Below are 288358 nucleotides of genomic sequence, written 5' to 3' on the forward strand. Positions count from 1 at the left end.
ACTGGTGAGCCCACACCTGGAGTGCTGGGTACAGTTCTGGGCTCTTCAGTACAAGAGAGATGTGGACATACTGGAAAGAGTCCAGCAAAGGGCCTCTAAGATGATGAAAGGACCAGAGCATCTCTCCTATGAGGAAAGGCTGAGAGACCTGGGGCTGTTCAGCCTGGAGACTGGAAGGCTCGGGGAAAATTTATCAACTTAAATAAATACCTGAAAGGAAGGCGTAGAGATGATGGAGCTGGGCTCTTTTCAGTAGGGCCTAGTGACAGGATGAGAGGCAATGGGCCTGAAACACAGGAGGCTCCATCTGAATATAAGGAACACTTTCTTATCATGGGGTTGATTGAGCACTGGAACAAGTTGCTCTGGGAGGTGGTAGAGGCTTTATCTTTGGAGATGTTAAAAAGCCATCTGGACGTGCTCCTGCGCAGCCTGCCTTAGGTGGCCCTGCTTGAGTGGGGGGTTGGACGAGATGACCTCCAGAAGTCCCTTCCAACCTCAACCATTTTGTGATTCTGTGAGTCTCGCACTAGCTTTAGAAACACCCTTTGTTCTCTTCTCTTGTTTTCTATGCTGAACGGCACCCCAGGACCTCACCCAGATTGAGGTGCTGGGCGCCCACTTCTGTCAGCTTCTGGTTTTCTGCCTGTAAAAGGGAGATAAGACCTCCTACCTACCTCAGATAATTAGTTAACTAATATTTCTTCTACACTTTGAAAACAAGATGGGAGAAATACTTGTCAAAATGCAAAAGACCATCAATGAACGAGGTTAGAAACAGTCCAATAGTAATATACCTTATATTTATGTGTGTGAAAAATTAGGTCATGCTTACTTGTTATAGATACATCTTGCTTGGAAGACCATTTTGTGTTCAAAATGACCACAGTTTAGTTGCTGCCAAAGTAGATGTGGAAGAAAAATCCACAATCTAAAAAAACCCTTAACTTGAATTTTTATCATTTTAAATTCCAATGTTTTGCATTTACCCAAGCTGAATGATGACCTCAAGCTTCAGAGCTGAACTTTATGATGGTGGCATGCAAACTCTGTATTGACCAGCACAGAGTTGGTGAGGTAGTTCAACATTGTCTTGCTAAACATGCCGGAAGGGCTGAAAGAGCCCAGCTCAGTTAGGATAGACAATAAGCTGCAGGAACTGATATTAAGGGACCGTTAATGTCTGATGTCTGGTCGAACTCCCCTTGCCCGGGAAGATGGGCCAGGTGCTGGATTGCTCTTTCTTTTGTTACCGGTTAGTACTGACTAAGCTTGCTGCAGGTGGCATTCTCATTGAAGACATCTCTTTTTGCATCTGGTTGGGGAGCAGTGCTGCTCTGTGTTGAGCCCATCTGGTCACAAATCAGTTCAGGCTGCGTCCTGGCTACCTCCAAAATAATAGATGGATGTGAAAGATTGTTACTGTTTTTGCTGTAGATAAAGACACAGCTTTGCTCCTGCTGGTTAATGGTGTGTGTTTCTGGAGCAACTATCTTCTAGTAACTGCCAGACTACAAATGACTGGAGTACAAACTGGCTGATTTCTTATTTCATGGCTGTGGACTATTTTATGCAGCTTTGTACTATGAAATATGGGAAACCAGGCTTAGCAAAAAAGTGAGTTGCTTAGCAGATGCTTGCTGTCATACAAATTAGCCACAGCTTTTGCATCTTGGAGAGCTGCCAGCAGAGAGCTAGCTATTGCATTAAATGTCTACTACCAGTCATGGTCTAAACCAAAAGCTAAAAGATTAATCGCTCTTCCAGCATTATCTTAGCAGTTAGCGCTTTTTGTGGCGTTAAACATGTTTTTTGTCTTTAAACCCAAATCATAAAATGCTGCTCTGATTTTCAAATCAATGAGTGTATGGGAAGAACAGGAAGAGGTTTAATTTAGTGAGAGAAAGTATCATGCATGTATAGGAACTAACTTGCTTTAAAGTGGAAATAGAGGCCAATTACTGCTGCCCATCTGGTATGTAACAATGAATACCTTCAAATCTATGGTTTAAATAAATGTATGCCTTAAGGAGTGGATACAATTGATTTAAGCTACTACTGGATAAAAAGTAACAGCATTCAATAAGCAACTTTGACTTTGCCATAGCAAGATTTTTAATACATAATTGTACTAATGTAGTTTAACTAATGAAATACAGTACTTTTTCCTTGCCTAAAAATATTTCCCTCTGAAATTTTCCCGAGTTGCAAAGTTCTTTCTTAAGAAGTAACTCACTTGAACATGAAGTAAAGAACTGGAATTTAGGAAACTCATACTTCAGTAAATTCCTGAGCATATAAGGTTGCTTTCAGTCATTGGTCTCCTTTATAAGTGAGGGACTTGACACCAGAAACGCTGTTTTGAATTCAGTTGGTAACCTTGACTGTTCATTCCAATGCTGCTGACTTCTGTTTGTTCTGTTCTCTGTAATCTTTCTTTTTAGCCAAGCTCGCTATCATCAAGGCTTTCATTTCTTGAGTTACCAAATGGCAGCTAGAAATGGTAGATTGAAGAAATGTTTATATTTCTTTTAGAGGTTTAGCCTTCCTGGTTGAGGAGGAAAATAAGAAATTTGACCTAGTCTCCCCAGAAGACAAATGAAAAAATCCAGAAAAAAAAATCTGTTTAATTCATTTCAGGATTTTGCAGGGGAGGGATACCAACATCTTGCTGGTAATTTTTAGCAGTTCTGCTATAGGTAGTACTGCCCCTGTAGTGCAGCAGCACTTTTTGGAGGAGGAATATGAGAGCCACCAGCTGATGCTATTTACTGCTTGCTTGGGTGTTGGAGTGCTTCCGAGTGCCTGCTGTGACCAGTAGATGACTGCTGACCCATTAGCTCTCTGTTTGAGAACAGCTGCCCATGCAGAGGTGCAGCCCTTGTTTCTAGATGAGGCACAGTGTTAGGTTTATGCTTAATCATTACAGGGCTGCTACAATGGTTTCATCTCACTTTTCTTGCAGTGTTTACTCTCTGATGTGTGGAGTTCAAAAAAAGCCTTTCCTTCTAAGGGCTACAGCGGTGATTTTCTGTTTCCCTTCTTCAAAGGAATCTGAAATGCAAAGGCCAAATAATAATGTGTACTTGCCTAGAAATAATGTGCTGAGTTTGTAACTACTGGAGAAAATAATTTGGCACATAGTTATTTCCGTGTACCTCCCTAGCACCAAGAACAATTACGCACCAGCTGAAGACAGTGACTGCCAAAAGCGCGTTTGGATGAGGTGGGTGTTTCTGGGTGGTACAGTCACGTTTTAACAAGTGTGACTGCATCACTGAAACAAAAGTATATTTGTATCCCCAAGGCCTTTGTATGGATATGCCATCCTCAAGAGGAAAGGACACCAATAAAGCATCTGGCAGGGAGGAAAGGCAAAGAAATGAGTACAGGATAATGAGGTGTACTTAACTGCTTGCTGTTAGCAAAAACTATCCACCTGAACTGGATATAGTGTTCACAGCTGCTTCAGGAATCATTCTCTGTGAAAGCTGAAGTGGGAGGAGGTCAGCTGCTCCAAATCCAGTTCTCTGGGTATTAGAAGAAATCTAAACTAGATGGGTGGGCAGCAACCAGCAACAGGGAGGGTAGCTGCAGCAGGGATAGGGATCCAGGAAGCTTGTGCAAACCTTAGAGGAGATGTAAACCTTTTCCCTGCAATACAACACAGAGTCTTCTGATAGAGACAGGAAACCAGACATAATTTTTTCTATGTGCTGAGTCTGAGCTCTCACAAGGCACGGAGCTACCTGCAAAAAATCTTATGCCCAGTTCATAAAATCTTGCTCCTTGAATCTAGTGCTGAGCTCCAGTGGATGGGGAGAGGAAAGCAGCATCCTACAGAAATCTTAACCTTTATGCATTTTGAAAAAGGAACTCACATTTTTTTCTTAACACATGCATGGATAAATGCTAGAGATGAAATGATACTGTGTGGGGTTGTGTGATACAGTGTTCAGCACAGTGGATTCTGTTAGAGAATGAGTGATGAGTTGCAGTCAGACACCAAGAAACGATGGTCCACAAGCCACAAGTGCTTTTAATAGGATAACTACCCACTCATTTGTTTAGATTTCTTGTAGTTGCATTTTCCACCAGTGGGGTGTTGAAGGGTGAGCAGATACAGCTCAGTAAAAAGGATACAAAAGAAACCACCCTAAATTAGATTCAGATTATAATACTGTTAACAGTGCATAAATGACAGCTATTTCCTGTTTATCTACATATCATTCCATTCTTTGAGCATTATCCATTATTATTTAAATATGAATATTTCAAGTATCTTTTCTCCTCAAAAGCAACCCCCTTTTTTTTCCTTCCAATTTGATTTCACAAGGTATTGTCAAACTTCTTACGTGTAAGATGATAAGCAATATACTCCACCCTCCAGTAGTCATAAAGGGAGAAGCAGGGGGAGAGGAAGTCCTGCCCCTAGATATCCAATGTTATGACTCAGTACTCAGGAAATGTGGGAAACAGAGGTCTTCAATCTTAAATGTTTCAGTGGGGTTTCCTTTGCTGCCTTCTGCTAATCTGCTAATCCTTTTAGAAAGCTGAATTCCATGGCTCTTTCTGGAGACAGTAGAGCACAGCTGATGTTTAAAGCAGTTTTTTTCTTTTAGCATAATGCAGCCATTGCCAAGGTCATGGGGGCTGCAGAGGCTGTGCTCTGACTGCAATGGTAGTAAAGCGTGCTAGCTTGCACTGAGCATGAGCCAAATTCCATTCTGTCGCATCCTAGTATCTTCAAAATTTAGCTGTGCTACCGCTGCGCTAGAGCTACACAGCATGACAAGTGAGCTTTCCATTAGATTCTGGCTGGGTTAAAATCAACAGCAAAGCAAATGCACCATTTCTAGTACTTCTGAGTAGCATCTCATTTGGACCTTGATGTGAAAGCAGAATACAGTAAGTTGCAAGTGACAGAAACAAATTAGTTCAATATCTCAGGTTTCAAACCTCATCATCTTGCAGGAAACACCTCTGACAGCTGTTGCGTCAGCTGGCAGCTAGTGGGCAAAATACGAAAATTATTAAACTCCGGAGTTGGTAATACAAGGGAGGGAGAGGGGGAGAGAGAAATGACAGTAATGGCTTCTTTCTGAGTTTTCTTGTCTAATGCAAATAGCTGAAAGTCTCTTGGAAGAACAACTGGAATGACCAGTGATAACTTTCCCAAACTAAGGGTGTCCGTAGTGGTCTCATGTATCAGCTTCTTTGTGATGTCCCTAAGCTGCTGGCCCATGTGCCAAAATGGAGCGCCTTTGCAGGAGACTGCTGCTGCTGACAGTGGAATTGTAGTTCCTGTAAGGAGCCTCACGTCCCTGTTCCTGCCTGACAGCACTGAATGGCTGGCAATGAAGTTGAAGCCAGGGTCTTAGTGACACAGCCTGAATCTGTTTGTCCTGAAAAGTGCAAACCCCATCCCTGTGTTCTGGTGTGGCTCTTAGTGACTCATCTGCACTCAGGGGTAGATGCCCACTGCTCTGTTAGTACTCTTAGCTGTCGGCAAACTTGCACTGCTGATTTTGAGGCAAGGGCCGTTCTTGCACTCATTTGTGCTGTGGCTTGGCATCTAGAGCATGTAAATCAAAATTGGCCAAGGTACCATCTTTGAGGCCTTAGAACTCAGCCCACAAAGCCCACAGTTCATTGTGGTTATCTTTGACTGAAACAGCTGGCCAGGGCTGGCTGGAGTGCCTACAACGTCCTTTTAGCTCTTCTGGGACTTGGGTCGTGGACTAGATGCTCTGGGGGAAGGAGGGGTTTAGAGGTGCCAGCCAGTAAGCATCTCCCAGGATCCCCTGCCCAGGTGTGCACTGCATACTGAGGTGACTCCCCTGCTCTTACTGGAGAAGCTGCTGCACAGCCTTTTCCAGAGACCAACGCTGCCAGCACCGTGGTTCGTTTCTGCTTTTTCATGTGCTTGGAGTGCACAGCCCTAGTGCTTGAGGCTGTTGAGAAAAGACCTGGGGGATATCGTGCTTCTTGGGGTGGAGGGCTGAACAAGATGAGCTGGAGCTGTCAGCCCAAGTTCTTCATTAGGTGGCCCTCAACCAAACCTCACTAAGCCACCCACCATCAGCAATGCTCTGGAGACCCTGGCACAAATTGTGTGGCTGGGTTTGGCGCTGAAAGTCACTGGGGCCGTGCCTGGCCAGGTGTGTGAGGCAGGGATGAGGACATGAAGAAAGGAGTGTCTCATGCTTCTTCCCCTTCTAACATCTCCATGAGAAGGACCAGCTGCTCTTTATGAACTTACCCTCCCTAGTCCGTACTGAAGAGGTGTCTCAGAGCACCAGGCACTATGTGTACCCAGCACACTGGAGGTGCCCCAGCTGTCTGGCTGTTTCCCTTGGTGCTATGCCCATGTCTGTTGTGGGTGTGCAATGGCAGAGGGCTCACAACATTGGCTTGCTATGAAACTGGTAACCCGTGAAAGCACCTTGCCTACTGCTGGGGTGCTGCGAGGGCATAACACAGGGAAGCCCTCCATTTACGGGAGAAGACAGGGCTGCAGCTGCACTCAGCTAATCAACGTAGGATAATGCTAGATATTTTTAAAGCTACTACCTTTCACTGGGAATGGCTTGGCTCTATGCTGCAGGCCTGTGTCAAACTAATAAAATCATGTTTTAATTCCAAGGTGTATTTTCTATCTTCTTATTTGCATTAGGGTTTAGAACCTGTGTGTTGTTTTACTTAAAATTTCATTGGTGACTGAGGGTTACTTTTTTTCAAATTTTGTTTCTTTGTCTACTTCAAGTGTATATTTCCTTCATGTTTAAGGTAATACCTTATGCTTCAAGCTAGGCAGCTCTGCAAATCCCAACTGGATCAGAGCCACAATATGCTACCTCTTTTTCCAGAGCAAAACTGATCCCAGATAATCCACCTCTTTAAAACTTGGGCAATTTATGGTTCCAGTACTACTGATACAAAAAAGTCATACTGTAAATGCGGAGTCTTGGTGCTTTTCCTTAAATAAAACAAATGTCATCTCAGTTATATAAATTTATACAGGTTAAAAACCAATGAGTATGTTCTCCTTATATGAACAAAAGCTCTTAAAGATATTGCCTACACTGCACAAGCTTCTGGAAGGCTTTCTTGAAATCTTCATTAAAGATTGTGTAGATTAGAGGGTTAATAAGGGAATTTATATATCCCAGCCATGCTAGGAAATTAGACATGTCTTCTGAGATGTGACACCTTTCACAGGTATTAACAACTACTTCTTTTACAAAAAAGGGGAGCCAGCAGATCACAAATGCCCCCAAGATCAGACCCAGCGTAGTTGCTGCCTTTCGTTCTCTTGTGCTAGAGATTCTCTGTTTTTTCCAGGACTTCTCGTGCTTAGATTCAGACCTAGGGCTTCGTAGGGTGATATTGCTTTTATCGCAGTTCACCAGGGGATCTGATGTCTTCTCTGCTGTGCTGGGCATTGAAGCTGATTTGGTGCTTCTTTCACCTGCATCCAAAAGGACTTGTCCATTTACCTCCTCCCTTACGATCCGGCTGACACTTCTTCTGTGAAATGTCTTTGCTGCCTTGTATATCTTGTAATAAAGGATCAGAATCAAGGCCAGAGGAATATAGAAGGCGCCAAATGTAGAGTAAATGGTGAAAACAATGTGGTCATGTTTGATGATGCATTCGTCATCCCTGCTGGTCGTCTGGTGCCGCCAAAATAAAGGTGGCATGGAGATAAAAATGGATATGATCCATACCACTGCAATCATGATGCCAGCATGCTTAGGTGTCCTTTTCCGTGCATATTCCACAGCATCTGTGATTGCTCTATACCGGTCCAAAGCAATGGCAGAGAGATGCAAGATGGAACACGTGCAGCACGTAATGTCCACACTCAGCCAAATGTCACACACCACTTGCCCCATGATCCAGGTCTCCTTTACAATGTAGGCAATGCTGAAGGGCATCACTAGGACTGCCACAAGGAAATCAGTCACTGCAAGAGAGCAGATTAGATAGTTGGCGGGGTGGTGGAGCTTTCTTGTCACAATTATTGCAGTCATCACGAGAGAGTTGATGGCCGTTGTCATCAGTGCAAGCACAGACAGGGTAATGGAAATGAGAATCTTGGATGTCACCCATTTGAATAGTTCTTCTGATGTACCATTTTGTTCAGTTGAGTTTATTAAATCCATGTTCCCTTTTAAAGGTGATCTTTACCAGTAGCAGTTACCTGTTGGAAAAGTAAAAACTTTCAGAATGTGCATCCTTAGTCTCCAGGAAGTCTTGATTTTTGTCATCTTAAAAGACTATGGGCCCCAAACTTACAAGAACCTCAGACTTACTATTAGAAATTATTCTGCCTCCAGACAGATTTTCCCGGCTAGCACTATGTGGGTTGCTCTGCCTTCAGAATAAGGACCTCCTCTTTCTCCTTGGTTTTGCTCTTGAGAAAGGCATGTCTGCATGGTAGGGGAGAGGAACGTGCTGTGGTGCCTGAGATGGCACTGCCCTGCGGGGTGCTGCATGGGGGGAACCAGCCTGGTCCCTTGAGCAGGGCAGCGGCATCAATGTGGCCCCTGGGGTGCAGAGCCAGCCCTCCTGCTAAGTACTTACTCTGAATGGATTGTAGTGGAGTCTTGAAACTGGTTAAAGGTGGACAATCTCATCCTAAAGTAAGTACTAATACTGCCTTTAGGCTAGCACTGTCCCCTCCACTAAGTGATGTAATGACTGTTGAAAACTTTAATCCACGGGAAGCAGGCATAATTCTTGTTTTCTCTATAAACTCCTTTTTCCCCAGCAGTATGTGAGTCCTTCCTTGTGTGTAGATAAGCATGGGCTTTCTAAACTGGGACATAATTTTCAAGAGAAAACAGAAACGTGAAACTTTGCAGTGCAAACAGGAGAAGAAACAATTGCATGTTGAAAGTTTCATTTTAGAGCTTCTTCTTATGCAGCTCTAAAATAAAACAGATGAATATATTTTAAAGCTTCAAATGGTTGACTTATCATCTAACTGAAATATTATACATAGCTTAGAGTCTTGAGAACATATTACTTTTCCTCAAGTTTTGCTATTCTGTGGTTGCTGCTGAAGAAAACTGCAGAAAACTTGGATGCTAGTTGTTCTGTTAATGACTCTATGGAAACAGTATAACTCCTCCTACAGCTCTGCAGGAAGCAAAAAAGCAGGGGAATACTGATGAAAGAAATTCTCAGTTATGTTCTGGGGACATGCACCCTACTTTCTTATCAAGAAGGGTTTCTGAGCACTCTACGGACTGCAGCTGAAGTAAGAGTTTTGAAGTTTTTAGACTACAGCTTGTAACTTATGGTAGGAGGCTCAGATTTCATCCTCTTCCAAGTTTTGACCTGCCATTTCTTGCATGTGGATCTACCTGATTAACCCCTAAGTGGGGTTTTCTCTGACAAATATTGGAGTGTAGTGAGTGGGTTGCATTTGCGTTGCATTGGATGCCACAGGTAGGGAAATATGTGAAATAAGTGAATAATTTTTCTTAGCAAAATGGGTCTCATTAACATAACTAAAGCTTTTTGATATTATGGTGGAGACGCTGAAAAAGAAAAAGAATCTCATATACTGTTTATAATCTTGGACACAGCTTACTAATTTGGTTTGAGATTCTAACCTGGGCAATGCTTTATTATGCTTGTTTTGGGTTTGTGTGGCGCAGGTTTTTTTGGTAGCGGGGGGAGGGGCTGCAGGGACGGCTCCTGCGAGAAGCTGCCAGAAGCTTCCCCGACTTCCCGCCTCTGGCCCAGGCCGAGCCCATCTGCGACGGTGGTCGCGCCTCTGGGAGAGCAGATTTAAGAAGGGGAACCGGTAGCGAGTGGGGGATTGGAATGTGAGAGGAACCCCTCTGCAGATACCGAGGTCAGTGAGGAAGGAGGGGAGGAGGGTATGCCCCTGCAGCCCGTGGTGGGACGGAACGGGACGGCAGGCTGTCCCCCCCCAGCCCATGGAGGGGAGCGGGGGAGCGGAGGCCCCACAAGATGGCCGCGACTCCATGGGAAAGCCCGCGCTGGAGCAGTGCGTGACTGAAGATCGGCCTGCGGAAAGGGCCCACACCAGGGAAGTTTGTGAGGAACTGGAGTCCACAGAAAGGACCCACGCCAGGGAAGTTTGTGAGGAACTGGAGTCCACAGAAAGGACCCACGCCAGGGAAGTTCGGGAAGAGCTGAAGCCCGTGGAAAGGACCCGCGCCAGGGAAGTTTGTGAGGAACTGCTGCCCGCGGAAAGGAGTCAGGCTGGAGAAGTTGGTGAAGGACTGTCTCCCGTGGGAGGCACCCCACGCTGGAGCAGGGGACGGGTGAGGAGTCCTCCTCCCCCGAGGAGGAAGGAGCGGCAGAGACAAGGTGTGGGGAGCTGACCCCAAACCCCATTCTCTGTCCCCCTGCGCCGCTGGGCAGGGAGGAGGTAGAGAAAATGGGGAGTGGGGTTGAACCGGGGAGGGAGGGAGGGGTGGGGGGAAGATGAGGTGTTCTAAGGTTTGATTTTACTTCCTGATATCCTTGTTTTGATTTGATTGGTAGTAAATTAAATCGATTTAGTTTCTTCCCCAAGTCGAGCCTGTCTTTTGCCTGTGACCATAAGTGGTGAGTGATCCCTCCCTGCCCTTCTCTCGACCCATGAGCCTGCCTTTATATCTTCTCATCCCACCATGGCTGGGGCTGGCGAGTGAGTGAGTGAGTGAGCAAGCGAGCGAACGGCTTCATGGTGCTTTGTTACCTGCTGGGCTGAAACCACGACAATGTTATTGACCTGCTCAAAAAGAATTTTAGCTTTGCTTGACCAACATTTCATTTTATGGAAGAATAAGGAAAGGAAATGTATTTTACATGGTGATATTTACAAATGCTGAGCAGAATCTTGTCCTGTATGTGAGCTGATTACAGCATGTGTGTGCTCTCTTTCTCTCCGTGTCCCTCTTTCTGAACTTGAAATACACTTCATAGGCATAAAAGTAGAAATTTCATCATGTCAGTGTCACCTTAAAAGCTTCTGAATCCACAGTAATTGCTAGTTTGCAGATATTTTTGTCTATAGCTAGCTGCCTTCCAGAGAAGGAATAGACACATATAGTATTATCTGGTGAATGTTCAACGTCTGCTAAATAAATCTTCATTTTCAAGTTTGTATAAATACATGGGAAAAAAAGTTTATTGGGAAAAACTAAGAATTCAGCTGATATCCAGCAGTTGATCATATTTTAGAACAGTTACTCATTATGGTTAATTACCTTATAAATTTCTAACTCTTTGGGTATTAGTACTTAATTGCAAGCAAGCGAAAAGCAATTTAGAGATAATGAAAGTTGATTAATAGCTTTTGAAAGATGATTCAGTTTGGGACTGTGGAGTAAGGAAAATGGTATGGGTGAGTTTGCAAAACTAGTGTGTAGGAATAAGTAGGTTTTGCTTAGTGTGGCATTTATTTGGAGGCTTTTTATAAGAAGCAGTGACAGAAATGTGCTTACTTGCCATGTGCCGTGATTATGCTTCTCTGTGTGGTTTTAAGATTATCAACTGGTACACAGATTTTGTTTGGGCCGCTAGCATGGAAATACAGCAGGATTGGAGATTACCACACTGAGTTTCTAGTGTACTACTGTTAGACAGATAATTGTGCTGGGATGTCCTGTTCATGGGACATAACCTGTTCTTTAATGGTACCCACCTGGACATATACCCTCCTGTTCCTATGTGGAGTGTTAAGACCCTCTGCTGTTGCCCTCACAGTCCTGGCAGCAGGTGTCCAGGGTGGTCCCCATGGGCTGCTGTGCAGACCAAAGAGTGTGGCTCCATCCAAGGGAGACAGCAGTATGGTGACAATATATGCCCTCCAAGGTAGTGGCTCCCTTTGAGGTTACAGAGCCATTCAGTGGCTGTGCTGCTGAGGACTGCCAGTCACAAAGTTTAGTGGCTTTCCTGTCCAAGTGGGATGGGAATCCTCTGCTAACTGTGGCAGAAATTCACACAAGGTTATTGGGTGATCATTCCCTAAAAAGATTGGTTTATAAATATGGGGAGTTGAAACACTGGCAGCATTTAAGGACTGCTGCTTCTCTCTCTTGTGATCACTTCCAGGATGAATTAATTCTGGATTTTCTCTTGCGGAGTTGAACTCAGTTCAATCAGTGGCCATCACTGGCTTCTGTCCTCAGCAAGCAACCAAACCACTTTAGGAGTATGAAGGATGATCCTGGAAATGGTGCACTGGATTAGGATGCAGGAGAGCTGGCTTCTGCCCCTCTGCCGTAGGCTTTCCTTGTCAATTTTTGAGCAAATCCATTAAAGTGCTTTAGTTAACTCTTTGTAAAATAGCTACAGGAGTACTTCTGTGCTACCCTACTTTGCATATTCGTATTGCCTTCTCTTAGTAGCATGAATTATCTCTTGTATGCATTTAGTGCAGGGAAGATCTAATCTCAGGTGATACCCCCAGGTGCTGTGGGCATACCGGCATACCTACACACTGTATTTTCAGCTTGGACTTTGCTGTTATCCCCATGTGAGTCTACTGAGCTCTTGCCTCACAGAGCAGACACAGTTCCTCTGCCCTGTGGTGTGGCCATCTCCTTATGGCCACATACCTGACATAAGACTTCAAAATGAAGAACGGAATACTTGGAGCTCTCTTCTCTGAGCAGAGAATTTACTCTGGTACATGAAAACAAACTTGCAGCCATGCTGAACTGAAGACAAATCTGTATTTCAACAATTATTGAATGGGTTCAGCAGTGACATGTAACTATTTTCAAAGAAATTATTACAGTCCAGATGTTTTTAAGGTTACTTTTGTGGAACTGGCAACTCAGTGGCCCTCCTGAAGGACTAAGATGAATCTGTCAGCTTATCACTGATACCTCAAATTCCATGGAAGCTGCTCTTGCTGCAGTTGGAAGTGTTGTCTTCTATTATTACCTTTTCATTATGCAACTGTCGTTGGAAAACTTTGGAAAGACTTGAAGCTTTGATTGCATTATATTGTCCTGAATTTAAGATTGGTGAAAATGATGTCTTGTACTTTGTCTTCATTATAGATCTTCACACAGTAAATTAATCTATAACTGGTATTAAAATACAAGTAGTATGGTATTTCAGTTGACCCATTAAAATATTAGCCTTTGATTGCTGAACAAGAGCCCTGTAAACAAAGGAAGCTGCTGTTCACCTAATAAAGCCTGTCTGTTATCTTGGATACATGAAAATTATTATTTTTGAGGTATTAGCCACTTATAAAACTCTTTTTTCCTTCCCTTCCGGATATGGCATGATGAGGTGACCAGAATGTAAGTACTTCCTTGTCTGTAAAAGCACATATATCATCCTACTGCTCTTGTTTAGAGGGCATGGGGGAAAATGCCTGCGCAGCCTTATCACAAGAGTAAACATTAAATTTGTCTAGTGGCCACTCAAAGAAAAGGGAATGTTGTTGGTGGTCCTCAGTTTTGCAGGAGCTTGTGTATATGTTATTAAGCCTATAACCACCCATTTACGTCTGAGATTTACAAAATAGTAACAAGATTGCTCCTGTTCAATAGCATTAGTCTGTCCTTCCAGGTTTGGAAAACAGCATTCCTTGCTTTTGAGTAAACCTGGAAATTAATATGAAACACCATTTGCTGTGGGAAACGTGGCTGGGAATGCCTTTTGGAAGGGCATCATGACCCTACTGTTTGGGGTTCTGAATTTAGGCTAAACTCTTAGAAGTTTACAGCTCTTGATTTTTGGGTCTCGTTTGTTTTATATTGCTGTAAGTACTGGCAGCAAGAAAACTTGCTGATGAGAGTTTAAGTACTGCTTTTGAACACAAGTTTTCTGGGTGTACTGGGGGATGTTTGCTTTCTTTTTTCCGTGTGGGTTCTTTAGCAAAATGTGCCTTTAATTTAAAACCAGTAACAGTACTCAGGAAGCAAAATGAGCAACTGATTGAACTAAGGGTATTTAAATTGCTGCAGACAGTAGTAACAGCCTTTGTCCATTAAGTAAACACAAAGTTGTGCCAGTGGCACAGATAGATGCTGCCTGTCTCTTACTCAAACAGGCTTTAGCTGGTTTTGAAATGAAGTGTTTCACCTGCTGGCAGGATCCCTTGCTCTATTGGCCAAACTGATCTGTAAGCCAGTTAAAGGGCCAGCTTTCTTGCTCTTGTGGAAATTGATCCTACAGATTTCCTTTCCTGATGAAAGAGAAGACTGTATTTGTTTTCAGCTACCCTGTTTTATCATCTGTTCCTGTATAGGCTAACTAGATACTTACTGGAGGTAAGACTAAAATAACCATAGAAGGATAAGGTAGTTTTAAGTGCCAGCCTTGCTTGGGAACTACAATTGCTTTGAAACCAGCATTTATGAGCTTGTAAAAATCCTTCCTGATATGGCTGTGTCTTTAGTTACCAACCATATGATGTACTAATGACAATTAGCTTAGTAATGATCTATCACATTAAACATAAGTACAGGAAAATAATACTCTTTTGGATTAAACAAATCTGTTTAAGAAGGGTGAGCTTGTACTTGGATCTGATAGGGGATATATACTTTGTTGAGCTTGAACCCTAGTGTCCCAACAGATGAGGAAGAGGAGAGGGGCACTTTCACTTGATTCTTAGTGTCCTGTCCTTAAATTCTTTCCTCACAATAACTCTTTCTAAGGCTCCTAAAGCTACAGTGCATCCCCTGAGACAAGGCAGGGGTGACTGGCAGGTTTGTAAGGGAAATCACTTGCCAGCTGAAGGCAGCTGCTGCAATCCTGCCATTCCTGGAATGCAAAGTAGATGTCTATCAGTAGTTTGAAGTGCGATGCAGAAATCACAAGGTTGCCTGCTTTCCTTACACGATCTGCATTTCTGCATGCTTAAAAATCTTTCTTTGTTTTTTCTTCACACACCGCCCGCCCCCCCCCCCCCCCCGTATCTGATACTTACCTAGGAGGTAGAATTATTTCCAGTTCTTAATCTGTCAGCAAGTATTTGTATATGCATGCTGAAGTAATGCTTTGGATTCACTGTTTTGGGTGGTACTGTCTCAATACATGGGACTGAGCATGTTCTGGACCAGAAATGTATTGGTAAACTGGAGGAATATCACAAAAGCTGTTTAGGTTTTGCTGTTTGAGTTTCTGTTAACTGGTGTTATTTATCATTTCCACTTGTAGAAGGTCACAACAGACTCATTTCTAGAAACAGACCACAAATAACTGTAAAACTGCAGATAAATCAATTGAACTAGTATCAACTAAAGATAATATAGAATTCTGCCTCCCAAGCACCTCTCAGGAGAAGCATGGGTAAATAGACAGGCTTTACAGTGTGCCCTGAATATCAGTATAACACATGAAGGAAACAAATCTGAGTCCTGGAGATAGGTGTCTCCAGCTTAGAGATGCACAAATGCATTTATTGCCTAAGCACAGGCACTCTGATTTCTTACAGAATGGCAAAGAAAAGTCTGTTTCTGTGCCTTGGTAAGAGAGATGCAAGCACCAACAACGTCAGGAACAGAATGAGGGCAGTAATCTCTGGCAAAGGGGCAGAGTGAATCACTGAAATAGCTTCTGTCCTCATCTCACTGGTGTAATTAACTCACCTTCATGTCTCCTACTGAGGCTGTATAAATTGCAGCATGCTGGCTGTGACTCCTTTGACACATCTCACTCCAGGAGGCTTTGGTCCTTGCTTCATTACTTCATGAGCATTACCAAGTGCTCCATGTTTTCCAGTCTGCAAAATACCAGACTCTTCAAGCCCAAATGTGACAACCCCTCAAAATGGGGATTCCTGTACCTCTGTCTCAGGGGGGCAGCTCTTTGCCTCCTGCATTTCAAAGGTGTCACTGCAGTTCCTGGGAAGGTACCACTTGAGCTAGCTTTAAACTCAGCCAGGTAACCATCAGCAGAGTGCTCAGCAAAACCTGCTTTGGGAAGCAGGGTTGCTACATAGGTGGGGTTAGTCTGTGATGTGCTCCTTGATGTCTTTGCCATGTTCTCTACTTGCATCTCTTGGACTGCAGTGTAGTCCTATGCTGCTTGTCAAGCCTGCCTGGACGATACCTCCCCTGCTTATTTTCATCATATGTGTCGCAACTGCTGCATTTGCTTATAAGGAAGAACTGTGTTCAGAAAGTAATTATGCATTCCTTGCTGCTTCTAATGTTAAAGTTGTGGGTTTGATTATTTTTTTTTGTCTCCTTTTGGAAAATTCATCACTCATCTGTGTTTGCTCTCTATTTCATGTCCCTCTGCCATCTGTTTTAATGTAGCTGAGGGGGATGGGGGGAAGCAAGCCAGCTTCTGAGCCAGCCCTCTGGGAGGGGGGAAGGAGGAGCAGCAAAGAACAGCATGGTCCACAGGTTGACAGACTTGCTTGGAACAGTAAGCACACCTCCCAAATGCAGCTTCAGTTGTTGGGTGACTGGAGAGTGCACCTGTTATGAATTTGATTATGTTGGCTGGAGAAAGGGAAAATTTCAGACCCATATTCATAACTCTTCAGAGGAGATGGCAGTAATTTATTTCTATAATTCATTAGATGAGGGGATTCAGTTTCTTCTCTTATTTGAGGCTGGTCTGAATCCCTAGTCCAGACCTCTTGGGAAAGTGGTCTGGATAGTTGCCTGTTATATTGTATGTGGTGTGGAAGAGCCACAGAGAACCAGCTCCTGGACAATAGTGCCTGTGGGAGCTGCTTCCTGCCATCTCTTCTGCTGCTGAAGTTCTGAGCTGTGTAAACAAGTATCTGAGAAATGAAGTAGTGTCTGGGCACCTCATCCCCCTGTGTGAGCTCTACACTGAGCAAAACAGTACCTTCGTGATGGCAAGTATTCTATACTGAGAAACAAAGTCCCATGTAACCATGTGGTCAACACCCTGTCCTTAGAGGCACATGCCCCCTTGGATGGGTGGTCAGGATCTCAACTTGGACCCGCTGTATCGTGAGTGGGCCATTCCCTATCCCCACTCTTTGGCACCCATCTTTAGTTTGCCTCTAACAGCGTAAAATGTTCTATTCAACAAAAATTTTCTGTATTAGGAAAAGATGTTTAAAAATTTTATTTCAGTTCTGTTGAAGGAAAAGCAAGGTTTTCACTTGGGTTTTTTTTGTTTCAAGTTTTTATCTGGATCAGCAGTGAATCAAAGAAGTGACTATTCACCCATCTCTATATAATTTGTACAACTAGTTTCATACTGTGCAGGAGTGGCTTGCTTTCATGATTATCAACTAAATTTGTACAGTGAGGTGAAAGTGCAGAATGGCTTTGCTTATGTTTCAAAACACTGCCTTTCAGATAAGGGCTTGAAATCTGTAGGAATCACAAAGCAGCGTTGGAGCAAGGTTGAGAGGCAGTTTTACTTCCTTTGAATGGTAACAAAACACAGCCTTGTTTCTCCCACTTCCCACTCATTCTTATGCTTTGGGGCCATGTGTTCTTTGCTAGCTCTCTGAAAACACATGTGTACACAGTTCTAAGTCACAAACCTTTTTCACTGATTAGCTCTGAAACTCTATTACAAGGAGGAGTTCAACTTACACCACCACCACCCCCCCCAACAAACCCCAAACCCCCTAATGAAATGTTTTCTAGTTAACAGACATTTTGTTGGAATAGCTCCTGTATTATCTGACTTCTAAGATAATGTGGGCACCTTATGTCTTAGTTCCTTGCAAATTTTATCAAATGTGGTTTTTATTATATAATAACTGTGAAAGCTTTTATTCAACTGGAAGAAACTACCTTGTTTACTCCTGGAAAGTAATAAAACAATGTTTTCAAATGTGTTTGAAAATTTGCTGGAAAAGATCTCTATTTCAGTCTACAGTATAAGAAAACATAACTTTCAAACTATTACCTGGGCCAACAGTAGGATGTTTCTTTTTCTGCTGTGTGTTCACCAGGATAGCTTTTGAGGGAGAACTGGTCTCAGAAGAGTTTGTTGAAAGAGGAGTGAAGTTGATGCATAAATGTGCTCCTTCTCTGCAGTAGAGGTTCTGTGTGACACAAGAACAGTACAAATCTGTGGTTAATCACTTACAATTTGGTGAGATGGCAAAATTCACATCAACTCCAGTCTCATGTCTGCCTAGTTTTTGGAGACTGAAGCTTTTTTACAAAGACTATCTTACTGCATACTTCCCAGTGTCTTTCCCTGTACTTCTTTTCACTGTGTCATTTGTCTTTATTCTAGTTCTGATCTGGTCATCTCATAGACTGAAGGTCTTTCCCTAGGTCTTGTTATCCATATGATGGAATAACCCTATCATATAGTAAACTCTGCATTGGGTTTGCACTAAACAGCAGTTCTCTAATATTTTCTTTATCAGGACTGAGACAATTCAGGCCATTTCCTCTGAATGATGTGTGTGCAGCCCTGGCCAAGAAGTACTTTAAGCAAAACAAACAAAACAGTCCTTAAAGTTCATGGATTTGGAAGTGGGAGGAAAATTAAGAGCATCAACTTTTTAGCAGAAGTAGAACTCAATGGTTTTTTCCAGTCTCCTTGCGAAAGACAGAGGAAAGGATCTATGTGCTGCCAGAAAATCAGGCAGAATTTGTTGAAAGCTTTCCCAAAGCGATGCATCCATGGGAAAAGTTTTTGTTGTGGAGAAATGTTTGGTTTTTTCCTTCAGAAAATGCTTTCTATTAGAGGGTGCCAGGCTGCCTTGCCGTGATGACTTCCACCAGTGAACAATAGCATAGGGAGAGACCCTGTAAAGGGGGTGAGGAAGGGAAGGGCAAGTATGAGAGGAAGCTCCTGCAGTTTGCCTTGGTGGCAAAGGGACCTGGGCCCTGCTGTGTGCAGAGGGCTGCCACCCCATTTCCACTGTACAGAGAACGACATGCCATGGGGGAATGGCACAACAGACCCTCTCCTGTCTGAAATGCTGGTAAACTGCAGACCCCAAGGAAGCAGCAAGTGCGGCCTGTGGAGGGTGGTCTTGTTAAGGTCTGTAATGCACAGAGTCTTTCTTGAAACTTCTATGCAAAAGCTTAGCATGGAAAAAGTGAACTTTGAGAGCACAGGTGGAGCTCTGAACAGGCAGGTAGAAGGCTGGGAAAATATTGCTAAGTGGATCTGAATTACTTGCACAGGAAGGTCCTGTATTGGAGCTGTTGGATAAAATCTCAACCTGGGAACCTGCCCAGGAGTTTTCATTTTAGAAGCAGTAACTAAACTGTCCTTAAGGCAGGCTGGTTAGATTGCAGTGGTTGGACTGACTTGCAGTGGACTTGAAACCACACCATGTGGTACTGTGTCAACCTGTAAGAGATCCAAGCTATTAGCCTCCTTCATGGGTAAACAGAGACTCCTGTTGGTAGATCCTGCATAGTGAAGAAGCAAAGAGGTATAATTATACTGTTGAGACTAGTGTTTCCTAACTGGCATGGCAATGTTTTTTAGATGTTTCTACAAAGATTGATTTATTCACCACTGTGTACACTTAGACTGGGGGCTATCTTTCCAAAATCCAGATTCTATGTCTTTTAATTTAGGTCTGTACTAAAAAGGATGTGACTTTTGCTATACTCCTCATGGGCTGTTGCAGTGCTGGTAATAAGAAAACACAGAGCCGTTCTCATATGTGCTTTCTCTTGTGTGGAAGTAGAGCATTAATGTGGGCAGGTAACTGGTCAGACTCTCCATAAGCACCACAGGAAACTTGCCTAGGGACTGTATCTTTCAAAGGGAGGTGGTACTATATACCTAGGAAGTCCTCATTTGCTGCTTTCATATGCTTTTCCAGTTGTGTAGGGTTTTTAATGACTATTTTTTTAAGGATTTAAATCCTAGCTTTGACACAACTGAATGTTTTAGCCAGAAGAGTTTAGTTCACTCAGTGAATTGGTGTAAGTGCTAATGGCAAAAAAGCTTTTGTTCCAGGCCTGTGTCTGAGATCCGGGATGCAGTTATGCTGGTGAAACTTCTCTAGTGCAGATTGGGCTTTAGCTTTCTTCCTTTTCACAGTTTCAAAATACTCTACAGCTCTTGAGCATACTTTTCTCTCCTCTTCAGTTTATTACTACATTAAGACATGATCCCCTTTAAAAGTACCAGTATTTGGAAAAATAGGTCCTAGGACAGTCTTCATAAAATCAAGTGCGTGGTGAGGAGAGCTATGGAGATGGGGGAGAGTGCATCAGATGCGAAAGTTCTGGGGAGAACTTAAGGAAGTGGAATGCCTGGGGAGGAGGAATGCTGGAGTGCCTACCCCCCACATAGTACTTCCGTGTGTCTATATCTCACGCTGCTGCTGAGTCACATTGAACATATACCAATACAGTAATTTTTTTGAAGAACCAGGATGCCAAATAGCATGTCTGTGCAGTAGAAGTCAACATTTGGGATTTCTGGGCTATCTGAGCAAGCTGGCATGTTTACTTGGCTCCGTGCGGGCTGCTGTGGTAAGGACGGGAAGGAGGCGAGCTAGAGCAGCTGCTGCTGGGCCCAGACCGGCTCCTGGTCTGGAAATGACTTGTGCGTGGTCAGGACAGGGATCTCGGCACCAAATTTTGGCAGAGAATGACTGTCTCTGTGGTCAGCTGGCATCATGGCTTGCTGATTAATTCCTGGAAGCATTTGGCCTTGGGTATAGTTTTAGGGGTACAACACTTCCAAGAAAGCTCATAGCAGCAGGACAGTGTTAAAATGTGTCCAAACAGAGAAACAAGGATTTAGAATCCCTAGGAAGCTTCCTGGATCCGTCTCCTGTTGCAGACACTGTGATTACTAAATAAGGTCTTAAGCTCTCTAACAGTTTGTGAACTCATCTTCATTTCTTATAGGAAAACAACAGACCCTCACACACAACTTTTTTTTGTTTGCATAATTCCAATGTAGTTGTGACACTTGGCATAGAGCACAGATGATTGTGAATGGCTTCTTAAAATGTAAGCAGATAATTCAGAATTAATTATGAAAAACAATCTTATTGTTGCCCCAGGAATTCAGTACAGACAGCAATTGTCTAACAAGATTATCCAGTATCAGCTGATCCCCAAAACTTCTCATTGATAATGCAGCTAAAGAATCTTAAATGATAAGCCTAAAACTATTTCCAAACAAAATTTCAAAGTTTTTTTTTTTTTACTGTTATTGTTTTTTTTTCCCCACCTTAAGAATCTGTTGACGTTGGCTTTCTAAGATCTTTTAAAACATAACTTTGTGATTATGAAAGCTTTCAACACTGTAGAGAAGTTTAGATACTACTTTATCCTAGGGATGCTTGCAGATAGTACTTCAGCTCTTTGTTTTCTGAGTAAGAAAAAAGTATGCAGTTTCAAAAGACGGTTGAGCAAAGCTATGTTTTAGATTTCGATTATAATACTAACATAAAGAAGCAAGAATTTTAGCAGCTGTTTTCTCCTTAAGTTGTTCGCTGAGAAAATGAAATTTGTCTTTTTACATAAGAACATTTCTTTGTAATCCTGGTGTATAGTTGCAATATTTAAAAATATTTCACAAGGACTGTTTAAAAAAAGGTGTTTGATTGTACTTGCACATGACAACATGTAATATTAATTTGGTGGTGAAGAAAAGCATTAAACTGACTGTACCTAATTGCCCAAATGCGCAGAAGGCACATCAGTACTCTGAACTGCTTTAGGAGAGTTCAAAAACCTCCAGTGGATTCTCTGCAATTGTAGGCTGTCTATGGCCCCTGTAGTTTGAGGGAGATAAAGATTATAAGATGTGTTTACACATAATAACATGGTAAAAAGCAGAAGTAAAGGAGAGAGGCAAATGGTTAATGTACTGATCTTCAGAGACTGGAAGAGGCCTGAAAAAATCAAAGGTGAGCCATTGCTTCTGTATGATCTGGCTTATTTGTTATGTATGGGAGCAGCATTGTGCTTAGCACTGTTGGAAATGCTGAATTCCTTTCCCTGCATTGCTTACAGCCCAACTCTCACATTGGGAAGCTGGAGGATTTAACTATGGACTATAGCATGAGAAACTTTTTTTTTTTTTCCTACCAGGAGACTGGAAAAGACCAAATTACAACTTTCAAGCTCTCTGCTAAAATGCCTTTTCAGTTTTACCCTTTGAAGCTGCTGAAATTTATGAAAAAAGGCTTTTAATACTTAACAGCAACAGACTGTTGGCAAGTAATGAGAAATATAGTACAGGGTCTCACACTGTATGCCCTCATGCAGGTACACAGGTATATATTGCATCATATTTTTGCCTGTCATTTCTATGTTTTCCATTTTAAGAAGTCATTATTGAAAACTACATTTCCTTAGTGCTCAAAATGAATCTCTGCTCTTTGAAGCTGAAGAATATTTTAATGTTAACCCTTCTGGAAAGGAGCAATGAACATACTTCAGGTGAGTCTCCACATCTGTATAGTCTTTTGTTTCTTTTTCTAATTTCAATTTTTCCCATTTTTAGCCATTAAATGATGACATTACATTCTAGGATTCTTTTTATCTCTTTGTTTCTTAATTCACAATCTTTAGGATGTAGCTAGGTCATATATATCAAACATTTCCCTTCATAGTCCCAAGATTTAGAGGCTTTCTTAAAAAGATACAGATCTAGCTACAGGCAGTTACACATACATAAAGAGGGTGCTCTATGATCAGTTGACATGAGTATCTACGGCTTCAAGCAAAATTAGCAAGCATGAGGAGAAACAGCCAAATCACGAGCTGATGACAGTAATTTTATATGGCCCATCCAGTTATATTGTAGCACCTTTGTGATATAATATGTAGTGTAGCAAACACTAAAACAGACCACTGGGCTCAATCCACTGCAGAATGTAAGGACTGTCTAAGTATGTAAGTCCTGTGGGATGTGAGCTCCCTCTCCAATGCTTGAAGATTAAAGTCCTGAAGATTGTGGTGTGGTTTCTTTGGAGCATGCATTTTAAACAAACAAAACCCCATAAAACAAAACCAACCACCAAACCCCTGAAGTAAAACAAAAACCCACTAGAAAAAAACAAACCAGGAGAGGGAATTTGTGATCAGGCAGTGATATCTCAGGTAAGGGAGCCAGTGCAGCCTCTTCCTGTCTGATGTGGATGGGAACTACTGTAACTTTATGCTCACTTATTTATACAACAGGCAGCATAAAAGCATGCTTGGTCAATCCAAAAGGGCACCCAAATAAACTTTTTTGTTTGCCTGGCACTCCAGAGCTGTGACATGATGGTTGGGAGTGGGTGGTGGCAGAGTGCGCTTTGGCTGTAGGCTGTTCACGTGTATATCCTCGCATTTAGGGAGATCTATAACCTCTGTGAGTGCCCCTGCTCCCTCCGACAAGAAAACTCTCTGCCCTGGCTGGGGTGGTGCTTGGGGGTGGCCGCACTGTGGCTGACCTCATCACTGTCCTTGGCTTGTTTTGCCTTACTGGGGGCTGTGGGGCAGGGCTGGCTGGGGAGGGAGGGCACCATGCTGCCCTGGTGGCCCTCAGCCTGGCCAGCCCACTATGCACCCAGGCACTGTGAGGGATGGGGAAGAATCTGCCCTCCAGCAGCGGCATTAGTCCCTGAACGTTGTGGGTGGTTATTTGGGGTCCAGTAAGACTTTCAGCCCCTGTGAGGCTGGGAGCCCTGTTGCATCTGCTGTTAAAGCACAGCAAGCTCCAACTCCTGCTGCTCCCACTGCTGTCTGTGCCTGGGTGCTGGTGTGCGAGGGGTGTGTGTTCCTCTCCACCGCCAAGGCACAGCCCCTGCTTAGCAGGGGACAAATGAGCCCTCAGGGTCTGGTCAGTGACTTGCTATGTTAGGAAAAGCTGTTGGAACAGATAAAATGAATGTGGTTGCCAACATCTGAAGAAATCAAATATATTGTCTTCACTTGGAAGCTCCATCTGTTTGTAGGTGTTTAACTCTGAATTTTGGTGTTGAAAAGTTCCAATACCATTAGCTACAGTTCCCAGGTTTGCTGTTGCTTGACCTCTACTGCAACATTTATTATCCTTTCTGATAATTCAAATGGATTGCTTTAGATCCAAGCAAGCAATCACAATATTGTCCTTCTGCAAATAATTTATTCCAGTTGCTTTGTTCTCTTTGTTTCTAATAATGATTTTTAATTTTTTTCATTAGGAGGCATTATGAGCTAATTTAGGCCATGCAGCTAACTTTGTCCTAAAATCTGAGAATCTGTTGTGTTGGAAATAACATTTTATTAAGATTGCACCTTTTTTTTCCCTTTTGATTACTCCAGTATGACCTGTTTTGACCACAATATTGACTGTCAATACTCTCAAATCACTAGAAAGTATGCAGCACTGCATGGAAGAAAACCTCACAGACATAACCATTTATTCATCCACTAATCGAAATCTGACTTTTAATTAAAAAAAAAAACACAAAAAAAACCCCTATAACAAACACCATAGGAGCTTTCAGAAAATGTGATTTGAGATGGTGCTGTGGGAGGGGAAAATGCTCAAATGTACTGAAGTCCTTTCTGCCCTATTATTTTCAGTTAGCAGTGGAAAAAATGCTGCAGACCTTTAAATGCCATGAAAGTTTCTCATATATCTCAGTTGGAGATGAGACACTGAAGAAAGAAACAAAAGAAAACCAACCCTGACAAAAACACCCCACCCCACCCCCACCCCCGAAACAAGGAAAAAAAAACCCCAACAAACCAACCCCCAAAATAAAATCTGACTGCTTCTGATAACCATCAAATACGGTACAGGGTCATTAGATTAACATTTTGTTATGATGAAAAACATTGCTCTAAGATGTGTTTCAGCTGTATTTAATGGGATCACTAGGTTTACCCTCCTTACCAGGCTGAAATAGATAAAGATCTTAATTTAGATAAATGGGTACCTGGCATGGTCTGTTTTTGTGGTTTTTTGTTTTTTTTTTTTGTTGTTTTTTTTTTTTTTTTAATATATCTGCTGCTTTTATGTTGGATTCTGACTGCTGTGATGATTAACAGATAATTACTTTTCCTGTAGTGAGCAGTGTTGAAGTTGGAGGGCAGGAAGGAAGCGTGTTCTTTTTGCAGTTGCTGCTTCTGCAGCAATATCCAGCAAGAGTGATGGAGCTGGTTGTTCATATGGGTAATGCATGACAAAAGCAGCTGCCTCTGTCCAATGCAGTGAACTCAGCCACCCTTTTTGCTGGTTTGCCTCTGCCCAGTTTAGACAACTGTGTGCCTCTTCAGGGTTAAGAAATAGATGAGTTAGTTTAAACACTAGACATTGTTATTCAGTTAGAAGAAGTTGGTATCTGTACCAAAACTATTTTGGGAAGGTCCCTGTTCGATGCTGAAGCAGGGCAATGTGGATCAAGCAAGTGTGCTGGCACCTTCACGCCTCCCTGAACTGATTTCTGTCTTCTACACCAGGGCATCTCCTTGCCACCCTGGCATTCACCCTACACGCCCAGGAGCCCACACAACCCGTGATGCCCAGCAGCTGGTGCCAAGTGGGGTGGTGGGGTCCCTTCTGTTCCTTTGTGACTGCAAAGGTACTAGGAGATCTTGGGTGAATCAATGACTTAAGTGTCTCTATAAGTAAAGTGGACATTACAGTACTTGTGCTTCATAAATATATTAAAAACTGTCAGCTGTGTGGATAGTCCTGGAATTGAATGACTGAAGTAAGGAATAAAACGCACTTAAGCTAGAAAGTATCTAGTTCAAATAATCCGTTAGAGCCCTTTGGTCTGACTGTGGGCTAGTTTAATCAGAGCAATTTTATTTCATCAAAGGCTGCTCAGATGCTGTGGTGTGGAGTGCCACTAATGATCCCCAAAAAGTTGTGCGGCAGAGCAACCCTGAAATAATGATGCTCAGTATTTACAGATGTTAGCACAGCCAAATGCTTGTACATCGCTCAAGGTAACCTTATAAAGACAAGTGATTATTACAAGTTTGGATCTCTGGAACAAATCTGCAGTGAATAGCTGGAGCCTCAGGGGACTGCTATTAGCAGTGCTGTATTCAGGGAAGCAGCAGATCCCTCTCTCTTCTCTCATCCCCTTCTGGTGGAATAACAAAATGCAACAAAAAGGGGTTTTGTTCATCAGACATATCAGGCATTTTGAACACAAGGCAATTATTTCTCAGTCCTTTTTCCCCAGAAATTTCCTTCCAGCTAGAAAAATAGATGCACTCCAGCTGGGGGTCCTTGCCCTGTGTCACTGACAGTATCATACGTGTTTTCCCTTGTCTAGCTGAACACTTGCCAGACCAAGGCTTAAGGTCTGTTAGCCTTAATAGGCTTTAAGAAAAGAACTGTTTGTTTCTTAATAATGCAGGGTTTTTTTTTTTTCAGCGTAACGTAATTAGAAAACTCTTGCTGCCATGATGGTTGTTACAGAATATCTGGAGGGAGGATATTGACCGGTCATCAAAGTACAAGAAGTTGGTGTCTTGGAGGCTCTTCTTTTGCTAACATGTAAGAGTAGAGAAGAGGTACTTGTGACCTTCTATTCAGCTGTTGTTGAGTGTGATTTCTTGAGTTTCTGTGTAGGTAAGAATTGTGCCTTAGAAGGAAGCTCGGCTGCGTCATTGATGGTATTGTGCTAACAAAAGTTTGCAGTATAATTGTTGGGAGGAGATCTGTTTAGGAAATCAATAGTGGGGGCTCTTAATTTGCTTGATTCCATGGCATGACAAAGTTATTTTCCAGTCTGAAACTGATGTATTCAGTTTTTGACTGCAACTATATGTGCCACTTTCATCTTATAAGAATAAAAATAAAAAATAACAACAGTTATTTCTTCAGGCTTCTTCAGCTGTATGTGTTGACTGCATTGCAAGTTGATAATAGAAATGGTGTTATAAATTGCAATGACTTATGTATGGGAAGAGGTCTTTTTAATATTCTCAGTTTACCATAGATGATGATTACCGCACTTGCACTTTAAAAGCAGTTATGTAAAACTGACAAAAGGTGTGTCACGGGAAAGGCAATTGCCTTAGAAAAGTTTTCATAAGCTATGCTATTACATGTTTATATGTGTGGTCTCAGAGCAGGCAGGCTAAAAAGTAACTGCCTTTAAGAATGTTGCAAATGTTGCTTGGGACCCCTGGGAGAAGCAATATTTGGATCATTTATCTGTCAAAAAAAAGACTGATAAGCACAGGAACTTTCTTTTGACTATAGTAAAAATGTCAGCCTGAGCAATTCTTGCTGTTTCAGGCCTTTGCTTTTCATCTAAGAGTCTACTGCCCTTTAAGACCATTTGATCAGAACTTTAAAGGCATGTTCAAATCCTGTGTCCTGTTCAATCAGGGTATTTTTATTCCTCTGTGTATGCTATGGATGCTAGAGAATTAACAATTCAGTTGGTAGGGGGTGAGGAATCCAAATGCCTCCTTCTGGACATTGTTTTGTGCAGTTAAAAATTATGTTTTACCAGCTATAAAGAAGCTTCTAGTGCTATTGCTATAGTCATATATAGGAGAGTTGTTCGAAAAGACATCGAAGACTGCCTATATTTATTAACTTAGACTGCCTATATTTATTAACTTTAGCCAAAAGGCATAAAATCTACTGCTTGCTCTTCTTAAAGCTCTGTTTATGACTAGAGAAAAGCTCATAAAGATCTCCTATTCTTCATGAAACAGGATAAAGAACCTCATGTACCAATTTTTGAGAAAACTTTTCAACATCTAGTTGACTTCCTGCATATCTTTAAAGGACATTTAATCTTGGTTAAATATTTAGAGCAGTTGAGTATCAACCCTAGGAAATGTTATACTTAAGTATCTAAAATTGTAGTGATTTAAAAGAATTAAGTATCATTTAATAGTATTTCCCTCATCTGCTATATTGCAAACACTGAGTCAGGGACTGTATTTATCTGTTCAATTGTATACTCAATACCTAGGCTTAACGGTGCCCCTGCTCCTCTAGGCACTACTGCAATTTTTCTACATATACAGATGAAGTTAATGAAATAAACCTTCTCTATAAGGGAGATGTAGCCCTTCTTTCAGTACATAGAATTATGATGGTTAATTATTATTATTAATTATTATTAATGAGCACTGATGGAATATTCACATACATACAGCTTTAATTATACAGATTTTCTGAGTTTGGACATCTGGATTGCCAACGGTACATGACATTTTAATTGGTTGGCTTTTTTTATTAACCTCTCAGATGTTTGATAATATTAGCAACAGAGTATCTACAATCAGGGAAAGAAGTTGAATATTTCCTGTCCTGCTATTTCCTTCCTCATGTACTAGAAACACAGAAACTAGTGAAGTTAAAGACATGTTTTTGGCTTTTCGTTTAGCTGCAAAGCAATGTAAAAAAAGGACAACTTAGAGCTCTAGGAGAGGTAGACTAAGTACTTTCCTTTTGCTCTAGTGGCAAAAGTGTCTTGAGGACAAGTCGAGCTCAGTCCTCTGTTTTGTACAGCTTTTAGGATATCTTTCTGTGCAATTTGACCAAATGCTCCCATTTGGCTCTTTCCCCATCCATACCAATTGGCAGCAGTGAGTTGGTTACATTTTCCCTGCCAATCTCTGTACAGTCTGCAAGTAATTTGAGCACTGACCACTGTCCATTAGTTCTGCAGCAGAGAACCCAGCAGCAAATCATTCCTGATGCATCTTCTGGGTGGGAGATTTGCTTTTCATGTCCAGTGCTTCTGATCCATAAGGTAGAAACCCATCTTAAGTGCACTGAAAGATTACAGGTGACCTTCTTAGCTCTTGCTTGAACTTCTTGAGGGCTTCTTGTGATGGCGAAAGTACAATGCGGGCCTTATGAGTGTAAGGGGGAATACTGAAAACACTGGCTGATTTATTAAGCCTGGAGAACCGGGTGGAAATATAATGGGCATCTAGGATGCTGAAAAGCCCTTTGAAGCAAGGAGCTTACCATTAAGAATGACTTACTGTTCTTAATGGTACTTTGCATTTATAATGTTTTTTTATCTTGAAGCAATTAAGATTTCACTCAGGTGTGGAACTCTAGATGAGTTTTTGAAGGTGCAAGCACTTGTTTCCCAGCCAGCTGTTCAGGGAGTTAGAAGACACCTGCTTTCATAAAGCACCAGTGCTTAGGAGCCTTGATGGATGTGCAGGGTGAATTGAAATCAAATTCTGAACCTGTTAACTGATCCATTACAATCGCCCTGCCAAAAGGTGTCTCTTACAAGGAAAGGCCATCTAAGTTTAAGTGCCTTAAACTTCTAAGAACATGGATTCAGACATACCAAATCAAAATGTTCATCATGCCTTGTATAAGGCTGCAGTAATTTTCTTAGTTGCTAGTGCAACAAGAGAACAGAGTACAAATAACTTAAACACAATTTAGCTGGTCAGCGGCTGTAAACTTCTCTCCAAGTAAAGCCAGTGGAAAAATTCTTGGACTAAGTACTCCTTGATGTGTTTAAGGCTAATAAGACAGAAGGAGGTCCCTGGGTTTTTCTGTACCCAAAGCAGAGGTACAGGTTGAAGGTCTCTTACATGAAAAGATGTAACTCAAGAATGTATCCATGAAGAATAATTTTTGTAAGATTTCTCTCCAGCTCTTATTTTCTCTAGCAAGAAAATTAGTTTTCCAGAAACAAGAGTGTGGCTGAAAATAACTGTGCTTTGAAGGGCCACATTCTCTTCCTTGCCAAGTTAGCTTGGTGCTTAACTAGAAAGTCAATCCCCTTTCCATTTCAGATGGCTGAAGCTAAACTGTGACACACATTTGTTTTCAGTGCTGTTGGCAAGATGTATTGTTGGAAAGCAGTGGGACCAGAGAAGAGCTTTTCTGCCAAGGGTGGCAGATGACCCAGCACCAGATGAGGCATCACCAGTGTTGTGCTGGGGCAGGTTATCCATGCCACATGCTTGCATAAAGGCCACAAAGGGATCTGGCATTATCCTTAGCGCACCTGGCACCTCAGCAAGCAAACTACACACATGAAGTTGAGGAAAGAAAATTGGAGCAATCTGTGTAGTTGGTAGGCTGTCTTAAAACACATTTAACACTGGCAGCTTCCTCTCTTAGGCTGATCTTTACGTCCATGTTTTACACTGAGTAAGCTTGTCTTTCTTGGCAGAAGTGGATGAAGGATTAAAAGTAACATAAAGCACTTTTTTTTCTGTCAGAGAATGTTATCCCTTGTCTTAAGGTCCTTATAGTCAAGAAATATCCATAGTTAATATTTATTCTAACATAGTGGTACCTTGCTTGAGTGTATGGACAAAATGAAACCTAGGTGGGTCTGTCTTTGCACTAATGATGCTAAATACAATGGACTTGGGGACTGGGAAAGTCAGCTGGTTCCCAAAGCGACCACTCCGTGTTACCTCTGGGAAATTCCCATTTAAAAGCTGGAGAGAAATGGCGCTAGCAGCCACCCATGTTATAAATCCCAAAGGGGCAAGCTTCAGCTGGCACCCTGTCTCCTCATCTGCATTGGTTGAAAGGATTAAATGTAATCACTCGGGAAGTGGGTGGGAATGATAGCCGCCTTGTGCACCTCTAGCATGGCTGGAGGTGGTGTACGTCCTCCCATTGCTTCTTCATCCATGAACTGTGGTGTCGTGGTTTCAGCCCAGCCGGTAACGAAGCACCACGCAGCTGCGCACTCACTCCTCCTGCCCCAGCCATGGTAGGATGAGGAGAAGATAAAAAGGCAGGCTCATGGGTCGAGACAAGGACTCACCGCTTATGGTCACAGGCAAAGAACAGGCTCAACTTGGGGAAGAAACCAAATCCCCTGCTCCAGCGTGGGGTGCCTCCCACGGGAGACAGTCCTTCACCGACTTCTCCAGCCCGAGTCCTTTCCGCGGGCAGCAGTTCCTCACAAACTTCCCTGGTGCGGGTCCTTTCCACGGGCTTCAGCTCTTCCCGAACTTCCCTGGCGCGGGTCCTTTCTGCGGGCTTCCGCTCTTCCCGAACTTCCCTGGTGTGGGTCCTTTCTGTGGACTCCAGTTCCTCACAAACTTCCTTAGCGCAGGTCCTTTCCACGGGTTTCAGCTCTTCCCGAACTTCCCTGGCACGGGCCCTTTCCATGGACCGATCTCCAGTCACGCACTGCTCCAGCGGGGGCTTTCCCATGGAGCCGCGGCCATCTTGTGGGGCCTCCGCTCCCCCGCTCCCCTCCATGGGCTGGGGGGGGACAGCCTGCCGTCCCGTCCTGTCCCACCAGGGGCTGCAGGGGCATCCCCTCCTCCCCTGCTTCCTCACTGACCTCGGTATCTGCAGAGGGCTTCCTCTCACATTCCAATCCCCCACTCGCTACCGGTTCCCCTTCTTAAATCTGCTCTCCCAGAGGCGCGACCACCGTCGCAGATGGGCTTGGCCTGGGCCAGAGGTGGGTCTAGCTTGGAGCCGGGGAAGCTTCTGGCAGCTTTTCCCGGGAGCCGTCCCTGCAGCCCCTCCCTCGCTACCAAAAAAACCTGCGCCACACAAACCCACAGTGTGGCTTGAAAGCCCCATGGGGAATTTCAGAGAAGTTTTTCTTGTAGGAGGGCTTTCTGCTGTGTTCAAAATTAAAAAGAATACCATGCTGGAGCATTAGAGAGCAAGCTGGCAGTGAATTAAGACGAAACAATTAGCTTCATGTGCTATTCAGAGAGTGTTTCAGATTGAAATAGGCACCTAAGAGCATGAAGTATTCTGTCAAATTATTGAACATAAGAGTGGCAAATGGAGAAAGTCCATTTTAGTATACATGTTCAGCCACATTAATTAGACCAAACTGATGATTTCCTTCTGTTGGGAAATGTTGAGTCTGTACTCTCAAGACAAAAGCAGCTCTTCAGAGGGTGAACTCTAGCATGCTCTTGTGTACAGGTTCCCCTTATGACTGTGCAAGATTTCGGTACCCATGTGTCATGTTCCACATTGGGAGCATGGGGGGAAAATAATGCTTTAAAACACAAATTGTGGAATTTATTTGACTAAATGCAGCCATTTAATCCTGAATTGTCACCCTACACAGAGAAGCAGGCATCTCTAGGGCAGTTATTCTCATCCTGGAGTAAATATTTCGCTTGAGTCAGATAAATTATGCTTGAAGGTGCTTATTTCTCCCCACTGATTATAAAGGGAGCCTACAAAGACTAATTCAGATATAGAATCTGCAGTGTGGACCTCTAGAGCTAGAGGAAGTGAATCCTGCCCAAGATACCAATAACAGAAAGCTGGCAGATAGATTCCAAGCAGAATATTTATCATGTCTAATAGTGGTGTTACACAGTGGTCCAAGAAGGTTGTAGAAGTGCTTGAAAGCTATGGAGATGTCAGGGCTGCAATGATTCATCAATGAAGATAACCAACAGAGCAAGGGCATGCAAGAAGTATTTTTCAGGGTGTTTGTAGTAATATTAATGTCGAGATCACTTCTCTTGGGGATTTTATCCCATAGGGCTTCACTAGCTATCCTTGTAAAAGGGAACTCAGTGGAGAGGCAATAGGGGACTGATGCTTCATCTCATTTCAGCCTGTCTGTGTAACTCCTTGCTGAAAAGGTAGGCCCTTTCCTGTAATCCTTTTGACATTAAAATGCTCCTTTTTCTTCTTTCTTCTAATTGGAAAATAGTATATAGTGCCACTTGGATTTTATCCTATTTGTAATAATCAGTTTCTCATAAATGAGAATATGGAAATCTCAGATGTGAGGTAATGGCCCAATTTATGGAACTAAAGAACTTTTAGTGAGTCTACAACAATATAATTAAATTCTTTGAGATTTTATATGTTTTTAAAACATGCCATGGACATTGGGATGTGTTGAGGGTCTGTGTCTAACAGAGCAAAGGCTGGCTATTTACCTATATTAAACTATAAAAGTATTTCTAACTTCGAGGACATGAACTTGTAAGCTGCTAAATTTTATATATATATATATTTTATTTTTTTTTTTAACTGATATGTGTCTCTATAATGACAATGAATTGTGACTGCCTTATCTTGTGCAAAGAACAATGAGTTGTAGAAGGCAGAAGCATTAAAGATTGGTAGTTTAATTAGAAAGTGCCCTAAATGAAAAATCTCAGCATTTTAATAAATGTCCTCTGGGATGAAAGAAGTTTCCCTCAAAGGAAATTGCAGCAGATGTGCGAGTATTGGGGATCACTAGGGAGACCTTGGCATTTGAAGGCAGGGAACTTTAGCTGTGCAGTATTTGCTGCTCATAATTTTGAAGTATGTGCCTATGTGCAAACGTTGTATATACGCATATAAAATTGAAGAATGTGTATATACACACAAAAAATAAAGATGATATAAATAGGTATCTTTCCTTGTAGCAGTGTGGGGGCCATAGGGTGGTAGCAGGAGAAGTTGTTGTAGGGGGCAGTGAGGAAACAGCATAGTCTGAACGGGACACCTGGAGGCAAAGATGGGACCCCTGCTGCCAGGGCTGGGCAGCCTGCACAAAAATCACCCTTTGCTGCCTCCTGGATTGCTGGAGGGACTTCTGAGAGTTTATTGCACACCATGTGCCCTCACCAAAGCAAAAACTGCAGGGATGGAGGGGAGTGGTGAATCTCTCCTCTCAGCAGCTGCTCTCCGACACCATGGCTTGGTGTTCCCAACTCATTTTCTAGCCTGCCCTGGGCCAGGTGAGGTGCAGCAAGGAGGCACTTGCTCCTTCTGCACTGCTGCCAGTACCCCCTCTGCCCACACTTTCCCCAAGACAGCATTTCAAGTCAGGAAGGTCTGACAAGGCAGGCTCAGAGCCATCCTCACCATGTGGATTTCAGTTACCTCACTCTTCACACTGATGCTATTGGGAGTTATTTCCAAAAGCTCTCACACTCTTCCTCCTACGTGATATGTGAATAACTTGGAGAAGCTCCTTTGGGCCATTATTTTAAAATGGCCGTTCTGGGTGATGCTGGTACAGGCTCCTCTATGGGAAGCTGGTACACAGTGCCTTTCACTCTCTTTACGTGCTAGCTGATCTAATATGCTGGTACTTGCAACAGGCTTCAAGAGCTTTTGCGGCTTAATCTGTATTTGAACATGTGTTTGTTCTTAGCATTTTTTAATTAAACAATTATAGAAAGTTACTTTTGGTAATGTATGCTGATAGACTGGCTTTCTGGTAGTTTCAGATCACTTAGACTTCAATCTGTGTAAAATGTATTAAATCAAGTAATGTTTTATATAATTTTATTCCTTAGTTCAGCTCGAAATATTTTATAACTTTCTCTGCAGGAAACATCCAAATGACTGGTTTAAAGTTTCTTGCCAGATTCAAGATTATATTAACCATTTTACCAGCTTAAGGGAGGATTGTTGAAGAAACATCTGCTTCAGAAAAGCTTATCAGATTTTCACCCCCTCATCATCAGATTAGTGCTGTTTGGTGCATTCAGTTGCACAATCTCAAAACACTCTCTGACACTTTACTGCAATTTTTGGCTCATTCCTTCGACCTAGAGATTGGGATTTAAAGGTTACAACTAGTGGGAAGCATTGTTTTAGTAGGAGAGACACAAATATTTCCTGCATCGTAACAGTTTTGATAATGCTGGTAAATAAAAGATTCTTCTTCATTTTCAAGTAACACAGTGAATGCTTCTATCTTATTAGAGTCCCCAAATTGCTGCTCCATACATCTTCAAGCTCCTGCAGTGCAATGACAGCATTGTATGTGGGGAAGGGGAACTTTGCAAGTTACTTTGCAGTTATTTTGTGTTTAGAAAAGATGATTGTCAGGGATTTCTAAGACCTGTGCACCCGGAAACATATTAAGTTTCATATTTTACAGTATCTATACCCACCCTGCTGTACCTGAGCACTGTTCCCTGCTTGAGCCTTCTTCAAACTTTTTAGTTCCTTTGCAAATGCTCTCAGAGTTGGCTGTCCTCAGAAGCCAACAATTAAGTGGGTGATGTCAAACCACACTGGGGTTGTCATGTTAATTTTCCTTATTTTTATATATATATATATATATAAAAATATATAAAACCTTGTCGTATTAATTTTCTATGAATTCCCTGCTGATTTTAAGAGTTACAGGATTATGAGGGTCCTCTGCGGACCTTCTTTTCCTTGGAGGACAGTCCAGGCCTCTAGAATCCAACCTGGGATACTACAGTGCAGTGTAGGTGAGCAAGGGTTTCTGCAATAATCATGTCAGTTCTGCAATAATGGCATTGTTTCATTAATAGAATATCAATTCTCCAATTATCTTATTCTCTCTATTTTGAATCCTATAAAACTAATTTGTACAAGAAAGCTGGTTAACATAATGCTGTGGCCTGAAGCAGTAACAGCACAACAATAAATATTTGGCTTATACGTTTTTGTAATAAATATATAGCTGCTTTTAAAGCAGCAATTACATGACTTATTGCATTAATTTCTGTGGTAAGTATTAAAGTTTGGACAATTTCATTGATATAATGAATATAAGCTTGCATACAGCTAATGCTAAATGATGAGGAAAGGGAGATTATTAGAAAGACTTTGTGTGTGTGCATATAAAGTAAGTGACCCTTAAGGACAAATCAGGAGAGAAATTTGCTAACCAAGCATGTTTTACTGGCTTGATAATTATTTTTTTTTTAAATTTGCTGGACTACTGGCTTAGGCAATCCATTAGGTATCTAATGAAAATATTTAAAATAACTATTTTAAAATGACATTTTCAGTAATAAGCCAAGTACAAATTTAGTATGTAAAACTGATAATAGAGTTCATGTAGTCAACAGCAAATTGACTATGGGCACATTTTCTGTTTCGAGAGTACATTTGTTGAAGATTGAGAGTTCACATCCTGACTGCACAGAGTTTTAGTAGCAGGACAAGATATACATGGGCCTGCTTGCAATATAGAAGTGCTGATTTTGTGCCTCAAAAAAATTATCAACCTGCTTAGGAAGAAATTTTACCTAAGAAGCACTATCACTTTCTCCTAAACGCAATTTTGTTCTGGATTCCTTTCGCTGATATCATCGGGTGGTTGTGTCAGGGAAGTAAGTGCAGAAAAGCAAACTCCATGCTTACATTTAGAGCAGGTCAGTGCCGTATTTCTAAGTCTGAGCACACTGACACTATTCAGAACAAAAGTGAAATAAGGCAGAACTTGCTCATTCTCTGAAAGATTTGCAAAAGTTCCTTTACAAAAGAAACTATATATTTTGTGTTTTGAACAAAGCATAAAGAAATGTGGGGGTTGTGTCTGACAAGTTTCTGTCTTAGAAACAGCAAAAGTTTTAACATTTTTCTAAAGGAGACCTTGAAAGTCAGAATGGTTGAATCAGGCTGTTTGCCTGTCTTTTCCATGATATCCAGTTTGAGGTGCAGAATGAGGAGATACAGCTGTTTATGGTCCTTTTCAAAGGGGAATGAAGTGTTTTCACGTAATGCTTTAAATATTTTTCTCTCTCTGAGGATATTAAAGTCACCGTTTTGGGAAGAAAAAGAGAGAGAGAAAGAAAAAGGGGGATGGGGGTGTGTGGGGGGAGATTTCCAGGTCTCTCTTGACTGCAGAGACTGCTTTACTTGTTAAAAATAACCATTACATTTGTTCCTCAAACTCCAAAATTTGAGCAGCTTGGCCCTGCATTCAGATCATTGCAGTCTCAGCAAGCACAAGTACAAATATGGAAGCCTGCAGCATGAAGGCCAATCTCCCTATCGATGGTACTGTTGTGTATTTCTTCCCCAAATGTAAGTTCGTCAGTCCTTCATGCTTGCCAGACTCCAGTTCTCATACAGCAATGTCTTCTACGTTGTACTAGGTGCACTGAAGAGAAGCGTTTAGAAGAGCAGAGCAAACATGAACAACGCCTTTCTGTAGCCCTTTGGGGTAAAGGTATGATTCAGAAATGGGCAAGCTGCTTATGGCATTGCAGAGCTGGCTCGGATCTCCTCTGAAGCGTGGGAAAAAGTGTGACTAATGCTGCCTCGGGGGTGAAGGGGAGGTGTAGGGGGCAGGAACTGAGCTGCACTGGAAAGTCAGAGGACTGCTGGGCTGCTGCTTTCAGGGCAGGGGCGATGGCAGCAGCTGTGCTGGGATGAGCCATGAGCTTCCTCCCTCTGTGTGGCTGGTGGTGGCAGCCAGCGCAGGGAGGTGGTGGCCGCCTTTGTTTGAAAGGGTTCTGGCAGAGATAAACCGGACATCCTTGGCAGTCTGATGTCCTAGGAAAAGGGGAGTACTTGAAGTTATAGATGGCTGTGCCTTGCTGTGGGTCAGAAGGAGAAGCAGGAATAGTAACGCAGATCTCTTAGCAGCATCAGTTCAAAGCTTTAACGGCCAAATGGCCAAGCAGCCAACAACTTCTATGGAGCTTAACTGAAAAGTGTCGTCTTCTTATCTTGGCCGTAAAGACTCGGCTGAATGGAAAGACAAGATACTACTGAGGAAATGGAAAACATAAAATGTGATGACTGCTTCTTGTTCATCCATTTTGTGAAATGTGTTGAGACAGTTGCCATAGAAATGCTATTCTCTGCTTGATACAATGTGCACCAGTTCCAGGAAGCCATTGATGGCTGTCACAAATAGCTTTCCATAAATTTAAGTACCTCAGAGTAACGTAAGGCGAAATATGTCCTTGTGTTTTCTTATAGAAGATCAAATTCTGTAAGGTCTGCTTTTACTAGAAGGGGAATATGACTGAGTTGGGCATCAGCTGTTAACTTATGGGCTTCAGAGTGAATGTGTCTGCCGTTTGTTTTAGTGGTAAACAAAGGAAAGCATCTTTTTCAGAAAAAAATTAACTTGCATCTTTTAAGACAGTTTTGATAGAACAGAACTTGCAAATAATCTTGATTTACACTACCAGACTATAAAGTTACACAAATTATTTTGGTTCAGAAGACAGTTTTGGCTGTTTGAAACAATGTACTCCGTAAGAATAAAGTGCTCAGTAAGAAACAGTTTTCAGCTGCAAACAGTCTGGGATATTCAAACCTTCATAAATACAGCTAGTAAGCCTATTATGAAAGGTCAGTTAGCAAGAAAGATACTTCTCAATTCTTTTTGTGGCTAATAGTTAGTTATTCCAGTTGTGTGCTCCGATATGGCAGGAGGTAGTAGCAGCTGGATGGAGAGCACTGAGTGTGTAGAACAGTACGAGCTTCTGGTCTGCTTTTCTGGTTAGCACCTTGCTCTGCAAAGCCCAGCTGAAAGCAAGCTCCTTTGGGCAGAAGCTATTCATTAGAGCAGTGAAAGCTAAGCTACCACAGGAAAGGCAGAATGACCTGTACTGAACAGCCTATTGAAACAACATTTAAGAAAATGAAGGCTCAAAGTATTTTGTGGATGAAAGCGTCAGTTCATGACTACATTTAGTAGCACATGCTGCCTACAAAATTTTGGCAGTCAAGCATTATGCTTTTAAGAACTTGTTTCTTTTATTCTGAGATTAAAATGATATGAAAATTAAATCTATTTTTATGGGAGCAAGTCCCTTTATAGAAGACTAGACCCAGCTGCAAATGAAGATAGGGCCATGTATTGGGTCTGGCTGAGATGGAGTTAATTCTCCCCATAGCAGCCTTTGTAGTGCTGTGCTCTGCACTGGTAGCTGGAAAGGTGTTGATAACACACCAGTGTTTTGGCTACTGCTGAGCAGCGCTGGCACAGCATCAAGGCTGGCTCTCCAACATTTTTGCCCCCCTCAACGGCAGGCTGGGGCTGGGCAAGATCTTGGGAGGGGACATAACCAGGACAGCTGACCTAAACTAACCAAACAGATATTCCATACCATATAATGTCAGCTCAGATATAAAAGCTAAGTAAAGGGAGACGGAAGGGGGGCATTTTCATCTTCCAGGGCAACTACTACATGTATTGAAGCCCTGCTTCCCAGGAAGTGGCCAGACATCGCCTGCTGATGGGAAGTAGAGAATAACATCATTTGTTTTTCTTTGCTTTCACGTGCAACCTTTGCTTTCACTTTATTAAACTGTCCTTATCTTGACCCATGAGCCTTTTGTTATACTTTCTGCCCCCTGTCCAGCTGAGGGGGGGGAGTGATAGAGTGGCTTTGGTGGGCACCTAGCGCCCAGGCAGGGTCAACCTGTCACAGTCCTTTTTGGTGCCCAACGTGGTATAGTGGTGAGCATAGCTGCCTTCCAAGCAGTTGACCTGGGTTCGTTTCTGGGCCAACGCACCGAAAAAGACTGTGGCAGGTTGACCCTGGCTGAATGCCAGGTGCCCACCAAAGCTGTTTTATCACTCCCCCCTCCTCAGCTGGACAGGGGAGAGAAAATATAACAAAGGGCTTGTGGGTCGAGATAAGGACAACAGAGATCACTGAACCATTTACCATCATGGGCAAAACAGGCTCAGCTTGGGGACAATTAACTCAATTTCTTACCAATCAACCACAGTAGGGTAATGAGAAATAAAACCAAATCTCAGAACACCTTCCCTCCACCCCTCCTGTCTTCCTGGGCACAACTTCACTCCTGGATTCTCTACCTACCCCCCTGCAGTGGTGCAAGGGGATGGGGAATGGAGCTTACGGTCAGTTCATCGCATGTTATTTCTGCCGCTTCATCCTCCTCAGGGGCAGGACTCATCACACTCTTCTCTTGCTCCAGCATGGGATCCCTCCTACAGGAGACAGTCCTCCACAAAATTCTCCAACGTGGGTCCTTCCCATGGGCTGCAGTTCTTCACGAACTGCTCCAGCATGGGTCCCTTCCGTAGCGTGCAGTCCTTCAGGAGAACACTGCTCCAGTGTGGGTCCCCTGTGGGGTCACAAGTCCTGCTGGAAAACCTGCTCTGTGGCCTCCTCTCTCCACAGATCTGCAGGTTCTGACAGAAACCTGCTCCAGCATGGGCTTCCCGTGGGGTCACAGCCTCCTTCGGGAACCCACCTGCTCCGGCGTAGGGTCCTCCACGGGTTGCAGGTGGAGATCTGCTCCACCGTGGACCTCCCTGGACTGCAGGGGGACAGCCTGCCTCACCAGGGTCTTCCCCACCACGGGCTGCAGGGGAATCTCCACTCCGGCACCTGGAGCATCTCCTCCCCCTCCTGCACTGACCTGGGGGTCTGCAGGGTTGTTTCTCTTACATGTTCTCACTCCTCTCTCCAGCTGCTGTTTCTGTCTGTCCCAGCAACTTTTTTTTTCCTTCTTAAATATGTTATCACAGAGGCGTTACCACTATCGCTGATGGGCTCAGCTTTGGCCGCCGGCGGGTCCATCTTAGAGCTGGCTGGTGTGGGCTCTGTCAGACACAGGGGAAGCTTCCAGCAGCTTCTTACAGAAGCCACCCCTGTAACCCCCCCTGCAACCAAAACCTTGCCACACAAAGCCAATACAAGGCAGTTGATTTTTTCCTAGAGCTTTCTGGACTGGAACAGCATCCTTAAACAGGCCTATATATTCTTTAAGAACTGAGATTGACTTTTTAAAAAAAAAAAAGTGAATAGACTTGCTGCTTTCCTTTTCTAGTAGTTAAATTTGGATCTGCATAAAGACATGCCAATAGTAATTAGTTATAAAATTTATCTGGCCAGGTGAATGTGCTGTGTAACATACACACAGAATGCTTACTCAAAAGCTGCAGTCAGAGGACTGTTAGTTTGCTTCTCCTGCACTGCCCTTCTGTTCTAAAAGGATCTCTCTGGCCCATCGTGCCAGGTAGGGCAGCTGCAGGCTAGTATATTAATTAATGGGAAGGCTAACTATGTGAGAGTCTAGGTTGGAGATTTAGTGTTCGCTTTTCCGTGGAGTCTGGCAGCCACTATAAATTACCAAAATATCCACTGCTGCTCTGATGGGGAAGAATGAGCTTAACAGCAAGGCAGCACCCAAACCACCCTCAGGGCACAGTGATCTGGCGCTTGACTTGCTCCAGGGCCTCTCTGGATCCAGCAGGTGAATATCACAACCTTTTTCCCAGACTCGGTGCCTCCCAGGTGTCTTACCTGGCAGGGTTTCAATTCAGTCCTGCTCTGCTCTACTTGTTACTAATTCTTACTGTGTGGCAAGGGTGCAAGGGAAGTCTGCTCAAGTCCCATGCAGGCACGGAGAGGAGCTAATGATTCCCCTGTGCTAGAATTGACTGAGCAGGAGTGAGTGTCACCCAGTGGGCAACAGATGCTGTACTGGGACATGGGGACTGGGGACATGGAGGTCCCAAACTTACTGCCATCAGCCACCATGTGGGATTCAAGGTGGAGGTCTGTGACTGAAAAGGCTGTGGTCATGCCCTCTGGAGGGATGCCATTGCTCATCAGTTTGTGTCTTGGAGAATTTGCCAACTGACATCGAGTTCATTAAAGGACAAACTTAATTTGGCACTACTGATTTCCAGAAGCCTAAAGCCACACTGAGGTTTAGTACTGTTTCTTGCAGTTAGTATAAACAAATATGTGCTGTCTGGTAAGAGCGTAATGTATTTGTTCAAGGTTAGACTTACAGACAGCTTTATTTCTAGGAGTAGTGCTTCTATTCATCATTGTATAAGAAATTGCAAACCTATTTTCTCAACATCAATAATGATCCTGTTCTTACCTTTTCAACCTCTAATTTGTCAAATATCATTAATCTTGTCAAAACTCAGTTTCTTGAAATAACCGGATTGCCTATCCTGAAATGGCCTACTGAGGCCCTCAAATTTGAGGGCTCTTAGCTCGCCAGGTTAATTAACTTGATGCTGCTAGCATTTTGAAAATACTTTTTTCAGTTTGTAAACAGTGTGCTTTGATGAATGGCAACCTATTGTCAATGTTCTTGTACTTTCTTTGTTTTTGCACTTTCTTTCTACTTCTATGCTTTCACAACCAGAGACAGGACAAATGTTACCCATACTGTGTGTGACAGATGTCTTTCTTTAAGAACATATATTCTGTTCCATTTTGTTGAAATGGATAAAACTGCTACCACTTGGTGTGTGGATCTGGCATCATTACTGTCCATCCATGGACAAGACAAATGTGTATTAATAAATGATGACCAACAGACTTCTATAGTTTTCTATTACCTTATCTTAAAGCCCTTTTCAAACTAATTCTCAGTGTCAGGTAGTTTCATATTACACCTTGTTCTTTCAAAAAAGAGGAGAAAGTATAGGAAGGCTTAGTGCCTTGTCCTAACCCCCGGAGGAAGTGGATGGGAAAGAGCACAGAGCAAACCTCTAGATCTTTGCGCCAGCCTATGCTTTGGTTGTCACCTTCCCCTCTGCTCTCAGTGGTACTCCCTAACCTGCCTATTGAGTGTGTTTTCCAGCAAAGGTGTTCACACCAGCAGGAGTGCCAAACATAAAATCCACCTTCAAAAAGAGATGGAGAGAGCAGAGGAGTGCTTTCTAGTGGGTATGCTGACATGCTTAATGGCTTGAGTTGGGGCAACAGTCTTTTCTTCTTGTCTCTTTTCCTGATTGGCCTTTCCCTTTGGTTGGCAGTAGTACCCATGCTTGCTCCTAGTTAGAAGGTAAGGCTTTCAGTGGCTTTATATGTGGGCATCTGTGGTATTGAGAAAGGAACAAGGCAACCTTCCTGGAAAGTGTGTTGTCCCAGTGTGAGGCTGCCCTATTTGTATCGCTCCCCTTAGGAACCATTACAAAGAACAAGGATTTTCTAAATAGGACAGGTGCTGCAAGCACCTTCCTTCCTTCTGCACTCCACAGCCTGTGCTGCAAGATGCAGCTCCACAGGGATCTCTCCCTTCCCATACTACCCTAAATATTGAAACTTGCACCTGCTCAGGAGGATTTCCCCCACCATGTGCTTGAACCTTTTCTCTCATAGTGATTTTTTTCCCCTCCCCTTCCTCTCTAGATTTACTGCCTTGTGGAAACATTTGCTTTTAACTTCAGAACAGGGACAGCCCAATACATTTAAGCCACCATGATTGCCTACAGGAAATGGCAAGGTAATCTATTCAGTCCTGCAAAGCACACAGCTGTCTTCTCTTAAAGAAGAGAAAATATTTTGGGTTTTGAAACCTTTGCTAATAGAGGATAAAGAGCAGTAGAAAACTGCTCAATCTCTGTGCTAAATCTGCTGGAAAGTCTGGCAGACTTTTTTTTTTCTTTTTAAAAAAAATAAATTGGTTACTTTTTAATTTCTCTGCCTCTAAGTCACTGGTATTGAAAATACCTTAAACTACTCTTACAAGGTGTTGCAAGATTTCTTATTCCCAGCCCATTAAATATTATTTTGTTCTCTGACCACCTACACCTCCAGTGGCAGGATTACCACAGACTGTGCAGAGTGCAGGGCACAGTCCCTGAAGTGGATGTGTCTAGCTCTAAATTTACAAAGACTGATACCCCACCTTGGAGTGGGTGGTGTCTTTTAAAAACCTCAGCTGAGAAGCAGATGGAGTATCACTGTGATGTCTTGGTGACAGGTTTGAAAGGCTCTGTTACCAGCCTGGTTACAGCAAGAGCATCACCATTCTGAATTAAGATGCTTGAGTCAAAACTGAAGGCATCAAACAAAGATTAGTCCAGCTCCAGAACACCTGATTAGTGATGGGGTTTGATTTTTTAAATTTTGTTTTTTTAACCTTTCAGCTGCTTTTTATTTTGCTGTAGCTCACAATCAGGTTATCCTCATTTAGAGTCAGGAGGTCGACAAAACCCAATTCTGCTCTTAGAGCTTGGCTTCAGAGCCTCATGTATTGATGATCTGTCTGATGAACAAAAACTTTTCTGAGCTGTTGAGATGGAACAATAAATACACTTCTAGAAAATAATTTGGAGTAGGAGGAAACACTGTTTCTTGATGCCTTTGGGCAATTTAAACCCTTCACCCCTCTGATGCCTCCACCCTGCTGGGACTTTTCACAGCCCAAAAGGTACTATGTTCTCTGTCCTAGAAACTGACTGTGCCTCAGTCTCGAGGTTCAGTGTCAGCTCTCCTCTCCCACTGATTGCATCTGCAGAGATTGAGGGTATTTGCTGGCCTAGGTATTGCAAACAAGGTGCATTGACTTCACCAAATTAGGCTTGGAGTGCAATACTCTGGACAGCTGGGCCATAGGGATTGTTTGGCAGGTCTATATGATGATGTTTTATTTCAACCTCCTTCTCTTCACTGCCTACTGGCTTTGAGGATTAGTGTTTCCTCTAAGAAACAAATAAATTATTCTCTTCCTTAGTAAATTACTTCCTTTTAAGAATCAAAGACCCTTTTCTCTGGATCACTTTATCTGACTATGTAGTTTTCTAGATGGTTAAAATGGCCAGCACAACCTTATGTGTCTCCTGCCCCAGGATGAACACTTAAAGCTGGGTCAATACAACGAAAGGCATTGCTGTCAGGTGCCACAGAAAGCCTTCTGCAATGAAACCCATGAAACCCTGAAGCAAATGACAGCAACCAGCATGCCTGCAGTGGGGTATTGAAGTGGCATAAATCAGCCAAAGAACAAGGTAGAGGATATGCAGTTTATGGTTTGGGAATGTTTTGTGCTTTTACCCTTGCTGAAGAGCGTGGGTTTTTGTAAGCTGGGTGGGCAAGAACCGCCGAGCCCCTGGATGTGCATGGTGTTGGGGTCAGCAACAGTAGTTTCTGTCAGGGACAGCCTGGTGAGGCATCCACAGGAGTCATTTGTTCCTTTTGCAGTTGAACAGTGGGACCTCAAAGGAGGGAAAGAAGTAGTTTACAATGAGAAGAGAGCCAGGAAAGAAATTGGCTGGGAAGAAACCCATCAGTCCCCTGGGGGTGTTAAGAAAAGACTATCCTAGGAATTTTGCCAGGTTTTTAATAATTTAGCCTGAAAGCTCCTAATGAAGAAGACGACTGAAGTTGCATAAAGCTATGAACATTGCCAACTACTGCTTTTTCCAGCAGTCTGGAGATTTTGAAAAGCTAGGGTGTCCTATGAAGGGTTTGGATGCTGTCCCACAGGGACTCAAAGGAGTAAATGATCACAGAGAGGAGCTCTAGGAGAACTTTATTGGATAAGTCTTGCATCTGAACTTGTGCCTGTAAATCCAAGGAAAACTTGTAAAGGTTGGAAATCTTTCCTGGAAGTATTGTCTTTAGAGTTGTTAGTGATAATATTTATCACTCTTTCAAGTGTTAGGATATATGTATTATTCACATGTTGTATATGTGTTTATGGTCTAGTATATTCAAGGTTGTAAAGGCAAAAGAAGGGATTTGTGTGATTTCTTTGCATATAAACTTATTTTCTTCTCTATGGGGGAAAAAACCCAAACACATGTTGTGCAGCTATGCCATACCTAATTTCATGACACAATTGTAGTTCATTCTAATTGAACACATTTTATACGTCAAACGTGGACATGTAGCACTGGCATATAGATAGGATGTGTTGGAGACAGGAGAATAAATAATTGAAGTGAGGGCCAGGATCTTCCTAACACTCAGACTCTAAAAGGTTTTGATATACTAGCCACAACTTCTTGATTTGTAGAAAATCCTTAAAATACTCCAAGAGAGTGTCTTTTCCTCTACACCGTTGTCCCTCTAACATTTTTTGGAAAAGTAGCTACTGTTAAAAAACAACTACTGTTAAGCTTACCAAGATCTCAAAGTACTCAAACACTTTCCCACCAGATCCCGCAAATGCACCCAACACCACCCCAGAAAGCCGATGCTGGCCCTGTAAGCCACCAGGCCAAGCAGGCTGCGTTCCCCACTCTGTCAATGCTGGGACTGGGGCAGGGAGCCAACCGCAGCTATTGCACTCACTTCTTACATACCGCATGCTATGATTTCCCCAAGTGCTTATTTATAGTGGTTTCTGTTAAAATGTGGTCTTAACGGATCTTCTCACTTGCACATGTTCTTCCTTCTGCAGCCCCACCCCCTTCTCCCCTTGCTCAGAGTGGCAAGGGGAGTGGATGGGAGACATGCAGGAATTTGGTCTCAAGCTTTCCTACCTTTTCATTTCAATGTCACTGCTAACAAGGGAACACAGAAATACTACCAAAGCAAAAAAGCAGCCCCAATGCACATATGAAGGGGTGGCATAGTCAAAACTGTTCCTAATTTTCCAGATGTTGTGGAATTTTTTAGTGTTGGGTTTGTCTGGGGTTTTTTTTACATGCTGCCTTTTAGCAGAGATCTCTTTTGTTTGCAAGAAAAGTTATTGCTATAGGTTGGCAGGAGGTGCAACACCATCTTTGCCTTTCAGCTTCGTTGTCAGCTGGACATGGCTGTGTATGTGGGAAGTGCCTCCCAGTGTTGTTCACCGATTCTCACTGAATTTTCTGGGGAATATAGTTATCTTTTGGTATTTCTCTCTCTCTTTCCCTCACTTGTGATTGTCTGGTTGTAAATAAGTTCAGTACCCTACGCAACAGTATTTCCAACACCATGCATGCTGTGGTGAAAAATGTCACTGGTATTACATGAAGATGAAAGTTAATTACTGTTTTCAATGCTGCTTGGAGCATTTAATTTCTTGTTCAATATGAATGAAACAAACTGCTTTTACAAAATAATTTACCAGTTTCTTCCCTTTGTGGTTCCACCGAGGAAACCTCCGTTTCTTTTCTGGATTACCTACTCACTTAAAAGAATACTTTTGCCCTGGCTAAAAGTCCCTAGGAGGACTGCCCCCACTTAAGGGATTACTGAGTGGGAGACTCTAAGTGGAGTGAACTAGAGATTCTTTATTTCTAAATATCAGAAGGTAACAGAACAGGAGATTGCTTGAAACGAATCTGTTTGTTAATCTGTTAATCCTTAGGTAAGATGTTTTCTGTGATATTTGTGAAATTCATGATAATGAGTGATTACTTGTACTTTGTGATTAAAGGCACAGGGTAACAACTTGCTACATGGATTTACTATCTGCTTTGCAAGGACAAGCCCCAAAGGTACTACATTTCAATGCATTTGAAAATAAGGGAAAGAACAGGTAGGTGTGCAACCCTTCTGTACCTTTTTGTTCTCAGGTACAGCTCCCCAGATAATTAGCCATGCAGCCACTGCAGCTGTTGTGATGACTCTTAGCCCTTGAGTTAACCATCTCCTTATGCTGAGTCAGTAGTGATTGCAGGTATCTAAAGAGGAAGTATAGGGTGCAGTGTTTAGCTCCGGAGTATTGCTTCAGCCTTGAAATATTCTTTTAAAACAGGAACTTTTGACTTTGTATGGCAATTTTTGCAAAATTGTAGGGAGTAACAGAAAGTTGTAACAAAACCCAAAAGGTAACAAAATTGAAGTGATAAACAGGCATATAACTTATAAAATTGTCTCCCTTCTCCTTTGGTGTCACAAGAAGTCTGTCTTCTAGTTCTGGTAGAAAAGAGATCATGAAAGACTGGCAGATAGGAGGCTTTCAGCTTGCAAAATGTTTCTAACACTAGGTACCGTTTCATCTATCTGTTGCAAGACCTGGAGGCCAGATTATCTATGGCTAATCCTCATTTCACAGCTATAGAAGGCACAAGAAGGAAAAGAGAGAGCTCACCTGAGTTTTGTCATGAGTAGCATGAGGTGAAGGCTGAATTCTACTTTAGGTTATGACAAGAAAGAAACGGAACTTTTGGCAATTTTAAGATTGTTAGTTTGGGTTCGTGAGAGACAACTGGCCTGACAGCTCAGTGGTTTATCTATCCTGCATTGGCCTCATGCTGTGTGTGCTTTCTAACCTATCGCTATGCTTCTGCTCTTGTACAAAGGCCCAGATTTCTGCAAAACTGTCGTCACACAACATTTATCTGCTGCTTGGGGATATTGTGTGATCAGTAAATCAGTAGCTAGATTATAGAAGTTCTATTAAGACTTAGGTCTTTGCAATGCCCTTGGTAGTTCATCACTGAAGAGCAGAAAGATAGCCATGTAATTTCATAAAGGTCAGTTAAGCCTTTCAGAAATAATGTCAGTAGTTGTGCTTATAGATTAAGAGCAGGATCTAGGCCTCATTTCTGGTTATAATGCATCATTGTTCTTCATAGGGTGCAAAAAATTATAGCTGAAGGCATCCTGTTGTAGGAAACTTTCCCTCTGTGTTGAAGTGGGTTGATCATAGCTAGAATTTTATTATCTGTATCAGCACATAGACAGACGAGTTATTTGTGTATAATACAATAATGCCTACCACCTCACATTTTATAGGGAAGACTTTCAAAGGGAAGAAAAAGGAATTATCCTAATTTTCACCACTGGCTGATCATGGTGACATCTTTAGCAACAGGCTTGTCTTGTTAATCAATTTAATTATTTAAGGTATTGACTGACTTACTGATGGCAAAATTAGTATTTTTGTCTCTGACAGCCTTAGGACTTGGAAGAATAGTCAAGGTCTTTTTACTGATCCTGCAGTGCATTAACTAAAAATGTACTTCCTGTGTACTGGGTAAAAACAGATGGAGAAATCCGATTTCTTTCTTTTCTTTTTGAAGTGCTTACTTCAAGTTCTCTAGAAATTTTTCTTAACAGCTTTTTTGTTCTTTTTTCCTGTAGTACTCTCTCCCTAAATCTTAACGAAGGTCAGGATTTTACTACAGCTGTAGATGAGCTACACAAAATTATTTAGGAAGGTAAACATTGTTTTCTATGTTAACATATGTATATATTTGTGGGCATTCATTCACTATTTATAATGCTTGTCTGCATTTATAGTGTGAGAAACGCTGACGTTGGCTCAGCCCTAACCCTTTTGGGTTTGTATGCTGCTGCTTCCCATGCAGTGCAATGCCTCTGGCTGTACAGCCGCCTTGCTCCCCTCCCCCATCCTGCCCCAGTAAAAATGTAGGAGTTGTCATCCCACCTCAGAGCCCTTTCCTCTCCAAAGTGAGTACAACCACGTACTTCTTGATAGTGTGTTGCAGACGCACTTTGTCACTTGCAATTTGTACTTTCTTCCACAAGAAACAGTGCTGCTAAGTCCTTTTACTGGGCATTAATCTTTCTATCTCTTACCCTTTGAGTTGCTGCCAATCAACTATTATTTATAAACCAAGTTCTTGGGTGATGATGGCAATATCGTAAGTTGCTGCTTAGTTTCTGCCCTAACTTACTAAGTCTACTGGCATAAATTCAAGCAGGTATGGCTACCCATTTCTAATTTGGTCGAGTACAGATTAATTTTATCCACACCTTACCGCCCATGCTGAAACATCAAGCAAGCAGCTAATGTCACTTCTCATTTGCCCCCTACAATTGTACAGATGAGAAATACAGGGCAGGAGTTACTCTGTTCTGGTCTCCTGAGAGGTTATTCAGTAATGCTATCTACCCTGCAGCGCTTAAGAACAGGAACACTACTACTGAAATCCCCTCCAGGAGAATGCGCCCTTGGGAGAGAGAGATGGGGTCTGAATTTCAGAAATGAAGGTTGATCCTTCTGAAGATGCTAAATCCGAGCTTTAGCACTGTTTGTATGGAATGGCCTTTATAACTCGTTCCTTTCTTTGCCTCTGAAGCTATTGCGGTCGTTCTGATAAAAATCTTTATAGTACAGTGCTCCCAAGAGAGATGTGGAAGCAAGGAAGGGGTATCTATTATTTCATCTGTGACATGCTTCTGCTACTCTTTAGATATGACATGGATGGTTAGTGTTGTGTTAATCACAAAGAAATTCTGTTTGGATAAGCCTTGGCAATTTTGAATGTTTACCCAATGAATAGCATGTAAGTCTCTTGAACTTGCAAAACTTTCTGAAATAACAAGCTGTCTGTGGGATGTCAAGTATTGTAATTCCTGCTTCAGGCTTAGTCAAATACCTTGAAAAACCTTTTCTTGCTATTTTGCAACATTCCTACTCCTGATGTTTTTCAAGAAATACAGAAATGCAAAAACCACAAATGTGGGAGAGGACTGTGCTAAATAACCCTCTGAATGTGTGTTAAAAGAAATCTCTAACAAAAAACATTTTTTTTTTTTTAATTCTGGGCATGTATTCAGATTGCTTTACTACTAAGTATGCAGTTTTCCCCTCCTGTAGCAGACATGCAGTGCCTGTCAAAATCCTCTCATTTAAATAAGGTACTCCACTACTGAAAACAAGTTAAAAAATACTGCCAGAGACTTGTCTGAGACCTACAGTTACCAATCATGTGATGTCTGGATCTATTTTGTTAACTGTGCCCCATGCTTAATTTGCTCCCCAGCCTGCAATAACCAACTTGAAACTTACTCCTTTGTTTTACTTTCACCATTAACTTTTTTATTGTTGAGAGATTGTTGATGTAGCTGATGAATATCTGTGTTCCTTGCCACATTATTTTCAAAGTTGTTTTTTTTTTCTGTTGCAAGGTGTGAGGCTGATCCTACAGATGCTTACATTGGAGCACTGTTTGTAATATTAATAGGTTAGGTGAAATAGGAAAGAGTGCAGTGAACTTTTATTTCTAATTTATGCAACCTATAGGAACGGCCAAAGAGTTTTGAAGCTTTGTAAGCCTGCAGGCTTAGAAAGAGAGGTTCACTCACATGGCTTTATTCTGTGTGAGGATGCTTGTCTCCCGAAACCCATTAATAATGAGGCTTCTGTGGGGAGTCACAGAATCACAGAGGTCTTGGTTGGATGGGACAGCTGGAAGTCACCTTTTCCAGCCTCTTTGTAGCTGAATGCTTGCTAACATTAGAGACTAGGTCAGCCATGGCTTTGCCTAGAGGAGTTTTGAAAATCCCCAATAAATGAGACACTACAAGCTCTCTGGGCAACAGTACTGCACTACTCTCCCAGCGAGAAAGTTTTTTCTAGTCTCCAGCCTGAACCTCTCAGGACACTCTTTGTGAATGTCATCCTTTGTTATATTGCCTGCCAGTCTCAAAATCAGTTTGGCTCCATTGTCTTTAACTTCCCTTCAGGTAGTTGTAGTGCATCATCCCTTCTTTGAAGACTAAATGAGCCCTGCTCCTCAACTTCTCCTCACAAGCCATGTGCCCTGGGCCCTGACCATCTCAGCAACTGGACTGTCTCCAGGTTCTTCACATCAATCTTGAACTCATCCCTCATCCCAAAAGTGGATGAAGCACTGCAAGTGCGACCATAGCAGTGCTGACTGGGGGAGGGAATAATAACCTCTCAATGTGCTGGACATGCTTCTCTTAATGCAGTCATGTGCCTTATTTGTGACAAGAGTGCAGTGTTGGTTTATATTAATCTGGCATCCACTGTAACCTCAGAACCTTTCTGGCAGGGCTGCTAATCAGCCCATTTGTTTTCCAACCTTTGCAGATGCCTGAGGTTATTCTTCCCATAGTGCATATCTTTGCACTTTGCTGTGTTGAACTTCATGATGTTTGTTTGCCCAGGCCTCAAACTTATGGCCAAGTCCCTTTGGATTGAAGCTCTGCCTTTTGTCATGTCAGACAGCTCTCCTAATCTAGTATCCTAGAGGGTAATCCAGAAAATTTACAGGCAAGTTTCTGCTCTGATTTATTCTCTTGAGGGACATTTCTCTATCTATTAACTGTAGAGGGAACCATGGAAGATTTATTCCCTAAGCTACGGTTGGCTTTTGGGGGTCTTTTCTGCAAAGAGACAGTGTATATTGGCTTTAGCTTTCAGAATTTAGGACAGTGGGAGATAAAGAGAGACTACAATTGTCTTTTCTTTTTTACCCTGCTGTGCAGTGCCCAGGTCTGAATGGAACAAGAACTTTTTGTCTGCTATGATGTTCTTCTGCTTTGTGTCTATTTCTGCCTTCCAAATGTTGTGTTTCATCTTTAATGGTTATGGCACCTATTAAGCAGAGAACAGTCTTATGACTGAACCAGCTCCACAGATAGTTAGCCTCATTATGCAACCTTAACTTAATGTTCAGACTGTTGGTACATTACTAATTGTTCAGCATGAAATGTTGGCTTGTCTTCATGCCTTTTTTCCTCTGTTAAGATTCCATTATTTGTAAATAGAGTAACTTCTGGCCAGTTAACCTATGTTGTGTTTTTCTTGTTAACCTTGTTAACATCATATTAACTACAGATAGTCCCAATTTTTCTCAGATTTTCATGAGACCTTCCACTTTAATATTTTAGACAATAACATTCCAATGGATATATTTCTGTGCACATTATTTCCTTTATTTTCATGGCCTCTCTCAAGGGGTATGTGTCTTCTGCTGTTGACCATGCAGATATCACAGCTTCTGCAGTGTTTTTCAACATTCCCCTCTGCCACTCAATTTGTAGACTACTAAGAATCTTCCAGTAGAAATGCGGGTCCCAGTGTGATAACTCTGATGTCCCACACGAGTAATGCGATGGTTTTGTTTTTTTGCCTCCCTAATTGTTTTTGGTGGATGCTTGGAAGTAGTTCATGTAAAGGTTTACAGACCCCAAGATGAAACAGTTGGGTTTTTTTACATGATGGGGAAATGAAAGAGAAATATTCTTAGGCTGTTGCTTACAGTAGAGAAAGCGGTATGTGCTATGTGGTGATAAGTATATGCGATATATGCTGGCTAGTGTTGCCTACAGGATTTGCAGCGAAACACATATTTGACTCACTTTGTTCATTGAGCGATAAAGGTCTATTAAGCAAAACCTGTTTTTGAAAAACCACAGAAATCCTTCGCTTTGATATAGCTCTTCAACCAAAACTTACAACATGAAATCAACATGCCTCATTCTATCCTTTCTCCTACAAAGCAAATACATGCCATCTCAACCCAGATGAGGACTAGGTTAAAGGGAACATATTTTAACAGGGGAAAAGATGTACTACTACTGGAAGGATAGCAGCAAAAAGGCACTAGGCTGATGATTGACTGGTGTGCTCGCTCTCAGCAGTAGCAATTTCTCTTTTCAGCCACTCACCATCCTGGATGCAGCCGTATGAAAAGCCCACTGCTGAGGGGGTGTGAGTGTGACATTCTCTTCAGTGGGATTCAGAGCTAAATTTGTTCAGTCCTCCTCCCCCATTTCTTCCTTCATGGATTGCTGTGCTGTGGCTGTATTAATGAGGCACTGGCCTCGTACAGCATGTCTTTCTAGCGCCAAAGTTCAACTGAAGTTTGGTAAGGCTGTCTGCAGACATTTAGTTTTCTGCAGTTAGAGGTTACAATTTTTAAAAAAGATTGCTTCAGTCATTCTACAGTGCATTGTCCTTGTTTCTTTCCTTTCTTTGTGGTAAGCATTAAAAAATGACTCATTGTATATAAAGAGATGCCTAGGCTTGCAATTTCATCATCTTCCACCCTGTTCCAGCCATGGGTGAGTTTACCCAAGTCAGAGGACATCTCTGGTGGTGTTAGTGGTAACTAGCTGTCATGGATATAGTGGTTTGCTGTATTCGCAGGAAGCGAACTTACAGATAATAACGCTGAAAGTTTCTTGCATTGTTTTCCCCTGTGAAATGTGGGTTGTGTATGAAAGATGATCCAGAACAGTGATTTACAAAGTGGTCTCTGGATTGGTGGTGGTTGGAGGGCTGGACAGCACTCTGCTCTAGCTAAAATAAGTACCTGCTTCACACTGCTTTGTAAAGGAAACCACCTTTAAGTTTATCAGTGTTTTTTCTTTCAACTCCAAGATCCTGATTTTGTTTGGCACTAGGGCTAGAGAGTAAGGAGGAGAGTACAAGAAATGCATGCATAGACAGTTATGAAAAAGCAGAAAGTGCTTGTTTCTAACTGCCATAAGCTGCAGGTTGGCTGATGGTTGAAGAATGAATAACTGCATTCCTTTTTAAATGACACACTTTAGAAATGGTGCGGATAGTCCCTTTTTTAGTCAGTCACATGTCCTGATCCAGCAATGTGGTTTAGTTCTTTTTAAGCTTGGATGAGATTTTGAAATAAATAAAATTAGCATATGCTTCAACACTGTTCTCAAGCATAAGTTCTTTGCAATGTCCAGGCCCTAACTTCTAAAAAATCAATTATTTCTAGAATCACTTCATACATTCAGTATTCCTGTGTGCATTCAGCTGACGTGTCTCATGGTAGAATGCCTAAAATTTGGAGCATGGGTCATGCAGAAAATGGTAGCTGAACTCTCAGATTTGTCGCATCTGATCCCCAGCCCAGTGCCTTAGCCATGATCCCATGTCCCTCCACTGAAACTGGAGCATGCATAGGGTAGGAAGTAGAAATCTGTGCTGGTTAACCATGCTGATGATTTAAGTGATGAAGCTGATAGAAGAGCAGAAACAGAAAAGTGCACTGAGGGGAGCAAATTTTAAGTACTTAATTATAGAGTGCCTGAAGAAGGCTGGGTGCTTTCTGAGTACAGATCAAGTGTTTTCTGCTCTGATGGGATTAGGCCATTTTGGCTACTTGTGTCAAGTCCCTTCCAGACATGCTAGCACTTTGATTCCTCCCATTCCCCAAAGGACTGTAATTAAGAAGTTACTGCCTCCCAAGTGTGCAATTATGTTCTCTGAAACCCAGTAACAAGCCCTTAGTCTGAAATGTCCCCCGCTTCCTGCATTAGCATTCTTCTGATAGGTAGGAACCTTACCACAATTTGGTAAACTGCAGAGGATGTTTTGTCCTCCAGACAATTTACTGAATTTGAAGAGTCTTAGAGAGGGCATCAAAAAGAAGACATGAAGTAGATAAAATCAAAACAAGTGTGTAAGTATGCTTGATAAGGGTTTTTTAAACAAAAGCTTGTATAGAAATCTGAGTATTTGTTGAGTTTGCCAGAAATGAGCAATGATAGACTTCTGAGGACCACAAGTTTGGGTTTGCTGTTAATTTTTATTTTTTTTAACATCTCTTAAAAAATGGTGAATCTAAATAAAACACGTTGGAAGAAAACTATCCAAAAAGTCAGAGTCTCTGTGCTGGTGACAAAAATAAAATTCAAAGAGTTACTACCCCTTAAAGCCCCTTGTTTACACTAGCCAAGCACTCAGTTATGTTAGTCACAATTTCAAGTTTCTGTGAAGGCAAAAGTTGTTTTGTGAAAATTGTGTGTGCAAGGCAGTAATATAATCTGCTTGAAAACCAGATTTGAGCAGTAATCTTGACTATCCCACCATGCCAATGTTACTGTCACATCTGACAAATAATTATATTTCTTTCGTTTAAGGCTCTCCAGCAATAGAAATAAAACAATTCTTAGGCACGGTCTTCCAAGGCAGTCACAAAAATTTGAGCTAAACCTTCCTTGTTGCCATGCATGCCTTCGTGCTGTGCTCTGGGTGGGCATGGAGACTGTTTTATTCCTTCCCTTACTGCATCAGCCTTTAGGCTTTCAAACGTGCTTTTTCCCGGCTTCCCTTGTTTAGACTAAAGAACTTAATTTCTTTGATATTTCTTCTTAGGCCACATTTTCTAGCTCTTTGAATTTTTTCCTTCTTCTTTTCTGGGTGCTTTTCAATATGTCCCTGCCTCTTTCAAAGTGCAGTGCTAAAAAATGGATAGAGTGGTCTGCGTGATGCCTTGTTAGTGGTGAGCAAAAGGATTTTATTCTTTTTGATGCTTTTTTATATCTTTGTTTTATGTATTACAGTATAATATTTTCTTTCTTTTTTTTTTTCCTTTTCTTTTTTTTTTTCTCCAGTAGCATGGCATTGCTGACTCATGTCCAGCTTGTGATCCCTTAGGTCCCTCTCAGCAGAGTTTGTCATAGCTTTATGCAGGTGATTATTCCTACCTAAATGTAGTGCTTTGAGATTCACTGAGGACAACGGCTATCTCTTTTTAAATGGGCTCTTTCTCCAGTTTGCCACAAATACTCTTTGTTTAGGGCCTAGTTGTCAGATTTGGGCCACAACCCAGAATACATTTACTAGAGAAAAGCAATGGTCTGTGCTTGGACCATCATTCCAGAACAAGACTTGAAGTTCAGTAGATATTAACGTTGTAGACCTTCAGGGAAGGTTTAAAAAACCAGAAAAGTAGGAATATTCTAAGGAAAACAAGGAGTATATATATATTTAAAAGTAATGTTCATTGCCTAATGTATTTAAGTAGTAACTATTCTCAGTTCTACAAGTCATGGCAAGTTTCAAATAAGTTGAGTGCAAACAATTAGGCTGGTTCCACACCAAGGATTAATAGCAATAACTTTTAACTTGAGGAAGAAAACAAAAAGTAAACTATAGAAAAAATTAAGGAAAGACACTAACAAAACTTTGTTTAGTAAATTATTCTAATAAATTGTGACTTAGCTAATGAACATAAGGTGTCAAATGCAATGTTAGAAACTATACAATACAACCTTTGCTACTTTATGTTCCAGAATGACTTTTGTAATCACTGCTGCTCTCTGCAGGCATCTTAATACAGGCTGGTGACATGTCTAAACTATGATATCGCTTATAAGAACTAACCTGGAAACATGTAGAAGTACTGCAGTTATGCCAGCTGGTTTTGGCAGGGAAAAGTGATACATGTGTGATATTCTAGATCACTGTTTCTTCAAAATATATTCATATCCTCAGCATTGTTCATTAAAAGTGCTGGGAGCACAACGTGAAAACAACAGCATTATCTTGAATGTAGACAACTGCCTTCCAAACCTAAGATTAACTTTAACATTAAACTATACACTTTTTTTGGGTATCCCTTCAGTTATGTTACCTGTAGCACTAGTTAATAGTTGAGTTTCAGAGGAATGGATGACCTGTCATTGCAAACAGAGTAAGTATTTTAGTTCTGAGTGTGCACATTTCTGAATAGAACAGGGAGCTCTACAATATTTATACCAGTAGTCTGGCTATTCCTTAGTTAATTAAAAACCTCTGGTCAGACTGGCTTATTTTTACTATTACTATACACACAAGAGAATACAGTATTTGTTCTGCATCCTGTTGTTTTTCATAGGGCTTTTCATTTCCTATAAAATATTTCTGTTAGTGTTGATAATAGCTCCATTTAACTTGAATGTCCCTGTATGGATGAAAAGAATCTGGATTTGTGTAACAGAAGGTAAAAAAATCTAATTTAGGCAAATATTTTAAAGTGTTGTTGAATATATCGAAGAACCATCCCACACCTAAAATGACAAATGCTTGTGTAGGACATATCAGCACTCTGCTGTCATAATGCAATATGTTGTATGACATTATTGAATCTCCAGGTTTGCTAGGGAAGAGTGAAAAGAGAAATAGAATTGTTACTTCATACCTTAGAGATGAATGTAATCATAATGAAATTCATTCAGGGGATGGTTCCTAAAACTACCCACATGTTTTCCACTGTAAGATGTGATTTTTGACTTCTTGTAGCTTTGTGGGGAAAAAAAAAAGAAAAAAGAATTGTCATGCTGATTTTGTGCCTCAGGATGAATTGTAGCAGGATGAACTAAAATGGCTGGGTTGTTTCAGAGAAGGAGGTTAAGGAAAAATGTATAATTTTGTCACTATTAAAATCCTTACAGCAGTTTGAGTAATTTTGTCACTATTAAAGTCCTTACAGCAGTTCCTTCAGAACTTTGAGAGAAGGGAGATGGGAAGTGACAGTGAGGGGGAAGACTTATGGTCATCCCACTATAAAGGACCTATCCTCCTGGGAAAGTGCTCTGAGCAGACTAGTGTGAAGCGAGAAAATGGTGGAGAAGAGACAGATTGGAAGTGGCTGGTTATTAGTGCTTACTCTCCAAAGCTGGGAAAAAAAATCCCCGTGCCCACCATCTCTATGTTTGTCTCCTATCAGCCAGCAGCTGCAACACCCACTGGCAAAATGCGTGCCCATCTTCTGCTAGTGGTCAGCCTAGAGACACTAGCAACTTAAAGCACTTTCTTCTGCTCTGTTAGCTCGGTGAAAGAAGCTGGTGGTAACGACCCAAGGGTATTAAGCCTGTGATAAGGGTAAGGATACGTGATGGATGTTCCCAGGGCTCTCCTTTGTGTTGTTTTTAAAAGGAAGAAGATTCTACAAAATAACTGTGTTGAGAGAAAACAGCAGGTGTAGCTTGTGCAACCTCAAGATGGTGCAACCTAAGAGGGTGTAAGTTAGAATTTTATAGAAAAGGGAGTAGTGTGTCAGATTTCTGCCTGCTTTGTTAGAGAATCAAAGCGTATGTAATGAAAGAGGAAAGAAAATAAAGACTTCGGGATTAGACATTTGTCTCTGGATCTTAAAATGCGTTTTAGCCCTCTTTCTGTCCTAATATCACCTACAAACTCTCTGAAGTCGGTTAAGTAAAGCTCTAGTCCCTCTGTGTAGTCTTCAGTGCTTGACTTGAGAGCCCATCTCTGATATGCAGAAGTGATAAGCTGCTTTGAAAAGCTGATATCCAGGAGGCATATCCTCTAAGTAAAAATAAAAGTTCTGTGCAGTTCAAAAACCTCTAGCAACTAAGCCTATGTTCTTCTTAATCTGGGATCCTGCAATTAGTAGATAATGGTGAGTGTCTTCTTTCTGTTTCCAAAATGAGAACAATGCTGCAAGCCCACGGGGGTTTGGGGCAGAGGCCTTCACTGGGCTTTAGAAGAAGTCTACAGTGATGAACGCCACTGAAAAAGACCACGAGGGAGTGAACAATTCTAATGCACAGTGAGGGAAAAAGTATGAACTGGAAAAGGTAATAGGATTTGTCTGTTCAGTGGGCACGGTCTCTTTGACCAATAAGTGTAGCAGGGTCCATGGGAACTATAACGAAGTGTGGTCCAATGAAAGACTGTATGAAAAAGCCAGCATGCAAAGGAGCTGAATGCAAGTTGTATGACAGTTTTAAGCTTGTTGTTTTCTAATTTTTGATTGTTTGTAAGTGAAAAATATATTGATTTGTTGATAGTGTTTATAGGGCGGTTTTGGGCTTGCAGGGTTTATTCTGCATGCTCTTCATGTACACGTATGCATACAAACCAAGTGACTACTTATCTTCCCAAATAAGCCTAAAAATGTCGCTTGTTTAACCAGTCCGTTTTTACAATGTGATCATTTTTTCAGGTACAGCAGCAAAACCCAATTATGCAAAAAGCATAATATGCAAAAAGTATGTCCTAAGATTAGGAAGATTCACAACAAATGCTTTTAGTTTCAGTGTATTTCCTTTGGAATCTGCACTTTGGGTGTTTACAGGTTGTTTATTTTACATTTCTAGGCAACAGAAACCTACTTTATTCAATGTCAGACAATAAATTAAATCATCCTTCAGTGTGTCACTTTTAATCTGGAGATTGTTCTGAAGATATTTTTAATGACTTTGCATCTAGAAATATCAATCTGATAATTTGTCTAAGTTCCTTGAATACTATTTCTTACAGTTACACTTATTTAAGGAAATCTATGGTTTAAATTGCAAGTGTGTAATATGTGTTTCTTAAAATTCTCCTTTTCTTATCATTTACATGTATAAATATTAATATCTCTTTTTATGACATTACTGTTAGGATCTTATTTAGGATCCTGGAAAAAACTAATTTGTTCCAGAAAGAACATCTATTATTTTTATTTAACTAGCAGGCTACTATTTTTAAATTATATTGAAATATATCTGAGATATACAATTGTCCTATTTAATTCTGTCTTACCCACAGAACTGATGGACTGCTGTTTGACTTTGTCACCATTATCTGCCAGATGCAGGGGAGAGGACTTCCCCTAAACTTTGTGTTTCATCTCTAGTGCCTTTCCCAAATTCTGATCCCAATGAGCAATGTATAAAAACAGCCTCCATCGCTCCCCTGTTTGTAGGGGACCTAGAAAAAGCTTTGGGAGACGGTGAACTGTTACACCCCATGAAGCCTCTCCTGTTATGGTTTCAGTCAATCTCTTTTCTCCCTTTCCCTTTTTGTCCTGAGGATATGCTGCCCTTGCACTGTAGCTTCATTGTCTTTTCCCTCCTGTTTTACTCCAGGGATCTGATCTTATTATCAATACTGTGCATGCAATAAACTTGACTCCCTTATATCTGCAAACTTATTGCACTCAATCTTCTCGTCCAGATCATTGATGGAAATACTAAACAGAACCGCCCCCAATACTGAGCCCTGGGGAACAGGACCTGTGACCAGCTGCCAACTGGATTTAACTCCATTCACCGCAACTCTGTGGGCTCGGCCATCCAGCCCGTTTTTTACCCAGCAAAGAGTACAGAGGCAGCACCATGTCTGTGCCTCTCCAAGAGCAGCCTTTGTGTCTTCAAATTCTGACACCCTCATGCCATATCACAGTCATGAAATACAAGTGTCATGGTATAAAAATGTTACTCTGGTAGGCTAGGATATGGCTCTTCGTGTTCTTAGCTTTTAGCTGAAAAAACACATGATAAGAATAATATATGATAACTATGTCCTGTGCCACAAGGGCTACGAGCCTGGGAAGACCATCAGAGAGGGCATTATAGGCTCAAATCAAAGATTGCTTTGGCCCTGGTCACGGCTCCAGCATTGCCCAGTATAAAAAACTGGCAAAGAAACTGCCCCTGCAGGTGTTAAGTCTGGCGCTGTTCACAGTGATGCCTGGGGTCAAGTATGCAAGAGCCCCTTGGGAAGGACACAAGAGATCCGCCTCTGGCTCAAACTTGGAGAGCTTGTTGACTTCAGCTCTTGTGCTGACCATGAAACTATGAGTAAAATGAGTTGCTATGACGAATTGTGCCTTTCTAGAGCATCATCCCATGCCAGCTACTGTCCTGTAAGCAGCTGGCAGTACAGCTACCTTTACGTCTGTTCTCAGCTCTGCCAGATAAAGGGATGGTAAGAACTAAGGGGCAACCACAGGGCAAGCAAGGTCCAAACTGTCACTACTCCAAACGAAAAACAAAATTTCAAATCAAGGAGGAGATTAACTTTGCGACACCGTCCTTTGACAAGCAACATTAACTGTTTTTCAGTAACAAAAATCACCTCTGTAACAATAAGAATTAAGAAAATTACTACAAAGATATTAATAAGAGCACTTCTGAAATGTGCATGCATTTGGACTGAGATGTTTAAAGTGTTTCAAATTTATCTTAATTATGTCTCTAAACTTGTAAGATGATGAAAAATAGTATTTCTCTTTAGTAGGAGTGGGTGGTGTTACCTATTAACATAAGTTTGAAGTCACACAGTAACATTTAAAGTCTATTTATAAGTGAAAGACTAACAAGCAGATGAGTGAATATAAGTCAGAGAGGGGAATTAAAGAGAATGGGAATAACAACACCTTTGGCTTCATGGGCTGGTAAGACACCACTGCTACTGGGGGAAAAGGATCAGAAAAGTAACCTGGTGTCTTAGTAAACTGTGGATTCTTGCAGCAGAACAAAATACCAAACATTATGACTGCTTTACAGCACTGCAGGCTTCCTGAGAAGCTTTGTGTCTCATCCTAGAGGCAGGCATAGGGTACTTATTATTCAAATAGCTACCACTTACCCTTGATAATGCTTTCAAGGCATACCTGACTGAACTCTAAAAACCCCATCTGGTCAAGTGCTGTTTTAATATGCACAGACACTGGCTCGGAAACCACCATAGATTGTTTCCATAAACTACAATTTAACTGTCAAGATTTAATTAAGAAATACATCAGAGCCTTTGGAATAAAAAGGATAGTCAGGGATGTTAGAAAAGCAGGCTGTGTGACATGGCAGGGGCTTAAAAATTTGTGCACTGACAGAGTTTTCTTCCCAACAGTGATTGCTTAAGAAAGCCACCAAACCCCAGATCAGCCACCTTATGTGTTATACACATGATAGTTTTACGTCATTCTCATCACTGTCAGCCACATTACATAGTTGGTTTTTGATTGTATCAACCTGCATATCACAGTCTTGAAAATCCTGGGAAAAGGACACATTTTATGGCACTATAAAATCATCACCTTCCCATACAGTTTTCTGCTATTATATAAAGGTTATTGCATTCTCTGAAAATACATAACATGCTTAATCTGAAATAGGATGTGTTTTTTCCTTGTATAAGCAAGCTGTCTGGCAGGCAGCAGGAGATAAAGAAAATGTTTATTTTTATATCAAAATGATTTAAAGTAACATTTGTATAAATGTGCATATACATATAAGTATTATTAAAAAAAACCCAAAAAACTACTAAAGCTGACATAAACATCAGTTTTAAATAAAATTTGGAAATAGTGAAGCCTAAATGACAGCTAGACATCATTCATGGACACAAACTAATACAAATTAACAAATGTTTCTGCTGTAAACCTCATGTGTAAAAAATAATCAGTATTTACTGTATTATATCTGACTATCATAAGGGTGGTGCATTATCTGTTTCAGTAATGCAAAGCTAATTTTAGCTGTCAAAAGGTTGAAGTCAAAGACCTATAAAAGAATATCTTCCCTGAGTGAAATCTAAAGGGACATTTTAATTTGTTTCTGTTCCATTACTTCTGAATAAGTTGTTTTGAAGCAAATAATGAATTCATATAAGTGCTAGTCTTCTGTTCGGGTCCTAAAATTTCTAACAGTTTTCTTAAGAAAGCTCTTTTTTGTTAAAGTATAACCAAATACGTTTGTGGTGGTTTTTTTGGTTGGTTGGTTGGTTGGGTTTTTTTCCCCCAGCATTAAAATGCCTATGTGAAGGTAGTCCAAGCAAGAGTTTTTGAAATTCAGGTTACCTTAAGCAAAATTGGTACAGTTGTGACAGACTTGTTTAAATTTTTAAATATGTTTTTTTATGTATCATTTTCAGGGCTTTAACTGTATTGGCTGGTCCCAGGTGCTTATCACAGGGTGGAGAATCCTAAACTTGGACAAAGTTTACAAATTTTAATTTCCACTACTAAAGTGATTACGTGAAGGTAAGTCAATTAATTTAGAACTGTTTAGAGATGAAATGTGAAAGCAAAATCCTCTCCTGTAGTTTTTGCACTCAATATAATGCATATTCAGTTTATGAGGCCTAAAGTAACAAATTTGTCCTTTAGCTATGCAAGATAAGTTACAGAGAAATTCCACTGGAAGCAGTGGAAGTACCTGCAAGCATATTTTTAATAACAAAGGACATGCCCTATTACAGAGTTCATGAGACACTGGCTATGAAGTTATTACAACTGCAGCATTCATTGCCACAGGATGCTGAAACAGTCAATGATAAAAATAGATTGAAAATGGGTGGTAGCAAATTCACGGATAAAGATCCAACGCTGTTATTGAACATGATGACTCTACATGTAACCTCCATCTCAGGAACTTCTAAGCCATTTTGAGTAGGACTGTCCTGATGTGACGGTGTTTAGAGCCTGTCGCAAGGGTCTGACCCAGTACCAGCACATTTTTTGTGCCTTACTGAAAAAAAACCCTGTGTAGTGACACGGAAGATCTTATCTCTGTTGGTTCATAGCAGTGAAATATGTTCTGTTTAGTGTCCTGGGATTCTTGTATTCAAGCTGGAAAGCTTTTGCCAGATGGTTAATTGACTGAAAGAATGCTTCTAGCCTTGGAGAACACAGGCTGAAAAGTTTTCTTTTTCTCATTGAGTTGTTCTGCAACAAACGAATGGTGTGACTTGGGATGGTGAAAGACAGAATCCAGCAAAAGTGTAGTTGCAGTTGAGAACTCAAAAGTATCACCTGCAAGTTGTAATCGCACAGTGGTGACAAAAGTAGCAGCTTCCATTTAGTGATGGTTTCTGTGCTGTGGTTAGCCAGAGGCCTCAGTCATTTCCATCCATCAGCATCATCATTTGTTTCACTTGCTTCGGATTTAAACTTTGCCTTTCTTCAGTTGAGCAAAAGTGAGTGCTCTGCTGTACCAGAGCTCATACCACACTGAGGTATAAAAGCTGTCACTTACCATGAATCATTTTGTGTATGTATCTCATGAGTGAATAACTGGATGAGAGATACAAGTGTCAGAAAGTTAGCCCAGCACGTCAAAGTACAAAAAGCCTCTAGTTAGCTTGACTTTTTAGGTTTTCCTCTATATGCCTTGGGTTTTGATAGTTAGATCCTAAGATAAGCTCAGGAACATGGATACATCCCTATTCTCCACAAAATTACGACTTTCACTTCTGTAGGATAAGCTGCTAAACTTTGCCACTAGCTATTTCTACCACTGAAATATCTAAGATACCAAGAAATGTTCTTCCAATATTTTGCAGATCAGAAGGCTAATTTGTTTGAAACAGGCATGGCTATACTCTGTGCTTCTGTTAGGCTGTGCACCTTTGTGTTTACAACACAAGTGACTGTAATCCCACCACCCACAATTGGCAACAGCGGCAAGGCACCAAACCCCCAAACACAAACTCTCACTTGGCCTTGCTCTTCTCTTCCAGAGGCTACAAGCAAAATGCAGAGAGCACAGGATTCCTTCAAATCCATGGAAAGTTGTTCGGGTTTTTTTCTCTCTCTGCTTTCCAATAGGGACAGAAGCTGGTGAAGGTGCAAAGCTGCCATTCTTGATGGAAGAATGTTATTTATATCTCCTGATGATTGTCTTTCAAATTCTAGGCAGGATAGATCATATGTGAGGACTACTATTTAATTTTCTCCATGGACAATTTGCTAACAACTGGAAAAATAACTTCCCCTTTCCTATGCACCCCCCATATCTCTGGTCAGTTTGTTGTCGCAATTGGAAAAATCCTTTGGAACTACTAGTGTGGATGGACAAGGGAAAGCTGGAAAGGTTGGAGAACAGGTATCACTCTGGGAACTGAAGTCCAACAATGGTGGTCAGGGGTTTGAAGTGAGGCAAGAAAGAGAAACCACTCAAACAGGGACAGAGATTTTGCATGTGCAGTTTTAATCATTCTTATTATACCAGCAACCACTGACATATTCTGGTACTGCAGTTTAATAAAAATGCAGGATGAAACCATAGCTTGCTGTCAGCAAAGATGGCAGCGCTGGCCCATCTGCTTTTCAGACTGAGGTGAGGTTGTTCATAGTCATGCTGTTTTTCAGAGGGTTTGAAGCCACACTACTTAACTTGCTTCAAGTCATGATGTATGACCCAAGGACAGCTGGGTGCAGGAACATATGCATGTTATGTATAGAATAAAACAGTTGCTTGTGGAAATATTTTTAGGGATGCAAGTTTACAAATGAAGGTGCATTTGATGGAAGGCAGATGTAAACTATTATACTCCTAGATATGTGGACTTCAATTGCCTGGCATAACTTTAGCTTCTGAAGGTCTTTAGTTGAACTGTTACAATTTGTCTAGCTAAGCAGGACCACAATTATTTTCAAAACCAGTTTTTCCTAAGCCTTCATTTTGCCAATTTATACTGAAAGCTCTTTAGCAAATGGACTGTTTACTACTGTTTGTTCAGTACGAGAGGAGCTTCTAGGCACTACTGCAATAACACAATTATGAACAAATAACCACTCCAGGATAATTCTGTGCAGGCCTTCCTATTCATGCTTTCATACCTCAGATACAGTCACAGCTTATGCAGTGCAGCAATTAAGCTATTGGCTACAGTCACTGAGTTACAGGGGCAGGCTGAGGGTCTGATCCTATGTGTGACATATGTCTGTAGCCTCCAAGTCATGCAGCTGTTCTATCCTTTTAAAACCGAAATTGCAAGCGTCGAAGGTTGGGGCTTATGTTTGTGTGTCTTAAAAGCAGCAAGGGAGAAAGAAAAGAAAAAAGTCCAGAAACAGCAACATCTCTGCACTTGTGAGCAAGAGCAGCGAAACTGTCAAGTCTTGCCCTTTCTTCTTATGAGTCAGTTCAAAATCCATCTTCTTGAGCAGCATCTCAGCATCTGGCCATCAGCGTTGTTGCCAAATGGTCAGTTTCTGTTATTTTAAATACCTGCCTGAATCCACACCAGGTTTCTCATCTGCTTCTTTATTTTATGTAATGGAGCAGTGCAATAGCTGCTAATTACTAAACTCTAGAAATTACGTTATGGAGACAATGACCAAGATAACTGAAGATGCATAGTTCAAATATGGGTTTAATGCCTCCTCCTGGTCAAACACAGCATTTTTGTATTTTAGGGTTGCCTTTTGTAAGTTGCAATAACAAAATGTAAACTGCTTAATCATGCAATTTGTCTTAATTTTAATTATATTTAAACAGGCAATTTCTAATTTTGTTTGGGTTTTTTTTCCTATCCTGCTGCTAGTGTTTTAGATAGTTAAAGGTACAATGTGCATGTTTGTCCAGCTTAGCAGTATATGTATTTGTAATTTTAAAACAAATCCTGTTCCAAAGTGAAGGAAAAACTATACTCATAACTGACCTCATATAACTGGATATTTGTTTGTCTGGCCAAGTAAATAGCAAGTCCCTTTGTGATCTTACTGAATACAGAATTAAATCTACATTTCCAGCTTGGTGCAGGGATAGGCAGAGATCTGATTAAGACTGTCTGAAAATTTCCATTCCAAAGCCCTCTTTTCAGGGCTGTTTTCTCTACTATTCTCTACTCTCTAAGCTAACCTTAACCAGCTGCTTGACATTTGCAGTCTGTCTTGGGTTATTTTTTTTAAGAGTAGGAAGAAAAGGAAGAAACATTTCCAGGAAATATATGTTAGAAAATTTTCCAGCAGCCTTTTTTCCAGAGACAGACATAGAAAAGTTAAGTCATTTTGCCAATGTAAAACACCTGTGAATATTTTCCTTGACTGAGAAATACTAGCAGACTTTTATGACCTTGACATTTGACATGGGATAACCTTGCTGGTGAAACACATGGCCTTGACATCTTTGTGAAAGCTCAATGAAACCTGTGTTACTGAAAAAAAAAAAAAAAAAAAGAAAAAAATCACAATGTGTACAGGCTTAGTACAGACTTTATAGATTTTTGACAACTAAATTCCGCAAAGAATACCAGTGCTAAGTTTCTGTTTACTCCATAGGAAAAATACAAGGCCGTGTATTTTTAGCCCATTTCCAGAACATTGACAGTCTCTTAGGTGCTCCATCATCTCTAGCATGTCAGCAGTACGACTTTCAAGCATTGTGCTTTGTCAAACAACTCTTTATTAGCAGGTTAATCTTTGTGAGCTGCTGTGGGTTACAGCCATATCAAGAAATCCTGTATTTAGAATAAGTAGTATTTTCAATTGGCTGCCTCCCATTTTTCCTCTATAGAGATACTGATCTTTCTTTCCAAGGACGTGAAAGATCCCAGGGGCGAAATTTCCAATGATAGGCTCTATTAAAACCCAACACACTCTTTCAGGACAACACATACATGCAAGCTTTGATTTTTATGGGTTATAGCCCCTAGCTGTCATGAGAGACAGAGCTTACAACAGCAGAGACCTTTTTAAAAACTCTGCAGCAAGGACTCCTAAGGCATGCAACAACTATGGCCCAGAAGAACCCATGGAGATTGCTATTTACCAAAGTAAAGTTTACCAGTTTTTCTTGAACAGATCATGCTACCTATTCCCCTGCACTAGGGAGATTGCAAAAGGTATTTGCATATGTTGATTTACTCTATGAATTTAAACTACTTATTTATTTATTTCTTCACTATGTTTCTGGTAAACTACCATTCTTCCTGGAGTTATCCACTCCTTTTAGGTGAGAAATTTTCATGCACCTGTTTATATAAAGGGAAATGAAACTCTCCAGTTTTCTAAATTTTCCAGGTACTGTCGGTGGGATTCATCTCACCTGCTCTTGGGTGTCTGTGTAAGGTAAAACCAACGCGATGCTTTTATCTGTGCTAGACAGGTACCCTTTGACACTCTATATGGGCAAAGGAGTGAAGTAAATACTTAGGTGAGATTGTGCTGACCTATTTAGACCATATGACTCGCACCTTATGAGTGGCTCTTTCTCTCCAATGCTGCAAAAGGAAGCCTGGAGTGATTGGTTCAGGTACAGATGTCTATCTTTGGTCAGATTAATCCTACCCTGAATTTGCAGATACTAAGTGTTTAAACTTGGACTGAGAACAATAAGGGCTGTATGACAATTTTCTGCTGGGAAATTTGTAAATTTTACTGAGATAGTCAGCAGGAATAGATTCTAATACAGCATCATCCTGATGTTTAGTTTCCTAAGGATCCCACATTTTGGAAAGGAAAAGAGATGTCTCTCCTCTGAAGTAGGCTGCAGTGCAACAGAAAAACACCCTTATTACTATATCTTAGGTCCTGAATAAAATCCCAAATTTGAGTGTTTATCTGCTGAGCCTTTCAAAAGGGAACCTGCTGAGCTTTGCTGTACCATCCCTATCTGCAATAACAGAGCTTAGTTCAATTCAACTAAACATGCTTAGGTGATGACAATACTGTATTCAAAACAGGACACAACCTTATCAAACATGTTGTAGTTACCATCATTTTTAGAAACACATTTTAAAAGTCTGAATGATTTTTCCCCCCAATTATTATACATGTATTATGTATGTATTTTACTGAAATAGCAGTAACTTGCCTTCCCTTAGCTCAAGTGTAAACGACCCTATTCATTTGTAGCTAAAATTGTCCTCCCCCGAGTACGCTGACTTCAGTAGAATTACAACTTGCATGATTTCAGCTGATAGAGTCTACTGCAGCTATAACCTAAAGAAGTAACATATTTCTTGCAATACATGATAAAAGAAGCACTTGGCAAAGGTCAGCTTTTCAGATGTCTTACAGAAATGCCATTAAGTACAATCTTTTGATAGGTCCTCTTCTTCTGCCTTAGTGTCTGTACCAATTCTCTGGAATTTCTGATTGAAGTGCAGCATCTACGTGACCTTGTTAACTTGAAGTTAGAAGGTTCCAGTATAATTAAAATAACCTCAGAGTCAAATTTAGCAGGTAAGAATTTTAATAAAACTCTTGGAATGAACTTTATTGTATGAAAGTAAAACAATTTTAAAATTATCAGTCCTTCTGTATGTAGCTAAGGCTGCTAAGATTTGAGTGAATGTCAGGGGAAGTCCTAAATACTTGAACAAAAAGCCCTGCTAAAGCTATTATTTTATATTAATGGGGGCAAATGCTATGCCAAAGAGAAACCCTTCTGCAAGCAAGGCCTATCTGCATTTCAGTTTTCCATTTAAATCCTAACTTTTGTCTACCATGATCACTCCCGGTTAAGCTGTCAAAAGACTAGGTCAGTGCACATCTTAAAAGAGTGCAGGTACAGAGATCAGAGGAGAAACCAGACAGCCAAAAATTTGGAATGAACTCTAGTTCAGTGCTGAGGAAAAAAACCATATACCTACCAGCATTGTTGCTGTCTACAAACTCCAGAAACTGTTTTAGTTGAGCCATCTACAAATAGGGAAATGCTAATATTTACATGATGACTTTGTGTATGAACATCTATGTAGCTAGCTTTCAGCTGACAGACTGCTATAAAACAGAAGGATGGACAGCAGGCAAGTAACAGTGGTCAAATACAAAAATCAGTAAAAAAACCCCAAACAAAACTGCATATTAGATATGAATTGGTTACACAGTGACATGACAAACTTATGTCTCTGTCTTTCTGGAGGTGCTTGTACAGGGAAGCTAAATACTGCATGACCTTGAGGTTTTGGAGCATACTTGCTCTCTTTACATGGGCAGCAATATGTGAGCTTGATAGGCTGGCACTTAAAAGTCTGCATTATATTCCCCTTTGGGAAGTACTAGACAGTACCAGACAGTCGTCTTGCATATTTTAGAAGATTCTGTGAGCCCAAATGATTTTCTGACTTCATATATATTCAGGATGTGTTACCCTGGATCACAGCCTTACAGAAATCACTGCAACCTCTGCGGCATTGCAAAGGTCTCTGGACTGAGGTGGCTGCAGGAGACTCAGCAGTAAAGAACACACCACCTCTGAAGAGCTAAGGGTTGAGTTACATGGAGCACTGCAGGGGCTAAACTCCACACCATATTCTCAGCTGAGGTACAGATGAACTTGTATCATGTGAATTTGTTGGTCAGCATAAGCCTACAGGACGCTCTAACCACTATTTGGTAAACCTCAGGATTTTCAGTAAACTACAGTTAGTTGCGTTGTATTGAGCTGAGAAAAAAACCTTGCCAGACCCAAACCTAAAAGTAAAACCAAATATAATTTGGACAGCTTAGTGTCTGATGTGTGTCCCAGTGAAGGCATTATTTAGCATACATTCTTATGGACCACCATTATCCTAAGGGATATTGAGTACCCCATAAGATCAGAAAGAAGAAAAATATTTGGTGCACATTCAAAGACAAATAGATGGTAAATATTTACGTGGATTACAAAAGTGAAAGTGGCATAATATAAACCTATCAGATGTTGAAAGACACTAGCACTAGGACAAGAATAGCTTGTCCTTTTGGAATACTGCTGTGGAAATGTATTCCAAGGACAGAGACTTCATCACAAGCTAACTGCTGTCCATTGAACTAACTTCAGTCTCGAAATTATTGAGGTATAAGAAATACATGAATAGTCTACAAATATGCTGGTAATTTAAATGATAAATGCTGATAAGTACTTTTCTCCTTCCCTCCTAAGCTTTACTCAAAGTCTTCCATTAAAATATATAATTTAGTATCTAGACAGTTGCATTTTGATTTGCATCTATTGCCAAAACAATACACCTTTCAGATAAGATTTTCATGCATTACTTTTAATAATAATATTTTAAATTAAAAGACTGCTTCCATCAGAATAATGAAGCAAGATAGCTAAGAAAATAGCTATGTGCCTGAGCACAGAAATTCATTAAAGAAAAATCCATGAAACAGTGATGATAACGAGAAAAGTATTGAGCCTCAAAGTCGACAATACTGAAAGCAGAGACTGCATTTAGGGCTTACTGCATGAGAGGGGCTGTTTTTTCAGAGATCTTTCTCTTTTTTAAAATTCTGAGAAATCAAAGAAAATTATGGCAACTCAGTTACTTTTACATTGCCATAGGCATATGGGATTTTACTAGCACAAAAACTGGGCCTGATAGTGCTATAAGGAATAATCCTTTATTTTACTTATGTAAGTATTAGTATTAATGTTTTCTCTTCTTCCAATACTAGGAAACATACAATTATATAATAATGACAAACAGCACCGCTTGAAGAAGGCAATGTAATCGGGATACTCTGCTTTCTAATTTCCCTTGTGGTCTCTATTTAAGTTGCAGATAGTATATGTGTTACCTATATTTATCTTAGAAATAAGTTGTCTTTATAAAGCCTTTTTTTAAAAGAAATATTTGAAAAGGCGCTGTTTTCATCATTGAAGTATTTTTACCTTCCCCAGAATATAAGGAACTCGCATAGCGCTAATGAGACACATGCTTGCCTTTCAATTGCATTCCCTTTTCCTCCTTTGCGTATGTTATTTCTTTTCTTCAGCAAGTCAAGCTAGTAGTAAACAGAAAGTGGCACTAACATAACAGTAGTACCCGTCTGATAGTTCTCTGCATGCCGGCATGTTTGCTGAGCTGTGCTGCTGCTCTTGACAGGCTGTGGGAAGTCAGGAATAGAGAGGGCTTACGGGAACAGCAGACACTGCATACATCCAGCCAGAGACAAGTTTTATAATTCTGATATCTGGCTCTATTGATGCCTGTGACTATGCAAAGACAAAATATTCTGCCTGGGACAGAGCAACCCGTTGCTGCTGGAGCACAGATGGTATGAAAGTGCTTCATATAACACAAAAGGTTACAAAATGTTTGGTGCACTAAAGTGTGCTGTCAAGACCTGTTTTCTTTAAGCTGCCAGTCTGTCATTGTCTTTTGGAAACTGGCATGCAGCCAGCAAATCCGTTTCCATCACAAAAAGAAAAAAAGCCCTGTTTATATTTCCCTTCTGTTTTTTCCTACCAGGTAATTTCTCTCTATAATGTCACCACAGGTATTATAGTAGAATAAATGAACAGCCAAAATTTCTCTTGTACTGTATACAAAACAATAAATAGTAAGAAAGAAAGTACGTTTTAAAAATGGTAAGAAAAAGCAAAGAGAACTTTTCAAGCCAAATATTCCCCACACCTGAATCAGCTGAACTTCCCAAATACAGTATAAAACTCACCTTTTTCTGTATTATGGGCACAGCTGTGCTGAGAAGCATTAAGTCCCTACCTGCAGTTGGTTCAGATGCTGCTAACTTTCATAGCTGAACCCAGTGTAGACCAGATGTATGCATTTCATGCAGTCTAGCACACAACTCACAGGCTAAAACTCCATTAGAGACAAAGACCATCACCTACCTTGCTGTTTTCCTGAAGCCTTGACAGTTATTCTGTCTTGTACATCAGTCTCATTACAGATATGCAAGGAATTTCTCCTGATTTATGACGTGGTCTTTAATCCCCTTTTCAAAAGCTAAATTAGGCAGCAATAGGGTGAGGTCACAGATCAGAAGAGCTCCCATTCGGCATATACCTCCAGGACCTGGCTTATTCATCCTCTAATTTGGAAGTTGGAGGAATTCCTGGCCAAGGCAAAATGCAACTTAGAAGTATAAAATCATACAAGTTTGGCAACTTTGGCTGTCTTTCTGTACGTGTCATTCATGGCAGCAGGAAAGGCTTGTAAAGGCAGAAACTGGCCTGTATTCTGACCTATTTTTCACTAAAATCTGTATGTTCATTAAAGTTACCATGAAACAATTAGGTGACTTTATTTTCATCAGTTTTGCAGTTACCCAGTCACACTTTTTAATTGTTCTGTTACTGCAAGCACAGCAACCTTGTCCTTGCCCCTCTCAGTGTGAATAAGAATTTTAAAGTGCACCTTGCTGGATCTTTCAGACACTGAGATTGTGCGCACAATCCTGAGATGCTAGGACTCTGAATTTATACTCGCTTATATGGAGGGTAAGGAGCGCTGAACATGTGAAAACATCAGCCTTGAGGGTCTGTTTCTTTCTCTAGCAAAAAAGTAATGAGATTAAATACCCCAGAAAGAATGTCTTCAGATGCTGAGTGGTGGCACATTACTCCCACGTGCAATTTTCAGGTCTGCTTATGAGCAATCATACATCATCTGCATTTGCTCAGGCAATTGACTGCTGAAGATTTTAATTTGCTTTTTGTTACTTTATTATCCAGATGTCTCAATATTAAATGACAATTTTGTCTCCTGACACTGTTGCAGGAAGTTTTACATTTCTGTTTTAAAATATTTTTATATTCAAGCCAGTTTTAAGTGCCTTATGAAATGTTATCTTTAAACTGTTGTATTTGAATCACTATGGAAAACAAGGATTTTGGGATTTGATCTTTGTTGTTGTTAAAAATCTACAATTACGTGCTATGGGAAAAGTCATTTCTTTGCAAAACTGCACAAGGCAAAACCAGAAATAAAGACAGGCATGCAGTGGCATGAAATGACCACAGGCCAACACAAAAGTGAGAAAAATCTTCTCACAAAATATCTTTGTGATGAGCTAATATAAAAAGATTTTAGGTTCAGGTAGGCACAGAGAAATTTGCTTAAGTAAAGTAATGAGTGCTGCTGTGCTTTTCATCTTCAAAATGTCTTACAAAGGTTAAGTCTTTAAAATATACCTGTGAAATGAAGCGTTATATTGCCACCGTTGTTTTTTTCCCCTCAGTTGAAGTGGATGTTGAGTTTTTAAACATCCAAGGCTGTGGAGAAGGTCAGTCAGAACTAGGACTGAAGACTAAGCTCCTCCTGCAGTGCCTGAGCTTCTCACACTGTGCTGGACATTCTTCATTTATTCAGTTATCCCTCCATTGGCCACTGCCCTTCTTTTCTCAAACTGATTGTCCTCTTTGACATCTTTTCCCTGGCTGGTCTGCAGCTTTCCATTGCACTGCGTGTACTCACATTGCCTGGTTAAGCCTGCAATAACCCTGTAGGTAAACCCTCACCTGGCTACGTCTGCCTGCTCTATTTAGGCTTTTCACAATGCAGACTTTTCTCTCCTCCTGCGCTACTTTAAGGAAAGGTCAATCTCGCAGAGCTCAGCAAAACTCTATTCAAAGTGCTTTGCAGAACCCCTGTGGAAGACCCAACTAAATGAATGTGATCATCTTTAAAATAGGTATATCCCTCACAAATCCACATGTAGAGTCTCTATGTGTGAGGGTAGAAAGCAACTCACCATCTCTCGTGTTCGGAATAGCCTTGGAAAAGCTGCCTCTGTGCCAGGAAGCCTGGGGATTGGACTGGAAGTAGGAATTAAATCATCCTTAGCAGCACTGGATACTGCCAAAAACCTGCAAGAAAGCAAAAAACCTCATCAAAATAGACTCTGTAAGTGACAATGAAGGATCTCTACTTCAGGGGAAGAAAAAAAATTTCCAGAAGGCCTAAACTGTAATTTTCAGGACCTCTTCAACTAACTGGGAATGATTCTTTAAAAGCTGAGAAGCCAGTGTTAGGAAAACCCCACAGAGTTCATGTAAGAGCACAGCTGGCAATGTCTGAAATTCTTTGTAATGATAATGACCAGCAAAAACCTGCAGGATTTGACACTTCAGAAATTGGCTCCACTTGAGGAACTCAAGGAATTGAACAAACTGACCTGGACTTTTCTGAAGATAAATGGTCAGTAAAAGGAAAAGGAGGAGGAAGCCTCTGCCGTTTAGTGAAGCCAGTAGTTTTAATGTATCTCATGCTATTAGTACCTGAGTGCATCTGTAAGGTGCTAATAGTCAGCTCCTACTGACTGCAGTGGTAGCTGAGGGCACTTGGCATTTTGCAGCATTAGGCCTCATGTTATTAAACTAACGACATAAACATGCCAGACTATGTGCTGTTTGAACTGCAAGGCATTGTTTCTTGCATTATCAAATTATTAAGGTTTTTTCCCCCCAGTTATCACTGTCTCACAGTAAGCAACTCCCTAAAGAAGAAATATACTGCAAAAGAGTATGCATTGTGAAATGTCTGCACTGTGAGAAGCAGAAATAGAGGGTTCTACCAAGAATAGACTAATTTAATTTTAAATATAAAAACTTTAAATGGCTAATATGCTTAAAATGTAGAAAATCAGATATCAAAAGCAGTTCTTGTTTCAAAGCAGAAGAGCGATCAGTAAGAAAAATGAACAAAAAGAAGACAGAGTGACAAAAGAAATAAGGAACGATCATTGATTTCCTGGAAAAAAGGATAAAAACTAATAATTTTTCACACATTATCAAATAACATGGTAATTTATCTAGAATAAAATTCTACTAATGTTTGACTGTGACTTGGTGCCAGATGAGTTCTTACAGCTCAAAGTACTCTGGGGCAGGTTTTGAGGGTGGTTACAGACCTATTTGTTGTACTATCTACTTGATATTATGGCCTATGGCCTATGCCCTAGGCTGGGATAGTCACTGATGTGGTTTCTTGAGGTTGTCAGTGCAACTTTGGGAAGTCCAGGTTTCATTATTGCTAAAGGAAGGGCAATAGCCTCCCTGCCAGGGAGGCACCCAGCAAATCATGAATTATAAGATCGGTCCTGTATGTGTTCAAAAAACATGGAGAAGTAAAAGCTCTTAGTACTTTTGTCCCCATGCCGCTGGTACACGTAAGACTTGCATTTTTCAAAAATTAGTCTCCTGCTCAGTACAGAGCACTAAGCTTCAGAATGTAACTTATTGGCAGTAATAATAGAGTTTAAATAGTAAAATGAGTGCCCATGGTCTCTCTTGCCCTGCCCTCCTCCGCAATGCAGATTTCTCTATCTCTAGGGAAGGCCAGGAAGGACAAAAGGTAGAATGGCCAGCATGACCTTCTATGGGAACATGCAGCACTCAGGACATAATGATGTACTTAGCTGTATCTCGTTAAGCATTCAATGGATGATCAGCAACAACTGATCAAGGCAGAGTAGCCCTCTTGTCTGGTTTTGCTTGGAAGTTGTTAGTGTAACCATTGTCTGCATCCTTTTTTCTCAACACACTCCATCAAACATAGCAAAACTGTTCTGTATGAAAATACAAGAGTGCACGAGAGTCAGGCTAATTTTAGGGTGATCTTAAAATACTCAGAAGGATTTCCATCTGAAGGGGTGGAGGGAGGAGAAGCTGGCTTTTGTTCCTTTTTGAGATCTTGTATGGAATGTTTCATCCAAAGGTAAGAAATACGTACCAGAATGTCTAGGTAGCACCTACACACCTCAGAGATTTTGTTTAGCTTTTCTAGACAAATAAGAAGGCTCCGTTTCTTGACAGACTCGAGGTCATTTTTGTACATGCCTTCCCCCTATGGTCTATCCTTTTCCCATCCTCCTTTCCTTCCAGCTTCTGCATCTTCACCTTTTCATCCTCATGTCAACTGCGTTTGCAAGAACCTGGCTCTGCATTCAGGCCTTTCCTAATTGCACTCCCTTTTTCTCTCCTGGTCCTCTAATGCAAAAAAGAATATTTTTGAAAGGTGTGTGCTTACATAGTCAAGAATTTCACTGTTGGCATGCCATCCAATGACTTCATTCTTGTCCAAATGGGGAGAGAGTATCCTCTGAAGAGGATCTGGAGGCCACCTGGGTGCTTAGATCACTATTTGCACCTTGTTATCTAGCTTGGAGTGCTGCCAGGCGTTCCTGTGCAGGCATATTTGCAAGCTGCCTACAAGCTCCTGTGAAGACCTTGTCTGGATGGGAAGGGAGGATGGATGTGGGAGTCCTTGTTGATGATACAGCAGTATGGATGTAGCTGTTTTACCTGCCATCATTTTCAGCTTAATTAAAATGTAAGTACCCTGGACCTAGAGGTTCAGCACAGGAACAGAACAGACATCTCCAAGGAGAATCTTACATACCCAGCAGGTAAAGTTCATAGGGAATTATACTTTCTTTTAGCTTTCTAAGAACATCTGAAAAAAATAGGTAATGTTCAATCAGTAACTGAGGCTGTTTATAGAATAGTGATTCCTATGAACAGAGAACGGAGAAGATGACATTACAGAACTGCAGAAATAAGGACTTTTGGGAACCATTGATATGCAATTTACAACCAGGGTAATTTTTGTTATGGCAGAACATCCTCAGGTAAAGGGAAAAATTAGGAAATTGCCTGAAATCCTATGACCGTTTCGTTTAATAAACAGAAGCCAGATAAACACGGTTGTCTTGTGGATATGAGGACTTAATATTTCTAAACATAAACGAACCTGGTTTTACCCAATATAAAATCATTTCACATCTGCTCAAAATCCCAGTAATCTCAGTTCATGTGTGGCAGTAACTACCTTTAGGAAGGTAGTCCAGCAGAAGTAATTCTGGACCTGCCTCCACCTCTGAAGCACATTTATTGCTTCCATTGCTTTGCAAGCCTCATGGTTCTCTTGCTTCAAGTCTGAATATTTATTATGTCAGGTTGAAGTCTGCCGGTAACCAAAAAGCAGAACTATAAATTCCAGCCCTCCTTTCCTAGCAAAGACATTGATATTATGAGGGCTTTGGTCTTGTGAAAAGCAATGGAAAGAGTCTTGTGAAATGTGTGGAATACGGAGGCAAGCTTTTTTGTGATTAAAAATAGCATCTGCAATAATTCCATGACAAGACTAAAAGTGACTTTCTTACTGTGTGGAGGATGCTAAATAAGACTTTTAAAATGGTATCTTGTGCTAAGATAATTATGGGAAAAAAACCAGCTTTACATGAATCTGACAGCTGTTTTAAAAGCTCAACTAGCAGCACCATTTGCTATCGTGCAGAAGACCTAGGTTCAGAATCACAGAAATTTTTGTCTTCTCAAAAGCCAGCAGTAACTGGAGGTGGCATAAAGAAAATGACAGCCTTACTGCAAAGGCAAACAGAAACCTATCTGTGATCTTGAGCGGAGTTTGTGTTTCCTGCATAAAAGGGGCAAGGAGTTAGAAGTAGATAATACTTCCCAGAATGGCTTGATGTCCATAGTTGGATGAGAATCCTCTTTTTCTTTGAATTTACAGTGGCTGCATCGGATGTGCAAGAAGGTGATGGATCACTACAGTCCTATAAATCCCAAACACATATGTAGTATAGCTTTTCAAAAACAGCTTACAAAACAGCCTTCCAGAAGAAGAAAAATTCCACAATAATGACAGCATACTGACAGTGCAATAAAGAGGAATTCATTATTCTGACTGCAGGGGTTGAAAATGACCAGAGGGCAAATGCATAAAATAATAGGAAGGAAAAGCCTATGTTAAAACGTCAAAAACTCCCTGCTGCAAATGAAAGAAAAAGAATTATGCTCAAAATCTATTTACACTGGATAGGCATAATAATAATAATAATGATAATAAAAGGTAATTTATCTGAGCACAATAAATATATCTGACCTTGAAGCTGAGGATGCAGCATTACATGATATCATCTGTGTATAAATAAATTATTCCTTTCAAATGTTCATTGCCATGAAATGAGAAGAAATCTTTGCCATCTGATGGTGAAGAAGGTGGCAGCAAAAATGAAAATTAACAGTACGTGAAGAGTTAAATATGTAGGATGACCTTCTTTGTGACTAACTTTTGTTGACAATTTTTAAGCTGCCATTCAATTGTAGAAACAAATCTGATTATTATCATTATTTCTTTTATTACCTAAAGAGGATAACATTTACTCACAAGTACGACTATTTCTGTATGAAATTAATTTTGCAGGCATAAATTGCACCCTCAAACAAGAGCTCAATCCCACAAAGGAACAGCAATAAATTGAAAGCCAAGCTGTTTTTCTGAAGTTACTTAGTTCTAAACAAACCTTCCTATGCAGTCTGTCTGCTCTTTATTTTTAGTTTTTCCTTCTTTGTTATTGAATGCTTTTGTAAAAAAGCATTTTTGTTCTGAGCTTTTCTTCCCCTGATATTTCCCATATGAAGTTACAATCCTCTGATAGCTTGTATGAAGAGGATTAGAACATGTAATCACTAATTGCAGATGCGGATTTAAAGCAGGGACGGGCAGGAGCAGCAGAAAGATGAGGCTGCCCAACCTGTCTTGATTCAGACTGCGTGGATGCTTTGCTTCTTCCTCTGCTGCTTCAGGAAGTTACCCTGGCTTTCACATCTGTCCTCATCTTACTGCAAGGGAAAATTGCTTTTTGTCGAGCATGATGAAAGACTAACTTTTCTGCTAAAAGACTGATTTCTGTATTGTACATTGCTCCTAAAGAGCTATTTCATCCATGAGGACTACACAAAATTAGTTGGTTCATAAAAGCACAAGAGAAGGGGCAGTTGCAAACAGGAATCACTTCTAAACTCAAAAAAAAATGCCAGATTTCAGTTGCGGGATTGTATTTTCCTCCTCTGCAATTTTTTTGTTGTGTCTGTTAGACTGTAAACTTCTGAGTACTGTCGTATCATCACATATAGCATACAAGGGCTTCCTGTGAGTGTGGAAATTGTAATGGTAACATACACAAGCCCTAACCATCTGCAAATATTACCATTACTTCATGTCAACAATGGGTAGCAATTTGACTAATAAGCTTAAGGAATTACATAACTTAAGTAGCAACTGAACAAAATTATGTCAGCATGTATTTCCCTCTCTTTTGGTTCAGGACAAGTCAATTATGAAACACAAATCAAAATAATGGATATATGTTTATAACAATTTAAGGTTCCAGGCATTGATTAACCATGACTGAGAGAACTTTCTCCCATGAAGATAAATGTTACATCATAAAGAACCTAAAAACTCCCATGTGAGGTCGTGGACTACTGGGAAGGACACTTCATGTTAGCCCTAACATTCTTTGATGGGTTGAAGTCTAGGCAGATAAGACAAAATAAGCAAGGCTAAGTAGTCAGAGTTGCTCTGCACTTCGCTGTATGAATTGTTCCTCAGAAATTGCTTAAGTAAAGGAAAAAATTTAACATAAATGCCCCTTCATCTGCTTTTAAAAAAGATTCTTTTCTTTCACAACCTACTTTCTTCAGGCCTTGCAACAAGACAAAAAAGTAGCTCAGCAGTTTCAAAAAATGGCAAAACTGAGCCAGAGGGAATTTATCTTCAGATAGCTAGTGAAAATCACAGTTTTGTTGCAATTTTCAGAACTTATCTGTCAAACCTTGACAGATCAGGAAACTGAAAAGGACAATTTCTTGATTAAGACTGAAAAAGAGCTTGAACTTCATTTTCAAGGAGAAAGGATGTTTTTCAATTAATAAAGATAAGAAAATATGCAGTAAAATTACCTCCTTGTCTAACCAATCAACAAAGTTGTAACCAGAGTTCCACATCTCTGTCCCTCCCATGCCAACTTTTGGGCTTTCATTTTGGGGTATGAGAACATTTTTTTGTAAGAAGTCAGTCATTTGGAAGACAACCTGTGATTTAGCTAAGGAAAGAATTAAATGTCTTAGTCTCCTCAAAATTAAAGGAAAATAACAGTTTCAGTTGTGTTAAATAGACTTGTTGATGTAACGTGCTGTTTCTTGGTCATCTGAATTCATAATGTACACCAGTATCTCTTTGTGAAAGCTATTACTAAAATGGGATCTTTGTCATTTAATCACTCAATCAGAGCACTTCTAGTGAGGAAACTCAGGGATTAACAGACAGAGGACACGGCCTAGGATTTTAAAATTTATATGCTGTTTCTTGACTGGTAGAACAGGTGACTAAGTATGTTGAATCTCTCACAGAGCAATATCTTACATATCAAAAGGGCATATCTTTAAAGCAGGCAGCATTTTAGTCCTTTATAATACTTTTTTACCAAAATGATCACATAGCTCAAACTTTCCTGAAACGATGACTGTTTTTATGTATAGCTGTTGGTGAGGCAGGGCTTAATATAAACAAAGTTATTGGAAAAAGAAAGGAAATCTTGCTGTAAATTTTATCAGTGATTTGGCAACTGATGGGGAGACAGACAACTTTTCTGTTGGTTCATCTTTACTATCAGAGTTTGCAGTACTGGATACTACAGCGGCTTACAGAAACCTGCTCAGATTATTTAACTCCTTTCTTCCTGATGCAGGTGCTGCTGTCCAAATAGCTTTTGGGGAAAAATTCCTGTGAGGGGCATAGAAATGGTGATGGATATAGCCAGGGTACTGATTATATTTTTCTTCCAGAGAAGGCAAACAAACAGCCTGTAGATCTAGCATAAATAGTCTTGGGAAGCATTTCTATTATCTTTCACTAGTTTGGATTGCTTTCTTTGTTAAGTATTTTTTGAAGACAAATGGCTTCAGCCAGCCCGGGTGTGGACTATTTCCGTCGTCGTTTGATTTGTTTTTCAGCAATGCTGGGTTGCACTGGAGCAAATGTTGAGAGCTTCTGCCAGAGAGGTGCAGGGAGGAGTACGTGAGCAGGATGTGTCCGGAGCGAAAGCTCCTACTCAGCTAAAGCAATTTCTTACCAGAGTTTCCTCAAAGTTGTAAGAATGTACCAGAAAGAATCACCTCCACAACTCGTACAGCTTAACAGAAAATGGATATTTGTAAGGGTAAGTCCCATTGTAAAAGGAAGATATGATTTGGGCAATCTAAGAATCTCAACTTCTACTCAATATTTTCAAAATTGACTGGTGTTTGCGGGGCCCCGATGAATAGAGCTGCTAAGGATGCCACTTTCAGAGCTACCTTTTGAAACAGATTTATTTAATGGTGATATACAGTGAAATAATTGCTCTCCATTCTGATAAATTACATTTTGTTTCAGGACTCCAGTCTGAAGCCATACCCAAAAGCTGCATCAGTTTAGAAAAATTAGCCAGCAGCCTGGCTGAGTTTATATCTCAAGCACATTGTTTTTATATGCAGTGATAAATCACTTTTTAGCTTTCCGCACAAAGGGCGTTTTCTTGTGGAATGTATTTGAGAACATTGTAGAGAGCTTTGTAATTAGTTAAGGAAAAAGTAGGACATCTTTTACGAAGAAATTAATTTTTAATGCTACTGAAATCAGGGAATTTTGAAAATACTGTGCGTTGGTTATTTTTGCTTTGTACCTGAAAGCTGCACAAAAGTAATTGCATTTCTCTCTAAAAGACAGTGAAGTGAGAAATAGCCAGGTTTCTTTTACATTGAGGATAGAAATTTTGTCAAATAGAGAAACTACAGATTTAGGTAAAGATGTCTGGATTTTGCCTGAATTAAAAAATGTTCATGGACAACCCTTCCAAGGTCTTTCACCTAATTGTGTACTAAGCCACATCTTTCTATCCATTAAAAGTGCCTATGCTTCGCAATATGGTTTAGTTTAAAAAATGACATGTTAGAGCTCAAAAAACATGCAATTCAGTGTCTACTGCCAAATATATAAAATGCCCTCCTCTTCCTTATCCTTCTCCAACCCGGGCTGGCCACCTTAGTGTTCTGCCTGTTTTTGACTAAAGATGAGGTACAAATCTAATCCGGCATGCTAATTACTATATTCCAGTGTAAGTCACAGACTCTTGCCGGTCTTATTTATTCCCAGACAAAAACGTTCAACCCCAACCCCCCCAGCCTCCAGCTACAGGCTGCAAATTCTTAATGGTTAGCCTTTTGCTGTAAGTAAAAACTATGCTATTTCTCATTTGCTCCAGTTGCTGTGGGCCACCTCACCTGTGACAGCTGAGATAGCTGCACTATCTGTTGTCTAATCTCAGTGGAAAGATTTGAAATTTTACAATGCTCTCTTTCACTATGGATCAGAAACCAGATAACTTCTTGATGTGAAGGATGGTCACTTGCACCTCGTCCAGTTTCTCCCTGCTTAAACAAAAGTGCACACACACACACTCATCAGGTTAGGCTCTCTAGAGAATTTTCTTTTTTCCTTCTTAGAGTAGGTGGGGCCATCTGTGCACACTTGAGCCTATCATCTTAGCAAATTCCAAGAAAAAATGGATGGTAGAACAATGAGTTTATTAAATGTCTTTTCTGAAGATTTTCCCCACCGTGAGGAAAGCTAAGTGTACTTCGTTTTATACAAAACCAGAGGCTAATATGGAATGGAAGTCTACACATAAGCAAAAAAAAACCCAGCCCAGCTCCCAGCCCAGCCCCCAACTTTTTCTCCCAGAGCTGTTTCATGTAGGAAAAAGTTGACTGCACAAAGTTACTCCATCATGAACTAGTGAGTCACTGCCTCCAATCTGTACTTCTTAGGTTCAGGCTGACGCATTTGCAGCTGAACTTCTTAGGCTTGCCAGTTCTCTGGAGCAGATGTATATTACAGAAAAGTTGGGAATTTCAAGACATATCTCATCAATTTACCATGTATAACACATCTGAGAAACTGAGTATCTAACAATAAGGAAATGGAGGCGAGGAAGGGAGATACTGATCAGACTACAAGACCTGCAGAGGTACTTTCACCTTGTTAGAAATTTTTAGGACCTAAAACTTATTAATATTTAAATATCTGCCTTGAAAAAGCTACATGCTAAAAGTAGTAACAATAGGTTTAAATATTTTTTTAAAGAAATGAGTAAATCTGTTGATTTGTTAATGGAAGAATCCACACAATCTGTCACAAAGTGGTAGATGGTCTTCAAAGTAGATGAATACAACACTAATTACATGACATTTCCTGCCACATCTTACTAATGAATGAAACATTAGGTAAGCAAGGAGAGGTCAAAGAAGGACAAGGGGCTTGAATGAGGCACGCATTTTCAGTGGAGGGGATAGAGGTAGCAAAGCTACCATAATTAACCGTAATTGAAACAGGATTTTTCACTCCTTTCCAGCCCATGGAAAATAAATTTTTCATTGTCACCAGCATCCCTTCACATTACAGATAGCAGGAATGTACAGGTAGCAGGAAAATCATGCTTCAAAATCGGAACATTTTAAAATGGAAAAAATGCAATTGATTTTAAGTACAGTGCTAGTGTAGAAGATTAGCTAAATCAATTTTATACTGAAAATATGTAAGTGCCCATAGAACATTTTTTGGGGGAGTAAAAGAATATTTTCTTTTATATTTTTTGTGAGAATTCTGTTGCACTCACTCCACCATAGATTTTCCACTATTGTTTATAGACTGTTCAAGAATTTGAAGCCAAAACTTGACGCTGCAAGATTTCAGATAAAAGCTGTAAAAGGGCAATATGCAGAACATCTCACAGTTTCATATTCAGATTCCTACAGAGAAAAAACACCGTTAAGAAAACTGGATGTGTAATGAAAAGGCAAAGAAGTATTTAATCTCATTATTTTCCTCTCTTAGATCTCAGGCTCATACCTTCCCGCTTGGCTTCTGAAGACACAACTGCTTATTTGTCAATCACGAGTAATGCTTCCCTCTCTTGAACACCTTCCCTCCACCTCTTAAAATAGTTTCCAATATTGGAGCCTGGTACTACTTAAGCCAGACTAACCAAATGCCACATTATCCTGACTGGAGAGTTAAGGAAGGACTGCAAGCCCAGCTAGTCAGGAGGAAAATAAGAGTCTTGCAATAGCAAATCCCCTAAGTGAGGAAATTTAAACAGGAATGATCCTAGGGTTTTAAGACAGGTCCTTGTTTGAAGCCTCTTTTAGCCAACGTGGCACCTGTCAAGGCTTGGACACCTGGCTGTGTGTTTTCAGAAATGTGCGACCTGATAGTTGCTGTCCCTGTATCTCGCCTCATACGATGCAAAGGAGGTCTGACACTGGCCCCAGGGTGGTTCCTGTGAAGACTGGGACTGCTCTGGGACTGCTCCTAGCAAGTGCTGTCATCTCCATCTCTGACAGCATCTGATCTGCCTGTGGGGATTGTAACACAAAGCAGACCAGCCAAAATGTGCCCGTGGCAGGCCTTATTTGCCTATGGAAGAGTGAGGTGAGCCAGGATCCTCCCCTACCTTCCTGGGCTTGTTGTTCTCAAGCTACTTCACCACAGCAAGAGGCACAGGAAAGAGAGCAGAGCGGTGCAGCGGTGAAAGAGTGCTGGCCAGAGGGATCCTGCTCACCCTCAGCTTAACCATAACCTTCAGGTTACAGAGGATTCTGCAGGACAAGAAGAGTTTGGATAAGGAAGGGTGAAGATGAGACAAATGGCTTATAACTAGCCATGGACTGCCACGTGTATTGCTGAGGATGTGCTTAATGCTAGTATTGGGTTTATGATTTGTGCCTAAAGAGTTTGAGGAAGTAGGTTCATTCCTAAATACCACAGGACCCGCATGGATAGATGAAGGCTAGTGCCCGGGAGGCTTTATGCGGTGGGAAAGGTCTCTGCATTGGTTACTGCCTTGGTTAGTACTGTAGACAGTAACACCTGAGAGACAATATGCTCAAGGTTTGTCAGTGGCGGAGACAAAGCCGAAATCCTTGACCTGAGGCTGAGGGTCAGGTCTGGCTGAGACATGGGAGAGGGAGGCAGAGGGAAGTATAGTGGTGGGGCAGGGAGAAGTGTGGGATGGGGAGAGTCACATTTACTGCTCTAGCTGTTGCATGGGAAATAGGAGGGAGGACAGTGACTCCCTGCAAATTGTGACTCTGCACTGCTGTGCCAGCCAAGTGGGATTTACGGGGCTCCGGCACTGGTAGACTTGGAATCTGAGCATATAGCTTGTAATGCCAACTTAGTGAATGCCTATAGCTGATGCTGATCTGAAGATTTAGATTTACTGCTGGCTGCTGCAGGACCTTTAGGACTTCTGCTGACAAAGCCTACTGGCGTATGGGTGCTTTTGCAGGAGGAAGATGTCACTGCACTCTGATTTAGGCCACACTTCAGGCAAGGATTGCAGCTAAGGAGCTTGGCAACAGGATTTCAATAATTGTGTTTATTTTTGCCTCCTAACAGGCTTGCGTGGCAGGTTAAGGAAAGGCTTGATGATAAAATAGAGCAGCTGGCTCCAGCAATGCAGGAAGGATTGGGAGGAGGGTAGCTGCAAGCAGGGTTGAATGCTGGATGCTGCCAGTAAGAGCGGAGTTTTCAAGGGAGGCTGCTAGGAGTGGGGAGAGAAAAAATGAGTGGAAGAAAGAACAGTGAGGGAGAAAAGTGTGAGGGAAGAGACAAAAGCCAGATGCAGTTTCTTAGGGCTTCCCTTTTCATTTCTGTCCTCCTTCCTGTCTGCAGGGTACACCCTGACTTAAAGCATGCCCTCTCAAAAACTGAGCACACTACAGGCTTTCCATTATGCTTACAGTAAGTGATCTGATACCTGCTTAAGTGACCTGGCCACCTTTAACATCTTGAGATCTGCAGTCTCATCTTCTCCCAGTCTCCATCTTCTCTTGTCTTCTTTTTAGCAGAAGACAAGACACAGCTGACTTTTTTTTTTTTTTTTTTTTTTTTTTTAAAGGGGCTTTTGTTCTGAGCATTTTAAGTAAATTTTTTCATATTGTGTGTTCTCAAATCTCTGGATATTCGTCCTCATTTACAAGAACAGGAATAATCTGTTAAAGAAGTGTCTAGCTACTACGATCATGACAAAAATGTGTAAAGGGCTATTATATGTATATATCTATATCTATGCATATATTTGTATGTAAGTGAAGGATTGAAGCACCAAGAGTAGCCAGCTCTCAATAAAAGCAGAGTTGCTTCAGGCTTGAACAAAAGGAGAAGCAAGACACTGACTGTGCAGCTGACATGATGTTGCAACTTGAAAACTAATTAAGGAAAGAACAGAATTTAAATAACATTTGGATGCAACAGCAGGAAACACAAAGAACAGGTGTTTAACAAGATTTCTTTTGACTATGTAACTTCTTCATTAATGCCAAAACCCAAACTCTGCCAGACTTTAGCTTTACCTAGTTTCTGTAGTTGTACTTTTGGCTGTTTCATGCCTCAGAACATTTCTTCTGCTGTTCATTTGTCTCTAGGGATCTGGGCCTTTGCCTCTAAGTACTTTTTGATCTCCGTTGTATGTGTCACTTTCTCTTCAGGAGTCAACAGGATTACATGGCTGTGAGTAAAGGCCCAGAATTTGTTACTCTGCTCTGCCGGCTCACTAGAGCATCTGCAGGAGAGATCTCCTTACAAAACTGGATGAATTTTGTTGCCTAAGACCTAGAAACCAGGGAAGGCCTTTCTTTGTGATCATTGTAAAATATAAAAGCATAAATAGGTGTTTTTCAATGTTTCAGGTATTGGCATAGTCTGGAGGGCTATCTGTTAACAGAATAGGTCCCTCACTGCTGATACCCTGCTGAGTGACTGGGACTAAATAATACTGAAGTGGCTTTACATCTTCAAAGAAGTTTCTGGTTTAAATGACCTTTTAGCAAAGAACTCTTTCTCTAGCATTTTATATTCTGTTTCACACTGTTTCATGAATTTGGCAAGTGAAAAGAAGCTAAAGTGACATCTGTTTTAACAATCACCTTTTAATGATATGAGTGTTTACTTCTATCGTGATTTTAAAAACTTTCTTTGTGAATTTCTTTGTAGGGTTCAGGGTTTGAAGAGAAGAAATTACTATAAGACTGTCTCTGTAAAAGCATGCTTTTTTTAGGATGGGGTTTCAACAAGTTTGGACAATAGATGGAATCAATATTTGATGTCAGGTTTTGCCTGCGTGACCCCCCCTCCCTCCTCCTACACACATTTAGACCTCTACATGGCAGGGACTTTTGCATATACATCTCAGAATCTTTAGGCTCGTTTTCACAGAAACTTATCCCATTAGCTGCTGCTGCTTTTTGTTCTTATTATTCTTCCCTCTGTTCTTCCTCATCGCTTTCCACTCAGTATGCAGTCCAACCTGCTGGCTGATGTTCTTCTTCCAACAAATTAGTGTTTTTGACACTGGAATCTTTTTAATTCCTCCTCTTTTTCTTTTTTTTTTCCATTTTGCATAATCAGATTTTTTCCTGCACATGCTGTTCAAACCTCCTTAATAATCTCACTCTTCAAATAAACTGATTCATCTTCTCACCCCATTCCAAAATATGTATATATAAGAACTGACTATCTCCTGTACCTTGCTCTCCCCTCCCTGATTTGCCTTTCTATCCAGAGAAGGGTTAGACTCACTGTCAGGACACTGAGTGCATCAGCACGCTCTGCAATGTCTCGCTTCGAGGGGTTTGGCTGGCTGGGCTCAGGGCTATGACATTTGTTGTCACTTCTTTTTTACTTGCTGGATGTTAGCTGCAGGGCTGCTGGTGGCTTGAATTCCCCTAACAAAGATCCCGCTTAATCTCCTTCCCTACTGTTACCATCAATTATCATCTGTATATATTTCATTCTCATTTTTCAAATTCCTCTTTTTTTTTCTTTTTTCTGATGACAGTGCACCAAGAACACGCTTGCAGTGTGCAGGGACAATGCTGATCTCCAGGATGTGGCTGTTAAAAGGGGAAAGAAAAATTCAGAGCTGAAGGGCCCATGACTAGGTATACCTAGCTCACAACTTCTCTCAGATTCCTTAGCTTGAAAACATTTTGTGATCTTGAAGTCAAAAGTGAACAACAACATGTGGAAAGAGGAGATCCATTGGGTGACATGATCCAAATCCTTACAGTGGCTAGTTTAAAACCAGTGTTTTGGGCTTCATTGCCACACTCTTAGGAAGTATGAAAGAACCCCAGGTTGAGTGTATCTGCAAGATACAAGAGACTACATGTGTGGATCCTGCTAGCTTCCTACCTAGCAGGGTGGTTTTGAGGTGCTTAGATGTGATTCAACCCATTAAGCAGACAGATGCTTTATAGACCTGATGTTACACCATTTCTCACCCTAGACAATTGCTTCCTATGTGATACTTCATCTTTTACGATCTTAATTAATACTAATTGGTCTATGATTGCCTCTAAAAATACTATTCTATGAGGAAAACTGGTGTTACAGGGATTGGTATTTGCAAGAAATCATAATGTACTACAGCCCTATGTAAATGATTAAACAGATCATCTTCTGTTTTGATTTGTATGTATCTATCTATATATTGTTTTCCTTGATAGCTTCTATTGTAACTCCTATACCTGGAACTTCCACCACATGTTTTAAACCATTTCAGAAGTAATACATGGTTAGAGGAGACCACACTTTTGCAAACTGTAACGAAAAACTATTATTAAATAAGGGATATAGCCCCCCCCCCCCAGTTTTCTTTCAATCAGCATACTAATTCTGCTTTTATGTAGAATTCACTCCTGCATTTATATGGCAAGGTGGTTTCATTTTTGGTCCGCTCCTGTTTTGAGAAGGAATCCTCCTGCATACATCCCCAAGATTCCTCTTCTCTTTCAGCAAGTATTGTGATTACATAAAAATAAAAGCAGAGATCATAGATCTTAGTAAACAAAACCGGAGGAATGAATTAATCATTAAAGCTGGCTATGACACTGAACTCACAATTCCCATGTTATTTTTGTCAGCAGCATGTCGAAACCACCAAGACCACTCTTGAAAATGACAGCTGTGTTATCTACAATAACTGAACTACAGGAAAGCTGCAGTTAGGTCATACTGCCTTGTCACTGCAGATGAAACAAATGATAATAGTCAGGATTACTGCCTACTGATTTTGCAGCATGTTTTGTTCAGTAAAAACAATTCTAATGATTAATAGCACCATAAAACAGTATGCTGAATGCCTTCCCTCCTGCCCTGTGTGGTTGGCTCAGGTAAGGAGCACGATGGGTAGATCAGCCCAGCTGAATCAATGTGGTCCCTGTTTATGGTGGGCAAGGGCAGAGAAAGGTGATGGAATGGGCTGGGAGGGGAGGTCAGGGAACTGGGTGGGGCCAGGTGGTTTTTGGAGGCCACCTGGGGAAGGGGAAGTTTCTAAATTGAAGCAGGGGAGAGGCCGAGGCCAGCAAGCAGCCTTCTAGTGGAGAGGAAGAAACACTCTGGCCTTTCTGTACAGTCAGTATTTGAATACATTGTCATATGTAGATAGATGCTAATCTCTGAGTTAACTATTGTCAGCCAGAGCTGCTGGTCAACGGGGAGGTGTTAAAATTAGAGTCTGGGCTAAAAGAGTATTAGGAAATTGATTTGGGTGTTTTACTGTGTTTTAGCAATCCAATTCTCAGAGTACGTTTTACAGGGCTTGCTGCCAATTATTTCCAACAGAGCTTGAAAAATGCTTCCACCTAAGGTAAATACTAACAACTTCAGAAGAACTCAACTGCTGTTTCAGAGCACTTACATAAACATATGTTCCACACCTACAATTATTTGTTTAACAGAATTAAATTTCTTTTAAGTGCTATTAATGGTTTCGAAGGCTTACACCAGCCTCCTGCATGCACAGGCAGTTTGACCACAGGTGTCTGATTTGGAAGGTCTGCAAAATGTCTGTCTACTTTGCATGTTTGCAAGCAGTCCAGAAACAAATTGCTTGATAATGCTATTACAAACGCAGGCTATATGTGGTAAAATGACAGAAGCCATGGACAAATAAGAGTATTGTAAATGCCTTAAGTATTGCAGTAGTAGGTAATATGATGTGAGAAATGTCCAGAGGTCCAAAAAACTGTATCTCATGTTAAAAGTAAGGGACTGCTTTTTGATTTTTGGCTCATCTTTTTGCTTTTCTTAGCTGGGGCTGAGTTGGTTTGGCTTAGCCTGAGGGAAGTGGAGAGGAGCTGCTGCCCTAGTCCTGGGGACTGAATGTTGGCAGGGAAGCTGGCACACGTTACTAGCAGCCTGTCTCTAGCTGCAGCCAATCGATGGGGCCAACTTTGGGGCAATAAAGCTGAATGCTGAAAAACACTCTAGACTTAATCTGACAGGATTCAGAGGAAGGAGAAGAAAACCTCTGAAAACAAATGGTGTGTCATAGGCAAAAAGAACTTTCTTGCTATTGGCAGGTAACCAAAAGAAATTCTGATGCAGAGGTTTAATACAGTACAGGTGTCATACAAGTAAAGTTTTTGGCTGTACCACTGCACCAGCAATTCAAGGACCTGTAGCATAGAGTTGTTTTTTTCTCTGCAGCAATTCTTAGGTATCCCTGCATAAAGTGATTGAACTCTTGTTTTAAAGCAGTGCGAGTTCCTTGTTCCAGCTGCTTTGTCTGGAAGGTTGATCCAGAGTTTTATGCTGATAAGCATGAAAGCATTTTTTTTCCCCCCTTCCCAACTTCCACTTTCAGTTGATTCAATACCAGTTTGTATTGGACTTTTACTGATGTTATCTTTGAAACTGATCTTCTCTTGTCTTCCTATTTGCCCCCTCTCAACTTTGTTTGGCAAGGCAAAATTGTCCAAGCTCTTGTAACTTCTTTGCTGAATATGCTGAATAATCCATTCCTTTAATCATTGTTCTGTTCTTCCTCTGTACCCTTTCTAGCTTACATGAATTTTTTTCAGAATTTAAATGACCAGAAAAGTAGTCCAAATAGTGTCTCAGTGAAGCCTATCAAAAGGACAATCTTCTCTTTCTCTTCCAAAACTATCTTGCCTAAAGCACCTTGAAATGTCATTAGCTTTTTCCATGCCTGCATCACACTAACAGTTCACAGCCATACACTGATTGACCAGTGCATCCTGATTTTCCTCCTTTTAGCCATTTCCAGCACATAATCTCCATGGAAATAGTAAGAATTCTCGTTATGGATCCCTAATCATACAACTCCATCTCCTATACTGTAAAGTGCCTTCTTGTTTTCATCATGGGAACATGTTATTGCCTATCAGCATAGATACCCAAAAGCTCCAGTCATATTGGGTAGCATTCTGCTAGATCATATCTGAGGGGAAGAAAAGCATAAATCTCTTTTGTTGATTAAATAAAACCTCCAAACTTTCCTGAGCCACATTTAAAGCCTAAAAAAGTGACCCAGAATGTGAAATGCTAACAACGTGATTCATGCACGTTGGTGAGCTGGGCTACAATAGCTTGGCAAGTCCTGACATGGTTTTGGTTGACGTATCCACTATTTTGGATTAAAGTTATAAATAAAACAAAATAAGCAGAACTAAGGTAATTGAAGTTGGACACAAGTACTCAGACTTACAAGACTTTTATATATTTAATATCTGTAAAATTGAACAGAAATATGATTTTGAATATGGTAGAAATACTATAAAATAAGGTGAATGGATTCTTATTGAATAGACATAATTTGATTCCTGATATTTGTTTTGAGAAGATACTTTCAAAAACAAGACACTTCTTACAAGAGCTACTTTAAGTTGCCATACTAGTGGATGATCTCAAAGTTTTACAATAGCTTTGTAGTAAAATATTCCAGACCTTACTCTGATATCCTGTCTATAACTAGGATATTTATTCATCAGATAATCTTTTAGTTATGAGAAAGAAGGAGCTAAATGTACAAATGGCACAATCAAACAAAATACATTTAATTGCAAAAACTTGAAATTATTTGCAATGTTTAGACTATTTCTAACAAAACAAAAGCCACTATTCTGTTCCACAATAGTGACAAATTACAAAAAATTACAATCCACACCTCCCACAAGTCTACATCTGATAAGCTTGCAGAGACCATACACAAATTTCTACTTTCTCAAGGAGTATCAAACTGTGAGGGATGCTGAAAAGGTTGTGGTATAGGGGATGCAGGGGAGGATGGAGGGAAGGGCAGATGATGTTCTCCCCTTGACGAGACACACAAAAATGAAACAGCTCAATTCTACACCAAAAGCTACATAATGTAAAAATAATTCAGAAAACGTTTGTTATTGCATCTGGCTTACATCACCAAAGCAGAGCTTGGCAAGGAAAGAAGAGTTTCAAACAGAGTCTGAATATAGAGAGATGCGAGTTCTAATCAAAACCTTTTGCTCATGCAGAAGCTTTATGCCGTCTACTTTCCTCCGTATTTCTCTAGTGAAAGGCACTAGTGGTACTCCAAAATCTTACCCATGCAGATCTAAAGACGATGTTTGCAAAGTGTTTTGATGATTAAAAATAGCACCAGCTAAGCAACATCATTGTTGCCACTGGGACAAGTACACGTAGATAAATTGATAATAGGAGGAGGTGGGCAGCAAAGCGGACCAGGCAAACAGAGTCTTGTGAAGAAAAGTTTAGCTGAAAATTTAAGAATTTTACCAAAGCATTATGAATTCAAATTCACAGAAAGCTAGAGAATAAATTGCTGCATACAAAATTTATATCTGAAATGCTGAAATATAATACTTATACTGAAAAGAAATGCTGTGCAAGAATTGTTTGGTGTGTCAAGAATTTCTTGCAGGATATTTTGAAGGGGTAATGTGAGTAAAGACTATTTGCTCAACAACAAGGAAGCTAAGTGATCAAGAGATGGGATCCAACAAATATCAAATGTCAGGAACCTGTTATTTAAAAGCCATCATAACAGCAATACCATCTTTCTTGCAGTGTGTCATATATGCATATTGGTTGATGAACAGCTAAAGAATCTTGTAAGGCTAGAAGCTAGAAAATCACAGACAGCAGCAAGGGTGACCAATCTTTACATCTGGAAAAGAATACATGGTAAAATTAAATTAAAAGTTTTTCAGATCGACAGACAGCCAGACATCCTTTATGCTTAGTGTAGTGTTTATCTCATATTATGCTTCCCTGAAATGAGCTTTTTGGTTTAAGTCCTTTTTTTTTTTTTTTTTTCCCTAAAGCATTTAGGATGAATAAATCTGTAAATCAGCTATCAAGATCGCTATCCTGCTTTCAGTGTACCAGGCCAGCTCAATCTGTGACTGAGAATATTTTTACTGTAAGAGAGTCTCTTTTTACTTGGGGAACTTTGCACAGCATTTCAAGTGACACAAAACTGAGAAGAGCATGGCTTTTAATCCACCCATTTAAAAGAAGAGATGCAGTTTCTACTTCTAATGATACTAAATTCAGCAGTGTAGTCTGAAAAATTCCAGGGAAGAGATTAATTTGGTTATGTAGACACACAGAATCATTTAGGTTGGAAAAGACCCTTAAGATCATCAAGTCTAGCCATTAACCTAGCACTATCAAGTCCACCAATAAACCATGTCCCCAGGCACCATGTCTATGTGCTTTTTAAATATCTCCAGGGATGGTGACTCAACCACTTCCCTGGGTAGCCAGGTCCAATGCTTGACAACCCTTTCGGTGAAGAAATTTTTCCTAATATCCAACCTAAACCTCCCCTGGCACAACTTGAGGCCATTTTGTCTCATCCTATTGCTTGTTACTTGGGAGAAGAGACCGACACCCTCCTCGCTACAACCTCTTTTCAGGTAGTTGTAGAGAGCGATAAGGTCTCCCCTCAGCCTCCTTTTCTCCAGACTAAACAGCCCCAGCTCCCTCAGCTGCTCCTGATAAGACTCATTCTCTAGACCCTTCAGCAGCTTTGTTGCTCTGTGGATGCAGCTAATGCAAACATCTATTAACTATTGGGTTGTTGATTTTTTTTTTTGCACTCCATTTATATTCAGTAGCCCTTCTAGGGTGCATGCTTTACATCTGAAAACAAAATGTTTAAAACAGATGAGAGGACTTGCATTCTGTCTTTTTCTCTTCATTGACTACAAAGAGAGTATAGAATGACCTGCTCAGACATAAGTTTCTAAGTCACATATAAAAATCTTGTCTCAAGCAATGGCACCAACTGATATAACTTCATAAAAGAAATAGATTTATAAAAAAAGATATGATTGGTGAATTACTGTCTTTTGTCTAAATATCTGGCTGGGGTGAAAATAGGCTACAATAAATCCAGCGTGCTTTAAAGTGGATCAGCAATACTGCTTGGCAAATCTCACCTACTAAACTAGGGGTATTTCCCACTGAGAATGTGAGGGTAGGGCAATTCCTTTATAATGCACTTAAGCGTATAATCCAGAACCTACCTGGCAGTGGAGGTGCTAGGTAGCTTATATTATTTGCACATCCTTAGCCTGAAATCTCCTGCAGGAGTTGAATAGCTGAGTTTCTACCTTGGGGTCAGTTAGACCTTTGCAGCTCTGACCAGAGAGTACAGACCTGTGCTCAGCAGCAGCTCTTCATGACAATCAAGAGCCACTAGAAATGAAATCTTTTAGGGGGCCTTCATCTGTTATACTTGGTGTAAGTTGCTGTAGTTTCCACAGTCCTGGAAAGCATGTGTTCCCTAATTACACAACTTTTTTGAAGGTGTATGTTAAAGTAGAATACAGAACCTACATCGTTTAGTTAGTCTATGTTTCAAGTGAGTGCTTTAAAAACAGGATATAGACATTTCCTGAGCTGTGCACAGTACTCAGAGGACTGTGCCAAATCTGAAACTATGATGAGTTAACAACTATGGGTTTATTATCTTGCAAATTTAATTTTTAAATGAGAACAAGAGAACTTAAACTCAGCTTTCAGCTTTTCAGGTCTCTGAGGGCTTTTTTCTTTCTGTTCCTGATTCTTCCTTTTCCCTGCTCATCTGTTGAAGGGTGAAAAAAGACCAGAAGAGTATAAGTGATGTGGATATCGATCCAATGCGTTAACCATTGTGTTAACTTCTACCATTGCCTTTAGAGCAACTGTAGTTGGAAAATAAAGCAAAAGAAATATTAAATTCCTCTAGCTGGAGGTATTCCATTCATTGGAATATTGCATTTTTGACTCAACGTTCTTCTTGAGTGGTAGAGACTACTGTTATTAGTTGTCCTGGGTTCAGCTGGGATAGAGTTAATTTTCACAGGAACCTGGGAGGGGCACAGCCAGGACAGCTGACCTGAACTAGCCAAGGAACTATTCCATGCCATGTAATATCACGTTCAGAATATAAATGGGGAGCGGGCTGGGGAGGAGTTTTCGGCTTTCGGTGGAGCGCCGGGTTCCGGGTGGTGAGCAGTTGCACTGTGCATCACTCATTTTGTATATTCTTTTATTTTTTGTATGTGCTTTTATTAGTACCGTTGTTGTTGTTGTAACTTGTCCTTTTGTGTTGTCCCAGTAAACTGTCCTTATCTCAACCCACGAGGTTCCGGCTCTTTTTTTTTCTTTTCTCCTTTCTGATTCTCCTCCCCATCCCACCAGAGGGGTCGGAGGAGTGAGCGAGCGGCTGCGCGGTCCTTGGTTGCCGGCTGGGCCGAACCCACGACAGTCTTTTTTGGCTCCCAACGTGGGGCACGAGGGTTGAGATAACGACAGATCTGGCCAGAGCGTGTTAAAACAAATTTGTTATACGCATTTCTTATGGCTAAATAGTTGCTAGTCACAATGTTGGTTCATTTGGTCACATGGTGGCGTTGTGTAAATTCTTATATGCTCTATGTATTCCCTGCGGTTACGGTTATCACCTCTGGGAGAGGGATCGGGATTATCATTTTGCTACACTGGCGACTGATGTCGATTTATGAAATGATTACATCACTGGTCATGAGGTTAAGCTGGTATCCGTATGCAGCACTGATATAATTTCCATACTTCGGGCGCCTTCTATCGGAATTTATTGGTAATTGCACCCAATCCATGGGGAAGTCGGGGGGGGGGGGTACTTCCGCCCCCCGTCCGTTCACCTCCCTTCTCTCCTTCCGGCCAATTACAACAGCTTTTGAGAATTTTGAATATCCTTGGGATGCGCAAGCCAGCATGCTGTTAGTGCTATGTCTCCTGAATATGATTCAGGTCTTGTTTAGGACTACAAAAAAGTTTTTTAAGAATACCACCCAGAGATCTCCCCCAAAGCTGGATACTCATGGGTGGCATGGCATGTGGGAGGATATGGGCAGGAATCTAGAGAACTTCTCACCTCCAGTGGCTTGGAACTGCACTCCCGAAAAACTACAGAACCCTCATGAAGTGGTAGAATATTTGAAAGGAAAATGCTGTGGCTATTCCAGAGATGCACAACTTACCTCACTGTGCTGGGCCCTGGCCGGTATCTACCAAACACCGCTTGATATTAGGCAGCACCCACAGGGGGAAGAGAGGGAAAACAGAGTGACAGGTACTGTGGCTACCCCAATCCTGGTGACAGGCACTGCAGCTGAACCAGAGAACCAACCTGTGCCAGTATCAGTTGCCCCCTATACAGAAGATGAAATGCACAAAGAAATCAGTTTGCTTGGTGAAGGATGAAAGTGAACCAGGGTCATCACGAGAACAGGAGGAAGAGGCAGAACCTGAAATAATCACCCAATCTCTATCCCTGAGTGAGTTGTACGGCATGTGAAAAGATTTTGACTGCCACCCAGGTGAGCACATTGTTACCTGGCTGCTCTGATGCTGGGATAATGGGGCCAGTAGTTTGGAATTAGAGGCTAAGGAAGCCAAGCAGCTGGGATCCCTGTCTAGGGAAGGGGGCATTGACAAGGTGATTGGGAAAAAAACACAAGTCCTCAGCCTCTGGAGGCGACTTCTGTCAGGTGTGAAGGAAAGATACCCGTTCAAGGATGATGTTACATGTCACCAAGGCAAGTGGACCACCATGGAGAGAGGTGTCCAGTACCTGAGGGAATTAGCCGTGCTGGAGGTGATTTATAATGATCCAGAAAATGAGCAGTCAACCCCAGATCCAGATGAAGTCCAATGCACACAACCCATGTGGCAGAAGCTTCTACAAAGTGTGCCACCAACCTATGCCAACTCATTGGCAGTAATGTCCTGGAAAGAAGGCTATGGACAAACGGTGGACCAACTGGCTGTCCAACTCCAGCAATACAAAGGAAGTCTCTCTTCTTCCCTATGGGCCTGTGTCTCAGCTGTAGAGGTATTGTCCCGGGAATTCCAGCAATTCAAAGTGGATGTGTCCGTCTCCCCACCTGTACAGGCCCGCATTGCAGCTATTAGGAGTAAGCGTTCCTCTGCCCAAGAGAGAGGAGATAGAAAGTACACACGATGGGCATACCTGTGGTTTTACCTGTGTGACCATGAAGAGGACATGAGAAAGTGGGATGGAGAACCTACCTCAATCCTAGATGCACAAATGTGCGAGTTGCGAGAAAAAGCAATCAGAAAAGAGGATTCTTCTTGGAAAAATGCCACTCCAGTTTCCCGCGAGCAGTACCCCAGACAGAGTAGAAGGACTGATCTCATTTCTGATCCTCTTGAAGGGACTTCTGATTCACATTTGAGAAAGGTGAGTAACAGATACTCTGACCAGGACTAGAGGGGCCCTGCCTCCAGCCAGGTGGAGGAAAGGGACAACTGGGTCAACTTGATGGTGTGGATTCGATGGCCTGGCACATCAGACCCACAGGAATATAAGGCTCTAGAGGACACTGGTGCACAATGTACTCTAATGCCATCAAGTTATAAAGGGGCAGAACCCATCTGTATCTCTGGTGTGACAGGGGGATCCCAAGAGCTAACCGTATTGGAAGCTGAAATGAGTCTAACCGGGAATGAGTGGCAGAAACACTTCATTGCGACTGGCCCAGAGGCCCCGTGCATCCTTGGCATAGACTATCTCAGGAGGGGGCATTTCAAGGACCCAAAGGGGTACTGTTGGGCCTTTGGTATAGCTGCATTGGTGGCGGAAGAAATTGAACAGCTGTCCACCTTGCCCAGCCTCTCAGAGGATCCTTCAGTTGTGGGGTTGCTGGAGGTTGAAGAACAGGTGCCAATTGCTACAACAACAGTGAACCGGTGGCAATATCGCACCGAGACTCCCTGATCCTCATCCATAAGCTGATTTGCCAATTGGAGAGCCAAAGTGATCAGCAAGACTCGCTCACCCTTTAATAGTCCCATATGGCCCGTGTGGAAATCTAATGGGGAATGGAGACTAACAGTAGGCTATTGTGGGCTGAATGAAGTCACACCATTGCTGAGTGCTGCTGTGCCGGATATGTTAGAACTTCAATACAAACTGGAATTAAAGGCAGACAAGTGGTGTGCCACAGTCGACATTGCTAATGTGCTTTTCTCAATCCCTTCGGCAGCGGAGTGCAGGCCACAGTTTGCTTTCACTTGGAGGAGCGTCCAGTACACCTGGAATCGACTGCCCCAGGGGTGGAAACACAGCCCCACCATTTGCCCTGGACTGATCCAGGCTGCACTAGAATAACATGAAGCTCCAGAACACCTGCAATACATTGATGACATCATCATATGGGGCAACACGGCAGAAGAAGTTTTTGAGAAAGGGAAGAAAATAATCCAAATCCTTCTGAAGGCTGGTTTTGCCATAAAACAAAGTAAGGTCAAGGGACCTGCACTGGAGAACCAGTTTTTATGAATAAAATGGCAAGACGGGTGTCGTCAGATCCCCATGGATGCGATCAAGAAAATAGCAGCTATGTCTCCACCAACTAATAAAAAGGAAACACAGGCTTTCTTAGGTGTTGTGGGCTTTTGGAGAACGCATATTACAAATTACAGTCTAATTGTAAGCCCTCTCTATCAAGTTACCCAGAAGAAGAACGATTTTAAATGGGGGCCTGAACAACAACAAGCCTTTGAACAAATTAAGCGGGAGATTGTTCATGCAGTAGCCCTTGGGCCAGTCTGGGCAGGACAAGATGTTAAAAATGTGCTCTACACTGCAGCCGGGGAGAATGGCCCTACCTGGAGCCTTTGGCACAAAGCATCTGGGGAGACCCGAGGCCGACCCCTGGGGTTTTGGAGTCGAGGATATCGAGGATCCGAGTCTTGCTATACTCTAACTGAAAAAGAAATATTGGCAGCATATGAAGGAGTTCGAGCCGCCTCAGAAGTGGTTGGTACTGAGACACAGCTCCTCTTAGCACCCCGACTGCCAGTGCTGGGCTGGATGTTCAAAGGGAGGGTCTCCTCTACACATCACACGACTGACGCCACGTGGAGTAAGTGGATCGCACTGATCACACAATGGGCTCGCATAGGAAACTGCAATCGTCCAGGAATTGTGGAAGTGATGATGGACTGGCCAGAAGGCAAAGCTTTTGGAATGTCGCCAGAGGAGGAGGTGGCACGTGCTGAAGAGGCCCCGCTGTATAATAAACTGCCAGAAAATGAGAGGCAATATGCCCTGTTCACTGATGGATCCTGTCACATTGTGGGAAAGCATCGAAGGTGGAAGGCTGCTGTATGGAGTCCTATACGACAAGTCGCAGAAACTGCCATAGGAGAAGGTGAATCAAGTAAATTTGCAGAAGTGAAAGCCATCCAGCTAGCTTTAGACATTGCTGAAAGAGAAGTGGCCAGTGTTCTATCTCTGTACTGAGCCATGGATGGTGGCAAATGCCCTATGGGGGTGGCTACAGCAATGGAAGAAAAGCAACTAGCAGTGCAGAGGTAAACCCACCTGGGCTGCCGCACTGTGGCAAGATATCGCTGTTCAGCTAGAGAAACTAGTGGTAAAAGTACGTCACATAGATGCTCATGTACCCAAGAGTTGGGCCACTGAAGAACATCAAAACAACCAGCAGGTAGATCAGGCTGCCAAGATTCAAGTGTCTCAGGTGGATCTGGACTGGCAACATAGGGGTGAGCTATTTATAGCTCAGTGGACCTATGATACCTCAGGTCACCAGGGAAGAGATGCAACATATAGATGGGCTCGTGATTGAGGGGTGGGCTTGACCATGGACATTGTCACACAGGTTATCCATGAATATGAAACTTGTGCTGCAATTAAGCAAGCCAAGTGGCTAAAACCCCTGTGGTATGGAGGGTGATGGCTGAAATATAAATATGGGGAGGCCTGGCAGATTGACTATATCATGCTCCCACAAACCTGCCAAGGCAAGCGCCATGTCCTTACAATGGTGGAAATAACTACTGGATGGCTGGAAACATATCCTGTGTCCCATGCCACTGCCCGGAACACTATCCTGGGCCTTGAAGAGCAAGTTTTATGATGACACGGCAGCACAGAAAGAATTGAGTTGGACCATGGGATTCACTTCCAAAACAACCTCATAGACACCTGGGCCAAAGAGCATTGCATTGAGTGGGTATATCACATCCCCTATTACGCACTGGCCTTTGGAAAAATGGAACGATACAATGGATTGCTGAAAACTACACTGAGAGCAATGGGGGGTGGAACTTTCAAACATTGGGATACACATTTAGCAAAAGCCACCTGGTTGGTTAATACTAGAGGATCTGCCAATTGGGCTGACCCTGCCCAGCCAAGACTTCCACATACTGTAGAAGGAGATAAAGTTCCTGTAGTGCACACAAAGAGTATGTTAGGGAAGACAGTCTGGGTTACTCCTGCCTCAGGCAGAGACAAACCCATCCGTGGGATTGCTTTTGTTCAAGGACCTGGGTGCACTTGGTGGGTGATGCAGAAGGATGGGGAAGTTCGATGTGTAGCTCAAGAAGATTTGATTTTGGGAGAGAATAGCCAGTGAATTAGGCTGTGTGATGTTAACTGCTAAATAACCTGCCAACGTATGTCATTATATCTATGGTAGCTATATGCCATATCAAGGGTACTACAGTAAGAATTACCCAAATGACTGAAGGATGGACTTTGAAACTGAGCCAAGTGCAACAGTGATGGAACTTGAACTGGCGCCCAGCGATTTCCTCAAGATCAACATCTTCAACCTGCAAACCAGGGGCATGGGTTGCACCAAATATACCAGCCACAAGCTCCAGAGGCAGCATACAACAATCCAACACCTCACACCATCTCTCCTATCCTGAAGGACTGTTACAACAGATGGAGCCCCAAAGTCATGGACTAAATAAAATTGATGGACACATTAGAAGGATGGCCCATAGACTAAGGGAATGCTATTTGTGTGTGGGCGTATACATCTCTCTCTCTCTCTCTCTCTCTCTCAGACAAGGAAAGTGGTGGTGATTAATTGGAAAATGTAGGATCTGGGCATGATGTAGATGGTATAGAATAAGGGGTGGATAATGTCCTGGGGATAGAGTTAATTTTCACAGGAACCTAGGAGGGGGCAGAGCCAGGACAGCTGACCTGAACTAGCCAAGGAACTATTCCATGCCATGTGACATCATGCTCAGTATATTAATGGGGAATGGGCTGGGGGGGGAGTTTTTGGCTTTCGGTGGTGGACGTGGCAGAGTGTCAGGTTCTGGGTGGTGAGCAGTTGCACTGCGCATCACTCATTTTATATATTCTTTTATCAGTACCGTTGTTGTTGTTGTAACTTGCCCTTTTGTGTTGTCCCAGTAAACTGTCCTTATCTCAACCCACAAGGTTCCGGTACTTTTTTTTTCTTTTCTCCTTTCTGATTCTCTTCCCCATGCCACCAGAGGAGGGGTGGGGAGGAGTGAGTGAGCGGCTGCATGGTCCTTTGTTACCGGCTGGGCTGAAACCACGACATTAGTACAATATTAATACAAAACAAAAAAACCCAGAACCACTTTTTAGTTGCAAGTTTGGAATGTAGCCCCACTTATATTTCTCTTTTTCTGCATTGAAGATTAGGACAAGTATAAGCCCAATTACAATCACAGGAGCCATATGTGTATACAAGAAGTGTCTGAACAGTACCACACCCTACCCATGACAAACCAAAAGTGAAAAAGTATAAAGAATATTGCTTTCCCCTCTACAAGAATCTTGCAATTTGTGTTTCCAGCTTATAACAGTAGAAATAGTGCATAGGCTAGATGATTTAACAGCTAATAAAATAGTGTGTCCCAACTACTTGGTACAAATAAAAGGTTAGACTAAGTTCTTGCTTGGTTTTCTTAGACATACATCCAAAATGCCTACACTTGCAATAAGAATTTGTGTAAGGAAGTAATAATATTTAAAATTCCAGTGCAAATTCAAAGATTCTATTCTGCAGCTGTGCTAAAATTCATGCTTTGGGCAATGCCATGAGACAAACATAAGCTACTGGTGTGCATCAAAATGAAACCTTCAGGATTTGTATTTATGCATGTTGGTGCACCATATTAATGTGTTATGTGCATCTAAAACCAAAAAATGCTTTATCTTCCCCTTTGAACAGGTGAGGCCAAGAGGATCAGAGAAAGCCCAGCCACAGGTGGCAGGAGAGTTCCCTCAGGGCTTTGTGAGTTTCGACATAAAGGATGGAGCTTGCTCTGGGTATGGGCCCTGTGCTTGGGGCACTCCTAGCACCATCCCAGCATCCTGCGTGCCACCCCTCAGCATGGCACCCTAAACCAAATGCTGGCATGATTTTGCATTCTGAACTGCAGAACTGCGCAGAAAGTGTGCCATAGGGAAGGGAGTCATCCCAAAGCTCTGTGCTTCATGGCCAGAAGCTGTCCCTGGCCCTCCTTATATTTTGTTGTACAGCCAAAACAACCTTGGCTGAGCCTGCTCTGGAGGCTTAGTCCCTGAGGAGTTTGAACATGAATTGGCTTGCACCCATTGGCTTGCATGGTCCACAAAGAGACCCATCGGCTCGGGTCCTGCTGTAGGCATTCTCTTTCTTCTTCCCAAAATAAGAGGTGCTATTTTTACTGTCGTCTTCCTCCCTCTGCCTCTAAGTGGAGAGTAAGTGTGCGGAAGGGGTGATGTGGTAAAGAGGGGAGAATATTTATGTATTCACCCCCTGCAGTACCTCCTCTTTTTGCTGCTTGGAAGTAGAAGACAAACTAATTCCCTGTATCTCCTCCTTTCTCCATGTTTTGTTTTTTTTTTTTCTTGTCCCTAGGCTGTAGCGAACTGGAAATCAGGGGACTAAAGCTTCCTCTTTAGGCTGCCACTTTAAATCCAGCCCAGGCTAACAATGGCTGTTTCAGTGTATGTAAAATTAATTTTCCCCCAATTTCAGTGGATCAGGGGCTGTACTTTAAAAAAAAAATTGATAGCACTGCTAGAAACCTTAGCAGATAACCCAAAGACTGAAGTTTTGGCATCCCCAGAGATGTCCCTGAAGATTTAAGTTGAATCATATCCAAGGGGCAACGAAAGATAATTGTGCAATTCAGATGCTTTAGTTTACATACCTGTTTTGGAGGACCACTCCCCCCCACCCCCCCCCCAAGACATTCCCAGGCATATTCGTCAGGTACATGACCTGTAAACACACACACACTGTTAACAAAATTGTTAAAGGCTTGTAAAACAGTATAGCTTGCTGCTCAAGTATGAACTAGCTATCTAGTGGTTTGCTGAAGGTCTGATGAGAAAGAACATTGCAATCATATTTTACTGATTGCTTCTGTCTTTCTAGAAAAACTAATACTTCCTTTAGTTTTAGGCCATAAAGCTGTGTCCAGCTCTGCATGCCATGGTGTTTCTGCCCCATCAGTTTAGCCATTCTGCTAAAATCTGTTGTTAAAATGATTTTATATTTCTTAGACAATATTGCAAGAGGGTGGAAGAAAACAGCAGAGACCTGCAGTGGATTTGGAGGGTCTAAATAAATATGGAGATAACACTGAATCAAAACACTGCCACCTCAATGCCCCTTCCTTAAAGGTTTTGTTATTGACTGTTTATCTGAGAGCTAGACACACAGATGGCACTAATCCCCCCCAATGTATAGTGCAGTATAAATGTCATGTTCAAATAAAGTATTACAATAAATAACACACAAGTTTCCCACAAAGTTCAGTCACTTACCACTAAAATTGATGTATTCATTTATTAATATTTAATGTTTCTGCTGTGTAAGCTCCACCAATAGTTTTCTGTAGGCAATTTGTCTTGTATTTACAGGCATGTATAATTGTATTTGACAGCAGGAACATAAAAATATTTGCAGTTAAATTGTACTTAAAAAAATAAAAATCTCTGCAATTTAAAAATATTCAAGGATGTTGAAGAATATATTTTAAATGCTAACTAAAGAGTAGTTAAACATTTTTCAAACTGCTCCATCTGGCACAGCTGTAAATAACTATCTGTCTGTTTTAAACTGTCCTTGGTTGACTGTTAACAAATGTTAGGATTATTTGCTATTAACTGACAATTTCATCTTTGAGGGTATTTATAAAGGTCTGCAGTGTTGACACTAGTATGTATATAATTTCTTGCTGATCGGTATAATGCTGAAAGAATCTTTGTGCAAACATATTTAAAGCTCTTCATTTTTATGTCTGAAGATGTTGGTATCGATGGAGTTAGAGATATTTATCACCATTTCTACTTTGATCTCCTTTTCTGCAAAAAGGCAATAAACTGAAAAATTCTTGCATCTGGAGAAGTAGGGAAGACAGTTTCATCTATCACTGAAAGTAATCACTTAGGCATAAAGAATAGGCTGACTTCTGGATGTGAGTGGGTACAACATGGATGTCTCACAGATATTACGTGTTGCATAGTGGTCTTTCATCAAAGCAGAATTTATGGGTGTTTCCTCAGTACTAGACCAGCAGTTTGTAATATGATTCCATTAATTCTTATGAAAAGCAGATAGCAGTACAATAAAAGTAACTATTGATTGCAGGTACCAGTGTATGTTACCCTGTATGAACAAAGAAAGGGGGGGGAGATCAGTTCACCCCTGTTGATGAGTACTTGAATATTGACATGGGATGAGCAGGGATCCCCAACCTGTGTTCCAAATGAAAATCAACTTTTTCTTGGCCTACTGGTTTGGATATAAGGCAAATATCATATGGTAAAGTGTGTTTTATAAACTACATTTTTCATTCTTTCAGTACCAGTTATCAGTTTCTTGCTTTTAATTTAAAGTAACTGCTTATTGTATCAGATAGAGAACACCCTACCTGTGTTCAGGCCATGCTATTACCTATGCACAACACATATAAAACTTTCCAGCTTTCTAAGGCCAAAAGCAGATGAAAGCAAAAGTGAGATGTTTAGGCACTAAAAATATGCACTGTTTCTTAAGGAACAAAACTGAACTAATTGTCTAATTATCTCTTCCCAAGCCCTGAAAACTTATTTGTCCCGGAAATCTTTTTCATGGGGTTGGGTAAAGTGAAGGTGCTACATGTGTACAGCAAAGGGCAGAGTGGAATAAACATGAAAGATAGCAGCACTCAGTCCCAGGTACTTCAAAAGCTGCACTGACAAGAGACTTTATCTAACATCTCCCACTCCAATGTAAAATTACCACCTACTCGGTATGTTATTTATGTGTATTCAAAGTCATAGCTACTAGCTTGCTTTCAAAGCTGATGTTTTAACTATTTTCTGTGATGTGCAAGCCCAGCAGAGGAGATGTGCTGACAATAAACCAGGTTCAACATTTTCTTGCGTATAAGCAATGTTTGTTAAGTTCTGGTCTGCACCAGCTGTGCAAAAAGTGCTGAGAGGAAACAAAATGCTCAAGTGTCAGTGAATCAATTTGGCCAGAGGATTCTTTGTTAAAGGTAATTATGCATGAGAAGAACTTTGCTTGATTGTCAGCTTGAGTTTGTAGAACTGGCAGATTGGGGAAAACAAAACAAATTTAACTTGCAAATAATGTATATTTACATGGAAATAACTGACAGACAACAACTTAAAAAGTTCCTGCTGGCTGCTCTTATGGCCACTTTGATGGCAGAACTATCATTCATATGGAAGTAGAAAGCACTACCACCCTTTCCTGAATGTTTCGTTGTGATAAAGCTAAATCTGTTCAGAATGGCACAGTTGGCTCCAGAATCCCTTCAAAGGCAACACAAAAAACTTGTTGATAAACAGCTTGTCCCTTCTGTGAAACAGAAGAGCAGAAAAACAAATTTAATAAAAGTGTCTGTGAAGTAGCCAGATTTAAGATAGACTGGGCTTTTTTGTTGTTGTTTTGTTTTAAGGCAGATAAATATAAGAATTTTCTTCTTAAAGTTGAATCTTTTTTTCTTTTGAAAAAACTGGTCTCGCATAGGCAGGAAGAACTTCATACAGAGGCTGCAAAGCCAACCAACTGTATTGGTTTTGTGTGGCAAGGTTTTGGTAGCGGTGGGGGGGGGCTTCTGTAAGAAGCTGCTGGAAGCTTCCCCTGTGTTCGAGAGAGAGCGAGCCCACACCAGCCGGCTCTAAGACCGACCCACCGCCGGCCAAGGCCGAGCCCATCAGAGATAGTGGTAACGCCTCTGTGATAACATTTTTAAGAAGGAAAGAAAGTTGGGACGGGGAGAAACAGCCGCCGGAGCGAGGAGTGAGAACATGTGAGAGAAACAAGCCTGCGGACACCAAGGTCAGTGCAGAAGGAGGGGGAGGAGATGCTCCAGGTGCCGGAGTGAAGATTCCCCTGCAGCCCGTGGGGAAGACCCTGGTGAGGCAGGCTGTCCCCCTGCAGTCCAGGGAGGTCCACGGTGGAGCAGATCTCCACCTGCAGCCTGGGGAGGACCCCACGCCGGAGCAGGTGGGTTCCCGAAGGAGGCTGTGACCCCGTGGGAACCCTGCGCTGGAGCAGGCTCCTGGCAGGACCTGCGGATCTGTGGAGAGAGGAGCCCACAGAGCAGGTTTTCTGGCAGGACTTGTGACCCCGTGGGGGACCCGCGCTGGAGCAGTGTGCTCCTGAAGGACCGCACGTTATGGAAGGGACCCATGCTGGAGCAGTTCGTGAAGAACTGCAACCCGTGGGAATGGTCCACGTTGGAGAAGTTCATGGAGGACTGTCTTCCGTGGGTGGGACCCCACGCTGGAGCAGGGGAAAAGTGTGATGAGCCATCGCCATGAGGAGGTGAAGCGGCAGAAAATAACGTGTGATGACTGTAAACCCCATCCCTGTCCCCCTGTGCCGCTGGGGGGGCTTGGTGGTGAAATCCGGGAGTGAAGTTGTGCCTGGGAAGAAGGGAGGGGTGGAGGGAAGGTGTTCTGAGATTTCGTTTTATTTCTCATTACCTTGCTCTGGTTGATTTGTAATAAATTAATTTTCCCAAATTGAGTCTGTTTTGCCCATGACGGTAATTAGTGAATGATCTCTCCTGTCCTTATCTCGACCCGCAAGCTTTTTGTTATATTTTTGTCTCCCCTGTCCATCTGAGGATGGGGGAGTGATAGAACGGCTTTGGTGGGGAGCTGGAATTCAGCCAGGGTCAACCCATCACACCAACCAACCAAAACTTGCCCAAACCCCAGTCCTCAAACGTGGGATCTAAGGGTAACAATGTCCTGGCATCCCTACAGATCCCTTCCACGCTTCAGCTAGGGAAGAAGGGGAGTGGATTCTCTGGGGCTTTACACAATCCCCAGTTCTCTTGTTTTTCTCTTTAACTCTGGTTTGTAGAGGTGTTTCAAATACCTCAAACTGATGTTTTGAGGATGAGAAGAAAGATGCTAGCAAATTTCATTTCCAGCTTTGAAAAAAAGTCTGTCATCAAATTGAATTGCGTAACTATATATCAAATTGTTATAAAGGCAAAATACATTAAGAAGATTCAATTAAAAAAAGGACTTGGTTTTAGGAATAAATAAATACAGGTTAGCTATGAAATGTCTTTGTTCAGTGACTGGGATATGGAGTACGACTGAAACGCCTATTTGTTCTACAGGGATTTTTTGTGCTTTCAAGAATGACCAAAGTTAGAGTTGACTAAAAGGAGAAATTACATTTATGTATGACATTTATGATATAAATATTTGCAATTGCTACTTAATAAGATACATTCAGAAGTAGTGAAGATGTAATAGGCACTGAAAATAGTAGACATGGAAGAAAATTGCATCACAAAAATGAATTAAATTGGATTTCAAGCCATCCATCACACAGTGCAAATGAACTTAGAGGAAGAAGATACAGCTTAGCATGCAAAATAATTATTTTAAGTGGGTATATGCATTAAAAGGTTGTGTCAACATGCACACATAACTCCAGTGACCTTGTCTGGTAGGGGATGGGGAATTTTGCCTTCAGACTGCTGCAGGCTAATTGGCACTGCACTCCTGTTTTCCAAAAATAGAATAGTTAACGTTTTTCTTTATTTGCAGAAGCCTTTTTCTCTTAGACTATTGCAAGGCTTTTTAATAAGAAACCTTAGAGTTTATTTGTGAAATGAGTCAGATATTGTGAATGGGTACGTTGAAGCAAATGTGAAAGGGATTTACCAAGGTGATGTGTCAGCGGCAAAAAGCTGGCTAAAGGGTTCACAAACAAAACATATACTTAAGTCTGGTTAAACCCGTGGAGGGAATATCCCATGTACTCCCAACTTGAAAAGCATAAAGGTAATATCTGAAAAGACTTGTGCCTTCCTTTCTATTCCCATATTTCAATGCTCGCAATACTTTGTTTTAGCTTTGACAAACTTTGCTTAAACTCTGTTAAAGTTTCAAAGTAATGGATTGAGGGGAAACACTTGGTTGCTTTTCCTTAAAAGTGTCTCTCATCTGGGCAGCATGGGTGCAGTCGATTACACGAGCGGTGGGTGAGCCATCTAGGGGTTTCAACCACTGTTACAGCAGCCAGGACTCGACTTCTCCATTGCCTCCTTCAGCTCAAGGAACATCTGACAGAACTAGAAAAATCTGTGCCATGTCAGCACATCCAACAGAAAACTTTTCCTTGTGAGGGAATACATGTACCCTGTTTGTTGCTGGAGCGAGAGGTATGCAAGATGGATGGTAGTTAAACTGCCTGCAAGTAGTAACAAGGCAAAGGATTATTAATGAGTGCTAGAATATTATCTAGTCAAATGTCTAGGAAACCATAGAGGAATCACAGAGACTTAATTACAAACTTACACAAAAAAAGGACTAGGAATGGCCTCTCTTCTACCTGCCTCGGGCAAATTTATCACTAAATCTGTTTTCCAAACTGATCAAACTCAATTTCTAATTAGTTCTTTGCCAGTTACACTTGTTGGAAGATTGTTTCCAAACCCCATTGCACTGAAGGTTAGAAACATTTTTTCAATTTCATGATGTGTCTGTTCTCATGTTGACATCACCCTTTAGCTAAAACATAATTTTCCCCTTTCTGTTTTTTTACTTCAGTGATATGTTTGTAGACAGAACCCCTACTCTCATCTTGGCTGGTGTTTTGGCAAGCTCAAACAGTCTTTCAGCAACCTCTTTGCAATTGTATAGTCATTTAAGAATGGATTGACCCAGCAGAATTATTGAAAATACTAGTTACTGTACCTGCTATTTTGCATCCTGTTCTTTCAGAATTCTGCTGTAACAATTATTTGGTCTCAAAAGACCAAATAAGCTCCTTAGCAATTTGCCTAACCTGATTCCCTTTAGCCATTCTGCCTTCTGTTCCATGCTCCACATCATCCTCCCTGATTGAAATGAGGCAGAGTATTTACTTAGTTTTTGTGCTGTACCTAGTTTACCTTTAATCTCTCTCTCATTCTTCCTGCATAGCAACCCCATTCCCCCCAACCCCATTCGTTTTACTATCCTTTTCAAAGTCTAATTTTCACTGTATGTTGGCATTTCTTCATCTCTAACACTCAGCTTGCTTTGCTGCTCAGTACATTCTTGATGGTTCTGCATACCCAGCATCTGTTTTTGTTGCTACTGTTCATCCTACTGGGCAAGCCCATTTACACATTTAAAATAGCAATTAAGGACTTAAACAAGGAAAACGCATTTCCTAAATGTGGTACTGCACTATGCTTCGCAACTTACAGGTCAGGTTACTTTAGCAGCTTGTTTTTATTATCCTGAAGGAAACTCTCATTAGACAGATGCAACTATCCCTTTGCTTACTTAGCATTGCTTAGTATGTACCATTTGGCATTTATATGTTGGCTTCCAAGTTATATTCTGGGTGAAATACCAATTTGTGTTCTATAAAGATTTATGTAGCTTTATGTAGCTTCTGCATTCTCTCCTAAGTGGTGATCAAATGAAACTTTTCTATTTACTCCATGGATGACATTTATGGACTGAGTAGAAATGATGTAAAGTACTCTCTTCGGTAATTCAGAAATAAAACACAACAGCAATATCGGTTTCCTCATGGTAGACATAATTTTTGATACGGTGGTGTAAAATGAACAGTAAACAGAACTTTAGCAATGAATAAACTTTTATGAGAATGACAGTAAATTAAGCTTATATATATTTTTATGCTATTGCACGTTTTCAAATCTGCCTTGTACCTGTGTTTTGCTTATTTCTTTCCTCATACTCTCTACCTGCTCCCACACATTTAATAACAACTCCTTATTTGATGTTGCCTTTCGTTGCCTCCCATCATGTTTCTCTTTCATTTGCTTGGATTGCCTCTTTTTCCTATTGCTGTTTATTTCTAACTCCTACTTTCAAAGTAATTTCTTGCTTCACCTGACTGCCTTCGTAACACTAAGCTGTTTTTGCCTTGAATATTTTGTAACAGGCAACTTTGAGCACTGTAAGGTCTCTTGCCACCTCGGTGCTAGGGGAGGGGAAGCTGTCCTTTGCAGCATCTGTTGCCTAGCAATCTGTTTCTCAGGTGCCTTTAGCTGCACAGCATTGTGATCAACGCTTAAAAGGCAAGTGCAAGGGAAAGTGAAAACGGGCTTGAAAAACACTGCAATCAAAGCACAGCACTTGCTGCAACATTTGTGATTTTTACATGACAGTGAAGAGACCCCAGCAATACTTTATGCCCTACATGCTCTTTTGTACAAAAGGCTTAACCTCTGTTGTTAAGCGGGCTGCACTCCATGGAAGAGAGAAAGCAGTTGTCACCATCTAGTAGCTCTCCACTGGACGGTGTGGCATGACTCTGACTGTTCAAGATTCAAACTTACATCGCTCAGCCTCGATTTCTGGGTTTTACATAACCTTAGACATTTTCACTAACCATCAGGTGGCATTTGTACAAGAGGCCCAGGAAGCAGTGCGTTTCCTATAGGATAAAGTTGGTACAGGTGGGATGGAGTACACTGAGAAGCTCTACTGTTTGTCTTTCAGGTATCGTTTGGAGACAAAGACCCAGGCATGGCTTTGCATGTAACAGACCATCACTGTGATCAATATGAGCTGTTTCATGACATACTGACTAGTCCACACTGGCCCCTGCTAAAGATGCAAAAGTTCCCCATATCTTGATGCCAACCATATTGTGTTCAGGCTTAAAAAAGGCATAAAAGAAATCTCGTGTAGTAAGGCTTTGTTAATATGGATGATGCCCAGGTTCTTGAGACGTCGGGCTAAATTTTATTTGCACCATGAAACTAACTAGCTAATACCATCATTGAACAAAATTAGACAGAGTGATTAGTACCATTCATGACGTTACGAGAGAAAATGAAATCAATCATCCTTGCAAAACCAAACACGTCTCAGTGACATCATCTGGATGCAAATACCTAGATTAAGACAGTATGACCCCAGCCTAACATAGCATTTTCCAAACCCGTCTTTGTAGTTTGTGTATTTGGGTTGTATTGACTTTCCATGGGATTGAGAATTGAAATAATTTAGGCATTCATCCAAGTGTTTTATCTACAAAGTGACCCCTGAATAGAAACATGAGTACGTACTCTGTTATTAAAAAATTATAAAAATCCAGGCATAAAGATAAGGAAATCATCCTAAAGACAAAACTTCTCAGAAATCCAGAAAGGTTAGGGTACAAGAGCTAAAAAAGATCTCTTGCTACTCTCTTGTCTTTCTTTAAGGTTCACAAAATAAAGGATTTCATTGGCCCGTCTTTCAAAAGCATAACAGGGAAATGTGGCAGAGACACAGATGATTTCGAATCACACTCAAAGTTTCTGCAGCACTAAAGTGTTAAGCAGGTAAGTCTCTTTCCCAGCTAAGCTAAGTGAGTCTCTTGACTGTGGTGTTGGAACTTCACAATGACATTTGCACATACTGTGCTTTCGGCATGTAAGCAAAACCCATACCCTGCTGCTTCTTCTGTTCCTGATACTTTCTCAATTAGAAGATCATAGTTATTTGTTATAATTTTATTTATTGTATTTCATAAAAAGAAACAAGATTTTCAGGGAATGGGGTAATTAGTAGCATACTCACCCAACCCCGCGATTCCCATATTTTCAGACTTTAGAGATTCTATAGTGCATCTGAGTTTCAAGTTTAAGCTGATTATTGGCTACTTGAGGTAACCTTTTAATGATAAGCATATAAGAAGATAGTCAGATGCTTTGTTGACTGGAGAAATATTAAATCAAAGGGTTGATTTGGAAAGACCTTTTACTTAACTGTCTGAGCTTGAAAGAGCAGTTTTTCTGTCTGTTTCATGTCTGGTTTTAAGGTTTCTCAGAAATATGTTTCCTTAGCTAGGCTATAAAAAAAGTGCAGGTCTTCACCAGAAAGACCAGGGAATCTCCAGAAGTAACAGATATAGGACTTTTAGTCTGAATGTGTTTTCATTTGCAAAGCTGGAGTAGGGAAAGGTGATGGAAATGAGATAGTGAGGGTGGAAGTATAGTTGGACTGAGAGCTCCACTGAACCTTATTCCGCTTTTGGACTTTCCCGAACTCCCACAAAATACCCTTTGTAGTTCAGTAAACGAGTGAAGACTCTCCCTCCTCCTTAAACTCTTGAAGGGAACACATTCATTTTCCTGCTTTTGAAGGCTTGCGTACAAGGGCAAGTTATGAGAAATTATGGTTTTATTTGAAAATTTTTGCACAGCAACTAATAGCTAAAATTGACCGTTTCTCACTACCCTTCTAAATCCGTGCAGCAGTACATCTTTGACACCACAACACTGCACCAAAAGTTAGTCTCATGGTGCTCTCTCCCATCATGGGGCTGGTGGCAATTTGATGTGTTTTATTTTTTACCCTCACAGGTCAGTTAGAAACGGTATAAGAAGCTTTGGGAATGCTGGAACTGGAAAGCAGCAAAGACTCAAGAGTCAGCTGTATCATTCGTGTGTCTTTTGCAAACTATGCCCATTTTCAAGTTGTTGTCAGCCAGCAGGGAAGGAAGGTGGTGCAGCGAGATGCCCCGAGTCATCACTGTGGGGATGCTGCTCTCTGTGTGTGCCATTCCACAGCCAGGTGGCATGAACAGCCAATTGCTATGTCACTTTGGACACAGGAGGATAAGATCTAAGGGGTAGTTTTGGTGAGCTCTGCCTGCACCAAATGAACTTCCAATAGCTCAATTTCTGGGCTCAGAAAATCAATATTCATTTTTAGGAAAGGATGTGATGCAGGATGAGGATATGTAACAATGGCTTAAGTGTGAATGTCCCCCAGCTGCATTTAGGCTTTTTTTGCAGCCCACTTTCCCTGCGGCTGGAGCCCCACTCCCTGGCAGGGGGTGGCCAGGCCGGGCCAGGCATCCTGCTGCTCTCCTGGGAGGCACATTTTATCCTCTGCTTATCGACTGGTTTATGGTGTCTTTCACTAGCTAGGCAAAATGAAAGTTCAGCTGTGCTTTTGGTGGCTGCAGAGGAATATGATTTTGGAAGACTGAAAGAAAAAAGGGAGTGCTTGCTGCAGAGCCAGAGGTAGCAGAGCGAGACGCGTTCGCTGGGTTTTGCACAATGGCTGCGGCGGCAAGAGGCAAAGTTATTGGCAGGTGAAAGATACGTTCAGAGACACTTTACACAGCTGGTGATGCTGCCTCTTGCATATGCAGTTAAATTTGAAGCCTAGTGGATCAGAAACACCTTGTCCTCCTAGTTTTCACCTACAAGATCAACTGAATCTTTATTACCCTTTTTTAATGCTTTTCCAGTGTGTCTGTAGAGGGGTAGGGCATTATGTTTACAGCATGGGTGATTTTATGGAAGGGTATCAAACTCATGTCAACAACTTGTACGTAAGCAGTGCAAGCTTCAGGGCACTGGAACATAAACCCCATCAGAAATGGCACAACCATCTAATTGAATGTAACAACGTGGATGTGGAAAACTATGTTTAAAGTTACCGAGTTCATTCTGACTTTTGCTCTTCCTCTTGGAAGAAAGCGTGATGTTGTATTTGCTTCCTAGAAGCTTTGCTTTTCCTCTCAGCGATGAAGAAAAGGGATAGGCTGTTGCATACGGGAGGGAAGATGACGGTCTCTGTATTCACTGTTGAGTGGTGTACAGCCTGTGCATTGCTCTCCATGAGGGACAGAGCTTCATTAAGGAACAGTAGAGGGTAACCATATGGTACCTAAATATTTTGCATTTCTGGCTGTTTCTGCACCGTCTCCAAAATATGTTTTTCCATCTCCCTGCCTCTTAGAACCATCTTTTGGTTGTTTGGGGTTTTTTTTCTTTTTATCCTCTCCTCTTTCTAAAAGACCTTCCCTCACTTTTTTTCTCCCCCTTTTCTGGTCCCTGGCCAGACTTCAGGTTCTTATATGTTCTGCTGTTCCTAGTTCCTAGTTCCTGACCCAGAAACCTGTCAGGTGTGCTGGAATGTTGCTGGGACAGAACTGAAGCAGTGGTGGAGCGGAGGAAGGAGTTAAAACCGGAGACTGGGAAGCTTTGAAACAGAACACAATAGTTACTGTGCTAATTCTCATCTCCACAGCAACACTAATGCAATGTTTTTCCCTCACTCTTGGAATTCCCCTCCTATGGTCTCCTCCTGGGCTAAGCTGAGCCCTGGGCTCAGCCTGGAGACAAGCATTGGCACAGGGACTTGGAGGGTGCCTGTGTGGTTTTGAATAGGTGGAAGGGCTGTTGGGAAATTGGTGAGAGGTAGAGAAAAAAGCAGTAACCTCCTTGAGCAATTCTGCTGGCTATCCTTAGAGTGGGGGGCAGATGTAATCAGGAGGTTTGCCACCAAGGACCAAAAAGGGTCTTGTTGAAATGGCAATGGCAGCTGGTGCAATGGGCAGCAATGTTTCTGTTGGAAGGATTCTCACAGAGGTTCTGTGAGGATGAGAGGTCAATATTACTTTTATAGGTGATCCCTCAGAGAGACACTCTGGCCTTTGAATGTATTATCTTTAGTTTAAATTTGGGTTTAGATCATCTGAAGGTCTGCACGAATTGTGTAGCAAAAATGTACTTTTGCAATAACTTTTCTGAAATCAAATCATTAATAGTGCTGAGACTGTGATTAATGCAAACTGAATATCTTAAAATCTGTATGCATCTTTAAATATCTTACTTTGGGTAATATATCTTACAAAAGGTAAAGGTAGCTGAAAGCTCGGCGCATCATTCAAACTGTAAAGCAAACTACTGTCTCAATTGCATTTTCTCCTATGTCTGCTATCTTGGTAACCATGCTTGCATTATAATAAGCTTGGTTTTTTAACCCTTGTGGTACCATCATACTGAGTTAGAAAAGGTGGTTAGCTGGGAGGAAGGACACTTTTTGATATTCCATAAATGCAGGTGTCCCGAGGTGTATTTGCCACTGCTTAACACTGCTGTGCCATTTGGAGAATGCCAGAGGGCAAACTTTGAAAAGGCATAAGAAGCACCAAGAGGGAGAAGAAAATGTTAGAAAATGCTGTTGTGACAGATGGTAAGATGGTAGGCTGTTCTCAGATGGGGACGTGTTGAAGAGCTTTACTTCTACAATCTAGACAGCTTCATGAGAACAGACTGGGCTTAAAACGTCCAGAAAGCCTCAGAAGGGCTTTCATCTGTGAACTTCAACTACTGGCAGAAAAAAGTTAGCTAGCAGCTCTCTAGGTAGCTGTATTAGAGTTGGGCGTGTTCTGCTAGCGGTGTTGGCTGTCCACAAAGATCTATTAGGACTCCTGGCTGGAATTCATGGTGCCTTGGCTGAGAAACATTAGTGTGGGCCACAAAACATGGGAGTGTGATGGTGGTCTTCCTAGCAAACCATCAGTGCTGTCTGGACCCAACTCAGCACCTGCTGGGAGCTTTTTTTGTCAACGGACCTTGAATTAGCTTGCAGTAGTGGAGTATCCAGATGCTCCCTTCTTAGCTAGTGGCCCTGCTGCATGTATACCATCAGCTGCATGTATACCATCAGGTCTGGCACTATTCTGGCAACTAGAACTGAGCACAGAGGTGTTTCTTTTGAGTAGATCTCTGCTAGGATTTGCTCAGGTTTTGACTAAGATTACTGTTGCAATCTTTAGAAAAGTAGGTAGTTCTGCATCTGGAATGCACCCAGCTATGCAGCAGCATTTAAAGTGGAAATGACACCTAGGCACCTCATGGAAACAGTGAGCTTCTAGGTAAACTGAGGGTGCAGTGAAGGAAAGCTGCAGGAAAGTTAACTCAACATATAGAACTGCTTGCCTTATCAGCTGACTCTGAAGATAAATTGATAAAGTCATTTTCAAGCAAGTGTTCCATTTCACCAAAAGTATATACTAATTATATAGATGTTATCCTACAGACATGAGGCGTTTCAATAAAAAAAAAAAAAAAAAATTAAAAAAAAGGAATAAACCTAAGCATCTTTTACTTCTTCCACTCCCTTCTGTCCATCTCTTCTCCCATCTTTCAATCACATAGCCTTAATACCCAAATTAGAGACCTTCCTTTCCCCACACATTCAGAGCCTATTGCATACATGTAGTTTCCAGAGCACTGAGTGGGCTTGATGTACCATCAGGCTGGAACGTGTTAGGAGCTAATTCTGGGATGTGCAAGTAAAGGAATTGTCATGGGAACACAGCTGATAATCAAGAAGGATAAAAATTCCAGTCGGAAAACAGGCTATAGGAGTCTTCTGTCATGTTGCTCAAAACAACCTTAAAGAGATAATGATTTTGCAATTACTTCAGAGGAGATACCATGCAGTGGAAATCCCTGACAAAGCAAATCACCAGTAATTAATAAAAAAGGGCACTTTAAAAATGTAATTTTTTCTAGTTATATAAGGAGATAAAACTGTCCTTCTTCTAGACCCTATTCATGAAAAAAGAATAATTTGGGGAGTTGGTTTCCCTCTGACTGAAACTCTGCTAATTAACATTGTTAAAAAAATATTTTCTCACATTTTTTTTTTTTTTTTTAATGGAAGGTTTGAATTAGCCTACCACATAGCCAGCTGCTAGTCTTTAAATCCAGCTTCCTTGGGAAATGACGCTTACAAGATCATGCTGTCCGTTAGTCCCCACGAGTTCCTTTTGAACTCATTGCCCAATTTTAACTAAACTTGCAGAGAGATGAAAAGTCCCTATACATTTGATGAAAACATGCTGCCAAATAGACACAAGGCAAGCCCCTGTCAATGGAAAGGCCGCAGCATGTGTTCAACTTATTATTAGACATTAGAGAATCTGTGTGAGGGAACAGAAGGGTGAAAACTTTTATAGGAACAAGAAATACAGGAAAGCAAGGTTCAAAAGTTTGGCTGCTCAAATAACTTGTTGGGAGTCACTATACTAGCCTCCATGATATAAGTACTCTTAATTTTTTAATTCCAACCTGTGCAGGGCCTCCTGATAATTAAAGTGTCAACATTTCAGTGATGAAAAGCTATACTGAAAATCAATGATCAGTTGACATTGCTGCGTGCAGGGAAGATGGGAACATCTTGTGAAGGTCTGCAGAACCAGCTGTGAAAGCCTTCTGTCACCTTGCTGGGAGGGAAGAGCTGTAAGACTAAACCACCATTTGCTGATTCTTGTCCTTTAAACTTATGGCAGGCTACAGGTAAAATCAGAGGTACATCTCTTATGTGGAGGCCTCCAGAACTGCATTCGCTTCTTAAAACTTATTTGCAGCTATTTCACACGTTCCCATGCCAAGACAACAGACTGAGTAACCCTGAACTCGAAGCTGCAGGGAAGCTCATCGCAGGAAGGTCTGTCGCTCTGAGCAATACATGCATGGCCCTTCCTTGCCGAGTTCAAGTACTTCTTACTCTTCAACGTATTTTTCTTCCTAGTTCTTTGTTAAACAGAGGAATGCTCCTCCCCTTGCCTTACGAGTCAGGAAAGTGAGACACAGGGAGTCTAAATGGTGAGACCGAGGTCACACAATTTGGCAGAGGATGAAATTAAACACAAACCAGCTAAGCCATGGGCCAGCAGCGACTCCAAGAGCTGTGTTGTGGCAGCCTCGGGCTCCCCGCAGGGTGGAAAGCTCTTTCACATGGTCTCTGCCCTTCTTCCCTCCTCAAACCAGCTCTGTGATTCCTGCTTGCACTGCTTCTGATTGTACTTCGGTGTGTCAGATGTTGCTGAACTGGCCATTACACCATCACTGTTGAAGTGACTTTTATGTATATCCCAGTGCGAGACTCAGTGTTACAAACTTACTTACAAAAATGGCTTGCTACCCTCCCTTTCAGCATTCATAAACTATGCCCAGAAATACTTCAAAGTAGTTGCTAACAGCCTAGATTGTGATTCTGATTGCATAAAAGATAAGTAATTTCAAATTATGACAATTAACTACCTACATAATTTGATTTATTCTGTTACAGTCTCTGTGAGTTTTTAATCACAGTACCTTAGCCCCAAATAATGCTCTGTTAAGGCTGAGCTGACAGTATATTGTGTGGTTCAGAAAGGTCTAGTGAGAGCGCTAGGGTGGTATGATGGAAAATTAGGTAGATGATATAACAGAAGTTCTATGTCAGTCTCTCGCCTGTAATTACTCCATCTCTTTCTTATTGTCTGTGTTTATCCTCTTGCATTTTGATTCAGCAGCCTCTTTAAGATTATCTTTAATATGTTTATTTATATTTTGAATACTGCTCTTACTGGAATGCCTAGTTCAGACTTGCTGAACTTTTTCAATCCATTAATGTTTCCCCCAGCTCAGAAATGACTTTTCTGTTTCCATGCTCCAAACAAGCAGGCATTATCCCAGAGGCCAGCCCAGCTCCTGCCTTTTTGCTAAGGAAGAGCCACCCTGCAGCCCATTCACAAATGCTGGCATGGAGCATGTTGTCCAGGGTGAGAAGACTGCCCGTCATTTAGAGGAATCAGGCAGCGGAGGAAACTCCAGAACCAGCAGATCCCTCACAGCCCACATGAGGCTGAAGGTAGCAGCAGCTTTCGTACCTCCATTAGCTTGGTTTCCTCAGCATGGTGCAAGGAGGAGAGGCAGTTTCTCAGACAGCGTGGTCCAAACCCTGTTCCCCGAGACAAGCCTCCTGCCTTCAGAACTCCCTCACGAGCGGTGCTGTAGTCAGTGCCAAGCATAAAGGGGTGGTGCTGGCTTGTGCGTGTGCCTGAGAGGTGGCGAGTTTCAGGACATGGTTTAGTGGGCATGGTGGTGGTGGGTTGATGGTTGGACTCGATGATCTTAAAGGTCTTTTCCAACCTAAACGATTCTATGATTCTAAGTTAATAGTAGGACAGCCTGTTCAAATAAGGTTTTGCTTTCATAGTCCCACACATAACCCAGCGCCACAGGCTGTGGCACAGCCCCCTTCTTATCACAGCGGAGAATCCGAAAAGCACGGACTGCACTAGGAATATTTTTAAGTTTTCAATTTATTTGTTTATATATTTCCTTAGTTCCGATAAGGACCCTTCTTCTACCTCCCATTTGCTACTCCAATCACAGATATATAAAACAGGGTAAAATAACAGACAACCACTGGCATGGAAAAAAAATTGGGTCTGGGCACCTAGTACTTAGAAGTAATTTGGAATCTAAATTGCAAACAAACAAAAAGCCTAAGAGTAGCTAGCTGGATAACCTTTCAGAAGGCAGAAACATATTCTGAATTACCTCTTTAGTTCCTTCTTTTAGCACATTATCATCACTTTGATCTAAATTGAATTGACTCTAAGCCAGTTTATTGTAACGTGTGAGCTGCTCCCCTGTAGATGCTGGAGTTAAGGCTCTTGCCTGAAAGCTAGGTGTGACACTGCTCACTCTCAGAGGCACTGAATGAGAGAGGCGAGAACAGATTCTTGTATCTCCCTCCACTGCAGAGACAGAAGAAAAACTGGTTCTCACTTTTAGGATAGGTTTTAGAAAGAGGTGAAGATGCAAAGACAGGAAGAAAGGTATTTTTCTCCCCTTGTTTGCCCCTCTCCACCCTCAATCAAAACTACCTCCTCTTCCCCGTCTGGGAGGTAGCGGTGGTCTGAGAATGAGAACAGTTCTGCCCATAGGGGCTCTCCACTCCTCCAGGATATTTCTTTGTTGCAGCTCATCTGTTTCAGAGCTGGCAGCTGTTGTAGGCAGGAAGAGGAGAGCGAAGAAAGGAGACAGGGTGCCAACGTCTTTCTTACTGAAAGCAAGAGCAATACTTCTTGATCCTTACTCTCATTGATTCCTACAGCTCTTTAAAGGGCAGTACATCCAGCGATAGCACTTACTTGACAGGTGTTGGTCCAGAAGATTTGTAACAGGGAACATGAGGGGTATGATCTGTTCTCATTACCCAGAAATAAGCCTTCTGTTTCAGTCAGGACAAACAAGTCTTTTATTTCCTGCCGTCTTTGATTACTTCACTGATTTGTTAAAATCTTTATTTTTGTATTCTTAATATCCCTGCAATACTTTGAGTTCTTAGGTCAGTGACTCATACCTACAGCTGTACAAGAGCAAAGCTCCTTTATAGAAATGGCTTAATTTTCAGGCTGACCATGTAATGTTATCATTCTTCAAATGACCTGTGCTTCTCTAGATTAAATGAATGCATTTCCAGAAGGTAAATGTGTTCAGGCTCAACAGACAAAGCTTTATGTCAGGTTACTGCCAAAGAAGTCTACACAATATTGTCTTAATAAAAAATGAGAAAGTAAAAATCATTTAGTCACAAGTGTACTACACGTTAGATATGCAGAAAAGGCATCACAAATTTATGACATTGCAAAAGTAGTTCTCTCCATAACAGTTAAGGGAACAAACAAGCTGGTCACACCTAGAATAAGTATTGCTTTTATGAAAAGAATTGGCAGTAAAAAAGGTCAGAATCACATTTCTAAAAGAAGTAAGTTCTGATGAATTAAAGCAGCTCCTGATGTTGACAGTGCTCCTTCCTGTGTAAATGGTGCTTATTTTCAACACATCTCTCAGTCTGCCTTTAACTTAAGCTCTATGCTGTTGCATTGTATTTCAGTATAGATTCCCATGCTATTTCCACCAAGGTGCCTCACAGGTTTATGAAAGAAGTAAAGACGTATGTATTGTCCCCTCTTTTTGGTTACATACCTCTTCGATACATGCTGAAAGTCAGATTTCAGCAGACAGATACATCCAGGCCAGAAAAATATTATTTGCTTTCTCATCTTTCCTCATTTTAAGTCCATTTTAATCCCTTTTTTTTTTTGCCAGATAAATTCTGGCCAAATCTGTTTTTCCAATATTTTGCACAAAGCTTTTTCTTGTGAATTTTCTGATGGAGACAGAGAAGAACAATTTCTAAACCACTAGAGGAAGTTCCTCTTGGCTGTTACAAGCCGATATGCATGTTGCAATGGTCCTGGTAACGGTGCAGACGGTCACCAGTTTATCCTCACCACACACCTGAAGTCAGTCAGCATCATCGCTGTATTACTTGGGATGATGAGAGGCAAAATCCCTGACCTAATATATCATCCCTGGCTTTGTCCATAGGCAGGGGTCTGCCTGTCTCTGAATCAATAAAATGAATGGAACAGCCATGTTTCCACCTTACAGACTGTGGTGGGACATTCAGTAAAAACCAGGTGATACTGCAGTAGTGGAGACCACAGGAGTCCCTCAAGGAAGAGAAGCGTCTCTGTGGATCTGCAATGGAAAGCATCTGCCAAAGAGAATCAGGACTCATCTTCCTCCTTCTCCGTCCTTGCCTCAGGATATGTCCAAATACAGCAGATACAGTTCATTCTTGCAAGAGATTTACATGGATGCAACAAAGACACCATGCTTCTAGTGTATTGTTTTTCCCTGGTTTTCATGTGTTGCATCTCCTAGCCTTCACAAACAGGTCTTGAGAAAGAATAATTGAATGTTTTTTTCTGCAAACAGGTATGCCAAAATATGTTAATCTCTTCATTTGGATGTAAATCAAACCCCTTGATTTTCTTTTTATACACTTTTATTCCAGCAGAGGTCAGCTCTGCCTGTGCTGGGGAAAGGGTGAAGCAGTTCAAAGTGTGGGCACCTGCACATCTAGCAACACAAAGTTTCTTCCTACTCTCCCCTCACAGCTACTAACCAAAGCCCATTTCAGGCCCTCCTCTTAAATGGAGAAAAAAGGTGCTTCGAACCAGGTCATTTATACCTTCAAGACTGCCATAACAAGCTACTTAGAGAGCTATTCTTGCTGCTGTTGCGTGGCTCCAAGCCTGTTTTCAGAACAGCCTGTAACGTGCAGGAGGAGCAGGAGGGCCAGAGAGCATGGTCCTTCATGAGGTTAAAACTGCTGCAAGAAGAGAAACCCCTGAAGAACAAGAAGTTGTTCTAGAATGTGCTTTCTAATTACCGAATTATTAGGGAAACAAAAATACTGCCATCCTGTTGCAATGATCTTCCTTGACTGTTAAAAATATGAAGGTCTCTGCGCTCAATAATGTTTTGTCATTTTGTCAGTTTGTTCTGGCAAAACTATTCGGGTGTATTCACAAAGAATTTAGCACTTTAAGTGGCATTGTTTCAGTGGATATATGGTTCACCACAAATATTATTTCCCCACCTCCATCATTTACAGTTGTTCTTCAACGTTAGCTCCTCAGAGCACAAGATGAGAAACATTTTGATGCTGAAGGCAGCATGTACATGTTTCAAAACTATGTAGATGTTTCAAAACTGAGGGTTAGCATCCCTCAGTTTTATTTTGCAGTTTTTAAGTGTCAACATGCATTTCACATTTTGCACCTAAACAAAATTCTCTTACCTAGTCACTGTAGTTTGAGGGCTGCTCTTGCGAGTGACAGCTCCTCCCACTCTTCTTGCCTCCCCTCTTCTTTGGTTTCACAACCTAGCCTTTTCCTTATGCCTTCTCCTCCTTTTCCCACCAGTGCTAAGTAGGAAACTGTGTTTAAATATTCAGAAGTACTGTTCATGGCAGAATGCTGTATTACATAGCCCTGAAAGCGTGCAAGATGCATTTATACTCTTTTTAAAGATTAAGGTATTGCTGCATTCAGAATTTTCATTAGTTGTCAGTAACAATTGACATGCCTTACAGACTTTTGAAGTTAGAAATTAATGACTGCTTTTCTGAAATTAAATGTCATGCTTTAGACAGAAATCTTTCATGTAACCAGTGATGTGCACCATTGAGAGAGCAGCTGCTTATGAAGGATAATGTTGGAAAAAACCCAAAGAATCTCACTGTAAATCTAATGTCTGGTTTTCCTAATTAATATTTTTCACCCTTTTCTGGTACCTTTTTTGAATTTAGCTTCTTAACACTAAAAAATAGGTGAAGTTTCAATCTATCTATCACCCCTTTTCTTTGTTCTATTAGAGAGATTTAGTAGTTTGAAATGACTGAAATGGCTAAATGTGGTCTGCTTATTTCTTATGTGTAGCTATATATAACAAGAAATGAATGCCTTTAGCCTAACAAACTACCAGGAAAGCCAATAAATAGTTTCAGTATAAGATCAAGCATGGGGCTAATGAGCAGCAGACTTGACTTGTTACCTGAGAATTGAGAGAAGAAACATAAATGCACTAGAAAGAGGTAATTAAGGCATACCATCATGGTGAACTTGCACTCCATATGTGATTGTGTTGGCCCAGCTGTAGCCTTTTGGAGTGTCAGATGAGTGTTAACAAAAGCAAGTAAAGCTATTTTCCATGTTAGCTCTTGTTTGTCCTCATGGTATTATCTGCTATAGGTCAAGCAGCTACAGATGACAGCTTAATAGGTCAACTTAAAACCAAGATATACATCCAGAGCTGTTGCTGCTGATTAAAGATCACATATTTAAGTGCAGATGACACACTTGGCTTTTAGGTGGCTACAGTGGATTGAGAATTCCACTGCGAATATCAATTCCTGTAACGATAGCGTAGATACACAGCTCAGACTGTTGTTCACCAGAGACCGTGCAAATGCTTCACCAAAGAACAAGTCATTTTCCAGAAAACTGTCAGTGTTTGGAAAGCTCCTATTCTTTGCTGTTACTTGGGGATCTGGATAGCCCACAACTTACAGGTACTTGTTGCCAGTACAGACAGTCATGAGCAGGCTCCACACTTAAGCCCTCTTTACTTGTCTTCCTTTAGTGGCTGTACCCAAAGATCGGTCTTTTCTAGGTGAAATTTGTCTTTACAGATAGCTCAAAGCACCACTGACTTTTGTGCCAAAAACTAATGCAGGCGTCCTAGGCTGCTCATCTTGCTGCTTTCATTTGTCGTCTGTCTGGCAGTAACTGGCTTGCCCTGGACTGAAGAGTGCCTAGTCTGCTTTCCCCAAGGAGAAAACTTATTCGTGTCACTAGGCCATTGTCAAAATCTGAAATGCAAACAAAAAACTTAAGCCTGAACCAAGTATATCTTAAGCAAACAGAAGAGATGCCTGTATTGCTGTGAGATCCCTGCTCCCTAGCCTAAGCGTGGCTGGTGCCCACAATATTCATGTGAACTCCATTTAGAGCGGTGCAAACAGCTGTGCCCCCACTGCATGGCACCTAGCACAGGTCCCTGTGGCTGAGACATTATTACTATTTTTCAGAGGTTTTATGGTTCAAAATACCTGAATTGATGTGACAGCTGACCCAGTGGAATGGTAGTTTGATAGCATACTACCAAGGGGGAGGTAGGCTGCATGTCCTTGGACATGGCCTGAGGGCATCTGAGCCCTTAAGCACAGAAGGTCTGCTGGAAAATACTATGTAGGACAGAAAGATCACAATCTGGGTATGGTCTCAGCTATTGTGCTTATCTGAAATGGTCTCCTCAGCAAATCCTCTCCAAATCCACACCTGGCTTTTGTCTTGGAGGAAACAGATTGGTTTGCTCTGTAAGAGGGTCCAAACAAACTAACATTCATACAGTTTGGATGATCAGGAGATAGGGACTTAACGGCAGAAGTGACAGTGTACACACACCCACAGATCCTCATTATTAATAGAAAATAGTTGTTTATTCTAGATATAAACATCCTAAAATATTAATTAAGCACCAAACCCCAAACAAACAAAAAAAACCAAATCCCACAACCACCCAAGGCTTTTGGCCTAGATGAAAAGAAACACACATTTCATCTTTTCCAAAACAGCAGGGACCTTTTTTGCCACTGGCAACTGTCAGTCTTCAGGTAATTTCATAATAAGACCTGCAGTACAGTCCTTGAGAAGAGTGAGGTTTGGCTGGAAGAAAAAAAATTAAAAGCCTTCAGTAAAAGGCAGAGTGAGAATGAGCTTAATTTATAACCCTAATGTAAAAATCCTTTGTGCAGAAGAGATGGTAATGATGCCATTATGTTGGGCAAACCCAATATAGAAGATTGTTTATGTAGATACAAGTGTTAGAGAGGACAGAATGGAAGTTATTTCCTTAGGAAAGAAATCAACAACCTTAAATGCATCTTTTACAGAGACCAAAAGCTATTAGACTTCTGAAGTTTGACTTCCCTGTTTTCTTGAGCAGATAATTATATTATTTGCTTGTTTTGTCCAGTACATTTGGATTTTTTCTGCGTTATTAAATAATGTCGATGTCATTTTTTGCTCCCAGCTGCTCCCTCGGGTAGCCCCTGGCCCTGGCTCAACCCCTCGCTGTGCCGGGTCTGTCCATGGGTCCCGTTACCACCACTTGGCTCTCCTGGCCTGCGCTTGGCTGCGTCCTCTCAGTGAGGCAGTGCCCGCGCTGGGGTCACCTCGGCTCCAGAGCACGCCCCCCCCTTGCAGACCTCTCTCTGTTCCCCATGCGCCCAGATTCAGGATGTGTGTGGCCGCGGAGCAGTTTCTCAAAAAGCATCCGCCGGTTACATCGTCTGAACGTGAATCAGCTCTGTGAGGTTGCTGACACATGTTGGGATGTACGTTTCTGCCCAGTCAGTCATTTCTGCTGTTACATTTGCACTCTTGGTTGGTCCTGCCCAAGAGTATCCTTGATACTTGTTCTATTCAGCTACATTTCTTGAAACAACTTTAAATTCTAACTCAATTGTTCAACCCATTTGCATTCTTCCTGAACCTTTTATCACCTGCACACTTACCAAGTGTACAAGTTACTCCCTCAGCTAAACTGTTAATGAATAAGTAAACACTAATTATTGCTAAACTATTAATTAAAACATTATGTGATACCCAGGAGAGTGTCCTGGACAATCACAAGTGGTGCAAGCCTTACAACTTGAAAGTAGTTGTTATAATGAGTTATTAAGACCTATTTTCTGAGTAAAGTTTTCCGGACAGTGGTACGCACTCCTCCTACTGTTTTCACCCAAGCCACATTTATTGCTTTGTGTCTGTGGCAATGTTAGAAGCTTGCCCTGTAGTTGCTAGGATTTATTATTGTTTCCTCCAGCTGGAGGAAAATACTGTGATAACTCATCCATAAACAATACAGATGTGGTCCAAATTTGCCTACATCCTCTAGTGGTTGAGATACCAATAAACTGTGGCCTCAAATCTCTCCCAAAGATCATCTTTTCATAATAGACCTGTCTGTTTCACTTGTCTCTTGGTTTCAGAGCACCCCCTTCTCACCAGTGACTCAGTGAACCACAGTCATCACAATGAGTTAGGAAACTTGTACTCCGTGGGCTCCATCACCACCTACTACAGTGGTTTGTCCAAGCCATGCTGATCTTTTATAATCTAGCACAAAGCTAAGGCTAAGAGAATGAGTACTGATAGCTACTTTTTTTCCATGTTGAACTTCGCAGATTATCTTACACTTAGTACAAATAAACTGAATAGATTTAATGCTATCAATCAACAGTGTTTATGCTAGGTAAAAAGACAGGAATGTGTTCCTTTTCTCCCAGAGGAAGGATCACTCTTCTTCAGCAAAAGCTCCAATCACGGCCCAAATCTATGCATCTAGAGACTACCAAATGCGATTATGATACACAGAAATCATCTGCACTTACAACTGGAGAATGCTTGGTTTTCTTATGCTGCAGCAGCCCTACAAAAAGTCTTATGCACACTGGCTTCTGGACTCAGGGAAAAACAACGGCCACAATGATTATCGCTTCCCACAGAGAAAGTTTTTCAGTCAGGGCAGTGTCAGTGCTTTCACGTGAGTGCAATCAGTAGCGATGCAGGAGGTCAAAAGACCAGGAAACTCAAACGGCTGAGGATGAGGAGAGCGTGGTCTGCCTGAAACCTAGCTGCTGGGAGGTAAGAAAGATGGTGAGACTGGGAGAAAGAGGGAGGAGAGAAGATGCAATGTGATGCTGAAGTCACACTACGCTGCTGACCTTAAGAGTGATTCACCGAGCACCGTGTCCCCTGTCAGAGGTAGGAAGCAACAAGCAGGGAACATTCGGCATCTCTGTCCATGAAAAGACCTAAGCCAACTGTTCTGCTCTCCTCCTTCAGCTGCTGTAGGAACCAGCTGCAGACAGCTCTAGGAAGGAAGTGTTGCTATGGGCAAAAGGAATGAAACTTGATTAAAATAAACTTTTATTACCACTATTATGAAAAAGGGGGAAGAGGAATCTGACTGTTGACTGTTTCTGTCCCATAATTGCAATTGCAGACAGGACTAGACAGTTACAGGTATAGTACTTAAACGCTCATAAATTCTACTTTGAAGGTCAAAAGTTTCTAAAATTGTCGTGTTTTTGATTGTGACTTATAGCAGCAGAGTTCAGAAGTTCTCCTTAAGTCCGGAGAAGCTGCCAAATACCACACTTCAATAGGTACAAAGTACCCTTTGGAGGAATTCCTGGCTTTGTGTTATCATAAAATATCCATCAAATTCTAACCACCTCTCATTACTGCACAAGCAGTAGCTTTTCTGGGTTAGGTAAGCCAGTTCCAGTCCTTCTCACCTACTCTGTCCAAAATATACATAGTGGATCAGACCTTTCTGTGACTCTCAGTTTTTGCTTCTGCTCTCCTTTCCTCTTTCTCCAGCAAGTCACATTCCTAATGTTCCTTCATAATTCATTGCAGCTTTTTATTCATTCATATGGGTTTTGTATTTGCCCTCTGTGGAATTGATGTGTCTGTTTGTGTACATATGCATGTAAGCGCACACACATATTTATATACACAAGTAGGTAGCTAGATCACCTTAGCCTCTCTTTGCACCTCATAGTAACAGTCCTGCTAATAAGCCATCTCTGCAATCCAATATTCCCTGTCGCAGAGAATGACTTTTTAACCGTTCATCACCTAAGGCATAACTGCTGTATTTGCACGTGGGCCAGCTGACTTGCTGATTCATTTTTGGATGTTTTTGCCATCAAACCTTTCTATTTTCCACTGTCATCAAAAACCCTGTTCAGTCAAAGCCTGAAAAAGTAACGCTGTCATTTAACATAGTGGAGTAATGGTTTCTTTTAAAATGCAATGAATTAGGCCCCATATTTTGCTAGGGAAAAGTAATTTCAAAAAATGAATTTAGGTGGCCATTTTTTTCACTTTGATAAGCCCTGTCTTTAATTTGGGGCTGCTTGCCGCTCAACCCCAAACTTTCAAAATTCAGCTTGCATTTTGACAAGAAGAAACAATGCTTAAACATATCCAACAAGGCTACTTGCTTATATGCTGATGTAGTTTTTCGAAAGACATTATCACAACTAGTGCTTTATAGAAATCCTCTCATTTTTCAATGAAGCCAGTGATGAGGGAGCACGTCTTTTTGGGGTGCTGAGCTGCAGATGCTTCATGGTAGAGCAAGCCATGTTTGCTATTTAAAACTAGCTAACCAGCCTTTAGTCTCAGGTGCTCTGCCTCTCTCCTGCAGAAGACCTGCAGATGCATACACAGAGAAGCACAGCTGTAAGAGTCAAACCCAGCTTCATAACTCTTCCATTTCCAAGTAAGCCTCCCAAATTACAATGTGATACACTCCTACTGTAGGCAAGGTAAACTCAAAAGTGTTTAGTCAATTCTTAGGATGTCTAGGTCTGCATAGATTACTGTACTCCCATGCGCTTTTCTTCCTCCAGGAACCGCAGGAGAACTGAGGATATGAAGACAGTGTGAAGGAAACGACCATCAATTCCCTTCTCTTACTCCATCACTAATTTGTAAGATGAACTACCATGAAAGTAACACTTGACATTCAATATATATAATACACATTCCCAACATTTTCTGAAATGTGCCCTGGTTTTAATTAAAATCTGAAGTGTATACACTGAAGGACTTGCTTCTCTGCCAGGAGCCACTGCCTTGTGCAACTTTCCCACCATGGGCATCAAACGCCAACTGAAAAAATACTCTGTTTTGTTCTTGCATTGAAACTTTTCCAACTTTATTACATTTGGAAACATAATGTAGTAGTAGAGGGCAACATTATGTTGATATATATAATTAGTTTGCAAAAAAATATAATCAGGAGACACATTTTTCACAGAATCATATCTTCACACAATAGTTGCAGAATAATGGATCACTTTGTCATAGCATTTAGCAAGAAGGATCAGTCAAAGTAAATGAGCATTTGTATAAAAATGCTGTAACAGTTGAAGCTTGAATTAGAGAGTCTGTAACCTTTGTTTGTGATCATAAATTACAGAGAAACCCTGCAGGCAAGAATGTAACATTAAAAAAAAAAAAAAAAAAAAAAAAAAAAAAAGATCCAAAGCCAAGAGATACAACCCGTCAAATACTGAAAATGCATTATATTGTGTACCTAATGTTAATCACTTAAGATCCTATAGTACAAATTGCCTCCAGCAGTTTCTAAAGTTATCTCACAGGTTAAATGGACACCCACAGGTAGAGATTAGTCATTTAAAAGACAAAGATATAAAAACTGTTTTCAAGTACTAAAGCTGTCTTAAAGTCAATTTCTCATTCATTTTGAAGCTATGCATTTTTTTCCCTCCCTGTCGCTGGGTGAAGCGCTAATACTAGGGGCAAGCCACTGAATCTGGCAGTGTATAAGGCTTTTTCCAATTAAGAACTTAAAGGAAATTGGGACAAAATGTATTACTTTTTCAGATCCAATAACTCCAGTTGTAACTTCTAACAGCTGTGCATTAGTAAGTTATTAAAAATATCTGAATTTTAATCACTTATGCCCTCTTAAACACTAAAATAGTGGAATTGGCACAAAATGCCGTGAGCATCTGAGAGATGTCATGTGCAGCGTGAGCCCTTTTTGTCTGTAACCCCTCAAGAGGAATCTTGGTATTGAAAAGTCAGATTCTACAAGCAGTGAGTGCCTCCTGCCTGAGCGTATTCTGTTAGTCCTTTCATTTGCTGCCTGGATGAAAAAGCAGGTAATTTGGAGCTTGCGGCGGGGGGGAGGAAGAAAGGAAGGAGGAGGGACTCTGCGAGAACTATACAAGAAAACTTATTTGCAGGTTTCACTGAAGGCAGTGAGAGCTGTAGAGTCCAAAACTTCTGGGAAAAATAAAAAAAACCCCGGACGCTTGATTAATCTCGTCTTAAGAAAGCAGAGTTTCTGGCTTACCTAAAAGTCTATTTAAGTTATTGTATTAACATTTCGCAATGGCTTGGAGTTGATTACCTTTTTTTCCTCCTTTGACACTCGAAGTGCTTCAGTCTCCACAATCAAAATGAAAAAACTTTCAGATATTTATGACAGGCTTGGCAGAAATCTAGACTTGGCAGAAATCACACCAAAGAAAGAAGGCACTATCACACCTGTGAATGGTAATTGTGAAGAGGCAGAGGTACCAAGAGTAGTGTGCTTACAGTACCTTAAAACAGCCTGATGCACAGGTCACTGCTGTACGTTTTGTAGCGTTCAGACAGTAATATTCCCTGGAGTGAGCAATGCTTTGAGCAGCGCTGCTGACCATGTCCTAGGTGCGGGAGAAACAATGCCCCCTACTTCCATATTCCAGTTCAGTGCAATACTGCAGAAAGTTAGCGTGCAGTGTCAGCACACAGCCATTTGTACGTTCGTGAACAAAGTTTATTTTTAGCCCCCAAGCCAAATATTTGTCTCTTGGGTCAACGGATCTTAATAATTAGCAGACTAGAAATAATCAATGAATGCACATTCTATCCCATTTTCAGCACTAAGAAGATAAATGGTGGATGAACATAAGTTTTTGGAAGACGATTTCAAAGGAAGATCTAATCGCAACACGCAGCAGTTCAGAACAGAAGCGTATGCTAGGTGCTCTGAAGGGCACGTGGGGTCCTGTCTCTCTTCTTTGACTACTGAGACCAGACTCCAAGCTAGGGTCACTAAAATATATGCCGAAAAGTAAACGTTGTACATCTCCTATCCTTTTTTCCTTTTCCCACCATTGTTTGTAGTCCTCCGTGGCTCAAAAACTAGAATCACACGTCCTGTGCTTGGACACTCTCAGGTTGGTACGTGTGCCCGTGCAGGTGTATATGCACATGCATGTACAGGTAGGTAGATCAATCCATGACTGACTTCTCAGAAAGGAAAGAAACAGTCTCAATGAAAAGGAACAGAGTCTACACTAAGCTAAGTTTTTCCTGAGTTAAACTTGGACGTTTAGCTCTTATTTTACAGCAAAGTTCAGGTCTGTCATTTTTACCAACTACGCATCTGATACTCTGATTTTCTCTTATTTTAAGAGAATAAGGCAAACTTTTTCCACATATACACCGATTTTTTTTTTTTTTTAAACTGATCTCTCATTTTTATTTTCCTCAGGTAAATATCTGCTTGGGTTAATACTCCAAGAAGAATAGCTAATAGTAAAGAGCATAAACGTCTATGAAATTATAACATCTAACAAAGCAAAGACATATAATCTCCTAAAGTTGGTTTTCCTAACGTGCACAAAGCCTGGGGTTGCCCAGTCTCATAAAGCACCCAGCTAATACAGTGACTGTATAAAATGGATAACCTCTCAAACCAAAGCCTATCGGATTAAGAAGCTACACAAATTGTACACACTGTGCAAACCATAGCATGTTTCTATCACTTAAACGGAAACTAAATAATTACAGGGCTGAGAAATACCACTTGGTTTGGTTTGGGTGACCTTGTCTTGGCAGGATCCACAAGCTGAATTAGGATAAAACTGGAAGACAGTTCACTTGTTAACATCATAAACTAAAGAGATTCAAAGCCTGCTTGGATTTTCAGACGTGAATGCCAGCATACAAAATCAATCAGCATACAGGATTGCCTGTGTGTAGCACACACACATCTATGCTGTATTAGATTGCATCAGCAGAAATTAAAGTAAGGAAAAGCAAACTCAAAGAGATGCTGCCACATGAAATCCCATCTACGTTCAGGTTAATAAAACAAGTAAACATATTTGCGAGGCCGGCATGAACTAGAAAGGGTTTCATTCCTCGGTCCAACTTTAGGACCAGGCAGAAACAGAGTCCTGCTCTGTTCAAAACCCCAATAATATTTCAAGCTGTCCGGCAGCACAAGAGAAGCTAATTAACGAAACCCGAAGGATGACAAAATGAAGCCCGCTAAGCCATTAATATCTACATATATAAGCACACAGCAAGCAAGATAATGAAAAGTTAGCTCGATTTACCGTTTTAATTATCCAAGTGGGTGGTTTGTTTGGGTTTGGGTTTTTTTTGGAAACGTCGGGAGCTGTTTTCGCGAGGACTCGTCCACACGCATCCGCACCGCGGCAGGCGCCGGAGCGCGGAGAGCAAAGCGCTTCCCTCCGCAGCCACGGCTGCCCCCGCCAAAAGCGAAAAAGAAGAAAACACGGCTAAGGGAGGGGGAAAAAGGGAGGGGAAGGGAGGAGGGGGCCGGAGGGCAGGGAAGGCACCAGCCGGCCGGGCAAACTCCAGCGCCGCCCCGGCAGCTCCTCCGGCCGCCGGGCTGCGGGCGAGGCGGCTCCGCGCCCTTCCGCCGCCTCGCAACTTGCGCGCGTCGCGGGAGCCGGCGGGGCGGGGCGGGGCGGGGCGGGGCGGGGCGAGGCGGGGCGGGGCGGGGCGAGGCGGGGCGGGGCGGGGCGAGGCGGGGCGGGGCGGGGCAGCCGCCGCCGGGGGAGGGCGCCGGGATGCGGCTCGGCTCGGCTCGGCGATGCTCGGCTCGGCTCCGCCGGCGCTGCCCGCGGCTCCCGGGCCGCCGCGGGGATGAGACTACCCGCCGGGTGGTTCCCCCGCCCCGCTCGGGTGCAGCGGACGGCGCCCCCGCCTGACTGCGCGGGGAGCAGGAGGGGACCCTGCCCGGGGCTGCCCGGCGCTTGCGCCGCCTTCCCGGCTCCCCGAGCCGGACGCCGGCTGGGAGGAGCCGCGCGAATCCTCGGGGCTTGGGGAGGGGGGGGGCCCTGGTGCGTCCCAAATTGGGTGGAAAGGCTGCTGCCCAGCCGTCGCCTTCTCAGTCTCTGCCTCCTGCGGGGGGAAGAAGGGGAATGGTCTGTTTCCAGAGCACCCGATTCCCGTGGGATTTGGGGTCCTCGGAAGCGCGTGCTCATGGAGGAGAGCGTCAGCCTCCTCCGAAACGTTATGACCGGGCTGTGAGAGGAAAAGCCGCCGAGCTGCGCGTAACGTGGTGCAGCGGAGACGAGCGTGTGCTCAGTTCTTCTGCGAAGGCGAAAGAGCAGCTGGCAGGGTCACCCGTTCGGACCAGGAGCGTTTGAAGCGGGATACCTCCGCGGTGTGCTTAGGCACGCGTGGGAGGTCACCGCCCTGCTGCCCCCGGGCCGGGCCCCAGGCTCCTCAGCACCCACCAGGAGCTGCACACCCGCCCCGTGCTTGCTCTCTCCCTCTTCTCTGCACTCGGCATCGGGCTTCAAGACGTCTCGGGGGTTGCTTCTAGGCCATCGAGGACGCTGAGCACCACACGGACAAGCCGTTGGCAAGCAGTGCTTCCAGCTCCTCTGTACGCGCTGCATGCAATTCACTTCCCTGATGCGTATTTTGCCTTGGTACCAAGTAATCCTGGGTGCTAGTTAGTAAACAACGTATACCCTTTCCTTCAGCTCACGATCTGTGTTGTTCACCTGGACCTCTGTTTATACAAGTCCCTGTTTTGGAAGCAAACCAAAGCGCGTTTCAGTGAAACCAGCCCCTGCGTTCCGTTGCAAACTTTTATTCCACCAAAACATTAAAAACCTGAGAGTGTTAGAAGTTCATTTATACATTTGGCTATTCAAAAAGGCAAAGGAAAACCTTTATAGATAGCAGCTCTAACAACTATCTGCATCACACAGCCACGTTGCAGTTTCATCGCTCAATTAGAGGCAGTCTCCCTGGATCATTCGGTGTCTGCCAGATTCTGAGGTGGCTGCTTAGGACTTGTCTTCTGCAGGCTTTTTAAGTTCCAGTTTTATGTCAGCTGAACACAGGTTTTTCTTTTGCAGGTTTTGGCACTAGTGAATACAGTCTTCTCCTCCCTCAGCTACCAGTCACGTGTGTCTCCTGCTATTGTTTGAATTAATGACTGAAGTTTTAATTATACAAGTGACCTTAGAAATAGCAGAGGTTAAGCAAAACAGTCCTACTCTGTCCACTGCTCCTGATGAGTATGAGTTGACTGTTTATGATTAACCTCTGTTTGCTCTGTGGTTTGCATCTGGCTTCAGGCTGGTGCCATTACACTCAGTATAACAGGAATGTGAAAGTGACTTTCCAGAACTGACAATTTAGTATATGATTTTTCTGCAGTGCTGTCCTGGTTTCAGCTGGGATAGAGTTAACTGTCTGCCTAGTAGCTGGTACAGTGATATGTTTTGAGTTCAGTATGCGAAGAATGTTGATAACACACTGATGTTTGCAGTTGTTGCTCAGTAGTGGTTAGACTAATGTCAAGGATTTTTCAGCTTCTCATGCCCAGCCAGCGAGAAAGCTGGAGGGGCACAAGAAGTTGGCACAGGACACAGCCTGGGACACAACCTGACCCAAACTGGCCAACGGGGTATTCCATACCATGGGACGGGACGTCCCATCTAGTATAGGAACTGGGAAGTGGGGGCAGGGAATTGCCGCTCAGGGACTAGCTGAGTGTCGGTCGGCAGGTGGTGAGCAATTGCCCTGCGCATCATTTGTACATTCCAATCCTTTTATTACTACTGTTGTCATTTTATTAGTGTTATCATTATCATTATTAGTTTCTTCTTTTCTGTTCTATTAAACTGTCCTTATCTCAACCCATGAGTTTTACTTCTTTTTTCCCCGATTTTCTCCCCCATCCCACTGGATGGGGGGGGAGTGAGTGAGCGGCTGCATGGTACTTAGTTGCTGGCTGGGGTTAAACCACAACAAGTGCCTATAAACCTTTTAAAAAGATTTTTCTGCTAGGGAAAACCGCTCGAGCGACATTGATGGTGGCAGAAATTCTCTAGTAATTCCCAAAACAGTGTGCATGGGCATTGCATGTCACAGTGTGAGTAAGTAGTCTCTCCAGCTCCTTCTTCAAATATCTTCTTAGGACCTCTTGCTTCCTGTGGTGTTTGCTTTGGGTTTGCTCACTGCTACTTTGTTCTTTGTGTGTTCTTTTGGTTTCAAACTGTGGCTCATCTTCAGATTGTACTTCATGAGCAAAGCTGCCCCTACCCAATGTAGTGGCATCTTGATCAGCTGGTGTACCTCATAGCAATAGCTTTGGTGGTAGCAAGAAGGAGTTTTTCTGTTTTGATTATAACAGCTAGTAATTTAAAACTTATTTTTCAGAGAAAATTTTTTTGTTGTGTTCCTTTACGTAGGAACAGTCATGCTGGGTCACACAGAAAGTCCTTCTAAGTCCATTATCTTCTCTCTGAGGAGAGCTGGCAGTGGGTACTTAGGAAAAGAGTATAAGACCTGGTCAAATACAGAGGAATCCTTGTCCTGGTACACCCTCTCATCTTGCTGAAGCTTAGCCAACACAAGTTTGAAATGCTAGCTATGCCTTTGTATGTAATCACCTCAAGGGATCTTTTTTATAAGAATGCCTACAGAAACTTTTTGAACACATTTATACTTTTGGTATCCGCTCTATCCCTCCAGCAAGCTGTTCTACAACACACCTAGCCATTGGGCTTATGAAAAAGTATTTCCTGATTGTTTTAAACTTCAGTTTAGAAAAAGTGTGCATCAAACTGAAAGTTGAGCAATGGTGAGAAAGTTTTACTTAGCTTAAGCAGTAGTTGCATTAGTTTAGATAAAGCTAGTTAATCCCCTGCATTTGAAAAAAAAAAAAATAAAAAATAGGTCAATGAACAGGTAATAGCTGCTTTCAGGGCCACTACATATACTGGTGGAAGCAGGCCCACGCTTCTTACATGTTTAGATCTCAAGTTTTTTGAGACAGTCTTTTTTGCCCTGAGTTTCTAGATCACCGACCACATCAAAGTCTTGATCCTGGACTCGGGCTCCAAGACACTATGACAACACAAATAATTATAATGGATTATGTGAATGACAAATAAAAAAGCAAATAAAAAATTGGCATGGTGGCTGTCTGTGGATGCAGAACACTGTTGAGTTTTGTGACATGCATTTCAGGCCCTTTCTGAGAGACTTGATGCAGAGAGAAACATTTTCTTAGATGAACAATAAAATAATTGAGTTCCTTGAATTCAAGATTACATTCCCTATCTTTTGTTTCCAAACAATGTTCATCACCAGTGATGATGCTAGTCCCAGCTTCTTCCTTGAGCTGACAGAGTTGGTCACCAGCATCTCAGAAATTTGTTCAGAGACAATTCTCCATGTATATCTATGGCCAGGAGAACCCCAAGAGGGATTTCTGTCCATTTTGCTATAAACTTTCTGCAAACTAAATCAGAAAATCTGGATCTGAAGACATCAGCAACGCTATGGAAGATTGGCATGAGTCACAGTCACCCTCCACTTCAAAAGACAGCCTTTCTCCGCTCTTTGCATTTATCACCTTGGGGGTGGACAAAAAAGCAGCAGTACCCTGCAGTGCATTCAGAGCCTCGGGAAGAGATGAGACTTGTGGAGCTACTTATTCCCTGAGCATGTCGGCTAATGGCCTGTCTGGCGTCTCAGCTCTCCCTCCCCAGGGCTGGTGTGCTAAATGATAATGAGCTGGCATGTAAAGCTAGTGTGGAAGGAGAGTGGGGCAGGGAATCCTCAGTTTACCATGGTGTTTGAAACTCCAGTATCTTGGCCATGAAGTCCAGGTTGCTGTCCTCTTTCTCTGTCTGCAAACTCTGCCTCGCATTAATACAGAGCAAAAGAAGATTGGAGCTGGTTTGTGAGCTACCAGCCTTTGTAAGCTCTCTGCCCTTCTCAGCACTACAGACTCCATACATCTGAAAGCCTGAGAGCTTTTTCATCACATTTAAATTCCCCTTCTGCAATAAATCAGGTGGATTATTTGTATTTCCTGTGTGGCATTCCTTTGTTTGCAGGCTCTGTTTCTTTCTGGGACGTTTCTTTCCAGGGATGTTAAGAAGCTTTAATTGTTCCCTGCTGCTCCATCCTTTCCCATTCACTAATGTAAATTTGCTGGCTGGGGTTTGCTGACAGCCACCTTTCCTCTCTGCCTGGATTGTATCCACGGGCCTGGATGTTAATCAGGTCGGCATGCTGGGTTTTTTTCCTCATATACTTCCTCCTTTCCAGGCATGGGTTTGAGAAAAGAAAGGCTTTTGCTCTGGAAGAGCAAAGACCATGCTGGTGAAGACTGTGGTAAAGCTCCCGCTTTTGTGCTGCAGATGGACTAGGAGGTTAATGGGTAGCTACTATTCCCTCCTCATTCCTCAGCTCAGGGTATGCCTGTGCAGACTTACAGAGCCACATCTTTCCAGCAAACAAAGTAGGACCAGAGCAATGACTTGAGCATGAAGATATCATTGCCTACGCTGTTTAATTTGTATCATGGTCATGGGTGTGACTGATGGTAGTCTGTGCTAACCAGCGCTGTGAGATCATGCCCCGGCATAGTCAGAGGAGAGCACCGGCCAAAGGCTGTTGGTCTTTGGCACTGTAGGTGTGGCAAACTGGGGCGGAGTGGATTTAAAGTTAGCTGTATATAGACACACTCAGTGGCTTCTTTAATGTATTTTAGCTGTGAAGATCTCAGCAGAATATTCTGTAGCGGGGAGTAGTGTGTGTGCCTGCATGTAACAAATTGGGGTCATGAGAAGAGTATTGTACCAGGTAAGAACAATATGGGTTTTTCATTACCAAGATAACGCTAAGAAGACAAGAGTGTTTAGTTACATAGCAGAAAACAACACCACAAAAAAACAGCCATTCGTTTGTGAAGGACTTCTGTAACTTTCTCCTACGTGCACCTTGTCCTGCTCAGCCTGAGTGGGCACATTCCCATCCTCTGTGCCCTTGGGGATAGCCAGTAAAATCCCCAGTGAGGGCTAAGGTGCTGGTGCCTGAAAGTATGGGAGCTCTGTAAACTGTTTCGCACCGCTGACCACCCCCCTCAATCCCCCAAGAAAACCCCACTGTGGAAACTAGTTACATGTGGTAGCAAGCTGCTACATGTTGTAACTTGGTATTTGCTGCTTCTGTTGTTGCCTGGTTCCTCCTGTTACTTTACCTCCATTGTGTTTTCCTGCCGCTGTGTGTCAGGCATAAGACAGAGGGACAGAGAAAGGTTTTAGTGAGGCTTTTACAGTTGTGATGGGGATGGGCCCCACCATGCCCTCGGTCAGAGCCACCCCCTGGACACAACGCATTTGCTTTCCGGGGAGGGTGGAGAAGTGGCCCTGACTGTGTTTGTACAGGCATAAAGACACCAAGCACAAGACAAAACAGCTTAAACTGATGTAAGAAATTAACGTGGCAAATAGTGCTGCCAGAATAGATTTCCACCCACTGGTTTTATGAAAGGTAAGTATAAAAATTGCAGTTTAGTCTCTAGAGCCACACTGTCTTGGAGAAGCAGCTCCTCCTTGGCAGAGACATTTATCAGGGCAGCAACTCAACATCACAGGAGATATGCGTGCCTTTTTGATTTTTATTGCTTTGCTCTTAGAAGAGCTCTAGTTGACTATCTTCTCCCCTTTTCAAATCTCTCTATTCTTTCACCCTCCTTTCTGAGCATATCTGTCTATTGCACATATCTTGACTAGCTTGTATGGTGTGAAGGGAGACTGAATCAGCGTGACACAGAGATTTGGAGCAGGCTCAGCTCAAAGACACCCCCCCCCTCAGAGCAGCGTGAGGGGGCTCAACGGGTGGCTTTGTGGACAGGGGAGGTGAGAAGGAGCTTGCTGAACCTGCAGCGCAGCTGCCAGTGTTTGGCATCAGAGGCATCTTTAGGAGCTGTTGCTGAGTCCCAGGATGACCTAGGGACTGATGCCTCACAGCTCTTGCCTTTTCTACTTCACTATAAATACCAACACATTTGGGATAAAATATGATATGCAGATGCCAGGCTAACTTCAGTTAGATGACAGAGGTTATGATGTTATTATTTACATTACGGTGCCTAGAGAGTAGGGAGTGCAGCCTTGTTGACTCTGCCTTGCATAGCTGTCAGAGTAATGTGCTGTGGTGTGCCCTTAATGAGGGTCAGTGGAGCAGTTCAGCAGGGGCAGTGACAGACCATCTGCAGTTTGCAATACCAGGTGCTCAGCAGCTCTCAAAATCTGACTATTTGTTTGCATCTTTTAATTAAAATACTCTCAGTTCTCTTACAGTGTGACTATTAAGTGAGAATAAAGATTGCTGCTTAGGATAACAGCCGATCATTTTTGCTTAATGAAATGTGTATATCTCATTGCTGTGCATCTAGACAGGGAAAAATGTGAAAATGTTTATCCTCCGTAAAGAATACTTACATCCCATGTATTCAAACCTGCTCTCATCACAGAGGCCATTGGATTAAGCTCAAGCGTGCCCCACAGCAGATTTAGCATCCTATATGGGGCAGGACATGGTGTACTACTCTTCTCCAAAGAAAAACAGAGAGGCCAAGACTCCCTCTTGGAAAAAGGAAATGCCAAAACTTCTGTGGACAGAGGGTGAGAAAGGAGATGTACAGCAGTGGGTAATGAAGAACAAGAAAGAGACTGGGACCTCAAAAAGCATGAATGTTGCCTCATGATGGATAGAAAAAGAAGAATGCAATGGGAAGTCACTCAGAACAAAACCATCAAACTTATTGTCACCAGAAAAAAATCATTACAGAGTGTCTAGAATGTGAAAACTAAATATGACACGCAGCCGAGAGAGAGGACAAGGATGATTATATCCTGATTTACAACTAGATCATGTCAGCAAGAAGTTTAATATCTCTTTCTTAGATTTAGTAACTTCCATTTCAGTTGTCCACTGTGGTTTTAGTGGCTTTCTTCAAGCAAACATGGATCAATGTGTATATTCATGTAGTGAAAAGAACTACAGAAGCTGACAAAATCCCTATGCTTTCCTCCTTCCTTCAAAAGTGAGGATGTCCTCCATATTTTGTATTTTTCTAAAGTTTAGACACTATGCAATACAATTATTCATCCAAAGTGATAAGTGCCTAAGAGATTAGGCGGATATGTCAGCCCTTAGTAAGTATCAAATCTATTCTTAATTATAACAAAGAACATAGAGGTTGGAGGGAACCCTTAGATGAGAGCCACTAGAGAAATCTTGATCATATTCACTGCTAAATTACTGGGTAACTACATTTAACAGATTACTCCTTTAGGCAGATTATTGTCTCTGAGAATGCATGTTTTTATTTTCTGGAAATTGTATTTTCCACTTGGCTGGCTGCTGCTCTTTTGTCAGCTGCTGTGATCACACTTGCACACATACACACAAACACACAGAGGCTGGTATCAGAGCAGTATGCAACTGGAAAAGGATGAATTCGATTAGCAAAAGGAAGAAATGCTAATTACAGGGCAAAATGGTGTACAGAATGCTGATAGCTACAGGTAATAGTGCCCTTACTCAGCACATCATTAAAATAGATCTGATACCTCAAGCTAAAAGGCTTGCTGTACCAAGTAAACCAGTAATATGAACAACTTCAGACCTCAGCTCAGTAATGAAAAAAAATGCGTATACCTTTCACCTCAAAGAGAAACGCTTTGCATAAATACTGATCACAAGAACTATTGATGTCAGCAGTGCTTGTGGAGATGTGTCAATGCTGATAAAAAACTCAGTGGCGTGGGGATGACTTCTGAAAATGGCCCAAACAAGCATAGTGTCTATTTAAATACATGCCAAAGTGCCAGTAACAGAATTCAGCTCTGAAGAGGGAAAGCCAGCATTCAGTTGAGAGAAAATATATTTCGTTCCACTTCAACACAATTGGAAGCAATTTTAGTTGAAGAAAAGGGTATGGGCTAGTCTCTGCTGTGTTCCACTTTATTGTGCTCTCTCCTAATTTCTGCAAGCACTGCCTTTTCTCTGATTTGTTCTTCTGTTTGTTTACTGGGTGGGGGTTTTCCCTGCCACGTTGTGTCATTTCTGTATTTCTTTGTCTCTGTTGTTAGAATGATTTCTATTAAAGTTGCATTTGGAAGCCGTGACCAAAGATGGAGCATCCACTGTGTAAGGACTGCAGATACTATTGGTAGGCAACAGTCTCTTCTTCCCATCTAATTCGATAAAAAGGCCATGAAAGAGAACAAAAATACTGGCAGGCGAGGTAACTTCTTGGCTTTCTTACCTCTTGAAGCTCACTCATATTTACGTAAACAATTTTGCTACTTTTTTATAGAGGGAAGGTTCCAAGCAACGAAATAACAATAGTTAAAGAATATATGAGGTACCGTATGAGCTAAGGACAAGAAAGCTGTTGAGAATCGAGGAAAGGAAATTCCCACTTACTTAAAATGAAGAACGTCCATATTTTCAGTACTAAGAAGCTGTGCCTTCGCTCTCTCACATTCACAGGCAGGCATTTCAAAATCCTTGGGAATGAGCACATGTAAGCAATGTTAACTACAAGAAGTAAATTATGTCCCATAAAGCATACCACTGTCTTTCCCTTTGGATAGTTTAAGAGCATTTTGTTCAGTCAGACTCCTGCCTAGAAAACTCAGAGCTTCATTCCCTGCTAATAGGCTACCAGAATTATTTTGATAACAAGCAACTTTGGTCTCTGCCCTAGGGTGTTCTCAGTAAGCGGGCTGATTTTGTTCTGATTCAGATTTGTTGAAGATTTACTGATGTCTGTGGGGCTCAGTCATTTCCACTGAGAAGGAGAGTCTTTGTAATTTTTGAGATATTTTCAAAACTAATAAGAACTTGCTGAAGTGAATAACTGCCTCCTTCCTGATGTAAAAAAAGCAGGTCTAACAATCTAAATCTTATAAATAGTTAGATCTGTTTTCTGCAGGAAATAAAAAATTGTGACACCAGTCACCAGGAAAGATAGAGGAGTTATCTACATAATCTTATTCAAAATGAACTTAGGATTTGTGCTGGAGAAGGAGCAGAAAAGGAGAGCCAAACAGTAGAGAAGCAATAGGTAAAGGAAAGCATGTCTTCCATGGTGGCCGAATGGTGTGTATGTATTTGTCTCAGTGCTGGCAAGTCCAGCATCTCTTGCTCTAAGTTTTTTTTACACTTTTCATGGACATTTGTGCTGATTTTGACTGAATGAGACCAACATCACTTTTTTCCATAGTTAGATCAGTATTTGCCACTGCTTGCTTCCACCAAGTGCTGACTTTCACTAAGACTGCAGGACTTCTCCTTAAAAAAAGTTTTCTTCCCCTTCCCTTATCCTTCTTAATCCAGAAAGATACTGATAAATTTCCAACCCAGCCTGGCACTAAATAACTGCTACTGGTTCTCTTAAAGAAATCTTTATGTGTGGTTCTGATTGACTAAAAAGTAAATAGACCACCAAGATAGATAATGTTTAAGTTAAAATTATACATCTCTGACTTTTTTTGTGTTCTGCTGCTTTGATGCATATTTAGAAAATTCCGTTGGAAAATGAAAAGCCCAGGGACGTATTTATTGCAAAGGTTTTGAATCTTCCATTATTAAACAACTTGACTGATTGCATTGTTCTTAAACAGACTCAGCTCAGGTGAGGATATGGAAGAATAGATGAGACAAATATCCTAATGGCTTATAAATAAATGCATCTTTCCATGACAGCATTTGCTTTTAAAGATCCCACTCTCTGAAATAACTTCTTGCATCATTAATGGGTGGTGTATAGCTGGCTGATTGTTCACCTCCTTTTGTGCAGGAGCTTGGTGGATTTGCTTTGAATACAGACTATGGAATGAATGAGTTTGAAATGTCCCTGTTTTATAAAAAAGCAGCTTCGCCACCAAGATACATCTCTGGAAATATGTAACATTATCTCCCCCCCTTCCCAAGTTTCTTGGCTTGTAAAAATGTAAATCATATTTTAGGACCCCCACCAATCTATCTGTATGTTTTCCTCTGTTCCTGAATAAGCATACTCTTTCAAAGCTCAACGCTCAGATGAACTTGAAACTGTAAAAAGTTCTGCTGAAAGAATATAGGAAAAGTTTCTTTTGTGTTATTTTCTCAATAAATCACTAGATTCTGCCTTTATTTTTCGTTAGATATTTAAATGTAACTTTTTAAGTGATGGTGAGATTGTCATGGGGAAGTACTGGTGGTTAGCATGCTTTCTAAAAAAAATAATCAAACATAGATTTATATTGACCAGCTGCATATTGCATGAGATCCCCAAGATCTCAGGCTGGTAAAGTTAATGGTTGTTCACTACAGTCATCCTTCCAGTTAGCTACAATGCAGGGAAACCTTCTAGTGACAGTTGCCTTTCTCCAAAGCTAAGATTGGGGAAGTTACTGGCAGTTCTGCTTTTACCCCGAAAAACTTTAGCTGAGCACCCAAGAGTTTCCCAATAGATAACCACCTCTTTTAAGTTTTCTGCCTTGCATTACTAACCCCTGTGCCTTCCCTCTTTTTTGAGAGATGCTGGGGTCTCTCTGTCACCATGGAGGTTTGAATGTTTTTCTTTTGTACATTTCCTAGAAACATTCACTTTTCTACATATTTTTTCTCTCCCTTCATTTGTGTTTTTCTCTTCTATCTTGCAAATGCTTGCATGCATCCAAAGACATTAGACCTTCAGCTGCTCCCTCATAGAGAAAGACACCTTCTGAGGTGTGTTCTTCTCTGTAATTCCTGTGCTGTGCATGTGTTTTGCTTTCTCAGGCTCCATTCCACTCCCACACCTCTAATAAAACCTTTGGTCTTAACATTTGGTAGGGACAATCTTTCAAAATCGTTTCCACACACCTAAGGGCACATCTTGCTACCTCCTCTGTTTTGTCTTAGACTAACCTAGAATATCTAGGAGGAATAGTAAAATATGATTAGGACATCTGTCACATCCATAATCTTCAGTTTTATTTGGTATAGGGGCAACCGGTGGTTCATTATTTTGTTCCTGGCATTGTCTGTGTGAAGGTCAGCTACTGCTTTCTTTGATCTTTAACCACTGTCTGCTTGCTGTTACATTTATGAAACTGTCTTTGCAAAGAACGAAGAAAGTCTTACGTGAAAACCAAGATTCTTCTTGAGCGAATTTTGCTGTCCGCCAAAGGACTTGCAAGTTGGTTTCCTGAACTTTTATAAGCATATAAGAACATGGGAACTTCATTCACCAATCTGTTGGAAGGTTTTTATGTGGGAAAGCATTTGCAGTAAATAATAAAGCACATTCAAACCTATCAACACATTATTTCAAGTTTATAAATGTAACAATTGATCTGCTTTGTGGACTAGGCGGAGCTTGAGGCGAGGGAGCCAGCTGGCTTTGTTTGCTATCGGATCCAGCTGGGGAATAGCCAGGTGATTCTATAAAGGGATCAAGAAACAAGGCAGGGGGGGTTAGGTTGTTTGAAGGGGGTGGGGGTTGAGGTGCCCACAGCCTGCTTCAGTCAGTCAGTCAGTCAGGCGGGTGGCTGGCTGGCTGGGCTCTTTGCTTCAGCAGCGCAGTGTGTCCTGATAAACAAAACCTTAGTGGCAACTCTGGTCCTTCTGGGCAAGCTGTTAGCTTGCTTTGGTGCTCTGTGGCTGAAGATTTAGCTATGGAAAGAGGAGAAGATGGGCGTTTTGGAGTGGGTGCCCAAAGTGGTAGTGTTCAGGCTGTAGGCAGAAGCTTTGGCCTGTCAGATGCCAGCGAAAAGGCAAGTGCAGCTGAGTTCACAGCGTATCCTCTCCTCTCGTCTGCCACAGCCAAGGCAAGGTAAGGTGGTTTACGGCTGATACCTTTCCGTTGTGCTCGTGTTACGCGTGGATGAAGGCAGCGCCGGGGTCCCACCTCTGCAGGGGTTGTCTTGCGGGGTATGGGCTCTGGCCCTGCCCAGGGCCAGGCGGGGGCCTTTCATGGGAACTGCAGGCCCTCAGGGCCCTGGGCTTTGTTAGTCACCTCCACTCGATGTTGCGCGACTCTCCAGGCTGTTTTAAGAAGCAAAGTAAAGATGGTTTTGGTGCACGTTGTGAACGTTGTACCTAATGGTGAGGCTAAGTGTCTGATGTGGAGTAGCGAGCTTCGGTGCTAAGATCCTGTTGTTACTGGGCGGCATGGCCTTTGGTGGAAATGTTTGTGACTATAACGTAGAGGGGGTGAGTCCTACTGTTCTGCAAAGTTTAAGCTTCATCTGAGCATGCTTTTGAGAATGTAAAATTATATTTTGCCATTAAGCTCAAGATAAATGTTTAGAATTAAGGCAGTCAAATTCTGTGATGCTCGGAAAAGACTTACCCCTATTTTAACTCTTAGCATATGCATTTTTCTTCCCCTTTGTTAAAAAGTACACATATTAGCCTAAATCAAATCCTATGGTGGGTCAGAAATATGAAAAGGTTGGTCTTTATCAAGACTTTTTAAAAAATTAAATAGCAAAATACTCTATCAAGGACTTTGGTGAGGCAAGAGAGAGTTTAAGCAAGAGTACTTGGTTCCTTTTCTGTGTAATCACTTGCATTTAATGAAAGTTTACTGAAAGATTTGGAATACTACTGAAAATGTAAAACTCGCAGCACTAGCGTATTTTCACACTTATTTTCCTAAGCAAAGCTGTCCTTTTATGATAACTCTTTCCAATATAAGGTTGGAAAAAACCAAAAGGTTCATCAGAATGTCACCCGAGATATTACTGAGAGATTGTGCCTGAGATGCTCCTGTACCCTAAAAATGTCTTTTTAGTACACATCAGACCCTTCTTGCTCTTCCGCAATTTCAAGCTGACTTTTCTTTACGCTTTCTTGGAGAACTTGAATACACCGACGTCTAGGATGTGCTGTTTGTAATATATTGATGGTGATCCAACATATATTCAAGGAAAGAACAACATTTATTTTTGCTGAATATTAAGCTGAAATGCTGCAAATTCTGCATAAAAGACCACAAGAAATTTTGGGCATTAATTATCCGATGTAAAAATCATCCAGCAGAAAACTGTTGGACTACTTTCTATCCGAAGATGTATACCTGTGGCCTCTGGACAATGAAAGTTGTTATTTACTGAGGGTATATGTAGGGATATACAAAATATCTTCAGGATTTGTTCCTTTGACTTTGCAAGTTTATATACCTTTATTATTGAGTATCTATTTTATAATTACGGTTTCTCAGACCCTAATAATTTTATCCAAAAATCCTTGCAGTGTGGTTGAAAATCTTACCCAAAGTACAAATAGAAATAAAAATTAGTTGGGATAAAAGCCTGTGATTGCTTTAAGTAAAGGTCATAAGAGAATGTCCAGAGAAGGTCATAAATATGCTGGTAAACAAGTTTATTACCATCATGTTATTGTTTACCAAACTTCTTTTCTTGAAAGGTGGGAAGTGAAGAATGGTCATGAGAACACGGAGTGCTCTGTTTTCACTAGATTTCAGTGAGTCATCTGGTTAATGCCTTTACAACAATAATATAACTGCCTGATAATTGTTGGGGTTTTTTTTCTTGACTCATTCATGACAAAACCTGTGCTTTGCAGGAACAAAACATGCTGGAAGGGTGGCTGAAATTCTAATATTCAAGAGTAGTTTAATTTCAAAATAGCTACAAGTAAATGGAATGCTGCATACAATTAATGTACTTATAATTTAATATTTCTGATGCACTAGAGAATGTTTGTTTTTCCCCCAAAGCTTTCTCTGAAGTCTAGAAATAGAAAAGTGACTTTTTGAGTACAATGTAAGGCTGAACATATTCACTGTACCTCTATAAAACTTTGGCAATGACTTGTTTTTATAACCCAATAAAACAGAATGCATTTTTTCCCAATTTGTTCTGCTTGCATTGTTGCAAATGACTCCTACTTCCCCCCCCCTCAAAAGAGTGAAAAACAATTCCTTGTAAATGCTTTTCACTGAACAAATGTTTAGATATAAGTTACAATGATTGCTTTAAGCACTTGTCCAAGAATATGCACTGCTAATAGCCTTTTTCTAAAAAAAGCTTAATCAATAAACATTAACTGGGGAATTGGAGAATGCAAGTTATTTGTTTTATGGTGTATCACTAAATAACATTTTCAAGTCTGATGAACAGCCTACCTTCTAAATTTCAAATTCTGTGTAGTCCAATTTACTTTTTTTTTTTCTTCCTCAAGATAGCTCATGTCAACATCAGGGTGTATCTTTTTTTTGCTACTATACTGATATAACAGATAATAAGTTTTATCCAGACTTACAGGACATAGTCAATATATACAAATGCCTTATTTATATGTAGCAGAATTTGCATGCTTACTTTTCTTTTGTGACTGTAAACACCAAAGGGTGCTGTTAGACTTTTGCTCAAGGCTGCAACAATAAAAAAGAATATTTGGAGATTAAGAAATTTGCCAAGATTTTTGAAGTACTTACAAATGGCCTTACGCTTTTTGCTAATATCTGTAAATCTTGATCTAGCATGTCTACATCATCTCCCCGTGTACAATATTCAGTGTACTGTTACAATATGCCTTCATACCAGCATCTCGCTGTACATAAAATGGTCAGTGTTTCTTTTTGTGTCACAAGAGTCAGCTTGCTTTTGCTCTAAATCCAGCACCATCGTTCCTCCAAGTTCAGGCCAAGGTGGGAGTTAGGAGTGGCACAGGGAGCGTTTTGGGGTTGATGTTGTCGGAAACTGAAGTGAAAAGTGTTGGGACTGTTTCGGAGCTGCACAGGGCTTCTCTGGGGGACCGTTCTGGGAGGCTGCAGTGCCTGACCCTGCACAGGTCCTCTCTCCACAACATCATTACCTGTGTTCGAGACCTCGGCATGACCTAGCAACTTCTTGAAGTGTTTCTCACACTGGTCTCTGAAATGTTTACCGCTCCTGCCAGCAGCCAACTTGTGTTTTGCAGAGAGGAAAAAAAGCGCTGCAGTCGGGACCCCCGATCCCGCACAGTTAGCGGGGATCCTATTGGGCTTGGTGCCTAGTGAGGCAAGTGACTGCCTACCCTGTAGAAAAGCAGCCCAGCTCTGCAGAGCAGCTGCTGTCATCTTCTAGGAGGATCGCTGTGATAGCCAGAGGCTGCTTACTGAATGTTAATGCTTACATGAAGATTAACTACCCTGATTTCTCTTGTGCTATGGAAAAGTTGGAAATCATTTCTTTCTGGGGGGGGTGCCCCACAACCCCCAAGTAGCTGTTCAGGTGGAGGAATTTATTGTGTGATGTGTCCTAGAGTAAATGTGAAATGATCAGCTGAACTTGCCTGATTTGGAAAGGAAAGGATTTTTGCTTCAGAAAGCATTATAGATCTGGAGATGCTGACAGTTTGGGTAGGGTGGCAGTTACGTTTTATACAGTTGAACTTTGCCCTAATATTCTCCTGGTGTTCTTGTCCAGAGTAATAGCCAGTAATTAAATACAGCTTGTCTTTTTTCCTTTTTTTTTTCCATCTGGGGTATGTAACATTTTACTTCCAGTTCAGTAACCTTGTTACAGCTGAAGTTGCTTACAGACAGCTTTAAGGAAAGGTAAATAAAGCACTAGGCGTAGTGCAACTTTTGGACAACAGTTATGATAATTTTGAAATACTATGGAAGTCTTTTGATGCTGCAAATTCTTTTTCACTTACAGCAGAAACACGGTTTTTATGCATGATTGCTACCTTATTAACTATTTTAATTGCATAGTAGTTAGTGCTGTGTAAACCAAAGCTAATATCTGGCTTGAACAAATATATTCTTAGGGAAGTGTAACAAAAATGAAGCAACTTACACAAAACATGGGATTTATGCCCACAGACGGAAGACATCTCTTCCTTTTATACAACTCTCATCCCTTGTGTTGCTTACTATCATTAGCTTCCATCTCACTGACCTGTATGATACTGCACATGCCTTAAAATGGTCCAAGTTGTCTTTAAGAAATGTGTAGCTATGGCTTGGCCATAAGTTGATAGTAAATAGCAATAGCTGCAAGACACAGATTTTGCTTCCTTTTTAATATCTGAGATAATATTTTGGGAATTAATTATCACCTTCTGATTTTTGGACTTGAAAGTTTTCAAGAAACATTCCCCCCGCCTTAAACCATCTCAACAGCTGCTACATGTAATTTTTCCATTTTTCTAATACAGTAGTCTAAATGAAAATTATTGGTTATTTTTCATCATTCAGTAAGAATAAGACATTAATAAACAAGGAATGTTCTCGTGGTTTTGCAGATAACATGTAACATAGCCATAAATTAGAGAAACAGGGGGAACTATCATGCCAGATCACAAGTATCCTTTCCACAAGAGTATAAATGAGGCAAACAAATCATCTTTAGAAGATGACTGGTTAAAGAGAGATTTTCTTCAGAAAAAAATATACTGGGTAGAATTCCTGGTTAATTCCTGAGTAAACAGCAGTTTGAGATATCTGATAATAATTGTAGCCTCTAAGTACTGTGCTCGGTGAAGGGGCAAGCTGTACCAAGAAAGAAAAAACAACAACAACAAAAACCCCCAAAACAAAACAAAAAACTGCAGCACCAAGACCTGTCTAGGAGTCTGAATAGGAACAGGGAAAACAGATTATCGATGTGACGCTGCATGTTTCTGCTTAGTTAAGTAAATACTCAGACCATGAGGAATTCAGCCGGTTTTTTCCTTCTCTTTTTTTTCCCATTAGATTGGGAAGTTTGGCTTAGATAGCAATATTCCTTGTATGGTGTGTGTGTTGTATGAAGGAGACGAGGGAAGCGAAGGGCATGATGCAGTTGTATGGCACTAGGTACAAAGCCAGGATTTGGTGCTGTGATGCAGGAGCAGTTAAAACAGTCATTCGTAAGAGGTAGGATTACTTTTATTTTAGTGGTTGTGTGGTTTAAGAGCTTGCAGATAAAGCAAAAGGCAGTTAGCAGGTAGTGTACCATTTTCCTTTGGATGGTAATTGTGCTGTGTTTCACCAAGGCTCTTGTCCTAGGAGGCTCAAGCTGTGGTGTAGCATGTTGTCTGCTGCTGTAGCTCAGCCCTGAGGAGGGGGATTAAAGGGGGGTTCAGATGGGGCAGGGAAAGGGTGATGCCTTGGAAGAGTGTTGGCAGGAAAGATTGCTTTAGTTGTTCTCCTGGCAAAAAAAAAAAAAAAAAAGTGGTATTCTTGGCTGTCTTGTAACTTTCAGAGGTATTTTATTCTTTTTCTGTGTGCTTGCATGTAAGATCTCATAGTATTTGAGCAACAAAATGCTGGTTTAATCTTTGCTCCCTCACTATGTGTGTGGTTCTTCTAGAACTGTGCAGAGTCCCGTAATATCAAGGGTGGTAGAGGTAGAAATAGTACATTGCTAAAATGCAGTCAACCTCTACTGTGATCAAAATCCTCACTTATAAATGCACGCCATCCCTCTAACTTATGAACTATCCTGCTTGCTGAATAAGCACTTCTGCTTTGTCCCCAGTCTGTGAATTAGTTGGCTGCAATTTGATAGTCACCTGGAGAAAGGGAATACATATTGGGATGTTTTTTCTTCTTTCATGTAATAATCACAGAATATGGCTTGCAGTACACTACATATCTGACTGCTTTGGAAGGAGGGAAAACTTCTTTCTTCAGGGAGACAGATGCCATTTAGTATATAGATGTTTGTGGTAAAGCAAAGAAATACTGCTCTCCAGGGGAATTTGGCCTTTTTTTTTTTCCTATTTTAGAACATGGATATTTCTAGCAAAACCAACTCTGCCTACTATATGGGAAAGGAAATGATGGCAAGAATTTAACTGCTTCCTTCTGTTGACTTTAAGAAGTGTCTTGAGTAAAAAAAGACAAAACAACAGGGGGAAAAGGTAAAATAGATGCTTGCAGAATGGAGAATTTTAGCCTTAAAGGGAAAGAATTTGGACTATAAACTTTGGTAACAGCAGTATTGCTGTGCAAGTACCACAAAGGTTGGTGTCAAGAAAGCAGATTTTATGTCATGGATGAGAACAGTTTGTAGATTTTGCTACTTGTATATCCAAATTTAATTAGCTATGATGAAATGCATCTTAGCTTCTAGTTGATATCTGTGCATCCATTTGCAACAAATAGTTGTCCTGTTCTTCATCCAGCATCATTTATATTTCAGTGAAATAGAGTCTGTACTCAGTTTCACAGCACCATAGGTGAGGATACCACAGAGGTATCTCAGTATCATGCACTTTCAATCTGTCTGTTTTATTATTAAAAAGATAATCTTATTTGGGTTAGCAGTGGAAGGAAAACAATTGAAAATGTATGAAAGAGCATGAGGCGGTGGAGAAGCTCATAGTAGTTGAAGACAGATTTATCATTTTAATGATATTTTATGGTGTGCTCCTGAATGTGCATCAACAGGTTGTAAATAATCCAAAGGGAGGATTTGCAGAAGCTCTGAAATGCTTTCAGTGTCCCAGCCGAATTTCAAGCTGTGACAAATAAACAAAAATACTGCAGGCAGCATTTTGCTCATCTCTAGCATTCAATCACCTGTAAAACAGACTTTAAAGTAACAATGCTGTGAAACCTGGCTTAACTGACCACTGAGGAGGGTGACAAAAAGGGGGAAATATTGTTTTAATAGATGTTTTAAAATTATCTGGATCAAATAACATGGGGTTTGACCCTGGTTTCTTTGTAACATGTAGAAAAGCTCTGACTTGGTGACTCTGGACAAGTATGTGTTTCAATGGACTTTTCTAGAGGGATTTGTCTTAGTATGGGATTTCCTGAAATGACACTCCTCCATCCCTTTGAAAGACCCAAATTCAGCTGAGGTCTTTACTGGTGGAAGAGGGGGAAGGTTCTCTGGTGATCAGTGCTGTGAATTAGGAAGTCTTGGAAGCTGAAATCTTGCAAATACTATTTCCAGATATGTGATCCAAATGAAAAGTGTTTATTAAATAAGTTAACTGATACTTTTAGATGTATATCCACTAGTATATTTGGATTATATAATGCCTGAATACTTTACATTAGGGTGTTGAAAGCTGCAACTCCGGAATGACGCAGGGGATTGACGGTGAGCATCCTTCTTGCTGATGACTGTATTGAGCAGTTTGATCACCTTTGTGCTGTTAAGAAGCTTCAAACCTTCAGTTACTATTTTGGGATCATTAATTACTAGTCAGTCACTGAAAACTTGAAGCATGCTGTTTCTGGAGATGCTAGGTTTTTCCTATGCTCTGTAGCGGAGGGAGCACTGCTCACTATGTTGGGCTGTGTAAGTGCTTATGCTTGTTTGCAAGGGAGTGAGGTGGGGAAGGAATGACAGCCGCCTTCCCTGGTGCTCTGTAAGGAAACTAGGAATGGGGAGAGGGCGATCAGTGCAGTGGTCAAGGTAATCAATTCATAAGGAGAGCAAGCACATAGATGAGCCCATAAACAAGCCCATAACGTATGCCAGCAGACAGAACGCTTTTTTGTAAGTTTTGAATGACCTTGACAACAATGGAAAACATAATCTCCCAAACTCTTTTTTAATCATCAAATGGCTGAACTTACCATGTCAGTTTTGTTGCTGAACCTCATCACTAGACATTGTAGTAGCCAGCTAATTCTTCTGTGTGCTCTTCATTTGCATGTTCTTGACTACATCTAGTACTACCCTTATTCTGAAGTGTCTGTGGTACCTCGAAGGGAGCAGAGGAGGCTTTCACTTTCTATTTCTCATGGAGTAGGCTCTGCAGATGGGAACCTGCTTTCTGTGAACTACCTAAATTCCTTGCAATGCATGCGCATGCACACACTTGCATGAACACACACTCAGCTATAGATTTAGTAAGAAGGTGTTGGTTTAGCTATGGAAAAACCTGATCTGTCCAATGCCTTTGATGCCTACATGTGAAATATATCATGCAGGGACATATCTGCTTCTAAACCAGGAAATAAATCACACTGCCTTCATAAAATCACAGTACAGAGAAGTTTGAGGAAGTTCAATCCATTTTACAAATCAAGGCATGGTCACTAGCCTACCAGTCACAGTGCTGAAAGAGCAGATGCTGCTGCTTCTTCGTGTATCAGCTGTGAAATGGGCTGGCATCATTAATTCTATAACTGAATAAATGCCCATGTCTGCAAAAGCTTTTGGGTTTTCCTCCTTAGAATATCCAAAGGTCACACGACTTCTTGAGGTTTGACTGCTAGCAATGTTTCTCAATTAGTTGAAGAAAGATTTTCATTGTTTGCAGGGAGTACCTATGCTGGAGATGCGAAAAATCCTGGCATGAAATTGTTCATTCTTCTTGTGTTATGAAACACTGGTGTTTGTGTTGGGTGATTCCAGAAGCACTGGCATGTCTTGCCATTGTGGGTTGCCTTTCCTTTGGGCACAAGCAGGTTTTTAGGAGGACAATTATAAGTCTTCCTGAACTCCATATTTTCAGTGAAATATGAATTTGTAAACTCATGGAAATATAGGTAGGAGGATAAGCAGCTGTGTAAAATGGTGGGACTTAACTGTGCTTGAAGGTGTTGATTAAAAATTAAAACCCGCTTCTGGAAGCCAAAACAGTTCAAGGTCAACAAACAACTCTTTGCTTGTTCTTTTTCTTTCTTTTTTCTTTTTTTTTTTTTTACACTGAAGGATTGTTTCTTCCTGACCTGAAAATCAAGAGCTCTCATCTTCCTCAAAGTTCAGATTGTGACTTAAGCTGTTGAACAGTATAGTTCATTTTAATATTTATTTTTTGTGCTGATATAAAACCAGACTGTTTGTCACTTTTTGTGAGATTGAACAGCAATTTTACAATCTTTAGTTAATGCTAGCTTAGATCAGTATTTTGAGAATGTCATTTATAGCAGGAAGCTGTTGTGAAATCACAGGGTAGCCCCAGATTTGTTATGTTTGTTGTAATTCCAATTAAGTTAAAGGATTTATAGTTAGCTGAGACAGTATGTTGCTTTGTACCACTCTTTTATACCCCACCAAGCTTTCCTGTAAAAATCAAACAGATGTTTTCATATGTATGGGTGGTTAGGTTCAATCAAAATTTTGCTGTTCATCAATTTCTATGCATGATATAGTAGCTTTAATGGATTTTAGGCTGAATTATGATGGCTGAGGTATTTTTGGTAGAAGTTAAAAAAGATGCCTATAGAACACTAATGCTGTTGCATGGATATAGCACATGCTGAAATATCACTTATATGAATAAATGAAGCCAGACTCTTAAAACTATATGGTTCTTTTCTTGATACTAAAACATGGGAAATCTAATGCCTCAACTGTTTTGGAGATTATTTACTGAAACTGTTTAGACTTTCAATTGTAAAATAAATATAGTAAATTTTAGTTGTTTTCTGCCTTTCTATTTGATAGGACCTTTTTTGTATGTTTCTTAAAACATTTATCTCTCCTTTGACCCTGTGTGTGTGTGAAATGACCTCACTGACAAATCCTCACTGGTGAGAACCTAGAAATTACTATTTGATGTTGGTAGAGCTGGTTTTCTGATGCTTGGTGACTGCAGCCTAATTTGCATGAATAAAAATGTTGTTTTCAGCTATGTGTTACAAGTGCAGTGAGCTGTAGTCTTGGCCCTGAGCAAAAACCATCACTTAGTCACTCCAGAGACCTGGATACCTATTTTGTCTTTACTGTAATGGAATTTAGATATTTAAACCTCTTGAGTGGTTCTGAGGGTCTTGCCTTGCATTGACGTGCACATGAACACACAAATTTGTTTACATTGTATTTTTCCTTCTTGTTTAGATGAGTTAGTCATCTACTTCTGGTACTCATTGATGTAGCTTCACTGTTCGGGTTAATTTTATGTAACTGAAATATTTTGGTCCTCTTCCACTAATGATAATGTAATCTACTGCTGTGGAAATTGAAATAAACTATTCTCCCTTTTATTATTTTAATCTATTTGTATTATTAATATAATTGTTATATAAATTATAAATATATTTATATTATGGGGAAGGTCTTGTTACCACTTGTGTTCTTTCACTGCAAGTGATGCTTCCATTCAGATCTTATCAAGGGCATTACAAAGTCATGTCTAATACTGTTACTGGCTGTGTTAAGGACCTTTTCCCATGATTCTTGATGCAATGAATTTATTGTCAGCAAACTTATTGTTGCATTCTCCATCCATGTACCTAGAAGGGCAAAGTAATGGGAGAGCTTTGGAGGGCTTCCAGCATTATGTTGATGGCCTTATCACAAAAACAAGGCTAGTAAAGGTAGAATTCAAGTCTGGTGCATACCTTGAACTGGTTGTACTAGCTCAGATTTAAAGCATGCCTCTACTTACAAAAAGTTTCTCCAGGAGAAGAAATGAGCCAGGCACAATAACTAAAGAAGGTTTTGATTTAGCTCTACAGTGAGCAGCAACTTGTATGGGTATGTATTGTTTTGTGTTGAACTACTATCAATGACCAATGATTAATTAAAGTTCTTTTTAAACTATCACATGTATTTATAGCTCTTGAGCAGTGCATAGTCAGAGCCCACTGATTGATCAGAGAAGCAGCAAGCAGGGTGGAAAGGAAAAAGTCTTAACTTCTAAAATCCAATTTGACACCCTAGATTAAGCATTTTAGTAAGTGTTGCTCCTGACCAAAGTTTGGATGAATGGTTTCTGTGTTTGCATATGTAGAGTTGGTTTTGTATGTTAATTTTTATCATGAGTTTCCTGAGGTACTGGCATTTGCTGAAAGACATAACTGTCTTGTCTCTAACTCTTGCTTGAGTTTCTTTCTTTGCTTTCTAAAAAGCAAATTTTCCTGCTTTTTAAAATCTTTCAGGAATAACAAACAAAAACATGTAACGTTGAGCACAAGGTAACTCTCATCCAAAGATATGAAATGTTGAATATTCTTGTTTAGCTTGCGTCCTTATACCAGCTCCTTTCTCCTCCTTGTCCCCCACATTCCCTTACTCATTTAGGTTTCCCTTTTGACTATTTCTTCTCATTTACCCTCTTGTGCTCAGACAAGAACCCACAGCCCTTTATTAAAAAACTGGAGAGAGAGAGAAAGAATTGCAGTTACAATAATGAAAAGACCACACATTCTATTATGAATGATCATATAATTACCAAGAAATGTGATTTATTACAGAGAAATGGCTAGTTACCAAGGCTATTGGCATAAGGCACCTCTTCTTCATGAGAAGAACCAAAAGGTAAAATTGTGGCAAGGTAGCAGTGATTATCCATTTCGACTTGGTATTTGCAACAAAATGGTTTGGTTTCTATCTAAGTCGGCTCTGGACTAACATGAACAAAGTTCTTTAAGTGATGATGAAGGAGTGTTAGCAGTGCTATAAACCAAGAGAAAGTTATGCTGGAGTTTTCATTTTGATAAATTTAAACCTTCATAAAAGGTTTTAAAAGCACCACCTTCACACCTCTTCAATTTTTCATGTTTGGCACAGAATGCACTGAGCAATGTTGCGATAGTACTGGTACAAGATATTTCTGCCTCACTAAGAAACATACAACATTCTACTCTAGTCTGTTACTACAACACTGCAGTATAAATGATCTGAATTCTGTACTGTGGGGGGATTTGACCTCTTTTGTATGGAAAGGAAGAAATCTTCTTTTGATGAGATATCTTGCCAAGAACCTATGCTCTTTCACTAATCTCCAAATGTTTTAGGTCTCACCTTGGTATATCGACTACAGCTCTGAGATGGTCAAAAGTCTTTAAAGCTCAGCCTGTAAGTAATTGGCAAGGCCATTACTACCTTGTTGTTTCCCATCTGTTGATAGAGCTCCAAGAGTCCCTTTCTCCTTTGTGAGCTTTCACAACATTCACTGACTCTGACATGTTTAATTTGCTTTGTGAATTATGTATGACAAGAAACATCTTGCTCGCTGCACAGGGAACAGCCTGTGCTGTGAACTGTGGTGCTTGTCTGCTGCACACAGTGTTAATCTCGGCCACAGATACCCCTAGAAATCTGTGTAGGCTTAAAAAAAAAAAAAAAAAAGAAAAATATTAACTGGGGGAAAACATACCTGAATAATGAAATGGGATTGAAAAAGTTTTCACAAGACAAAGATGAGATGTTATTTTGTTTTGGCATATTTAGTGTTATGTTTAACACCTGATCTGAAAGCCCCTGGCCATACCTCTGCTGTCTGCAAGGCACCAATAAATTATGAGCAGAGCTCCCCACTGATTCTGGATGCAGTGAAGAAACTCATGGAGTGTTGTCATGAGATGAATGTATGGCTCAAACATCACACATCATTAATGTGGTTTCAAGTCTCTTTTGTGGGCTTTTTCAAAACAGTGCAAGGTATGCTTTTTTCTGTCTCTATAAAAGGTGAAAGCCATAGTGTTCCTGCCCCCACCTGTTTTAGGGCTTTTGAAGTGTGTGTGGAAAATCCTGTTTTTTGTGATGCTAATGGGAATGGATAGATAATAAAATGGTGTTATGACAAATTAAAATCAGGTTGATGTTTGAACCAAATGGTTCTTCCCCTATCTGGTATGGTGACACTGCTTCTATGGATCTGAACCTAAGGGTGTTTGGATGGAAGCCATTTATCTCTTCAAATTGTGTTTATTGTTTGCTAGTTCACTTCAGCATCACTGTCTGGTTATGCATGTTTACCCTCGCCTCACTGGAAATAATGGTAAACAAAACTTTGTCATACTTGAGTGTGGGTGTAAAGGATCTAAAGCCTCACTAATATGAATCCACTTATCTTTTCCACATAACTACATATCCTTTTTCTTGTAAAAAGATGTACAGATGTCTCTTCAACATTTTCAGTGTAATAAGATAAATGTTGATTAAAAAAAGCCTGAGGGGATTAAAAAGTCTTAGGGTTGTTTTAGTATTTCACATTTTTTATGAACAGTAGTAAGGAGTAATAATATTCCAAGGATAGGAAGAAAAGCTCTTTTTACTTCTTGAAATGTTGTTTATGAAGGTTGAATAAGAACATGAATTGTAAGACTGAAGATTAATTTATACCTCTATGTTATACTCTGATTTATAATTAGGTTACTAGAAGATCTGAAAGAATTATGGGATAACATGGAGGGAGGAGGGAGTTGATGAGTGAGGTAAACCTATATGAAATGTTCCAAGATGGAGAACCAGAACCTTCTCTCCATTTGAAGTAGAAGGTTTAAAGTCTTTTCTCTTAAATAAGGTCAGCTGTATCGTTGAAGTAGGTGAGTTTGCAATGTTTGGATACTAGTTGCAAAAATAATTTGGACTTGGTCTTCCTTTTTTTATTTTCCCTCTCAAATGTTTTTAGGGATACATTTTCCTTTTTTGAGAAGGATTGATGTTTTAAAATCTGTTTAGGGAGACAACTCAGCTGGCATTTCCACATCTCAAGCTTTTAAGAAAATTGATACTGCTGTATGACAAGTATTATATATGCTAGTCTGTGCATTGTCAAAAGGCTTGCTAAAATGATATGCAAGCTTTTGACTTGGTGGTTGCCAAAATCTGAGCTAATTAGTAATAAAAGAATAAGCAAAATGGTTGCTTCAGTGAATTTTACTTTAAGCCAACAGGGTAGCCTGGTTTGGAGGACCTTGGAGAGGTTTGGTGATTTTTCTAAGATAAGTTACTACATGTCTGGAACAAGAAATGCTTTGCTTACTTGCCAGTTTATTGTGCCACTTTTGAACTTTAACTGTTTTCTAGCTTGTGAAAGTCTCCTAGTATGGTATTCACTGGCTTGCGCATATGCACATGAATTTAGCTACATCTGAAGAAAGTGAAAAAACTTTCTTTCCTTCCAATCAACCATTTAGAGATTTTTTTCTAGTTATTGGTTTTCAAAATAATAAAAAATATCATGTATCTAATTAAAATGCCTTTTTTAACATTGCATTCTGTATGCAATATTTTGCTTGAAACTGTCATGTTTTTCTACGTTTGTCAACAGCACATGCCTCAATCTGTACTTTTCAGTCTCAAGTTGTCAAATTCATTAGTTTGATTACACTGTATGTCATCAGACTAATAATGTGCATCCTTGTCTATATCCAGATTCCACTGAAGTGAGTGGGTGTTCAGCTATCAATTTCAGTGGAAGTAGTTTCGTATTTTACAGCAGCAAAAATATTTTACTTGTAGAACTTACATTAATGATTGAAAAAATCTGAAGGTTTAAATGATGGGTAAAGAATCCAAAAGTTGAGGTGTTCATCCCAACACCTGCAATCTGGGAAACTGTCTGAAAATCTAATTTGTAGAATTTGTAGAAGTACTGATTTGGGAGCAATAAAAAAGCCTCTCTGCTTACACATTTTTGGCATTGTTTTCTAGATTCACTTGTAAAAAAAAAAAAAAGAGCAGCATAGTTGTGAAGTTGTAAAGAAGAAAAAAATAAAAATAAAAGCAACTGAGGCTTGAACTGCCAAAATCAAAATTCAGTTTCTGTTCATTGACCCTACTTTTATATTAAATCTTGCCTGGACGATGATTTTTACTCAAGAGATGTTAGTACTTCAGTCTGTGTACCTGAGTTAATCAATGCAGATTATGATCAATACTCAATAATAAATACTGGAATGCATAAATAATGGTAAATGTTTTATTATGCAAAGTTCAGCTGTCTGTTGGAAATATAAACCATGCTTGCCTTGCAAGGTACTTTGATATTTTTCATATTTATTTAAAATTTAAAGGGTGCAGCTACAGTGTAGAGTGGCATTGCTCTTGCAGTATGACACTGTCCTGTGCTGAGCCTATTACCTTGTCTGTCATACAGCATGCGTCCATTACTGCAGGGATTATACGTGGGGGGGTGGGAAAAGATGACTGTTAACAACACAAGGAAAAAGGCAATTGGAGTCTGGTGAAGTCTGTGTAGTACCGGTCTCCTCCGCTGAAGAAAGCGTGAGGCTGTGGGGTTTCTGAGTGTATGTTGGTTTCCCAGTGCTCCTGACAAGGGTGAGGACTACTGTCTCCAGACACTGGGTGTGAATGGATGCCCTCCTCAGTGACATGGGACAGCAATCCTGGGTAGAGTACATGTTGTCCAGTGTCATACTGAAACCTGTATTTCTGCAGAGAAAATGGTGTTAAAAAAGAGCAGATTCTGCTTTACTCCTTGTCATTAGTGCCTTACTGGAAAGACTTCTTGATGGGGAAGAGGTTTGTTATCCTAACCCTATCTCTTCCCCTGAGTATGTGGGAGAGTTCTGCAAAGCGCTCATTTTTTCTGTGTGGATCTTCTGAGACATTCTGGCAAGCCTTGCAGTTAGACTGGAATGAGAAAAAGAAAAGCTCTTAAGCAAATGAAAATTGCAAGACTATGTAGTGAAAGGAAAAATACTGAAAAAAGTGTTAGAAGACAGATCTGAAAAGGCCATATTTGTGTCACAGCAACTTTCTAAGCCTGACTAACTGGTGATGCACTTGACTCTGGGCTCCAGGTCTGTGCAGGTGCCCTTTTTATTAAAGTCTGTACAACTACTTCCAAAAGGCCAGTCACCATGGGGATTCTCCATGAAGATCTTGCTCAGTGACTGCAGTAAACATGGAAGAGTGTTGTTTTGCCTTGTCCCACTGCTGGTGTCACAGGCTGGGAGAGCGCAACTGTGTCCCAAAGCTTCCAACGGAGCTGTTTGCTTAGTACTTTCATTGTGTTGATGGTGGTGCTTGCTAGTACAAGTAGCTATTACTTGTGCAGTTTCATTTGGACAGCTCAAACAAAGGGAATATGGATTTTCTTATTACAAAAGGAGCTGTTATTGAACATGGAAAACTTCCCCTGTATTTCAAATATTTGAAGTTGCTGTGACACTTGAAGGATGAGAAAAGACAGATGTGGCTTATCCACAGCAATAATACAAAGCAAGTGTCTATTCAAATTCAAGTGAACAAGTCTCCACATATGAACAGCTGTTACATACTTGCCAACTATTGATTTATTAGAAGAGATATGGAAATGAACAGACTCTTACATGCCCCTTGCTCCTGTTCCTAATGAGGTGCTCTCTGCATGGACTTGTCATGCTTTCAGCAAAGGAGAAAAACAAAACCCAAAAATGGTACTTGCCAGAAAGTCTGTGTGACCACAGAAATGTGGTGTTAGCTGTTGCAAGCTGTTGCTCTGACACAAATGTTGTTAGAGGAGATGGTATCATCTTCCCTTTTGCTTAAGCAACCACAGGAACTGTTTTGCAGAAGAGAAGGTTGAATTTTTTAATTTTTAATCACTTTCAAATCATCCACGAAGGCTCTTCAAAGCATGGACAATTAGAATGGATTTTCATGATAATAATCTTGCCTTTCACTTGCTATCTAAGAAACTGTTTCATCATTTAGAGACTTATGTTTGTTGATTAAAGTGGTGATACAACAGGCCTCTGATAGTAACTCAGCTTTAATTGGAGAGGTATGTTGGTCCTGCTAGTTTGCTATGCCAAATGCAGTTGACTCTTCTGGAGGAAAAAAGCAAAGGAGCTTGTGTGTGGGTATCCTCCCCACAGCCATCCAACACACACCCCCACCCCCCCCCCGCCCTTAGTATTTCTGGTTACAGGTCTGGGATACCTTTGTGTTAAAAGACGAGGAAAGTGAGCTGCAATATGTGTGAAAGTTCTCATAGAGCAATGTGGGAATGCCACCAGATTTTTGGGTGCCTTTCTCAGTGCCAGTCTGACACTGAATGGAGGAAAAGTGTGGTGGCTCATTCACCTTAACAGTTGAAGCTGTGAAAGCTTTTGTGGTGGAGGGGTGAACTACTGCAATTTTGCAGCATTGTCCTGGCCTGGTTAATATCAGTCCCTAAAGATGCATTATGGGACAATGGGTGATCTCTTTTTAATGGAGCACCATAGGCATTACATCTGTGAGGCATGTCTATATGCAGTGTAAATGGGCACATTTTCTGTAAACTGGTTCTGGTAGCTGAAGCCATGTCTTTGGTGGCTGACTTAGCCATGCCTGTGGAGATCAACGTGGTTTCCTGGGGCAGGCTCCATGCCATGTGCTATCCTTTGACATGTGATAGCATATTTCTGGGTGTAATATATGTTATGTTGTGACCTGCTGCTCCTCCTAGGTATGCCTACCAGCATGGACAGTATAGTCTAATGGTAGTAATTCTGCCAGTATGGACACCATGGTCTGATAGTGCTTTATGCTCTGTTTACCACCAGCTGCCGGAAGGGTTGGAGACGTCTATGTGAAACATCATGGAGAGGGGTGCTGAGTCAGCAGCTGTTTCTCTTTCCTGCTCTCTTGTCTCCACCAGTGCAGCCAAAAGCAAGGTGAGGATCTGTCTCCAGCAGTTTCCTCCTGTGAGTGCCGAGCAGGCTCTTGCTGAAGACAAATGGCTCTTGCTCTCTAGTGCAGCCAGTCTGGCATACGGAGAAAAAGACTGTGTGTGAGTCCTTTTTCTCTCCCCTCAGAGAGGGAAGAAGTGGTTCCTGAGATCTGTGTGCTCTGTCAGCAAGCCTGTCCTCTGACACAGCACCCAGAGCTGGCTGTTTGTTCTGGGATTTACTACTGCTACAGTTTACCCAACTTCCTAAAAACCTTGGTTTGCCTCTGCATTAGTATAAACTTTCCTTGGTGCACCTTAATGAGCATATGACTGGTCAACTTCTAAATGAACATTTGCGCTGTCCTGAGAGAAGCAGGATGGGAAATGCCTGAGAGAGAAAGACCTGTCTTCCCCCAGTGAAATATGGGGCACCTTCTGGCCAGGTCCCATCCTAAAGAACTGGCTTAGGGATCGTCTTGGGACTCTGCCCAGCTCCTGCTTTGCCTTGCCTGGTGGTTGGTTTACATGTGACTTCTGTGTTGATTTAATGGTACTTAATTTGTGTTCACATTTCAAGCTGGAGGCTCATGCAACAGAGCTCAGGCTGCTCTTCTCTTTGGCACAGGGCATACTGGCTATTGTGTGTAAAATACCCAGTATATGGGGTGGGCTTTATCATCAAATTAGCAGGCTTTAAAACATTGCAAAGTACATCTTGCTTCCTAGTAGTAGTTAAAAGATCTATAGGAGAAAAGTGAATTAACAGTATCTTAGTTGAGCAAGGAGAAGATGCTAGCTTTCATATTTTAACACCACTCTCCCCTCCCAAACTACAACTCTGGGATTTACTAATCCTGTAAATAAATCCGATTAACATATTTAAGCTGTAAAGCAAGCTTTCCATCTTGCCCAAAAGTCAAAACCAGCCATTTGCTGCAGGAACTACTTTGCAGCAAGCTGATGGGCAGAAACAGAATTTATTGATCCAGATCATAATGACAGAGCACAGGCTGATAACTACATTGCCGTAGGAAGAAATGCCTAAAATTGCCAACAGGAGTCCATGCTGTGTACCATAGAAAAGTAGTATATGCAGTAGCAGCAGTTTAGCTGATTATCTATGTGGCTGTTGGAGGTATCATTTTTTTCTCCCCACATGCAGTGAGTCTACCTCCCTAGACTGTCAGTATAAAATATAGCCTGCAACCAAAAGTGAGCTCATATGTCACTCTCCGAAGAGCTGGGGGGTATTTTTTTGATGGAATGTTTTGATATAATCAGCTTTTAACTGGAAAACCAAGTTCCAAACAATTCCGCTTAAAACCAACATGCAGTAGTTTGACCAAAACCCAACACCATGATACTTGAGGGGAGCTGTATGCTCATTCTTTAGAGACTGGATTGTGATGTAATTGCACCTTCTGTAAAGCACAACGTGGGAGCTACTGTGGGGCTCTGGTAACCTCAAACCTCCAAGGTGACAGAGAAGATGTGTTGTCCGAGGAGCCTGTGCAAGGAGAATGAAAGAACCTGACCTCAACTATAGTTCTGAGCACACCGTGGTCAGTCATCTATAAGGAAGCAAATGCTTTTGACTTGTTCTTTTCTGATTTATGTTGCCTGTTAGTGGCCTATGCTTTTTTCCAGACATTTTTTAATTTTTATTTGAGTGTGCTCCACCCCACCCCACCCCCCCCCGCCAAATCCCAAGATTCTTGATATTGCAGAGTTCTTGAGGAAATAGTGCAGTCAGAAAGCTTTGATAATGTAGGGTAACTGCTGAAACACTGCAATCTTGGTTTATGATAGCTTTATGAACCCCAACTATTGCACTTTTTAAGAAAATACAAAGCTTTGCTCTTTGAAGATGAAACTACTTCCACGTTTTACTCTATTTGCATAAGGAAAAATCTTATCTGTGAGTTCATTTTCTGTTTTTAGCATTCATCAGTTCTGGTAACTGTTGTCCCTGTATATGTTGCCATGGACAGGTACTGTACTGTCACTTATGTGATCCTTTTTGAGTTGCTTGGTGTAGCAATGTATTGCTAGGTCTATGTATAAACTTATGCTATAACTGTCATTACAGAGACAAAACTAACTACAAATAAGGCTTTCAGACTCTTTTCCCCTACCTGTGTAACCGGTGACAAGGCCATTATATAAAGATTTCTCCTGAAATGAACCTCTGTAGTCATCAGGTACTGCAAACTGCTTGGAATAAATGCTTTTAAACTGTGAATTTGAAAAGATTGTAAGGATTAATATAGCTGAACTTGAAAATAATGACATATCAATGATGTTGGGATAAGATATTTTAAAAGTCTGAATTCATCATTGTAAGGTCTACAGGTTTGTTTAACTTTTCATTAGCATAACAGACTAATATCAATCTTTCCATTATCTCTCTGTTTTGTAGTGCTTTGTCAGACAGTTAATTTAAAGCTAGTCGTCTTTCAATCCCTATTTGATGGATGCATAAGGGACTGGAGAATTGCAAGTGGCTTGATTTGTGCTTTTGCAGCGCTTCCAGTAGCTTGATGTTACTATTTCTTGACTTTCCTAAAGATGTATGATTGTGAAATTTAGATAAATTTTGGCTCATTATATAGAGCAGGGCTATTATAAAAGTACTTTATCCTAGCAACACTCTCTGCATCTTAATTTTTCTGTGTGATATCATTGAGTCAAGTTCATTTTTAGCATCTCTGTATCTACAAATTACTCTGCTCAGAAGGTTTGTCAGATTGGCCTGATGAAGAGGAAAGATAGCTTCCTCTGTCCTCTCCTCTCCCTTCTCCCCCACCTCATACACTGTATTAAGAAGAAAGAAAATATACAAAAAGCCTGAATTCCTGACTACCACCTTGTTGGGAGGAAAATAGGCTAGCTAAAAGAGAGACCTTTTTTGACATAATTTTAGCATAAATAGAGTAAATGTGGGTGAGGAAATGAAAGAAAACTGCCTCTTATAAACTTGTGACTGTCTTTATAAAATTATAAATAAATGCTTGTTTTGGGGGGATTTTGGGGGGGTTTTGTTTGTTTTGTTTTGGGTTTTTTTTACATTTAAGATGATTTGAGTAGAGCATGAGTTAAGTTAGCTGGAAAATAACAAGGCATTCCTTAGACAAAATCATGGCATTTTTCTAACCTGTGAGCCTAAGACACAGTAAGTGCCTGAGCTCATCAGCACTCTGCACTCTGAGGGTGATAGCATGGGCCTCCATCCCATCTGTATGTTGCAGGTAGTGGAAAGCTTGTAGAGAAGATCAAGAAAATGCCTTCCAGCAACTGCAGGCTATGCTGGAAATCTTGGGCATGAAGAAATTCAGTATATACTTCAGCATCAGGTGTCATGGGAGCAACATATCACACCTGCTTCATTGCTGTTCCTAGCATAGGTCCCTTACTGTCTATTGGCCTGAATTTCTGGACCAGGCTCTGGAGAGACCTTAAGTAAACTTCTTGTTGATTTTGGAAAATACTGCTATGTCGTTACTGTATTCATCTTTGTTACACTGAAACTGGTGGTGTGTAATATCTTGCCCCCAAATTTTAAAAGCAGTTTTCTTTATTTAAAGAAAAAAAGGGGGGGGGGAGGGGCACGGAATATATAACAACATCTGATAAACAGGTATGACCGGTCACATTCCTGTGTGATGTTTGTAGTTTCATTATATGAAGCTAAGCAAGAAGGGAAAGAGCTGAATTGTCCCATGTGAGGGGGACTCTGGAAGAAGAAGGATTTTTCCTTCTCTTTTTCCTGCACCATAAAAAAGGCAGAGCTCTGTGATACTGGTCAGAGAAATGATCTTTCAAGACAAAAATTAATAAATTAAATCCTGCTTAAAGTATTAGGACTGAGTCACTCAATAAGTAAACATTTTCAGTGATTGAAGCTTTTAGATGTAGATAAGCATTTAAGCTTGCTCTGCTTTTGAACTGAAAATAACAAAATAGTAACATGGCAGTGTAATGATAGGACTGGTGTAACATAAAAGAAGATGGGCATGAAAGGGAGGGTGAGCATGAAGCAATGAAAGTTCTAGTTGTTCCTGAAGGTGAAAAGCTGTTACCACTGAAATGCTAATTCTTCAGCTACCATAGCACACATGCTGTAATTTTTGCTCTGCTACAGTGGATATTGTCATCATGCAGCAAAATATCTGAGTCGTCATGCCATTGGGGAGGCTAATGATTTGGGCTATAATAGCACTTGTTTCCAGAAACAAGATCTGGAACCCTTCAGTGGTGTTTGCAGTATTTCCAACTTGGTGAATAAATAAATCCAGAACACGCTGTAGTTGATACACTACTTAAGAGTTAAAGCTGCTTCTTCTTGAAAAACTCTTGCAACAAAACAAGACTTTACTTTTATCAAAGGGAGCCGAGGGGAACAAGTAAAACACTCCAAGGTGAAGTGGATAATCATTTTGCTGGCTGAAACACCAAGATTAATAGTTCAATGCTTCTAGTATATCTTACTGTACCTTCCTGACATCTAAGATGTGGATTCCTGAAAGCCATACAGATGGATGTGGAGTCACTATGCTTGCAACCCAGCAGCGTGTCTGTCCCTGAAAGATCTTTCCAAAAGTGAGTGACTGCAGAATGAACCCAACAGCTGTCACTTCCTACACAACTCTCCACTGAAATATTTTTTTAATGTGTTAAAGCTGACATTGCAAATTCCGCCTTAACTTAATCCAGTCTTCAGAAGAAAACTCAAGATGTATGTAGTTTGCAGTCAGTCTAGTGGCCATGCAGCAGATCTGCTAATTGCTGCTGCACCTTGGAGTGGCCCTGCTTGCAGTAATTAGTACAGCATTATCTTTGAAAGGGAAGTGAAGAAAACTGCCTGCTTTGTTTAGTGTCCAGGTTGTGTCAAAATTGAGAGGTGTCTCACTGATGCTCCAGTATAATTTTTGTCCTTCCTATTCCTAGTGAAAGAGATTTGAACTTGGACATGATTGTTTTTACCATTATGTCACAGCAGAGTTTCTATGATGGGATCAAGTAGCATGATAAGGCTGGGGAAGATGAGTTAGCAGTAGGTTCAAATATGTATGCCATCATGGAGGAGATTACAGTGGGGAGATCCCATGGAACATCCTGTGCTGTAGCTGGGGTGGATGGTGCCTCTGCAGTGTCTAGGGTGTGATCAGTCTCCCCTAACGAGGTCATCTGGCAGTTAGATGTCCAGTCTGTCAGATGTCAAGGCATCTTTTAGAGTCACCAGAGACAGACTGACACCTTTTGGAGACTTGAATATTCATCTTAGAGGATGAATTACCCCCTACAGAGATGTGTACTTTTCTCCTTCGGCTAACTAGAGAGAGTCTAACCTGGCTGTCTAGGAGTTGTGCATCCAGCATGAAGTTTAGATAATGATCTTGCAGCTTATCATTAATGGGACCATTAAAAACATTGGTACAAAACAGGGCTAAGGTTTCCAGTGTATGAACACACCAGATTCCCGTGCTGTAAATAACTTATTTTCAGGTAAATATTAGATAACCTCTAAAATGGCTATGACTGGCATTTTTGCTAGCTCAGAGGCATCCTTGTTGTGTCTTTCAGAGACAAGTTTTCTGCTGGTAACCTGAAATGATGGAATAAGTTCAAGCTCTCAGCTCTGATACTCAAATGCAGACAAGGCAACCACTACCTATTATTGCTTTACCTTTTGCATTTGACTGTAAAAACACAAACCTTCTTTCAGGATCTTGACTTTCAGCTATTGTACATAAATGTTACCTGTGAGAATGGTCATTAGGTACAAAATCCAGCTCTTTGTAGGAATGCAAAGTGCCATAAGGGAGAGTGGTGGAGTGTTGTGGGGTTTTTCTGTTTCTTTTTGTTTTTGGGTTTTTTTGTGGTGATTTTTTTGGGGGGGTGGCAAAAGTTTAGAGCAGGTTGACAAACAATGCAGCTGAAAGCTGATATTACATTCTCATAATGGTTATTAATAACTTGTACTGGTTCAAATGAATTTATCTTCCAAACAGGTGTGCTATAAATTCTGTTCTCAATTTGCTTTTTGGATTTTTACCCATTTTAACTGTAGTATTTTTCTGGCTTGACTGGGAAAGAAAGGTATGCTGTTGTAGGGAGAAGGGGGGAAAAAAGCCTAATAAGATGTGATATGCTAGATATTAATTTTGAATCCCAGGAACTTATGAAGGGCATCGAGCTGCATTTTTTTGGAGGGGAAATAAGTAGATTTAGCACTGCATAGTTCTTACCTGTTTTCTCTTCGGAGACTTGTACAGCCGATTAGGTCTAAGGAAACTTTCAACCCCCTGAGTGGGGGCCATATTAAAGGGGCTGTTTGAAGAACAGCTATCCTGTTCTACAGGTCCTCCCCTGTCCATCTAGCCCACCTGTAGCAAGTCTGTGTTCAGTTTTTTGAAAGAAAAAAACCACCCCAAAACCAACAACAACAAAAACCCTGAAATGCTGTTGAGTTAGGGTGCTTATGTTTGAATGATGCAGTCTTTGTTCTAGTCTTGGAAGATGTTAGTCTTCTGAGTTGTTAGCAATTCTTGAGCAATACAAGCCAGAGTCAAACATTACAATGTGGTTCATTTTATTGTTTTCCTTACTTTTAGTTTGACAGCATTTCTAGAATGATTGAGACAGGAAGTGAAATAACAAATGGTTTCCAAGGTGTTTTTTACTGATCAAGCATGAAAAAGATACATGCTGGTGTTAATCCACTGCACTGTTCATTATCTTGTGTGGTTGAATTGTGGTTTAGTTTCTGCACATTACAGCAAGAAGATATTCGACTGAAATCTCTGCTTATGGTTCAATAAATCAGGTCTTCTTAAGGTAGACAATTCACTCAATTTATTTCAACATATGTGTCCATTCTGCTATGTTTTTCATACTTTCCTAACACTGTTGAGGGATCTCATTCTGAAATGTATTCTTGGTGCATTTCAGCTGAAATTTAGGCGGTGAGGTCTATTATTTTGACATTGCAAAAGCTTAGCTGATTATTGCTGCAGGCTTTGGAAAACTGAACACTTTTATTCTAATGTGTCTATTAAATTCTGGACTAATTGTTGGATAATTGTGTCTGTTACCCTGATATATTTCTGTAGCTTAGAAGTCAGTACTGAAACCCACTTGTGTTTTGGGGTGTGTGGGAGTTTGGGCTTTCTTATTCCTGTTAAATTCCTAGATAAACATCACTTACACTTAAGTTTTCTGCTCTTTATTCCATTTGTTATCAACCTGAATGGATATAGCTGTGATAGGAATGCAAGCTGGTTTCAGGATATCTCTTCCTCTGGATGTAAGGAAGGTCTAGTGATATCTTTTGTTTTAATGTGGGATCCCACCATGGGGAAAAACCAAGACTCTATGAACTATTTTAAGTTTGATGCTTTTATATATTAGCTATCACAGGTGGAGTGATTAGTCACATCCTACTTGCTCTCTTACGCATCTAAGTATGAGGACAGCTCTCACTCTTTTCATATGTACTTCAATGTCTGCCAGTCAGTTTTACTTGACACAGAACAGCTCAACTTTACTGCTTTATGATTGGTCTCTGACAATGTGCCTTTTTTCTTTCTTTACTATGAAGTTATCTTCTAGCCATTCTTTTTGCAGAAACAGCATGAAAGTCACTACCTAGATTCTCTGTGTAATATTATGTTCCTTCACAGCTTCTAACCCCTGATATTTGGGGAGAACCACTGATTCTTCTTGGCATAGTGAAGAGATTTGCCCTGTTCTTCATGTTCTACCCAAGTTCCTGTAATGTCTACCCTGGTAAGGGTCCTTCCTGCTAATAAGGTTCACTTAAGCTGGGTTTCTGTTGGATAGGTGAACTACTGAAGTAACCTAATTAGCATGTTTGTTCTTGCTCTCTGCCAGATTAATGCGTATGCTGGCAGAGCCCAGCAGTAACAGCCCTGGGTTCATTTGGTTTTAGTATTTTCACAATTTGGCTTTGGCCTTTCTTTCCAATGGAAACCTACCTCCGATAAGAAGATAAGCAATTACTTCTGCTGGTTTTGATCAAATCTGAGTAGGTGACATAACTGTACCTGCCTTCTAAATGCCCTTTTAGCATCATATGGGATAATCTGCTCTAAACCTTGTTGTTTTCTTTATCCTAGTCTTAGATGCTAGACATGCTTTTCCTTAGGAGCTGATAGAAGAGTCTCAGCCAGACCACACAAGGTATATTTGGAATAGCTTGCCATCAAGGAGAGTAAAGAGACCAATTGATTTGGTCATTAGTATTGTAGATTGCAAGCATTTAAGTCAGACTGGGTGCTTTGTGCACAGAGTGGTAACCGCTTCATTTATGGTATCTGGAATATGACGTAGGCTCAGTTGCTGAAGAAGCTGGAAAGGCAGGGAACAGAAGACCTCAGTGTGCTTATGCACCGGAGAGTGTAAATTCAAAAGACTGTTTTGTGACGATGGCTCAAGAATGGAAGTCACCCAACTATTTTTGTATAATCAGGTGAGATGATACCTTGTGTGTTCTGGCTGTGATTTTTCTACCAACTCTGATATTTAGATGCCAGCACTGTTTTTTCTTCAAAGTTGCTTACCCAGGTATTTCCTAAGCTGTTCTGGCAAACCCCCAAGTAGACATAAGGAACTAGCTACAAGGTTGGGATTTCTCAAGATCCTGCAGAGTCATCATTGTAGATGTAAGCAAGTAGTAATGACTTGAGCTTTAAAACATCGGTACATTTTCTGTATTAGTATTTCAGAAAGTCTTACTCATTGTAGCTGTAGAGCCTAATACAGTGTTAGCTAAAACAGCAGAGGAGACCTGTGCCTCTGTAGGCAGATACTAGCAGCTCTGATGTAGAAATCCATTTGAGAAACAAGTTCCCAGTATTTTACCAGCTGGGTGCTCCCAAGATGAGGAAATCTTTTCTGATATCTCCAAGCAGGTTTAATTTTGTTTGTTTGCTTCCCAGAAGCTTGGTTTGCTGTCCTTCCCTCACTTTCTGTTGGAGTTTGTATTTTTAATGTGTGACTAGGGTGCTCAGATTGAAGCTTGCTCAAGAACCTGGACCTATGTGTGCTGGTGAGGATGTTTCTTTCACTCCAGCAATTTTGAGTGTTGCTTATCTCCCTGTATATGGTGTTTGTCATGGCATCATTTCTGATGTTTTCTTGCAGCTGTGTAATATTTCAGCTAATTATGTGGCTTTTTAGTTTGTTTTTCTTTGTACTCTATGAATTGCCTTCCGAACTGAAGCTTTTTGGAGAGAGTGGCTAGTGTTTTAGATGTCCCTGGTGCATTTCCAGTGCTGCGCTTGGAAGGCTTTTGTCATGCGGAAAGAAGAACGAATGGTTTTGCAGTGAAACAGCTTTCTTGTAAAAGTGCAGACCTCAGATTTCCCTCCTTAGAGGCAAGTTACTGAGCTACTTGTCATTGCCTTTGAAAAAAGGAAATAATAGCACAGGCAAACACTGAAAATTAATAGCCGGTATGTCTTGGTGCACCATGTTACTAGGTGTTGTGCAGCAGGCGTCTATGTTCTTTCTGTGTTACTTCATATAAATAAATATTCCCTGGGCCAATTCTCTTACAGACTTGTCTGGAGTGCTCATGGATCTCATGCTTGTTTGAACCCTAATTCTTTAAGAGCAAGCGTATATGCTGGCTAAAGTGTCCAAGGCTACTGTTTTATCATCTGGGATTTACACACACACACACTCTTTCTCTCTGTTTTTCAGCTGCTTCTCTGGAATAAGAGTAGCTGTAGGAAAAACAACTGAATCTTTCCTGTCTCCTTGCTTTTACCAAGCAGCTGAATTTCAGCAAAGCCCCGGGGAGAGATTCCACAGCTGTAGAATAGATGCTCTGTGGGTTCATAATCTGGGATTTTATTTCTTCCTTAGACATTTGATCTGGCTGCTTATCTTGAGGTGTCTGCTCATTGCTTCTGTTTTAAGGGAAAAGAGGACTTGTTCCTTCCTTGAACTGAGAGGAAATGTCCTTCAGCACTGGTCACGAACAGTAATTTGAGATATTGTGGATGCAGAAAGCTAGGAGGAATTGTCAGTACGGATGCTAAACTGGATTAAGTAATGGTTGAAAATATATGAAATACTGCTCTTCATCTGAGTGATAGTTGTTGCCATGGGGAAACATTACTTAACAAAAACACTTCTCTTCATGTAGTCCAAAGAAATGAAGTAACCACAAACTGTGTTTGTAGAATTTATTTATATTCTTCCTGTATCTTCACCATATAGAGGGGGGCAGGTTGGAGAGAAACCTCTTTTCTAACAGAAGCTAGCTATCTACAACACAGATGAACCCTGGATTGTATTCTCTCTCTGAAATACAAACACCAGTGATTCTTTTATAAGAAAGCTAGAAAACTATTGGAAAAGAGAATCAATGATATATTTGACTGCACTTACCAGAAGTCTTCATGCTAGTAGTAGCCTGATGTTGTTTGCAATGGTGTGGGGTGAAATATTGAACATGGTGCTGTTTATATATAGTCTTTCTCACAGAGCTGTCCAAGGATTTGTTGAAGGTAGTTACAAAAGGCAGATTGATGGCAGTCGTCTGCGAGGTAACTCTAGCCTTGATTCCCCAGTGCTTTTAATGGCCCAACTGCAGAAGCCAACTATCTCTGCTATACATGTGGTGTTCAAGTAAGCTTTTGCTTTGGTAGTGTCTTAGAATTACAACAATGCTTTCCTGTTCTTCCTGTAACTTCTAATTATAAATTACTCATACATCTCTGAATCCTAGACTTCCGCACCTCATGATAGTCATGTTCAAAGGGTATCTTGTCATCTTTTTTGATGTTAAGGTGTTGAAAAATCTTTTCAAATGTTTTATGAACCTTTCTGTTTCTGAGGCATTTTAAACCTCAACTGTTTTAAGCAATTGCCCTGCATTTTTTTCATTGTCTTTAGAGGCTTTTTTCCTTTCAGAAGCGGCTTCTTCCCTGCCCCCCATGTTTTCAAATGACCTTCAGTAGAGCTGGAAATGTATTTGTCTTCTGCAATCTGCTAGTTGTGCAACTGAGGCATACGCAAAATTCCTCTAAAATAAAGCTAATTTCTTTCTCTGCCTTTTTCCTACTGGCTGTTACTTCTGGTTGTTTCTTTATTGGTAACTACAATATTTTACAGCTCCCCCACCTTTGCCTTTTTGTGTTCCTTTTCAAGTATTTTCATACAAATGTTTCAATTCCCGTGTCATCTTATGGAAGTGTTTTCTTGCCTTAGTTCCCATTTTCCTTCTTGCAACACCCTTACTGTGCTGCTCTTTTATGTGAATACATGCAGTATGTGCTCTCACACTGTTATTGCTACACAGGTGGAACATGCTACTCATGAGTGTTGTGGTTTAACCCCAGCCAGCAACTAGGCACCATGCAGCTGCTCACTCACTCCCCCCCCCGCCCCCATCCAGTGGGGTGGAGGAGAAAATCGGGAAAAGAAGCAAAACCTATGGGTTGAGATAAGAACAGTTTAATAGAACAGAAAAGAAAAAACTAATAATGATAATGATAACACTAATAAAATGACAACAGTAATAATAAAAGGATTGGAATGTACAAATAATGTGCAGGGCAATAGCTCACCGCCTGCTGACCGACACCCAGCTTGTCCCTGAGAGGCGATTCCCAGCCCCCACTTCCCAGTTCCTATACTAGATGGGACGTCCCATGGCATGGAATACACCGTTGGCCAGTTTGGGTCAAGTGCCCTGGTTGTGTCCTGTGCCAACTTCTTGTGCCCTGGCTGGGGATGAGAAGCTGAAAAATCCTTGACTTTAGACTAAACACTACTGAGCAACAACTGAAAACAGTGTGTTATCAACATTCTTCGCATACTGAACTCAAAACACAGCACTGTACCAGCTACTAGGAAGACAGTTAACTCTATCCCAGCTGGAACCAGGACAATGAGATAGAAATTTTCTTGGAGAGATTTGTTGGATTTGACCACGCAGACTTCTTACTGCTGTTTCTGATCACATTGCCAAGTGGATTACTATGAAGAGCAGTGTCCAGTTGTGGGCCACCTTGATTCATGTCGAATAGTAACCTATTTTAGAGAGCCTCTTTGGTTTCAGTGGTATAGTCATCTACTGGCTACCTATTTCTGCAGTTGAATGCCATTTGGAGGTGAGCTAACGGATGCATGGAAGGTTATTGATCAAAGACTGCTGCTCAGAGGGAACTATATCCAGAGACTGAGTTTGCAGTAGTATCAGGAGAGGGACTTTGAAGTTTTTGAAAGAGGTATAGACATCCTTGGATCTGTATATGTGATACCTTCTGCCTTCAAACCAAGCTGAGAAACTTCAAAATGCTTTAGGCTAAAGGGTACCTCCACGTGTTCCTGGAGGGGCTGCATGCACGAATGTGGTGTTATTGACAGACTGGAGTCCTGCTGTTCAATTTTACTTCATGTCTGCCTTCTGGTCACCATCTTCGGCAAAGTGCCAAAGAAATATGTCAGTGAAACTGATAGAGGATGGGTCCTGAAGGAGTGTAGTAAGCTATGAGAGCAAGATGACTGTTTCAGGCACATCAAAGAAAATACTGGGTCCAATTTTAGATAGTGTGTGTTTAAGTTAGATTTCTTGAACCCTGGGGCATCCTGTTTGCTTTTTAATACAGACATGTGCCATACTAAGGAGCTTTGCAGGGACCTGGCAAAATAAGGCAACCATGTAATACATGGGTAGGTCAAATTGATGTATGCAAGTTAACGTACAACAGAAGGAACAATATGTGCTCTTTACGTTCTGCTTTGCTAGCTTCAGAATTAACTGCGGTCCACAAATAAAAAAATGGTTTGGTGTCATTAAGAAACAAAATTACAAGCAGGTTGTGGAAAGAACAGGGGAAATAATACTTAATGTCAGTCACCCCCACCGTGGTGAGCAGCCACCTGGAAAGTGGTGTGTGCTCTTAGCCTGCTTCTGACAAGAGAGTAAAGATGGAGGTGGAAAAACCAAAAATAATTAGTGGTAAAAATCCTGCTAAGAGGAGGCATGCAAAGATGGAGCATTCTCCTAGAGACAAAATGGACAGGAGGAGCCACTGAAGAAAGCTTCAAAATGGCTTAAGTTGTGTACGGGTTGAATTACTGGGCAGGAGAAGTGTTAATGTTCTTCTCTCTCATGACTGCAGAATAACCCTTTCAGTTACAGGGACAGTCATCATATATTTATTGAAGAAGTGCTACAGGCAGACGTGAGAATCATGGGCAACAGATGAGGACAGCTGGAGGGGGAGCATACTCATGGAGTGCAATGTGGAACTTGAACCAGCAGTGTAAGAACATACCTCGTTATGTTAATGCAGGCAAGAGCGGCAGTGGGGAAGCAGTAGCATTGTGTGGTGGGGGACTGTGGTTTGGCACAATTCTAGTGACTCTGAAACATCTGAGAGGTGTACCTGGTGTCTGTAGTCTTGTTGTTTAAACCCTACAACAGCTATGCTCTGTAACTTCTCTGCCAGCACCTCCAGGTGCCAACTGGCCGAATGCCACCTCCTGCTACTTGGGTCTCTGACCTGGTGGTGACTCAGGGAGCTGCTTAAACCAGGTTGGAAGCTTGCAGGCATTCTGTAACTTTCTTTTCCCCTGTTTAACATGTAAATCAAACAAAAGTTCCTTATTTGGCTATTAAAGCTATATACAGCTGAGACTTTTTTCACATAAAAATATGAAGTTCTAAATTCCTTTTTAATAAAGCAATTTTCAATTTAGAGACGTGAGGGTAAGTGGCATAAAAAATGGTATCTGTGGGAGCTGCTGTTCAGCATGGTCAATGTCATTACAAGATGAAGGATATTCTTACGGATGTGTGAGGAGTTATAGGAAAGGTTAGCCCCAACATACTTAAAGAATTGCTGACTTCTAGCTTAGCTTAAAGCCAGAGAAGACTTATGTACCTTATTTTTGAATGACTTTTTGGTGGGTTTTTTTGTGTGTGTGTGGGGGGGGGGGGGGGGGGGAGCGGTTTGAATGATACGTGTGATTTTAGGTAGGTGTAATTTTATTAGTTTTAAATAAAAAGCCGGATAAAAGTCGGATGTTATCTTATACCAGATAACATAACGCCTCTTGAAAACCTCCAAATATTGCAACCGCAAATACAGGATTTTTTTTTGTTGTTTTGTTTTCTATGTATGTAAGAATGATGTTAGTTTATGCAATTCTGTTGCACAACAAAAACAGTTTTCCTTGTTAATCAGTATCTGAAACAAGTTCCTAGCAGCATTTGTCTTTTGGTTTCTATCAGCCTTGTTCCCAGTGTACCAAAGAGTTAATCACCCAAATTACTTAATAGCATATAAACATTTCTGTGGCATAACAGCAGCCAGATGAAATATCTAATTATATTAAAGCTTCTCTTCATGTCCACACAAAAGAAATCACTTTTAATTTTTTTATTTCATGATTCATAACTGCTTAGGAATTGGTATTCTTGGCAATGTAGTGTCTTTAATCACACAGCTGTCTGCTGTTCTGATGTGTATGTAATATGTGCATGATATTGCAGAGGTTGCTCCAGAGTACTGAGAAAACGATAAGGGTACATCGTTTGGTGATAAAGTTAACTACCTCTACATTAATAACAGTAATATTTTCAGGGCTGCTGTATTAATCCATTTGACCTACTTCTACCTATAAAACCACAATAACAATCTGTAACACTACTACATAAACACACTTGCTTCTCATGATGAACTGTTGCTAACGACATTCACTGAAGACATTTTTTTGGCATAAACTGTCTTTATATAGTGTGGCTGAAAGCTGCTTAAGACCAAACATCCACTTACAATCACTTATGCTTTATTATTGCTTAGTGGAGAGCATTGTGCAAGACATCTCAGTGCATGTCTGGCTTGGACCATGAGGTTTGTTTCTGGAGGCTGAGTATAGCTTAACCCTCTGACAGCAAGGGTTGGCCAAGAGGGACTGGCTTTTGCTGCAGGGCTAAATTTGCTTACCAGTTCTCTTGCTTGCTCCAAGAGAGGCTGGGTGACCATTAAATGATAGTTTTTGAGTGGCAGCGGTGCCCTCATTATGCACCCTGGTGCTGGCTCCGGTGCAGCATGTGCGCTGGGAGCTGGGGTGGCCACTGGCCCTGTCACATGTCGAGATGGGCAGGGACTCTGGGCTGCCGTACCCCTTGGGAAAGGGGCAGGGGGTGTTGAGAGCCATCCCTTGTGCCAGGAGGTCTCCAGCTACAGTTAGACAGCAACAGTGGGCAGGCAAGGATGGGGCGAGTGCCCTGGGGCACTGATATTTGCCCTTCTCAGGCAGGGCGGTTGCCCCAGCATGGCAGAAGTCAGTGCTGGGGACTAAGCCAGCTGGTCTGGGGCAAGCACTCTTTCCCAGTTGTTTGTGGAGCTCCTGCTAGTGAGAGTGGTGTTTCTAACTTGTACCGTCCTGCAGTGGAAGCAGCATCACTATAAAACGTGGGGGAGTATGTGGTTTTACATCTTAAAATTTAAACTATGAAGCAATTAGCTATAGAAAGCTTTCTAACTTGTTAGAAAGCAGGCTTTCACTAGGGTACTATTGCTAGATTTTCTAAGCCATAGTAAGCTGTCTCAGAGGAGCACAGAAGACATTTAGTTCTACAATTTATTCCATAAAATGAGTAAGGTGTAATATAAGTCTCAGAGCTGATGAGCACAATATGCCTGTTGTGGCTCTACTGAGATGAAATAGTTCACTTATATTGCCTGTAGTAGATGGTTCACAGACTTTTTTTTAATACATGAACATGTTATGCTTTGCCTGTAAAGTGCCCACATGCTTTACCAAGATGCCAAGACTCTTCACAAGAACACAAACACCACCAAGCATTTGTTTGCTTATTTTGGCATTCCCCACCTCTCCCTCAACCACAGAAAAGAACTATTCATTTTTAAGCCTAAAGCAGAAGAGTTGTTGTTAACAAATACTTAATGTCTCAGGAAGGAAGAAAAGAGCAACACCACAAAACCAAGGAAATTAAATCATATCTGATGTGGTTTTTCCTCTGGATCTAGAGGAGAAGAGTGCTAGAGAGATCTCTTACCCTGGCATTGTTCAGTGGTGAGCGTTGCTGTTGCGTATGATGTGACTCTTGCACATATAATGGCGTTGCTTGCTGTGCTGCATAGATCTTTACTTGCCTGAGGTGATGAGATTTGGGATGAAGTTGTCAGGGAGGTTAAGTCCAGAAGATCAAGGCTGGAAGTCAGAAGGGAGATACATGGAAGTTTGTGCTTTGAACATTTTTGCAAGGCCCAGAGTTGCTGTAGCAGCAGAGTGCATGTGCCTTTAAGAACTGTGAAATAAATATATTGTCAATGCATAAATTCAGAGTAGCAATATCTGCAAAACAGAACTTTAGAAAGAACCTTTCATCTGAAGGGGGATTATCTGACTTTTGAGAAGCATTGAAAACTCACAGATTACAAATACCGTGTAAGGTGTCAATGCATATGATCAGGGTTGTCTCCAGTAACTGTGCTGCATATTGAAATGATTTGCCACTAGGTGTATGAGAGTTTGGGCGATGTCTTAGTACGATAGGAACAATGTGGGGTGTTATTTTTCTTTTTCTTCTTTTCTCATCTCTCACTTTCCAGGATGGACTATGCTATACCGCTGTATTTCCACATCACTGAATTTGAATCTCTCCTCTTCAAACACTAGGAATGTTTTTCATCTTTATTGTGACAACCAAAACTGAGCAAGGCTCAATTAGGGGAGGCCAGACTGGACAGGTATAACTGATGGATTTAGCAAGCTCAGGGAAAAAAGAGAGCAGCAGTAGGAAAAGAAAGGAAGGGACAAAGTATGAAAAATGGGAGAAAGCAGGGAAGAAGCAAAGGATGCATGTTGATGTATTCAGCCTGAGCGGTAGAAGATTCCATGTGCTTGTAAATGATCATTTGAACAAAATTTTCCTGTCCTGTGGGCAAGCAGATGACTTGAGGCCTGCATTGTCCCTGGGTGCAGTGGCCAGTGTCTGCAGTGCAGCAGACACTTCTATCTTTTAGAAGATACTCTTTCACCTTGGAATGTAAAAAGGCACCAGAGGAGGAAACTTGCCTCCTGAGAACTGTGGTCACCATCTCGCTTCTGCTGACTTCACAGGTTTTTCCCCCAAGTGGAGGCAATAGGAAATGGATTAATATTTTTGAGAGGAAGACAGGCTCACGGAAACTAGCAGCCAAGTTTTGGAGCTCTGCTCCTGCTGGCTTTCTGCAGGATGCTGCACTGCCTTGTTTGCCTCTTGCTGGCAGCCTGCCATACCACATGGGGAATTCTCCCCATTTTCAAAACAGAAAATCATTATGTTTGCTACTGTGCAGATAAATATAGCACATGAGATTAGCTTACCCGCATAGTCCCTCAGCTGAAGGCTCAGAAAACAATTGTGTTTATGGCCTTTCTCTTTTTAGAAGACCTTTACAGATCATCAGTTTTATAAAAGGATCTTAGGAGCGGAGGTAGAGGAACCCTCAAGCCTTCAAGTTTTTGTTCTTTTTTTTTTAAGTTCCAGGGAAACTTAATTCACTTTTGCACAAAATGTCTTATATCAGGGTTCCACGCTGTTGGATTTTTTTTTTCCCCTTACAAAATCTACAACCTTATTTCATGGAGGACTGATTTTTGCACTATTCCAGATCCTTTAAGTGAAGTTAAAACTGTCATACATTAGTGTAAACAGCTGTACCTTCAAGGTACTGAATATTTTGCAAAACCATGTTTTAATGTTATTCTATGTCATAGAGGGCATCTATAATAAGACTTCATACAGTGTACAAAATATACAAGTAGGAGGGTTTCTGTATAGTGGAAGTGCATTGTTCTGGTGAAGGGTTTTGCTAGCCTTATTGTAATATCCTTATGACAGGAGAAGGCAGGGGGAACTGAAAATAAGTGCTTTGTAAAATTAACTTTCCAGATGCTTTGAAGTGTGCCTGACGTGGTCGCAAAGAATTCTAGTTATAGATATGACTTCCACTAGCAGAAAAAAAGGCTGCCTTGAGGGAACTGGACCTAACTGCAAAAGGTCCTGGAACACAAGAAAATGGAAAATCTCCATGTGCCTAACTCCCCTGTAACTTCTGGGGCATTGACAGAAGCTGCATCAGTCTCTGCAGCACCAGGGTCAGCAAGTTCTCAGCCCAGATTGTTTCTGCAGGTCACCATGACCACACACAAGTAGCTGATGTATCTTCAACCCCTCTTCCTAGCCTTCTGGAATGTGTTCGCTACCTACAAGGGACTGTAGCCCTTGCAGTGATATCTGACGGTGTGACTACTCATAGTATTGGTGAGCAAATACTGACCCTATGGGGGCTTCTGTATTTGTCCTTCAGTTCAAGCAATGAAGAGGTTTGGAAATTCAATGGTTGAAGTCTGAATATGACCAGGATAGGGTAACTTTTAGTTTTTAACATATCATGATCAAGGGATTTGTAATCATTGTTTATTCTTGATAGGAAAAAAAAGTGAGGGAGAAAAAGACTATTTCTTTTTAGCTGAAAGCAATGCTCCATGATATTTGAATGTAAACTTGAAATTTAAGGCAAGAAGGAAATATCTCCCATAGGTAACTCCACAGATACATGGACCTAACTTTTTGTAAGAATATGCAGTACTTCTAGTTGCGATTGCAAAGCTGAGGGAAGTGTATGGAAACTGAAGAAATACAGATTATATTTAATGATAACATGAATTTCAATGTCACTTTAATAGTCCTAATAACCTTCAAAGACTGGTTAGAGCTGATGTGAAGATTAAGGTGCTATTATGAATAGTCTTACTGCAATTCTAATGCAAGTGCCCTGGATCATTTAACTCGGTACATGATCAACCCCTCATCTTACTCATCTAAATAATTTCAGAACAGCTGAAATGTTACTCAAAACACCCTTCTAAATTAACTACAATATTTCTCTAGTTCTTAAAATGAGCTTTCAATTTTAGTAGTAATTCAGAACTCGAACTCCCTTTCACACTTGATCCTTAGTACAGTACCCAAACCTTGTTCATAAACATTAATCTGTCTTAATGTATCCTTCACATTAAGTATGTCCTTCCCAGAAGGTGTATTTATCATTCTTTTGTGTAAATTATGAATATGAAGTTAAATCTGGTAATAAAGGAACTTTTAATTTTTCTCATTAGTGAATCCTCCTTGCCATGGTCACCAAGTAAATTTATTAATGTAGAATCATTAACATTTTTGAGGTGTCAAAAAACAATGAAAATCTAAAGAATCTTTTTTTCAGCAACATGAAAATCAAGGTTTAATGTGTTGATGCATTCAACTGTACAAGACTAATCTTTCAGCTTTGTTTTGTCATCCCCTCTTTCTGATTCAAAGAACTTCCTAGACTGGTCCCATGTGTTAAAGGTTTTATTTAAAACAACTCAACAAACAACAACACAAAACCCCAAAACCTAAAAAAAACTTCATTACCTAAAATTCTTGTAGGCATGTTAAGGATTATTCTGGTTATATGCAAATCACATTTTTTTCTTTGAAGAATGAGTGTATTCTACGTATTTTTATATATTATGAAGTATCCCATGCATCCACGTAGAACTAATACTGTGTCATATGAAATAGGAAAATCTTCTGAATTTGATGAAGAATGATTTCTTCTATAAACCAGCCTGTAGGGCTTGCATTTATTCTTGATGATTTCCTAAAAAAAGTTCTATTGTTTTTCATTTCAGGATGGAATATCATAATCAGGGTAAGATCTTCTATGGATTTTTTTATTTCCATAACTAAAGTTTTGGTTTTACCTGACATTCTGAACTTCGTACTACTAAAATGGCACCTGGAGTGCTGGTGTGGAAGGAATGATGTGATTGCTTGATTTGCATTCTGTGGCATCAAAAGTTAGCTGAACTCTTTCATATTCCATATTGAGAGAGTTTGTAGGCATGAAATGTTTTGTCGTTGAGCATAAAATTATCTTTTACTCTTGTAAAGTTCCCTTTTACATTATATCACATCTCCCTGTTTCTGTATTGAGCCTTTATCCAACAGGTACATTTTTATCAGCTAATGTGATAAAAATGTGTATTTGCTTGGTTCAGCCAATGATTGGGATTTGACTCTGGAAAAAATACCCTTAATGTAACATTGCTCAGAAAATGTATCTGTGTAGGCTGCTGTATTAGCTATGGTGTCAGAGGCTCAGGGGAGGGCCTCCAGAGCATAATGATGAGAGCAGATACATATTCTGACCTTTAATTGCCCTGGCTGTCGTATTTTCTAGGAATATAGGGTATTGGTTCACTAAAGGAAGATAGGAAGGTCTGCATTTTTTTAAAAAAAGTATAGTTTTACACAGATTAATTTCCTATGCAAATATTGCATGCTGAGTCTACCTTACTGTCCTTACTTGAGTAAATTTTATTTCACTAGCTCAAGTTAAAACCCAAGACATTTAGCTATTATGAAAGCAGCTAGTTGATAATTCAGAAAACATTAGTTCAGGTTACTTGATGCATTGGGCAGAGAGGGAAATGCCACTGATTTAGTAAAAGCACTATTTTTCTCTTCAGATGCCATTTCACACTTCTAATGCCAGGGAAATGCTCTTTTGATTCACAGAAAATAGAAATATCAGAAGTCAGGTTTCATGGTCTGTCAGTGAATAGTACAAAGCAATGTTTTTCAGCACCATTTCTGCTCCTTTAGAGGGAGGTCTGTGGATTTTATTTTTTCTAAATCAGATTAAAGATGTTGTGTCCTATCAAGACTCTTCTAGCTCTATCTGAAAGATATGTTCAGGGCAGTCAGTGGCTTTCTGAGCTTCAGTGACAATCTGCTGACTGATATAGGAGGACTGGAGGGAAATGCTTTAGTTCTGTGAAGACACTGATTCCCTTCTCATGGAGACTTGTGCACTGCACCTCCAATTTTGCAAGAGTTTTCATATGGCAATCTCTTCATCTTCCATTCTTTCTGTGCTATGTTGTCTGCTGTGTGCATGGTATTACTGCATCACACAGAAGAGGCATATACCTGCTGGAAATATCATTCCTCAGATTCTTTTGTGACTTTATTTGGGACAGAGAATATTTGGTAGAGCAGTTATTTTTTTTCTTCTCTAGATTCAAATTGCCAATTGACTACTGCTGTGAAGGTTGCTCTGAAATATTTTTAGCTTAAGATTCATATAGGACTGCTGTATGGATGAGGTTGTCCCAGTTGATGTCCATATGAGAGTCTCAATGCGAATAAAATTTTCTGTAAGAGATATATGGAACATCTTTGAACAAGCCACTTCAAGAATTTTTCTCTTAAAAAACTTTTCCTAAGTATTGTGAGAGGGGGAAAAGCAAGGGAAAACTATTACAGAGGGACGTTCCTCTTTTATCCTCACCATAAAGTGTTTAAAGATGGTACTCTTTGTTCGGAGAACAAACTGATGGAGAATTTTCTTCACCAAAAAAAAAATTGTCAAAGATGGAGTGTCTGTGTTTAAATGGTTCACATTGTGTTCATGTTTCTTCACTCAGTATTATTGAAAGGATACAGTGGTTGCCTCTGACTTGAAATTTCCTTAAGTCAATATGTCACTGAAAAGGTGAATGCTAAAGCAAGAAATCTGAACTGAACTTGGTGGGAGGCTTTAACCATAGCTATGGTTAAACTAAACACATTCTGAAAACTCTTCTTCCCACTTCCTCTGCTCTTCATTGTAATTCTCATTTATTTAAGTTATCTCAAAGTGCAACATCATGTGTGTTTCAGTGCCAGGGTATCCTGGGACTGTGAACCAGGAACAGAGGAAGATTTTACACAACAGGCTGGCTATAAAATAGAGATGTCAGAATGCCTTACTGTGTGACCTAACAGCCTGAATAAACTCACTTCTGTTCTGAACCATCCTCAGTAGTAGAGGAAGTTGGCCTTGATATAGTGCTTGGTTGTGTCCCTTTAGTGTGTGTGTGTGTGTAGTGGTTGGCTTGGAAACCCCTGGACTTGCAAGCTTTGCTGCTGGGTTCCTCAGCAGGGTTGGGGAGGGGGCATTGCCCATCTTCCTTCCCTGGACCCAAAGATTTCACTTGTTCTGATTTTATTTCTCTTGTAGTACAGTGTGGTGGAGGATCTTCCCCACAATAACAAAACTGTTATCATGTCTGAGATAATTTAACTCAAAGATATTTGCAGTCCACAAATTTTATTGCTCATTCTTAGACCGAGGCACATGCACAAATTTAGTTAAAATCTATCTCAATTTTGCTGTCTTTGTTCCTGTGAGACTGAATCAGGAGGTTAATAAATGTCTATGTCCATGTGGTATGGCTTTTTCCTTCCCACCATGTTCAGCCATTGCTGTGAGTGGATGTGACTACATCTTCAGGATACGTGCTGAAAAAATACTAAATTTGCAGCTAGCCAGTGTTACTGGACTAGGAGAAAATTCATATGGTTCCTGACATCTGGAGAGAATGCGAGTTTTCTCAGGAGAACTAACCTTGTAGCTCTGTACTCTTCTGCAGTATCTCCAACGGGGGTTTTGTCACCCACTGGAGATAAAAGTGCATGCTCAGGCCTGTAGCTGACCCTGGAGGAGCTGGGGAAGGAGGTGTGGGGATGGATGACAGCTTATTTGTGCTCTAACACTGCTTCCTTTATACGAATGACTTGTTACTGAGTTTTTAGCATAACACGAAGAAAACAGCACTTCCCCCACCCCCAAACCATTTGTAACACTAGTTTCAGCAATGACATTATATTTGCATTTTGTGTGAATGTTGATGGCACTTCATAACGTTTCAGGACCTGCTACTTTCTTGGTCTTCCCAGGCTGTGTATTGGTTAGAGCTTTTTCCAGCAAGTATCTGTCTTGGCAGTGGAAATTTGGGAAGAATGGGTAGCTTCTTGTAACTGCTTAATGGTTTCCAGTTAAGATCCTGACTGCCTGGTGCCAGAACAGGACCCAGGGCAAGTGAGCGCAGGCTGGTGGGGTCAACTGGATTAGGCAAAGAGTTGGTGGGGAGCAGTGAGCTGACAAAACCTCTGAGTGACTAAGACCTCCTTAGGGAGAGGAGATTAGGCAGGGCTCAAATTGTCTAAGAGGACAAAAACTGAGGCTGGAAACATGGGTCAGCTTGCTGAGGGCACAGTGGCCAGGGAAGAGCTGTGTAGAATCCCTCTCTCTTCTACCTGATGTGGTCACTGTGCTCTCTATGCTAAAAAGAAATCAGGTTTTTGGTTTTTTCCTCAATTAAAAAAATCTAACTTTTTTGGTGTTTGCTATTTAGAGATCTCCCTGTAAGGAGGAGGTGGAGAGACACCCATCTCAAGGCTCTGAGGTCATCATAAACACCCTGGTGTGTGTCCTGGTATTTTACATAAGAGTAGAAGGTTAAAGGCCTGGAGAATGAAGAGCAAAATCAGTGTGAAAATATAATGAAGGGATGAGGGGAGCAATTAAAAAAAAATTAAATGAGGAGGAGATTCTATGGATGAAATTAAGTTGGGACACTGCTTCCAGAAAGGTAAGTGACTTAAATATAAATAGTGCAATTACCCATGGAGACATTGATTACTTTCACAGAAAGTTAAACTTAACAGTTTAATAAACAAATACAATCTAGTAAGACTATGTTGTCCTAAGTACAGGTTAACTATCAGCACTCAAACAGCTGTCAGTAATAAACTGTTTCTCATTACTTCCTTCTTTCAAGGAGAGAAAAAAAGAAAGTGATCTCCTTCAGTCTGTGATGTCTCACCACAGGTGCTGAAAGCAGCAAACATTTTTTCTATTTTGGAGTACCTAATCTGAGAACCTGGATCTTCAGTGACCTGAATCCTGGGGACAGGGCTCCATGGGGAAGGGTAGTAGAAAAATCACTTTACCGAATCAACAGTTCAGAAATAACAAAGTAGTACATGGTAGAATTGAACACAGAATGATTTTGGTAATGTATTTGTTAACGGTTGGAACCTGATTTTACTGTTGAGGGGCTTTGTGCTGAGGATAATAAGATTCTGAATCTTTTTGTTTAGCTGGATATGGTAAGGCACTGCTTTTGTCTCAGTGTTATCATCCCTGGAAGAGGAAGGAGCTTGGAGCTTTTTGGAGGGGAGAATTAGGTCCTTGTTCAATTAATGTTTTGGATTCAGCCTTTTCTTTCAGCCAAGAGTTTACTTTGTGCTTCTTCCTACTGACCTCCTTGAAGATTCATCTTTATGTGGAAGAAGTATCAAGTCTTTGAAAGTCAGCTCATTCTTAAAATACATTTTCTTCAAGGGAAAATGTAATTACTTCTTTTTAAAGAAGCCCTTTTTTTCATCTGTAATCATTTGAGTAACTAGATATTTTCATTTGCTTAAACCATAATCTCCTTCTCTGGGTCCCTTAAATCTACCTATCATGCTAAGAATTGCATCTCAAACCTAGCAAGTTTAAGATCCTTATCTTATTGCAGCATAAAGCCTGCTATACCTTTGACATTTGTCATCAGCTTTAAAAATTCAGGTTTTATACAACAATAGGTTTATGAAGTGTATAAAGGCAGTTTTATAATCTATTAGAATATAATTTTCCTCTTTTAGCTTAGTAAAGCAAAGATCACTCATCCTATACAAACAGCACAACATGAATAAAGGTTGGGTTACTGCAGATTTTTTGCAAGCTTCCTCCCAGTTAATTGAAATGTAGACTTGATAAGGAAACGGTGGTGAGAGAAGAGGCACTTTCACCACAGATAGGAGGAAGGAGGTAGACCTCTGTATTTCTCTGGTAAAGTTGCTTCAAATTACGATGTGCAGACTCTTACACGTACTTCTGAAGCATCTTCTGGACTTGGGAATTAAGAAAAAATGGAAGCTTTTATGATTATAGTGTTATATGCTTAATTCAGTACAGCTACATCATTTAACAAAACCCAATTAATTAACCTCAGTTAATCCTACTGATACAGCTCTGCAACTTGTGCTTGCTTTAGCTTGGATAGTGCTACAGTCAAGTGTATAATCTGTGGAATGATAGTTGAAGAAAATGTGTGCTTTATTCTTTTTGAGGGTTCTGAAGTTATTGATTGTGCGTGGCTTTGCCTTGTCTTTGCTTTGCAGCTTAGAGAGTTGCTGATCTTGTATACTCCTAAAATTACTCCTGGCTTTGAAATCTGAGGGTTGTTTACAATCCCTAGTACTCCAATGCCTGATTCCCTGCTTGTTCAGCCAAGAAGAGGAGGGTGGGTTTTTGGGGGGGGCTGTTGGTTTTTTTGCTTGATTGGTTTTTTTCCCCTTGATGTGTTAATGCAAATTGTTGAACTGACTTCCTGTATCTTTTGGGGAAAATGCAGTGGGTTTGCTTCATGTATTCAGTACAATTTAAATAGAACTTGTGCAGGATGGAGATTATTCTACAGTGCTGGGCAGCTGTGTCTTGCCTCTTGAGTCTTGGGGGATGCTCATGCTTGAGGCAGATGCTAAATCAAGCCACTTTTGCTCAATGTCATGTACTTGTGGACTTTAAATCTGCCAGGTGCCTGTCCTCCAGAAACAGCACACTTTTGTGGACTGGGCAGGGAGCCAACAGCTCTGAAGCTGTATTCCCACCTCTATGTGGTTTATTAATGCTTTGTCCTTAGGTAACACTTTATTTTGCTGTTGTTTTTCACTTTTTTCTCTCCTTTCCTCCCCCGCAACTAGGCTATTACTGAATCTTGCCAGCAGTACGTAATAGGAGCATATTAGTGCTCTGTTGACATCTTACAGTTGGTTCAGATCCACAGCTTTGTCAGTGCTATCACGCTGCTAAAAACAGCCACCTTCTAATTCTTCACTTTTTTTCTTTTTTCTCAGGATTGGACATTATATGCCTTGTGGTCCGTTGCTAATGCTAGTACTTTATATAGCAATTGATGGGTAAAGTGAGGTGGTTTCTTCTTGGTTCTTTTTTTATATAAAATAAAAGTTGGATTTTACTGGAGAGTTTGTAGTGAAGTAGCAAAAAGGCAGATGTTAAGGGACATCTATTATTTTTGCAAAGAGCTCACTAGGGGAGAAAGAAGAAGTTAACTGAGAAAATACACTTTGCAGCTTGTGGAATGAACAATGCCAGCTGCTTTCGACAGTTTGATTATGGAAGTCCAGTAGACATGGACACAGATGCTCTGATTGGCATTGATTGATTAGACAGTGATTTTCACTGGAACTGAAAAATACTTGATGCCGAGTCATCTGAGGTTAGAGATAGTTACAGAATGTTCCTGTGGGGTAAAGTGTGCATGTTCCTTTAGGAGGATATGAGGTAATTCGGGATAGCCTTGTCCTTGGTTAAAGAGGGTTGTGCTTGCAGTGGGACCTTAGAGGTGAGGATCCAGGCATTACCTGAGATGTTACTGTGTTCTGAACTAAAATCCTAGCTTGCTTCCATGATAATCTGATGGTGATGGTGTCTTTAATAATATTAATTAAAAAAAAAAAAGTAGCTGTAACTTTTGACAGAAATGTTTTGGGGGAAGCTTCAGCAGTGTCCTCTTTAGCTGCAATACCTTGAGAGAGTAGTCTTTGGGATAAGAGTGTTTGAAAAAGACTGACGTGAATCTCGTCTTTGGAGAACAGAAATAATATTGCTGCATATAGATGCTTTGGTGAGCAGTCCCAAGAACAGGTGATAACATAATATGGAGGAGAAGGCGATTTTTCTTTTTTAATTAAAGGTGAATATTGAGGATAAAAACGCCTGGATTTTTGTTTCATGCTAAAGTCTTCATAGCTTGCTTTTTTTTTAAGTGTAGGTATTTAAAGCAAATAACATGATTGCCTTCCTGCCTTGAATAAGCTGTAGAGACTTGTCAGGTGATTCCTGCAATAGGCTCACCTTCTACAGGATGTCTCATGTTGGCTTAAAATTGTTAGAGTGAAATCTATGTCCCTAAACCAGATGTCTTGCTAATTAATCATCTTCATTTTTTAAGGTAAGCACCTTCATTGTAATGTGAACTTGTTGCCTTTGGTTTCTAGCATTTGGAAAGTAGATTAAATTAAAAAGCCCTTTACTGCCAGAATTCTTTCCCTCAGGTAGACAGGCCATGCAATCAAATATACTGTCTTCATCCATCTTTTGGTTAAACTACATATATTGAGATTTACTTTGTACCTTTTGTCATCTTGTTAATTCAGTGTATGGTGGAATGACACATTTCCTTTCTATTTTGAATCCGAAGACATAGGTGTAAGAGTTTGCTTTTCCGTTTAATTATAGGGGATTTCTGTTTGCTTGCTTTTACATTTTCTGGTGCACGTTTCAATGAGGGTAAAACACCAGGATGAAATGCTACAACTGCTGTGAGAATTCAAACAAGTATAATATGATCAAAATTCTTTTATTCATTTTTTTCTCTATTCTATGATATCAAGATGTACTTTGGTGCCTGGAAGCAGTAAATGTTAGTGTCATGGAAGTTGATTGGTGAGGTATAACCAAAGCCTCAGGTAGAAGCTGCTGTTCCCATTAGTTATGTCAACAAAGTCAGGTAAGCCTGGCATTCAGGGAGTACAGCTTGTGCAGAAACTTTCCCAGGTATAAAGGTGTAACTCAGAATAGTCTTAGACCTTCAACAGTCCTCCTTCTACAAGCTTGGAAAAAGTGAAGGAGATGTACTGCTCGATAATGGGAAGAGATGTGTGGCAAAAGCGTTTAACTAGAACGCAGGAGATAAGGATTTTCTGAGCTTAATGGCATGATGTCCTCAGGCTTGTGGAATGGAAGGCAGCCTTGTGGCAAGCAAATGAATGTCTTGGTGACCTCAATTAACACTTGTTCTGTTTGTGCCAGGCCTGAATTTTGTTCAAGCCTGCCAGGTGCACACTAGGTGAATAGCAGACAAATGTAAATGACCTCATTTTATCACTTGGATGGCATGAATACCTCTTTAGTCCACCTTTAACTAAATTAGAAGCCTGGAATGAAGAGCTATAGCTCTGTGTGGTCCACGGAGAGAGCTATACTCCTGGGGTGTCCTGAATCACCCTCTGTGTGCTTCACTGATCACATAGGAACATAGAGTCGTAGTTCAGCCCAATGTTAATGTGAAATTGCTCTTTACATTTGCATGCACCTGATCTTAGTATGCCCAACCATGCATTTCCTCTTTCTTTTTTTTTTCTTTTTGTAAAGTTTTTTGAAAATTTTTATTTCTGCTGTTCTCTAACAGGAGAGAGATTTCTCTTGCTGTGAGACAGCGCAAGAAATTGCAGAAATCACAAACTGGGTGTCACTTTGTCGCTGTAATTCATGAGGAGATGCTGTACCTATAAATCACAAAAATCTAACAGCTGCAACTGGAGCCAGATAAAACACTGATGCAAGGGCAGCTGAGAAGCAGTGAAAGACAGATGGGACCATGACTTTTTGTCAACTGGTTTCATATTCCTGGAGAATATCTGGTGTCAAGCTGTCAGTCTACTTGACTTCAGAATGAACAGAGTGAGCTCATAAAACAGCATGAGTCCTATCACCTTTCCTTTCTTGGGAAATTTAGAGACTGACATAATTCATGAGATGTTCTGCCTTTTTGCTCCTCTCCTACTTTTCTTTTTTCCTTCTTTTTCCCTCCCGCGTATTGTGTCAGCTTGTAACCTAAAACTATAATCTGTGGTGGTCTGAAATTCCGATTAAATACTATGCCTACACACCATTATATGAATAATGGCTCTGACGATAAAAAGTAATGCAAATGTAGAGAATGTCTTGAATCAGCTCTCAATCTGCTTCTGTCTTGGTAATGCCTCTAACTGAAATATCAAGTGTGTCAAAATATTGCTGAAAAGTAAGCCATCTCTGAAATTTATCAGGTTGCAACTTAGCTTTCTGTGATCTAGCTTCCATATATGAGAAGTGATACATTTTTCTTTACATATAAACAATTAGTTCTAGTTGAAAAAATATTTAAATATGACAAGGAAATAATACACAGATAGATCTACTGTTCCACTATGGAAATCCTGTGGCTGCACAAATAACTTATAATTTGCTATCACACTTAATCTCTGAATTATTTTCAGTCCTTAGCCATAGTTACATATGCTTTATTCTATTGTTTATTTAAGGTGCCATTGAATAGGTGAAGTCATTACAACAAGGTTTTCTTCAACATCAACAAGTATCAGAAGCCTTAGCTCAAGGGACCTATGCTGGTATATGGAATCACTGATAGTCATGGATTTAGAAGTCCATGAACTTCCATTATTTTATTACTATACAGATAATGAAGAGGCAGACAGGAGTCAGTAATAAGGATGTTGTTCAGACCTTGCTTTATCTTCCACAACACTTGCTTCCTGTGCCCCTTAAGTTCATGGTGTTAAAAGTGCTTTGGTCCTCAGCTTCTTTTAAACTACCCTCAGATACCCTTTTCTTTTACCCAAGGGTTACACTTGTTACTATTTGCATTATGACAAACTTAATTTCACATAAAGTTAATTAGGTCCATCCAGATAGATTTAGTTTCATTACGGACCATGGAAAAGGACAAGAGATGCTTTCTGGGTCCCTAATTGCAGAGGTCCCAATTTTGTATCTGCATTTTTATGGGACATGCAGAACACGTATGCATATGTAGAAGCTTTGTGGGAGGGCTGAGGAAAGTGGACAGAGAAAGAAGGGATCTTTACATCAATTTCTGAAGTAGCTACACCAGGCTAGTACTGGTGTTACCTGCTTCCAGATTGCTTCATAGTAAGAGGCTCACTGTAGAGGAAGTCCTGGTTCCTTTTTTAGTTTAGGGTTTTTCTGTCGGACGAACTGAAGTTCAGTAAAAGTGTGATAGTTCTTTGAGCATGTTTCAGTAGCTTTATTAAGAAACTTCAACATCAAGCCTTGAAGAGAGATTTTTGCTATGAACTATGATATTCAAAATCTAAGGTTGAGCACCTTACGTTGTGTTTTAGCAGGCTCAGGGGAGGAATTGGTAAACTTCTTTTAAAGATGTTAGAGGGATTTTTGTGGCTTTGTTTTGTTTTGTTTGGGTTGTTGGGTTTGTTTTCTTTATTTGTGGTGTTTTACTAAAAATTTAGACTGAATTCATACCTGGGGGAAATCTGATTATTGGGTTTTGTTTAGTTTGGGGTTTTTTTTAATTAAATATAAAAAACCCCCTGTTTTCCTGATGTAGTGAAATGTTCTTACTTTACTGGGCTTTCAAAGGAACTCTATGCAAAGTAAAAGCAAGGCCCAGACCCCTTAGCCCAAGGTCTGGAGTAGATGCTTCAGATGTGGAGGACCTCAGCTCCAGGCTAGCTCTGTGTCCTGGTTACCCACATCCTAGAGGGATGCTTTGGGTACCAGGTGTGTTGTGTTGTCAGTGCCTTGATTTTTGCACAGCACTGGTATCTGTTGTTTCTGCAGTGCTTTGCAGAGATTGAATTGATTAACATTGAAACTGTTTGGAAAAGCTGGAAAAAATGTGACCATAAGCCAAATCTCAGTAATATTTACAATATTGATAGTAGTACAATGTGAAGAGTTCTAAAAGATAATGCAAGAGAACAATCCATTTTGAAGAATATTGTCGGATATGCAAGCTAATAGAGAATTCCAGTTGTTTTTGTTGTTTGGGTTTTTTTAAGTATGTATACAAAATGGATAAACATTAAACAAAGATACAAAGATTGTTTCTCTCCCTCTATGGAAGGCTGCATTCAGAATACCTATAATGACCTTGGAATTCTGCTTAATGAATAGATTATTCAGCCATATCTGATAATGAAAATGAGGCATGCTTAACTGACTTAGCACCCAACTAATCAGCAGTTAATGCAGTCCTGAAAATTAAGTTATTTCATCTTGGAGGGTCAGAGCGCATGTGTAGTAAAGCCTAGATTGTCCCTTCTCACCTCAAGCATGAAGCAAGTATAAATGCCAAACAGTAATTGATGTGGCCCAGAGGTTTCAGTCAGTAGCATGGCCTTGATCCATGTTCTCCTCAGCCATCTGCAAAATGTTTATAATTCTAGAATGAAACTTTGTTCATTGACATCCTGCAGGCAATTGCACTGAAGGATCATTAGATTGTGAGCAAAACAGCTCTGTCATTGGCGGACCAGTAAGTCAGATTGGGTTCATTTTTTTTTAAAAAAAAGAACTATTTTTTAGTTGCCACTGTGTGAATGTCCCAGAATAGCTTGTTGGGATTTTATTCCAAGTACATATTGAGTTATAGTGCCTGACTTGACACCTGCAAATATCTCTGCCCTGATTTTACTTGGCTATAGACTGTGATTCAGAACTAAATGAGATAATTTGTTCCAAAATCTTTCCCTCTAGGCAGGGATTTTTCTATTGCTCACAGGAATGACTTAGTATTCAGAGCCAAAACAGTGATGTTTGAGGAAGAGGGCATCAATTCAGTTCCCTGCATAAGGGATAATCAATGGAAACCTTGCTTTCACTGTTCATGTTCAGAAATCCCAGGTTAACAGAGGACTTGGTACAGCAGGAATCCTCTTGTTCTATATTTTCCATTTTCTGTGAACTGCGTTTTTAGCAATTTTTTTTCTTAGTTTTAAAGTATTAAATGGTTTTCACACATCTTGATAAGCAAGTAGCAACTCTGAGGATTTTTTGTTAGTTTTTTTGCATTTATTTAGAACAGCAGAGGGTTAAATGTGCTAGATGAAAAAGTAGTTACGTGCCCTGAATCAACAGGCATGACAGCAATGTCTGGATGTTGGCTCCATGGCCTTTGAGTCACTGTCTTGTCCCTGACTGTAGCAGCAGGCGTCTTTAGAGGGCACAGGATTTACCATACTTTTCCGTACAGGAAAGCAGCTCTGGGGCATTGCAGGTCTCCTGGTGGGAGCAAGGAAGATGAGGCTTCAGCCTCCATGTTGGGCCGATGATGCTTTGAAGATGTTATCTGTCACATAAATCCTTGCAGAGGCACTTGCTCCTACCCTGTTGTTAAAAATCAGGACATCCTACACAAGATCTTGATAAATGAGGGAGCAAGCGTTAAAATGTGGAGGGAGTGTATATCTTTGTCTCTGCTCACCTGCTTGCTGTTGCTGTCTTTGAAAATCATCATAGACATAAAACAATGGAAAAGTGATTTTATTTTTTATTATGTATGTGCTAAAATACTCCTTTCAGCTTTTGACTTATTTCAGTGTCAGGTTTCAGACACTTAATGTTTTGTGAGTTGAGGCTTTGCAGACCTACCCTGAATATATTGCTCAAAATCCAAATCCCTGATCTGGCATTAGCAAACTTCACTTAAATTGGTTTTAAACCTGATCTTTGTACCTCATCTGATGCATCAGCTGTGAGGGGTCGGTGTATCAATTGAGAATCTTCACAAAGTTCAGGAACTTTGGAATTTGCTTGTGGAACAAAAGGGGAGCCTTGCCAAGACCCTGCTGCAAAGCATCATGTAGCCTTTCAAATGACAGGTTTTAACTGACAGTGTTGGATTTCTGTGCAGTAAAGAATGTACCACGAAGGTATTGACAAAACATCCTGTCCTCTAAGATGAATGTTTATTATAGTGATGCCTGAGGAGATTACTGCTCTTTTTGGTCAGACCAATACTACAAAGTGTACATAGACACTAACTGAACTGTTAGAGTTCTCTGTTAGAGAGCAGAGTATGTAGAGAATACTAATAGGGTGGTTATAGCAGTGGTGATCTAAGAACAAAAGCAGCATAAAGGTCACATGCAGAAGCAGTATTCTTAGACTTACTGACAACTAGCTATGTCCTGTAAAGTTACTAGAGTAAGGCATTTCTGTTAATTACATTTGGACCCCAGACTAGATATTTTCTATAAACATCTGTAAATGTGAAAGTAGCTTCTGGACACCCTTTGGGAGGAATCCAGATGTGGCCTTTGTGTTTCAGTCCCTATTCTGCACCCACTCCACTTTGCCAACCATAGTTTTAGCTGAGTCCATTTACCTGTAGGAAGTGTTTGGCACTTTGTTCTCTACGTGATGTTGCACTTAGAGAATCTGTTTTATGGACAGAGGAAAACACTGAAAGGCATATTTTTCTTAGCTATTTTGAACTGTTCTGTTTCTCTTAGCATTCTGTAGTGAACACTGAGTATTTGTACAGCCTGCTTGAGATGATGATGACCTCATCCAGCTGTGATTCTGGTGCTTGCTGTCCACATTGCTGATATTGTGTTTCACCAGTGTCCCTCTTAAAATCCTCAGGGGTCGGTATTGGGACTGGCACTGTTTAACATCTTTGGCGACATGGTGTCCCAATCCAATATCAGGGAAGGTTTTGATATGATCCCAAGAGTGACATTAAGACACAAATGAGGTCAAACGAGTTCTTATCATCAAAAGTAGAAAATAGTAGCAATAGGATAGAATGGAAGAAAAGGCAGAAATCAAGCAAGCAGTCGGGATAGAGTTGCAAGAATAGTCACCACCATGGATTCAGTGGCATCCCATTGGTCCTCAGTCTTCAATTCTTTGGCGATGGGTGCACACCATGGCTTGTCTCCATGGTTTTTTATAGGGCATAGTTCAATGATGCATGCACATACATAATGTTCATGCACTGTTCATGTGCTGCAGGTTTTGTCTATCACAAGACCTTTGTGTGATCAACACTAGAAAACAGTATCTTATCTCACAGACTACAGTTTCCATGAGAATGGTAGCCTCCACGTTCCTCCATGCTTCGTTGGCTGCAGCCCGTTTCCTCCCCTGGATGCCTCAGTGGCCTGGTAATCCTTCTTATGGACAAAGGACTGTCCAGCTTAGGCCATCCCAGAGACAAATGGCTTGAGATAAATGGTTCACAGTTCAGTCTCTCACACCTAACAATCTTTGAGACAAATGGCTTGAGACAACAATTCAGTCTCTCACACGTGGACAGTGGGACTGAGTGCACCCTCAGCAAGTTTGCTGGTGGCACCAAGCTGTGTGGTGGGGTTGCCATGCTGGAGGGAAGGGATGCTATCCAGAGGGACCTTGACAGGCTTCAGAGGCGGGCCTGTGCAAACCTCATGAAGTTTTTCGGGGTATTAGTGGATCAAAACCTGAATATGACCTAGCAATGTGCACTCGCAGCCCAGAAAGCCAATCGCATCCTGGGCTGCATCAAAAGAAGTGTGGGTAGCTGGTCAAGAGAGGTGATTCTGCCCCTCTACTCACCTCTCATGAGACACAACCTAGAGTACTGTGTTCAGCGCTGGGGCCCCCAGTGTAAGAAAGACATGGACCTGTTGGAGCAAGTCCAGGGGAGGGCCACGAAAATGATCATGGGGCTGGAGCACCTCCCTTGTGAAGACAGGCTGAGAGAGATGAGGTTGTTTAGCCTGGAGAAGAGAAGGCTCCAGGGAGACCTTATAGCGGCCTTCCAGTACCTAAAGGAGGCCTACAGGAAAGATGGGGAGGGACTCTTTATCAGAGAGTATAGTGATAGGGTGAGGGGTAATGGTTTTAAACTGAAAGACCGTAGTTTTAGGTTAGATATTAGGAAGAAATTCTTTACTGTGAGGATGGTGAGACACTGGAAGAGGCTGCCCAGAGAAGTTGTGGATGCCCCCTCCCTGGAAGTGTTCAAGGCCAGGTGGATGGGGCTTTGAGCAACCTGGTCTAGTGGAAGGTGTCCCTGCCCATGGCAGGGGGGTTGGAACTACGTGATCTTTAAGGTCCCTTTCAACCCAAACCATTCTATGATCCACCCTCAGTGGGTATTAATGTTGATTGTTACGATTGAAATAGATTATAAAGGAAGCATACTTCACCTCTCTGTTGCCTTTTGGTTATTTATCACTGTGCAGAGTCTGGAACTAATGTTAACTTGGTATGATATTTGATGGTCAGAATGTAGGGTTGATGAAAAAAGAAGTGCTACTAAGACTGTTACTGGAAAGAAGCATAAAGGAGGGCAGTGTCTCCCTCTCCACTGCCCCTAACATCCAGCTTTGACACAACTCAGCTGCATCCTTCTGGAACTGTCATGGAGCAAAAGTGTACTGGGCTGGTCTGGGCTTGGGTGACAAGCTGCCCTTGGACACCCTTAGGAAGGTACCAAGTGTTAGCCTATATTGCACTTCAGTTTCCTTGCCTCCCTGTGTGGCTTTAATTGAAACTCCATGCTGGAGGAGAGCAAAGGAGCAGGTCGGGGAGATGTGCCTCCTACAAGGAACAAATATACAGAAATCAAAATCATTTGGATGCCTTCAGCATGCTGTGTTCTTCTGCAGCAGTGGTTGATTTGAGATCAGAAGTCAGCTCTTCTACAGGTGGACTGATAGTGATGCGAGAATGGTTTTTTTTGTCTCTAGGACAACTTCCTTTCCCTGTAGGTGGGGGAAAATGCCAAATATGCAGCAATCACAAAATAGGAAGGGGGCAGTTGGTTCTCTTTGCATTAACGTGCCAACAAACCTCGGGTGAGCACCTACTCCTGAAGTGAGTTAACTCAATAGTTATACAGGTCTGAGAAGGATTGAGTTATAATGTAACACTGGGTGTCCTATGTTGGATTTGAGAGCACATATTCTGTCTCAGTGTCCCATATGCTTTGCTCCTGGTATATGGTCTGTTGCCATGTTTACTTTGTATAGCTAAACGAGCAAAAATCTTAGTCTTCCAATGCAAAATGAACCACCTGAAGCCTTTAGAGGCAGCACAATTACAGAGAAAGAACAGCTGGTCTCTGTAGATTGGAGATGAAATGTCATTTAGAAAACTCTCCTACACCCAGTATCATTGATTTAGAAACATATGTACATACATAGGTATAAACATATGTACCTACATATATGTCTGTGTGTATATATATGGTAGCTATTTGCATAACATGGCTCCTGAACTTTTATGTTCTCATAACACCATTTCATTAATAAAGGGGTGTTTCCTGTGTGTCTGCACCTTTCTGGATTAATTCAAACTGAGCATCAGTGACTAAAGGGTGTAATGTTAAAGATGAGATCTTATGAGTGCTTTATAACATAGTAAGCAGTCCTTCTAATTGCCTGATATATTTGAGACATGCCTTTCCTAGGTCTGGCCACAGCCATCACATGATTGTACCCCTATTTTGACCTTATTCAGTCACTTTAAGCTGATGAGCTGCCAAAGTGCAACCTGAAGACTTGCTATTAGTTTGTAAATGTTGCAGTTATGATTTTGTGTGGGCTGTAAGTGGTATTTAGTTGATTGCAAGGGTGAGGTGGGGAGGAGGGTCTTTTCTGTTTAATATTTCTCATTAGCTTGTTGCCTCAAAGAGAAGTTTTTAACGTAACATGCAGGAATTTGCCTACACAGTATGTCCTATTAATAGAAAGGAACTATATATGGAAAAGACTCCCACTTCCATTGTCTCTTTTATTCTGTTCCTTGAATGCCCCAGTTGGACTTCTAATGAAGTATTTCCTCCAGCTGTCAAGAAAGTTTACACTATGTTCCTAACTTTCTGTTTCCTAGCAACGCTGCATCCTTCTGCTCATAAAGGAGGGTGGCTTATACTTTCAATGAACATAATTATAAGCCATGGCCAATGAAAAGCAAATACTGTGGGAGAATAAATGTCATCTGTACTTTAAACAGAAAGTAAAAAGTTCTCATCACAATTGCTTATCTGTTTTAGCATTGCATATAATTGTGATGAGTATCACTTTGTATGTCCTTGCATTTAAAATGTAAGTTTTGGTTGGCAATGTGGATACGACCACCCTCAACCATTTGGCCTTGGGACTAGGGATCACTGCTTGTGTGAGTTCTGTTTGACAGCTGCTTGTGTTTGAACATCACCAACATGTTACTTGGAATGTATTGGGTTTCCTATTTATTTCATTTTTTATTATTTTATTTAGCTGCCCTGCTTTTTGAACCTCAGTCTTCTTACCTAGATCAGCAGTCTGCTGAACTGGATTATGGTGAGATTGATCACAAGTCCTACATTAAAAGATTTCAAAGGGACTGCATACCTGCTCTGTAATACTTGTGTAAAGCAAGTCACTGAAATACCTTCAGCAGTGCCTTTATTGTGATGTTTTCTTAACACTACTTATGTATAAAATACTGTAAGTTGAAGTATCTTTTCCCATTCTTTCTCACTTCGTTTTGTCATTAGTGTGTTGTGAAAGTAGAAGTTGATGGGGAAACCTTTGAAATCAAAGTTTCTTTTAGCCATATTACAGGCAGAACATGGATGGCAGCTCTGTGGGAATTCTGCTTCCTCTAGAAATTTAGGAAGAGTTAAATATCTGATTGGTATTTGAGTTTTCCTAAGTGACTAAGGAGGTTGCATAGAAACAAAGCAAAAGCTAACTAGGGATTTACTATTCGGTGATAGCTTTTCCACCTTTAGAAATATCAGTGTTTCTTTGCATAGGGATCTTTCTGGTGTTTCAACAAACTATCTTTTCTGTTAAAAAGGCCAATGTCTTCACATGTTTGCTTTCTCACCTCTGAAGTGGCCAGATGGCTTCCATTGCTTGTTGGAAAGCAGATACTCTGAAAGAACAAACTTCAATGAAAACACACAGCTGAAAAAGGTGATTAACTGTAGAACACAGGAGCTGCTATGCTGGTTTACAACAGTAATATATTTAGCCTGGGATCTTGTCTTCAATAGAGACTTAAAGTTGCTAAGAAAGGGGAAAGGCTTTTTTCCCTGGATTTCAACACTATACAAAAAAACCCTACTTCTAGAGAATATTTCTTTCTTTCTCCATCCTCTGCTACTGTAGTAATGTCTTCATTCTTATTTATTTTGGACAAGTCTTCCCAGACTTATTCTCAGTTTCTTAATGCAATCAATTTGTGTTTCATCTTGCTCTTTAAACACCACTCTACATTAGCTCGCTCATGTGTGTACATTACAATTGCTCTTAATTGAGGTCACATATTGTTTCTCCTGTGGATGCTTGCCTCATGCAGAGTTGCAAGGTGGATGGCGTTAAAAGCAAGTTGATAGTAGTTTAAGATTTTATGCTTTAAAGTGGTCCTGTGTGTTATCCACATAGTGTCATCCAAATCCTGGTCTGACTACAAAGCATTTGTTGTAACAACATTCTTCTGTAGTGCTTTTGGCTACTGTATCCTACAATCTTTGTCATCATTAATGCATCTATTTTTCAAGGTGCTCTGTGAGGAAAAGTAATGTCTTCCCATTTTATTTAAGGGGAATGGAAAGGTAGAAATGTCATGGTCAAAAAAATACTCATTTGAAATGCTCAAATGAAGACACTAAAGACTTCATCTTTTTGTGTCTACAACACAGCACTACCTAAATTTAAAGCACACATCAAGTTCAAAGCTTGGTTCCCTTTAGCTGCAGCTGCTGCAGAGCTCCTACGCAAGACACTTCTTTTGTTATATGACTCTGCTTTACCCCTGAGCAGACCCATCCTGTGCATTGGGCCATCTATCAAAAAAAAAATGCAAAGGATTAACCAGCTTTGCTGATCCCAGTGTGAAGTCATCTTCAGTGTGAATGAATAAAGCTAACTTAGCAAACAGAGGCTTTCACTGAGTGAGCAGATCCTCCATTAATTAGGGAGGACATGCACCTTTACCGTTGAGGTTCACCAGTACCTGATGGTAAGAGAGGAATGGCACAATGTAGAAACTGTGGGCTGCAGTTAACGCTGTGGGGAGAAGCACAGGCTTGCCACAGCACAGCTGCCACCTTTGTGGTAGAATCTGAACCACTCATGATTAATGCATTTATCCACACAAAGAAATGCTTTTATTTCAGCTGTACAGGTAGAGATGCGAGACAGGGAGATGAAGTAGCTGTTTACAGCTGTGTAAGAAATCTGTGATGTGACAGACAAGTGGTATGAGCTCCGGAATAATAACTGTATCGTAATTACTTCAGTGTCCCTTCGTTTCTGGTAGCTATGGCTTTTCCTTTCCTTTCCTTGAAGCCTTGTCATTGTTCTTGCTCCTGCCCTGCTGCCTCCGTCTCTCCACCCTGTGTGCTGGCTCCCGGTGCACTCTGCCCTTCTGCCTTCCTGCTCCAAACTGCACTGCACTCGGCCTCATCCAGGTGCTGCAATTCCCTGCCTTTAGCTCTTTATTGTAGTGTACACCATAGTTCCAGTCTTGTTTTCTTTAGGATGTTTCTGATGTACACTAGCACTCCCACTTACCCTTAAAATGGTTTTACCTTAATACTTTGTTTCCTGAAGAACCAGCACTCTATTGCAAGGGGAACTTGGTCTTGTGCCTACTATTATTCTGCCCTTTGTATTATTGCAGTTATGGGCAGGATAGGGCCATAGAGGGAAGCTCTTTCTCTGCAGTAACTCATGTGCAGCACTCGCTCACCAGCACAGCAAAGACATGTACTTGTTGAAACTGTGGTACACTATAATTTTTGAAATCAAGAGGATTAAAATTTGTCTCCTAGGTATGAAAGTCTTAATGCCTCTGACTATTTTGCTTCAATATCTCCCTCCCTGCCCCGCTTTAGCTGAGTGAAGTTTTAAAACATGACTGCTCTTTGGAATGTGTAAGAAGGTAATATTGTAGGGAAATGAAGACAGATAATACCTCTGCAACTGTTGTGCTTAACGTGATGAAAGACAAGCTTTTAAAAACTCTTGAAGTAGGTATTCTGTAGGCATTTCTCCTGTCACTTTCTGCTCTGTGGAAAGTGTTAGATAAAAATGTCCCCCCTGCCGCTCCTCCCCCTGCTTTTTTTTTAAAAAAAAAAAACCCACTTCACATAGCTGCTGTAATACTGGGTAAAGACACTGAAACATCCCACAGTTTCTGTAGCTTTTTACAGTGGGAAGTTTATGGGATAATATCAACTTTACCAATATGTCAGTGTTTGAGACTTCCCATTCACATAGTCTTTCACAGACATGAGAAGAAAATAATCTATCCCAGAAAATTTTTTGCATGTTTGTAGTCGCTTTCTGTCTTGAATGACTTGCAAAACTTCTGCCCTAACCAGAAGTAAGGTGGCATGTTCCAAAAAGGGCTTTGAAAGCTCCTTCAAAAGTTTTCTCAGAAGCTGGAAGGCAGATAGCATTGAATCAAAGGCAAAATGTTCTGCCCAAATGCTCCATCCCTATCATCATCTCATCTCAATTTGAGCTGCTGACCTAGAAGTAGGCTGACAGATGGATACATGCCCCTCTTCTTTTTGCAGTGACAGAACATGCCAAATACTTTTGTTACATCTGTGCTGTATTTGCGCAGCTTTGTGGCCAAAGCTTTCAAATTAGTACCCATTTTCTGGTGCTTGTGTTTTCTTGACTACTAAATCAAACATACATTTTTTGGGGCAGCTGTTTTTTTGCCAAAACCATGAATCCCCTATCCTTTCCCACCCCCAAAATCAAGCTGCAGATTTGGATGCTTAGAAGCTGTGCAACTGCATGGATGATTTCTTGTGTAAGAACAAACCGTGCCCAATTACAGGAATACCAGCAACTTGCTGCATGATGCAGCGTTGCATCCTCCGACAGAGGCTTGTACTCCTGCCTGTGAGCTACTAACAAAGTAATTGCTGTTATCATCCCAAGCAGTCCACTCTAAAATATTTTAAAACCAGGTATTTGATTACTTAAGCTGGCACAACATTCCACCACTGCAAAAGCTTACAGTTAACACCAAACAGGATTAATTAGCTCTTAACTGCCTAATGCAAGAAAATACAGTTTTTGTAATTTCTTGATTTAAGCTAGAGCTGAGGAAACACTCTTTGTTGAATCTAGTCAGGAGAAGTTGATGGAGGGGAGAGGAAACTTTCATAGCTTTGATTTCAGCATGACTTACTATGCAGAGCAGGATCTATCCCATTATACTTGCAATGAGGTATATATATGATTAGCAGGCAAAAGACATTTTCCTTCGGAGTTTTAAAAAAACTAGGGCCTTGTATAAATAGGTGCCATTGACTCTCTAGATGTCAGGGACTTGGAAAATAAGACTACACCACCCAGTACTGACGTTCGTGCTTCAGAAACATCTTTGCAAGAGCTTTGTGGTTTTCCTGTCCTTGGGGTTTTTTAAAGATGTGTTTGGCTATTGTGGAAGAGTAAGTAGGTTATCTTTAAACAAGAAAGCTGTCATACTGAGCACTCAGATGAAGTCCTGGCTGCTATGGATGATTTTTGAGTCAGTCTGTCAGTGAAGTCCAATGCTTGAAGAGAAATAGGTGCCTTCCTGCAGCCCCAGGTGGAGGTGGTACAACTGTGATGTGTGCTCATATATATGACATGCAGGGAAGAAAGCACAGGGTTAAAATGCTTATTTTCAACCGGCAATATTCTTTAGAGTGTCTGTAGGTACTACTGAATTGCACAATTATGAGTGGAGAGTTCATTTCTTTACAGACTGTCATTAATATAAAAAAAAGGAAATCTCTAAGCCTTCTTCCCCCTCCCCTAAAAGGGTTATAAAATGCATAAACCATTTCAGTAATCAGATGAAGTAATGCACCCAGAATATTTCTTCTCCTCCCCCAGCCCCTGCAGGTTTGGAGTATGCTCTTTCTTCCTCTCCTCCCTTTCTTTTATTCTACCCATTTACACACTCATGCTTCTGAAGAGTAGTTTCCCAGTAGGTGTCTAACATTTCTTGTAACAATCTAAATATAATTTTTCTTTTTCAGCTTCAGTCTGGCTGGCAAACATATCCATTATTCACCTGGTGTTTTAGTAATCTGGACTGAGATATCTGGACCAAAAGATGAACAGTACAGGAAGAGCTTTGTGTGAAGAACACTTGGGTAATAGTCATACCTTGTACTGTGTTCCAGTCACAAAGGGCAGGATTCATATCATTGAGCATTACATTTCCACAGCATTGATGTCTTTATTTGAGCTCTAGCCAGTTGAGACACTTGATAGGGAAGAGGCATAGGTGCTTTTAGGTCATGATTTGTCTGACCTGTTTTAGATATGGTAGATGCTAGGATGAGATGACTCATGCTCTGTGAATGTCTATTCTTCTTCCCTGATTGGAAAGGGAACCTAAGGTGACTGTCCCAGATGGAGACACCAGTATTTGTTCTGATCCTTCCCAATCCATTTAGGGTAGTCGTTGTGAATTTAGCAAGCATTTTTCTTAAAAAACAAAAAACAAAAAAACAACCCCCTCCCCCCAAAAAACCCAAACCAAACCCCAAACTACAACCACCACAACAAAAAAAAACAAACAAAAAACCACAACCAAAACCAACCTCCCCCACGCCCCCCCCAAAATAACCCCACAACCCACCTCCCCCCCAAAAAACCCTCAAACAGAAACTTCATATATCAAGGAATGTCATGAGATTTATTTTTGCATCTTCATAAAAGCATGGCCAGAAAGTTCATTGATATTAGTGGCGTTCATAGTAAAAATGTGAAAAGGGGGATTAAAACATTGTAATGAAGTGAACGAACATGGAACAATATTCATCTCTTCATTTCCTGCCTCACTGAGACATCCTTGCAGTGTGTCATGCCTGCTCGTACCAGAAACGGGACTGCTCTGGTTTTTTTTACTGGATGTGATGGAATGTGTTTTCTTTAGCCAAAAAGTAATTTGAAAAATTCAGTAAGTTCTTTCACACCTCTCTGTTTTAGCAATTTAATTCAGTGGATCAAGTAAAACGGGTAGTCATTGGAGGGAAGGAAGGATATTAGAGGTTATTGCAGAAATGTATCTTTTATCCTGTTTTATTTTCTTGTCTTTTTACTGGGTACCAAGGCAAATACATTCAACCTAGTGAGAAATCTGTTTCTGTAGGTGGTATGTGATGAATGTATGGCTGAAGAGGGGATTTTGTCCTCCTAGGAATGGTAGGATATCAGAGGAGGGAATCTTTAACAATTCCCAAGTAAAATGGGTATGTGAGGATTAATGAAGGTAAAGGGGTTTATTCTCAGTGGATTTCAGCCAAGAGAGAGTGCTTTGAAGTAACAAAAATTGTTGATGAACCTGAAAGGGAAAAACGGAGTAGAAGGGAATAATTTGTTGTGAAAATATTTGATGCCAAAGTAGCAAATGTTTCATACAAAAAATCCTGACCTGCTGCTTAGCCACTCTAGTAATGTTAGTTATTATCACTCATCAGTAAGGCAGCTGTTTCCCTTTCTTTCACTTTAAGCATCAAGTTTTAATTAGGCACAGGTTTTAATTGCTTAATGTAGCTTCAGCTGTGGTTTCCAGGTGTTCCATTGAGGTTTCTCTCTGAAGAGCTAATAAATAGGAGATTTCTGTTCCTCAAATTCTTTGTGCTGAAAACCATGATTCCTCTTTATATCTGAAACTCAAGGTCCCTTGCCAGGGTTGCTGATCAGTTCTGCCAGAAGTTCTCTAATGTGGGGTAGAAATCCAGAGGGTGATGTTGGGTTGAGTCCCACTGTCAGTAGGGAGAGGGTACTTAAAATGGTTGTTCAAGTTTATCATACCACTCTGAAAAAATCTGAGTAGCATTTTCTCTTGACAAGTTTTTGTCTGTGTGTAAATATATGTACTATATTATATATAGAAATGCAAGTATTGCTAACAGCACCAGTATATTGTGGTGTGATGCAGAAAGAAAAGAGTGCCAGAACCATACTAATGAAACCTTAGGAACAGCAAAAGAGGAAAAATAAAAAAGTGCTGATTTCCTCGGTACTAAGCTCTTTTCTCACTTATGTTTTACAATTGATTCTTGTTTGTTAGTTCAGTGCAGGCATTAGAAAATGTGGCATACTAGGTTTGTGGAAACGGATATGTACTTAATGTATCATAACACAAAGAGAAAATTTCAGAGTCTGAACATACATATACTGAAAGACTCATTGATTACAGATCACGAATAACATGTTAACGTCAACAATGGTTGCCTTGATTAATTTCCTGCAAGATGTTATGGGCATCCGATCAAAATGGTGCTGTCATTTTTGGTAGGGTCGCAAATTCTCTTGCCTGTTTGATGGCCATGTATTGTGGATTAAGTCAGAGTAGGTGAACATCCTATCTATTTTTTGTTAAAATATCTGCTAATTATATTAATCAGGGTTTTTCACAATGACTGTGATAATGTGAAGTGGTAGAGAGTACTGCTGTTTTATGCCCCTGTTTCAGAACAGCCAACTTTGTGTGGCTTGTGATTCATGTGCCCTTAGTTTTAGCAGTGCTGAGGAAACCTTTCTTATTCAAAACCTTTCTTATTCAGTCATCTTAAGTTCACAAAATGTTGCCTGCACTAGACACTCATAAGACTTTTTTTTTCCAGATTCTAAACTGATTGTTCAGTTGCATTAATTTTGCATTTATAGATATCATTATTTCCAAGGCATCTGAAACTGAAGGGATTAATACAAAGAAGTGCTCTGTGAAGAGTTTGAATGTTATTAAGAAATGGTTTTGTATATGTACAGTCCCTTCCAACTCCATCTAATACTATTGATGCACAACTATTGAGTTTTCAAATGTTCTGACTAGTCTGCATCAGTCCATGGTATACTAGTAATGGGGTAACAAGATGATAAAAAAAAGGTAATTTTAGTTGCTGTTTACCACTGGAACATGGCTTTCCCTCTAGCTAAGAAAACCCGAGGACTGAATGTTGTCCAACCACATGGTTTTTCTCTTATATGAAGTGGATGGCTGCTGCAGGCTAGGTGAGGCAGAAGGGTGTGAAAATGAATCCCATGCCACCCTTGGAGTCTGGAGCTTTGCCCTTTACTACCTTCACCTTTTGTCCCAGCAGTGACAGGAGCAGCAAGTGCTCCTGATCGCTAATCTTTTGTGTTCCCCTTCCCTGAGCTGTACTGGCTGGGTCTGGTCTCCCCTCTGCTCTTCCCACTTGTGCTGCTGCCCATGTAGGACACGGGGTGACTGTGCACCAGATGTGGGAGTTTGGGGTCCACCAGCTGTTTCGACAAATAGCAGCATGTAGGTATTTTTGTGGTACAGTTTTGGAAGTGTGGAAATATGGAAAAGATCTGGGGAAATGTAACAAAACTTGCAGGGGTGAGGGGGGGAGGGTTTTTTCTTTTGGTCATATGGGTTAGGAGAGGAGCGAGCAACACAACAGTACCTAGGAGCTTTGGTGAAAACATGCTCCTTTCTGTTTACAGTCTAAGGACTATTCTGGATGGCTAAACTGTACTCTTATTTACTCTTGCCAACAATTTTGGCAGACAGATCTGACTGCGTGCTGGGTTGTGCAACCTCTCCAGACGTTGAAGCCACCTGCTGAAGGGTCAACAGGATGGATGCCCCTGCCACTGGGGAACGCCCTGGCCACCACTGGTGCTGGTCTGTGCTCCCCAAGAGGCAGGAGGCCTTCTGCAGGCAATTGCTCTCTGCTTTTATTTTGGCCAGACAACTGGCCATGGATGGTGGGCTTGATCTTGTTCTCAGTTCTAGTCTTTGTTCTTTTAGGTGGACTGACTCGGGGGTCAGGCAGACGGCTGTGGGTGGGAGCACACTTTCTGTGGTGAGATAAGTGGGGACAATCCTCCTCAGGTGGTGGGGCGGGCAGGATTGCAGCCAAGGAGGGAAATGGGGTGGCCCCTGCAGATCCTGTATGGCTGCAGCAAGGATGTGTGCTGGGCCCAGTGGGGTGGCTGGAAGCCTGTAAGGGCAAGGGACTGGACCCGTGTCGGGACTGCTCGTATAGGTGACAGTGTGCGTGGGAATGGGGACTTGCATGCACAAACTGGGAAAAGAGGAGGCTTTTTCTCAGTTCTGTGTGACCCCCATCATACTGCTGTTTTTGTTAAGAAAATGTAATGGTTTTAGTTTGGGGTTTTCACTAGCTTGATTAATTGGAGTGGTGTTTGCAACTGACTCTTATTCACATTCAGACTTTCTGTAGTCCTTTATCCTATTACAAATATATGTTTGATTAGCTTCTTTCTTCATGAGACTGCTTATTAAACTATCTCATAGGCTGAATTTTGAGGAAAAAAATCTGGCAAATCACGTGATGGCCGTTGCATGGAACTACCTAGAAGATCCTGCTAGACTGAACCCATTTCTTTCCACTAGGTAGAAGATTAATTTTGTGATCAGTCTCTTTTCTGATAAGCCATGCAGACAGTTAAGCCTTGTCATGTACCTCTGTGCATGGACATGTCATGATGGGAAAAGCTGGCATGTGGGCCACAGCTATAAGGGGGCACCCAGGCAGGGGTTTGGCAGGAGTGCTTCTGTGCCTCTCTTAAAAGGCTATGTGTCCTGCTTTGCACAAAAGGCTGGATACCACCAGTCCAGTCTATTCTAACCTCATCTTTAAAGATTGTAGCTCATGTTTAAGACTAAGTGTTATATCTAGGTTAGAAATGTTTCAGGTTTGAGGGTCATCTCAGTTTTGATCTTGAAAAACTGCAACTAAAGCCTTCTGTTGGTTCCTGTTCAAAGATTTTTCAAGTGGAAAAGCAAACTCTTTCCTAATACACACCTTACAAATGTTGTGACAATGTGAATCTACATACTTCTGAATCCAAATGCTTTTAAATCAATACTTTGTATTGTTTGTGAAGACCATGGATTCTCTTATAGTCTTAATAATTACAGCCTATACATATTTGCATTGGCTTTGCTGCTGTTGTGCTTTCTGCTTATTTAAATCAGAATTTAGCAGGAAAAAAAGTAGGAGTTTAGTGGGCATCACAGCCAGAAGATGCCCATCTACTGATCGTGGAACTCAAAAGAAGCTGTTTCTATTTTTGCACTAAATTAGTGTGGTGGCTTGACCCCAGCTAGCAGCCAAGCCTCCACCCAGTGGCTCGCTCATTCCCCACAGCAGAATAGGGAAGAGAATTAGAACAGCAAAAGCAAGGAGAACTTGTGGGTTAAGAATAAAGACAGTTTAAGTGAAGCAAAGCTACACATGTGAGCAAATCAAAGCAAAGAATTTGTTCACTGCTTCCCACAGGCAGGCAGATGTCCATGCACTTGCTGGCAACCACAGCCTCAGCACGTATAGTGGCTGCTTGGGAAGACAAATGATATAACCGTTAATGTCCCTCTCCCCTTCCATCTTCTCCTGAGCTTTTATTGCCAAACACAATGTCATATGGTATGGGATATCGCTTTGGTCAATTCAGGTCAGCTCTCCTGGTTGTGTTCCCTTCCAACTTCTTGCATACCCCCAGCCTAATCATTGGGTGACAGAGCAGAAGAAAAAAAAACCCAACAAACCAAAAAATTGCCATCCAAAGCCCCTTCATGCTGTGCAAGCACTGCTCAGCAATAGCCAAAACACTGGTGTGTTATCAGCACTGTTTTAGTCATAAATCCAAAGCACAGCATCATACAGGCTGCTATGAAGAAACTTAGCTCCATCTCAGACAGACCCAGAACAAGTGGTCTATTTGTATATTTGTTTTACTGTTTGTTCGTTATGGCTGTATCTAGTAGTTTGGCTTTTCTCCACTTCCGTGGCATTTGAAGCTCTACAATGTTTTTTTGTTTGTCTCCTTGAAAATTACTTGTTTGTTTGCTTGGGATCTGTCACTTAACCTGCAGTTCTCCATGCCAGTTGCTGGTTGTCTGATCAAGCTGCATGCGCTAAGAAAAGAGAAGATGTGTCTGATAATTCCAGACAGATGGAGTGGTCTTGCCACAGAGGCTATGGAGAGCAGCAACTAAACAGATTAAACTTGATGAAGACATTGACAGACTTGCACAATTAACATACTGATGCATATCTTTCTTGCTTCCATCTGTCAGCATGGATAATTCACTTCATTACTGTGAAATTCACTTGACTTGACATTCCAGGCTGACTTTGTACTATAATTCACCTGCCCTGCTACTCATGCTCTTCTTGAAACAAACCCTTTGAATCAAAGCTATTTGAGTAGTATGCTATGATCCTTTCATCCCTAGAAGAGGTTTTACAGGTCTTCATATTGCAGCAGCAATGAGCTCAGAATTATAGTAGCCAGTGACTTGAATACTTGACAGAACTCAAACACTTTTATCTTCATAAATGTGAATAATATCCTTCTTAATGGTTTTAAGATCTTTTATCTGTTAGTTTTGAAACCATGCAAGTAATAGCACTGTGAGGGCTGATCCTGCCTGCAGAGCATTGGCTGGATGGTTAGCGGCTGCAAGGCTCCTCTGACCAGAGTACTGTGAACACTGAATAGCGAGCTAATCCTGTAGCAACTTCATTTTCATATACAAGGTAAGTTAGGGTCACTGTTGCTTAGAAGACTTCTGTCATACACATTCTGAAGTTATTCCTGTTGTTTGAGTGCAGTGAAATCTGAAATTGCAGTGATACAAAGTAAGTTGCTTCGTACAGCAGTTGTTTTATCATGCAGAAAAATATTTCCAGTTTCTAGCTGTGATGGTTTGGGGAATGGAAATGTTTAGGGTTTAACAGTCCTCATTCCTATTCTGACACTGTTGACTAATAAAACATGAACACGGGTGGAATCAGCTGTGGCCTTGTCAGCACTGTGATTTGTTTTGCTTGGATCACATGCAAAAATGGTTGGCTGAAGCTGTTCTGTTGACAGTGTCTTTATGAGGTCCACTGCAAAAGAAACACAATTTTTTTGCAAGAGGCAATCTGATGTTCTCTAAAGGCGAGTCAGAGAATCCAAGGTGTTGATGTCAGCCTTCAAATATCACAGAGGCTGTATATGCTGTGAGACTTACAGAACCATATACGCAGTACGTGGCTGGCTCTTGGATCCACGAGACTTTGGAAAGGCAGACCTGATGCTGCTGTCAACCTTTATATCAGTGTTCAAGTTAAGTTCACTTATCCATATTTACACAAAGATCCTTAACTGCTATAGTCACTTTAACTGATATGTTGTTGATTAATAAAAGACTGATTAATAAAATGTGTTGAGCAAGAAATGCTGGCTTGTTTGGGAAACACTTTGTCATCTCACTGCTTGGTAACTCCTCAGGGAGCAGTGCAACCAGAGATGAAGTCTCAGCAGGAGTTCACTTTTACCTGAATTAACTGAAGACCTGTAGAAAAAAAGGCCAAGCCTTTGGGGAAATTATTGTTTCATCTTTGCTGTGTCTTTATCTCTCTTTTGAGCCGAGCTCTTTAAATTTACCCCTAGTAATACTAGTGTCGTCTTTGCACCAGTTGACAGGCACAAATGGTTAAGAGTGTCTTCGGGAGTGGGGCAGCTTATTGCTGTGCTGCTCGAGGTCCTTGTTAGGCTCAGGACATCATAAAACTGGGCAGGAGCCTTTCCTAACTTTTTGTTTCTATGTAGAAACTGCTTCTGTGATTATGATTAGAACACAAAAGTAACCTTGTTTTACATCCAAGGAATACTTCTGTGATTCCACCCCCCCCCTTTTTTTTTATATATTTAAGCTTTTCATTTATTTGAACAGATGAACTTTCTGCAGACTACTTTCATGGTCTTGGTGCTGTGTTTAAACAGGGCAAAGAAAGAAATCAGCTATGGAGTCTTCTACAGCCAGGGGGAGAACTCCATGGTACCATGCCAATGTCTATCCTGAAGTTAGGTCTGACTTTTTTTTTTAATGTTAGAGGTGCCTGAAAATTTTACTAAAATGTTTATGAAAATTTATAGCTTTGCATGCTGGTAGTTTTGAATGAAAAACTTCTAACTTGAACATATCAGAGCAGATTTGCTTAAAGTGTCACCACGAAACAGCAGCATGTGAATAAAAGCTTGTTAAAGTATGCACATGAGAAGGCTAGGGATATGGCACTGCAGAGTCTTTCTAGAGCACTTTGAACTGTCTAGTCTTGCTACAACAAAAGTATTACTCTTTGCCTTCAAACAGTTCTGCCCTCCTTTTGCCCCTCAGTGCTGCCCTTACTCTTACATTGACTCAAACATTTTGAAGCAAGGAAGAATGAATATAATTATGCATATATATAATTTTATAAAACTTGGACTGACGAGAAAAAAGTCTTGAGGAGAAAAATAATGCCAGCATAAATAATTTTTAGATGTTTTCACTTTTTGTGGTCCAGACAGAACATCTAAATAGCTGGCTATGTTGTTACTCAACATGCCAAGCCCTACAGAAGCTCCATAAAGCTTTATATAGGAAAGGAAAAAATACAGAAGACTTAGCACAGATGGTGGATAAATTTGAGTAGTTATCCCAAGACAACAGTATTATGGGATCCATAATCTTAGTATCTGTTACATTATGTCTTTTGATTCATAATCAGGGAACACTAAGGCCAGCCCATGTGTTAGATGCATCTCTAATGAGAAGGAAGAGAAGCATTTGGAGGCTATTGAAGCAATTAGCATTTCACTTGTTCTCAATTGTGTCAGATGATGCTATCTTATTCCCACAGAAACTTTGGCTTCTTGCTTTCAACTATGCAAGAGAGTTCTTTGCTGGATGGCCGGACTCCAAAGTTACGTTTATAAATGCATTATGAATACCCAGATAATTTCAGGCTAGGCAAGTCCTTTCAAATCTGCATCACAACTAGCAAGCTGCTTTTTACTTTGGCTCGCAGGCCCATAAACCTTCTCACAGATATGCTGAGTGAGGTGCGAGGTTGAACTCTTCTCAGAGCCTCATGCAGAAAGCCAAGTTCTCGCCTTCCCCTGCCTAAATGTGGAGACGGAGGGTGAGTGCTTGTGAGTGGTTACTAACTAGACTTGATGAAAAAAATTGTATGAGAAGATTAGTGGTTAGAACTGCTTCAGTACTTTTTTTCAGTTCTGCTTCTTAAATTTGAGGAAATAACAAATCATCATAGACGGATCAATGTGAATATTTAGTTGCCACGCTTTTAGGAGTCCTAATGTTGCTCCAATTCATGACATGAAAAGACTCCATCTATTAGCAATTCTTGCCTTTGGAAGTGGTTTCTTAGTATTAATATAGTTTGGATCAGCTTTCAGACTTTGCTGATATTCTGCCAGGAGAACTGGCTTAGATAACCTCAAATCTTTAAGGGTGGACTGCATAAGGAGAAGTAAACAAGGAGAAAGATGGAATTAAAAGTAAAATCAAGACACAGCCTTCCTCTCTCTACCTAATCCAAAGGATCTGTTTCAACTTTGGATTGCTTTACCTATCTTGAGTCCAGCTGAGACACTAATGTGCCATATTTTAGAGGTGACATGCCTCTGAAGAGGAGAGGCACAGATCACAGGAGGGATTCAGGCTAACTGAATATATTCTATAGCTTTGGAGAAGACTGAATTGGTAGCTATATTGCAAGTTGCGTTGCTTTTTGTAACTTTTCAGTGGCTGGTATCTGTCCACTATGAGAAACAAAACTTTGTGCCCAAACCCCACACTTTCTGCTGCTTAATCACAAACACCAGGGGAGGGAGGAAAGGGGAATATGAATGGACTAAGAAAATTAGTGACCTAACAGTTTTATTTTTTTAATAGTGTAACAAACGTGTGTTGCTGTGTTTCATGTGTCTTCAGCTGGGTTTAGAGTACAGATAACACCAATACTGCTTGAAATCCTATTAAGCAGGGGAATCTCCCCTTTCGTGTCTAGTGGCAAAAGACAGAAAGAGCAGGGAATGATAGGTTGGGTGTGTACAGTCCACACTGTCTCATCTCTTTCTTAATCCAATTGTAGCTTCCTTCTAATAAAGAAAACAGGATATTAAAATGTAAAAGTGCAAGGGGTGTTCTTGCCTGAGAGCTGATTGGGAAATTGTTCCTGTATCTGTCTCTAACTGTGGTTGTGGATGCAGATTTCATTTCAGGAGTCCTCACTATGTATTCCACTTGGACTTCAGATATCTTTTGGGTTGTACTGTTTGCATTACATGCTGGCTGTTTGTGTTGTCAAATAAGCAAATTCTTTTCTGCTATTTTGAGATTAAATACTTGCAGCTGGTAAGTATGCATGTTCTTTTACTGAAATGATTCTCTAATATATTGGAGGCTATGTTTGGCTGGAAAATAGAGTTCTGAAAATTATTTTTGTGTCAAATTTACTCCAGCCTGAGTCTGTGTTCATAGGCACTTAGTATAAACCTGGCTCTAAATGTTCAAAACATGGCTAAAAAAAAAAGTCAACACACTTTGAGCAATCCCTGACAAAAATTAAGTGCATTAATAATGTCTGAAGACCATATTCTGCCCCTTGACTTACATGGATATCAGTGGAAATAATTTTAGGTATATATTGCTCAGTGTGATCAACGATGGTAGAATCTGGGTATAAATCAGAATTTATTAAAGAGTGTCTGATTTAGCTTTGCATGTGAATGATCTTTGAATTGGTTTATCAAATGAAAATAAATGGCAGTATTCAAGAAGGTGAAAGCATGTAGGAATTTACTGTAGTGGAAAAACCTGGAAACAAGAGTGGGCAGGATTATTTTATGGTTTTGGTTTTTTCTCTTCATTCATCAACATCAATGTTACTATCCCCACAGTAGTAGAAAAAAGATGGGTTTGGTGTAAGATGTAGCAGAACAAAGAATAAGCTATGGCTTAAGGCAAAAAATAAAAAAGGTGTGCTGTTACATAAAGGATTACCAAGGGTTCTGTTTCTACTTATGACATCTGGTCTGTGAACCTTGAAGTGGTACAGCAGTTAGCTCTGATATATTTAAATTATTCTAGTTTACTTACCATGAACATTTTCATAGTGACATTTCAGACAGTTCTGCAAGTGATGTCTCGGGCATTTTTTGTAAAGATATTATTGTAAAGATACTAGGATATACATGAAAATTTCAGAATTCTAACATTTTTTTGTCATCATTTTATACTATTTCAGTGTCATATGAATTGCTTTGCAACCCTTTTTAAAACATTTTTAAGAAAGAATTGCTATAACCCTCTTTATTCCCCCCCATGCACTATTATATTGTCAGAGCATGCTCTAAGACTGAATCCTTGTTTTGATTAATATCTCACAATTCACATTTTCATTTGGTTTGGAATATTTTTAAATTAAAAAAAAAATTATCCTATGAAAAACAGTCAACTGATTATCTAATGTTTCTGAATCATAGCTATCTTCATTTACCACATTAAAAACTGAATGTCATTCAAAATCATATTATATTTTTGTAAAATAAAGGTATTGTATAGCTAATGTAGAAGGTAAAATCTAGAAATTAGCTTGGCCAATATTACAAAGTAAAACACTTAGAAAATATTTCTAAACACACAAACCCATATTTTATCTATTAACGCTTACTCAAAATGAAGAGAATTTGCATAAGCTTTACAGTCTTCAAAGTGAAGGATAAACAGATATGTATTATGTTTTATTAGATTAGTCACTGAGAAAGTCATCTTAATAAAACAAAGGCAAAACACAGCTGCTAACAGTATTACAAATTTCATTCATCAAAAGCTTTTTTTGTGTCTTAATGCTTCTTATGAGGTGAATTACTTCTGTTGTATCATCTGTCTCCATTCTGAACTAAAAGTTAAAAAACATTCTAATTTAGCAGTATTATAGCTGTTATCCAAAACTAAAAAAGCAAGCTCTTGGTAATATTTACAAGAACGTAGGTGAATGAGGCATTCATATTTTGAGAGGCTTAGGCTAGGATTCCAACATGCAGTCTTTTTGTGGCTTTCTAATAGTCATTTCACTTGCAACATTTACCAGTTGTTTAAACAGGACTAGGCATAATAGTTCTATAAATATCATGGATCATGTCTTGAATCCTACAGAGCAGATGTTCATGGCTGTATGAATAATTTACTGATTAATTACACGCAGTCCCTTAAACTACTAATTTATATCAGTTTGTTGTAAAGCCTAGAGTCTAATACCACATGACAGTGAATCAAAGATCACAGGATTTTCTAAAACATTGGGATTGTTTTTCTACCTAGTGTCTTTATTTAGGAAAAAACAATCCAGGGTTAATTTTTAATCTTTCAAGAAACCAAAACACCTGATGATATGACTTGTTCCTACCTTTCGTCTCCAGCTGTGACCTACTAAAAATACTTTAAGCCAAGAAAAATAAGTTGAGAGCTAACTTCTGGCAGCTATAGTGGAACTGTATTTTTTTATTTTTTTTTTATTTATCCAAGTGGAATTATTCTATCAATATAGACTTAAGAAATAGAACTGTCTGAATAACAATAATAGAAAAAAATTATTTTAATTTCTCTCAGTCTAACTTTAAAGTAATTGAACAGTGTATAACTTTTTTCTCGTCCCCCTAACACATGCATGTAGATTTTAATCCACTGATGGCAGTATTCTAAGTCTTTTCTATAGCTAGGTTTTCTCAGATCCCTCTGCTCCTCCCCAGCCCCTCAAGTTAATATCTCAACAAGGGAAAATTCTCTTCTTTGGGAAGATTGAGTCAAAACCAAGAGACAGGTTATATGTTACTTAGGAGTAGGTAGTTGTCGTATTACTCTGGCAGTTAATATTAAAATCTGGAGGATTTTCCTGAGATGGGGAAAAATTGGTTTGTATGGAGACTATGTTGAACTGAAAAGAGATTTGCTCATGTCTATTATTACATCACTATTGCTGCCAAGAAAATAATTGTGAAGGAGTGTTACCCATGAAGAATACAAAAGCCTGAGAAATCATCTGTGTGTGTAACTATCTTTCCAATTTCTACTTGCAATCTCAGTGACATCAACTTGTGGGAAATGGTGTTAGTCTGTACTCTTATAGAAAATTTCCCAAAAGAAAAGCAAAATTAGAAAAAATGTCTGTAGTATTTTCAGTACCACAGAATGGTACTGTCCTCTTATTACCGTGATGTTCACATCTGAAACTTGAGGGAATATATTATATTAGAAAGTGTACTATGTTCACATTTGTTGTTGACAACATGGCTTGTAATAGACCTAGTTCACAAAATTGGTTGTTGCTTTCTGAGTTTTGGCTTTGAAAGCATGATTTTGAAATGAGGTATCAAACAGCTTCATTTGCTGTTTGAAGTAGAAATAACAAGGTGGTTTTGTTGCTGAAACTTTCCCAGGTGCTCAAATTTTCAGTCCAAAGCCCATGGGGTTTTCTTTACTGTGCCAAATGGTAATACCTCCACTTAATGTATAACATAATAGCCGAAACCAGGACAAGGTGCATGAGGAAATGAATGGATTTGTTAAATTAGCAAATAACAAAATAATATTATGGGTCAATGCAGTCTTGGACTATCTTTGAATCTGTATGTGTTCTTTCCTCCCAGTTTGCTTCCATTTACTCCTGGCCAACAGTTGTGACAGATCTTCCCTGAAGGCCACAGCAACAATCTCTAGAGAACTGCTTGATGTGCATGTTTCCTATAATCAAAGTAACAAGTCCGCGTTATGTTCAGATTCTTCTCCTGTCTTCTGACCCTGTTATGTGCTTTTTTTGTTTCCACAGGGCAGATAGTTTGGAGCTGTTATGTATCTCAATCCAGGAAAAAAAAAAGCAACATTTGCAATGTTTTATAAGCACTGAATCTGTTCTGCAGCAGCTTATTTATTCAAGTCTTATGTGCAGTATGTCTAGTTATTTAAAGCATAGTGAATTAAAAGCCCTGGTTTTTGGTTTGGCTGGAAGTTTCAGTATTTCAAATCCTTTCATTCTCAAACTTGAAATTAAAATTTTGACCTTTACCAGGTGGAAGTATCAATTGTTTCTTCTTACAGAAAAGCCAGCAAACTCTGGTTTGCTGAATTTGAATCAAAATGCTTTAGGTGTGGTTTCAGTTGACCTTACTTTGCATACAACTTCCCAGTACCTTATGTGCACTGCAGACACTGCATACCAATTCTCTATTGTTTTATTCTCTCATTTTCTCTGATACATTTTCTGTATCATTAGTTAGACTGAATTTCCACTGGTGTGCTTTGGTTATATATTTATCCACACGCACTGATACTCACTTTAAAGGGAATTACCATTTTGTGGAAAATTGCAGTTTCTATGGTGTTCCTGACTACCTGTGTTGTCTGCCGGTAAGTACCACTGGTTTTAGATGACTTAACCAAATAGCAAAGGCTTTGTCCTGGATTTGTATCCAAGACATGTCATTCATATATCAGAGTAGATAGCTGTAGAATAGCTCACCATTATTCAAAGACGAACATACCATTTTTGACTCATTAGGAATTTAGACCAAATTGTGGTCAGAGGGACTTCTAAGCCCCAAAATTGCCTCCTGTGAAGACACAGCAGAAATGGGAGAAAGTCTCAAAACATCATTTTTTTCTTATAGGCCAAGTCCCTTGAAGTTACTGATTCAGCATAATTTATACCAAATCATGGAATGCTCGTGTTGCCAAATGTCTAATTCATCACTGAAAAAGTTCTTTCGTGTGACTTCAGGTAGATTTTAATCCACATCTTTCTCACTGGCTCTTTCAGGTAAACCCAAAACAAGAGCTGCTTGCTAATCTGAAACTTAACTGAACTTTCTATCTGCCATAGGAGATGGCAATGTTTATATTGATTATACATTGAGCAATATAAACACAGTAACTCTTGCAAAGCTGTCTCTTAAATAAGTAGCATTTTCAAAAGTGAACAGAACTAGATTACAGTATGATGTGGCAATATATTCAGTAAAATAGAAAAAAGAATGTGGCATCCTTTAGGCTGAAGGAATGAACTTTGAATTTGAAATATGATGTACTTGAAAAAGTGTTATTGTGTTAAGACCATTTCAAATCTTTATTTCAGATTTTTGTCCTTCAAATTTGCTGGCTACTTCTAACAATCTGTAATACTCACTGATTTTTGTTCTTTTTTTTGATTTGGTGTGTTTAGGAAGTTTTCTGATTAGTTGTTGTTGTTGCATGTTTTGCAAACAGACTTTTAAAGTTGTTGTGATGGTCCTAATGACTTCTATAACATTAGTGGAATTTCTTAAAGCATTCTGATTATTTGGGCTCAAAAAAGAAATTGCTTTTGTAAATAAATTATTGTGGAGAAGTTTTTTTTAAGGATACTTATGTGACATTCATGAAATCCGGCTGAAAGGCATTTGGTAACTGAGCATTTCAGTTCAAGCTCAAGGAACTTAGGTTTACAAGATATCTAGCTATTTTTAGCCGCACTGAAATGGGCTGGAGGTTCTGCAGTTTTAATGTCCTCAGATGGCGTCCAGGTAACTCTTTAATGAGGAGCTAATAAAGAGCTGGGGAAACAGCTGTGTGACAGTAAGGAGAAAAATACATTAACTTCAAGCATAAAAGTACAGAAGTACAGAAAGGCTGTACGTGAAGTGAGACAATTTAAAGCTTGTGCAACTCTTAAGACCAGAGGAGCTGTAAGGAGCTGCATGGGATAAATGTAGCGCAGAGGTGAAAGAGTTTATAGAAGTTGCTAACTGTGCTGGCAAATGTTTTCTGAAGGGGATAATGAAGGTTAGTTTTGTGGGATATGATTCTTACTTTCTAAATGACACGTAAGGTAAGTAGCCCTTAGAAGGGATAAGTGCTGAGCACTCAGTGGCTACCACTGTGCAGCTTTGTTGCTTTGATCACTGGGAGCAGGAGCCAGCACTTGAAGTAACCCATGACATTTTCAGGGGGCCACATTTTCCAGTGTGAAGTTCAAGTATCAATATTGGCAATGTTTTCATTCTTCTCCTAATGGATAGGCAGTAACACATTCAACAACTTCTCTGCAAGGAAGCTACCATTTTCTTTGCCCAAGAATGATTCTATGGCTTTATATTTTAAAGGACTTTGTTATGAATTTAACCTGGTATTTAATTCTTAAAATAAGGGATTAAATATTTCCTAATCTCTCACAGCTAAATTGAGACAGAGATTGTCCACGATGTGTCTACTGAGTGGAAATACCAGACAAATGTTTATGCATGGTAAAAATTGATGTACTTGGCCTGAATCTGGAGAAACTTGTCCTGAAGAAGAAAGTTTACTATGTGGCATGCTAGGTATGGATTCTCTGAAGTATGATTCTTGAGCTGCCTTAGAGTCCTCTGACTCCTTGTTTTCATTTTAAAATGACAGAGGATTGTGCCTGGGAAACTTAAGTAGGTACCACATTATTATTAGGAGTTTTTTATTAGTGAATGTTTACACCTTATCTATAACAAATACAATTGCAAACAGCAAGCTATACTGTGATGCAAATAGTATTATTGTAAACCACTAAAATCATGTGCTAATGAGTTAGTTTGTCAGATACATACACAATATATAGTTTAGTAATGTGCAAATAAGATTATTTGGAGTTGAGAGGTGTTAAGAAAGGTTTTTTAGAAGCTCTTTAAAATTTCTTGGCATTTGGTAGTATATTGTTTCAGCCATGGTACATTGCAATGAGGGGAAAGGTTTGTGGTTTAGAACTGGCTTTTTATATTATGAAGAAAAAATTAGCTTGAATGTTGTTTAATTTTTGATGTGAAAACACAGCTCATTGTAATAATATACGTGTGACTGATCAGAGGCATGGTGTTATTGCAATTAATTAGTAAAAGTTTTAATTTGTGTCATATGTTGCTATACGACTATGTTGCAGATATCCTAAAATCAGGATATGGGCAGAAAGGCAATGGGTAGCCTGTCTTCTGGCATCATTTTTAAAGAAGTCTTACAGTGCCTGGAGGCAAAGACTGAACCAGCCCAACCCTAAGTGTGTGATGACATGCTGGCAGACAAACTTGCAGTATAATGCTTGCCTCTTCCTCACTTCAGTCAGATCCCAAAAGGTCCTGTTTAAATGACTTGGGAAATGCATCTTGATGTGTGAAAGGCTGGTTGTGATGCAGGTTGAATGTGTCTATGCTAGAGATTGAAGGGTGATGCTGCACACCTAGCGCTGTGTACTTCTCACCCAGTGCCTGTCCTCTGTCTATCTTGGGCCAGCTGCTTGTAAGATATGGTTGTATTTTCCTGGGATATTTGAGAGGGTTTCAAAGTGCTTCTGATGTATCTGCCAACAGCTAAATAGCACCTGGCTGAGGTCTGTACAGGCCATGTGGAGCTGTGCTCTCTTCCTCTCTGCAGGATGTTGAGATCGCAATTCTAGGTGGAAAGGTGGCTGAAAAAGGAGGAGGTGAATGAAGGGAAGGGAGAGAGGAGGCAGCGGAAGGCAAGGCTGAGAGTTAGCAAGGTTAAGGGAACCAGGCAGCGCGGTAACCAGTCAATAAACCCCTGCAATGGAAGAAGGCTCAGGGGAGATGGGCAAGGGTGATGTGCTCAGGGAGGAAAGTACAGAGTGGCTGACTGCAGCTGTTGGGGGGGAGGACGACCAACAAAACCAAACAAGCCCCAAACCCCCTCAAAAACCCCACAACCCACCCAAAACAAAAAACCAAAAATAACAAACAAAACCCCCACCCTGAACTTATCTCAAAATAAAGGGGACCAAGGGTAGCCCTTGGTTTAGATTAACCGTCTGTATCATTTGAGTGGATCAACTGGTTGTGCAAATGTTTTTGCCTAAGTTAATCAAAAGAGCGTGAAAGTCCTGAGCTGTCCGAACCAGCATGGGGACAGTCTATACTTGGCTCAGCTCAATAATAGTATATAAAAACTGAGTAACTAGCAAAGAAAGGAAGTCCAGTGTCATGATGGTGAGTACACAGAGGCTGGTAATAAGAATCACATTTGTATTGTGATTTCAATATGTTGTTGTATCACTCTGCTAAATCAAAACCCCATGTAACATCAAATATCTGCAAATAAGTACACTTGGTGTTAAACATTAAACTCTCCTCGTGCAGAATATTTAACAGAGCTTAGAGAGTATTGGGCTTGGATATGCATGGAGGCTGTTTTATACTTCAAGGAAGGTAACTGCTGTTCAAATTTCTATAAACACATATTCCTACAAATCACTTTTGTCTTTGAGGATTGTCAGCTCATTGATCAGATTCGCTCCGTTTGTTCTTGTATTACCTTAAATTATATTGATTTTTATTTCTAATCTAGATCAAAACATTTTATGTTTGGAGAGTTTCTGAAATCTGAAGCTGAGCTGTGTTAGGATACAGGTTAATATTCTCTGAAACACACTCATTACTAGTGAAACATAAATGGAAAAAGTTTTAAACTTGCAGAGTCTGGCCAATCTTTAGGAATTCCTGAAATCTTTTACAAGTGAAGGAACTTGTGTTTCTTTTAAAATCCATTAAATAGAGCAAATAAGTGCTCATTTTATATTGGACTCTTCTTGGTTTTATTTAGCATCCTGCTTTCCCTAGAAGCTTCCTGTATTCTTGGTTTTCATTTTGAATACAAAACATACCGTAAACAAGGATTTTTTTCCCAACTGCTGTGCAAGGTATAGAGTAGTCATAAAAGTTTATTCATTACTGCAGTGATATAGGTCAGTGACATATATTAGCCAACTGAAACTCTCTGTTCTGGCTTCTTGCTATGGAAGGGGCTAGTTCTACAGAGAAGCCAGCTAGCTACCAACCCTTTTAATTCCTCTTTTCACTGAGAAAGGAACAGTGGGATGAAGAGGAAGAATTAGAAATGTATTTTCTGCTTGTTTCCATCTTCTAGATAGGAATTCTTTCCAGTACAAGTGGAGAAGCACTAGGGGGAGAGAAAAGAAGAGGTGAAAAACTTTCATGGATGGTCATCAGAAATTGTGAGCTCAGATGTTAATATGGCTGACATAATTTGATGGTGTAGTTTAGCTCTGAGTATGAATGATGCAGTTTGAGGTAATGCTGGAATATTTGTTTCTGAAATATAACGTGAAAATTCATACTTAATTAACTGCTCTGGATTTACATGAGATTTAAGTATAAATTAAATCATCTCTGGCTGGAGTGAAACAAGGGTTTACACTTCTATGAAATTAGGATGCTATTGTCTACTTCTGTTTAGAAGAGGGTGTTTAAAGAATACAGGCTCAAGGCAGGGGAGGAATCCAACCTATTTTCCTTTTTTTTGCTTTTAGATTTTTAACTATATAATTATAAAAGTTATTTTAAGACTATTTATTGTTTTTTATCAATTTGTATGTAAGCTTAAAAATAATACAGAATATATGAAATGTTGGCTCTTTTTAAGGCTGTGTCACACTTCAAATGTACAGTAAATTTCATCAAAGTAGTTTGATCTAGCTGTAATGCCATGATCTCATCTTTACCTCCATACGAATGCCAATGCCCGCTTTACTTTTGGAATGAAGGCTTTAGGCTCTTGCACAGTTAGATGCCATTGAAAGCTCTGAGAATAAATCTTTGTCTTGCCAACAGACTGTGTCACTGTGTGGGATGGCTTATACACTTGGCTTTATAATGGCCATGGAAAGGCTGAGGAATGAACTCCCTTCTTTCCCAGATTTTACTGGTGAGGGCCCTGTATAAGTCAGGGGCTTCCCTGTCACGCTTGCCTTTTCTTGCTAGCTGGCATTTATGATCCAGGCTTTAATTCTAAGATGCAAGTGCTTCAGGCCAGGCTTATGATACTGTAAAGTTTTTATTTGGATGATGTGGGATGAGAGAAGGGATCTTTTCTTTCTTTGTGGTCCAGGAAGCACTAAACCAATTTTGCCTGATGATAAAATCATGAAACTAATGTTTATATAATTTAATCTGTTTTCAGAGAGATGGAGGCTAAAGTCCTGGTTTTGGCTGGAATAAAGTTAATTTTCTCCCTAGTAGCTGGTATAGTGTTATGTTTTAGATTTGGTATAAGAATGTTGATAACACACCAATGTTTTAGTTGTTGCTAAGCAGTGCTTATACTAAGTCAAGGACTTGACAGCTTTTCATGCTGCCCTACCAGTGGAGGCTGGGGGTGCACAGGAAGCTGGGAGGGGGACACAGCCAGGACACCTGACCCAAATGAGCCAAAGGGGTATTCCGTACCATATTATGTCACGCCCAGTATATGAACTGGGGAAGTTGGCTGGGGGGCACTGCAGCTCAGGGATTGGCTGGGCACCCATCAGTGGGTGGTGAGCAATTGTATTGTGCATCACTTGTTTTGTATGTTCTATTATTATTATTGTTACTACTATTATGTTCCCTTCCTTTTCTGTCCTACTAAACTGTCTTTATCTCAACCCATGAGTTTTACTTTTTATTTTATTCTGTCCCTCATCCCACTGCAGGAGGGGGAGTGAACTTAGTTGCCAGCTGGGGTTAAACCATGACAATTCAATAGCTTCAGAGGGTGGGCCTACTCCACTGGAAAAAATTGTTGTTTCACTGTAAGATGAAAGAGCAACTGCATTGAAATGCTGGGTAGTTGTTTGAAAAACAGCATATGCTCTGTTATTTATATCTTATTTAAGCAACCGGTTATGCAAGATGGCTTGCTGTTTGGCTTGTCTCATTTTAATGACAGCAAAGAGTAGTGTATGCTGAGATTTTGATTAGCTGTGCTCTAAATGTGTTCTCAGAGTAAAGCTTTTTGTGCTGTATACATTTACATGAGCTCAGGAGTAGTTACTTTCTAAAGTTATTTTCACTGCAGCTCATACAGAAGAGCGATGTGAGTAAATTGGTAAGTGTTGGCCACCTCTATTGCTACTGGGCATGAGTTTGACAACTGTTTAGTCACTGTCTCATGTTCTCATGACAAGTTTTGCCCTGTTGATTCCATGCGAGATTTTGTTGGAGTCTTGACAAAAACTTTCTGGAAAACATTAAGACATTTTTAGCATGTAAATACTCATTAACAGTGGCATTAGTGGTATTGGTTTGCCTTAGATAGCCTTGCCCTGTGAACCAGAGCCCCTAGATTACACACAATTTTTTTTTTCAGTTGGAATGAGTCATTTTTCCTCTGCCATCTTGAGCCATATCAGGGGAAATCTTGACAATATGCATGTTGTCATATCTATTCTTGCAGAAAGATCAATGGTGGCATAGGTTAAACTTTAGTAGATTAAGTTTCTCATTTGTCAGGCACGTGAGCTACAGTTATTTTGCACCAGATGTTCTTTTTCTTTTCTCTTTAAGGGACTTAATTTCCTTTTGTGGCATTCCTTGTAGTAGCTAATATGTCAATGATTTGTCCTTTTTATGTGATTCCTTCACAAGATGAATGGTGGTTATTGCTTGTGAACAATTTTGAACAGGGTAGTGCTGAACTGTAAAATCTTCTGTTCACCCCTGGTAACTTTATTATGACAATTGAATTTTCTAATAGAGTACTGTAGTACTAAATGTGTGTCATTAAAGGCCTAAGGGGCTGCTTCTAAATGTGAAGGGGTAATTGAAGCTCAGCAAGGTCTCTCCAGTCCCAGAGAACTACTGTGTCTCCGCCAGTGGCAGTGTTAATTAATGACACTCTTATTAGTTCACATGTGTGATGTGTGGATATCACTCTTGTGGGATCAGCAGAATTCAGGACTTCTTGTTTGCTGAAAAGAGGAAATAACATGGAATTCAATTGCTTCTTGGTCAGTTTCAAGTGGCAAAAGTGATAAACATTAGGTCTTACCATATATTGTTTTTAACCTCGAGTGATTAATGTTGTTATTGTGAGATTTTTACTGAACTCCATTTTACCATGTTCTTGGGACTCTGGTTTTACTGATTAACTGGTAAGGAACAAGCTCAAAGTGAGAAATTCTTCAAAATGTGGTTGAAATAATAATGATGTGCCTGAGAGGGTTTGTTCAAGTGAATGCAAGAATACGACACCATGGCAGCTTTTCTTTACATGATGGTGATTTTATAAAAAGAAAAAAAAAAAATCTGAAGTATTTCTGAATAGTTAGGAGTGGGGACATAAACTTACTCCATGAAGGATGTCATTTGACTTGTATTGTCTAATGTCTTCCTACTGTGGAACAAGTAATTAAAATAAACTTTCATGGGATATTTGATATTCTTTGGATGGTGTAGGACTCCAACTGCATTACTTTCAAGACCTTCATGGGATGATCAGTCAACTGCTTTCAAATTACAGTAGTAAATTATTGACATATTTTTCCAATATAGTCTAAAAGGTTGTATTATGAAAAAGGATGGAATAAAGAACTGATAGTCTTAAGGAAGTGACCTCATGTTTGATAAAATTGCTGAAACCATTACTCCAGCCATTGGGAACTGGCATTAAAATATTTGAAATGTGAGTTGAAATACAGCAAAAGGTTTTTTTCAGAATCAAGTTGAGCTGTCTTATTGAGGTTTTGGAAGGATTTAATAACTTGAGCTGGGAATTCGGTTAAAGCCAATTCGTGCAGGGGTACAAGCAACCTGAAAATGGCTGCTCATCCATGACTAATACTGACTTTAGCCTCTCTTTGAAAGTCTCCAAAAGTGCTGTGGCAAATGCCTGTTGGGACTCTGTTTTCTACTGTTTCATGATAAACAGTAAATGCTCAATTACTTGAGTTCCTTTTGTTTGCTTTCAGATTTTTGAAGTCACCCTTCACTGATTCTTGGGGTTCAGTATAAAAAATTTAGTGTAGATGAGTGCCACAATAGAGCTACACCTTCCCAAATTGTACTTAACTCACAGCAGATCCAAGAGTCTTATTCTGAGAGAGTGGAAGACTGGTATGAACAATTAGAAGTCCCTGTATTGTAAAACTAATGGAGTACATGTTGTGCAGGTGGTTGCTTCTCATTGTTAGATGCCCATTTTGATTAGCCTACAGTTATTTCCTATTTTTAAACTAGGATAGCATTCTCCAGATGTTGCTGCATACGAATAAGAGGGAAAGAAAGATTATGCCTGAATATCAAATGCCACTAAGGTTCACTTACCAGCCTGTGGCTCATTTAAAAAGAGCTAGGCTGAAAGTAAAAATGCTGATTCTTAACTTTCTCATGGTGCTACCTCTTCTTTTCCTGTTTTGACCTGCCTTGTCCATTTTGTGTCTGACAGAACAGTCTGTATCATAATGGAACAACAGAGGAGTTTTGTGATGAGCCGAGCTGCATGCATCGTAAGCCTGTATCTAGTCTCTAGTTATTGGGACGAGAAGTTAACACATCTAAATCTCTTTTTCTAAAAGGCTTAACATAAAGAAGATGTAGCAGGCTTCGTTTCATTGAGAGCCTATTTTCACTGACAGAACAGAAAGACTTTTTTCACAGAGTTTTTGGAGCAAAGTTATTTTGGGTCTGATCTTCAAAATCTGAAGCGCAGAGTACTGTCTCGGAATTCAGTGACATTTTACTGCATAAAGATGTGTTGGAGGAAGTGTGCTGCTAGATTTCATGAGAAGTTGTAGTTTTGCTGCTTAAGCACGATTGGATCTGAAGATTAGAGAGCATTGGTCTTTTTTTTTGTGAGTTGGATGCTGTTGTGTGTGTGTTTAATGTGCTCTGTGAATAAGCATAAGATAAAGGCCTTCCGTCCTCTGTGACTATTTAAATCTGAAGATAACATGAGTTATGGAATAAATGAACAGTCAGAGAAAGACTGACTACACAAAAGGAAAGAGAAGACCCTGGAAACTTTCTGTGGCACTACATACCCACTGTCAACCTGATGTGATATTGCAAGGCTGTTGCACAGCAAACAAGTTTAGATAAGGAAGCAAGAAGAGTCAAGTAGCTCAAGTGCTGGAATATGGAACTAAGTAGACCTGTGCGCCATGGCCAGTTTCATCACCAGTCTTCAGGAGCCTTGATGACAGCTTGATATCTTTCCAACCTTGATGATTAATAATTGTGAAGAAATTGTATGGGCCAGTATGTAGATCATAGATCTACTTAAATCACTGAATGCAATTTAGGTTGTACTAGATTGTTCTGGAATTGTATATGTCAGAAATAGCAGCTCTTTCTGATTTTGTATACTAAAGTCATCTTATATGGGTCTGAGTATGTGGATAGATACAAGGCAAGAGCCTTGAACCAGTGGATGTTATGTTTCTGAACTGTCACCAAGATGTGAATAAAGGAGCTGTCCTAAAGACACTAATTGGTTTTTGAGACAAGATCAGGACCAGTAAGCAGCCAGGAGGGGTTTGAAGAGCTTCCATGTGTGGAGGACAAATTCTGGATCTAATCTAGGGGAAGTGCTGGAACCTTCTGCCAATCCTAAACACATGTGGACCTTGGGAAAAGGGAATAGGACTTCTTGGAGACTGCTGTTTCTTCTGTGACACAGGCTATCTCTACCACAGCCTTTCACTGCAGCCATTTCTGCCCTATTCCATAGTGTCTGAAGCCCTAGAATATAAAAGTTCTGCTATTCCCCTTTCCTCAGCGTATAAAGAAGATATTTAATACCACGATTGATCATGTCAGCCGACAGCAGCACACAAGAACTGCCTGTTCTAAATATGTGGTCTGTTTGCACTGAGAACAAAGCACTGGTATGTTTAACTGGAGAATAATGATGTCATGTTCTAAAGCAAACCAAAATTACAGTGCATTCTCAAACTTTTTTGGGATATCAGAAGGTGGGACTTTATACCCAATATTACTCCTTAGTTTAGTTTCACATATTGTGTGAAATATTCTACGCTAGAGGTCCAAATGCAGCGGTAGGATTAATGGATAGGATTGTCCTTGCAGCTAGCAAGTGCTTACTCCACCCTCTGATGGCAAAATTGTCACCCACGTTGCTTTGGCTTGCCCAATCTTTGAAAATGTATTAGTATAAAATTTGTCTTTGTGTATGGATTTCAACTTAGAGCACAAACATGTGGGCAGGTTCCGTCCATGTTGGCAGACTAGAATTGTTTTTAGCTAAGAGCAGTTTGGCCCGGCATGAGCAAGGAGCATGTTGCTGAAGTCCTGGGGAAGCTTCACAGAAAGCTGTTGGCAATTCAACAGACATCTAATTTGTTCTGGGTCATTTTAGGATGAATGAAGCATGTCGTTTGTCTGTCTTATACTTATAGGGAAGCCATTTTTCAGCAGGGCTATAAAACTGAGGTCTTTAGTACCTGTGATTTATCATAGTTATCTCAACACTGTCAACAGAAGCAGGATTTGACTTTGATATAATTTCTTGTGGTTTGAACAGCTGCTTTCTGCCTACCTGCATTTCCTGTTTGAAGACATTTTACACATTTTTGTTTCTTGGGCTAAAAGTTGGTTGTAATAAAGTTGATGTGTTACGTGACTTGCAATAAGCTCATTATGACATTAATTATTAGTACTTCATTGCAATCAAAGTGTTTCTCAGAATAGAAGTTAATTTTTCTCTCTTTTTCTTCCCCTACCCTAAATAACAAATAGCCCATAAAATAAGCATGAGGAACAAAAACTGCAGTGAAAGTAAATAATTTGGAAATAACTGAAGTTAGGCGCTCCAGGATTAATTTAATTTATAGTGTATTTTTGTTTCTAATAGTTGCCCTGTCTTTTAAATTGAGGTTTGTTTCTCTTGCTTTGTCTGGGTTTTATCTACATTCCACTAGTGGATATTTTTCCTTGACAGAAAAGCTTGCTCCTTTAAAAAAATTCAGAAACTAAAATTCTATGAGGTTTTAGGGCATACTGAAACAGAATAGCAGCATGATTATTCTGAAGTCAATAGAAATAAACAGGGTTTTGTATTAACTCTGGAGTTTCTTGGGTCATGCAAGTGTAAAAAGAGTTATGTACTTACTGCAATATCTTGCTTGGTCCCACAGCGAAAATGTGCAGTAGAACTTTTGTCTCTTAAAACTGGTTTTGATACTTTGTTTTCCAGTGTAGTTTGATACCATCTTTGGAAACAACTTCTGATAAAGGCTCAATAGCTTTCTTTCTATGTAACCCAACTGATACAAGAGCTCTACAGTGATGAACTTTCTAAGGCCAGCAAGAAAGAAATAAGAGGGCACCGAGAAGATATCATTGTGAAAAGCACAACAAAACGAAGTATTAGTGAGAAAACCTCAGAAGTATGAATAGTTGCTGTAGGACTAAGGTTCATTCAGATTTTCCTCTTCTAAAACTTTTTTTAATAAACATTATTTCCTAGAGCCTCATTTTCATTTGATATGTGAAGAAGACTCCCTTCGCATTTAGCTTTTGATTATTCGATTGCCGTTTGAACCAATGCTCTGTGGGAATAGTCCCAACAAGGTAATATAATTGTGCTCAGATTTGGGGCTATTGCTGCAGAGTGGCAGTCTGATTTTGTAAGTGATTTTATGAAGTTGTCATTTCTCTAGGGAACTCTTAATCTGAAAACAAAATATTGCTTGTGTTCCATTCTCATTAACTTCAAAGCTACCACCTGCTTTCTATTGAATTAGTAATGTAATTGCAGATAATGTCTTTATAGGAGGGGATGGAGGATGGCTTACAGTGTTACTATACTGTTGCAATAATGAGGGGAATAGGGTGTGCATTGGGAAATGCCAATTGTCAGTGTTCAGACTGTGTCAGTATGCTGTGTTGGAACTCCCGGTCTCTGTTACCCAAGTACAAGTCTTGAGCACCAGAAATGAGGAAATAGGTAATTGCAGGCTCCAGATGATAGGCTTTGGGGAGGTATTTCTTTCACTGGGATTCTCTGGTGATTTTTAACATACTAGGTCATATGAGAGCTTTTTCTCTCGGTGGGGGGGATGGACCTGTATAGGGTCTGCAGGCACTATTTGACTAATTGCTTTCATGAAACTTGAATTATGCTTGCCACCTCTGCATTTCTTTTGGGACTAGCGGAGATAAACCTAGCAAGAATAAAAACTGCAGATAAAGGTGAAAAGACATAAATGTTTAAAGGCAGTATTGATCATACATAGTCCTTATACTTAGGAAAACTGCCTGCAAACAGAGCGTTTAGTGAGAGACTTTCTTGACACTCATTCCTTTGCATTGTTTGTATTTATTTCTTCTCCCTGCCGCTTTATTTTCTTCTATGAGCAGGCAGGGGCTGTGCTTGGGAAGTTTAGGTAAATATCCATTGGACTGAGCCACCTCTGCTTTCTCATCTGTGCTCCAGCTGTTGCCAGGTAAGCAGCAAGCCAACACAGCAGAACATGAGCAGGACATGTTCACATATTTCAGCAGAGTATGTATGTTCCTTTGTGCTCTTGCTTCTGGACAGACTGCACCTAGGTAGCAGCGTCTCAGAGGAAAGCAGAAATGTAGGGCTCATCTTGGCTTCTCCCTGAAGCAACAAGCCAATAAAATCCTTCACCGACTAGTAGGCTGGATTTTCATTGAGTCCGTTATCTGTACTAGTCCTAGAAGAAATCTGGGCTGCTTGGCAGGAAGTGTTTGAGAAATGCTGAAAAGTTTCCACAAGCCACTCAGTGCAAGACAAACAGCACCCCAGGATATGTTACACGCTGATCAATATGAATTAGTCTCCGAATTTTTCTTTTTATCAGGGTCATACTGTTAATCCTACTGTGAATGTTATTGAAGTGCCTTGATGACAATGACACTTTAAAATTAGTATTTAATGACTGTAAATTATGGTGGAAGAAGTTGTCTTTTTTGAAAGTTTTGCTATTTCTTTTCCCCATGTTGTGTATGTTTTAGTTTATAATAAAATCTGTAGACAGCTGTGTTACTCTGCTAATGTGAAAAATATGAAAGCTGAAACAAGCTTTTTGAATGGAAAATGAACTTGGAATGTTCTTATTACAAATACTATTGAATTATAAAAATGGAAAAATGATACTTCCAAAAATACCTTTGCACACTTGCTATTCTCTGCACTTTTCTGCTGTTCTCTGTAATTTTTTTTCTACTTTGCCACTGTTACCCTGTAGGTAATGATATTGAGGCTTGACTTTTCTCGTGGCTGAAACAGCTTGATTCTCCTCATACCAAAAGGAAGTAATTTTGTTACACAGCACTTGTTTTTGAAGATGTTAAAAACTGTATGTTTTTTGGAAGGGCTTGCTGGGCAAGGTGATTATCTCCTGCCTCCTATTTAAATCAAAATCAACCATTCAGGACATTGTCCTGACCCACAATATAGTCTGCCCAAAGGGAAAAGCAGTTCTAGGGGCCAGGGTGGTAAAGCTGCAATCTCTTATGTATGTTTTTTTGTTCTGCAAGAAACGCTAATATAACTATTCCATGCCAATACTAGCTGTGTGAAATTATATGGTGTAACAAGGTCTTTTGTTATGCAATCTGTCTGATTGCATGGGCTCCCTTTGCTGTGCCACCTGAATACCTTTCTGGGACCTGGAAGTTTTAAGTGGATTTATGTTTCAGCTACTTCCTTCAAGTCTGTCTGTTCCTACAGCATATCCTTTATGCCTTTTATCCCTTGTGTTCTAATATGGTCAAGATCTTGACCTGACTGTTGTGGAGCTTAATGGTTTGAATAAATTTTTTTAAGTCTTCAAATATTCATGTCAACTTGTGGGAGGAAAATGAACTAAACCCCACCTTCTTTCTAAGCAAGTATAAATGTCAAATTTATCTCTGAGTTGCAGATTTGCCACCTGCTGTTTTAAGGCTCTATTATCTGTTTCTTGTAAAATACCATTATTAGTTTTAACTATGCAGGCTTTGTTTATTAAAAACTGATAAAAGGTTGCTAGCGAACAACAGCCCAGCTGAGAATACAATATGATCCAAAATTTACAGTAATTAGCAGTAGCTCCAAAAATATCCATGGCTAATCATATCAGCCACCTGAAAGAAAGTAGCATTTCCACTCATATCTAGTTAACTTTGGATGGCTTTAAAAAAAAACCCAGCCCCCCCCCCCCTTTTTTATCTAGGCATTTGTTCTATAGGCTGCACAAAGCCACTATATAGCGCCATAGAAATTACGCAACAGTTAAACCAGAACTGATGTTGGAAGCCAAGACTTGCTTTGTGGATGGCTTTGGAAACTTTATATCAGCCTCCAAAAAGGAAGAGTTTAACAACATTTCCTTACACTTTCTTTATTTCCTGATTGGTCACTAAAGAAAATAACAATTTGGGGAGTTCAATACCAGAATAAGTAGTAGATATGCATAGAAATGAAACATTGTCTGCTGTCTTGGTGTAAGAATTACTATGCAAACACTTCATAAGCATTATTTAAATCCAGAAATAAAATAATCCTTTTTGTGAAGAGTATTGGCATTTGTAAATGTATGCAGAAGCACTTAATATTCTGGAGTTACTTACTCTGTCTCTCTTGGTAAGAGTTAATTTGCAGTATCTTTGTGATGTCTTAAAATACCACTATGCACATTCATCTCTGCCACTTTACCCAGTGAAAACTTGGAGATTCGAGAGCAATGTCATTCTACTGTAATGTCATCAGCCTGAATGTATCAGATTAAGTTCATAAGCAGGAAAAATTTGAGGCCTTTATCCTAATCCCCACAGTATACACATGCACATACATCTTACTCTCTCAAAAGAGATCCCAGACAATTGCTAGTAAATTCCTTAAAGGCATTTGGAGCAATGGGTTTTATATCAGGAGAGCTACTGCATTTCAGATGCTGAGGGTGGGAAATACTTTTTTTAATGGTAAATGACTCTCTTCAATAACATAGTCCCTGAAAATACGAAATAAAGTTTACTGTCTTCAATTTGCAGCCTGCCTTTTCAGTTAGGAAAAAAATGGTGCTTATGACTGGAGTTATAGGAGCTGGTCTTTATAAGAGGACAAAACAGAAGTGTCTCATGAGGGATCTGATTTTAGGTACAAAGGACCTTGTGCATTGCTTTGAATGGAGGGACAGACCTTATATATAGAATAGTGAAGTTGTTGCCTGGAATCATTACATAGTTGAATTTATTTCAGTTCTTGAGTGACTATACTGATAAAAGCAAAAGTATAATCTTGATACTTCTACATGATTTTACAGATATTTCAAACTAACTATTAAAACCAGAGGTTCTCCAAGATAGTTGCTTTGAAAACTTTGACAACTTAAACATAAGATGTCTTTCTAAGGATATTTTTTGTCTTTCTACTAGTTCTTCTTTATATGTATGTGGTGGGTGGTATGTTTGATTTGTGACTTGTTGCTAAAATGACTTTATATTAGGTTACGACACTAAGTGAACTGGTAGCCTTCAGTGATGACCAGTGACAAATGCTTACCACAGAAATGTAAATTTACTAAAAGCAAACGGGTTCCATACAGGAATTTTTAGCCAAGTTAATAGTACCTGCCTAAGTTGTCCTGATGTCTTTGTACTACTTTTCCTCAGCAGAAGTACAGAGACATGTTTGAAAGCTAATTTGTCTTTGATATCTACCTTAATAACTTAATGATGATTTCCATAAATTAACATCCCCCCTGCCCCGATCTATAGGAAAAATATTTTTCTTTATTGGAGATTAAAGCCACTGTTATCTAATGTTATAGTCTTTTTCTGGTATTGTACTGTGAAATATGGCAGAACTCAAGTGATTGCCTTAAATATAATCTTAATGTCTTCAGTCAATTATATTGGAGGTGACTTTTTTATGAGGAAGAGGGAGCAAGCTTGCTTGCTAGTAGAAAGAATGTCAGGTTTGTTCAGTTTTGAGCATTTCAATCTCGAATGTAATCTCCATTTGTGGAAAGTGACATGACATGAAAAAATTAAAATGCGTTAACTGCGTATACAACAAGACTTCAACCAAATTTTTTAATGAATGAATGCATGTAACTTACTGGAGAGTAAGCCTAATCATTTTAGTGCCTTCAAAAAATCCCCCACTGCATTTCTTCAAGCTTTCTTAAAAAACATTTTAAGTAGCATCACTAGTTGTTGCTAAATAGCATAGTATTTCAGGAAACTCTGGAAAATTATTCCTTCTCCCTCCTCTTCCAGAAGAGAATTATATTTCTTCCAATTAGTCATGGAATTTTTCATTAATAAGAAGAAATAGCCTTCTTGGATTTTGTAGCTTCTGTTGGCATCTTACTAATGTGTGACCTCTGTGATCCTATGGCTTTCTCTTGTTTGTTAGTCTCTGCTCTGCCTTAAAGTTCTGTCCTAATTGGTTGTTTTCCTTCTACTGACATTTCCCTCTGTAAAATTACCTACAGGTTTGTCGTGAGGGGAATATAAATATAGTGACAGACTGCCTGTTATTTGACAAACGGATGCTTTGGAACATATGTCTCCAGTAGCACATTATTGTACTCAGATCACTGAGATGAAAGGCTTAGGCATGAGGTTATCCAAATATCCTAATGCTACAGGACATATATTATGTTCCTGTAAAAGACAAATGAAGTAGTTAAAAATTCAGTACTCATCCACCAGTAGCTTGCAATGCATTTTTATATTTGTGTGTAAAATGTCCATATTCAGGTACTTGCATAAAGATTCATTTGTATTTGTGCTTGTATTTTGTTAGGAACTGTCTGAAACATATATATGTTTTTCAAATACAGTATTGCCTGACCTAACAATTCTGTGTTTTTCTTTAATATTTCAAAATATTTCTTATAGGGAAAAAAAATCCTACGATAAGGTGAAATGGGGACTACAGATTATATTAGTATCTGTAGATGCTTTTTTTTGTTCCAACTTTATGTTGGAACATTTCTTTATGTCCCTTAATATCAAAAAAGGCAGTCATTTTATTTTCTTAAATAATAGCATCAGAAGGGCTTAAAGATGTAAGAGGAAAAAAAGATAAGTCAAAATACAGACATATTTCAAACTAACACTGTGCCTGCCTATGTCCTGTTCCTCAGAGATGTATTTGAATTCAGTGAAGTTAAAACAGGGCCAAGCTTAGCTTTCTCAGTCTTCTCCAATTTAAACTTGCCATCCTGGCATTTAAAGTTCATTATCTCATGAATTATGTTTGTATTATGTTGCCTGGGTCCCATTCTTAGTCACTTATGCAATGTCTGACTACCTTGTTGAATGTTAGGACTTTGATTTGGTAGAAATAGTGAATACGGGTTATTCTTTTGGAGTCACAGGCTTTTTCTATTAAGGCAACTTAGTTTTGTTTTGGTAAGATACTAACTGAGCTGGCTTTCACTTAAAACAGTGTTACTGCATAAAGGATACTGTACAAAAATAGAAAACTATGAAGGGAAGGAGGAAAGATTCTTGTCATTTCTATGTATGCCTTTTCTGTTAAATTTACTTGGGTATTAAAATAATTTTATTTCAAATATATAGTTTTACTAATTACACAACCATGTTTTACAGTAAAACTTGAGCTGTTTTATGCTGCTGGTGACCATGGAACTTCTTTTCTGTTTGGAAGTGACAGATGATTAACAGAACACAGGTTTTATTTGAGTCCATGCAAGTTACATGAACAAAAGTGTGAGTATGTGAGCATGCAGATATAGTACAGTATGACTAGGGCCAGAAGCTGTTTGAGTCCTCTATTATTGGCTGTTTATACCTTTATTACAAACTATTCTATTACTAGATAGCTCAGACTATGACTGAGAAGCATCTCTTCAGTTATGATTAGTTAATATGGCAAAGTAGGATTAATTATGTATTTAATAGCAAAGATTCCTATTTGTTCTTGAAAGCAATCAGTGTTTTATATGTACCTGTAAACAGATTTACTCTGTTTTTTCAGTTTTCCCTCTGCCTCTTCTCCTTAACTGTTTTGCAGCTTCTGGTACTTGAAGTGCCAAGGAAAACACACTTGGTTCCCAGTGGTACAAGTTGCTTACGCTAAATGCATGTAAAACTGGAATTTAATAGTTTCCAGTTTTTAACAAAAAAGAGGTTTTCCTGCATTATTTACATTTCAATTCCTGGTAACCATGCAAGAATTGCTCCAAAAAGCCCTTGAGCTTTCATTATAAAAACTCTATGTATTCTATAAAGATATACACACACACAAAATATTTGTAAGCTTCCCTAGAAAATAGCGCCTTGAACAGTTCTCTGGGTTTGATTGTTAAAGCTCCTCTTCTCTTTACCCATAGCTCCTACAAGAAGGATTTACCATTTTGGAATGAAGGGGTCTCTAAGCTAGTCTAAGCTGAACCAAAATAGAAAGATGCAACATAAACAGAAAAAATGTGCAGTATGTTCAGAGGGGGAGAACTTCCAACAAGTTGCATTTTTTTATACTTCTATGCAGCAGAAAAACATAAATGAAGCTTCAGAGTTAGGTTGTTGCCTGTGGTACAAATGCTGGTTATTTCAGGATGTAATCTGTGATTACAGACCAGGGTCTATGCCAAAACAGGCCATGCAATAGAAAATACAGGGAAGGATTGCAGATGGGAGAGTGAGATACTTTGAAGCATGGATTGAGTCAGCTCTTGGCTTACTTCTCTACTTCAAACTTTCTCTGCAGTGCAGAACGAATCTGTTGGTGTTTGACATTACAACTAGAACTGCTTCCCTGGAAAATTATGGGGACAGCTGATGAGTACCGCATTTCTTTTATTTCCTTCTGTTACTAAAAAAGCAACAAACTAACTCTTCCAACCCACCTTTCATAGTGGAAGATGCTTTGTGTGAATTTCTCAAGGAAAGGTCCTTTCAAGTAGTATGTGTGTGTGATCATTATGAGTTTACTCCAAAAATAGCAATGAACCTCTTCTATTTGCTTTCCTAGGCCAGTGGTACTTGGTGAAGGACTGACTGCCTGAGGCAGGTAGGGTCACAGTTGCCAAGCAGATGTATCTGCAGCTGACTGTGGCTTTTTTTCTGTAAGGGTAGCTGCCGGCCCAGTTAATTCACCCTGCAGAATTTGAAGTAGGGTCCTTAGCATCATTTTAATGGAGGTCTTTGTCAGCCTAATAGGGTTTGTAATGTTATTTTACTCATTAAATCCATGCAGACCAGGAGGAACAAACAAACAAACAAAAAACTAATTCCTTTTTCAAGTGTAGTAATAGCAAGTGAACAGGAATTCTGGATTATAATTAAATTACTACACCACCACCACCACCCCCCTTTTTCCTTGAATACAATGTCATAGGTTTAATGAATTGAGACCTTACACTTAAAATCCATTTCAGAACATCAGTTCCGGTGAGGACAAAAAGCCTCTGTGCATTATTACAATGTGGAACAGATGACCTCCTCCTAATTTTCGTTGGGGTAGGATTGATCTGCATATCTGCCACTAAAAGAAATAAATGATACTGCTACCATTTACATTGTATTCAGTTACCTCTTGGGAGAAGGAGAGAGGAGGGGGAAAGAAAGAACATTCACAAGCACATACAATCAAATCTGAGTGTGGTTTAAACACTTGACAGTGGAGTAAAATTTTTAAATTAAAACCACAGGTAAAGTGTACTGTACTGACTTAGTGGAAGAGCGTATTTTAAATTTCCTCTCATTTATGTCTTCCCTTCCTTCTGTGATATGGTTATGCAGAGAAAGGCCCAATGTAAATACAGCAGGAGGCTGGCATCATGGCAGGTAAATAGCAGCTGCCTTTGTTTCTGAAGCATGTCGTGGCATTCAGCAACGTTTCTACAATGTTTAATCTGGAGGCCTAATGTATGTGTCTAGACGTAAACAGGATGGAAGAGGGAAGGAAATAGTTTACGGGACATCTGCTAATCCATGACACGTTCTGTTTGGAGGTCAAAATAATTTACAGCGCAGTAGGATTATAAACACAGCAGCTTTTATGAGCAGGGGGTTCTGTTCTGTGCCAGGTGCTCACACAGACTCTTCTGTGGCAGCAGCATGAGAAAAAGCAGCTTGAGTGATCCAAAGTGTTAAAGCAGCAGCGCACAGCACCAGCAGGTATGCTGCTGCTGGCCAGACTTCCACACTGTCTGAAAGATCACTCACCAAATATTTCCTTGAGGGTCATGCCTTGTTGCATTCCCTTCTTTTTCCCAGAGTAGGATCCCCAGCTCTGCTGCCTAATTCCTGCCAGGCTTCTGACTCCCTAAATCCATATGCCTTTTCCTAAACCTGACCTGGTCCCACATGCTCCAGCAGAAAGCTAAGTCCTTGATGTGGCTGAATTCCTGAGCCAGCTTCTCTTGTGCATACAGCAGGGAAGGTGCAGGAGAAAGTTACTCCAGAGAAGGTCACAGCGTTGCCTCTACTTAACACAATGTCTGTTGCTCCCATACCAGGTTTCTTAATATAGATTACTGCCACAGAGAAATTTCTTCCCTGTTTTAAAGAGCAATACTACAATACATGAAGCCCAGAAAACATCCAGCTGTTTAAGTGTGCTGTGCTTGAACTGCCTCACAGCTGCACATTTATGATAGCAAGGGTCTCACCTGCCACAGCTCAGTGTTTGGCATCAGCCTGAAAAGGTTTGCCTGAGTTATTGCCACCATTATGTATTTTTTTTTCTGGCACAGAACAAGAGATGGTGACTCTTCAGCCTAGTCCTATGTTCCAGCCTGGGACTCGGGGTTTTCGTGTCCTTTGTCCTTGGTCTAAAGCAAGCTGCTGGGGGACTTGAGGCTGGGTCCCTCCTGCCCCATGGATGAACACCTAGGCTGTTGGGTCACCGGATGTTCTTCAGTTACTCTCATAGGTGCTCATTATCAAAATACATCAATTCTATGAAATAGTAAAGAAAGAACACCCTCCCGCTTCCCCCCCAAACAAACCCTTTGACTAGTTTTCAGAAAAGTGTCTGAGAAGTTCCCATCCACTTGTGTTATTCGGTTTCCTAATTCAAAACTGACTGTGTTTGCTCCAGTCAGTTACTAATCTAATTTGCAGTACTGAGAGCTAATGTTTTAAATAATTTGACTGAACTGAGGTGATTTTGGCCCGTAAGTATTTCCTCACAGGAGCTTGATGCAAGATGAAAGTGACAGAATTTAATTTTGTTGAGCGTATAAATTTAAAACCAAACCAAAACCGCACTGAGACTGTTGCGTGCCTGTGAGCACTGGGGCTGCTGCTGTTGTGGTGCAAGGGAGGGCCAGGGGCCGGGAGCCACAGGGCCCTCCCCATAGCAGGGGCATCAGGGCAGGGCCGGGCCTGCCAGCCAGGGCCTGTCCCCCTGCCCCAGCCAGGGAGCGGGGTGGGCTGGGGGGCACCTCCCTGAGGCCAGACTGGGATGTGGGCCTGTGGGCGGACTGGGCCCAGCTCAGCAGGGCCCATGGCAGGGCAGGACTGTGACATGGCAAGGCTGTAGCTCAGGCAGAGCCCAAGCACAGGACCCTCAGCCAAAAGCAGCTCCCACAGGCAGGGGTTGGCTGTGGCTGTAGGCTCCTTGTCACACAGCACTGCCAGGGTGCCTGTCCCCATGGCTTCGGTGGCGTGGGGCTGCCCTGGGCTGTGGTGGCTCTAAGCAGGCTCTGAGCCTCCATGGGCAAATGCACCGTGAGGTGGGACACACATTTAAGGCCCTTATACCTGGGAAGGAAATGCTGGCGTTGATTTAACTGGATGGCTGAGAGTGAACACTTCCATAAATGTAGTTTCTGTGACTTTACACCCTGTCACACTGTGGCATGGTGTTATGCAGCATTATTGTCTTGGGATTTGTCTGAACTACTGGAACTTGTTTTAAAGATCTGTGAGATGACTGTATAAATAACCTGTGCTGTTAGACTCTGCTTATGTCAGCCTGTTGCTGTAAGCAAGGAAAAAAAAAAAAGGTGTATAACCATAATCTGGTATTTGAAGCCAAGATTTAAAAATATCACACTATCAGCTGTGTGCTGCTACATTACTTGCACAGCTGAGACAGACACCGTGGTTCTTGTAAACAGAAATAGTCTCAAACTGACATTGCATTTTTTTCCTGGAGGGTACTTGTCTTGGTAGTTATTACTTAAACAGCAGAATTTCATGCTGTCTGTGAAGAATGAGGCAGAGCACCTTGGAAGGTGCAATAACAACAATACTGTGTTTGTTCCTTTTTAAATGCAGTTTAGATTGTAAACCCCACATCGAACAACATACACCTACAGCTCTGGAAGTAAGTGGTCTTGCTGCTTCAGAGTCATTAACCAGCAGACCCAGGGACTCTCCTTCAGTGTTGGAGATAACTTCAAAGTATTCCACTTGATTTTTTTTGTTATTGTTTGACTTATTGCATTTATAGAGGCACACAATTTATAAAACTTACACAATTTGAACAAGTTTCTCCTTATGATAAAATATAGTCCAGTGCTTTGCACCTGTGAGTTGGCAACCTGGCGCGGGGAAGCTCCTGAGCTTCAAAGATGATAGGGGCAGAAATACAGAAACTTTGTGGTGGTGGGGAAAGGGGCAGAGGGAACTAGCAGATAATGTGGTTTATAGTGAAAACAAAAGAGTAGGAAATGATTTAGCATCATAGAATTGTTTAGGTTAGAAAAGACCTGTAAGATTGAGTCCAACCATCAATGCACTACCACCATGCCCATTAAACCATGTCCTGAAGTGCCTTGTCTATGCTTTTTTTTTTTTTTAAATACCTCCGGGGATGGTGACTTAACCACCTCCCTGGGCAGCCTGTTCCAATGCCTGACAACCCTTTCAGTGAAGAAATTTTTCCTAATATCCAATCTAAACCTTCCCTGGTGCAACTTGAGGCCATTTCTTCTTCTCCTATCACTAGTTACTTGATAGAAGAGACCAGCACCCACCTCACTACAACCTCCTGTCAGATAGCTCTAGAGAGCAACACCGTCTCCCCTCAGCCTCCTTTTCTCCAGACTAAACAGTCCCAGTTACCTCAGCCACTCCTCATAAGACTTGTGCTCCAGGCCCCTCACCAGCTTTGTTGCCCTTCTCTGGACATGCTCCAGCAACTCAATGTCTTTCTTGTAGTGAGGGACCCAAAACTGAACACAGTACTTGAGGTGCAGCCTCACCAGTGCTGAGTACAGGGGAACAATCACCTCCCTGCTCCTGCTGGCCACACTATTTCTGATACAGGCCAGGATGCTGTTGGCCTTCTTGGCCACCTGGGCACACTGCTGGCTCATGTTCAGCCGGCTGTTGACCAGCACCCCCAGGTCTTTTTCTGCCAGGCAGCTTTCCAGCCACTCTGCCCCAAGCCTGTAGTGCTGCATGGGTTTGTTGTGACCCAAGTGCCAGACCTGGAACTTGGCTTTGTTGGACCTCATACAGTTGGCCTCAGCCTGTCCAGATCTCTCTGTAGAGCCTTCCCATCCTTGAGCAGATCACCCCTGCCTCCCAGCTTGGTGTCATCTGCAAACTTGCTGAGAGTGCACTCGATCCCCTCATCCAGATCATTGATAAAGATATGAAAGAGAGCTGGCCCCTGGGGAACACCACTTATGACAGGACACCAACTAGATTTAACTCCATTCACCACAACCCTCTGGGCTTGTCCATCCAGCCAGTTTTTTACCCAGTAAAAAGTACACCTGTCTAAGCCATGAGCTGCCAGCTTCTCAAGGAGTATGCCATGAGAGACAGTGTCGAAGGCCTTACTGAAGTCCAGGTACACAACATCCACAGCCTTTCCCCCATCTACTAGGCGGCTCACCTGGTCATAGAAGGAGATCAGGTTGGTCAAGAAGGACCTGCCTTTCATGAACCTATGCTGGCTCCCCTGTGAGCGCACTCAACATGAACTTCTCCATCACCTTCCCTGCTACTGAGGTCAGGCTGACAGGCCTGTAGTTCCCCAGATCCTCCCTCTGACCCTTCTTGTAAATGGGTGTCACATTGGCAAGTCTCCAGTTGTCTGGGACTTCCCCCGTTGACCAGGATTGCTGATAAATGATGGAGAGTGGCTTGGTGAGCACCTCTGCCAGTTCTCTCAGTACTCTCGGATGAATCCCATCTGGTCCCATTGACTTGTGAGTGTCCAGGTGGTGTAGCAGGTCATTAACTATTTCCCCCTGGATTAATGGGGGGTATATTTTGCTGTCTGTCCCTGCCTTCCAGCTCAGGGGGCAGAGTACCCTGAGGATAACTGGTCTCACTATTAGAGACTGAGGCAAAGAAGGCATTAAGTATCTCAGCCTTTTGCTCATTTTGGTGGCAATGTTCCCTTCTGCATCCAATAAAGGATATATATTCTTCTTGGCTTTCTTTTTATTGTTAACATATTTGTAAAAACACTTTTTGTTGTCTCTTATGACAGTGGCCAGACTGAATTCTAGCTGAGCTTTTGCCTTTCTGATTTCCTCTCTGCATGACCTAACAAGATCCCTGTATTCTTCCTGAGTTGCCCACACTTTCTTCCAAAGATGGTAAACTCTCCTTTTTTCCCCAAGTCCCAGCAAAAGCTCCCTGTTCAGACAGGCCAGTTGTCTTCCCTGATGGTTTGTCTTGATGTATTTGAACTTAGATCAACATGTGAAGTAGAAATTTAGGAGCTAGGAAAAAAAATAGGGGCTAATAAATCTGAGTGAAAAGTTTGTTTTTTCTCTGGACAAAGTTGGAAACATTTAATGTTCCGTAACTTTGAAGAAGGGGTAGCCCCACTTTACATACTGTGGCACGAATGAAAAGCAGAACAAGTTACAGCTTGAAGTGTCTTAGCATTGCTGGTTTGATGGTCTCAATGTAATTTTTAAAGCAGTTTTTGTGTAGTCCTCTTAAAGGTGAATTGCAGTAATCCTGCTCCTTAATTGGTTCAGTTAAAAAATGACAAATATTTCTTAACTGTGTAACCATCTAGGTCATTTGATTAGCCTGGTGTTTCAATTAGGTCTGTTCTGAAAACAGTATCAGTTACAGTAGGGTCAACACTGACAAGTGATTTTTTTATTTTTTTATTTTTTTATTTTTTTTTTTTTTTTTTTTTTGTCCTGCAATTTGTCAGCATTTATTCAGCTCATTCTTTATATATCCCATGACAATACCAACTTTGAATTTTAATTTAGGGTCACTTCTAGACTTTATTGGAGGCAAGTCATTGAACATAACACATTTAGTGGCCTCAGACAAACTAAGTGAAAAACTCTGTTTCATCAAGCAAGCTTTTTAAGATTACTGTAGGGAAAAAGATGTGTTAGTATGTGGAAAGTTGATGTATCTTCCACAACTCCAACTTCCAACTCTAATTTCTATGGTTTTGTGACTTTTTCACATTTTCAAAAAAAGAAAAGAAAAAAAAAGAGCTGTGTGTGAAACCTGTGAGAAGTTTTGTCAGGGGCTTTCTGCCTTTAGCTTGAGGGCCCTGCTGGGATCTGGGGGTGGCTGGGCTGTGGCTGATCCCAGTCACTGTCCCTGACCCCAGCTGCTGTCCCTGGCCTGTCTCTCCTTGCTGGGGTCTGTGAGATGATGGGCCTGGTTGAAAAGGGAGGGCACCACATCACCCTGGTGGCCCCACAGCTTGGCCCTGAGGTTTGAGGGGTTGCTGCAGGGGAAAGGCTAGAAGAAAATATATCCTGGCAAGATGTATTTAACTGATGTAGGAAGATGAGAAGAGCTGAGGAAGTAATTGGCTGAGGTGGGAATGTTGGGAGTTAGACACCTGGAAAGTAATGGGAAGGTGGGAGAGAAGGTAATGAAAACAGGGAAGCAGAAGTTGCCTTTGTGAAATGGAAAATGCACTGGTTGGAAAAATATAGGAATTCCTCTATAGGAAAAATATTAAAATAAAGGAAGGAAGGAAGAACAATAGAAGGTGAGTTTAGATCCTAACAGTAAAATATAGAAAGCTCTTACTATACACTTCATGTGGGAAAAGGGAGAAAAGAGATTAATAACAGTGAAGGTAACACTGAGCGGAGAAAACTCTAATCTCTCTCCATACATTGCTAAGCTAATGTTTATTGTAATTATATCTTTAATTTGAAGATTTCACCTTTTAGAATGTTGGAAATTTTGCTAAAATTTGCTGATAAATTCTTTCTAAGAAAAGAAAAAAAAAAACCTTTAAATATCAGGGGTCCCCCTCAAGAGATTTAATCAATCTCTTAAGCACCATTTGATTTTTAAAAAACCCAAAACCCCACATGCTGCTCAAAGGGTTTAAACAGGTGTGAGGCTCCATGCAGACACCTTGCAATGCCCCTGACTGAGGTATTTGAAGCCATGCAGGCACCTAGACCTATGATACAGAAGCTGAAAACTTGTGGCATTGCATTGTTTTTATTTGGTATCTCTATCTCTGGAGAGTATCTCATGCTTAAATATGTAAGCTTGGCCATGGCAGGGACTTGACTTAATAAAAACTTAACTTTTGTTTGTAGGTCAGGTTTAGCATTTGTTTCAAATCACTCATGAATGAATCTAGTAGAGATAAGAATCAGGCTAATGGGTAGTGGAGAAAATGGCTAACAGTACCTCATACTCTCTCATCCAGAGAGGTAAACTATTCTAGGACAATAAACAATAAAGGTACTGATCAAATGGGATCTGAATGTGGTAGTCAATTATGAGCAATTAATAACAATAAGGAGGAAAATAGTAAAAAAAATCAACAAAACGAGAGAATTATTTGATCTCTCTCTGGAAAGCTACAATGCTGGATAAACTCCAAAAGTCTGGGTGGCTAATTATGTTGTGAGTAATAACTTGGATACTAGATCAAATCTTAGGATTGTAGCTTTTTCCATTAGGAAGATGCCCCATTACTTCAGCATTTACACTGATTTAGTGAGTTGTAGAGGCTATTGTACTCCAAAGTATTCCTCAGACAGAGAACAGCTGGATGAATTACATTACTGAGAATGCAATCCACCACTGCATTTTCCCTGAAAAATTCTCAGTACTGAAGCTATGTACTTCTTGGTATCAGACAGATTGGGTATATCAGAGCAAATTTCCTTGCTAGGGCTGATTGTAGGAATAAATCTTAATGTCTTTGTTACTTTGTTTGGCTTTTATTTTATTTCTATATTTTTTTTCTCCCAAGGTTGGTTCTGCTCTGTCACACTAAAATTGTTGAAGAAAGTTGCAGGTAGAAACCAAGATGTACAGGTAATATTCTTTCTCATTAAAAGTTAAGTTTATGCTTAGAAATATGAAGGAGATAATAAAAAAAGATTGTTAATGTGTATTACTTTGCTTGGTAGAATAACATGACCTTACTACAGTAAATCCAAATTTTCTGTATATATGTTATGATTTATTTGGGATATCTTTCCATTATTAAACTAAATAGTTCACCTATCATATTGGCAATGTTGGTAGGATCACAAGTCCCTCATAAATCTTCTATCAAAAACCCTAACAGTTGTAGTGACTTTATTCATGTTTCTCAAAAATCTGTGACGTCAAAACAGCCCAACATTATGATCCACGTTCCAGTTACAAGGCTTTGTGTCCTTGCCTTAATTAGTGAAAACTCATATTTGTTTGCATCAGAAAGAAATTATCATGCCAGACCATGTAGTTTTAACCAGATAGGCTTTGCAAGAACCCAGTTCCTTCCTGCTTAAATCATTGTTGGAATTGCTTTATAGATAAAGCTAACACTTTAAAAAGATACTTAACAATAGATGCCTTCAAATTTTTTATCTTAAATCTAAAAAAAACTTCTAAAATTCTTAAATTTTCTTTAACCTCTGCCTAGCAAGCAATTACTGAAATATTTACCAAATTTTTGGCATCACTTTAACTCTTTAGATCTCTCCTACCACTTTAACAGTTTGATTAAACTATTCATATAGATAATTGCCTTATGGATATGTTGTTTAGTGTTCAAATGTATTTTTGTCCCCTTATGGTTTTCATTATCTGTTAAATATCTTTGAAGAAGAAATGCTATCATCTTAGAAATTATGCTTGTAAGACTTTTCAGAAAATGCTCCCTTGATAAAATAGTTTTATTGCTGATCTCTTTTTATTTTTGATGCTTCTTCCTATTTTTAATGTCCCTGATGCATGCAAGCATTTAAATGGAACTTTATTTTAAATAGGGTATCAACAGGACATTAGTAGCTCTTTTGTACTGGAACTTCAGAAAGAAAAATCTATCAAAACACTTTGTAGACTATTTTTTGTACCTTTAGTGTTATGTGGTGATTCCTCCTGTGGGTCTAGTTCAAGGCAGAACTATATGTATCCATGTACAGTAAAAAAGTGAGTATAACATTCAGGTTCATCTTAAGTTTTATGCCATCTTGATCTGAAGTAAACAGAGATACGATGTGAAAATAACACACTGCAGGAATTACAGATTTCTCAAAGCTTGGGCTCTTAGGGTGATTACATGCTGGAATTTGGGGGGAAAAGAAAGTAATTCTTCCTATGGTAACTGTGGTGATTGTATTTCACAGATGTGACAGCTAAAAAAAAAAAAAGCCCTGTATGTAAGGGTGTTGCTATTTGTAAGACTTATGTGGCTTCTAAATCAAGTTAGTGGTTATTCAGACTTATTTGCTTAAAAATTAGAGATCATAAAATAAAATAAGCCTTTATTTTTTTAAAAAGAAATGATGGTACTTAGAGCTCAAAATGCCCTATTAACAAGTTCAAATGCTCAAGTGGGGGGAAAAAAATTATAAAAATGCATAGGAAATGTGTTGGTATTTCATCTGTCCATACCCCTACCTCCCTGCTTCTCTCCCCTGCTTCCCTGAGCAGAAATAAGAGTATCTATTTCTGTCAAACTTCAGACTGTTCCTTCTCATAGGAAAAGTCCTATTGATTTCAGGAGGAAGAATCAGAAGTCAGTAGCAGTTGCCTAGCACACATGTTATAGTAAGATTTACACATAAACACATTTTCTTAAGTTATTTAACTTTTTGCCTTCTGGAGTAAGTGCACATCTCTTCTAATACTAGTAGGAATACAGCAGGATGTCTGGGACAGGAGAGATATTCTCTAATTTGTTCAGTTTTGCATCTCCATGGAGGTTATTTATACCCTGAACCTCTCCCAAACGCTGTATGGATTTTTAGTCATTCAGAGGCTAAGGAAGCAGATGTGGCTGATTCTTCTTCAAGTCCTTGATCTGCAGTTTCCAGAAACATGTTTGCAGAGACATGAGCAAGGTCTAAAATGACTGTTAATGCTTTTCTTCTTGATTTTTTTTTTCCAGTAGTATATTTGCTAGTAGGAAAGCACGGAGCAAAAGGTCAAAGTGCCTTCGATGTGTGAAAAACATTCTCCTGCACTTGACTTCTGGATAGAGGACTGTTTCGATCTCTCTAGCCAGATATACACAGAAAACTCCCATTGAATTATCTGTTTTTTTCATTACAGCTAGTGTAAAAGATGACTTGTTTCTCAGTAACTTAATGCTAAAGTTTCGTTTAATATTAAATGTCGAAGTTGTGAGTTCATATGATGATAGGATAATTCAGGTTGGAAGGGATCTGTGAACATCTCTAGTTCAACCTCCTGCTCAAACCATGGTCAGTCATGAGGTCAGATCAGGTTGCTCTGGGCTTTATCCAGACAGGTCTTGAAAATCTCCATAATCTTTCTGGGCAAACTGCTCCACTGTCTGACATCCTTACCCTGAAAAAGTTTCTCCTTATATGTAGTCTGAACTTCCCTTGTTTCAGCTTTCTCCTGTCATCTCTTGCCTTCCTGCCATGCACTGCTGTGAAGAGTTTGGCTCAACCTCCTTGATACCTGTGGCCACTGGTAAACTGCTGTTAGATTCCGCTAAAACCAGCTCTTCTCTAGGCTGAACAAGCCCCGGTCCCTCAGCTTCTCCTCACAGGACTAGTGCGCCTGTCCCTGACCAACCACCACTAAACACTGATGAACTTTGTCAATGTTTGTACCAGCTGTCTATGTCCATCTTTTACTACAGGGCCCCAAACTAAACAGAATGTCCAGTTGTGGTCTATCAAGTGCTGAATAGAGAAGGGATCATCCTTTTACTCAGTCTGCCCACTGTACTCCTGTTAATACCCCTAAGAATGCTGTTGAACATCTTTGCTGCTAGAGCATGCTGCTGGCTCATGACCAGGTCCTTTTCCTAGACCTGCTTCCAGCCTGGCCGTGCCCAGGAAGCGGTCCTTCTTTCTAGGGCTTTGTATTTGCTCTTGCCGAATTTCATAACGTTCATGGTGGCCCATTCTTCCAGCATGTCTAGGAGTCTCTGCATAGTAACCTTGCCCTCACGTGTATTGGCTGGTTCCCCAAGCTGGTGTAATCTGCAAATTTGATGAGAGTGTACTCTGTTGCATCTTCCAGGTAACTGATAAAGATACTAAACAGGACAGGGCACAGTAAAGACTCCTGCAATACTTCACATGTTACAGGCATCCAGGTAAAGTACAATCCACTAACCACTACCTTTTGGACCTGGTCATTCAGCTAGGTTTTTTAATCCTTCTAGGTGAACACCCATTCAGACCATAACGTTCAAACTTGCATATGAAAATATTGTGGGAAATAGTGTTGAAAGTGTCCCATAAAACATAATCTAGAAAACATGAGTTTCATGTAAAAAGTTGTCCATTTTAATCCAGTTCAATGTGACTTAAGATATAAATTCAGGTTTTGATGTTTCTTAGTTAATACTTTGTTTGGTTTTGTGAGTTTAAACGTGATGTGTTTAAAGAAAGAGTAAGAAAGATGACCTGGCTCAGGAAACCTTAATAAAGCTAAGTCATGTGAGGTTGTGATACAGGAACAAAAAGCGTTCAGATGTTGTCAATGCCTGCTGTAGAATAGCTAGCATCTGGTTCCTGCATTAAGTGTGTGCTTCTAACTATACGGTCCTCTTTATCACATGTTTTGTGGCATAGAAGTCATTCTGTAGTCAGTGTATTAACACTTCTTGATTTACTTCAGCTTTTGCCAGGATGTATTACTTAACTTGTACATAATTTCTCGGTAATGTCAAGGTCTGGGGCACTTCCTGTTTTTACGCATATTTTCCATTTGGTTATACTTGGTATAATGATATAGCCAAATGTCAAGTGTAATTATTTGGGATAGCATTCCTCTGACCATATGTGGACCTTCACAGTGTAGACTATTGCTGGAGGAGGGAGATGAGTACCTCTGGCAAGCATCTCATTTCTTCCTAAAATAAACAGTAAAAACAGGCAAGGTGAAACATGTCTTGAAAGCACCTCTATCTCTCTATTGGCTGTAAGAGAATCTAAAGTTGCCTACTCATACCCAATCTTTATACTTTAGGTACATAAAGATAGGGGAGGTAAATCCCTCTTTTTCTCTCTCCTGAGAATTCTTGAATAATGAAAATTTTCACACTGAATGTAGACACACTGTGAAGATACTGTTATGGCTCTACTAGCTCAAGATGGCAAAGACAATTTTTTAAGAACATTCAGATTTGATGACGCTAGCTAGCAGGCTTCTTCCATGAAGGGATTCCTGGAGTATGTGCAACACAACCTATGAATATGTGAGAAGTACTTACATAAATAATTCCTGTTTGATGATAGTGAAGCATAGTTTCATGCCATGGCTCAGCTGGCAGTCTGTTTCACTGGACATTGCCCAGACATTTCTACCATTTCCCAGCTATTTAAAGAAAATGGAATGAAGATGTATGGAAGAAAAGAAATAAGTTTTTTGTTTTCATAAAGTCTTATCCAATTTTGTATGAAAAAATTAGCGTGGGTTTTCCAGATGGTTCAGTGAGAAGTACCGTCAAGGACAACTCATGAGATCCTTCTTATGTGAAGCTAGATATCCTTCAATGGTAGCCTTGGCTATAGTGGAAGAATGCAAGTTGGCTGTTATGTTCTCATGAAAGAAAAAAAAAAAAACAAGTAGGCCAAATTATAACCTAGTGTATAGTAGGTACATGTCTGTTGGCTTTCCTTGCTTTCTACCATTCTTCAGTTTGACCTTTGGAGCTCTGGTTTATCCAAAAAGGAGACAATCCAAGACCTGGAGTTCTATTTATCTGCAATTCAAATTATCTTGTTATCTACTCTTAAAAAATATTGCTTTGGTGGTGAAATAAAACACCAAAATTGTGTTATGCATTGCAATTTTCCCCTGCTTTCAGTGGCTGTTTTATTCTAATGGGTTATCTAGACAAGATGAATAGCTCTCCTTTCTCTCTATTTACTTAATAATCTCCCATTTTTCCGAAGTAATTGCAGTAACACGTGCAAAATCATCCAAGATACTTGCAACCAAAGAGAAGTTTGCAGTTTGAGTAGCTGCTTTCCTCCTGCCTGCTTGACTATGGTTAGGAATTGCTTTTGAGCAATACAGGAGCATCCAAGAGAATGATTTTTGCCAGCACAGTGGTTTGTTTTTCAATGGGGCAAGCATTTGTACATAGGCCTCTCCTACATGTCAGACCCCAATGCAGGCAACGTCTGTGCATGATGCAGTAAATGTTTGCACATGGGTCTAACTAGCTGCCAGTAAGAGACCAGACTGAACAGAAAAGTGTTTGTTTTGTTACTTAATTTCACAGTAGTAATTTGAAGCTTTCATCTCTTGAGTGTGGCTGGGCTAGGTTCTGACTGTTTTCCACCCATGTGATTTGAAGCTTTTCCTGTCTGGACCTCAAAGTATTCAATTATTTGAACATAGACAGCAAGGGAGGCTGTCTTGCTGACTTTGTAGGAAGGACATTCTGCAATATGGTTGTGGCTGGTTGACCCTGGCTGGACACCAGGTGCCCACCAAAGCCACTCTATCAACCCCCATCCTCAACCAGACAGGGGAGAGAAAATACAACAAAAGGCTCATGGGTTGAAATAAGGACAGGGAGAGATCACTTGCCAATTACTGTCACAGGCAAAACAGACTTGACTTAGTGAAAATTAATTTATTGCCAATCAAACCAGAGAAGGGAAATGATAAATAAAACCAAATCTTAAAACACCTTGCCCCCACTCCTCCCTTCTTCCCAGGCACAGCTTCGCTCCTGAAACCTCTACCTTCCCCCTTTCAGTGGCGCAGGGGAATGGGGAATGGGGGTTATGATCAGTTCATCATATGTTGTCTCTGCCGCTCCATCCTCTTCAGGGGCAGGACTCCTCACACTTTTCCCCTGCTCCAGCGTGGGGTCCCTCCCTCGGGAGACAGTCCTCCAGGAACTTCTCCAATGTGAATCCTTCCCATGGGCTGCAGCTCTTCATAAACTGCTCCAGCATGGGTCCCTTCCACGGTGTGCAGTCCTTCAGGAGCACACTGCTCCAGCGTGGGTCCCCCACAGGGTCACAAGTCCTGTTGGAAAACCTGCTCCAACATGGGATCCTCTCTCCACAGATCCACAGGTCCTGCCAGGAGCCTGCTCCAGCACGGGCTTCCCATGGGGTTACAGCCTTCTTCAGGAACCCACCTGCTCTGGCGTAGAGTCCTCTCTCCCCAGGCTGCAGGTGGATATCTGCTCCACCGCGGACCTCCATGGACTGCAAGGGGACAGCCTGCTTCACCATGGTCTTCATCACGGGCTGCAGGGGAATCTCTGCTCCAGTGCCTGGAGCATCTCCTCCCCCTCCTTTTGCACTGACCTTGGTGTCTGCAGGGTTGTTTCTCTCACATGTTCTCACTTCTCCAGCTGCAGTATCTGTGCTGAAGCAACTTTTTTTTTCCTACTTAAATATATTATCACATAGGTGCTACCACTGTTGCTGATTGGCTTGGCCTTGGCCAGCAGCAGGTCCATCTTAGAGCCAATGTCAGCCGGCTCCATTGGACATGGGGGCAGCTTCTAGCAGCTTCTCACAGAAGCGACCCCTGTAACCCCCCTGCTAACAAATACTTGCCACACAAACCCAATACAATGGGTAAGACGTTCAGCTTCCCATCTCTTCTCTGTCAGGCATAGATCTAAGCCCTGGGCAGCTAGGGTTTTGAGAGGAGCTCTCTAAAATAGCTTAACCAGGTTCTTTACCTTTCTCTCTTTCTCTCTCAATTTACGTACAAATATCTTCATTTAAACTGCTTCCCTGCAGAACCAGAAACATGGTTTTATCTTCTTTTGTTCCCTGTTCCTCAGCTCCCCTGGGGGAAAAAAAAAAAAAAGAATATTACAAACAACTGTGGCAGTTACGTCCTTTGTTCTACTTCATAAAACAGGTGCAAGAACAAGGGAAGTGGTAACATCAGAAATATGCTGTGATTAAATAGCTGGGAGTGGAAACTGAGCTTTAATTTTTCATCCTTGTGCTCAGAATATTTCTATGTTCATTTTCATTCTCTGCAATTCTTGAAGCATATGAGTTTTGTGCTGAAATACATTTTTCTTCCTCTTCTTTCTGTCATGCTTGCTCATAAATTCTTCAGTGGACAGAATTTGGATGCGTAGAGGAATATTCTGTCTTCGTTAAATTCAGTACATAATTGGTATGACCTCTTCTGAATGGTTTTCATTGTAACTTAAACATCACGATTTATGAGCAAATCATAAACTGTGAACTTACTAGGAGTATAAAAACTGCATTCTTCCCTAGATCACCTCTTACCTCCAATATCATAGAAACAGAGGAAAGTACTATTATATCAGCTTTGGTGGTACTAATGCAACATGCATCTGCCCTGTTAAACTTCCACTGTAGAAAATTGATCTCTGATAGGTTGAGTTGCTTTGGAATAGTTTACAGGTCCAAGGAACAAGCAACAGCAAATGCATCTGGGGTGCTGTGACATGCGTTTCTGTGCTTAGCATAAAACTGAGCACAGTTAAAAATAAATAAAATTGTTTATCTGAAAGGAAACAAGTCAAATTCAGTTCTGGTTTACTACATGGTTGCACCAGTGTAAGTGAGAAAAGAATTTATTTGAATATCAGCGAGGGTTTATGCTGTCTTTTGAAAGGTCTGCAGAGTGAACATTACCACCTAGTGGTTGACAATAGTGAATTGGAGAAAAGAATTGCACGCTACTCCATGTAGGCCAGGTATTTGCTTTTAAAAGTCTGCCCCACTATGTGCAGAGGCTTAAATATCTGAAAATAGAGACCTGTTGGGTTTGTTTGGTTTAGTCCCTGAGTATTGCATTGTACTCAATAAATATATTTAACAAGAAAACACAGAACAACGAAAAAGTAAACTTACAGTTACGATCAGAAATCCATTTGTCTCAGATTAACTACAATAGCATAATTACTACTGTACGGCAGATGTGTAGTGCTGCTAAGTAGGTTCTGCACTAAAGGTGAAACAGCTTCAACCAGTGTTCTGCTTGGTGAGAAGAGACAATACCTCTGCTGAGGGGCTGGCTGAGCTTAACTTGACTAATAGAAGCACAGGAACTGGATTTGTTTCATTTGTCCCTTGCCAAAATGCTAGTTAAATCCAGAAATTAGTTTTTAAACTTACTAAATAAAGTAGAACCATTTACTCAAATTTTTAAGCAGGTTTTTTATTCCCTGAACAAAGAAATCTTTAAGAAGCTTAATTGTTCTTATGCCAACAATCCAGTTCTATTACTTGATACTATACTGTATGATGTATCAGCTCATTCAAAAGGCAAGAAATTGGGTGATCTTTGAGTCTCTGAAATAGCTCATTTATTTGTAGTTAAATTTATGTTCTCCATGTAATCCTAACATCCTGGGGAAAAAAAAAAAAAAAGTTGTTTCCATTTAATTTGAAAAATCAAATCAGTTATGCAAAGGGATTGGTATTCCTCTTGGTATTCCTGGTATTCATTATCATCCCTCCAACTTCCAATAAGAGGGAAAAAAACCAGTGTATGAAGGAAAGAGTTTTAAAGAGGAATTTTTTTATCTGGGTGTGGTGGGGGTTTTTGTGTACGAGGAAACTTTTCTTTTGCTATTAAATTCTTTGAAAAATGAGTCAAGAAAGTCAGATGAAAACTTTCAATTCTGGGACAGGATTTTCTCTAAGTTTAAACTACGATATTCACTCCAGATATTATCATTAATATGATAATTTTTGCAGGTAATTGATTTCTGGGGATTGCTAGAAAAAGAATTTGACTAAGGCTGGCTTGAGTAGGCAGCAACCTGAAGAGTAGATTGTGTGCTTTTTTATGTCTTTGAAGACAAGGGTCACTTACTGTAACTTTTTTCCCTGCTACTGCCACCAGGTTTTGCCCACATACCCAGAAAGTCTGGACTCACTGGGACCTCAGTAAGTAAGCTAGTAAGGACAGCTAGTAAGTACAGGTATTTTTGGCAAGAGGACCAAGCTAGAAGTTGAAGTAGAAAAGCTTTCTTTTATCATTAAGTGTGAACAGTGGGATAAAAATATCTGTATCCACTCATGTCTGTATGTGTATGCTTAAACCAGGAAGAGTAAGGCTTGAGATTGCAATTGATTCAGGACAGGAAAATGAGATAAAATCTTCATTATGAATATCAAAAACAATTCTACTTAAGAATTTATGTATTTCCATGCTTATTAGTGTAGTCTTCAGAATATCTTATTCTCAGCTTGTGGGTTTTATTTTCTGATGGATTAATTTTAAATCTTTTTGCATACCACAAATGCTCTAAACTGTAAATGAGACTCTCCTGTTCTAACATACAAATATAAATATTTCCTCTTGAGAAGATTTTTGGATCCGCGCAAATATCTTAAAATATATACAGTAGGATAATGGGAAGGAAAAATACCTGGAGTTTTGACAATGAGATCTGAAGAGTATTTCTATGGTAAAATGAAACTTAAAGTGACTACAAATACCCAAGGGAGTTGCTAAGTGCATATAAAAAGGGAGGAGGGAATAGCATTTAAGTAATTACAAAGTTGCTTTATCAGAAGAGCGGATACCACATCTTGTCTTGTGAGAAAGGTAAATCTCTCAGAACTAAGCTCGAAACGTGCTTTGTAGTGAAAAGTACTGTACAAATGAAATCCAACAGCTTGCAAATGAGGCTCTGTAGCAACTGATGCCAAGTTTGTCTTTTTAGGTGTTTATAGTTGTTCAAGGTTCCGCTTGTAAAGAAAGCATTGACCTAAAATCTCCAGCGATTACTGTCTGTTCTGTATGAAACAGGGGAGACGAAGTTGTTGCTTCTTGAACACAACATCTTATTGGTGGTACATGGCTGGGGAAAAAAATGGGACAAAGTCAATAATTAACCTTTTTAGCCAAACTATATAGTGTTCAAATACTAATTTTCTTAATCCGCCCCCACCCCCAAAGGGAGGAGACCTGCAAGAGCAGTTTGGAAACTCTAGGTATTTTTTTCCTTCTGCATTCAGCTGAGCCTCTGTTTAAAGTCAGAAGGCTAGCAACGTGTTGCTGCAAGCCAAGAGTCTTTAGAAAACTTTGGTATTTTTTGAAAACAATCATTTGTAGAGATAAATACCACAAACATAAGTATATGGCAGTATATTGATTACTGCACAAAATGTGTTCACAGAGTCCAGAAGCTAATTTTCTATTTATAGAAGAAAGAAGGCTGAAAACAACTTTTTGTCCTGGTTTTGGCCGGGGTAAAGTTAATCTTCTTTCTAGTAGCTGGCATAGTGTTATGTTTTGGATTTAGTATGAGAAGAATGTTGATAACACACTGATGTTTTCAACTGTTGCTAAGTAGCACTCATACCAAGTCAAGGATTTTTCAGCTTCTCATGCCCAGCCAGCAAGAAGGCTGGAGGGGCACAAGAAGCTGGGAGGGGACACAGCCAGGACAGCTGACCCAGACTGGCCAAAGGGGTATTTCATACCATGTGATGTCAGACCCAGTGTATAAACTTGGGAGAGTTGGCTATGGAGGGGTGGATCACTGCTCGGGAACTAACTGGGCATCGGTCAACAAGTGGTGAGCAATTGCATTGTGCATCACTTGGTTTTCATATTCCAATCCTTTTATTATTATCATCATTATTATTTTCTTCCTTTCTGTCCTATTAAACTGTCTTCATCTCAGCCCATGAGTTTTTGGGGGATTTGTTGTTGTTTTTTTTTATTCTCTCTCCCATCCCACTGGGTGTGGAGGTGTGGGGAGTGAGTGAGCAGCTGCATGGTGCTTAATTGCTGGTTGGGGTTAAACCACAACACTGTTTAAAGAGCAGCTAATTTTAGTCTAAGATTAAATGAAACTCTGAAGAACCCACCTTTCACTCAAGCATTAACAATATACTTCTGGCTAGCCCTTTAATATAAACCTCTCTTCAAGAAATAATTGCCAAAGCTTTATTATTTTGACATTTCTTAGTGGCCAAGGAAAGTAGCTGCTGTAACTGCTGAAGAGACAGCGAGAAGCCTATGAATAACCTTCATTACTGAAGGAAAGACTACTTGAATGTATGAGCCAATAAACAAAGAGGTCACTTGTTCTTCCTGGTGGCAGTTTCTTTATATAAATGGCTACAGCAAGGCCAAACAGGTAGCAGTGGCTGCAGAAAAAAACAATGTTTAAAGAGTTTAAGGTGATGGATGGTCCACTAGTACAAGGCTTCTTGTATTGCAATTGGCAATGTGTATTAAGTATTTTCTTGTCACTAGCTGAATAATTAAGTACCTGTGATGGAAAATCAGCTTTCTTCAGCAAATGAAAGAGTGACTAGGAAGGTGACTTTTTATGCATTAGAAAACAATGAAACTGTTTCTGATATAGCTGCACCCTGTCTTCAGATGTAGATGTATCCTAACGTCACTAGAATGTACTCAGTTTATGCTTTGTTGACTCCTACAGGACTTGAGCACATCCTAAGTCTTAAGCAGCTACCAGTTGCTGTACTGGATTTTGACTGGTGACAGGCTGTTCATAAAATCACCTTTGTGGTTTCTCTATATTAATGCTAATGGTCCACCCCTTTTCCCTGTGAGGTCTCAGTGGGGTGTACTGACAAGGGGTTCCCAGTCATCTAGTGTATGTATGTATGTATAAAAATTCCTGCTGTCTTTGGATTTTAAGTGGAGTAGTATCTGTTTTTAACCAAATTTCAAATACTTGTTTTGGGAGTTACCTGGTGACTGTATTTTTTGGTAGGGTTCCCCCACACCAGGTTCTTCAAGTAAATCCCTCTTAATCTTCCTCTTACTTTTTTTATGCTGCTCTTTTGTGCTGTGGGTTACACATCAAGGCTGACATTTCCTAAAATACTTCAGGACCTGTGCATCCTTCACATTGATTTCCCTTGTTTATGATCCGTGTGTTCCTTCCCTATGCTCCATTTACATTTCTTGGCCCAGGCAATTACAGGTCCTTTCAGCTTAAGAAATACTATCTCAATCTTAACCTCAACAGTTTGAAATGAAACAATATTTTTACTAAGTTTGTTTTAAAAAGATACAGGGACAGGAGGGAATGGAGTGATAGAAGAAGATATAGGAAAAAAAAAAACCCAGTGTCAATTCTTTTTCCCTAGGTGCAGGGAAATTTGTAGGTGTCAACTTCAATTTTTGAGTGGGAGTTAATCACAGGCCAGTTTTTAAGGAAAATCTCTATGGTGTCCATTCTCTCAAAATTTAGGAATTACTAATAACCTTATTAATTAGAATGGAAAGGGCATATTGGCAGGGAGTGTTTATTAGGATATTGCCTTCCTTCTGTATTACCTTTATTGTCTTATACTTCAAAGGGACTATTTGAGTGAATAATTAAAGATTTTCCTTGATTTGTTTTCAAAATTCTTATGGACTATGTGCTAGTAAGTGCAACACAAGGTTTCTCCATTAACAAACAATCCCTATATTGTAACAATTGATTATTATGATTATTCTTGACTAATATGATGACTGTTCATCAGAAGACTGGAGGTGCTAGTAACCTAGAAGTTAGGTGTTACCAAGTGCTGCAAAGGGAAAAGATTTGATTTATTTTTATCTGTTCAACATGTAAGATCCTAAGCTTGGTACCTCAGAGTATTTTCTTGAAGTCAAATCAGATTTCATCTATGCAAACACACACATGCTTGCACGCATGCACACATACTCTGTACTGAAAGGAAGTACGATATAGGCGCAGAAACAGGAAGTATATTAATTTACTGATAGAGTTAAAATTCAGTAAGATAAACCTTGTCTTAATTACTTTAAAGTCCTTTTCTGAACTGAAATTTGTAATGCAAGACTGCTTCTTTTGCAAAATTGAAATCAGTTTAGCGAAAGAAGAATGAAGCATGACAGATTATTAATTTAGGATGCAAAATCATGCTTATGGTACCATTTAGTTGAAACTCCTCGCAAGATTTTTTTAGGCTTTTTTTTGGGCTTTTACAATTTGTGGCTGAGGGCTGCTGTATTTTATAATGGGACTCTGATGAAATGCTTTAAACAAACAATTATGATGGCTGCTACAGCATCCATTGATGCAATAAAGTACTGTTGTCAGCAACGTGACTAAAACTGAGGCAGTGGCACGTCTTGTCTATATGCCCTATAGCTGATTAACATCCACTGTTCTTGGTTAAGTAACCCCATGAATTCCATCAGGTAGTACCTGCTAGAGAGTGATGCAAGCAGGGTCTAGCTCTTAGAGATCCGTGGATCTGTACCTTGGGCTTTTGCCAATATTATTTAATTGAAAGGAATACTGAGATAAAATTATAGCCTTTTGAATGCTAATGTGTACTTGCAGCCTCATTAACCCATTTTTTTGAATCTCAATGAAGTATTCTTGCATAAATAAAGAACACTATTATAAAATAAATGATGCACAAGATGTATTTTATGAAACTAAATAAGGGATAACAAAGTGGACTGGATTACTGACCATATATGGCTTTGCTAGCTGAAGTACCAAAAAAAGTACCAAACAGAAAAACTTATCTGCATAGTCAATATTCTTGAATAGACTAAAATGATAATTTAATATTAAGCCAAATCCCGTTCATCTTTTGTTTGGAAGAATTTGTCTTGAACAAGTGACAGCTTTGGTAGCAATAAGCAGCCTGTCATGGGACAGATCCTTTATGGTATATTTCTTGCTCTGATATCAGCTCTTTACTAGTCACCTGAAGGACATCCTAAGCTATTCCATTCCTTTACTTGATATTTAGAAGACCACCAGATGACCCTAACTGAAATGACTGGTATAGCATAAAGAAATAAAAAGGGGGAAAAAAAGGAGAGAGAGGAGGGGGATGTAGGGAAATATGGATCATAGATTTCATTCTTCCTCCCATTAGTTTTTAGGCCTACTTCAGTTTCTGAGGATGGGGAGAGGCAGATCCATTTGATCTTAATGGGACAGATAAATGCTTTCTTGCAGATTTAATGTAGCTGTTGAAGAAACCCACCACCTGGTATGAACCCCACCCTCTGCTAAGCCATGCTAGGGTACTGTATGGGCATGCGAGTCCACGACAGCTCAAGGTCAGTGGGGTAGTTCAGGTCACAGTGATCTGGGTGAACCCATCTGGTTCTGAATGAAGTGATGTGGAGGTTTTTTTGTAATCACCTGGCATAGAGTAGCAGTGGAGTGTTTAAAAAGAGCTGTGAGCAGTAATTTTTTAAATTGCTGCAATTGCCTCCAAAATGGTCCTCTCTGGAGCTTTAAACAGTCCCTTAGAGCATAATTTTAACTGGGTCACTTCAAGTTTCTCCTCTCGTTATTTTTTATTATTATTTTTAATTTTTTATTTTTTTTATTTATTTTTTTTTTTACCCTTTGGCATTATAGAAGCCAGTCCAGGTTTGTAAAAATGGTATTTCCTTGTATAACACATAGCCTGGTACAGCACCTGCCTAGTGCCAACCTACCATATTGGCACCAATACACAGCATGCAGCCATGCTTATGAAGATGGGCTTTCTAGCCTGAATTTCTTACTTAATTAAATCAAAGGTAAATTGAACGTGCACCATATCTTTTGCTGTTTGTATCTACAACAAGAAGAGAACAGTGGAGGCCTTTGTAGAGTCTTTTCATATGGTAAAATAAACTGTATAAATACGTATTTCAATGTTGGCAAAACTGAAATTACTGTATGTATTGCATTTTCAATTCATCATCATGTTTTATATCAATACATAACCAAAAAAGCCTCCATCCCTTGAAACTCTCAACTACTTGTCAAATTTTGAGTAGTAAATGAAAGAAAAAAAAGAGTAGATGTGGCAGATAAAATTAATGAAGATATCTTTATAGCAGCGCAGATTAAAGACTGTAGGCCAGAGGTTTTACAAACACCAACACCGGTGAAGGCTTTTGTTATACACATGGGAACTATTGAAATTATGTTGCATGGAAGCAGACAGGATTTGGCCAATGCTCAAGAAAACAAATACCTAGGCCTGTGACAGAAGGAAAATCTACCTTTAAGTACATGCAATAGATTTTGTTCTTAATGATCTTTATAATGAGATTCTTCCATGATCCTTAAGAGTACTGGCAATTAGTCAAGTTACATAGAAATGTGCAGTTGGTTCATGTCCTAATTGCAGCCTATAAATTAAAGAAATAGTGCAGGGTGAGTTGCTTAGTTATGCTATTCAACAATTTCAGCACACTGGATAATCTGGCTGAACTTCAGGTCTGACAACAATGTATATACCTATATAAAGCCGGTTTGACTCTAAGTATATGAAGGTGAGAGAACCCTTGAAGAAGTGGATCTACAATGTGTAGAATAATTGCTTAATTGAGAATGTAATGTACTTGATAGAGACTTGTATTAATTAGCGAGAGGGAAAAATGGTATTTTTAGGACAGTCATTGGTATATTCTTGTACAGTACAATTTAGGCACCGCATGGTGTGTGACTTATTTGAAACTTCAGGAGAAGATCAGGGGGATCACAGCTGGGAAACTTCATATGGGAAACAGTTTTAGGTAGCCCTGTTTTTTGCATTTTTGGAGAATCTAAATATGTTGTCCCTTTCTCACTTAAAACTGTGTTTTAGTTCCTGAACTTGATCACATGGAACCAAGGAAGTCTTCCTCTGAATCATTCTTGGGATTGATGTTTGTGTTTGATACCAAAATCTCAAAAGAGATACTGTTCCTTCTGAACAAAACCAATCAAATGTAACTATTAGAATTCATAAACACTTAATTACTTATTCTTCTTTTGCCTAGGTTTAAGCCCACAGATGTGAAAGTAAATTACTGAATTATTCTCACCTACATGATTTTGTAACCCTCGAGGCATTTAAGAAACTATTAGGTTAGTCCTTTCCACATAAGCGGTGACTAGGAGCTAAGAGTTCAAAATACCTTCACTTCTTACAGAGTGTGTAGATGGAGTTAAACACTGAGCAGGAATGTGGTAGGTACTTATTTTATAGTAATTTCTTTTGCAGAGTTCACAGAAAGCAAATACAGATACACTGATGCTGAAATCAGCATAGTTTTAGGTGAAGGGTAGATGACTACATCTTGACCCAGTTATCTGAAGTGTACTGCCAATGATACCAACCGGGGTCTTTTTGCTTCTGAAAGAGTTGTTTCTGTATAACTGTGATCCAAAGATCAGAAATTTTTTTCTCTCTCTTTACATCTGCCCCTCTTCAATGCTGCTTGACAACTCAAGTGCTAAGAGGCGGCTGGGAGAACTTAAGGTATTAGGAGTAATCTCCTTTAAGTATTTGGAGGAAAAGGCCTCTGAAGTTTTGATCATTAACTTGTTTTTGTTTGTAACTTAAATAGGACTCAGGTAACTCATTCTCTGAACAAGAATACTTCAAGCACAATGAAATCTCTCTTTTTTCTTGTACACTGTAACAGATGCCTCTTCCACGCACACCTGCCCCTGCCCTCCAAAGTTTGTAAAACAGTCTAACCCCCTGTCTGATAGGGGTATGCCACATTGCAGGTGTGATTTAAAGGAGAACCAGATGAATTTATTGAATATGGACTTCTATTTTTAAAGGAATTTCTGACAAGAATGCATATCTAGGAACAAAATACCTAACACCAAGGAAATCAGGAAAGTATAGGAATCCTTCTACTTAATCCAACTGGCTATCAATAAAGTCCTCTTATCTGTATTCCTGTTTAGGGGGCTTGGTGGCAGACTCTATAACTTGAATTGTTAGACATGTATGAAGCTTTTTCTATTAGATAGTGAATTTATTGGAGAAGAATTCTGTAGAAACTGATCTTGTTCAGATTTTCAATGAATAGTTTAGGCCCCAAAAAAAGGAGAGGTGCTGAAAATTTCTTAAGAAGAAAATAAAGTATTTTCCCATACATGTTATGATAAGTTTCATTAATATGATTTTTACTCCCCCCCCCCCCCCCCCCCCCCCCCCGGAATTTTTCTTATTCAATGTTCACTCTGGAGAGCATTTATTTAAAGATGACTACTGCTATCTGAACAATAGCTCAGTGACTTACTTATCACAGCCTGTTCAAACGCTGTTTTGGAAACTTCCCCTGAAATTTACTGGCCACAAACGTGAATAAGTGTCTCCACCTCCCTGCAGGGTGAGATGAAGTACTGTTCTCTCATCTTACAGGTCAGGGCCTGAAACAGAGGAAGATTACATCAAAAATACTTCTAAATTTGAGTGTCTGCTTGAGGATGCCTTTTTGAGTGATATTACCACTAAATAACATGTTTCATGTTCAGAATGTAGGTGTTATTGACCTTCCGTACCCTGAAACAAGAAATTGATTTCAGGCTGAGCAATAAAAAAAAAAAAAAGAGAGACTCCTTCAAACAGGCCTGTTCTTATTGCCCTAAGCTCCCAGTCCTGCTCTTCTGCTGCTGAGTTAGAATCCTAATATTAACTTTTAGCTCTCTGCCCAGCCTCCACAAAAGGCTTAAGAAGGACTATATAACTAAATGTATACATCTGCAGTGTGGACATTTACATCTGAACTAGTAGCGCTGAGCTCCTTTGCATAGTCAAAAGAAATGACTGACTGATATGCAATTGATCACCCACAGATGGCATCTAAAATATAGCAATAGAATTACATTCTAGCACCTGCCTCTGAAAGAGGGGTGAGTAATCCACAGATGGACATCTAAAGCTAGGTGAAATTAATCCCACCTTCTATGTCTCACCCAGCTGGCTCCTTATGCAGCCACCTGTGCCATGCTTTGTCTCCTTGGCTAGCCAGAGCTGCCTTTGACACCAACATTTCTTCAGTTCTTTTTCTCCATCTGTCTGCTTTACTATCCCTCACTCTCTTTCTTAAAGTAAGGCATCCTCTTTTTCCATGCCTTGTGGGGGGTTCAGAAGTAGCAGGCAAGTCAAGAACATAAGACTGTATTTGCGTTCCTGCACCTCTTTCCAAATCTGTGAAGGTTATAGGGAAAATCCTGCTCATCCCTTGCAATTCTGCTCACTGCACTGCAGGATAGCGATGGGTATAAAAAGGACAGCCTACACCTTCCTCAGAGAGCTGGAGCTTGTCTAATGCTGTTGATAGCTTCTGAAAATGAGTTGCTTTTTTCATGTTGTCTACTGACTATATATGACCTCAGAGTTTTGAAAGCCATTTAACATGCCAAATTTGAACAGATAAAATTATGCGTTTCCAACATTCCTTTCTTCTGCTCATCCTTCAGTTGGCTTTAAAGGAAACATGAGTTTTTAAATTAGAGAAGATTTTATCCTTCCTAAAAGAATTGGAACTGTTTTCTTCTGATATTCTTCCTAAAATGGCTGACTCCTTTAAAAAGACAATGCCCACCCCATTCAAGGAAAGAAAAAAAAAATCCCACCCAAAAAAACCCTTAGCCCAAAAATTCAGATTCAAGCAGCAGTATGATACAGATAGCACCAGCTATGAGCTGATGGTTTGAGCTGTTAGTTGTAAAAGAAAGAGAAGCAAGAGCCTTACAAAATCTTATGTTAAAAATAAGTAAGATCTCTCTGCAGATTTGATTTTTTTATAATTTTTTTTTTGTGTATGCTTATATATTAATGTTGTAGTTCAAGGCTGGAACTGCTTTCAGCTAACAGTCTTATCAGTACAAAAGCATATGCTTTAGATGTCACGAAACTATGTATTAATTTAGATTATGCTTACCAAATAGTTTTAATTAGGAAAGAAGGCTTCACCAGAAGGTCAAATTTTATGATATAATATGGGATAGTGAGGAATACTAAAGTTCAGTGCCCTCTTCTATAAGAAGATTTGAACTACTGTTTTCCACCTCTGAAGACAATTCCCTAATCCCTTTTATATGAGATACTATGGTATTGGTTGTTCTGACATTTCTGGTTCAAATCACTTCACTTTCTCCTAATATACTGTTCTTTCCATTCAGCATGGGTACTGAGGGTGAAGAGGAAGCTGCTACTGCCTACCACTCTATTTTTTGCTTCATTTTGCTGAAAAAGAAATACTTTGATTCAAGTCAGGCAAAAATATATTTGTCATTTGAAGTCATCTGTAGTATTAAGTAATATGAAGGCGGTGGAAATGCATCTTCCATTAATTCTTTAGAAGGTTTGAATGATAAATGTTCTCTGGCAAACTTGCATGATGGGAAGCCTCCTTTTATCTAAAGAATATGATATTTTTTTTATAATCCTGAATACAGAAAAATTTCTCTAAGTAAATTGAACTGTGATAAATGCCTATTCATGACTTTTTGATGATAACAATTAACCTTTGTGAAGCCTTCTGTTAATACAATGCATTTGCAAAACAATTATCTATATTAAAAAATTTTGTTAAATCTTTTAATTCGAACTGTCCCCTACAAATTCCAATTTGCATTGAAATTGCAGAACATAATTTGTTGAAAGTTAATAAATTCTGCTGTTTAATAAGACATTAAAATATAGCCTAGAAGAATCTTTTGTATTTCTTGTGCCAACATTTTAAAGTTTCATTTCTGTGGTTTATTTGCCAGGATTAGAATAATGTTTGCTTTTTTCATGCATATATTTGTTCACTATTCCAAAGCACTAATACAAGAATATCCTTTTCCAAACAACAGAATGCTTTTAATTGCTTCAGTGGCACTTCTGTACAAATGTATCTGTTTGGGAAACACATTTTTTCACATTCATTCCCTCTTTAAAGGGTAGGTGTTCCAAGGCTCTACATAATTGCTTGCAAAGTGAAAATTATCCCTTGCCAGTGCATCATTAGCCTTATATACAGATACATTGATATGAATGAAATTATTTACTCAATGACATGTGCCAGCTCTGCATAATTCCGTAGTAATTCTGGCATATTACACTTCAGAAGCTTCTTACACTTAATGAGCAACTGTAAAGTATCTGATACCTACCTTGTACATCAGTCATCCACAGGGCAAGAATAAAGAATTAATTTGTAATTATTCCTCTTTTGGGATAGCTTTTTGAATTAGGTACTGCATATATTTGTATTATTCAGCTGTCATACCTCTGGGACACAAGACAATTTCACTCTATTTGTAGATAAGCAAAGAAAAAAAACAATGAAATAAAACAATGAAAGATGTTTCATTCAACCAGGGACTTCAAGATAAGGAGGTTCTCTGCAGATTGCACATCAAAGGTACAACATGTGGAATAGTAGATTGAACAGTTTCTAACAAACCGTTCATTCAGTAGGAAATGAAGGTGTAGAAGTATGGAGTGAGATAATGATCCTTAAGGCCTGACTGGAAAGCCTCCCACCATGGTCACATGCCTGGATAATAGCAGCTCCCTTGGTCAGGAAAGAATTCTGCAGACCCTCACTCAGAGATTTGAGCTCTGTCCCTGGGCCTCAGTGGGCAATTGCAAGGGTCCACTAGCAAGTGCCTCAGCTCACCCTACAAGTTTTGAGGTATACATTTCTGTTACTCTGTAATGTAATATGAACAGAAAGTATAAAATTTGTTTCCTGCAGCCTATAATGTGTCTGGCTTTAAAAGCACAGCATGCTACTTAGAAGTTTTGACTTCTAATAATGACTGTACTCTCACTTTATGCTGGATAATACACATCTTGCAGTAATCTTCTTATCATGACAGTTCTTTTTTTATATAGTATGAAAACAGTCTACAATAAGGATAGTTATCTTGAAGTGTTTCTTAAATTTTTGCTTAGGTCAATAAAATATCTTAGGCTGTTACTGGCCAGAGATTGCTAGTGTGAACTTGGTGGAAATTCTCTCATTTTAGCAATGGAGTAACAAAAAATTAATCTTCTTCCTCTCACGTGAAGGGGAAGTAGACCTTTTTGTTCATGTGTTTTTTCTAATTTGAAAGTGTCAGTATGGTAGAAGGAAATAAGGGAAAGTAGCGTTTTGACGAAAACTGGAAAACCTTTGCAAGACCAGAGTATGCATGTATGTAAGAGACACCTTTCCTGTAACATCTATCAGCTAGTTCTAGTAGTAACTGTACCTTTCTCTAAAAATGAGGAAAACCATAGAGCAGAGTACATGCTACCTGATTCAAGGGTTATGTCCACACATATGAATGTATGTACTGAGGATTTTGTTTGAAGCTAAGGGGTCTAGGAAGCAGCAAGAGTTGGGCTACTCTGAGAAGGGGCCACGCTGGGAGTGGAGGTGACACCAACACTAGTTGTGGTCCTTCACTGATGGGCACCACAGTGTCTGAGAGGGTCAGGCAGAGCTGGGTGTTGGTAGTGGGATCCATTGACAGCTCAAGCACGGCAAGGAGATGAACCAAGGCCAGGGACCACCCAGAGGGGTCAACAGGAGCAAGAAGAGCCAGATCCAAGGACAGGGTTGGAGACAAGGCTGCAGTGTGCATCCGAGGTTTGTTCAGGAGGCAGGGTTGGAGACCTTTGTGACATTGCTGAGGTGGGGACCAACAGCCTCTGGCAGAGATGAAATGAGGTCTTTGGGCCCATGGGCAGGGTTGGGGCAGGCTGGGGCAGGGCCAGTAAGGCCCTCAGGGGCTTGATGCTGGACGACTTCACCTTGGAGAAGGATTCAGAGAGCTTGTAATTGCTGTCTTCAAGTACCTGAGGGGTGTTAGGAAGAAGGTGATGTCAGGCTCCCCACAGCAGTGCACAGTGAGAGGACAAGGGGCAACAGTCATAAGCTGCAAAAAGGGAAATTCCAATGGAAAATAAGAGGAGAAGGGTGGGGCGGTGAGGAATTAACTGTCGGAAAGGTCTAATACTGCAGCAGATTTCAGGAAGGCTGTTAAATCTCCATTCCTGGAGGTATTCAAAACTTGACTGGAAGAAGCTCTGAGCAACGTGGTATGACTTTGAAGCTAGCCCTGCTTTGAACAGAAGGTTGAACTGTATGATCTCCAGAGACCTTTCCATCTGAATGATCCATGATTCTGAAAAGGATAACTCTCATCTCAAGTATCTGCACATGTGATTGTGTTCCCTGGTATGGGGGCAGAGGGTGTATAAATCAGTGTGTTCTTTCTTAAAAAGTTTAAGGGGGAAAATACAAGACAGAAGAGTTAAAAAAGGTCTCATTTTGTCCTGATGGGAAGTAAAAGCATACTTGAAACCAGACTTAGATTTAGAAAACTGTTTCCTACTGTACTTTAACAGCAAGAGAATCTGCTGTAATCTCTGGTTTTGGTAGACTGTTACTGTCTACCAAAAGCAAGCAGACTTTTGCCTCATCTTTTCGGTGATGGGTGCCATTCAGTATGGTGATATGAATGAAGAACTTGCTTAGATCTTCAATTTTAACTCATTTTTCAATGTCCCTATTCTGCCTTCATCTTCAGTACTGGTTATTCTATTTCTTCCCAAATCCCTTAGCAAAAACTCAAAGAAAATAATCCTGCTCACTATGGCTCATTGCCACCCATCGTTATCTCTAGGATTAACAGCATTTGTGATAACTGCAATAAATTAGACCATTTCCTGTTACCATGGCAGCCAAATTGAAGGTAGCATTTTTTTCCCCTAGGTTGGCTGCAGATACTGTTGCAGGTAGAAGATATAAACGAATAATGGTTATGATTTTTGTCTGTGTTTATACAAAAATATCTTTTTTTCATTTTTTTATTCTCTGTGATAAGTACTTATGGTGTAGGAGTTTCTCATTAAAGCATAACTGGAGACAGAAGAACTCCCTATTTGAGTGTACCAGTGATTAAATGAATCTGATATTTTGTCTTGAATGATGGTGAATTTCAAATACTACAGTAAATAACTCTTACAAAACATATAATTGGAGATTGCCAAAGAAAACCTCCTTCCTTATACTGCTGTAAAAAAAAAAAAAAAAAAAAAAAAAAATCAGGTTATGCTCCAAATTAAAAGTAAACACTACAGAATTCAAAATTAAAGGAAACCTGTGTTTTCTGTTCTCTGTGGACAGCAAAATTCTGAAAAGATTTAAAATAAATCCTATACAGTCTTTAGGGATACGTATAATCTGCCTGTTGTATTCAGTCTCTGTCTCTCTGTCACAGTTTGCACTGAAGTATCTCTTAGCTCATGCCATAGTAACCATGTTCAAGTATTGAGACACCCTAAAAGTCTGCCCTTTCTGCAACTAAGCATGCTAAGTACTTTTCTTCTGTATTCATCTGAATTAAAAAAAGTTATCTGCTTATATGGAGATGCTTGTAAGGTAGCCTGTTAGAAGTATAACAGAAGAAATAGTAAAAAATTAACAAAAAGTTGTGGTAATAACTTAATAATTAGGTAAAGACTGATCTCAAATAAAGGCTCCAAGTTTGGAAACACCGAGAATCTAGATATTCATATGATTTTATTTAAATATGTTATCAATATAATAGATTTTGTAACTGTATGTGCTAAAGAAATAACATCAACTCCGGCAGCAGGAAGGCAATGATTTAATGTGCATATGGGGAAATGAGACAGTGAATTCACTACAGTGTAGTCCGCAGCTCTGGGTTCCTTTCTCTTGTATAAGTAGTGTGTCTGATGGGAAACTGTGGCAGTAGATACAAGATGCTGATACAATGCTTAACCAGAGATGAAAGGGAAACCTCAAACTCTGATGCTTGTGTATGTTCCCTATTCCATGATTCCATGATGGCTGCTGTTCTATACATTAGTTTCTAAAAATCCATTGTTTGATAGAAACAATTGAATGTTTTACAGACATTCAGCACTAGTAAAGCAAAAACTGTGTAGACATAGTTGGAGGTATTTTGTACTTCAAAATCAGACAATTTCTATGGGGAATATAAACCTTAGGTGGATCCTGATGTTCACTGGGTGCATCCCTGCCAACATCTCAGTATGAAGCAGCAGTGCACTTTTGATGTGGATCTTCTGATCTTCCCTACCGTACTGCACTTCAGTTCACGTTGTGAACTGCATTCCTTTTGGATTAAACAGAATTAGAAGATCTGCTCCTGAACCCCATCTAGTGCACTGCAGACACTAATGTGTACAGAAATATCTAATCAAGACAGCAAGCCTCACCCCCGCCCCATCCTCCAGCACATACTGACATGGTGGGCACTGACAGAAAGCTCTTGCGATTATCAAGGATTTGTGCAATGCCAACTCATCCTTTGCACCATACAAAGAGTCAGGTAAGATCTGCACTTTGTTGTCTTCTGCTTGCCTCTCAGTTCCTTGCTGGCCTCCACACAAGTTATGGGTCACTTTGGCTTCCTCAGGAGCACAGTGGTATTTTTTGCTTGTTTGTTTGTGCTATTTTTCTGACCCATTTCTGTTTGCCTTTGGGGGTTCCTTTCCCACACTGATTTTTGGCCTAAGTCTAAAGCCGTATGCCTTCTCAGCATACATGTTCTGAGGTAGGCAGTTAGCAACTTGGACTGCAAGGTGTTTGTTGGCATCCTGTCATGAGGGTGTCAAGGCACAGTCCCACTCTGAAGATTTGCCTTTAAAACAGAATCAACTGCTTGTTGTTTATTATGTGATATTTGCCACAATGCAAGAGATGTAAATGTAAAATCAAGTTCCTTTGCCCAACACTGTGTGCTCCGTGACGTTCTGCATTTTTCCAGTCTACAAAAATGACATGTTATCAATTGACCTGGATATGTGTGTCTGGTTGTGTCTGACTCCATATACTAAAGTCCAACTTAATATATATGCACATACACACACATGTGTATATATTGTTTTGCTCCCTTTTTCCTATCCAAAAGATTGTTTCAGAGTCTCATTCAGATCAATGGAAAATGTGTTTTAATTTCTGATCTAAATTTGATCTCACCAAGTCTATGCCTCTACCTCTTGCCCTAGTCCTCTGCTGTGGACAGTGCTACTTTTCCTCTGTTGTATGTGCTGGCTGTGAGACTAACCAGTCTGACTTATGTTGGCTAATCAGAATCATTGTAGTGGAAAGGCATCTCTGGAGATCATCTGGCCCAACTCTCTGCTGAAAGCAGGATCGACTAGCACAAGTTACTCAGCCATGACCACTCGGATTGTAAATATCCTCTTTCAGAGCTCCTTCACTTGGGTGACTCAGAGACTGTTTGATCAGTTAGCAGACTTGGGTCCTTTTCCTCAATTGTTTTCAGACAGTAAAATCCCATTTTAGGTTAGATGTTTTCATTAGTCCCTGGGTGCATGTATCTGAGAATCTGTAGCATTCAGTTTCATCATGTTTTTCTTCCTCTAATCCAGCCTTACAGTGGAGTTCCTCCTGACACAGAATTCTTCCTGAAGAAAAATCAAGATGATTCTGTTGCTTTGAGAACAAGGGATGAGCGTGGTGGTGGGACTGGACAGAAAGGAAGCTGGGAAATGGGTGTGGAAGAGGCAGGAGAGGAGTTGCCTGTGGGTAAGGTGGATATTAAATGTGGCTTGTATTTCTGTGGTGAATTCTTAATGGTCTACCTGCTCCATTAGAGTTATGCGCCTCTGATCAAGCCTTGGATGTTTGATGATGGGTCTCTGCTGTTAACAATGCTGCCTAGGTCTATGTACAATCCTAAACACTTTTTTTAATCTGTGCCAAAGTTACTGGTGTAAACAAGTAACAGCTAGCTAGCTGGCTGGCCCTGGATGAACTGCATTAGTGGCCCTCCTCATACCTGATGGCTTGTCTTTCAACACTATTTTAATCATAAACAGTGGTGTAAGGAGATCCCCATGCTTGCATGAGCTCTGCTGTAGTCATTGCAGTGATACTTCTGCATTGTCACAACTGTTTTTAAAAATAATCACAAAATCTTTTGCTTGGTATTCAGTCAGTTTCACCTGACTATATTTGTACACAGTGATTATATCTCCCTCTTTCATCATGTATGCTTCCGTATTATATTGCTGGAGCTCAAAATGTTTAGGCTGGTTTGAACAGAAGACAAAAAAATACAAGAGCTAACTGATAGGGTAAAAAAAAAAAAAAAAAAAGCCCTTCTTCCCTCACGTTTCCGTATTACTATGTAAAACACTTTGGTTGTTCTTGCCAGCTCTTTGGTCTTGAATTCATCATTTTCCCCTCTACCTCTCTTCATCAGTGTTCTTAGGGTTTTTTTCCCCCTCCTCCTTTCACGTTGCTTTTTTCGACATTTCTCCTTGTGTTTGTAGGGGGATGCTGGGAAACACTCAAGTAGTTTAAGATCCTCTGGGAGGTTTTTAACATCAAGAGTGCTCCTTTTCCAAAGCTCAGCTAAAATCTTCCTGTCTGAGTTGCAGCTTCCTCATACAGCTGTATTTTTTCCCAAATTGTCTAGCAGATGCTGGCCAGTAAATGTATGATCTCTTGCCTGCTGTGATCCAGATTTACTCTCCTGCTTGTCTTACTAGTAAACATTTTCTCCAAGTGCTACAGTTGTTAAAATAGAGATTGCTGTATTTTGAACAGGTTTTGTGTTAAGTGTGCTGTTCTGTTGTTTAAGTCAATGAAATGCCCCTGCAGTGGGTTTGGATTGCAAATTTTCCCTGGAAACTGTTGCTAAGTAAAGCTTGCTTTTGTTGCTGAATGATTTTATTTGGAGCATCTGTCAGTAAGAAAATCTGAAGCAAAATCATAGGTGTGGAGGCAAGCAAGCTGGGAATGACAGGCTGTGAGTAGTATGGACTTGTGTGAAGAACAACTTATATTTATGGAGCAAGCTGAAGGCTAACTTCATCATAAAACTACCTAGGCTGATCATTCATTTCTTTTTTTTTTTTTTTCTTTTCTTTTTTTTTTTTTTTTTGGCCTGGGGGTGCTCCACTGGCTGTTTGCAGATTCTGCTGTTTATGTGGTGAGTTTGGGTGTGGTTTTTTGTTGTTGGTTTTGTTTTGGGTTTTTAGTAATCCTTGCCTACCAACTATCTTAGTGAAGCTCAAGTTTCTTTGCTTTTCAGAGAAAACATCCTGATAATTTGACAGGAAACTGACAGCCACAGGTGTGTGTGGACTTGTGAATATAAGGCACAACTTAAAACTATACATTAAGCATAAAAAACTGTCATATCATAACAGGACAGAAGAATAATAGGCACATCTGGCATAAAAGCATAAAACAAAAAGATATCATCAGCAGGTGATTCTATCAGCTAATGAGAGGAAGACAGCATGGAATGAATACAGAAACATTTGTTAAAAGGCCAGCTCTGAAAAAGACTTTACCCAACCACCAAGAACAGAAAAATCACATGAATAGCTCAAAGTAGTAGTGAACAAGTGCACTATAAGTGACTTGCTGCAGAGGGTCAGCTTTAAGGAGCTTCTGAGGTGACTGCCTTGACAATACTCGATACTGGAACTTTCTTATCTGTAACCTTTGTTATGTGGAAACTGAATCTAATTAGCTTTCCTGTCCAGTGCATGCCAGCTCTTCTTGTCTAACTCCCAGCTGGTCCTGAAGACTGCCAGGTGAGAAAGTATGTAACTGCCCTCTCTCAAGAGGCAGCAGCTCCTTGAGTGTGAAGAATTCATGCACACAAATTCTTGAACTCCCAAGGAGTCCTTCCCAAGCATTTCTTCTCCTTCTCTGTGCTACCTTCACAGTGGTTACAGCAGGTCTGGGACTGTGGTAGCCCACTTCAGGATGGGAAAGAGAGGAAATCTTCACGATGGATTCCAAAGTTATCCTGGTCCCCTTCACTTGGAAGGAGGGAAAACAGTCTGTCTTCCCACTCTGCTGCAGTCGGGTAACCTGTAACCTACCTGTTTTTTCCCAACCCATCTTCTCCTTTACGGCTGTTTCTTAGATATTTGGAGATAGAGTGCCATTGTTACCAAGGTTCCTGTCCAGTGGAAGTGTATAAGCCTGGGGATTCAGTGCTATTTTCCTGTTTGTCTTTCAACTTATGAAGGTGTTAATTTGGCCATTTGAAGAACAGTTCTCTTCAGAATTGCTTTTCTTTTATGTCATCTGTTGTCTGAGATGGGTCATTCTTGCTCAGATGTATGGGTGGTCTAAGTCATTAGGACTTTGGATGTGAACAGAGATGATCAGGATTTAGACCATGCAGAAGCACCAGGACTGTGCTTGATGTTTTCTTCATGATAGTAAAGATCAAAATTACATAACACGATCCTCCTTTTCTGAGCAAACATGTGATTCCATAATACGCAATCTCATCATCTGTGACAAAAGGTAACTCATAATGTTTATAAATTTTTGCTCTTTTGGGGATCCTTAAGAGAGAATTTTTTTCACTCAGGATGTTAGAAATATTTACGTAGGCCCTGTGTGAGTAAAGGTTGCAGGTTTTATCTGTCTATTTCTCTCCAAAACTAATCATTAGTGCGGTGCCATTGATTTTATGTAGGAGGACAATAGGTTTGAACAGGGAGAATTTTTTTTCACTGGCCCAGTGTTCTATAAGGCCTTTGAATGACACAAGAGAGATTTCTTCACACATTGCAGATAGCGTTATTTTTCTATACACTAACATCAGTGGGAGAAGTTGCCTTCCTGTTCCAATCATTTCTTAAAAACAGATGATGGCTCCTTGTGTTGTCTGTATGTATCCTCTGGCCTTTAAACATCTTTTAGAAATTGGCTTGTAAACTTTTTGTTATAGGTCGACTTACCCATTTCCAACCTTGGGAATTTCATGAATCTCCTGCTGCAGATTTAAGCTGTATTCCTTACATGTGGCAAAGAAAGCTTGTTAAAATAGCGTATATGTGTTCTATAAGCAGGCTATGCAGTCACATTTCTAGTGTGTGAAGGAAATAGTCAACCCATAGATTTGTTTTTTAAGATGTTAATAAGAACAGACAGAAGATAGCCTGTTGTTTGGTGTTTTTTTCCTAGCAAAGCTAGAGCTTCAAATGCAGAGTTCTCTGTATGTGTGGGAGTGAAAGGATCTTCTCCTGTGTGACCTACTGAAATAGGCTACAATCTCCTGATCTTTTAGGGATGCAACACAGTATTACTGCTGTCTATTCCCCATCATCTTCAGTGTCCCTCAGACACATCACATTTGCAGTTCTTTCTCTTTTCTAGCTTTCTGGAATGTCATATGGCCCTACTGAATTACCAAGGAAACAGGCTTTTCAATGCAGGCAACTCTGTCCTCACTTAGGAGCATGTTTCACATGGAGGTAGAAGGGGAATGCCTCAACTTTACAAGTAGTAGAAGACTGCAGCAATAAAAGGCACAGGAGTATGGCCTGTCTCTCAAAACTATCTGTGAGTACAAGGCTCGACAACTTTTCTTATGAGACCAAATAATCCTTAGCTATAGCAAGTAGTAGCCTTCAAAGTTGCACAGCATAACTATTTTTCTCCTTCTCAGTCTTCCCCTTCCCCACCCTGGCATATGATATGTTGTATTTGACACTTATGAGGGAGAAGATACTCAGCAAAGTCTAACATGTTTTCTATTCAGAGTATTTAAGTCCTGAGTGATGTTCTTTAGAATATTCTTATTAAAATAGACTATTATTTAAGTGCAGAGAAGTATGCAACATAGCCAATTTAGCATCCTAGCCAGAATGTATGTTTTAAAGCCTCTGTGTAGGAAAAAAAAAAAGTGAAACCAAGAAGGTGACAGAGCTGTTATAGTCTACAGTACAAAGTAGTAAGAATAATTCTTACTGCATGTGTACAAAAGAATGATGTTTACATGTCATTCAGCCTACTTAAGATGTTTGACTTGTTATTTGAAGCAAAAAACATTCCTAGCCAAACAGTTAAATAATAGTTTCATCATCTGTGTTATAAAGAGCCTACCATTAATGTCAGACTGGACTGAGACTTACTTTTTCCAGTGATAGCAATCAAGATGCAAGAGATCTCAAAGCACTTAAGAAGCTAAGGGTATAATACTAGAAAACATTTTCTCATTCAGAAGACTTTGCAGTAAATAGGCAAGGCAAGAAATGTGAGAAGACCAAAATTTTCAGTAGCTGCTTTGTGCACAACTGATTTATATTCCATGCATTGCCAAGAAGAAATACCTTGTGGAAAAACAGTGCATAAGTTTAATTGAAGGTGGCACAGTAATACCCAGAGTTAAACTTGCATGGTGTTTTCTAGCATTTCATGACTTGTCTGTCTGACTTTGTGACCATAACAATCTTTTAATGTTATTGTGATTGTATTTATTTTTCCTCCCCCCAGTGGAAGTGGAGTGCTCTGGAAAGCACCAACTCTCTATTTTACCTAAGAATAAACAGAATATGGGTCTTGATCAGTCATGCAAATATTAGTGGTTCAGCTGAGCAGGTAACTGTGTAAGGCCTGTCTCCTGATGCTTGTCAGTTCCCTTGCTCTGTGCATGATCTCTAACAGAACTAAATCACATGCCAAGGAGCACAGATCAGCATGACAGAGCAGCAGTTTAGCTTTTTCATTTGTTTGCACTTAAGTAATGCTACTCGTTTTTTTTATCTCTTTCTCTGCCAAAATGTGTGACATGATATTAAAAATGAATGAGTTGATTCAAATTGATCCTAATTTGGTGGACTTTATTTCAGTGATGTACCCACTTAAGATACTGACCAAATATTAGTACACAACTTACAATTTTATTCTAGTGCTGATGGTAGAAGCAGATTTCAGCAGCAGGGTATTAGTGACATTGTTAATTGATAATTGCATTTAATGAACTCACTAATAGTAGTGCATTGAAGAATAAATATGCGTTAGAGATGGTGGAAAAAAAATTGGATGCCTGCAGAATAATTAATTTAGCAGAAATTGTTGTTAGCAAGGCCATGTGCTAGCAAGGCCAACAGTGTCTTTCAAGAATTTTAGTTGTCCTGGAAACATGTAGAGGTTTTGATTTTGTTTTCAGTAGTTTGGATTGTATCTACAATGATGTAGATTGCGTGAGAAATCCAGAGATCCAAGGTTAATGTGCTGGGCTTTATATAATATTGTAAAATAAACTTTCAGCTTAATATTGCCTTTAATTCTCAAGAGAACCCAGGCTAAAAAAAATGCTATCAATCTGAGACAATTCTTTGCATGGTGCCTGTTTCAACTGCTGCCTGTGTAGTGACAGGAGCGTGGCACACATGAATCATTTATTGCTAGAATCTGGGTTGATAGGCGATCATTTCAGAATTCAGGGAGGGGGGTAGTTGAGGTTTGGGGCGGGGTGCCTTTTTTTACTACTCCGAAAATACAAATAAATGGTTAGCTTGTATGCTTGAATTTGAGCCAAAAAAATTAGCCTGAGCAGATGCCAATTCTGAATTTTAAAGTCAAATATGTAATTCGTAATTTTCACTGTTGGTGGTTTGCAGCATAAATAGAAGGAGTAATTAAATCAAAATAGGAGTAATCAGAATGTTGTGCAACTTATCAAGGAGCCCACATGTAAAATTTATTTTTCTGTTACAAAATAAGGTTTTAAGATGTTTGTAGAAGCATGCATTTTGAAAGGTTTATATTTTCCTAGTAAGTAAACAAAAAAATATTTTAAGAGAAATGTTCTGCATTCTTTCGATTGTACATTGCTGTTTTAGGCATGCTATAATTTTGTAGATTAAGGTATGCTAAGAGATGGGGGAGATTTTTCTGACAATTTTAGGCAGAAATTCTTTAAGAGCTTTGACTTCTCATAGCATACTATGAAATGACCCACACCAATCAACTGTTAATAGAATATATATTTTTTTTTATCCAGGATCTGAACCTACATTCCAAGAGGGACAGTTTGGCTTTAAACAATATCTGCCTATTGCTAGATGGGTAGATCTGATCTGTTCTCCTGTGCTGTGTGGGAACTGTATTATGGGGGGCCTGGGCTTCATTTTGGTCCAGTGAATTATGCTACTTATGCAAACTTCCACTCCCAAACTCAATGGGATAGTGTTCTGACTCTTAGCTCTACCAAAAAAATCTAATAACAACAAAAAAATTGTTACTATTCATTTGGGTTTCCCACAGAACAGATAAGTAACTGTTCATAATTCTGCACCAGTAGCAAGTGATTGGGCAACTTTCTGTGTTGTGTTAAATTGCATTTACTGCTCAGAAATAAAAGAAAATTGTCACATTACAAAATCAGTGTGTTTCTAGTAACAATTTCAAGTGTGGAAAGAAGATCCACATAAGAGATATGCATTACCCATAGTTTACATACCCAGCAAAATATGGATTAACTGGCTAATAATTGCTAAGAATTTGGATAATTTAAAGAAGTGTATTAATTCCTTGTGGAGGATTATATTAGTATCTTCCTTTAGGATTACATCTAATATTCCCACCTTTGATTTAGCTGAATACAACTGAACCATGAAAGCGGGACAGGAAGCAATAACGTGGATGACCTTGCTAATGTAATGAACAGAATGGTTATGAGATAGTCCCTGCCTGCGGCTGATTTTATTTACAACAACGTGCAGAGAGACAGAAGCTGTGATTCGTGCCTTCTTTTATGGAGCATTTTACTGACCTACAATCTAGGTGTGTAGTTAAGGAAAATGTTAGCAGACATAAAAGCAGCATGTTCAGTTTGCTACTTCTCTAAAACCACTGCTATCTAGTATTACTGATTATGAAGCCTTCAGCCAACGTAATTTCTCATTTCCATATCCAAAGTGCATTTAGTTTAACCTGTCCCCTCTAAAGAAATAACCTGTTTACTTAAGGACAAGGTTATTTTACCAGTCAAATGGGAATCTGTAGATGACTTCCCATTCTGGAGTTGGTCATGACATCTGACCTTTACTTGGTGAAATCTAAATGAACCAATGAACGTTATGGTCTCCTGCTTCCTACAGTAATAAATTTGCACTCTCTCAGCTTCCGCCAATTTCTATTTCATCCATAGTTGGTAGGTATCCCAATGACGATACAAAGAGTTGAGACAATGATATCAATGCTACTTGACCTATCAGTCTTTTTTGCATCTATTTATCCTGACAGGACTTTAGAAATAGCACTTCCTAGTTGTCTTCGCTAACTGTTTCCAGTATAACCCAAAAGGCGGTGATTGGTATCTGTGTGTCTTAAGAGCTCTGATGTAGAAGTCCACAACAGTTCTGTCCTGTCACTGCTGCAACTTATTAGTCACAGACAGCTCTCAAGTGAAATGCTTTGTCCAGCCTCACTAAAAATGTTTTGAGTGGACTAGGAAGGTGTGGGTGGGGGGGTTCTTTCCGTTGATGACTGGGTTAAGGAGACTATGTGCTGCCATTTCAAGGTAGGTAGCAAACCTGCTTCAGTCCAGGTTCTGAGACCGCAGGCAATTAAAGTAGGTAAAGGAAAAATTTCTGTTTTGACATGCCTCCATCCTGAGCGTTTGCCACTTACTTGCATGCTACACAATGAACAGAAGACAGCCTCAGCTTATCTATACCTAAAAAGCTTGCTGGAATTGGAAATCCACCATGTGCTTGGCTTCTAGGAGGCAAGCAAAATAGTGTAGATGTGTCTACAAAAAGTAATAGCCACAGTCTGGACAAAGTTGTCTCTGTCCAAGCACCTGAATGTTAACAGCCTAGAAAGCAGGTATGACTATCATATATTGACTAATGCAATCACTTCACTATATTTGCTGTGGTTTGGATTCCAGGTTTCAGTAGGGCATGATAGTACTTTTTTTTTGCTGTGTTATCTCTTGCATAAAAATGAGAAGCAGAGGCTTCGACAAGTGTATTTGCAAAAGACAGGATACAGCATTTTTGGACTAGAAAAGGAAAGTGGTTAGGTATACCTTGATTGAAGCAGTTGAAATTTATGGGACGGTTATTCAAGTCCTTTTTTTTTTTTTCCTGTTGCATAGCATGGAGATAAGACTTACAGTATTTGAAAGGCAGTACTCTTCAGTACAAAAGAATAAATACTCTTTGACAAAACATGTAGTCATACTATTCAGTGCTACGTGACAAACTGAAATATGATTTTGGTGAGGGTGTTGCATTTGGGTATGTGGGGTTTTTTTGTCTGTGGGGTTTTTTGTTTGTGGGGTGTTTTTGTTTGTGGGTTTTTTTTTGTTTGGGCTTTTCTTATGGGAACACCTACATACTTTTTCTTGGTGGCATTAAGGTACCATCGTAAGACAGCATGCATCAGCAATATAGGTACCTGAATTGTATGTTACCAGGCAGAAAAACTGTTCTTCTCAGAAAGGGACTTCTTCCTAGATGGATGTACAGTTTTTCATCATTGACCATACTGCTTATGCTTGGCATTAAGTTCCTTGTGTGAGTGCAGCGTACTAAGCCAAATAACTAGTGCAATAGGAATTAGAGGCCAGTAGGTACCTTCTCCATCATCACAGGATGAAATCTTTGTCTGAAAAAGGCTTTGACAAATAAGCCTCTCAAAAGGCCAGGTAACAGTGTGGAAGAAAAAACGACTAAGCATCTTGCAAAGACATTTGATGTTTCTAGTAAAGAACTCCTCTCCACAGACTAGAAAGCTTGATTTGTACTTCATGTACTTTTGAATTCTATATTGCTTCATGATTCAGTATAGCTGATTTAAACAAAAAGTACAGTATTGTTATAAAGTAAAAATAGAACAATGTTTTGTTATATTTTTATTTGGCATTTTGAGCTACTTTTTTTTTTTTTTTGGAAAACACTAATGTGTGAATTCTGATCCATTAGAGAGAAGGAGTCTGCACTTGTAAATCAACGACTATGATTAATAGCAGGTATTCTTCCTCTTGAGTGGCAGGGACACTTAGGCATCAGGGAAAACCAGTTTTCATCTTGAGGAATTGCACTTGTACTTGAAGTGTGGCACTTCTGCTCAGTAGTGGACAGGTCTAGATAAAATGTACTCCAAACTCAAAGATGTCTTCACCAGGAGCGAAAATTGTAGAAGCAAAACATAACACACAATTTCTATTTATTCATCTGAAATGCCCAGCAATGTGATGAGAATGGCTTTAGCAGAGAATTAAATAAAAATCCAGTCCTTGAAACTGCCACCACCACTCCTCTATCATGCTAATGTGACAAAACTGAGAGAATTGTGGTCTCTTCCTGAAATGTTATTTTAAAACAGCTGAAGAACTGTCCTGGGCTTCTGGAGTCACCCCTCTGATGGGAAGCCCTGGGCTGACCTCCTGTATCCCTGGAAACTAGGGGAGGAGTATGGACAGAGAGCCAAGGGCTAGGGGCTGCCCTGCCTAAATGGGGTTTAGTAACCCATTGGCCAGAAACCCTCAGGAGAGGGAGGCCAGCAAGGGTAATCTGCTCATCAAGAGAGCAATGGAATACTAAGTCTTGCATTCTTCCTCTAAGAGAATGAAAAACTGTATTTTTGCAATCTGTAGTTCCAAGATTCCTGAGTGGAGGTGATCACTGTTTTTATTAAATTTATATATTTTTTTTAATTACAACCCACACAAAAGAGGATTTCACACAGATACCCGTTGCTGAAGCTGGTCATAACTTCAGTTGCTGATATTAAATCAGGATTTATTCCAAGCCTGTATAGTATTATTCTTTTTTTATTTATTTAAAGAGAATGACAAGTGATTTTGCAGGCTTATTTTCTGTCATCAACTGTTATAAACTTCTCTGCAGGATTATTTCTGCTCATAGAGGATGTCCTGCTAGGACATGACCTGGCAAAAGAAGACAACTAATAGTGCTAAACAAACTTAGCATACCCAGAGCCTGGCACTTTGAAAGGTGAAAGACTGCTCAATATTACAATGTCTTCTATCTTGATCTGTCCATTTTTAACAAGATAAAGGCAAAAAAGAAGAAGAAGAAGAAAAAAAAAACCTACTCCATGTTTTTCTTTTACAAAGATGACAAATTTTGGAAAACAAAGAAAATATATCAGATATAAGTGGCCACTGAAGAAAAAAAAAAAAACCACCTAGAAGACTTATTCACCTAATGTTTTCTATGCATCTTCCCCAACTATATATATATATATATATATAGTTGAATGGCATTCATTCAAAAGGTAATCATTGCAGTACTGGTGTTGAATATTTAGGAAAATTAATTTTCATAATAGAGAAGGTAGTAAATATGTTTAATGCTTTGGTTTGTTTCCCCATTGCTGCCCATGTTCTGAGGTACAGGAAAGAGCATTTCCTCTGTAGAAAACAGAAAATGTAGACAGACTGTAGGCTGTAGAAAGGGAAATCTGCCATATTGAAGTTAATAGCTCCCTTGAAAGGAGCTTAAGAGCAAGTGAAGTGCTAGAACAGTGCTTTCATGAAAATGATTAACAAAGTCAAGGTAAATAATATTAAAGTAATGCTGATCCTCTGAGCATGATGTGATTGATTTTTCAGAGACAGGCTGCTGTGTCAGAAGTCAGCTGCTTTACTGTGTTGCCATGGAGGGAGGGCATGGACAGAGTACAAGTGAAAAAAAAAAAAAAATAAATTTTCTGTTGACTTCCAGGGCTGTGAAACTGTAGCAACGTTGAAACACAGTGCTGAGTGTGGGTCATATTCATCTCTTCCACATGCTGCCTTCTTGCTGTGGCTATGAGCAAAGGCCTAGAAAAACAAAACAGCAGCAGCTAAGCTCCTTAAGAAGCACATGGAGAGGCACTTTGAAGGCCTCCTCTTCTTACAGGGGACCTGTTGCTGGGCTTGTAGCTTCATCTTCTTCATATACACCTAGAGGATTTGCAGCATTTCAAAGTCCAGCCTTATGCTGCCCTGTGAAAATGCTTCTTCCATGAGCACAGAAGTTTTTGAAATTACTATTTCGATATTTCTGATGTTTTTGAATATATAGCCTGAAATTTATGTCTCATATGATTTAGTTATATAGTTCAGGATATAGCTCACGCTGTTTTCAGTATCCTCTCTTCTGCTACTTTGTAAATAACAGAAAAAAGAAATAATTTGACAGTTAAAGTACCCTTAGCTTCTGTACCAGTTTTCAGTTTCCAGAGTGTAAAGAACAGATGCTGCTGTTGACTTGGGCTTTGAGTTCTGTGTTTTGCGGGAGAGGAGGAGGAGGGGTGCTTTGGCATTTTCCTAAAGATGCTTTCAGAGTTCATCTCATGTCAGTTTTCCCTGCTCTTGCAGGTTTGAGTCCACTGAGGGGTCTCATTCATGAGTTACCTCAGGTTTTTTTCCCTGTGTTTGCCATATGTTGTTTACTTATTAACAGTAATTAAATATAAATGATGAAAATAAGCTAGGAATAGGCAAGTGTCCTACCAGAAATCAGTGAAGAAATTAAACTTTTTTTCTTTTTATTTCTTTTGTGAAAACAGTAACACCTTGCATTCAAACGGTTCTTCATCCAGGGATCTTAAAGCTCGTCAAGTTCAAATGCCTTCTTTCAGAGATGGAGCAACTGAAGGGCAGATGCACAGCCAAAATCCCTTCCACAGAGTAAAGAAAAGTTCTAAAACCCAGTAGTCACTTATTCATGTGGCCCCCCCACTCAAGGCACTGGATGGTGCTTAGGAACCTGAAACTTTTGGAGGGGTATGGAATACACAAGCATAGATAGTAAATCTGCTTTTTCTGTTGGATATATTCCTTCCACATTCTAGAAGGATCTCTGACTGCCTTTAGGATGGCCTGCAAACTTGCTTTACTCTTCTGGATCTCGCTGATAATCAGCGAGAATGCCAGCACTAACTGTAATGGGTTTCTGTTTGGGATCTGGATATCTGCCCATTAGGAAATTAATTGGAACAACTTGGTCTTTTAAGAATTAAGCTGAGGGAGAAAAACAATCTGCCAGTTTCAATCAATGCTTAATTCATATTTTTGCATTGTACAAGAATTAATTTTCTAAAGTCTAGGTTCTGAACTCGCTGAGAATAACATTTTTGGATTTCAATGGCAGTTTTGCAAGAGCAAAGGCTCTATTTCCGCATATCACAAACAGGGAGATGTGAATGCAGGGTAATGCAAAATTTAAAGGCTAATTCTAGAAGGTTTCCCTTACTGTTCTCTTGGAGAGAAAACAGTTTGTCTGAGACTTGACAGATCTGAAGTCGGAGGGCCTACAAGACGTCCTTTAAGGGCAACACTATGTCTTGTACTTTATGCTTGGTTTTGTGTTGGGTTTTTTTAGTCTAAAGACTAGCTTACCTTCTGGTAAACACCTGGTTTTGCAGTTTTGCCGCACTGTTTGCTTTTAAGAAAATGTTAAGCAGAAGTTTGAATATTATCCTACCTTTATTTTTCCTGGTTTTACTTTTATCTTTGCTGTCATGTATAAGAATGTGCATTTGGAGTAGGGGTTGATTTAGCAAGCACTTCACAGATCACCTTCTGTTGTTTTATGAGCCACCAGCAGCCCATGAACTATGGGCTGAAAAACAATTTAACGCACTGGGCTGGAGCCCTCTCCCTGTTTTACCATGCAGAGCGGCAGGACAAAATTTTGGCCTGATGTTCAAAATTGGAGAGAAATAGAGGGAGAGATTTGGCTGACTATATCTGTTAGTGTGCCAGGAGTCCTGATTTCTTGGCTAGTGAGCGATGGTCAGCTCGTTCCCTGCACAGCTAGAGGATTTGCTGCAGTGACTCAGGTGTCTTGTGCATAGGCTGAGGTGCCTACTGGAAGGTACACACACTGTGCTGTATGCCGTCATGGCCTTTTCCTTATGTCTGAGGCAGCCTTTGATCCATAAGTAGCGAGCATTGTTTTATAATTAAGTTTCCAATTCACAGACCTGTTTATTTGCTTGTTAAGAGTATTCATTTTCTTTCTTTCTTTAAAGCATTCTAGATACTGGTGCAGCTCTCTGGAATTTTAACAATTTTCTTCATGAGCTGGTCACTTTCCTAGACCACTAAGATTCAGAAAAAGTTTGAGATACTCAGAGTCCCTGGTATTGTTTCTACAACATGCACCTTCATTGCACTATTTTTCAAACTATAAGCACACCAGTGAATTTCCAGGGGAGTAATTTCTGTTGAAGATCTGGTTTCAGTGCTCAAAAGGGATGATGTTTTCTCACTATAGAGTTGGGACATCAGGCAGGAAGGAGATCATAGTGTTAATGAAAGCAAAACAGATCCCTTAGGGGAAGGGTCGGGGAAAGCAGCTAAGGTTCAGGATCTTTGTACATGAGGGAAATCCTCAGTAGGGGGAAATCTGAGGATCAGAATGTTAAAAGTAGGACTGATGGTCTTCCTTGTTAATACCCTGGGAAGCTGTGAGTTTCCTAGCATCTATGCTCTAGTGATGATTCTCTTCTGTGCCTAGCAGTGTGTAATGCTTCCCTGCTCCATAACTGGAAATCACCATCCATCTTAGATGTAGTAGCCCTCCAGTAGAAAGAAAACTGCCTGGCCTTGCTTGGAAAAGACAGCTCTTTCAGCCAATCATGCCCTTTAAAATCATAAAGATAACCAACTGGATGAATAGTCCAAGGAGCAGAAGCTTAGGAAGTTGTCATGTACACTCACATACTGTGTCACCTCTTCTGATTTATAGAGTCAACCCTTGCTGCTCCTATGTTTTATATTCTGGAAATGAATCAGGAAGTTATGGGTTATTTTAAATCTATATGCAACTACTTTCAGTGTCATCATCTAGCTGAGGTGAATCAACTAAAGTATATTTAGACTACAGATCCTGGCTTATTGAGCCTTAGACTGATTAGGTCACTAAGAATAGCTGCCTGAAGTACAGTGGTTTCTCTTTTTTTATGTCTCTCTAGACGGACAAATATCTAAATCAATAACTGATAAAGTGTCAGTGGCAGGAAGACAGATTGTATTAATATGGATGCAGTTGTGCCTAAGAAAAATATTACAGAATAATGAAGGTAAATGCAAAACCATTTGAGGTGATTACAGGTTTATTGTCTCTTAAGTACCTGTTCAGGTACTTACTGCAAACCTGGTTCTCTGCTTATCATTGTCTTTGGAAAGATTCCCCACCCTCCAATACTCAATATTTTTTATCTCTGGCTTACAAGTCTGGGCCCCATTGACATCTTGAGCTCGGGAGCAGGCCCTGAGTAGCTTTGCCTGCTTCTGAAGAACTCGGCTGAAAATGGAAATCTTCATTATATTATTAGGATTAAGTGTGGGTCTAATTTTCTCCATCTATGCCTGGACTAAAGAGCATCTTTAAAGTTCTGGTTATTTTTACACAGAGAGGGATTCAGTTGCTGAATGCCCTCCCCTCAGCCCTCTACCTTGAGAATCTGCAGAGGAGGAGGCAGTCAGGGGTCAGCATTCCCCATACAGCACCTTTGGGCACCCTCTGCTGGGTTGCTAGAAGTCTCTAGTTAATGGCCCATTCTTATCAGATTTACCTTCCCGGCCTTATCACTATTACAGCTTTCTCTTTCAGCTGATTTTCTGGGAAACCCAAAGAGGACGTTTCCTGAATATCAAAGTAAATGCAGGGAGAGCTGTACCATACTCCCCACTTCCCCACCACATAGATGAAACCAAAGCTTTATTTGTTTTTTCAGCTCTGTTTACAAACTAGGATTGGCCATAAGAGAATAGTAATTGGTAACTGCTTCTCCCCTCCTCCCCTGCCCTCCCTTCCTCCCAGTCCGTCCATGGTTACAGTGTCATTTTGGAAGGAGAACATTTTCTGCTGCTTCTGAAAATTCTCTCTACTTGTAAAATTCACAAAATTACAACCTTTTTCCAAAGCCATCTGAGGCTTTTGGTCTTATGAGAGCCATGTTAAAATTCTAGGGTATTTTATTGCTGCTGAACTCTAGTGAACACTATGAACTTTAGGTTGTTATTTCTCTAGTAATAAAGAAAGCACATAGAATTTTGTGCATAAGAGATTCACTTAGTTATTGTGGTTTAAAAAAGTCACATCAGAAAAGAGTAGTACAGCTCTAGTGGTTAATGGATGTTGCAATACCTGTGAAATATTATCTCAGACCAGTGATGTTTGCTATGGCTTATTATTACAGGTGTGACAAAAGGATTGCAATTTATCCTGGATTATTATTATTGATGCAGGCATTCTTTACGAAGGTAGAAAAGTTACTTGTAAAGTCTGCAAATCTACCGACAAGAAAGAAATGAAAGTTTATTAATTTTGATGAAGTAAGGAAAATTAAAGGGCTACCTGCAGGTTGCATAAGAAGCTATGAACTGAATTGCAATCTATCAGGCTAATCCAGGTTTGAATAGTCTCAGGTGCTTCCACATCTAATATTCTGGCATAAAAGAATGTACAAAATGCTTTTTAAAGTATGGCTAGGTAGCTAGGTTTCCTAAAGAAATGAGAATTTGCAGTCCTGCTGTTTCAGTAGTTTTTGAGCTCATTGGCCAACTTCAGTCCAGTTTGACAGGAGGCTGGCAGTCTTAGAAAGCATAAGATTTCATGAAAATATTCATTCAGTTGAGTAAAATAAAGCTGAAGAAATGAGCCTATTTGGTGTGAGACATTGTGGAATCAAGGGAGGAAAAAAAAATATTACTTTTGCAGGAAAAGCTTCATATATGAGCAGGTGTGATCTGTGGGAAGCCAGACATCATTTGTCATTCTGTACAAGAAATTACTTGTTTTTCTGGAGAGACTGTAGCTGTTTGGTGCCACTTGAACTGGACTTGGCATTTTATTAAACTTGTATTTGAACAAACTAGAGGGTTCATTGCTTGATTGTGGTGGATGAGAGGGAAACTCAGGTTAGGCATGAGATGAGCCCCATGCACTGCCCCCATATTTACTCCATGAGACTGTGTTGGGGCTACTGCAGTAGGGCAGCTCCTCCCCAAGGACACCCTGGCAGAGTGAGGGGAGAGCACAGAGGACGTCATTGCTCAGCCCCCAGCAGGGAGTTTTAGTATTCACTGTGTCATTTAGTGTAACCTGTGCCTCAAGTGTCTCATTTTAAAGAAACTTCTAGGGTACTGTATTTTCTAAACCCCAACAGGCAGCACTTAGTGTTAGGAAAAAGGATTTTGACAAGTGTTGGTGACAAAATCTGAGTGTCTGATATATCTTAACTTATATTTTCTAAGTTCTCTTTTTAAAGAGGGCATAATTAGGGGTGTCAGAGAACTCAGAACTATATTTCTAGGATCTCCAAAACTGGAGGGAGCTAACTGCCACTGTAGGTTTCATAGTTTGATGACATCCCCTTAAAATAATTTTGTTGTTCTCCCCAAATGATTAGCCGCCTTCCTCATTGAATATGAAACATCTCTGTTTCTGACAGTGTATTTCTAACATATAGCAGGGATTTAGGCTTCTGGTTTCCAGCCCCTGTGATAAGAATCAAGCAGCAAAATCGCTGCTCATTGCTTTGAAACTGTGCTTTGTGCATTCTATTATACCAGTGTCAGATCTGTGCCCAGATACTCTTTCACTGTCACCCACTTCTCCACAGACAACCAAACACAGAGATGTATCAAGAGCTGGAAAACAGATCTGTTAACAATACAGAGGTTTCCATTGATTTGTCAAGTCCTTCTTTATTTCTTACCATGAAAGTTGTGATTGACCAAAGCAGCGATTTTTTTCCTTGTAAAAGATAACAGGATATTTGCAATTTAACCTGGTAAATAACTGTGTGTGGTGGAAGCAATTCTAGGAAGGTCTGTGTGATCAGAGGATAGTTCAGAACTGACATGAGTGTGCCGATTCCTTTAAAGAGAGGGTCAGAAAGAAAATTTTTGGACTTTTCCCCCTCAAATTAGCATGCACTGGTCTTTGTTCCCTTTTAGTGCAGCAGGTTTACAGAGGACGGTAAAAAAGGAGGTATGCAGAGCTTAGTCTGGTAAGAGAATCAAGAACAGTATCTAGCTGTCTTGAGCATTAGTACTGACCCTTAAATTAAGTCATTGGTCCAGCATTAATTTAGCAATGTGGCACTGCAACTGTCGAGGCTTGAGTTGAACACAAACACA

The 288358-nt window shown here is 40.4% G+C and overlaps 1 protein-coding gene across 5 annotated transcripts; it reads right to left on the minus strand.

The window, feature by feature from the left end:
• Nucleotides 1–4064: 4064 nt before the first annotated feature.
• On the minus strand, nucleotides 4065–132561 carry HTR1F (5-hydroxytryptamine receptor 1F). Of its 5 annotated transcripts, XM_049824810.1 has the most exons (6): nucleotides 132254–132561; nucleotides 73565–73679; nucleotides 71703–71926; nucleotides 17848–17986; nucleotides 15588–15721; nucleotides 4065–8206 (listed from the first exon to the last, which is right to left on the minus strand). In XM_049824810.1, the coding sequence occupies exon 6, from the start codon at nucleotides 8166–8168 to the stop codon at nucleotides 7068–7070; it is 1101 nt and encodes a 366-aa protein (XP_049680767.1). In that variant the 5' UTR covers nucleotides 8169–8206; nucleotides 15588–15721; nucleotides 17848–17986; nucleotides 71703–71926; nucleotides 73565–73679; nucleotides 132254–132561; the 3' UTR covers nucleotides 4065–7067. The 5 variants fall into 5 exon arrangements, 3 of the variants coding, with proteins under 3 accessions (XP_049680767.1, XP_049680769.1, XP_049680768.1); XM_049824812.1 differs by lacking the exon at nucleotides 71703–71926; XM_049824811.1 differs by lacking the exon at nucleotides 15588–15721.
• Between the last annotated feature and the right edge of the window lie 155797 nt (nucleotides 132562–288358).

Source organism: Accipiter gentilis, chromosome 21 (genome assembly GCF_929443795.1).
Source record: "Accipiter gentilis chromosome 21, bAccGen1.1, whole genome shotgun sequence".
In the NCBI taxonomy this organism is placed as follows: Eukaryota; Metazoa; Chordata; class Aves; order Accipitriformes; family Accipitridae; genus Astur; species Astur gentilis.

Bases quoted from the DNA above. Each gene is read 5' to 3' on its own strand.
- HTR1F (XM_049824812.1), bottom strand. From the start codon at position 8,168: ATGGATTTAATAAACTCAACTGAACAAAATGGTACATCAGAAGAACTA.